This window comes from Panthera pardus, unplaced genomic scaffold, assembly GCF_024362965.1.
Source record: "Panthera pardus isolate Hobbes unplaced genomic scaffold, ASM2436296v1 HiC_scaffold_16, whole genome shotgun sequence".
NCBI lineage: Eukaryota > Metazoa > Chordata > Mammalia > Carnivora > Felidae > Panthera > Panthera pardus.
In genome coordinates, this window is record NW_026526721.1 from 88510000 (window position 1) to 88798357 (window position 288358).

Genomic DNA, 288358 nt, shown 5'->3' on the forward strand with positions numbered 1-288358 from the left:
GGGACCAAGTGATTGCAGGATTGCAGTTGTACCAGAGTAAGCAGGCATATGGAAGAAAAGACTGAAGATCGTCTGGATGCTTCTAATTGTGATGGGAACAAAAAGACAGTGCGATCGTTAATTTTATGTGTAAGCTTGGCGAAACCACGGTACCCAGATATGTGGTCAATGTATATGTATAAACATTATATGTATACGCACATACACAGTCTCTCTCTCTCTCTCTCTCTCTCTCTCTCTCTGTCTCTATGTCTCATTTCTGTTTCTCTCAAGAACTCTAATACAGACAGGCTTAAAGTTTGACCATGATGACCTGGATCAAGTTGCAGTAACAAAACTATATATGCCCTTAAAAAGAATGCCTTACTGGGTGCCTGGGTGGCTCAGTCAGTTAAGTGGCTGACTTTGGCTCAGGTCATGATCTCACTGGTTTTTGAGTTCGAGCCCCACATCAGGCTCTTTGCTGCTCGCTTGGAGCCTGGAGTCTGCTTCTGATTCTGTGTCTCCCTCTCTCTCTCTCTCTGCTCCTCCCCCACTCACATGCAGTCTCTCCCAAAAATAAATAAACATTAAAAAATTAAAAAAAAAGAATGCCTTACGTGGCCACAGACTATTATAACTGAAAATATAACACACAGGGGTATCCTATGAATTGTTGAATTACACCAGTTGATTTCACAGTCTCATCGCTTCTCTTATATAAAAATGAAGGTATTTAGGAAGAGTAGTACTACTCCTCAGACCCCTAATAATTAGAATGAGACATATGGGAAGAGTCTGATGATTTACAATACTCCAAACATCCCAATTTCACAAAGCCATTTCTGATCTAATAAGACAGTTCCTGCCTTTCTTGAATTCCATGTAATGGCCTAGACAGAGGCAATTATTTTATAGGGGAAATCTACTTCTCCTCACTCTCCTCCCATGAGAATCCTCATTGCCTACAGGCTTATAATTACAAATTTCCAGAGGCCTATTACAAAGTCAAACCAGAAAAGAGAAAGCTTATACACATGAATATGCACACACAAAAGTAAGCAAAATTTTGCTAATTTGTATCAGCCAAAACCTGGGAAATAACATGCGGGAATGGATTTTGACCATGCTTAAGGTAGGCAGATTTTCCAACGATGGCAGAACAATATCTTCCATCCCATATACTCTCCTCTGGTGTTCCTTTCATCAATAGTTGAACTCTCTTATTCCTTCCCCTTGGATACGAATGGGCTTGCGGCAAAAGTGAAGTTATGTAAAGTTATGCAACTTCAAGGCTGGGTCATAAAGAGCAACACTTTCTACCTGGCCTTCTTTTTTGGAGTTCTTACCCTTGGAATCTAGACACCATACTGTGTGGAAGTCCAAGAAACTATACGAAGAAGCCTCATGTAGTGCTCCTAGTCCCTGGCCTCAGCTGAGGTCCCAGGGAGAGGCTTAGCATTAATCACCAGACAGGTAAGTAATCAGGTCTTCACTTAGCTCCCTACCACATCCCAGCTTTCGAATCCTTCCAACTGAGGCCTCAAAGTGTCATGGAACAAACATGACCTGTCCGCACCATACCCTCTCTTAATTCCTGATGTTCAGAATCCATGAGCTTAACAACAACAAACTTTATGGCATGGAGTTTGGAGTAGCTTGTTACACAGCACTAGTAACTGAAACCACATCCAGACCAATGAACATAAATTCAGATTGGTCTGAGTTACTGATGTGAGTATACTTATTATAGACTCTAGAGTCAGTATGCTAAGTCAAGTAGTTAGAGTTCAAAGTGTTGCTCAACTGGTTCACTGAAATCTGAATTCAGTAGTGGTCTTCCCTAAATGAAGACATAAAAGAAGTTGTGTGATATTGTAAAGAGGAAGAAATACAAAGATTTGGGATAAATAAGAATGTTGGTGAATATAATTTGCAAACTACACACACACACACACACACACACACACACACACAAGTGACCCTCGAAAGAGCCCAGAAGAAACTCCTTTCACCACACCACTGAAAAATGCATATGTGAGCGGAAAGCCAATGTCTTTGAAAAGTGCTATCCTCTGTGGGCAAGGGACACTATCATGGAAATGGGCTCTCTGATTAGCAGATCTTTGGTTAATCTAGTAGTAGTTCTTAACTTCAAAAGAAAATGTGAACATGGTTATGGTAATAAGCAATTGGGCCAGCACAATAATCATATGATTCATAAGAAAGTGACCTTTGACAGTGCTAATTGGCCAAGACATCTCCAGTACAAAAACATAAGAGCAATTCACTATAATCCTTTTTGATAAAAAAAAAAAAAGTAAATAATGACATAACAATAAGAGCTTCAGAATTCTGAAGAACAAAGGCATAAAACAATTTGCCATGACAGAGTCCAAACCCAACCAATTCCAGATCTGAGTAATTTCAGACCTGGAAGACTATCAGTGAAGGAGGGAACCCAGAAAACCCTTGAAAAGAGACCCTAAAATGGCCTCACATGTGTTTTTCCAGCATTCTCCAATGGGATCTGCAGCCATTTTGCAAGGATGAGAGAAAAAAAAAACACTTTTGGGGATTACTGAACATTGTCTCTGATCCAGTTAATCAATGAAAATCTAAGCTTTTACTATGGCCTACTGGTCAGAATGCAAGCTAATGGGAGCCAGGTGATAAGCGAGTTTTGTGGACTTAGTCACTCTTAAAGTGGATCTGGGGCTTCCACAAAAACATCTTGTTAATACTTTCCCAGTTCTCAAAATAGAGTTTGAATAGAAATACTCAGCAACTGGAAAACCCCCCATATTGGCCTTTGACCCCCATAATAAGTTTAAATTATGGTAGAAATGACCAAGTGCAAGTCTCAAAAGGTATCTGTGCTCCCAAAATGTTGAATGAAAGGCGGTACCATACACCTGGGGTAATCACAGAGATTAATGTCATCGTTAGACCATTATCATATTCTCATTGAATATACCTATCTGACCTTTGCAGAAGAGAAAAGGATCTTGCACAATGACAAAGAATTATTTTACATTTATTTGGGCTGTCACATGATAAGGATGCTATAATTTGGTAGAGAAAATCAATTCAGTCCCTGGGTTGTAGCTGGAATGTAGTTATTGATCTGACCAGTGTTTTTTTTTTTTCTCTGTCTCAATAAACAGAAAACACTAGATGTAGTTTGTTTTCACCTGGCATGAACAGATGCACACCTTCACTGGCTTCCCTACCTAAGAGCAATGTGAACTCACTGTACCATAATTTAGTCCACGGAACATCCCTGTGGTCTGTAAACTGACAACTTTATGCTAATGCAACTCAGTGCATAGGAAGAGTAAGTACCCTGGATGTGTTCATAATATATCACATATATATCAAAAAAGATATGAAAAATACAGAGACCTATTACTTCGGTGACATTTCTACAGACAAGTGATCTGAGAACTTCTTGAAATGTCGCCACCAACGTGAAAGAAAAGTATTGCACTATACATCCCCTATTACGAAGAAAACAAAGCTCTTCTTGCTCAATTCTTTGGTATTTTGTAGAAAATACACATGACATTTGGTTATGCTTCTCCAAGTAATTATCTGGCCATCTGAAAGCCTTCAAGCTTTGAGTACAGTACAGAGCAATAGAAAATTCTCTAGAAGATCTATGTTATAGTACATATGCTCAAATTTCAAGGTACGGTATCTTTTTCAGTTAGTAACTATAGCATTTTCCCTTTGACAAACCCTTGGTTTGCTATTGGACCCTGGTAGAGACTGAATGTTTAAGAGCGGTATACCATGTGACTATAGACGTTAACCTGCCCACCATGAATATGTGTTATCTCATCTACTGAGCTACAGTCAGCTATTCCCTGCAGCATTCCATCATCCCTATGAAACTGTTTATATTTGAACAAGCTCAAGTAGGTCCTGAAAACACAAGTTGCAAAAGCAGATGAGTCACATTCTCAGTGCATCTACTCCTGCCAAGCTGCTATTATTCTCTCAAACCACCCCTTGCTTCAGTACGAAATCTCTATGACTAGGTGACTGAGAAGAAAAATACCCCAGTTTGCTATCAACTCCACTGGACATGACAATACTAAGAAGCACCCTATAGGAACCTCTATGTTATAGAGGTATTCTTCTGGCCCGCATCGTGTAGCTGTATTTTGTGTCCCTTTTAATGCAGCTCAATCATCTCTCATATAGAAGTGGACTACTATATCATGACAATCTCATTCAGGGGTGACCTGATGGTCAGTGTAGAAAAGTAAATATTCCCAACAGACAGAACTTCAAACAGTACTCATTATGATCCATTTATGTGGAAAGGGAGATGAGCTACAGGTTTACATTAATTTACGGACGATAGCTAATAATTTCATCGGAGAGTCAGGGATTTGGGGAGAATAAGGTTGGAGAATTAGTGACAAAAAAGGATTAGAGCAAAGGTCAATCTAGACTTTTAGACTATTTTAGAGTTTGAGAAAGTTCATGTCCCATGTGAATACACAAAAAGACTGACACCTTACCTAGAAGGTGTCAGTAGATGGTTGGACAAGATGACCTGCCATGTGGGTTTGTTAACCTCTTTCCACAGTCACTCAGTAATTATTGAAATATAAATATATATATATAAATAAATATCTTATAAAAAAGTGGTCATTGTTTCATGCATGAGCTTAACAACTTAAATTTCCTCTCCCCTAGATGTCTAGATATTACTTCTCCTGAGTGCCCAGTTTGAAAGCAACAGTGAACAAACATGAGCCCTGCCATATGGTACCATACCCCAAAAGGAATAACCAGCCACCTGATGGCAGGTTAATTACACAGGGCCTCTTCCAACATGGTGAGTGTTGGAATCTGTCCTCCCTGAAATTGATACATTCTAGATATAGATTTGTCTATCTTGTCTACCGAGCTTCTGCCAGCAACACCATCTGTGGACTTACCAAATGCTCACTTGCTGTCACTATAATTCACATAACATCGCTTCTAACTAGGGATCTTATTTTATAGAAAAATTATCGGGACATTAGATTGATGTATTTACAATGCATTAAGATTTCCAACCAGAAGCAGTGAAATGACGTATTCAAGATTTAGTTTTGGTGCTTATTGGGAGATACCTTACAAAATTGAGATGAGATCTTGAAGAATATAGTATATGTACAAAATAGTCACCAACACGTAGTGTTTTTTCAGCCACGGCCAGAACATATGAGCTTAGGAACAACAAAGTGAAAATGGGAGTGGCACTTCTTACTATTCCCTTAATGGCCCACTATTCCCTTGTATTTCACATCCTTGCCACTGCAAACTGCACTGGGTTAAGGATCTTAATACTTACGGAAGGAATACTTTCACCAAGAAACACAACAGCGTCTCAAACCACTTAACAAAGCAGACAAGAGGATTACTATGTTGGTTTCAGGGTTAAGCAGGTTTAAAAAGGAAGAATCACTACTACACAATGTAAACATAAAACAATATTTCCAAAACACAAAGATTCCCATAGGGTGTCTCCTTAGTATTTCCACGTGCATTAGTAAATATTAACAGGAAACTAGAGCACCCTTATAGAGACAGAACCATCAGGGGCACAAATCCTGAGGAATAGGATTCCTATTCTTTCTAACAAAAGAGCCCCAGTTAACTGAGCCAATACTGAGCTAACAATAAAAGTAATTGGAATGGTTAGTTGTTGATGAGGAAAGTTACACACATCAACTGAAGACAATCTGCAAAAAGTATAACAAGTTTTCTGCTTTACCCTTGCTTTATTTAGTATATTTTGGCAGTATTTACTTTACAATTTAGTCCAAATATTAAAAATATCAAGGCAAGTGGCTCAGTTGGTTAAGCATCTGACCATTGGTTTTGGCTCTAGTCATGATCTCATGGTTCATGGGATTGAGGCCCGCATCAGGCTCTGTGCTGATAGCATGGAGCCTGCTTGAGATTCTCTCTCTCTCCCTCTCTCTCCCTCTCTCTTTCTCTCTCTCTCTCTCTCAAAATAAATAAAAATAACCTTTAAAAACTACTTTATTAAATATATATATATATATATATATCCATTAAGGGATATATAATGAAGGGGATATAATGAAGGGGATATAATGAAGGCCATTAAGGGAATAGTAAGAAGTGCCACTCCCATTTTCACTTTGTTGTTCATATATATATATATATATATATATATATATATATATCAAGGCAGAATTGAGGAAACATACCATCATTACATATATTAAACCTAGAAAAGATTATTCTAAATAATCTGAGAATCTCCTCATCTGGGAAGAAGGTGAAGATTTTGTTTGTATGAGAAATTGCACCTTATTAGGTAGGAACATAGTTTTTGTTGCTATTGTTGTTTTAAGTCCAGAAAATGGATATATGTCCAAATAAAGGGTGACATTTGTCTATCTTGACTGCTCAAAATATTTTCAATATTCTCCTTGCTTTTGATTGTTTCCTATCTTGTAAAATTTACTTTCCCAGGTGGAGTCCCAAAAACTACATCTTTACAGACTCTTTTCCAAACAGTGCAAGCCATGTTATCTGGTTTCTGCCATGTGGGAAAATGGATCTGCATGGGGAATTCACTTTTTGATGGTGTGAATGGCACCAGAAGTAGAGGTGGTGATGGAGGCTTTCTCTCTAATCCATGAAATATGATTTGGGAGTCAGTGGTAGTGACAATTTCCTCCATGGAACAGATCTGTGGCTTGATTCCGGTGTCCGTGGTGGTGACAAACGACAACTCTCTCATTAGTCCAATTCTGTGGTGTGCCTCAAAGTATCATTCCTGGAAGCTTAATCTATTTTTCCAACTCTCCCCATGACCCTGTGTAGGGGACCCTATAGTTTATCATTTGAACTAAGACACATTTGGGAGGGAAAGGGGATGCTGTTAATAATGTCAAGGATGAACTAGAATTACACTGAACAGATGAGTTATACAGTAACTCTAATGCTGTGATTTACTTCATCCATTTTGCTATTTGAATTAGTCAGAACAGACTTCTGTTTTTTTTTTTTACTAGGAACCCTAACCAAGATATCATTGGATTTTTAAGATTATAAAATGAGTTAACAATATAAGTGGACCCTGTGTACTATATTGTGCCTACGTAATACAGGGAGAATATTCTATTGTATAAATTCACAGAGCAAGTTCAGATTAATTCAAATTCATAGTATGTATTATATCAATATTAGTTGACTTAATTTAGCCATATGCTTGTTGCCTAAAGAACCATGACTTACACTGATGTTCTATGTCCTTAATGAAGCCTGGGGAATGGAAATAAAGTATCTTGTGATGTTTTTATAGTGATTCACTAACATGTAGGTGAGTTAAGATAGTTAAATTCAATATTACTAGAATAGACTGTACACTTTAAGAATCTTTAAGTTAATGCCCATGTTAAAATTGTCATTATCTAGTTTCTATATAAGTTGATATTTTTATGCTATAGACATATAGCTATATGTATATTATTCTGTCCGATAAATACAAGCATTATACTATAATGCTATTAATGTCAGAAATCCTAAAAGAAACAAATATCAGTTTCATTCATCATTCCAGTATCTTCATTCAAAAAAAAAATTACCAGTTACTGGCACTTTACTTACTCATTCAGCAATTCATATAGGCACTAGGCTAGCAGCTGAGAGGACAGTGATGAGCCAAACAGACATGATCTTAGACACATGAGTCTAGGAGTCACAAACAGGAAATGCAGCAATCAAATCATAATACAAATCGATATATGATTACATATTGAAATCATTGCTGCAAAGGAAATGCATATGATGCTCTGAGGCCCAGAGTATGTGGCAAGTCGGGGAAGATCTTTCTGAGGAAGTAGCATTTGAACAGACACCTGAAAATGACAAGACAATAACTAATTGGGAGTTGGTGTGGGTGAAGAGGCAGCTCTAGACACAGAGGAAGCATGTAAGAGGCTATGAAGCAAACCTGGGCATGCACTTCTTTTCAAAGCACTGAAAGGAGATCTGTGCAGCGGGAGCTGAGAGCTAGGGCAAGGGGGACCTCGGGGACACTAAAGGCAGTGGCCACTCCCACAAGGCCCTGGGGAAATGAACAGGAAAAAGGCCTTGCCCAAGTCCCTTCTCCTATTCTAGTGCATTAGATAGGTCACTAGCAGCATTAAACAGAACACCAGGAGCACAAATATGGTTCTGAGAGAAAAGCTGGTGCAGGAATTCTACCTGAAATTCTAAAAAAAGCAGAGAGAGATGGCGAGGGAAACTCACACCAAAGTCCTTGTGGGAAAACCCAAATTAGGAGTCCAGACCCCAAACCATCAACACCAAAGATGACATTTAGTTAAAGATGTCAGACTGAAATATATATCTACCTAGCCTCTCTTTCCCAAATCCCTCAGCCTACAGAAAATAATAATAATAATAATTTTCACTTATAAAGGATAATTGTGTTGAAAACAAACAAACAAACAAACAAAAAAAAACCACCCATATTATCACCTAACAGGAAATTCAAGGAAGAACAAAGTAGATGGGAAATTGAAGGGGAATAGAGCCAGTAAAACCAAAACAAAATAAACAAAAACCCCACCCAGCCTAAAACACAAACAGGAGAAAAGCATCTCAGTAAATTTGTAGTTTATAAAAATTGTTTATAATCAAAACTACCATTGAAAAGAGCTTTGTCTTCACTGTCCTTTTTTGCATATTCAAATGTAGTGCCTTATGCACGTATCATGTCGGTAAAAGTTTTGGGAGGCCAGGGTCTTCTAGGGGGTTAGAACACCTGAAAAAACAGCCCCGAGAAAGTGATCTCCAATTCATCCATTCTTACAGTAAGCACTCAGGAATGTGCTGCGGTGGTCACGAGTCAGTTTGCATCTGGTGAACATTAGAAACTTCACCAAAGTCCCCAGAGCAGTTGAGAGTGATCAAAAGGGAGCAACAACCTCTGAGTAATAGCAAAACGACCTCTTAAAAACCCTTCAGAGTTCTCTCTGTCAACAGGTGGTGCTACCAGCAGCCAGACACCCCGGTGGGAGGCCACAGTCAGGTAAACTGTCACTCCAACAGGGAGACTGCTGTTGGGCCTTTTGCCCCCAGAACTGTATGGACAAAGCGACATACCTTTTCTTCTCCCAGATGAGGAAGCTGTGTTGTACACCTGAAATTTTGTTGTCTTCCAGTGAACAGAATCATCTTCATAAAAAGTACACAATCACCTGTTTAAAAAAAAATGAAAAATTATCCTCAGAAAGCTCTTGAGAAAGGGCCACATTGCAGACACTCGAAATATCTCTTAACCACCCAGCACGAGTGACTTTTCCTTGTTGGAACAGAATATTTCCTTGGTTAAACACCTTACATTTAGAAGCCATGTGGTAAAAGACAAAGCTGTATCTTTAATCATTATTGTCACAATAAATGTTGTGAATGCTTTTACTGCAAGAGATGTGTGGATGCCAAATATGATGGAAAGAACAACAGATTTACATTTCCCATCTGAGATTTGCTCGTACCAGGACAAGCCTACTTGAACAGAATGACAGGCAAAATCCTCTGTCATATTTAAAATTTTATTTTTCTTTCTGTTTCCCCTACAATGTAATTGAATTCTGCAAAATTAAGTATTGGTATAATATAACTCCACTGCAAAAATAAGAGCCATTCCAGACAGACCCTAAGCTTAGAGGCAAGAAAAAAAAAAAGCGAAGTAGCTTCGGCACAACTGTCTGAGTGGTTCATTAAATTGCGGTGTTTGGATACACTGTACCAGTCAGCTTTTCCTCTCCCCCTGAAAGTGGAGAAAAGCGGCTACTGCTGTGTGTCCCTCGACCACCAGCACCAACAGCAAACAGTGTGCCTACTGTACGAGTGCAATGAGTGTTAAAGCTGGAGAAAGAAGAAAAGCAGTGAAGTAACTCCAAACCCCCACATTGGCAGGAGAGAAAGAAAGAAAAAGGAAAAGGAGAATAGATAAATCAGGCACTTGTCTCCAGTACAGAATTTTTAGATGTTGTCCTGTAAGGTGGGTTTTCTGACACCAGAAGATCTAATTGGGGCCAGAAAAGCAGTGAAGAATGCCAGATAATTTAAGTTCCCAAAAAGTGATGGGGAGCCCTGCCCTCACATCCAAGATCAAGTGATTCACAGGGGCGCCTGGAGGAATAAGTCACTGAAGCGTCTGAGTGGTGATCTTGGCTTAGGTCATGATCTCACAGTTCATGAGACTGAGCCCCATGTCAGCATAGAGACTGCTTAGGATTCTCTCCTTCCCTCTCTCTCTGCCCCTCCCCTGCTCATGCATGTGCTCTCTCACTCTTGCTCTCTCTCTCTCTCTCTCAAAATAAATAAATGAACTTAACAACAACAACAACAAAATCAAGTTATTCACAGAGAAATTCACAGACTGCCTAGACACACGTCCTGCCCAAGCCTCAAAGAGCACTGACAATCACTAACATTTGGGAAAACAATGACCAAAATCAACTTAAGGAAAGTTGTCTTTCAAACAAATAAGAAATCTTATAAGTTAAAATATCTCCTTAGCAATGTTCCAGATATCTAATGCTACATAACAAACTACCATCCTGTGGCTAAACACAAGCATTTTACTATATTTCACCATTTTGTGAGTCAGGAAATTGGGCAAGTGTCAGTGGGGTGACTTTTCTATTCCTTGTGTCATCAGCTGGGCTCACTTGATTACATGCAGCTGACAGATAAACTGGGCTAGAGTTTCCAACACAGATTTATTCACATGCCTGCTGCGGGTGGCCAGAGGAATGGACTTAGCTGGAATTGTCCAACAGAACACCTACAAGTTGCCTCTTAACATGGCAGCTTCAGAGTAGTAAAACTTCCTATAGGATGGCTGGCTTCCCCAGAGCAAAGATTCCAAGAAACCCCAGTAAAAGAGTCTTAGGACCTAGAATTTCCTTGGAAATCCAAACACTATCATGCTGCCCACATTCTAATGGTCAAGCATAACTAAGGCCACACCAGACTCAAAGGTGGAGAATGAGGGCCCACCTCTCATTGAGAGGAATAGCAAAGAATTTGTGACCATGTTCAATCTGTCACAGGCAGATAGTTTCCACTTATGGCCAGGATGAAATATATGCAAGGTCAATATACAAAATCCACTTGCATTTCTATTAGCAACAAATAAGGAAATGAAATGTAAATAACACCATTTAAGGTAGCATCAAGACACACAAAAATACTTAATGAAGTATATGCAAGACTTATATTTTGAAAACTATGAAACTGCTAAGAGAAATTAGAGAAATCCTAAATAAATGGCCAGATACACGATGTTCATGGCTTGCAAGACTAAATACCATTATGACGTAAATTCTTCCTAAAATCATTTACAGATATAATGTAGTCTCAGTCAAAATTTTAGCAGATTTTTTTGCATAAATTGATATACTGATTCTAAACTTACATGGAAATGCAAAAGACCAAGAATAATCACAGCTATTTTGAAAAATAAAATTGGAGGACATACACCACCTGATTTCAAGACTTACTATAAAGCAAAAGTATGATATTGGCATGAAGATAGATGTAAAGATCAACAAAACAAAATTGGAAGTCCAGAAATATACTTAAACCTATATGGTCAGTTCAATTTTTACAAAGGTGCCAAAGCAATTCAATAGGGAAAGAATAGTCTTTTCAACAAATTTGCTGAAGTAATATTTCCAACTGGGAAAAAAAAAAGAACCTTGAATGATTCCTTGCATCATACACAAAAAGCACCAACCATCAAAGAAAAAAATTATAAATACTTCATGGAAGTTAAAATTTTCTATTCTTCAAAAGACAGTGCTTTTCAAAAAACACTAAAAACTAAGAAAATAAAATAGTTAAGCCACAGATAGGGAAAAGCTATCTGCAACACGTATAAAGGTCTTATAACCAGAATCTTTAGAAATCAATAAGAAGACAAATGAGTCCATTTAAAAATGGACAAAAAGGTTTGAACAGGTATCCCAAGGAAGACATATGAATGTCCACAAAGCACACAGAAAGATACATGACATCATTACACATTTAGGAAATGCATGTTTAAACCATAATGAAATACATGCCTATAGGTAAAATTTAAAAGCCTGAAAATAATAAATGTTGACAAGGATGTAGAGCAAATGTAACACTCATACATTGCTGGTATGAATGAGAAATAGTAGAGCTACTTTGGAGTACCATTTGGCAGAATCTTATAAAGTTAAACATGTATTTACCATACAACCTAGCAATTTCACCCCTTGGTATTTACCTAAGAGACATAAAAGCATATATCCACAAAAAGACTTGCAAGTGAATGTTCATAGTAGCTTCATTCATAATAACCCCAAACAGGAAACAACCCAAGCGCCCATCAAATGATAAGGCGATAAAGAAATTGTGACACATTCATGTGATGGAATACTACTCAGAAATAAAAAGGAACTAACTACTACTATATGCAACAATACGGATGAATCACACAGACATTATGAATAGCAAAAAAAAAAAAAAAAAAGCTAGAGGGATGCCTGGGTGGCTCAGTTGGTTAATCGTCCCACTCTTTGATTTTGGTTCAGGTTGTGATCTCACAGTCATGAGATCAAGTCCCACATCAGGCAGTCCCTACTTAAGATTCTTCCTCTCCCTTTTCCTCTACCCCTCCCTTGTTCACTCACTCACACACACACACACACACACACACACACACACTCTCTCTCTCTCTCTCTCTCTCGCTCTTAAAAAAAAGCTAGATATAAAAGACTACATAGTATATGATTCTACTTATGTAAAGTTCTAGAACATGAAAAATGAACATGTATTGATAAATTGCAGATAAATGGTTGCCTGGTATGAGGAGAATGGGGGAGTATTGACTGCACCAAGGAACAAGGAAACTTGGAAGTGATGGAAATGTTCTATATCTCAATTGGAGTAGTATATATCCTATACACATGAATGTATGTTTGTCAAAACCCATCTGCTTAAAATACGACTGTTTTGTTGTATGTACGTCATACCTCTATAAAGTTGAGTTTTAAAAAACAAAAACCTTTATTTTCTAAATAAGAAAAGTGTATCTTGGGGCACCTGGGTGGCTCAGTCGGTTAAGCGTCCGACTTCAGCTCAGATCACGATCTCGCGGTCCGTGAGTTCGAGCCCCGCGTCGGGCTCTGGGCTGATGGCTCGGAGCCTGGAGCCTGCTTCCAATTCTGTGTTTCCCTCTCTCTCTGCCCCTTCTCCATTCATGCTCTGTCTCTGTCTCAAAAATAAATAAACGTTAAAAAAAATTTAAAAAAAGAAAAGAAAAAAGAAAAGTGTATCTCTGAAATTAAAAGTTCAATAGGGGAGATAAATATGGAATATAGACTCAATCGAAGATCAAATCAGTGAAATAAAAGATCAAAATGCTTATTAGCCCAAAAGTTCATGGAAATCTCAAATATTATAGAGTAGCAGGATATTTTGGAAAACTAAAAGTTTCCAGCAGTCATCAACAGAAGTTCTATAAAGAGAAAATAGGAATAATTTTTTTTGAAGAAAAATACCATTTCCCAGGGCTGAAGAAAGTTAAGAGGCTTCACACTATAAGTACCACTGGCTGTGGAGAAATCAGGACAAATGAAAAAAAAATATTTTTTAATTCCAACATAAATACTGGTGAAATTTTAGGATTCTCAGGAAAACAGGTAAATTCCAAAAGCTTTTAGACACAAAACAACCTACAAAGGAACACAGATTGATGGGAATCAGATTTCACACTGGCGACACTGACTGTTAGAAGACAACAGTATTCTGGGGGAAAAAAATGATTTGTAGTCTAAAATTTCGAACTAAGTCAAACCAGCATCCACTTAGGAGGATAGACTAAAGATATTTTCAGACACACAAGAACTCAGAAAAGTCACCCTCCTGAGGCTTTTGCTGAGTATCTCAGATCTTTCCACTTATTTCCATTTCCCCTTGATTTATTGCTACCTAGTCTCTCTGCCTCTGGTCCTGGCCCATCCCATACCTTTTTCACTTTGTAGCTGAGATGATGTTTTTAAAAGGCAAATTTCATCATTTACTCCCCTAATAAAACCCTTCACTTAATTTCTTCTCCACACTCATCTCCATCCCCTCTCCTTTTTCTCCAACTACTTTTGATCTCCTGGGAGCCCTTTCTTTTCCCCAGTTCTCTCTGAGCTATAGTCCCTGAGTCTCTAGAATGTACCATGTACCTTTGATTACCTTTGCTGGGGAATGCTCTTCCCCTGCCTCATTCCTCATCTTTCTTCAGGTCTTTCGTGGTCTTGAAATTAGAAAAGGGTTCATGTGCTCCATTTTCTCAGAAAAGTGTTCCATGCACCCTCACTCCCATCTCTGCCCCTCCAGCAGATTACATAGTGATCCTAATAGCACCTGTACTTTTACTCATGATCATATTAATTATATAATATAGCTATAACTAAATATGTATTTGTATAATTATTTAATGTCTTTTTTTCTTCCAATAGACAGTAAGCTCTACTGACGTAGTCTCATTTTCCTATAGTTCTATGGGTGAGGATGCTGTCTGTCCCTAATACTCATTCTTCCTTCACTAGGAACAGACTAGATTTTTCAGCCTCCCTTGGCTATGTGCCTACATTCTGCCTAATGGGATATGAGCCCAGCCTGTGGGTTGTACACTTAAAGGATACAGGTTTGATCTTCACTTCCCCATTTCTCCTTTCTGCTTGCTAGTAAACCATCATAAACCTGACTAAGGTCAAAATCTTGGGGACAGATAATCAACAAGGCAGGAACAAGTATCCCTGACTCTGAGGGTCACCTTGTACCAATCCTGGAATGATAGTCCTAGACTGTTACATGAATGAAAAAATAAAAATACTTGACTAGATTGCCAGACCCCAGTCTGAAAAGTACCACTCCTTTTCCCAAACAAAAAAACTCTAGAATTGCCTCTCGTTTCACTTATGATTTCTTATACACTTTCTCCTCTCACTCATGAGTACCATAAATATTTATTATATTCAATGATCTATTTATATAATCTTTCAATTTTTTATTATCCAGTTATCTAGATGCCCTCTATAAGACCCACTGCTTCCACATTATCAATCTTAAATTATAATGGGGAAAGAGGATGTAACAGCAAAATACCTTCTTATAAGTTAGATTTGGAGTCCTAAATGTGTCCTCACCTCAATGAGAGATAGGCTAGCCATGCCAAAACAAGAAAATTTGAAGTCAGTATAGAAAGGTCTTGGGGTGCCTGGGTGGCTCAGTTGGTTAAGCGGCCGACTTCAGCTCAGGTCATGATCGCGCGGTCCGTGAGTTCGAGACCTGCATTGGGCTCTGTGATGAGAGCTCAGAGCCTGGAGCCTGCTTTGTACTCTGTATCTCCCTCTGTCTCTGCTCCTCGCCTGCTTGTGCTCTATCCCTCTCTGTTCCTCCCCTGCTTGTGCTCTATCTCTCTCTGTCCCTCAAAAATAAATAAATGTTAAAAATTTTTTTAAAATGTCTTAGCTGTATCTTGAGTTTCAAAGGACATTGGCAAGGACACACTCACACATAGATGTGGCAGTTGTTTAAGTGTAGATATCCATGGAGGATTGTACTAGTTCCTTAAGTGATCTACCTACTTCCACAATGAACACTTCATATCTGTATGCCAAAATGATCTTTCTAACTGAAAATTTGATCATGTCACTTACCCTGCTCAAAATCCTTCACTGGATTTCCATTGCTCTTGGGATAAACACCAAGACCCTCAGTGTGGTTTGCCAGTCTCTGTAGGATCGTCTCTCTGCTTCTCTGATCTTCATGCCTCCTTCTCCCTTGCTCTCTGAGTGACAGCCACATTTGCCTTCTTCAGTTCCCTCCAAAGCATCAAATCCTTCCCCCTGAAAAGCAAAAAGTTATTCCTTTTGCTTGAAATGTTTTTCTCCCTTGTGCCTCCCTCCACTGATTTAACTCCTACTTAGCTTACTTAACTCAAATGCCACATTTTTAGGAAAGCAAGCCTTGCATAAGTCTTGAGTTACTCACATTCCCCCATACTTTTCATAGAACTTATAGAATTTGGATTATCTCCTCATAAGCATATTTGATTCAGGTATTTCTCCTTTATTGGCCACAAGACTCATGAATGCAAAGGCCATGTCTATTTTGCATACCATTGTATCTCATGGCTTATGAGGGGATTTAATCAATATTGGTTGAATAAACTGAACAAATATGTGATTTGTAAGGTAAGGGTAAAGGCAGTCCTGCCTATCTTTTCCATCAGCCTACTATTAGGGCCTAGAATTCTCTCCATTGTTTTAATATAATCTAACATGCATTAAGGGTTTCTGAAATTTAACTATTAAGACTGAAATACATGCTTCTAAGTCTCTGTTTCCACCTGTAACTGCCAACTAGAAATAATGTGAAAGAGCAATGCCCTTGGAAATTTTAAGCAAACCCCTACTTGCATACATAATGCTCTCGGGTGCAAACTCAAATGTGGAAAGGGGAAGGAGAGGCTTACAAGAGGAGAAGGTACCATGGGGCGATGGTTATGAGCTCAGACTCTGCAGCTAGACTCTTTGGTTTTGAATTTCTGTCCCATGGCTTATGAGCTACTAGTTGTAGGCAGTTTTCTGTCCTCATTGTGCCTCAGTTTTCTCAGTTGTAGAATGGAGCTAAATATTATGTGCCTTGTAGGCTTATGAGGATTCACTGAACTAGTATTAATAAATTTCTTGGTACAGTGTCTGACAGAGGATAAGCATTATATAAGTGTTTGTAGGCAAAGCATATTACATGAGAGATTCTGCTCTCAGAGTAAAGGTAAAGACACAGTGCTAGTTACAACAATCAGGTGCAACTTCAGAGGATATAGGTCAGGTCTACCCACTTCTCACCATCCTCAACATGTTGCTTTGGGTGAAAGAGTTGAGTCATGTAGGCATTTTTTATTATACACAGATGTCTTCCAGGAACTATAAATGGAGAACTATTTTACCACAGCCAGTCTTCTTAGCAAGGTCCAAGTACAAGGCATAGGAGGATATACTTTAATAAACAGGGGTTGGAGAGAAGTAGTTAATTTAATGCAGCAAGTATTTACTGAGAATGGCAGAGACTAGCTAGTTGTTGCCCACCACCCATGTTCTTGCTGTCCTTGGCACAGTGCTGGCCTGCATGGCCCAGGCCCATTGCAGCTAGGAAGGGAATGAAGAGTTTTCTTCAGTGGATTGTGAGCAAAGCAATGAGTGGTACTTTAAAGCCATGATGGTTAAAAGTAGGTGTCCCACTCACCTTTCCCCAAATCTGAGAATCTTCTGGAAGACTCCAATATACTGCCTGGAGTAGAGCACCTCCTCCAATTCCAATGCAATGTTTCTCTTTGTTATGTGAGTTTAAGATAGAGCCTAGGAGTTATTTCAAGACAGCTTCATTACTGAGAAGCTTGATGAATGGCTTTATATTTAAAAACTATAGCTTACACTACAGATTCATATTAGACTATTATGGGAGCAAGAGATAAATTTTTATTGTTAAACCACTGAGACTGGGGGCCATTAGTCACGGCACTTAGTGTACTCCAATACCCAAGGAATAGGCCAGGTACTCCAATCCATTTATGTAACTTAGTTTCAACTAAGGTTTCCATGACCATTATAATCCAGACATGCTATTCAAGTCTCAAGTGTTCCCCCAAGATTTCTGGGATATCTGTGAAGGTGTAGTCTTTTTTTTTTAAGTAGGCTTCATGCCCAGTGCAGAGCCCAACATGGTGCTTGAACTCAAGATCCTGAGTTCAAGATCTGAGATGAGATCAAGAGTTGGACACTTAACCAACGGAGCCACCCAGGCAACCCTGAGAAGGTATATTCTTATGCTCACCTCTGGCACTGATCTCTTGGTTCTGCAGATTTAGAACTTATTCTGGCCATTTCTCAAGTGCTTTCTTTATTCTCAGTAGTGTCTAACATAAAATTCAACCTCTACTTAATGTCCACCTCCCTCCCCTTGCAAATTCCACTCTCATGATACTTTCATATCCAGCTGACTTTACTGAATATGGGAGAACAGTGAGGTAGTACAGGCATTTACCTTGTACTATCCACAGAGCTTCAAACAGAACAGCAGACATTCTGTTTGACATTCTCTTGAGCTCTACTCCACCCAATGAAACTACGAGAGATAATCCTCAAACTCACTAGAACCTTTTTATTTCTTAACACTGCCTTTGACTGCCCCAATTGTGAGAACATCAATTTTTTTTCCCCTGGAGTATGTACTTCAGCAGTTTTAATTTCATGAAATTCATTTCTAAAGTCTCTCAGGCCCATCTTTGCAATGCCAAATTCATTAAGAATTCAAATTCTCACTGCAAGAAGATTCTTTGTGTTTCAAGATCCTTTGCACAGAAACACCAAAAATACATAATCACTCCCACAGGAGGTTTATGGTCTCATGGAAAAGAAAAACACAAATAATTATAAATCAGAGTATATGATTACACTTCACAACCAGGCTACTTTGTTCATACCCCACAGGATTCTGGGAGGAAGGAGCAAAGCTACCATGGCTCCTCTCCACTCTGTTCACTAACATAGATCTCTGAGCTTTGGGGGAATTAAAAATCATTTCCCTTCACAAAAGGAGAAGGACCTTTGGCCTACAGCTTTTTAACTTCATGACAGTCTTCCCTCTCCCCATGGAAAAAGAATTAAATTGTAACTCTCCACTGTGACTCCTCAAATAGTAAATTGAGGCTATAAAGACAATTCCATTCAAGGTTTCTTTTTGTAATGTGAGCTTAAATTGGAGCCCTGGAGTTATCTTAATGATACTTTCTTTGCTGAACAGTATTGTGAATGGTTTTATATTTAATACTAGCTTTGTTATTGAAGTGATAGATAAATGACTCTCAGTAATAGTAACCTTCGGTGCTTCAGTTCTGGTATCGTACATTTTAAGTAAAGTGCAATGCAGAAAACAACTCAGCACCGTAATAGTTTGATTTCAGTGTATTGCTGATTCTGGGCCAAATGGTTTAGTGCATCACATGACATAAATTAGAGTCAGAGTGCAGAAGAGAATATTGAGCACTTATAATCACCCATTATAGGGCTGATAGTTGATAAAAAGCGTTAATTCATTTTCATTGTAAGTAGCTCCTGAAAATGTTATCACATCATAGGAGTATGATATAGATACTATGATAGTAATGTGATCTCTGAATGAAAGGCTCATATTTTTATTAGAATCTCATGGCTAAACATGTCTTAATTGATAAATTGAAATAATAAGGCTTTTTCCACTTAAGATGATATATTTTTAGGTCTCAAATGCCTTGTTTTCTCTTTTATCCTTTAAAATTAATAGATAAAATCTTCATTTTACTGTAGTCATAAAGAAAAGTTAAATTCTATTAGTATTTACTTTTAAAATAGAACATAGACTCTAAGTTTTCTCTCTGATTCGCTGGCTTTATTTCTTTTAAGTGGAAGATGTAAAGATTTAATACAAAACTGAGGTGAGTTAGAAATATTTTATCAGCACTAATATTTAAGGATGAAAAATGAAAATACTACATATGCTTTCTCAGCCTTCTATATTAGCCTCATTGAATTGATATTCAAAAACAGCTGAAAACAGATCTTAGATGAACTGTGTGTACTAAATTATTATTGGTTGACAGTACCTTTGAATCAGTATATTATGTTTTACTCTCCCTGAAAGAGCTGAATTCCAATAAACTTTTTATGTTAGCATATTCCCCATAGAGTTAGAGAGCTGGACCTGCCAACAGTGTGGATATTTTTCTAGCATCTATAAGACTATCTGGAATAAAATCATAGATTTTCAGAACCACAAGTGACTTTGGACTCTTCAGTTATTACTTAAACAGCCCACTTGCCATTTGCCAGATGGCATCTGTTTGGACACCAAGAAAAATTTTAATCAGGCTTTGAAAAAGAATAAAATGGAATTTTTAAGCCAACATTTTGATAAATTAAACAATAGGTAAGTCAATAAGAAGCAGCAGAAGTGAGATTATTTTATTATCTTGGTTTAAATATGCTTTTTAAAAATGATTCAAGAACCCTTGTTTTTTAACTTACTGAATTGCCCAGTTTTTCTTGTTATTATGCACAAACTGCCTAGATGCCGAAGCAACTGCATTGGGACCCCAGGGAGATAAGGAGGGGAAAAAGGATGAAGTACCTCCAGCAGAGGAGAACACTTGAAAGGTAACCTGTTTTAGTGGGTTCCAGTTTGCAATGCATCGGAAATACTCAGAGAGTTTCTGAAATGCAGATTCCCAAGTCTTGCTCTGAAGATCTAGATTCAAAAGTTCCAAATCAAGACCCAAAATATATATTAAATTTCTCAGGTAACTCATGATAACTTGACTTGTTGCACCTCATCTTAGTCCAGTTCCCCATTTTAGAGTATCTGAAAATGGTTTTTATACAGTAATTAAAGTTGTAATTAAACTCTCTCTATCCCACGGATAATAATTATTCTAACTAGCAACCAGAATTGAGATTGAAATCCATATACCATGGATTCTCACATCCATGTTCTTTTGATGTTATTGTGCTTAAAGAAGAGAGGAATGAAGGTATCATGGGCTAAACACCAAGCACAGATGTCCCAGCTACATGTTTGACCCTTGGATAGTCCTAATATCTGCTCTGGAGGATTTGATTCAGCCACTAGGATTAATGAAAACAGTGGCAAATTGGAAACATATTAATTAACAAACAACAGGATATTTGTCACATAAATTATAGTACAAAGTTATGGTACGAGGGAAAATATGTATCTTTAACAAAGATAATGTAGATGCATACTTGGCACATAAAAATATATTTACAAAATATATGCATACACAGAAAAAATCTGAAGGGTATACCTAAAAATATTGACAGTGATTTTCTCTGAGTGGTTTTCTCAATCAGTGGTAGTAAAATCATGGAATTTTTTCTAGAATTTGCTAATCATAGTTCACATATTTTGACAACAATCACATATTGATTGTAATCAATGTACACACAAATACAAATCCAGAGGTTTTATGGCTTTAAAGGCAACATGTCATAGTTCAGTGATTCTGTTGAATCAAAGTTCAGTCCAACAAGAATAAAGATGATGAAGAGGTTGCAGATTTTTTCCACTTTTCTGTGGGCTATTTTGTGTATGTGTCCTGTAAAAGTGAAATAAAATTATGCATAATGTATATATTTAAATTAATCGTGTATTTGTTGAGAGTCTGTGTTTATGTGAAGACTGTTTCACAGTTCCTAACATATAAATGTTAGCATCACAATAAATATTAGTTTCCCTTTCCCTTAGGGATTTGCTCGGTGGTTTAGAAGGGGCTATAATGTTACAAATGTATAGCAGTTTTTTATAGGAGGAAAGGAGAGAGATTCTGTAATTGACCTAATATTAGATCTACAGTTCTACTGAAGACCTTGCCTTCTACTGTGTTTATTAATAATTTAGCTATCATGGTGTACAAAGGAAGTGGAGTGTATTTACAGAGAAAATATTGAAACCTCCGTTGAAGATAAGGTTATACAGTCTAGCAATAAAAACGTGTGCATGTGTAATATATTACTATCTTTTCCGTGTTGATTGCAGCTCTAGTAAGTCGAAGGTGGCTATTTCTTCCATAAAACAGGGTGTGATGGAAAGAGCATTTGCTGATTTCATGATTCTTGTCTCTGCTACCGACTAGTTCTGTGATCTTGGGTAACAGATAAATGTTAAGTTCAGAGTTCAAAACAAATCTAACACCCTCCATAGGAAGTGCCACATTTAAATGTATGTGTTTCTACACAGTTGCAAGTATATGTTTACGTATGCAGTATGTATCCATAAGCTAAACACACAAAGTTCTTATAACACGTTCTTTGATGTTTGTTTTATTTCAGTAACATCTACACCTAACATGGGGCTCGAACTCATGACCCTGAGACCAAGAATCGCATGCTCTTCTGATTGAGCCAGCCAGGCGCCCCTCTTTTAACATATTCTTAAACTGAGAATTTCAGAGCCCATAAACTAGACTTAGCGCTCTTTTATAGGCCATCTAAAAATAGATCATTATCTTTGGTTAAGTCAGATGCCCTGGAACATTAAAAATTAAACATTAAGACTAGAGGGATGACAGCACAAGGTGCTTTTCATAATCCCTACTTCTTATTGCTTTAGGCCTTTTCCGCTAGTTTTCTGATGGTAAGTACACCATGCTGAGGCATGAGGCAAATTGCTAGGTTGGGGCTGTGATGTAGCGGTGTGGGTTCCATATTCTGAGGGTAGAGCTTTAGATACCCCAAGGCACCTGGGTGTATTCCAGGCCCACGGTCCCAGTGGTGATACTAACTAATATTTATTGAGTGCTTATTGTTTGTCGAATCCTGTGCTAAATATTTTATATGAATTAACACATTTACTCTTAATTTTCTTGATGAGAAAATGAGGCAGTAAAAAGTTAATTAAACTGCCTAAGTTTACTCAGCTAATGAGAGGCAGAGCCAGGATTCTACCTTAGGGCACCTGAGTCTAGAACCATACCCTTAACAGTTTCCTGCACAGCCTCTTCCGTGCACTTTTTTATTTTTTAATCTTTTTTAACATTTATTTATTATTGAGAGACAGACAGAGACAGAGCATGAGCAGGGGAGGGGCCGAGAGATGGAGAGACACAGAATCTGAAGCGGGCTCCAGTCTCTGAGCTGCCAGCACAGAGCCTGATGTGGGGCTCGAACTCACAAGGAGTGAGATCATGACCTGAGCCGGAAGTCAGACGCTTAACCAACTGAGCCACCCAGGCGCCCCACTTTTTTTTTTTTTAAGTAAGCTCTAGGCCCAGTGTGGGGCTTGACCTCATGACCCTGAGATCAAGAGTTGCACATGCTACTGACTAAGCCAGCCAAGCGCCCCCCCTGCACAGTTTCTTCTGATATTACTGCCAAGCTCCAAAGGCCGGCTCTTATATTCTCATTTTATTCACAAAATCTGCTTCTGGATATGTACTCAACAAATACACCTAAATAATGAATAAATGATATCAGTGTTTCTCAAATCAGTTGCAAGGTATTTTGCAAATGATTTGTTTCAAATGATAAAGTACCAAAGTTTCAAACTGTCAAAAAATAAAATAGAGCAGAATCAAGGTTGAATGGGGAAAAAAATGTTGTCATTCTTTACTGATTTGCCTTTTGATGTCATAATAAACAAACCCAAATGTCTTGTGGCTTAACACGTAAGAGTTTGTATCTCACAACATGTCCAATGTCTAGTTGAGCAAGTCAGCAGGGCATCTGTCCTCCATACAGGGCCTCACAACACACACCGCACAGGCTGCTTCCACACGGCCCCACCAGCCCAATGCAGGACTCAGAAGAAAAGCTGCTAGGTCAAGCAGGGCTTTACACCTCAGCCTGAAGTGACATCTAAATGATATGCCACTTCCACTCAGAAGTTATTGGCCAGAAATAGTTACACAGCCCCAACTATCTGCATGAGGTCTGATAAGTACAGTCTTCTGTGTACCCAGGAGAGAACTGGATACAGGTGAGCCCAATAATGTCTTCCATAGAGAGAAAGGAATGGGTATTGAATAGGTGCTGGGATTGCTCATAACCTTAGAAAGGCCTGTTGAAATGGGTCACACTGACCAGTGTTGCCTTAGTGGTAAGAGAGAATAAGGAGTGGGGAGACATAACTAAAAAGGCACATAATTAAAAAGGGGAGAGGATGTAATCATGTCTTCTGAGTTGGAGAATTTGTACATAATTTGTCCTACATACATACAGAATGAAGAAAATTAACCTCACTGTATACAAACAAGACATTTTCGATGGGTTAAAGAGCTAAATGTAAAAAGAAATCTATACAAGTAGTTGCAAACATACAAAAACATAGAAATGTTTCCTTAGGCTAGAAAAGCCTATCTTAAGCAAAACAGGGTACAAAACCTATAGAGGAAAAAGACTGGTTTTTAATCACATGAAAATTAAAACTTCTCTTTGACGGAAGATACTGCCAAGTTGAAAGAAAATTGATATACAGGAAGAATATATTTTTTTCAACCTGTACAACAGAAAAAAGAATTAATGATCAAATTACACAAGAAATCCTAAACACAAAAAAGACCACTAACAACACCACCATTGGAGAGGAAATGCCAAGTGCCATTAAACTTATGAAAAGATACTTTACTTTAATAATAATCAAGAAAAACAAATTAAAACAGCAGTGAGATATGTTAAACTAATCAGATTGGCAAAAATCAACATGATTAGTAAGAGTCTAGAAACATTGTACAGAATTATACCTTTCTGTATAATGTTAGTGGAATGTAGATGGCAGTACCTTTCTGAAGGCTACCACTAGTAGTCATTGAAATGTACTGTCCCGGGTGCCTGGGTGGCTCAGTCGGTTAAGCATCCAACTCTTGGTTTTGGCTCAGGTCATGATCTCATGGTTTATGGGTTCCAGCCTGGTGTGGGGCTCTGGGCTGATAGCTCAGAGCCTGGAGCCTGTTTCAGATTCTGTGTCTCTCTCTCTGTTACTCTAACCCCCTTCTCTTTCTTTCTCTTTGTCTCAAAAATAAACATTAAAAAAATATTTTTTTTTAATGTACTGTCCTTTAACCCAGAGGTTCTACCTGTAGATTTTTATCCTTTACAACTTTGCATGTACACAATGCTGCACAGGCAAAATATTCATTCAAGCATTATATATAGTAAGAAAAAAAATGAAAACAACTTAAATGTTGAGCAATATGGGAACAGGAGATATATTATAGTGCATCTCTGTCATAGACTATCACACATAGCAGTGAAAAAGAGTGAGATAAAGGCAAATAGAAACACCAAGAAAAATAAAACAGAACTCCACAAGAAAAGGTCTGACGCTAATATTTTTAAATGTGGCATGATTTTGAGCAGTTGGTAGACTAGACTAGGGAGAATTCAACTGTAATGTTCTGTCACCAGTGTTGTGACATTGGAATAGTAGAGAAGGAAATACATAACATTGTTTATCTCTGCAGTGAACAATATTTACAGTCATGATAATGTAAGCCCTGTTTGTTACTTTTCATCTCTCGGAATCACCCTTTGAAGCCTTAAACACTTCATTAAGGTTTTAAGAGATTTAAAAAGTTACCAACAAAAATTGTTACTAACCATAACACTATTACATTAAAAGTAACACTGGCATAACGTGGTTGGTGGAAGTGGCTAGAAGCAAGAGGATGGCAAGTGTCAGGCAGGTAATGTCCTCTCTCTCAGAGGAGAAACACTGTCAGAAGGACTTTTGCTTGGTCTGTATTTTCAAATTTTTGTAATGTGAATGTATCATATATTCTTCTGTACTTAATAATAAAATTAAAATTTTTAATTTCAGTTTTTAAGAAAAAGAAAACAAAATGTGGGAATAATTTCTTGAAAGCCCTCAAAGACCTATTTAAATATCTAGATATATCTGCGAGTGTATTTTTTATCTAATTATTTGGAAAATTCTTTCTATTTTCCACATTAGAGTACAATCATTGTTGAAATCCAAAGCTTTTTAAATGTCTCCTAATATATACATATAAAGAATCCAAAGTATCATCTTTAATTTTCCTAGTTAGATCAATGTGTATTAAGTAACACACTTGAAATTCCTATCATATTAATAGCAAATGAAAAAACTGAACAGAATCACCCTAAGATGATTTTAAAAGCATTTAAGGGGCACCTGGGTGGCTTAGTCAGTTGAGCGTCCAACTTTGGCTTGGGTCATGATCTCCTGGTTTGTGAGTTTGAGCCCCAAATTGGGTTCTGTGCTGACAGCTCAGAGCCTGGAACCTGCTTCAGATTCAGTGTCTCCCTCTCTCTCTGTCCCATCCCCGCTCATGCTCTGTCTCTCTCTCTCTCTCAAAAATGAATAAACTTTAAAAAAAAATTTTTTTACTAAATAAATAAAAGCATTTAATTATCCAATATAATTATCTTTTAAGCCCCAATTATAATATATTATATATTATTATGTAACACATTATATAATAATATGTTACATTATATATTACAATGTATTATAATATATTATTATGTAATTATGTTTATTATTTAAAAAAATTTTTTTTACATTTATTTATTTTTGAGAAACAGAGTGAGACAAAGCGTGAGCGGGAGAGGGGCAGAGAGAGAAGGAGACACAGAATCTGAAGCAGGCTCTAGGCTCTGAGCAACCGGTCAGCACAGAGCCTGATGCGGGGCTCCAACCCACGAACTGTGAGATCATTTCCTGAGACCAGGTCGGATGCTCAACCAACTAAGCCTCTTAGGTGCCTCTGTTTATTATTTTTATATTTATAAATATATTTATATTACAAAGTGGTAATTATCAAGACAGTATGGTATCGGCACAAAAACAGACAATTAGACCAATAGAATAGAATAGAGAACCCAGAATTGGACCTAAAAACATATGGCCAACTAATCTTTGACATAGCAGGAAAGAATATCCAAGTCTCTTTAGCAAATGGTGCTGGGAGAACTGGATCAGCGACGCGAAGAATGAAACTAGACCACTTTCTTACACCACGCACAAAAATAAACTCAAAATGGATGAAAGACCTAAATGTGATATAGGAAACCATCAAAACCCTAGAGGAGAAAACAGGCAACAACCTCTGTGACCTCAGCCACAGCAATTTCTTGCTCCACACGCCTCCAAAGGCAAGGGAATTAACAGCAAAAATGAACTATTGGGACCTCATCAAGATAAAAAGCTTCTGCACTGCAAAGGAAATAATCAACAAAACTAAAAGGCAACTGACGGAATGGGAAAAGATATTTGTAAATGACATATCAGAAAAAGGGTTAGTATCCAAAATCTATAAAGAACTTACCAAACTCAATACCCAAAAACAAATAATCCAGTGAAGAGATGGGCAGAAGACATGAATAGACACTTTTCCAAAGAAGAGATCCAGATGGCCAACAGACACATGAAAATATGCTCAACATTGCTCATCATCAGGGAAATACAAATCAAAACCACAATGAGATACCACCTCACACAGGTCAGAGTGGCTAAAATTAACAATTCAGGAAACAACAGGTGCTAGAGAGAATATGGAGAAAGGGGAACCCTCTTGCACTGTTGGTGGGAATGCAAACTGGTGCAGCTGCTCTGGAAAATGATGTGGAGGTTCCTCAAAAAATTAAAAATAGAATATGTATAAATTAAAAATTGAATAGTAGAGAGAAGACTGATGCTAGTTGGACAGAGGTGGGGAGGGGCAAGGAAAGGGAGAGAAAGCCAGACCTAAATATGGAATGGGTTAAATGGATATTTACTAGAGATCTATTATGGCCCTTAACCAGAAAGTTACATCATTAAAGCAGTCCTTTAGGAGAGTGATATCACTGATGTGATAGAAAAGACTTTGCGTTAGTGTGTTATGGGAGTGGAAAGCAAAGAGGAAGCTAGAGACTTGAAGTAGGGAAACCTTTTAAAAGACAATTTCAGGAAATCACTAGTAGGTTTAGAGAAGTTGTGGATTAGGATAAAAGTGGCAAGAATGGAGACAACAGGGCACATGTGAGAGATATGGCCCTTGGGTCCAGAAAGAGAATCTAGTCCCCAAGAATATTCTAGTGTTCACAGCAGCAGCACACCACCTGACTCATCTGTGCCTCTAACCGCTGTTCCCTGGTGGTGCCGCTGGCTGACGGAAGAGTCTGCCCTCAGCAACCTCACAGCCTTACCAACCAGTCCATCAGTACATCGCCCTTTTCTAAGAAGGATCCATGTTTGCTTTTGCAATTTTTATCTCCTTTCCCAATTTCTTTGGAGTAGTTAGACTAAATATGGAAATGAAATAAGATGAGCTGAGGAGTTGCATAATGTTTCTTCTCTCTCCCATTGTCTAAAAAAGACTCCAATCTCTCTTGTCTCAAATCCAACATTCTTACAACCAACTAACTGTATTTTCTATTCCAATGTCATTGGAACACTGCTTCTGTCAGGCTGACCTTACCATTCATTCATTCACATGCTCTTCGGTCAACAAATATTTACTGAGTAGCTACTCTGGGCTAGGCCCCACTAAAAATTTAAAAGTTAAAACAACAACAACAAAATCTCTGCATCATGGATCACATAGTCCAGTAGGGAGAAGTCAACAAGTAAAGTACTGCATATGTTAAAAGGTCAGTGCAAGGAAGACAATAGAGCAATGACCACCTTCATGGAATTTTTTTTTCCCCGCCTTTCTAAATCCAGCCTACTTTCCAACATTCAGAGCAAATTTTCTTTCTACTCTGTGCCTTCCATAACCCCTTCAGCCCACAACAATCTCATCTCACTCAATGTGTCGTATTGTGTGTCTCATGTCTTTGTGTACTATTCATGCATACAACATTTCCCACTTCTGAAAAGCGCTATATAGAATAGATGTGATTACATGTAAATGCAGGAGCTTGAGAATTTTTCTTTCAAATGTTCAGTGAGATCACATAATCTCTATAGCAGGGTGATAATGTTTTATGAGAGTTTGATTGATGTGTCTGAAGTAACAAAGTAAAACTTGAAAGAAAAATACATAATGACCTGTATTGGAAATTGAGGTTAGGCAATAAAAGGGAGGGATGGGGTCAAGGCTGGACTGGGATAGGTTTATTTATTTTTATTTATTTTATTTAAGTTACTATAAATTTATTTAATAAAATGTATTTTCCTTACTTTCATTTAATCAAAATTACAAAATATGTTTTAAGAACAAGTGCCCTCCTCAATGCCCATCACCCATTTTCCCTCTCCTCCCCCATCACCCCTCAGTTTGTTCTCTGTATTTAAGAGTCTGTTATGCTTTGCCTCCCTCTCTGTTTGAAATTTTTTTCCCTTCCTTTTCCCCATGGTCTTCTGTTAAGTTTCTCAAGTTCCACATATGAGTGAAAACATATGGTATCTGTTTTTCTCTGACTGACTTATTTCACTTAGCATATACCCTCCATTTCCATCCACGTTGTTGCAAATGGAAAGATTTCATTCTTTCTCGTTGCTGAGTAGTATTCCATTGTATATATACACCACATCTTCTGTACCCAATCATCAGTTGATGGACATTTGGACTCTTTCCATAATTTGGCTATTGTTGAAAGGGCTGATATAAACATTGGGGTACATGTGCCCATATGAATTAGCATTCCTGTATCCTTTGGATAAATTCCTAGTAGTGCTTTTGCGGGGTTGTAGGGTAGTTCTATTTTTAATTTTTTGAGGAACTTCCACATCATTTTCCAGAGCAGCTGCACCAGTTTGCATTCCCACCAACAGTGCAAGAGGGTTCCCCTTTCTCCATATTCTCTCCAATATCTGTTGTTTCCTGAATTGTTAATTTTAGCCACTCTGACCTGTGTGAGGTGGTATCTCAATGGGGTTTTGATTTGTATTTCCTTGATGATGAGCAATGTTGAGCATCTTTTCATGTGTCTGTTGGCCATCTGGATGTCTTCTTTGGAAAAGTGTCTATTCATGTCTTCTTCCCATCTCTTCACTGGATTATTTGTTTTTGGGTGTTGAGTTTGGTAAGTTCTTTATAGATTTTGATACTAACCCTTTATCCGGTATGTCATTTACAAAATCTTTTCCCATTCCATCAGTTGCCTTTTAATTTTGTTGATTGTTTCCTGGGATAGGTTTAAAAGAGATGAAGAGGTCCTTGCAATGAACTCATGGAGACAGAGGAAACAGGGTAAAAGGAATTTATCTAGCACAGAACATTTTGAGAAGAACATTATGAGAGGCATATGTAAAAGAAAGAATATGAGGACATATGACTCTGTTAATATAACTCTGTTCATGACAATGTCCTAAGAAGCTGAATATTTATAAGCAGAGCAAGAATAATCAGAGATATCCTTTGGATCATCAAATTTGTTTGACAAGAAAAATCTACTGGTGTACGAGTATGTGTATGTTTTAATATAAATTCCTGACTCTATCTCCAGACCAACTAAATTAGACTTCTGGGGAATACCCAAGGAATTCTGTTTAATATATATTATAAGTGATTCTTTTGATTTGCTAAGTTTGGAAAACACAGGTTGAAAAAGCCCATGACAGTGGGTATCAGATTTTGCTATCTACAATACTTTCTGGTTGTCATTAGCTTTGAGAGGAACCATACATAATAATGGTCTAGGTCCAGGAAAATGTTGGCAAAGCTGGTATGCCAAATCTTACTACTTCACACTGGAAAGTTGCAGTAAATGCTGATGGTTGGCTAACCAAGAGTCATCCCAAGCTCCCTTGCCATTTTCACTAAATACCCACCTTCCCAAATACTCTTGGTGCTAGACATGTCCATGTGACACATGCTGTCAATTAGATCTAAATTGAGGTTTCCTGGGGTTTCTAGGAATGCTTTTGTTTTCTTGGTCTGAAAGACAGACATGACTGGTACCACCCCATGCTTTCTTCCTGGCCTGAAATCAGATATGATGCCTCTCTAACCACAGCAGCCATTGTGGGATTGAAGAGAACTAGCACAAAGGACAAGTCAAGAGAGACAATGACCCTAATATTGTGGTTCTCGATTGCTTGTTGTGAAGAAGAAGGAGGAAGAGAAGGGGGAGAGAGGGGGGGAGTTGGAACTCATTTTCTCAGGAGCCGAGAAGAAAGAAGAAGAAGGGGAAGGAGGAGAGTGAGAAGAATAAAAGAAGATTTCTATTTTTAAAAGCCATTTTTAAAGTTGGTTTTCGGTTACTTGCAACTAAAATCATTCCTAACTGAATGAAAGGAAAAGTGCAGTAAGCCCAGGCCTGCCTCAAGAAAGGAACCCCCTCATCTTTAGAAAGATGCTTGAGGGAAAGAGTAGGCTCACTTTCTCATTCGGGCTGGATGAGCACAAGAGTACAAGGATTTTGAACCCTGGAATCTGAGGGACAATTCCAGAAAGGGAATAATAGAACAGAGAAAGTTGATACTTTATGCCTGTGGTATCTCAATAACAGGATATTTGCCCAGGATAAGGCAAAATTTGCCTTGACAGAATAGATATTGTAGCTTCACATTCCTTCAACAACATGCAAATCTGGCCCAAGCAGGGTATATTGCAAGAAAGGGGGCTTCAGCTCTCAAGCCATCTTTGGGAGGGTCTCACTGCTAAAAGCAAAGCATCTGATAAATTAGCAACATGTTTTTCTGAAAATTTCACCTCTACCAGGGTAAAGGAAGCAACCAGATGAATTGCTACTTTGTATTTAATTCTAACCAAAAAAGAGATAGAGAAAAACAAGTTGTAGACTGGATGTAGAGTCAGCGAAGAAAGTGCCCAGGTCACCCTAGGTTCTGTGATTTCAACTCTCCATAATTCTTATGCTCAAGGAATTTATACTCTGTGGATGGAGGAAAACGAGGCAAGGACTCAAATGCACAGCTACCATTTATTGAACATCTACTGTGAAGAACAATATGATTAATAATTTATATATAATATTTAAAATATTTACAAATGCTCTGCAAGGTAGATATTATCCTCAGTTAACAAATAGACTAAATGTTTATAGTGGTTAAGTAAATTATTCAAAGCCACACAACTCATGAGGAAACAAGCTCCAGTCCTACTCCTCTTGCATTTACTGGATCAGCTTGATTCCAGGATCTAGTAAGGAAAAAGGAGGCTTTGCTCTTTCTGCTTTCTCCCATGTATGTTCAAGAACACCAAGAGTTCCTCTGTATGGATTTGGCCCCTAAAACTAGCAACTTTTTTAATGTTTATTTATTTATTTTGAGAGCTAGAGAGAGTGTACACATGTGTGCATGCACAACCCGGGAGGGGCAGAGAAAGAGAGAGAGAGAGAGAGAGAGAGAGAGAGAGAGAATCTCAAGCAGTCTTCAAGCTATCAGCACACAGCCCAATACCAGGCTCATTCTCACAAACTGTGAGATCATGACCTGAGCTAAAATCAAGAGCCGGGCATTTAACAAATTGAGCCACATGGGTGCTCCTAAAACTAGCAACTTTAAAAAAATTTTTTAATGTTAATTTTTTTTTTTTTGAGAGAGAGAGAAAGAGAGACATAGCATGAGCAGGGGAGGGGTAGAAAGGGAGGGAGACACAGAATCCAAAGCAGGCTCCAGGCTCTGAGCCATCAGCACAGACCCTAATGCAGGGCTTGAACTCACAAACCACAAGATCATGACCTGAGCCAAAGTTGGACACGTAACTGACTGAGCCACCCAGGTGCCCCTGTAACTAGCAACTTTTAACAACTGACTACAGAGGAGCAAAATTAGTTCCACCTTTGAAAAAGAAATATCTGCTACACTTCTGGTAGAACCAATTCCTTGAATGAATGACCATTATCAGTCCTTCTATGTTTTAAAAATATTTCTCCTAAATTGTCAGGAGCATTAAAATAGAACTCCTTGGTGACAGAATATGTAAACAAGCTTTATCTTAACATTCTAAGAGAACTTAACATGTTAAAAAAAATAGATCAACTCTTTAATGTTGAAAATAATTTAGTTGTGCAATGTGTTTAAAGCCTAAAATGTTCAGTAGATAAAATTATAACTTAAGTTTTACTTTAAACATTTAATGAATTATATCATAGATTAAATGGCTGACTAAATAATGCTGAAGACTTGACCAATTATATGCTGATCAGTTCGGGCATATATATTTTTTTTCCAGTTTCAGTGAAACTAGCTGAATACCCACTTTCTTCTCTTATAGCAGTTAATCCTTGATCAAATTATTTACACTCCACATTTATTTACCTATGTAAATTCAACTTACACGTTTTAGTTACAAATAATAAAGCCAGTGAAATCATTAGATGTAAGTAGTCTAAGAAACACGTCTTGAGGTTGACGGACTTTGGTTAAGGTACCAGCAACAAGAGGTAGTTTCAACCAAAGATCCTCACTAGATTCAAAGAGACATATAACTATCCACACCCTATTTCCTGTATATTCCTAAAAGGGGAAAATGTCCAATAAACCGAATGTGGAGATTACATTACAACATTTAACATACACGACACCAGCTCTCCTGAAAATTGAGGGAAAAGTTGTCGATGCTTTTCTTTTTAGTGGCAAAAAAGGATTATGTTCAGAAATAAATAATCATAAGATCTGAGCCATTCACATTTCTCTATATGCACAGAAATTAGAGAAAAATCACAAGGCACTTTGAATCAGTTATTTGCTTTGTACAGAGACACACATATATAGAATATTTCACAATCTTCTCACTGCCTGTCAGGCTGCTGTGTTTTTGGGTAGGGCCCAGCTCAAGTAGCAGGACTGGTGGTTAACACATAGCTTGCCCCTCTGGCCACACCCTGTACCCTAGCACAGTGCTAGGTCCCAGCAGAGGATGGTGTATGCAGTTCTAATTGGTCCACCCAGAGGGAGCACAAAGGACCTGCATATGCTGGCTGGGTCCCTCAGTGACCCTGCTCTCATGAATGAGAAGGACCAAAGAGGTAGCCCAGAAAGACTTTCCTATGGGGCATGAGAATGAAGGTATAAATGTGTCTTCAATGTGGCCCTTATGGGCTCTGGGTATTCTGGACAGCACAGATCTGAAACTGCAGAGTACAGGGCCACATCCTTGGCACTTTGGTAAAGGGAGTGGGATGGACCTATGCCTGCACATAAATGTGCACTTCTCAGACAGAGGGCATTCATATGATCCTGCTGGTTCTCCTTATTTGTCTGCTGAAAATCTGACCTCAAATAGACCCGTGGCCAATATTATTTTATGGCTCTGATGGAAAATATTCAACAATTTGCTCTCTTCCTACCGCCTTATAGTTTCTTTTTTCCCCTTGACCCTAATTACTCCTTGACCTAGAATCCCAGGGTGTTAGAAAGTGAAGAATCCTTTGAGATCAAACCCAGCAGCCTCTTGCTTTCTGCATGATAGAACTGAGGCCACTTTGTGCTTTCTGCCCCACTTAATTCTTCTGATATCTGCTCACATTCTGCATCATTCACAAGCTCCTGGAAAATATGAGCTAGAAAAATATGCTCACTGCAAATCTTGTCTGCCTAGTCCCAAGCCAAAACTAAGGAGCATAAGAAGAAAAGGAAGGAAAACAAGAAACCTGTATGCTTTGAAATTTAAAGAACTGTTCACTTTCATTATATTATTTGTACCCCATATAAAGTTTTTATTTCATTAATTAAAAACTTCTTTGAGAGTAGGGGCTGTGTCTCTTAAAGTATCTTCTAATATATATGGAGTCTAGCACAGTATCATGAATGCCCAAGAGTTTAATAAGTATTGCTTGTTCCTGATGACCTGGTCTATCCCCTTAACCAACTAGCAGTGTCCCACATAATCATCCCAGACAGGTGAGAATCCATCCTGCTTTTAAAGACCTCCAGGGAGTGAGAATCTAAACCATCTTCCATAACTTATTTCAGTGTCTAATAAGGCTTAGAGTCCACTGGAAAATTCTTCCCAAGAAGGTGGCATTTGGGAATGTTGCATAGTAAATGCTGGATTCCCCCTGAAAGGCACTGGATCAGTCACTTGAAAAGGAACTTTCCTGGGGGATCAGGTTAGGGATCCTGGGTGGTTGTTGGAGGGGAAGGTAGTCATATGAGGAGAAAAAAGGGCAGAGATTAGGTTTCTTTCCTGTTCAGAGGAAGTGGCATTGTTCATACTTGTTATTAGAACTGCCCAGTGTTAAAGGGATTTGGAATGGGTAGAAGTGAGGAAGTTGGGGATGTAGGGAGAGCTCTAAGGATGATGGTGGAAGACAAGTCTGCCTTTGGCTACCTAGCTTTTTACATCTCTCCCTAGAGCTGTCTGTGAGGATAAAATTGCCATTACAATTCCATGGACATCAGTGTTAGGTCCTGTTCATAGAAAAGAAATCTTCATAGCTGTGCTACAAATGATCTGAATATTACCTCTGCAGTATGATTGTGTGTGCGTGCACACACGCACACACGGATATAAATGGAGGGGCTTGTGGAGGCAAAGGGCTGGAGATAGAGGTGAATGAAGAAAAGGTTAATAGGAACCTAGTACCCTCTCAGCCAAAATTGGACTCAGGCAAGTGGCCCAAGTCTGGGCTGAAAATGCAAGCTGACGCTCAAACAGAGGAACTGCAAATTTGGTAAAAACCTGGAAGGGGAAAAGGGAAGGCAGAATTAGAGGGAGAATAAAGACAGAAGGGAGGCAGTGCAGATCAGAGAAAGTAGGTCTGCTGAGATACCTGCCCTGGAAGGGATGAAATAGAGCTGTGCCTCCAGGAAAATGGGTTGGCAAGATGCAGTTGAGAAATAAGTTTCAGCCTAACGGTTGGGGTACATGTCAGGGCTTCCATCCACCCTGTGCCCATGTGCTGGACTGGTGGGAGGGCAGTAGGAGTGCTGTGATCCAAAGACCTAGGCAGGAGGAAGGCAGACTGGTGGCCTGGCTTCTCTGCCCGGGGCTTGGAATGAAATGCAACCGGATGAAGAGGAAATATTCAGATCGGGAAAAATCAAGACAAATTTCAAATCCTGTTTTGCTCTGATTGTTTGAAGGGGAGAACATGGCCTGTGCCTAGCTAGAAGCTTGCTTTGAGGTGGCTGAGACCAGGCGAGGTTGGGGTACACAAGGCCAGCAGAGGGAATTGGTACATCAATGGTGACCAAGTAATTAGTCACTTAGGAGAATCTAGGTCAATTTGGGTGACAAATGGTTTGGTTCACCATGTCTTAGCCAGCCTTTCTAAGGGTCCTCACAAACAGAGAAGGTAGTTGCTTGGAGAATGGTAGGAGGCGGTGGAATTAAAAACCTGAGCTAACACAAGAAGCCCTACGTGGTATTAAGAGCATAGAGAGGAAGTGTGGGTGGAAGGGAATGAGTCACAAACAGTGGCTTAGAAGCCTTCTAAGGACTGTCAACCCCTTGGAACAGAACAAAGTCTCCGTGCACTTGTTCCATTCCCTATTTCTTATTAGCCCCCACGAGTCATTTTCCATAGCTCTGTGGGAACCTGATGTTAGTTTGTTCAAATTGTAAATGATTTATTTTATGAATGCTGAATCACAGGACCCTGGTTAAAGAGAATCATCTCCACACATAAGAAAAGAATCCCTAATCTATTCCCTAAACCCCTAAACTCTTTTCCTCCTCACTTGTGTGTGTGTCTACGTGTGTGTGTGTGTGTGTGTGTGTGTGTGTGTGTGTTGATTGGGATGTCTGTTCCAGATTTCAGCCTTGTCCTTAAAGCACAAGTTTTGAAGAGCTTTCAGGTCAAAACACTGGAATTTAGATCCAAAGCTGGCAGAGCCCTAAATACCAGTCCTGCTTTTCTTGGCATTTTCCAATTTCTCTGGCACACATCCATGAAAAATAATGAAATACCACTTATTAAATTTTTTGGTTATAGTGGGCCTTTTATACACTTTTGCTTATGTGTTATTATGTACCTGTTTTACATCAAATCAAGCCAGGCAGCTCATTTAATGTGTTTACTAAATGTAAGCCTGATCTGTCTATGATAATACTAGGATTTCTACAACAGTCTATTATAAATTGGGGAGGTATTTATATATGTAAAGCTGAAACTATGCACCTTAGAAGACAATGTTTTACCACATTCTGATTTAGGCTTAAGAAATTGTGAGGGTGTGGCATGGATCTTGCTTATTACTAATATTCCAATCTTGCATTTTAATAAGATTAGAGAAAAAGGGATCCTGTGTCCATATTTAGGATGTATTTTAGAATCCTCTCTTTTAAGCACTTGTTAACATTCCCACTATGCTACACTTAATGGTGCAACTCGTGCCCCTATAGGCTGGTCAAGGTGAGAAATGCGGGGTGGGGTTGTCTGAAGAACATGCCCTAAACGCTCTGCCCACAGTTCAAAGGTCTTTAATATCTCTTTGTCATGCTATATAAATGCCCCCCACAGTACCCCATGAATAAATTAACCCTTCAGAACAGCATACCACGTTTATCTAATAGCTTTGTGTTTCTGTTTACTTATCAGACTGAGTACTTCAGCACCATGCTTAGGCATTGGTTAATTTGTGTGTGTGTCAATTTTGTAAGTAGTAAACTTGTAGATAGCATCCCCAAACACTCCAAACGAAATGTTGACCTACTGTTCCAGATGTATGTAATGATAGCTCACCTCGAATGCTTACTCTGTGCCTTGTACACTACTAAATAAAACAAGCCTAATCTTTGGCATCAAGAAGCTCATGGTCTAGTGGATGAGACAGACTGTAAATCAAATAATCAGACAGATACATATACAATGGCCACCGTGTTAAGCACTGTAAAGGAGAAGTCTGTTGTAAACAGATCATCTGAATAACAGGGAGATTTGATCTTGTCCAGGGGTTAGGAAAGTTTTCCCAGGAAAGTGATGCTTGAACTGAGATCTGAAGGAGGAGTAAAAGTACAGAGTTCATTAAGGAGAGGGAATGAGGTATGGGGAGAAGTGAGGGGTTGGGTCCCAAAACTTTGTGGTAGGAGGGAGCATACCACATGTGATAAACTGGAAGAAGCTCAATGTGGCTGAAACCCAGGGCCCAGGGCCAGAAGGGTGCATGTAAATGGAGCTTCACAGAAGTTTGGGCAGTCACGGTTTTTCTAGTTTTGCTTTTGTTTTTGTTTTTGGTTTTCGTTTTTTGTAAGTTTACTTATTTATTTTGAGAGAGACAGAGACACTGTGAGTGGGGAGGGGCAGAGAGAGAGGGAGACAGAGAATCCCAAGCAGGCGCCACACTGTCAGCACAGAGACCTCTATGCAGGGCTCAATCCCACGAACTGAACCATGAGATAATGACCTGAGCCAAAACCAAGAGTGGGATGTTTAACCAGCTGAGCCACCCAGGTGCCCCAGGCATTCAAGGTTTTTAAGCCAGTTTGTGGGAACATTTTGGAGGAAAGCAGAAAGGAAGCAGAGAGTTAGGAGGTTATGGCAGATGAAAGATACTGCTAGTTGGCCTAGGTTTCTCTATTTATGGATTTTAAATCAATTCATAGAATTTAAAGAGACCTCTAAGATAAAATTTATATCAAAGCGTCCAAGCATTAATTTCCCCAGACCACTCCAAGGAGATAATTGCTTATAAGTTTAAACCTCCGCAGAACAAGTTCTTGAAATTTGTTGTGGGGCAATTCTAACTGTTTCTTGGTTAATACGTAGTCTAGTTGGCCTGCCTTGGTCAATGCAGGAACCCTTATCAGGGAGATCTCAATGGGCTGCGCAGGCCAAAAAGTGTTTTAGAAGTTCCCTCCCCTTTCCCTACCTTCCTGCTTTAAAACCAAGGCTTTGTTGTTAATTTAGAATAGATTTAGGGGCACTTGGGTGGCTCAGTCGGTTAAGCGGTTAAGCGTCTGACTCTTGATTTCAGCTCAGGTCATGATCTCATGGTTAGTGAGTGTGAGCCCTTCATCTGGCTCTGTGCTGGCCGCCCAGAGCCTACTTGGGTTTCTCTTTCTCTCCCTCTCTCTGCCTCTCCTCTGCACATGCAGGCTCTCTCTCCTTATCTCTCTCTCAAAATAAATAAACTTATAAAAAAAATTTAAAAAAAAGAGGGGCACCTGGGTGGCTCAGTCGGTTAAAGATCCAACTTTGTCTCGGGTTGTGATCTCCTGGTTCGTGGGTTTGAGCCCCGTGTCAGGCTCTATGATGACAGCTCAGAGCCTGGAGCCTGCTTCGGATTCTGTGTCTCCCTCCATCCCTCCCTCTTTCTCTCAAAAATAAACATAAAAAAAATTTTTTTAAAGTTAAAAAAATTTAAAAAGAATATAGTTTCAGTGGCTTGCAGTTCGAGTTCAAAACAAGGAGAGAAGGCTGTTTTGCGTCAGATAGTTTTGGACAGATGGGAGGACAATGAGCTATCATTCTAATAACAAAATATATAAAGCTGCTTGTTTTATAGGTGAGCTTCCTTATTGTATAGCTAGTCTCTAAGGGATACATTATAACTGAGAGTCATGTTTATTAAAGAGTACACTTTCTTGGGGCGCCTCACTGGCTCAGTTGGTAGAGCATGTGATTCTTGATCTTGGGGTTGTGAGTTCAAGCCTCACTCTGGGTGTAGAGATTGCTTTAAAAAAAGGTCCAGTTTCTTCCTGCTGAGGGCAGGCTTTTCCCAAAGACATTGAGATATTCCATTTTGGGGTACTGAGTGGGAAAGGTTGCTACTCCATTTTCCCTGAAATAGAGTAACACTGAGGTCCATTGCTTTGCAATATTGTCTTGGGCATAAGTTCCCAAATGGAATGTGGCATGAAACAGAATTCTTGCATAGTTGCTCATGTGTGCAGCTGTGCATGGCATAAAAATCCCCAGAGCAAACCTTCAGATTGCCAAAAAGAGTTAGTCCTGAACCTCCTCAGTGGAACATACTTCAGATTTCACAAAGCAACTCTAGAATCAGAACTGCATGCCTTTTCCTCACCATAGCATCTCTCCAACTCCTTGGGGCCCTGATTCAGGGTAAATGGCCAATGCTGGAGAGGAGCACAGGGTCAGATTCAGGTAAAATGGTGAGGTTTACAGACTATTTCTTTAAAAAAAATTTTTTTAAATGTGTATTTTTGAGAGAGAGAGAGCATGAGTGGGGAGGTGCAGAGAGAGAAGGGGAGAGAAGGATATGAAGCGGGCTCTTTGCTGACAGCCTGCTGTGGGGCTCGAACTCAAGAACCCTGAGATCATGACCTGAGCTGAAGTTGGAGGCTTAACTGACTGAGCCACCCAGGAGCCCCACAGATGATTTCTTTAGAGCAGGAGTTGGCAAAACTATACCTCGCAGCCAAATTCAGCCACAGCCTGGAGGTACGAATGGTAAAGACATTTTTAAAGATATGGAGGAAAAAAATGACAATGACGACAAAGAAGAATATGGTCCACAAAGCCTATAAAAATTATCTAGCCCTTTACTGGAAAAGTTTGCCTACCCAGTTTCAGAGCTCTCCCATCTCCCTTTCTCTGCCCTCCTCTTTGATGCCTAGCCCGCAGCTCCAGGTTTATTTACTCAGCAATGAGAGCTGATCCTCCTACCCAAAGGCAAACCTGTTGAACTGACCGCCTTTTCCCAGCTGGAGGAAGACTTGCTCCCCAACTTCTTCCTCTCCTTTTCCCCCTTCTCATTTCCCCTGGCTTCCACCATATGCTGTGGAAGGGAGGTACCCCTCCTCAGGCTGCGGGCACAGGTTTCTCTGCTAGCTGGCCAAAAGTAGAGCACTCCCATGAAATCCTTCATAAACCAAAGTGGCATAAAGCAAAGAAACAATCACCATCAATTCATATGGAAAAAGTTTTGAACATTTCCAGACCCTCCCCCCAAAAACACCTTTCTTAGGTTCTTTAGGGCATGTTAGGTACGTGAAGGCACATCTTACTAACGGATTCACAAAATAAATCGAGATAGAGCCCAGGTGCTCACCAACACAGTGCGACATGGCAGCTTGATGCTGAAATGCTAAGTGTAATTCCCGGGGAAGGAGCTTGGTGGGGCCGCTCTTCCTGCTCAGGATATGAACCGCCTCCACAACAACTTGCTGCAAAACAAATGGTGAACGCTGTTTCTGCTTTTTGCCGTTGTTGTAAAAACGAAAATTCTCTTTGGATTTCTTTTGGATAACCAAACATTGTTTGGTTAGTGAAGACAGGTATGAATGTAGATGTTTTGTAAAAGCAAAGAGATGTAACATGAACTTTTGAAAAGTGAAAGATACCTCTACCCCAGTTCTTAATGCATGAAGGCAAGCATTCTTGCCAGCCAGTAGCTTCTGGAGACCGAGGGTCCTGTGTATCCTCTGGAAAAACAGTGAAGAGGTCTGCTCCTTAGGACTCCCTTGAGTTATAAAACCTGTGGTCCTAAGAGAAGCTTCCTAGGAACTCTGAGCTCAGTTTGTGACCCATAATGCTCTCTGGCGGCCAGCCTTTCAGCGCTTTGCTCCCTTGCCAGTCTCAGATCTGTTTGCTATATGCAGTGGTGGTTAAGAGCATGAACTCATCCACCTACATGAAAATGAAACTGATACGTACCAGCTAGGAAACCTCAGGCAAGTCACTTAATCAGCCTGTGATTCAGTTTCCTCATCTGTGGACAGGAGATAATAATGGTTCCTCTCTCATGTGTCTGTGACTAGGATTAAGAGTTAATCTGTGTAAAATTGTTTTGAACAAGGCCTAAACACATGGTAAGTACTCAATAAAGTGCTAGCTCTTACTACTATTTGGTATTTTGAGGTTAAGCTGTGTCATGGGCTGGTCTGGGCTCAGGTCTCCACTTTCTCAGGCTGTTGCTCAAAGTGCTGTCTGCTCTCAAACTTAGTTGGGCCACGCCCCGGGAGGGTATGCAAGACTGTTAAACAGGTGACACGTGTTTAAGAGTCTTCCCATCTCCCTTATTTATATCTTTATTATATAAGATAATAACAACTAAAAATACCTTGCTTTTGTATGGAGGTTATGATCTGCTTTCACAAACCTATTTAAATTAGATGCATGCAACAGCCCTGTGAAATTGCTGGCACATGGTGGGCACCTCTAAATGTTGACTGAGTGAAGGAGGTGAGCTATGAGGCTGACAGTTAGCAGAATGATCTGGCATGGCTGATGGGTCAGTGGCCATGTAGAACTGGTTGATAAGTAACTTGAATATCCACTCTGGGGCAATGGTGTCAACGTGGTCCTTACTTTATCGGCGAAGATGGGAGTTTCTGAGCTGGTTGACGTCTTGTCTAATGTTACACAGTAATGTGAGTTAGAGCTGCATCTAGAACCAGGTTCCTTGGGCCTCCAAACTAGCCCTGCAGCTGTTATACCTGTCACTAAATATGTGTAAAATCAAATTTGTCTTATTTGATTCCAATAATAACCTGGTTACTGTGTTGCACAGCCTTCCTGGTTTGTTGCTCAAAGAGGATTGCAATATCAGAAGGTTGTATAAGGGAGGGGAGCTCCCAGGCCCCAAGGGAGAGGTCTCTGCAGGGCTTTTCCCCCAAAGGACAGGTGTGGGAAGGAAGTGAGCACAAGGTACTCAGCGACTTCCTCTGTCTTTTTGGAGGGGACTTGCCACAGGACACAGTTTCTCTCAACCCTTTACCCCCTGGGTGTGCAGTAGTTTCCCCTGCAGGGAAGGGCTGCAACTGTTCAGTTCTGTCTGTGGCTGGGTTGGGCAAGTTTAGGGGAAGAAAAACATTAGGAAGCCCATTTGGTTGTATATCTGAGCTTTGATCTCCAAGAAGTAAAAAATAAAACCTCAAGAAAGAAAATAAAAACATTATACCAAATATGAATACAATTTATCAGCGTTTAATAGAATGCTAGCTTTGCCAAATTTGAAAACATACATCTCTTAAAAAGAGATTCATTGGGCTTACAAGATTTTCATGCTGCAAGGTTTATCAGTCTTTAATATGCTAATGGACATTGCAAATCTCTAGAAGATGGATTTAACATGTGAGATATCCCAAACTTCCTTAATATTGGAACCTTTTACTCCCCAAAGAAAAGGAAATGTGCCCATAATGAATGGAACACAGTTTAAGAAATCTTGACATAAGGAAATGATAGCAGCTATTTTTTAAAAAGAAAAAAAAAAGGCTGTACCTGTCGCAAGGCATTTGGGGCATTCTGCTTGTAAAGCCACATCTGCTCACTTTCCAATGGCTGTAATAAGGTGGTGTGTGTGGGGGGCGCCTGGGGGCTTGGTGAGTTAAGCATCTGACTCTTGATTTCAGCTCTGGGCAAGATTTCACAGTTTGTGAGTTCAAGCCCCACATTTGGCTCCATGCTGCTGGTACAGAGCCTGCTTGGGATTCTCTCTCTCTCTCTCTCTCTGCCCCTCCCCTGCTTGTGCATGCACATTCTCTCTCTCTCTCTCTCTCTCTCTCTCTCTCTCAAGATAAGTCAACTTGAAAAAAAAAATCTCTATGAATAAATAAATAAATAAATAAATAAATAAAATAAATAAAGGTGTGTGTGTGTGTGTGTGTGTGTGTGTGTGTGTGTGTGTGTGTGTGTTTGGAACTGCAGAGCAAGGCACAGACATGAATGTGAGCACAGCTAATTTCTATAAGAATTGTAGCCCTGCCAGAAAAGAAAATGAAAACAATTCAGAATAAAATGAAGTGGTAAATTGTTTGACTCCAACTGTGTGTGTCAGCAATTTAAGAGTAGGGTTACAGATTTCAATTGTTTAGAAGAAATGAGCATAGTCAGGATCTGTGGACATGAACTATGGCAAGACCACTCATTTGAGAGCAAGAACTTGGAGTTCGCACTTAAGGAGGGTTCAGCATGTCTCTCGTAAGTTGTGAATAAGCCACTCAGCCCAGTGGAAAGACATCCCAACTCCCCTGGGCCAGAATTATTTATTTAAAGCATAACAACTTTCTTTTAGCTCCAGGAAAGCTTCAAGAGATAAAGTAAACTCATAATACTATTATTTTTATTTTATGTTTGGAAATAATTTCTGAATATTTGTGTTTGGTATTTTCAATATTTGTTATGTTTAAGATAATTTGAGAATTTAGAATGGCCAGCACGTTATTCATGTGATGCCAATGCAAAACATCTACATGGGATCTGTACTTGACTTAGATTTGTGATTTCAAGTGAAAAGATATGAGAATTTCATTAAATCAGTAAACATTTTCACAATGTTCAACAGAACTTAAGATGCATCATATCTTATAATTAGTTTATCATATTTATAAGTATTACTTACTTGTGATTCTTTTGTTTCTTGAGTAACTAAAGTATTTTAAAAAGAAAATTGAATACATTAAGTGTATGAATGCAGCTTAATAATTCAAGGGAATTTAATTAATCAAATTGTAAACATTTCCTTAAAAGGAAAGTTAGACATAAAACGTGCAATTCAAAGCTTAAAGGAAAAGTCGGTTTTCAAATTCAAAATAAATGAAATTGAATTCTTGTATGTTGTCTTCCTCACCCACAAAACCTGTCTTCAAGAACATTCCAGACCCAAGTTGCCCTGTGGTGTGGGGATGCTAGGGGTGGTGATGAGAGGTAGGGAGTGAGTGGGACAAAGATCTTTCCTGTGAAATCAGTAGATACATTAATGGTATCAAAGAGTGAATCCAATTGATTACAACCACATCTACATTCAATAAACATTTTTTGAGATTCTGATCTAGGAAATGGTGCGTCATATAAATATGGTAAGACATGGTTCCTATCCTCAAGTAGTTTCTCCTTCTCACTTTGCATTTCTCTGTTCTCCTCACCTATTGAAGGATTTTTCAGCAAACACTTGCACTTTCTGGCCTCGATCTGCCTCATTTCACTTAGTGGAACAATAGACGTTGCAATCAGCGTTGAATTCAAATCTTTGTTTTGCCAATTGCAGCATGATGCAAGCTCTTTGGTCTCATTTGATTTCCTCATGTATCAAACTGAGATAATATTATTTACTGTTTCAAGTTGTTGAGAAATTTGGAGACGACAAACATTACACTGCTTGGCAACAAGCTCAATAAATGATACCAATTAATATCATCTATGGTTTCCATCAACATCCTTGCATAGATAGAATGTCACCTTACATTCACCTAAAATATTTAGGTTTCTGACCCTATTAAGAGCAGAGAAGCATTGATAATAAGAGAAAATATTTGGGACAAGAGCCAATTGAAGGCAATAGAGAACTCTTCTTTACCAATAGTCACCCTCAAGCCAATGATATCTAGGTTTATGATTTAAAATATCATTACTTTACTGACAAGTCCCAAAATTATATTTCCAGCTTTGATACTGAATACCAGATTTGTATATCTAGCTGCCTAGTCAATATTTTCACTGAGGTGTCTGATAGCCACATCAAACTCCAAAACAAAACTCTTGATTTTTCCCATGAGCTTTCTCTTCTCCCAGCCTCTTCCATCTCAATAAATGGCAATTCCATTCTTCCACTTGATTGGTCTAAAATCTTGGAATCACTGTGGACTCTTTGTTTCTCTAACATGTCACAAAATATACCCAGATTCTCTTGTTTAAAATGTACACAGAGTTTAGCTTCTTTCACCTGTTCCTGCCACCATCACCCACATTACCATCCCCCCACTAGGACTTCTGGACTGGCCCCCAACTAGGTGTCCTCTTTCCACTGTTGCACTGTTGCAGTTGATCTTCTGCACAGTAGTCTTTTTAAAACATCTAATGTGATGGCAGGAACTAGAAATGCATTCTTAGATCACTAGGTAGAAGATGTGTGTTGAGACAGCAGAGGTATCTGGGTCCTTGATACTTCATCAGCTCTGGAATGCTTACATTTGAATGGATACTGAAGAGAATAAAACGATCATCTTGGTTAAGGCATTTTTATATTATCTTTGTTATAGAAGTCAAACTATAGCCTAATACAATGTTCTTTGAGCATCTGTCTGTCTTTCCAACCCCTACCTGACTCAAGATTGGCATGTAAATTCCATTAGAGTAGGGGCTGTGTTTAGCTCACTGTAAATAGCTTCTTGAACAGTGTCTGGCACACTAAACATTCAATAAGTGTTTGTTGAATGAATGAAAATAGCAAAACCATCAACATAATGCAGGGCCTTGTTTAGTGCTGCCCTGAGGAAGCTGGTCAGTATAAGTAAGTGATGGGTACAGCAATATGCTCTGTGTGTGGTTGGTTTTCTATTCTGACTGAATCACAAAGGCAGGATACAACCTGCTATTCCCATTATCTGAGAAGCATAAATACTTGTAAGATGGCTGTGTGTTGCTTTTGTAATTTAAATGAAAACTCCCAAGTAAAGTTCATTGTTGTAATGAAATCAGGTCACAGAGTCATGGAAAACTGTGACAAGGTTCACAGTGATGAGGAAAGGTCACAAGTCTCATGCTAAGCACAGATGGAGAGAAGAAGCTTGTATGCTGAGATCTTGAGATGTGTGGCTGAGATGTGCATCAGTTCGGATGGCAAAAGCTGATAGCTGGAAGAACCACAGACAAAGAATTGCACAAACTGAGTCAAAATGAAACAGAAACGTATCACAGGGTATCGGTAAGATGCTTGGGGGTAAATGCTGCAGACAGAAAGCCACTGAGTTCCCGGGTGAGTAAGAATATAAAGAGTTATAGTTACCAGGATAATATTTTTGGTATCAAATATCTTTTTTATGCTATTGTGTTTTGATCACTTTAATTACACAGATCAACTAACGCAAAAAATATATAAACATATATAGTAATGAGATACTGTAGACCTGGGATTAAACCACCTTAATTTAGAAATGTTCTATTTCCTGAGTGATGGAAGTTGCAAAGATTAGGCTATCTTGCCATACAACACCCCCTTGGGTGTGATATTACTGAAATAAAACAAGTCAAGATTTGTTTAGTCATTTTATAATATATATGTAACTTCTGGTAATAGTTACTGGTATGAGGTTTCTCTTTGTTGAATAATTAGCTAGAGAGTTCAAGGGAACTTTCTTAATAATTTGTCTCTTTGCTTTAAAATTTCTCAGTAACCATAATTTCTCCTTTCTAGAAACATACTAACATTTATATTCAAAGCACAAGGGACAGCTTTAAGATTAGGACAAAGCACTGAAAATTAGTAACAACAGTTACTTCTCTGTCTTGTGCCTAACTATTGCTTGAATTTTGGTGAGGCCTCTGGTCATGTGTACTAGCTATGTTGGAATGACTGGAGGGTGGGGTGACAATACATGTGACCTTTTTACGGTGGCTCACTTATCTGAACATTTCATGTTGAGGCCACACTATCATTTCAGATAGGTTCCAGGATGTATTTCAAAGGGATCAGAATATGGTCTCATAAAACTCCTTCCCTAGGGGAAATCAAGGCTTTTCCCATTTAGCACTTTTTTTTTTTTTTTTTTTTTTGTCCAAAGGTACTTTAAGTAAAGACTATGGCACAGGTCCCACCTTTGGTGAATTTTATCATGTTCAAATAAAGTAATTTATGCACAGAAATAAATACCTCGTAAACTACAAAAATGTAAAGAAACATACAGATTATTGTGATAATAACTTCATTAGAAAAGGAGGCAGCTTGGTGTAGGATATAAGAATTTCAGGCTGGGGGCGCCTGGGTGGCTCCGTTGGTCTCTTGGTTTCAGCTCAGGTTGTGATCTTGGCTCTGAGCTGAAGGGTGTGGAGTCTGTTTGGGATTCTTTTTCATTCGGCCCTCTCTCCCCCTCCCCCGTACTTGCACTATGCGCTCTCTCGCTCTCTCTCAAAATAAATAAACAAACAAACAAAAAAAGAATTTCAGGTTGGGGTGGGTAGGGAGGCCTGGCTGGCTCAGTGGGAAGAGCCCATGACTCTTGGCCTCCGGGTTGTGAGTTCAAACGCCATGTTGGGTGTAGAGATTACTTAAAAAAATAGATAAACTTTGGGGCGCCTAAGTGGCTCAGCTGGTTAAGCGTCAGACTTCCTGCTCAGGTAGCCATCAAATGATTTGTGAGTTCAACCCTGCATCTGCAGTCAGCACGGAACCTGCCTCAAATCCTGTCCCCCTCTCTCTTTCTGCCCCTCCCCCGCTCACTCTTTCTCTCAAAAATACACATTAAAAAAATTAAAAACACAGATAAACTTAAAAAAAAAAAAGAATTTCAGGCTGGAAGTCATGGACCCTATTATTACATTAAGAAGAAGGGTGGGCCCTTCCCTGGAGAGGGAAGGATAGAGGTCATTTTGAGGGAGGATAAACCGGAGGCTCCAGGTATGGAGATGAGTATTAAAAATCAGCATAGTTGGGAGGTTTCATTCCCTGGAAGAGTGGTTTGATTTTATAATAACTGCTGCCTAGAGAAGATCCATGCATGGTGGCACGAAGTGAAACTTCAAAAACAAGCTAGGACTATACATTTGTTTCATTGGGTGGCTCAGATAAAGAACCCTAATTGTACTGGGTTTACTTACTGAAGAGAGGATTATGCTTAGTGAAATACATACGTCATTAATCAAAGCTTAAAAATATTAAAATAAAAAAGGAAGATACTATACTCTCATCATTTCTGAAATAGAGTCTTTGCCAAGGTGTCAGTACTGCAGAAAATAAACCTCAGCTTAGAATCTTCCTGAAATGCAAAGCGTGCTTTCTTTGTGCTGTTTCCCTGTACACTCAACACAGTGTTTTGGAAACCTTCAGTTATCTAAATTCCCATCAGGTGACATTGTTTAATCTAACATTCCCTCTTTCGTATACGAAAACAGCTCTAAGGACAAACCGCAGAGATGCTTTGAACTCTCTCTCTTCTGGTGGTTGGGAGGGAATTTCCAATCTCACTCTCTTTCCTTTGCCTTCCCAACCCCTCCCCCTCCCCGCACCCCCTACCACAAGTAGGTGAGGAAAGGCTTCTGGCTGCTTTCCTCCAACCCACCCCCGCACTCCCTACCACAAGTAAGGGCTCACCAGGGGAAAGAACCTTTGACCTTGGTCAAGAAAAGTACCTGTCTAATCAGTGAGCTTATTAGGCCACCAGGAGTCCACATGTGTAAAAGTTAGTTGGAATGAACTTTTTTTCTTTGGTGTGAAAATTTAGGTCTCTGGTATTGGGAGGGAAAAAAAAGACTGCTTTAGAATAATACACCTATTTCAAATATTGTCATGAAAGCATAAAAACAGAACCCTTCTTAAAAAGGCTGCAGAAAATATGATTTTACTTTCAAGACAGCAATAACTGAAAAAAACAAAAAGGTTTCTTTCAGGTCAAATCTTAAAAAGGTCCTAGGCTTATACAAACGTCTAAGACCCCAACCCCTGCTTTCAGAGGGCCTTAGAAAGATTAACACGTTTGTTTTAAAAGCTGGTGCCCCTCTTTTCAAAAAACAATCCGTTGCACTCCTCTCCTCATATTGTCACATTATCACTCATCTAAGTTATACTTTATAAACTGCTTTGATGTGGTACACACATGCAAAAAGTATACAAAGTGGATAAACTTCTACTGTCAATGCTGCTGTAGAGGTATATATTTAGTAAACATTTAGTTACATTATTTTATTTTTGTGAAATGAGAACTGATCGACCAAACCTTTCAAACAGACCCACCAGACGATAAATACCACCATATGTTTGATTCACAGTACATTTGGGCATAAACACTTCAATTACAGCTTTGTGTTTAGTATCAAAAACCTTTTCTTGTGTGCGTGTGTTTTCTCTACAGATCCCGTGCTCTGGATTACATTTTGAAAATCGCTTATTACAGATAAAGCCCCTTTCCAGGTACGTTTCCGAGAAACATATGTATTTATGCACACAAAGGTGTGTGCAGATCTTTTCACAAACAAATGTCCATATGATGCCTGAGCCGCGCTCCCCTGCACATGCCCACCGCGTGGTGTGCCCAGCCGGCCACCCCGCGCAGCCGGGGTGCCCACAGGGACAAGCTGCCCCCGAACACGCGGAAGCCCCGCGGGGCCTCCCCAGGAAAGTTAACCGGCATTTTCGCACCAGCTGCGGCGCGAGCCTCCCCGCCCCCACCGGGCCTCGGGCTGCCGGGCCAACACCCAGGCCTCCCCGCACCCGGCAGCGTGCGGCGGTGGGGGCGGGGCGGCCAGTGCCCCGGCGGCGCCTCGCAGCGCCTGCGGGTCTTTATTTTTAAAAGACTGCGCCGCACTCGTACAGCCCCCAGCGCCGCCAGGGCGGGCGGGAGCGAGTGGAGCGAGGCCGGCGGAGGCCCCCCCGCCGCGCCGCCGCCGCCTCCTCCCCCGCCCCCCCAGTCCGCGGCGCCCCTCCCCCGCCGGCCCCTCCCCCGCGCGCCCGCCCGGCGCAGGCCGCTCGGGTTTGTTTTGCTGCGCGGCCGCCGCCGCCGCGGGCCTCGCGAGCTCATTTGTGCCTGGCTGGTCCCCATTCCTCTCTCCCCAGTGTTGAGTGTCTGAGCCGTTGGCTGCTCCGAACCGTTTGGCTCTTTCCCTTAGTAACAGCTTTTACCTTCTGCCTCAATTCCTCTCCCCGCTCGCGCCCTTCCCCCGCGCGCCGCCTCCCCCCGCCGCCGGCCGCGTGCGCCCCCGCCCCTCCCCCCGCGGCGGGAGCACCTCCGCTCGCCACCTGGGGACCCGCGCCGCGCTCCCCGCCCCCGCCCGCCCGGCGCCCATCCCCCGCGCCCTCCGCTCGCCGGGGTTATAATTGCCTCTCACCCCCCGGAGGGGTTATTTTGGGGGTGGTTGGAGGCGGCGGCGGCGGCGAGGAGGGGAATTTCCTTGTGCCTCCATTCCCGGGAGGGGGGAGCGGCGTCGGAGGCCACCGTTTCCAGGTAAGCGCTGGGGGCCGGACCCCGGGGTGGGGGCGGCCGCGGGCCGGGGCGGGGGGCGCGGGCGGCGCGGGCGGAGGCGGCTGGGGGGCGCTGGGCCGCGGGGGGATGGGCACAAGTGGAACATGCATTTTTCAACTTGGCCCTTTGGCGAGCTGGGGTTTTGGTGGGGGAGGGGAAGGCAGGGAAGGCATTTAGGGTGCCCCATCCCCCCTTTTTCCTCTCAGGCTTCTTTGAAATGCTCACGTGCCTGCCCACCCCCTACCCTTTCCTGATCTCGGGGATCCTCACCCTTATTATGTTGTTGTCCCCGAAAATGTGCGCCTCGGCCTTCTCCCTCGCTTCCACCCTTCGTGCATTTACACCCCCTTTTTGTGTGTGTGTGTGTGTGTGTGTGTGTGTGTGTGTATGTGTGTGTATGTATGTGGGGGGAGGCTTTCAGGAAAGAATTTGCAGCAAATTGAATCAAGGAGCCATCATGAGGCCGACTCTTTTATAGCCTATTTTTAGCAGAGGAGAGGGATCTTTTCGGTGCACGTTATTCTGTTGGCAATGGAAATCTGCTCCCCTCCCCAGGCGCGTCCCCGGTGCAGGCGCGGCGACCCGGGTTGGCGTGCTAGGGGCTGCGGGCGGCTGTTGGGGCCGCGCGTCCCGGGCGGGGGCGCCGGAGGGGGAGGGGCGCGCGGCCGCGGGGCCGCACTCCCGGACGTGTTTATTTGTAACTTAGTGCCTTTTATCGTCTTAAGGAGGTATTTGCTAGAGCCTCTTTGAAGTTGGGTTCAGAAGTGTAGAATTGGCAAAGTTATTGCCAGCTTCCTGGTAAGTTTTGGGTGGCACAAAGTCACATTATTTTCTGACAGTGTAAAGGCCACGTTGTGAGGGTGGTTTCTCGGTAACTTCCTCTTTGCAACCGATGTCATTTTTTTTTTTTTTTTTAAACAAGCCGACTTTTATTCAAGTGAAATTATTAATCTTAAATGGCAGCTCGAGGGAAACCATGCATGTGTTAACATGTTCAGTATTTTTGGAAGTTCCTAATTTGCCGAAAGAGGCATCACTTTGCAGTGGCAACCGAGATTAAATTTAGGTTGTGAAAATGGTGTTTCATGTAAAATTTCGGTTGAAATGGCTCTTAAAGAATGCTCCTGTTACTAAGTTACCTCATAACATTCTCTAAAATAATTTGGTGATTACAAATGACAAGTGCTGAGACCTAGTTAAAAGCTATATTTTTCTCAGTGTCTGGAGTTTACTTAGAATCTTGGACTGTGCACCAAGGTGAAGAGTTTTAGTACCTATGTCATTTACGGTTGACTTAGGGAAGTTTACTGTTGGCTTTCTTGTTTTCCATACAAGAACCTTATGCTGATCTAAATAAGCTTGTTAGTAAAATGTGGTGGGTGAAATGATGGGTGATTTCTAGTCTGAATTGCCTGACCTCCCCTCCCCCCATGTAATTAAGTAATGGTTTTTCTCCTCCATTTTTCCCAAAGACTCCTTTATCAGATTGCATAGTATAAGGCCCCTGTGGTGTTTTCATCTACTTACTAAACCAAATTATAAAAAATATAGTAATTACACATTGAAGATACAGTGAGTGACTTTTTGGCTTTCTCAGTTTAGTTCATTTTCATTTTTGTTAAATAAGACCTGTGCTACATTGGTGTTTGTTAGTAATCCTTATTTCCTGAGACTGTATGTTCTCACCATTTTAAGAAGTTTGTAGTCTAGGGAAATAGGGCAGCTTTGTCTCCATGAAAACAGTGTGTTTGTTGGGGTGTATCATGGGAGTTCATGGCAAGCAAGCTTGAGAAATCATCATTGAGGGTTCTAGAAATAGTTAGCATTTACCTGTGAAGGAAGGGTGGCAGAAAGAAAATATGCCTACAAGTGGTTAGGCGTGAGATGTGCGTTTATACTTTTTGCTCTGAAATTGTGGTTTTTCTGCCTGTTTGGAATATGATGTTTTTTTCCCTGTGTTGCTATAATGCATTGTGTGATCTATGTAACCACAACCATTAAATCCACAAATAACTACTCTTTTTTGCTATTTGAATAGTTAGAATGAGATCTATAGGGCAAAATGGTACACTGTATGGAGGATGAAAACCATATGTAAGTGGGAAAAGTTTCCCTTACTGTTACAGAACTTAATGGACTTGTTAATGACTTAAAAATTGTTGCAAAGCTCACCATCAGTTTATAAAATGCTTTTCTTGCATATACCAACTTTAGTTATTAATTTGGGAGATGTGGTATATGTGGAGTGGCCCCTTGTGGAGGTTGTATTTTTGCATTGGTTGTCTCAAAGAAGTGTTAGACATTTTAATAACTTTTTGCGTGTCCATGAATTTTTTTGTTACTTGTGTTTTCAACATCTAATTAAGGTTTATCATGATTATCATGATACGTGCCTACCAGGAAAATAAGTAACTACTTCCTGAGAGCCTTTCAAGCTAATAAGCAGAAAGGGCAAAAGCTTAATATAAATATAGGGATACTGATAAAAAGAGATGTGACTAATGAACCTTTGTAATGACAACCTGTTGAATAAATACATCTGTTCCTACATAGCGATGATGTTTAAGTACAACCTGGTCAGCTGAGTAGCTGACACAGGAGTTCTATGATTTACTCCAACTGTATTACTACAGAGAATTTCTGACTTAATGTATTTTGATGAAGTTAGTAGAAATAATTTGTTGGGTTTACTCAATTCCTGTGTCTTTTATATAAGAATTGAGAGGAAGGGTGCCTGGGTGGCTCAGTCAGCAACCGACTTCGACTCAGGTCATGATCTCACAGTTCATGGGTTCGAGCCCTGTGTCAGGCTCTGTTGCTGAATGCTTGCTCGGAGCCTGGAGCCTGCTTCGGATTCTGTGTGTCCTTCTCTTCTACACCTCCTACACTTGTGCTCTGTCTCACTCTGTCTCTCAAAAATAAATAAATGTAAAAAGAAAATTAGAAAAAAAAAGAATTGTAAAGAATGTGAGTGACAGTAAGTCAGGGGAGAGAGATGGCAGAAATATTGGCACCGTGGGACTGTATTTTTCTAGTATATGCGAATTTGACTTATTTCACAAATAACATTTGTGGTTTGTCACTGAAATACAAAAAAAATCAGCTAACAGAGCCATTTATACATCCCCATAGTATAGAGGGGTTAGGACCCTGGGCTGTGTAGTAGACAGTAAGAGTATGGTCCAGTTTGGAGACCATCATGGTGGTATCGCCTGTTCTATCACCAACAGAAACTTGAATTAAAAAAAAAAAAAAAAGCTGATGCTGGAGAGATTTACTCTCCACCACCTGCAGGATTAGACTCTGTAAGAGTACAATTAATTGCCCTGTTATGAAGAGCCAGAGGAAAGAGACTTTGCTTGGGTTATGATCTAGGAAAGGTGTGAGGTGCTTTCTCTGTCATGTATACCTCAGGCTAATCTTATGAAGTGGGTAGTACTGGATCTGTGGATGATGAAACAGAGGTGCAGGGTTAATTCCCTTGTCCTAGGCCACAGAATGATCAAATGATGCATTAGGGTTCTAATGTAGGTAGGTCTAAGTCCTAGTCTGTGCTCGTTCTGGATGAGTGTAGCTGTGCCAGATTTTTCCAGCTGTTTTGTCAGATGTCCTTGGAAAAAATTAGCGTTTATAATTCTGTAGTTGGGCATCTCTATTAACTGGGTCAAGTAATTGCATGGATAAATGAAATTCATAGGAGTCCTACCTACATCATTGTCTTTAACTCTCTAGAACCATTTAATAAGATGCAATCCTCTTGCCAACTGCTCTGTTTCCTACCTTTAAGATGGACAGCAGTGAAGTAGCCTTTCCAAGTACTGCCAGTAGAAAAAAGAAAATATGGTTCCATGCCTGAAATTAAGAAGGAAAAGCAAGTAAGAGTATGTTTAACTATCCTCATCCTCAGAGTATGTATTCCTCAAAACTTGTGTAAGAATGTCACGTTAAGTCTTTTTGTGTAGCATAGTGTTCCATTGGGGGTCTTTGAGGCAAACTGCCTGGGTTCAAACTCCAGCTCCATTCCTTACTGCTTATGCAACCTTAAGGGGAGTAACTCCCTCTTTGTTTCCTCTTCTGCATGATGTGGACTGTCAGCTTCTAGAGTTGAAAAGATTGAGAGAATTGTATGTGTAAGGTGCTGAGAATAATACTTGACATACAAGTATCATGGAAATGTAAGCTGTTAAACATGATGATGTTGGGTTTGGATTTGAAGTTTGCTTCTTTGTATTACATTTTATTTGTTCTTTATTTTAGTGGGGCCGTGTCATAGAAAATATTTAGTAGTTTTATTTCCTGAGTTTCCTGGGTAAAATATTTGAAATAAACTTAATGTATTTGCTCTTGAAGTTGTGATTGAAGACTTAACCTTGAAGAATTAGATTTGATTTTAAAACTAGGAACAATATCAAGCATTGTATAGTGACAGTGCTAGTGCTGGGTCTTTTGCCTTTTTTTTTTTTTTTTTTTTTTTTTTTTTTTTTTGAGAATGAGGGTATGTGCCTGAGCACCCACCCAAGTTAGGGAGGGGTAGAGAGAGGGAGGGAGAGAATCCTAAGCAGTCTCCACAGCCATTGACAAGGGGACTAGGGGCTCCATCTCATGACCCTGGTATCATGACCTGAGCTGAAATCAAGAGCTGGATGTTTGGGGTACGGAGGCGCCCCCAGTGTTGGGTCTTTTGCCTGACTTTTATTGCTGTTCTTTTGTTACTTGGACTTGGACTTTTTAAATCTCCCACCATTTGGAACATTTTCTAACTCTTTAAATAAAGGAATTTTGTTTTTCAGGGCTGGATCTGGCAAGTACCTAGGATCTCCTTTTTAGATTGGAGTGATGACTTTAAGTGGATCATTGTTTTCTGTAGCCTTGACCTTTCACCTGTGTTCTTGTTCCATATTTTCAGCTGCTGTCAAGACAGTTCTACTTGGAAGTTCTGTTGCTCTGATACATCTCTAAGCATTGTCTTATTTTCACTTCCCATTTTTACTATTAATTCAGCAGTGATGTTAACTACTAATAGAATTTATGTGTCAGGACCACACAGCTGCTTTGACAGGGACTTGGACAATCTGAGTGGCTGATACCTTGATTTTAAGAGTGAGGAAGCCAAGGCTCAGTAGTAAGGGGCGCACAGAGGGGTTTAGGCCCCGTGTGTCTGATTCTAGGCCAGTGTTCTTAGCTAGCAGTCTACTGCTTCACAGTGAATGAACGGAAGACAGAATGAATGGTTTTAGGTCTGGATTATTGCATTAATTTTCTAGTAGGTTGCTCTGAGCAGGCTTTCTTCTCCATTCTGTCTTCTGTAACTGCTTGGCAGTGTAATTTATTTAAAATACTGATTTCATCGTGTCCGTTCCTTTGCTGTGGAGAACCCATAATGGCTTCCCTTTGCCAACTGGATAGGGTTCATAAGCTTCAGTCTGGCTTTTTAAGGCTCTATTTTACCTATTCAGCTATAGTTCCCTCTCTTCTCCCAAACTGTGATTCTGGCCTGCCTATCAGATACTGCAGTTTTGACATACATGTTACTCTTCTGCTTTTCACTCATGCTTGTCCTTCCCTTTGTCTTTTTTATAGTCTAGTTTCAGTCCACCTTCCCTGAAGCTGTTTCTGGCTATCTCGACTCAGGATATTTCTTCACTGAGATACCATCGTGTTTAATGACATCACAACCTCCATAATTATTATTTCATGGGTTTGTTTATCCTAGCCCCAACTGCATGTTACATTTCTTGAAGGAAAGGGCCTTTTTTCTTCTGGTATTAGCAGAATTTTTGATTTTTGTACCATACTGTCTTCATATTACAATGGATTGTTTCTTTCTACAAGTGCCCATGGTAAAATAAGTGGTGATGGGTCCTATACTACTGTTGATGTGGCCGAAGCTTCTGTTGGACTTAGGCCTTCAAAGTTGAGGTGTGCTGTAGCAGCACTTAACTGTTAATTTGAAAAAAATCTTGATCCTGGAATTGTAGCCATGATTTTGGTGAGGAACCTAGTCTAGTTGGGAATCCTGTCACCCTAAGTTGGCTTTATTTGGTTGTATTTGTGGCAGTTATAATGAAACTTAGGATTTTGTACTTATTTTCTTAACCTCTCTGGCTTTTTTGCTCATTATTTTCTCTGTAGTGTGCCTAAATAAGATTGTGTTTTTAGCATCTTGACCACATTGGAATCTCATTTGAGTCATTACTGTGAGGGTATTAACATTCAGTGTAGAGTGTGTCTATTTTATGGTGTAGGTGGGTTCAGTCTACCAGAAGAAAGTTATCATAACCGTCTCTTCAGTAGGTTTTTATGGTAAGGCTGGGTGCCATATTAGTTCTTCACAACCTGGGTAATTTATTCTAAAGCAACTAATTTGGTATTATATCATGTTGAATTTTTTAATATTTAAATAGGTTCTCAGCATGATTTTATTTGCATCAAACAAAATGAGCTGCTTGTCCCCCCGCTTTCTAAGAGCTTACACTTTTTTATTTTTTTAATTTCTTGAGAGAGAGAGACAGAGCACCAGTGGGGGAGGGGCAGAGAGAGAGGGAGGCACAGAACCCGAAGCAGGCTCCAGGCCCTGAGCTGTGTCAGCACAGAGCCCCACGCGGGGTTCAAACCACAAGATCATGACCTGAGCTGAAGTTGACACTTAACTGACTGATCCATCCACGCACCCCTCTTAGAGCTTATGTTAATTTAGAATTAATACAAACTGTATAGGTCGTGTTGAAAGATCAACAATTAAATTTCAGTAAATATACAAAGAGTATCCAGATTAAAGAATGTGAGATGAATACTTTGAATGAGGAAGAATAGGTAGTGAATGTTTAAACTGAGGAGTTTGCCATCTGTTTTCCTCTTAAGCAATTGTAAGTTTTTTTCAGGTGGTAGAACAGAGGAGAACATGGAAAGCAAGGGTCAGAGATGGTGCTTCCAGTCTCTTAATAGAATAATTCTTTTTCATATAAAATTGTACTCTGGACTCTCAAACATTTTTTTTTTTTTTAATGAGACATTTAAAATTTTAAATACCTTAAAAGTAGTGAATAATTTTTACTTTTTAGGAACTAGATACCAGTGTACTTCTTGATATCTAGTTTGTCCGAGTTCAAAGGTGGTAATTAGTTCTTTTCTTTCATTTTTTTTCATTGTGTCCTTTCCAGCACATTGTGTGATAGGACATTGTAATGATATAGATAATCAGTTAAGTGGATGTTTGCTGCTTTGTTGTTACTGTTATCCACTTAAATGGTGGCTAGTATTTTAATATGGATTCAGTATTAAGCAAATAAATTTTTATCATTTTTTGCAAAGCCATAGTTACAAGGGTAAATCATTTAGTTTTTAGAAATGCAACTGAAGAGGTTCAAATGAAGTGTTATGTAAAGCTAGTTCATCCTTTCAAGGAATACTTGTATAGTCAATTCCTGTGTTAAAATTTGGAGATTCTGTCATTTATGTAATTTTTTTGAGGGAGATCTACATGGAAAATATGCTTAATGGCTAAAAATCTATAACCTTACATAGAATAATAGAAAGCATTTGGCATTAGCATAAGCAAACACCTCCAGAGAATTTATAGTAATGGTATAATTTTGCTAGTTACCTTCAACTGCTAGTAGAATACAGCTTATGGGTTAGTGAGAGGTGTTTTATGCTTTTCTCTTAATTTGAACAAGCTAATTGGGTAGAATGTATACTGATTTTGTTCCATTTCTATTTTTTGGCTATCAGATGTCATTAACTCTCAGTATAAGGCAATTGGGTCATCTGCTTTGGGTTTCTGAAATAAGGTAATGGAAATAGATAATGAATGAATTTCCTTAATGTCTTTTTTTCCCTGTGTAATTGTTCTTTTATGGAATAGAATTTATCATACATGTGTGAATTTTTAGATGCTATATGTAGCTTTAGTATAGTTCTTAGGCACCTTTTATACTTAAGTTTTCTCCCACTAAAGTAATGGGTTTTCTTTAAATCACCTTTCTCTGTTTTCTTTAGTAAACAGTGTATCTTTGTGAGATCCTAGACTGAGTTTAGGATTGCAGTCTGTTAACTGTGTCAGGGAAGTAGTTTTCCTATTCTGTGAGAACTAACAGGCCCTCATGGTTGGGGGATTACTTCTTTGACCTTGGCTTTCCTTTTATCCTGCTAGCAGAGGTCACCAGTTTTAACATCTGTTGAGAGTTGTTTTGTGTGAAGTGTTCCTTTACAGATTTGTTTAGAATTAATGTTTATAACTTTCTTGTTAGTATTTATAGGTTCTCAAAGATACATTTAAGTGAAAAAACAGGCAGAGGATGTTGTAGTCTGCTGCCATTTTAGCTTGCAAAAGGGGAGAAGGGCAGTGAGGAGGACACAGACATGATGGGAGAGTGTATGAGTTGTGTGTATGTATGTTTGTTTTACGTGTTTAGGATGACTACAGAAAGATACACAAGAGACTAGTAACAGTGATTTTAGGGGGTGAGGTTGGGATGGGGAGATCATGTGGTCAGATGTGGGAGAAACTTATTCTCATGTATAACCTTTTGAACTGTTTGAATCTTGCTATGTCAGTATTACCATTTTAAAAAAAGTATTGATTGTGAAAAATCAAGGCATCCGGTTAAGAATTCTTAATATTTCTATTTCTTTAATTTGGACAGTCAGAAGAAGAGAGAAAACTTAATTTTTCCTATGCTTCTCAGACAGTTCTTGAAGAGCTGGAATTGTGTATATTTCTGCAAACACTTAATTTGTCAGATTTGTTGGGAAAATTAGAGCCACTGAGTATGATTAAAAAGTGTTGGTCTGTTCCATGATTGGGTCAGCAGACCACTTGAACTATTTAGTAATAGTGACTTGGTGATTTTCAAGTCCTATCCAAGGTCGATAATTAGAAATTCAGTGCAAATATTAGAAGGAGATACTGGTTGTACAGATGTATGTAGGTGTTGTCTGATTTCAAAGGTGTTTTGCCAAGGGTTTGGAAATCAGGTGAAAATTGTATTTCTCATAGTTTAGTAGTTGATTTTTAATAATTGTGATAGTTTTTGGTATAATGGGATTTGTGGAACTGGGTTTTGATACTACACAATTCCTGACTTGGGAATTTACATGTATGTATAAGTTGGCGTCGCTTGTAATTGTTCACTGAATGTTTAGTTTATTCTAAAGGGTGTTCTAGTTGTGCTCCTCATTTTCAACTTAAGCTGGAAAGTCTCAGAGAAAGGTAGCATCTGTTTTTGTGCCTTTAATTCTGCTTCACTGTGACTTGACAGTGTGACCTGCCTCCCTGGGAGCAGTGCTTCTCTCTTTAGTGATAAGAGAGCTAGGCAGGGTAGGTGTCTGATCTTAGGCAGTTAACTCTTACTGTAGTATGTTGCTGTGGCGAAGAGCTCGGTGTCTGGAGTCGGGCATGGCTGGTTTGTCACCCCTACTTATTAGTTGTATGACTCTGGAAAATTAGGTAATTCCAGTTTCCACTCTGAAAAATGGAAATAAGGAGTAATTAATACATGCGTCATAGAACACTTGTGAGGATTCAAGTGTGAGTATGTGTAAAGCAGTTACCATAGGCCTGGCACATGGGAAGTAATGCTTGCTACTACTTGGTGGCTTTGTTAAGTGCAGCAGTAACAGCTGTAGGGAGAGGCAGAAAAGTGACACTCCCCCTTGTGAACCTGTCAGGGCTTCCTGTGGCAACTGCAGAGAACTGGATGGCCAGAATTCCCAGTTCTGTATTTTGTGACTGAGCTTTTGTTGCTCACTCTTCTTTTTCTTTTCTTAATCTGGAAGCTATTTTATTTATTTAATTTTATTTTTTATTTTTTAAATTTACATCCGAATTAGTTAGCATATAGTGTGACAATGATTTCAGGAGTAGATTCCTTAGTGCCCCTTACCCATTTAGCTCATCCCCCCCTCCCACAACCCCTCCAGCAACCCTCAGTTTGTTCTCCATATTTATGAGTCTCCTCTGTTTTGTCCCCCTCCCTGTTTTTATATTATTTTTGTTTCCCTTCCTTTATGTTCATCTGTTTTGTTTCTTAAAGTCCTCATATGAGTGAAGTCCTATTATTTTTGTCTTTCTTTGACTGACTAATTTCACTTAGCATAATACCCTCCAGTTCCATCCATGTAGTTGCAAATGGCAAGATTTCATTTTTTTGATTGCCAAGTAATGCTCCATTGTGTGTGTGTGTGTGTGTGTGTGTGTGTGTGTGTATGTGTATATATATACACACCACATCTTCTTTATCCATTCATCCATCGATGGACATTTGGGCTCTTTCCATAATTTGGCTATTGTGGATAGTGCTGCTATAAACATGGGGGTGCAGGTGTCCCTTCGAAACAGCACACCTATATCCCGTGGATAAATGCCTAGTAGTGCAATTGCTGGGTTGTAGGGTAGTTCTATTTTTAGTTTTTTGAGGAACCTCCATACTGTTTTCCAGAGTGACTGCACCAGCTTGCATTCCCATGTTGCTCACTCTAAAATGAGAACTTGGGGGCGCCTGGCTGGCTCAGTCAGAGGAGCATGCGAATCTTGATGTGAGGGTCTTGATGTTGGGTGTAGAGATTGCTTAAATAAAAATAAAACTTAAAAAAATAAAAAGAGAATGTGTACTGTGTGCCTTTGTTATGTCTCTAGTACATATATATATTTTAAGTTTATTTATTTGGAGAGAGAGAGCACAGTGGGGAAAGGGTAGAGAGAGAGGGAGAGAGAATACCAAGAAGCAGGCTCTGTGCTGTCAGTGCAGAGCCCAATATGGCGCTTGAACTCACCGAATTGTGAGATCATGACCTGAGCTGAAACCAAGAGTTGGACGCTCAACTGATCGAGCCACCCAGGCATCCATCTGTATATGTTGTTTTACAGTAATTTTTAAATATTTTTGGTCACCTCTTGATACTTAGAGAAAAAAAAAGTTACTGCTTTTCCTAAAAAAAAATAGTCTTTTTACTTTCTGGAATGGACTCTCCACTCCTTTTCTGTTCTCTGGCAAATGAAACACTCCTCTCTGGCTCCCCAGTGGATGTTGCTTGTATGGATCAGTTATTTCAAATATGCATGTTGCATGTTATGCAGACTTGGACTTTCACTGAGAAGTATATAAGACATAACAGGATATGTATATGTGCAAAAATACTGAAGTTTTGCTTTAATAGCTAGTATAGGCATTTTCTATAATCTTTCATTTAAAAACATGCTTCTATAAATTTATGAATTGAAAATGATTTTATTTACCAAATTTAAAAAATACTGGTTGGGGCGCCTGGGTGGCGCAGTCGGTTAAGCGTCCGACTTCAGCCAGGTCACGATCTCGCGGTCCGTGGGTTCGAGCCCCGCGTCGGGCTCTGGGCTGATGGCTCGGAGCCCGGAGCCTGTTTCCGATTCTGTGTCTCCCTCTCTCTCTGCCCCTCCCCCGTTCATGGTCTGTCTCTCTCTGTCCCAAAAAAAAAAAAAAAAAAAAAAAAAAAAAAAAAAAAACGTTGAAAAAAAAAAATAAAAAATACTGGTTTAAAGTAATGTAGAATTATAATTCTCTAAGTTTTATGGATTTAGAATCAGTACTAAAAATTAGAATCAAATTGTCGTTGTGAATGATAGAGCATAGGTAAGTCACATTTATTGGTGCTGATTTCTTTAGGTAGTTTTCTGAGGCTCTATTAGGATTCTGAAGTTCTAATCCCCCAAAGTGTGCACTCAAAGTAAGATACGAAGAATAAAGACATTTGATTGCTAATAAATGTGAATATAAGATTTTTGGGAGGATTAATCTGCCAGCATCTCTGGATTAAGAATCCTGACTGCTTTTCATAAAGAATAGTAACAAAATAATAACCATTATAGTAAGATTTTTCTATTTCATTAGAGAAGAAGTTTGTATAAGATTGTCTTATAGTGTTTAAAAACTGACATACCACAACATTTTGGCTGAATGAAGTTACACCATCGGATTGAAGGTTAAGCTTCTTTCTGTGACAGTCTTAAGTTGACGTCCTGGCCTGTGACCACTAATCATCTGCTTCTAGCACAGATCTCCCTTTGAGTTACTTGTTGAGTCCTGTCTCACTAGGCAAAAGCCTTCTTTGGGAACAGTTGTGTTTCACCCATCTTTATCCTTAGCATCTGGTAGGTACAATGCTTGACACAGTATTTCAATGATATTTTAATAAATATTTGTATTTATAAATGTTTTAAAATTCATCAACAGATTTAAAAAGTTACCAAGGTGGTGCATTTAAAAGATAGTAATTTTACTTTTCTCTGAATGTTGTTGAAACAGGCAAGGTATTATGAAATGAAAAGAACAGAGAATTTACTTTAGAAGCTTTTGTGTTTTTTACCCTTTGTCTACTCATTTGTAGGAGAGTATTTTTTAAGTAGATAACAATCTTTTGTATCCATGGACCCTCTGCTTCTTGAATGTGGGTATGTTTTCTAATTTGGTGCTTCTCTACTTGCTTTGTTGCCTGTTTTTGGGTCCTATACTCATGAATAGCTGACTGTCTTTATTTCATCTAGTCTCATTTGCCCTTCTTGCATTTTATTCTAGATGACTCATGTATGTTCTGTAGTAGATAATATTGGTTGGTTCATTTGGTCTGACAAATCAACGTAGAGGTGATTTCCTACAAGTGAGAACTGGTAGTAACAGGAAAAGTGACTTTTTTTTTTTTTTTGATTGTAACAGCATACTAATGACCTTTGATAAGTATGATAAGTGCATACAGTATAATTTACACAAATGCATCTGTTGTTTTATAGCATACGTGGTGGAAACATTCTTATATGCTGTTTACTTTGGCACTATGAAAGATGCTCACTAAATGTCAGTTTTCTTCCCTATACCCTATCCTGTGGGTTTTTCTTCACACTCAGGGTGAAATCCAAAAGTCCTTCCTTAGCTTGTGAGGAACCCCCCACCACATAATCTGCTCTGTGACCACCTCACAAACCTTCTCCTGTTTCACATTGCCCGTCTTCCCCTTGTTCACTGTGCCTAGCCATACCAGCTCCATTCCCACTGAACAAGCTTGTTCCTGTCTCAGTGCCTTAATTGCTTTGCTCTCTGCCTCAGGCTTTGCCCTGAGATTGTCATATGGCTAATTTTTTTATGTCATTCAGATTTCACTTCCAGTGCCACCACCTGAGAGGTCACACTGAAATAGCTGCTCACTCCTTAGCCTTTTTCAGTTGCAGGACCCTTGTATTTTCCTCATAACATTTAGTCTCTCTGAAATAGCCTTGATCATTGTTTCTTTTTGTTTGTTTGTTTTATTCACCTCTGGAATTTACACTCCATGAGAACAGGGATGGGTTCTGTCTTGTCACTCCAGGACAAAACAGGACTGGTAGGTGTTCAGTAAATATTTGAGTGAATTGTTTGCTCAGAAATGCTTTTGTAACCAGCTGATAGCTTTAACTTGTTTCCTCCTTACAGTAGAATACTGGAAATAATTCATTAAAAATCAGCATTTAGGGGAGGGTCAAAAGAGGCTTATTGCATTTACTGTTTGGAATCCCAGGGATGTATATGTGAGTGCTGTATGCTTTTCTTGGAGGAACTACTACAGATGGTATTTGAATCAATCTGGAAAAAACAGGTAAATGGATAATTGATGAGCAAATTTGAATATGTGCTTCTGTTACCATAAAATGTTAGATTTTAAGAAGTTAACACTTTCGTTTTAAAATACATATTTCATTCAAGTTATGTGATGAGAGCTAGATATTCCTATTTATGTTTTTTACAGGTTAAAGAGATTCTTTAATTTGCTTTTAATTCCATTTACCTGTGCTATTCTGTTGCGATTAATCTAGGCTAACTTCACCAAGTTGGTATATGAATTAGAACTCGTAGGTGTACAATAGACAGTTCAAGTTAGCTTAAGCCAAAGAGAGGGATTCCTTGGCAATAGAATCCCAAAATGGATTGAACTGTGGGAAGAGCATGGGGTCTGCAAGGCTTTAGGCACAGCAAGAACTAGAGCCATTTGAATATCACCAGAAATCTCTGTTGACAGAATATGTGTGTGTGTGTGTGTGTGTGTGTGTGTGTGTGTGTGTGTGTTCTGGTAGGTTAGTTTCATTCTTTGAGAAGATTAACTTTCTTCACACAGTGGAAAATGTCAGTGCCAGAGTTTTTATCCGTTGTTTTCCCCTGCTGTAGAGGAGGGACTACCTATTTATCTCATCAGGAAAGATCTTGAAGTAGTGATGAACTTGGTTTGGGAAGGTGCCCATCATGGCCAGAGGCCATTTAGAAACAATGGCTGCCACTTTCCAGTAGAGCAGTGGGAATGACATTTGAGTAAACCAGGGAGCCGCTGGACAGACAGCCTCTCTTCCCCTCCCCCCACACCAAAATGTGCATCCATTTATAGTTGGGAAGGTTGTGCATTTAATCCATGATGGACTGTGCCCACAAAATTCTCTTTCAACCAGAACTGGCATATATTTTGTTGTTCTCAATGTTTTAAATATGTATTGTTTTTTAAAATGAAAAGTTGGGATTCCTCATGTGGTAGTATATATAATTTTATGTACGCTGTCTATAACTAATATGGGTGTTCAAATGAATTTATCTTCTCAAAACGAGTTACATACTAAAAAAAATTGATGTTATTTATTTTGGTTTTGTTTTTCACATTATTTCTGCTAATTTTACAGGTAACAGAAGCCCAAATTTGAGGGCAAGCATTAGAAAATTATCAACGGGTTAATTATATATTTTTAGGGGATATTTTAAACCTTGAAGAAGATAACTACCCTTGTTTGTCCTAACCAGATACTCAAATTTAGCATATAGCAAAATTAATGAGTTGTATATTCTGAAGTTATTTTGAGCAATACTTCATCAGTTCACTTAAAATAAAAATTGCTAGCCTTGTAGACAAAGCTTTTTTGTGACCTAATAGAAATTAATTTTCGTGGACTTCAGTTGCTTCATCTTGAGAACATTGAATTGGGTCTCTGAAGTCTCTTCTGCATCTAATATTCTTTGATCATATGATTGCACATATAATTTAAAAATTAAGCTAGGGGCCTGGGTGGCTCAGTCGGTTAAGCCTCCGACGTTGGCTCAGATCATGATTTCCTGGTTTGTGAGTTCCAGCCCTGCGTTAGGTTCTCTGCTGTCAGCGCAGAGCCTGCTTCTGATCCTCTGCCTCCTTCTCTCTGCCCCTCCCCTGCTCATGTGTCCATTCTCTCTCTGTCACTCAAAAACAAACATTCAAAAATAAAAATTAAGTTAGTGTTCAGTCAAATTAAATGGGAAATGTACAGTGCTGATTTGTTCAGGTTATTTATTACCTGAATTGGCTTTTTCTAATAACATTTACATTTCTCTGATGTCTTCTCAGTTTTGAACAGATTATTCTCAGAGAAAATATTTTTTAGATATCTGAAGAAGAAACGTCTGTTTTTATCCATTAATCAGAGTTCAGGTGCATTTGTTACATCCCATTTCACTGTAGTGAAAACTAAAAGGAATAGCAACAAACATGTTTACGGCAGTTTTTTTTCTTTAATGCCCTTATTTTAATTGTATGATTTCTGAATGTTCCAGTCAGTAAATTTTTTAGCAATTTAGGTTTTATTTTTGTGTGCTGTACATTTTTGAAATTGTACTAAAGATACACGTCTCTGAAGTGCAATGAGAAAATGCTGTATTTTGAGTAATTTTTTTAACTACTGAAATACGTTTCAAGTGTCGCCCATATTAACTACTAATTGAGAAGCTGTGTATGTTAAAAAAAAATTTACAGCAAGGGGCATCTGGGTGGCTTAGTCGGTTAAATGTCTGGGCTTCAGCTCAGGTCATGATCTCGCGGTTTGTGAGTTCGAGCCCTGTGTTGGGCTCTGTGCTGACAGCTCAGAGCCTGGAGCCTACTTCTGATTCTGTCTCCCTATATGCTCCTCCCCTGTTCACGCTCTGTCTGTCTGTCTCCCTCTCTCTCTCTCTCTTTCTCTCTTTCTCAAAAATAAATAAACATTAAAAAAATTAAAAAAAAAACTTACAGCAAAAAACAGATATGTGAGTGGTATGACAGGAGGGCATTAAAGATGCCAAACAAGTTGTTTTTTTTCTGGAAAAGTTTTGTTTATGTGTAGCATATGGTTTGTAACTCGTAGAGTGGTGAGAACAAACAGGAAAGGCAAGCAGGGGTCGTATCATTAAGTGACATGTTTGCTGTGTTAAGGGGTTTGGACATTTCTTCTGTGACAGGAAACTTGTGAAGGACTTTAAGGAGAACAGCAGAATTATGTTTTAGCCTCAGATGATGTAGAGCATGAAGGGTGAGATGATGGTTTGAGAGGGAAAGGGGCTGAGCTCTGGTTGGGAGAAAGTTGAGCTGATAGTATGATGGGTGAGAATGACACCACATAATTCCGAGAGTATTGAAAACTGGACTGCATTTGTGAATTCTAAAAGGAAGCATTTGGAAATTCAGGAGAGAGTCAAAAGAGCTAAGCATCCAAATTTTTTTCTCTCTGGCTTGCTCCTCCTCTTGTGGAGAACCGGGGTATGAAGAATGGGGGTCTGTGGAGATGGGGAATTAATTTGACAATCCAAATAGCTAATGGACAAAAGCTTGAGGGCAACACAAGGAGGGAGAAATTGCTGCATGGGAATGGGAAATCCCCTTGTCATGATATCTTAACCAAATGGTAATTAAATTAGATGCTTATTTGAGAATAGCACAAGAAAAATGGATTGTTATAGTGTAACTAGTTCATTGGGTGTAATTTTTATGGAGTTTTAGGTTAATCACTTTATTTCATAATCACTTTATATATAAAAACTTTCCTAAGGATTTTATGTTAATATAAAAGTCATAAGAATCTTGGTTTGATAACTTTAGAAAGCTGATCTGAAGTACTGTTTAGTTAAAATTACATAAATAGTTTTTCAAAAAATTAGCTATTTTAAAATAATTTTAGATTTATGGAAGAGTTGCAAAGATAGTACAAAATTGCTGTGTGTACCCTTCACTCTTAAAATCTTACATAATAAGATTACATATGGTACATTTATTAGCAAATTTAAGAAATTAACATTGGTATAATATTAAACTAAACTACAAACTTTATTTGGATATTCCCAACTTTTCCCATTAATGTTTTTTCTGTTCAGTATCCAATCCAGGATCCCATATTGCATTTAGTTGTTTCATTAATCTCCTCCGATCTATGACAGTTCATCAATCTTTCTTGTTTTTCATGACCTTGAAGAATACTGGTTTGTATATTTTTAATGATGGACTGAAGTTATGGATACTTGGCAGAATAATGCCGCACAGGCGATGTAGGTCCCTGTCTCATAGCATCCAGGGGTACATACCAATATTTACATACAATAATACTGTCAATTATTACTGGTGGTGTTAATCTTCATCACTTACTTACGTCGTGTCTGGTAGATTCCTTTACGATGAAATTACTTTTTCTATTTTCCATATTCTTTTCATTAGAAGTGAGTCAATAATTTCAACCCTTATTCAAGGGAGGGACATTAAGTTCCATCTCCTAGATGGAAATGTATCCGAGAGTTTGTGGACATATGTTAAAGTTACCACAGTAATAAGAAATTTTGGGGAGGGATGTCTGGGTGGCTCAGTCAGTTAAGCATTTGACCCTTGATTTCAACTCCGGTCATGATCTCACCACTCAGCCCCCTAAGGATTCTCTCTGTTTCCCTCTCTCTACCCCTCTCCCTGGGGGTGTGTGTGTGTGTGTGTGTGTGTGTGTGTGCATTTGCACGTGCTCTTATGCGCACTCTCTCAAATAAATAAACTTTTAAAAAAATCGTAAAAAAATACTTTGGGGAGATACTCTGAGGCTGTGTAGGTTTCACTCAGTAATTTTAGCATTCATTAGTGGGATCTTGTTTGCAGTAGTGATCACTGTGGTGGTGGTGGTCTAATGGGGATTTTCTAGTTCCTTCATGTCTTCTACATGTATTAATTGAACTTTTTTCCATGCAGATTTGTTCCTTTCCTTCATTTAATTTTTCAATTATTTATGTTAATTGTGGACTTGTGGATTTTTATTTTGTTCTTGCTCAGGGTGTTCCACCATTGGCCACTGGGAGCTCATTCAGTGGGCCACTGGGAGCTCTTGTGTCCTTCTGACATGACCCATCCTGTGTATTTGTAATCATGTTCTTTCTGATACACAGAATGCTCCAGACTCCTCTTGCATGTTCCCTCTCCTAGCCTTGGCATAAGCCACTTCTCCAAGAAGCCCTCGCTTCCTGTTATTAAACTCACAACAACATTTTTTTTCTAGTGTGGAAAGTAACGTCTTAAGAAATTTTTTTTAATGTTTATTTGTGAGAGAGAGCGAGAGAGAGAGCGTGAGCGGGAGAAGAGCAGAGAGACAGGGAAACACAGAATCCGAATAGGCTTCAGGCTCTGAGCTGTCACCACAGAGCCTGACGTGGTGCTTGAACTCACAAACTGTGAGATAATGACTTGAGCTGAAGTCAGATGCTTAACCGACTGGGTCACCCAGGTGCCCTGGTAGTAATGTCTTCGTATTTTACAAAGTATCCATATTGGCTTGTGGTTCTGCAACAAAAATTTCTTAAGGATTCTGAACCCCATGTATTCATTTAGCAAACTTTTAAAGGTGTGTATGTGTCAGCATTCTTAGACACATAAGAAGACCTTTTGATACCAAGGAGTCTCGATAGATATAAGAAAGACAGATTTCTCCTCACTCCCAACATACTTTATTGAGTGCTTATTATATGCCAAGTACTGTGCACAGGTCAACAGGGAATAATAAGAACACAATCAAGATTACACAGGTTTTTTTAAGGAACATATGGGAGGGAGTACTTAACCCACTGTTGGGCCAGGTAGAGTATAGAGTGAGTCTTGAAAAATGACTACATCTTAGCTAGATAGGGGGTTGAGTGGGGAGGTAGAGGAAAGGTAGGAGGAAGGGAAGCCGTTCCATGAAGAGAAATAGCAGTGAAAAGACTACTAGGGTTGATAATTTATGAATTAGATCTATAGGTAAACACCTGACTATGCGGGGTGGTGGTGGAGGGGATGGGAGGAAGTGGTGGCAGGATCAATATCATGAGAGTCTTGTGGGTAAGCTAAGGCTTTGGAGAGTTGAGGGACCTTTTGAAAGAATTTGAGTTGGAAGGTAATGTAATCAAGCCATCCTGACAGCACCTTGGAGGGTATGTTGACTTCCAAGAGGCTATTGCTACGACAGAGTTGAGAAGCGAAAGTCTTAATTAAGAACTGTGACCGTGGTTCTCAGACTTTATGTGGATCACCAGGAGAGCTTATTAACATGTTTTAACATTGCTCAACTCCACCCCCAGAGCTTCTGATTCATTAGATCTGAGTTGGAGCCTGAGAATTTGCATTCCTAGTAGATTCCTAGGTGATACTGATGCTGATATTGCTGGTTTGGTGACCACACTTGGCATTCACTGCGCTGTCAAAGAGAATGAAGGGAAGTGATAGGGGGAGGGATTTGAGGAGGTGATCACTGGATACTTACACCTCCTGATCTTTCTGTTCATCGCTCATTCGCAATCTTGATCTTAGTCTCTTACATCTTTTAGAGCTGCTGGCTTTTTTGACTAGTGAGGAAAGGGCCGGGATTAGTTTTTGGAAACATACATGCAAATACAGGTTCTGTATTTTGCCAACTGAAAAATTGTATGCTCACTCCATTACTGGAAATGTGTGTCTTTCTCTGTTGACATCCAGTTACAACAGCTCCTGGTTTTACAGTGGTGCTGGCTAGCGTATGTGCAGCGCGTAGTTTCCAAGATGTGTTAATGTGGGAGAATTGTTCTGTTACAGTTGTTTATTCAGCCTATGTGCACGACTCTTTAGGTTTGGCTCTTTAATGATATTTCTTGGAGAAATGTAACTGAAAGGTGAATTTGATTTTTTTTAATAACTTAATTTTGAACACATCAAAATAGAGTTGTTTTTTTTTTAAAGCATGAATAGTTAAGATTTAGAGATTTAGCTATTTTTTGGTTGTAGGGTGGATGTAATTATTTTTTCTTTAGACTGATGATTATACAAGGTATAACTAGATTTAAAGTCTTTAAGGAAATTACTATCCATAAGATTCAGTCCTTACTGATGTTTGAACATACTGAAGTGGTAAATCTCCATTTTTTTCTCTATCGACTAATGATCAGTATTATCCAAGAAAATAATAAAATGTAAATACCATCACTGCATTAACAACTGAAGTGAAGTTTTCATTTTTTTAAAGGACATATATAATGTGTATATATGTAAACATGCATTTGAGTTTCAGGGATTCAAGAATACCAAAATTAATAAGGGAAAGTAAATTGTCAGGGGACAGAATGATTAAAAGCTAATTGCTTAATTTAAGATGAGTAACTGGTTATGGGGATAGTTGGGTATGTTTTTAGAGGTTTATGTCTTAACACGTATATGTCTTTTTCAGGCTTGGACAAAGTGCTGAATATTTACTGTTCAGTTGTAATCACTTCAGACTATTGATACTTTTTAAAAGTTTTTTTTTTTTTTTTAATTTTTTAATGTTTATTATTTTTGAGAGAGAGAGAGAGAGAGAGAGCGAGCTCAAGTGGAGGAGGGGCAGAGAGGGGGAGACAGAATCTGAAGCACGCTCCAGGCTCTGAGCTGTCTCGGGACTCGAACACATGAGCGTTGAGATTGTGACCTGAGCTGAAGCCAGACGCTTAACCGACTGAGCCACCCACGCTCCCCAGACTGTTGATACTTTTTAAGGATTAAAAATATAACAACAAAATAACTTGAATCTAGATTTAGGTACTTTTTTGGGAGAATCTATGATCATTATACATTTTGCACTTTTATACAAGTATGTCTTTGTGTGTATAACAAGTGATTGATACATGGGAAGTGAAGCTGATAACTGCTTCAAAGATGATTTGACTAGGTAATACATTCACATTGTTAAAAAAAAAAAAGTCAAAAGTATTTTTTCTCCTTTTGTTCCCCCAGTCCCCCTAACTATTCAGTTACTTTCCTGGAGTCATTCGGTGTTACTAGTTTCCTCTGTGTCTTTCCAGAGAAATACTGTATACTATGTAGAAAGCCAGTAAGTATTTATTTCGTACCCTCTTCTCAATATTGTTTTAAACACAAATGGTAGGATACCAGTCACTCTGTTCTATCTTCCTTTTTTTTTCTTTTTTTTACTAGTTACTGTGTATTTTAAGTCAACACATAAAGAGCCTTCCCCCCCCCCCCCCACTCCCACCCCTGCTTGTTTTAAAATGGTGGCAAGGTATTTTATTGTATGGATATACCATATTTTTTTAAAAATCTTTTTTTAATGTTTATTTAATTTTGAGGAAGAGAGACGAGTGTGAGTGGGGGAGGGGCAGAGAGAGAGGGAGAGACAGAATCTGAAGCAGGTTCCAGGCTCTGAGCTGTCAGCACAGAGCCTGACGTGGGGCTTGAATTTATGAACTCTGAGATCATGACCTGAGCCTAAGTTGGACGCTCAACTGACTGAGCCACCCAGGCGCCCCTGTATGGATATACCATAATTGAGCTGGTTCTCCTAGTTGATGGATATTCAGGTTCTTAAGACTGTTGCTGTTACAAACAGTGTTGCAGTGAGTCACTTTGGTACATTTATCATTGTGTATGCATGCAAGGATATCTGATGATAAATCACAAGAAGTGGAACTGCTGGATCAAAGGATGTGTATGTTTGCACGTAGGATAACTACTGCCAGACGGACTTCACAGAGGCTGCCCCAGTTTATACTCCTGCTCCCAGCTCAAGTCTTTTGCCCACACTCTTGCCAACATAGTGTTGCCAAATGTTTTGATCTTCCCTAATCTGATAGTAAAGATGATATTTTAGCATCTTTCTAAAATTATTTTTTAAGTAAACTCCGTGCCTGACTTGGGGCTTAGAACTTAACAACCCTGGGGTTAGCAGTTGCATGCTGAGCCAGCATGCTCAGCCAGCTCTGACTGGCTGAGCCAGCCAGGCGCCCCTGGTTTTCTATTTTGAGTGAGATTGAGCATCTTTTATATATTTGAGTCATTTCTTCTATTGAACTATTTTTTGGATTCTTCTACCATTTTTTATTGTGGCATAAGTTACATAAGGTAAAGTACATACATTTTAAATGTATAACTCTGTAAACTTTCTTTTAGGTGAAGTATAATTTACTCTCAATAGAAAGATTTTAAGCGTACTGTTTTGGTGAATTTTGACAGCTTTATATGACGATATAATTCATCCCAGTCAAAATTTAGAGCATTTCCATCACCCATAAAGAAGTTCCTTCAGGCCCCCCCTCCATTCAATTTTCCTTTCTCCCCACTTCAGGTAATCACTTTTCTGATTTCTCTTACCATAAATTGGTCATGTCCATGAATTTTTGTTGGAGTATACATACACACATGTACCTACCATGAAGATCAAGATACAGAACATTACCTGCCATCTGGCAGACACCTTTGTACTCTTCTTCCAGTCTCTCTCCCACCAAAAGGAACCAATCTGCTGACCTGTATTCACTGTACAGAGTTTCATAAAGCTGTGAGCCATCATCTCTGTGGTGTCAAGCAGTAGCCTCCCCCCACCCCCCAATTGCTATCTGTATGGATATAACACTGTTATTTTTTTGTGGTGTGTGTGTGGAAGGACAGACATTTGGGTTTTTCACCTTTGAGCTGTTTTGAATAAAACTGCAGTTGATATTCCTGTGTATGTGTTTTGGAAGATTTGAGTACCTGCGTCTTTTTTGGTATATTAGAAATGGAATCGATGGGCTATAGGGTATAGGTATATGTCAAACTTTAGTAGATACTGAAAAACAGTTCCCCAAAGTGATTGTATGACTCTGTACTTCCACTAGCAGTGTTTGAGACTTGCAGTTGCTCTGTATCTTTGCTATCACTTCGTATCTGTCAGTCCTTTTAGTTTTAGCCATTCTGGCAGGAGTGTAGTGGTATGTCATTGTGGTTATAATTTGAATTTTCTTGGTGACTAAATGAAGTTGAGTGCCTTGTCATGAGTTTACTGTTGATACATATTCTTTAACTGGGTGATGGATCTTAGCATGATCTGTAGGAGCTTTTTTTTAAATGTTTATTTTGAGAGAGAGAGAGAGCGAGCCCTCGTGCACATATGAGAGCAGTTAAGGACATTGCAGGGGACGGAGAGAGAGAATCTCAACCAGGCTCTGCACCAGCAGCGTGGAGCCTGATGCAGGGCTTGAACTCAGGAACCGTGAGACCACGTCCTTAGCTGAAACCAAGATGCTGACTGGGTCACCGAGGTGTCCCAGGAACTTTTTTGTTTTTAAATATATTTTGATAACACCTATTGTGATAAGAGTTTGCAGTTTTGTTTTTTTAAGGTTTTAAGTAATCCCTATACCCAACGCAGGGCTCAAATCTGTAACCCCAAGATTAGGAGTTGCCTGCTTTACTGACTGAGCCAGCCAGGTGCCCTCCGGATGTTTATTGATTTGCTATATGTCTTTTGATGTCCTGGCAAAAATTCAAATAAACCGACTTTATTATTTTTTATGTTTGTTTACTTTGAGAGAGAACGAGCGAGCATGTGCATGCATCTGCAGGGGAGGGGCAGAAAAAGAGAGCAAGGGAGAGAGAAAATCCCAGGCAGGTTCTGAGGTGTCAGTGCAGAGCCCGATGTGGTGCTCAGTCTCACGAACTGAGATCATAACTTGAGCTGAAATCAAGATGCAGACACTTAACTGATGGTGCCACCCAGGTGCCCCCACATAAGCATACTTGAAAGGAAAATTTTTGATCAAAATTTCTGTTGTTTCCAAATTGTTTTCGAGTTTTGTGGTGTACTTTGAAAGGTCTTGCTTGTTCATTCTGAGGTTACCATATTTCAGTGAATCTAATGTGCCACCAAATGTAAGATATTCTGTTACTTTGTGTACTCCCACAAAATAGGAAAAATATTGTGAAACTGACATGAGTTTTTTTTTTTTTTTTTTTTTTTTTACCACTTAGAATCTTTATCTTAAACTTACAGCTTTAGTTTTTTCTAATATATACTATACTTCCAGATAAATGAGTAGGAAAATATAGATGAAATAAATCAAGTATTTCCCCTAAGTTTCCACATTTCGAATAGGACTCCTGGGTCACTTTTTGACTTCTTAGTGTGTTTTTCTGTTGTCTTCTTTGCCTGAAGAATGTTAGTGGGGAACATTTTTTTTAAGTTTTTATTTAAATTCCAGTTCATTAATGTACAGTGTAATATTAGTTTTAGGTATGCAATATAGTGAGTGATTTAACACATCCAAGTGGCACCTGGCACCGGTGCTCATCACAGCAAGTGCCTTTCCTTAATCCCCATCACTTGTTTTATGCATCTCCCCACCCACCTCCTTTTGGTCACCATCAGTTTGTTCTCTGTAGTTAGGAGTCTGTTTCTTGGTTTGCCTTTCTCTCTCATTTTTCTTTATTTCTTTGCTCATTTGTTCTGTTTCTTAAATTCTGCATATGAGTGAAATCATATGGTATTTGTCTTTCTCTGATTCATTTCGCTTAGCATAGTACTCTAGCTCCATCCATGTCATTGCAAGATTTCATTCTTTTTTTATGGCGAATAAGCTGAATAATACTCCATGGTGTGTGTGTGTCTGTGTGTATGTGTGTGTGTGTGTGTGTGTGTACACCTATACACCATATCTTTATGTATTTATCAATCACTGGACACTTGGGGCTATTTACAAATTTGGCTGTTGTAAATGATTCTGCTATAAACATTGGGTGCATGTATCCCTTTGGATTAGTATTTTTGTATTATTTGGGTAAATACCCTGTAGTGTGATTGCTGATCATAGGGTAGTTCTATTTTTAACTTTTTAAGGAACCTCTATACTGTTTTTCTTAGTGGCTGTACCAATTTGCATATGGTCGGGAACATTTCTTAAAAGAATCCAGAGAAGAACTAAAAGCCATTGGTGCTATGCTCTTAAACTGGCTTTGCAATTAGGTTGACCAGCTTATTTTTTTTTCTTTATAGCTTAGAGTTTAAAAGAGTGACCTTATTGTTTCAAGGTTTTTCTAAGTTGCTGGATTTGGTATATAAGGTTTAAAAGAGTGGCTAACTATTGTTTCAGGGTTTTTCTCCCAAGTGGCTGACTGCCAGTCAACAAATATTGATGCTGGTTGCATACATACAAGCTCGGACAGATCCGCCATGATGCTAGCTGGCCAACACTAATGATAAGACAAATCCTGGTTTTACACTGTGTCTTCAATCTAATGAATACAGTATGAAATCAAAGAAATGCATTTTTTCTAGGTTGATCTGTTTGCATTCTTCCCCTAATTTAAATAAATCAGCATATTTTCCCTGTTAAATAACTGTAGTGTGTGTGTGTGTGTGTGTGTGTGTGTGTGTCTGTCTACATGTATGTGTAAAATTTAGTTCCCAGAGAGGGGAACATAGAGGCACCTGGGTGGCTCAGTTGGTTAAGCATTGGACTCTTGGTTTGGCTCAGGTTATGATCTCATGGTTCTTGAGTTCCAGCCCCACATTCAGGCTCTGGGCTGATGATGTGGAGCCTGCTTGGGATTTTCTCTCTCTCTTTCCCCGTCTCCCCCTCTTTCCTCCTCTCCCTCTCTCCCTCTTTCTCCCCCTCCCTCTTTCTCCCCCTCCCTCTTTCTCCCCCTCCCCCCCCTTCCCTGCTTGTGCTCACTCTCTCTCAAAACAAACAAAAAAACAACTTAAAAAGAGGGGAAAATAAACTGCTGTATATGTTGCTTGAACTGTTGACTGCCTTTTGGATATTCATGGCCTTGGCCAGTGGAGCTTGGGGGAATCAATCTGGTGTTGTCATTTTACAATAATTATCTTTTATGAATGCATATAGATGCTTACTACTGAATTCAAAGTCTTTGACTTGTATTTTATTAATTGAAAATGGAATTAACCTAACATGTTCATAAGGTACATGTGAAGTAGATGCAGGAAATAATGTTTGCCCATTGGTAGTAGAAATCTCTCTCCAGCAAGGGTTTTGGGGAAAAGAAAACCTAAAGGGCACATAGACTAGCTAAGATAACCACATGAAAAAGAAAGGCAAGAACTGGTTTTGGGTTATCGAGATAATAGGAAGACAGAACAGAAAAGCAGTAAAGCATAACTTAGAATATAGCAAATGGAAAATTATGGTGTTAAATAAACATTTATCAAATTAAAAAAAAATCCCTAGATGGGTTTGTGTATATGTATGTATATAAGATGTATGTAAGATTGTCGTTTAACCGTCTTTATTTGGTACTTAATTATACATTTATAATTTTATTAAGGATTCTAGAATGTTGCAGACTTTAGACTTGTTTGACCTAGGACTCTTGAGTTTTAAATAAAACGCAGTACTTGAGAGGTTGATGAAAAGGAGAATTTATTGGAAAGTGTCTCATGAAACTTGGTGCAGGGTTATAGCCTGGAATTAGAGACACAGTGGGAACTAGGGACTCAGTGGAGATTATGCCAGATGTTATTTCATTCTCCTTTTCTCTCTGCAGACCAGATAATCCTCACCTAGTCCACAAATCATTAAAACAAGTCTTCCAGCAACTCTTTAATTTATGTTATTTGTGTAAGCTCCTAGAGAAAAGCACTGTTTTTGTTCCTCCCCTCTTCATATTTTTTATCTTTCTCAGATTAAGTAATGTACTCAAGGATCACATGCAAATATGGCTCTCTAGCCAGCTCTTAACCACTACTTAGTATTATTAAGTTAACTTAGATCTAAACTGTGAGGTTAGATATGTGAACCCTTGGGGTAATATCAATGACCTTGACTACTGGTAAAGAGATACACATGCTAAATTTTACTGAAACAGAATATTGAGTCCTTATGAAGATGTATAACTAGTGTCTTTGAAACTCAGCAGCATAGCCAACTGAGTTTGGGGCAGCATAGTCTGTAAAAGCTTGAATGGTCATCATCCGTCTGTGCCAAGCCCTCTACCCCAAGGTGGCTGCAGGAGTGTTAATTGGTTAGAGAGGACTTTTTTGGTATCACAGGAGCTGGTACTTTTTCTTATATTTACCACTGATTGTAATTCTGCGTTTACAGGGGTGACTTTTTTTCTCCTTTTCCCACTAGAATGTTAAGGACTAACGTACCTTTGTGCTCAGAAGGAGTGTTATAAATGTTTACTTTAAGAAAGTAGAGAATGGATGTAAGAATTCATGCTGTTAAAATGTGATGAGAATTTTATGTCTTCGTGTTTTCAAGAAGTTATTTTGATCAGACTTGTCATTTATATGTGTGTAAATTATATATATTGACTTTATATAGTTTTTCTTCTTAATAAATCATGCAATTCTCATAACAGCATTGAATGTGCTCTATTTTAAAATAGAGGGTCCTTATTTTCATAAATTGGTGCTCTAAATTGTACTGTGAGTGGTAAATTACTTACCATTTTAGAGGGAATCTTTTTAGCATTAGAGAATTGATATAATTTCAAGAAGCTTGTTCATTCAGTTTTGGAAGTGAGCTGTTTACTTTCCTCAGTAGCAGGAATCAGGCCTAGCATTTTAAACCCATGATGGAAACGGATTTCTCTTTTTTTTTTTTCCCTTTGAGAAAATCCAACTGAGTGCTGCATAAGTAAAATCATCCTTGTCACTACAGGAATTAAAAAAGAATTTTTCCTGTTTTTACATTTTAGAACAGGGGATCTAAAGCTCTAATAGGATATCTCCACATTGAGGCTTTTTGAATGTTAATGATTTTAGAGACGATTTTGTGTTTTTATAGCTCTTACAGTTTTGGAGTTAGGAAGGTAAGTCCTTTCAGTGGTCTCAGTAGTTTAAGTGTGGCCCATAGGGTGGATGTTCTGTTCATGACTTACACTGAGTTATGTGTAGAAGAATAATATTTGGTATTAAGTTACATTATTTTGGGGGTTGACATAACCTGGAGGTTGTTAGTGGTTGTCTAATTTTCTTTAAACTAGTGGTGTTCCACCAAAGTGTTTGAAGTGCTGCAGATGATTTCCTAATCACACCTGCACACAGGTTAGTTGGCTTCTTAGCCCGTTAGTTACTGCTTCTGAACTGTCTCTTAAAAGCAACACCATAGCAACACACAGGATTCTGAGTCCTCAATCTATACCAGGTAATTTAGGAATTTATCACTGCCATAGTTGTGGCCTTGTTATAAATTCCCATATTTGAAATGTAATTTGCAACAGGTTTTTCTTGAGAAATAACATATAAAAAGTGTTTAGTTCTCTAGTGGTAAACATTGTTTCTTCCCTAGTCATATAGAGTATTTTACTGAACGTGCCATGGTGGGAACTTCAGGTATATGAGAAAGAAAGGTTGGAGAATTGAGGTTATGGGCAAACCTGTTAAAGCCTTGCGGGGGGGGGGGGGGGGGGGGGGAGGGAGGGTGGGAACGTAATGAAAGTAAAATACCTTGTATGCCATATTATTTATGGCTTTTGGAATAAACTGTGTTGAGGTATACTTTATATACAGTAGCATATACTAATTTGAAATGGTTAATTCACTGAGTTCTGATAAATATATATACCTGTACAACCACCACAATTCAAGGCAAGGCACATGTTCGTTACAGAAAAATGTTTCCTTGTTCCCAGCTGCAGTCATTTCCACTCTTTACCCTCATCCCAGGCAACCACTGATCTGCTTTTCAATGCTCCATATTAGTTGTGCTTCTTTTAAAGTTTTGTATAAATGGAATTCCATTCCATTTTATAGTAGGCAGAATAAAAGCCCCTCAAGGGTATCCATACTCTAATCCCCAGAATCTGTGAATATTTTACTTTACATGGCCAAAAGGGATTTTGCAGATATGATTAAGGGCTTTGAGATGGGGGAGATTATCCAGGTGGGTCCAGTCTAATTATTTGAGTCCTTAAAAACCATGGTCTGAGAGAGGAATGCTGAAGAATGGTCAGAGGGATGGGTTAGCAAAAAAGTAAGGCTGCCTCTGTTAGCTAGAAGGATCAAAGTAAACCTCCAAAGAGGAATAGGGTCCTGCTCTTACACGTTTTGGTCCAGTGAGACCTTTGCCACACTTCTGCAGAATTTGGCATAATACATTTGTGTTGTTTTAAGCCACTCACTTTGTGGTAATTTGTTGCAGCAGCCATAAAAAGTAATATTCTATGCTGTTTGCTTTTGTGCCTTTTGTTTTTAAAGATTCATTATGCTTTTGCCTATGTTAGTAATTAGTTTTTTATCAGTATAGTCCCTTGTATGGATATATCATACTTTTTTTTTTTTTTTTAATGTATGCAACTACTGATGGAGGTTTGGATTGTTTCCAATTTTGAGCTATTAGAAATGAAGCTGCTTGTGAATATTTCTGTTTGGGTCTTTGTATGGACATGATGTTTTCACTTCTTTTTACCTTGGAGTGGGATTGCTAGGTCAAGTGGTAAGTATACATTCAGTTTTATAAGAAACTGCCAAACTGTTTTCCAGGTACCAATTTACATTCCCACCAATAGTTTCTCCACCCTAGAATTCTTAGCCTTTTATTAGTTTAGTTTTGTTTTGTGTTAGAGCATGCAAGGGGTGGGGGAGAGTTTCAGTGGGGGGAAGAGAGAGAATTTTAAGCAGGTTCCACACCCACCTGAGCCACCCAGGTGCACCCATTTAGCCTTTTTAAATCTTAGCCATTGTAATGTGTGTGTAGTATATTCCTGTATTTTAATTTTCGTTTCGTTGATGATGACATTCATGTATCTTCTGTGAATCGTTTAAATATTTAGCTCATTTATTTGGGTTGTATGTCTTTATGTAATTGTGGGGCTTTCTTTGTATATTCTGGAGACAAGTACTTTGTCAGAACTGCAGAGAATGTTTTGTTGTTGTTGTTTTTTCCCCCAGCATATAGCTTGCTTTTTCATTCCTTTCATGCTTTATTTTTTGTAGAGTAGAAGTTTTAAATTTGATCAAGTCTAGATTACACATTTTCTTCTTTCATGATCTGTGCTTTTTGTGTCCTAAGGAAATTTATCCTGTGTTGTCTTTTAGAAGTTTTGGGATTTTAGCTTTTACTTCTAGGTCTGTGAACATTAAAACACTTTGATTTAATTTTTGTGTATGGCATGAGATAAGTTCATTTCTCTTTCCATGTGAATACCCAGTTGTTTCAGTACTACTTGTTGAAGAAGAATATCCTTTCACAATTAATGACCTTATTAGCACCTTTGTCAAAAATCAGGTTTTTGGTGGTTAAGGGGTAGATTTCTTATGGTCTTCTGTGTATGTGATCATGTTACTGTGAATAAAGATGATTTATTCTTCTTTTTGATCTGTATGCCTTTCTTTCTTTCTTTTTTTAACGTTTATTCACCTTTGAGAGACAGGGACAGAACACGAGCTGGGAAGGGGTAGAGAGAGAGGGAGACACAGAATCCAAAGCAGGCTTCAGGCTCTGAGCTGTCAGCTCAGAGCCCAACATAGGGCTCAAACTCATGAACCGTGAGTTCATGACCTGAGCCAAAGTCATACGCTCAACTGACTGAGCCACCCAGGTGCCCCTGCCTTTGTTTCTTTATTTCAATTGGGTAGGGCCTCCAGGACAGTGTTGCATAGGTGTTGGTGATAATAGGACATTCATGCCTTGTTCTCAGTTTTAAGGGCAAAGCATTCTTTCACCATCAATTATGTTAGCTTTAGGTTTTTCATAGATACTCTTTATCACATTGACGATGTTTTTCTTCTATTCCTACCTTGCTTAGAATTTTTAATGGGAATGTGTATTGGATTTTGTTAGGTTTTTGCTGCATCTTCTGATATAATCATATGTTTTTCTCTGTTTTGTTAATATAATGGATAATATTGATTTAACATTTGAAATTTTCCTTGCTTGTATTCCAGAGTCATGATGTACTATCCTTTCTTATATATGGTTAATTTGGTTTTCTAATATTTTATTATGAGGGATTGATTTGTGGTTGTGTTTCTTTGGGGGTTTTTTTGGCTAGTTTTTGGTTTTAGCATTGGGGTAATGCTAATTTAAGGATATGAGAAATGTTTGCCTTCTGTATTTTTTCAAAGTGTTTATATAGATTTTTTTTTTCTTTAAATGTTTGATACAATTCACCAGAAAAGTCATCTGGACCTGGAGTTTTCTTTATGGGAAGGTTTTTAATAACATATCAGATTTCTTTTATAGATACAAGACAGTGTAGATTTTCTCTCTTTTCTTGGGTCTTTTTGGTAATTTGTGTATTTCAAGATTTTTTTTCATTTTAATTTCAGAGCTGATTAGCTTAATATCCTTGCTCTTTCAATGAATATGGAATCTGGTTAAGTAACCTTTCTCATTGTTCATGATTAGCAGTATGTGTCTTAATCAGTGTAGGGAGATTGATTTATTCAAACACGTGTTTCACTGGTCTTCCTCTATAGTATGTCCATTTTCTTTTACATTGATTTCCACTTTATTTCCTTCCATCTACTGAATTTAATTTGTTCTTCCTGCTTCTTAAGATTAGATCTGTGATACCAAATGCCAGCTCTTTTGTAATACAAAGTATTTAGTGCTGTAAATTTCCCTTCAAAGTGGTGTTTTAGCTGCATCCCACATTTTCATTTAATTATGAGTTCTAATTTTGTGATTTTTTTAGAGCTCTTTGACAAATACGTTTTAGTTTTTAAAAAAAAAATTTAATGTTTATTTTTGAGAGAGAGAGAGAGAGAGAGAGCGCGAGCATGAGCAAGGAGAGGCAGAAAGAGAGGGAGACACAGAATCCAAAGGAGGCTCCAGGCTCTGAGCTGTCAGCAGAGTCTGATGCAGGGCTAGAACTCCCAAACTGAGATCATGAACTGAGCCAAAATTGGATTCTCAACCAGCTGAGTCACCCAGGTGCCCCTCTTTGTGATTTTTTTTCTCTTTGACCCGTTAGTTATTTTATGCATATGCTTTTGTTTTCCAAATATTTGGGAACTTTGTACATGTCTTTTCTTTATGGTTAGTGAAAATACTCTGTGATTTAAGTCTTCTAGATTTGTATCTCTTTTGTAGCACTGTATGTGTCTATTTTGGTCATGTTAACTGTTTGCATTTTGTTCTGTTTCTGTTGGGTGGTGTTTTTTATAAATATCAGTTCAAGTTGGCTAGGTGTTCAGATCTTCTGTATTCTTGTGATTTTTATGTTTGTTTTTATTATTTATGGAGTGAAGAGTGTTAATCTACAACTCCAAATGTGATTTATCTGTTTCTCCTTTAAGTTCTCTCAGCTTTCATATATTTCCAAGTTGTGTTGCTAGGTGTACCCATTTAAGATTTATATGTCCTTCTGATGGATTAACCACTTCCTCATTATGAAACATTCCTTACTCCTTTTCATTAAAGTACTTGTTTGATATTACTGTAACCATCATAGCTTCCTTATACCTAATGTTTGCATGTTATGTTTTTTCCAATTTTTTTTACCTTTAATTTGTATATTTTTATAGTTACAGTGGATTTTTTTTAAAGCAGCGTGTAATTGGTCTTTTTTTTTTTAAAGTATGTTGACGATTTGTCTTTGAATTGGATTTAGATCATTTACATTTAATGTAACATTTAATGTGATAGAATTTAAGTATGCTACCTTGCTATTTGTCTCTCTTTTTTTTTTTTTTTTTTTACTTGTTGATTTAGTAGTTTTTAATGTTTCATTTTGTTTCCATACCTCTTTGTTTACTTAGTGGTTACTCTGCAGTTTATTTTTTGCATACTTTCAGTTTGTCTTCAAGTAAAATTATAGCACTCCACATACAATGTTACAATAATCTGCTTTTCTCCATTTTTTTCACTCATACTCTACGTTTTATTTTCAGAGGTGTTATAAATTTGAGGATATATTATTTTTGCATTGAACAGTTTACATTAAAGAAAAACTTTTTTTTTTTTACATTCCATGTGCAAGCGTGCTTGTGGGGGAGGGGCAGAGGGAGAGAGAATCTTAAGCAGGCTTCACACCCAGCTTGGAGCCCAAGGGCTTGATCTCATGACTGTAAGATTATGACCTGAGGGGCGCCTGGGTGGCTCAGTCGGTTGAGCAGCCAACTTCAGCTCAGGTCATGATCTTGCGGTCCGTGAGTTCGAGCCCCGCGTCGCGCTCTGTGCTGACAGCTCAGAGCCTGGAGCCTGTTTCAGATTCTGTGTCTCCCTCTCTCTGACCCTCCCCCGTTCATGCTCTGTCTCTCTCTGTCTCAAAAATAAATAAACATTAAAAAAAATTAAAAAAAACAAAAAAAAAGAAAAAAAAAAGAAAAAGAAAAAAAAGATTATGACCTGAGCTGAAATCAAGAGTTGGACACTTCACCATCTGAGCCATCCAGGTGCCCCTGAATAGTTTACATTTTAGAGGAAACTTTAAAAAAGAAAAATTCTTTATGTTTGCATGCCTATTTATCAGTTCTGGCATTTGTCATTTTTTTGGGTAGATCAAAGTGTTAACCTGTGTTCTCTCTGTTTAGGAATTTTTTCAGCATTTCTGCTGTCAGATCTGTTGGTAAGGAATTCTGTCAACTTTAGTTGTATTTCATATTCATTTTTGAAGAATATTTTCACTGAAAATAGAGTTATGTGTTGTCATCTTTTTTACTAGAGCTCTTTAAAGACATCTTTCCATTATCTTCTTCCTTGCATACTTTCTGATGAGAAGTCTTCAGTTCTTCCTGTGTATTTAAAATTTTTTTTTCTTTCCGACTGCTTTTATGGTATTTCTTTTCAACACTGATTTTCAACAATTTGATAATAGTGTGTATAGCTTTCTGTGTGTAATAATAATTGTGTAGTTTTCTCTTTATTTTGCTTGGGTTTATTTGAGCTTTTTAGATCTGTGGATTTATACTTTAATTAGAATTTCAAAAATCTTTGAGATTTTTCTTTTCCACCTTACCTCTGCAACTCCACTTACATGTGTGTTTGACTGCTTGTTATTATCACACAGATTACTATAGCTTCACCCCCCCCATTGAAAAAATATGTAACTTCTTTTCAAAATCAATTTAAATCTTGCAAAATTGTGGCTTCTGATAGATGCTTGGTATCACTGTTTTCTCCTCAAATTTAAAATATTATGTGTTGTGTTTGAGAGTTCACTCTGGCATTCTAGTGTGCTTTAGTGGTCTAATTGGGAACGATGAGCCTGTATCTGTGTTCAGAAATTTTATTTTCCTTATTTTCTTTATTTTTTTTTTTTATTATTTTTTAATTTTTTATTTAAAAAACTTTTTTTTAACGTTTATTTATTTTTGAGACAGAGAGAGAGAGAGAGAGCGAGCATGAACGGGGGAGGGTCAGAGAGAGAGGGAGACACAGAATCTGAAACAGGCTCCAGGCTCTGAGCAGTCAGCACAGAGCCCAACGCGGGGCTTGAACTCATGGACTGCAAGATCATGACCTGAGCCGAAGTCGGACGCTTAACCAACCGAGCCACCCAGGCGCCCCATGTGTTCAGAAATTTTATAAAGGTGTTGAGGTCTACTACTCACGTGTGTGAAGGACCTCTTATATATAAATTTTATATTATTGAAGATGCGGTTCATTATGTACCAGTGTCCTTTCTATAAGGATTTATGACAGAAATGTCCTTAAGGTTTTAGGAACAGGAAATTGATATATACTCTTCTTGTGGCTGTGAACTTTTGAACCTTTTAGTACATGTAGATTCTTCTGCTAGAAAACTTGTTTTTTGTAGTAAAATAAATGATATAAAATTTACCAATTTAACAAGTTTTAAGTATACAATTCATGGCATTCGGTAAAATCACTGTGTTGTGAATTATGACCTGTATCCATCTCCAGAACTGGTTCATCACCCTAAACTGAAACTATGTATCCATTAAAGAATAATTCCTATTCTCTTTACCCCCAGCCCTAGATAACCTTTATTATACTTTCTGTCCCTAAGAATTTGCCTATTCTAGGTACTTTACATAAATGGAATCCTAATATTTTTCTTTTTGTGTCTGGCTTATTTCACTTAGTATAACATCCTCATGATTCATCTTAAATCTTGTAGCATGTATTAGAATTTCATTGCTCTAGTTTTTTAAAAAAAAATTTCCCCCAGCTTCATTGATATATAATTGACTTAATATTGTATTAGTATAGGATGTGCAACATAATGGATCAGTATGTATATGTAATACATATATATACATAATATAGTAAAATTATTACTACAGTAAGTTAATGTCCATCACCTCACATAGTTACAAACGTTTTTTTTTTTTCTTGTGGTGAGAACTTTTAAGGTCTACTTTAACAGTTTTCAAATCTACAATTCAGTATTGTCATTTATAGTCATCATGTTGTATGTTTCATCCCCAGAACTTATTTATCTTACAACTGGAAGCTTATTGATCATCAATGAAAAAAGTACTTCATTTCTTCTTATGATTGAATAATTCTCCATTGTATGTGTATATACCACATTTTGTGTATCCATTCATTTGCTGATAAACACGTGTTATTTTCACCATTTGGTTATTGGGAATGATGCTTCTCTCAAAATTGGTGTGCAAATATGTTTGAGTCCCTGTTTTCAAAATTTTTTTTTTTTTTTTTTTTTTTGTCTTCAGTTGTTTTGAGTATATACCCGGAATTGCTGGATCAAATGAGAATTCAATATATCTATATGTTTTCCACAGTTCGTATACTGTTTTGCATTTCAGTGCACAAAGGTTCCATTTGATCCACATCTTCACCAACACTTGGTATTTTCTGTTTTTTTTTTTTTTTTTATAACTTAAAATTATTTTTGTTACAGTAAAATGTCAAATTCACCATGTGTACTTTTTAAGTATACCTTTTAGTCATGTTAAGTAAATTTACATGGTTGTGCAATCAGTCTACAGAACTCTTTTCATCTGCAGAATTGAAACTCTATATCCATTAAATAACAATTCCTTATTTCCCTCTCCCTCTAGTCCCTGGCAACCACTCTTATAGTTTGTTTCTATGAATTTTGAGTACTCTAGATACCTCATAAGTGGCATTACATAGTCTTTTTGTGACTGGCTTCTTTCATTTAGTATGATCTTATTCAAGGTTCATCTTTGTTGTAGCACGTGTCAGAATTTTTTTTTTTAAGGCTGAATAGCATTCTGCTGTATGTATACAGTATGTTTTGTTTATCCATTCGTCCTTTGATGGACACTTGGGTTACTTCCACCTTTTGGCTACTGTGAATAATGCTCTCGTGAACCTGACTGTACGGATGCCTCTTAAAGTCCCTGCTTTCAGTTCTTTCTGTTGCTGGAACAAATAGTTCTATTTTAAATTTTTTGTGGAACCCATATACTGTTTTCCATAGAGACTGCACCATTTTACATACTCACCAATACTGCACAAAGGTTTCAGTTTGTCCATCTCTTTGCCAACATGTTGTTGTTGTTATTATTTGATAATAGACATCCAGATGGATGTGAAGTGATAATGTGGTTTTGACGTATAATTGCCTAATGATTAGTGATGTTGAATCTTTCTGTATGCATATTTTTCATTTATCATATTTGTAGAAATATCTTCAAGTCTTTTGTCCATTTAAAAACAAGATTATTTGTGTTTTGTTGTTATTGAGTTGTAAGAGTTCTTTATTACGGATGTCGATCTCTTATCAGATATGAGTTGCAAATATTTTCTCCCATTCCCTATGTTGCCTTTTCACTCTGTTGATGGTATAATTTGATGCACAGATTTTTTTTTTTGTTTTGTTTTGTTTTTTTTTTGTTTAATAACAGCCACCCTAACAGGTGTGAGGTGGTATTTCACTGTGGTTTTGATTTACAGTTTTCTAATGATATATATCTTTTTTGGGAAAGCTTAAGATTTGAGCAAGTGTTTGTGCACCAGCTTCATTCCTGCTTCCATTTACTTTTCTGTTTCCATTTGTATTATTCATTAGTTTAAAATTTTTATTTATTTAATATTCTATTCTTACATCTAAATTATTTTTGAAACCATGCTGATATAATTATTGGTAAGATGAATTCTTGGTTGATGAAGAATTACACAATATTAGATCTTGATCTTGCCATTGATCAAATATGAGGCACTGGGCAGGTCAGTGTACTTTTCTCTGGGTCCATAAAAGGCAGTAATGATACAGGTCTTGATTGCAAACCAAGTCTTCAAGCAGTGTGGTTCTGCAGGGTAGCTTCAGCTGAATAGGAATGTGAGAGTGGGAATTGTAAACAGCAAGAGTTGAACAGACTTCTAGGAAAGATGTATGGAAAACAGAGGGAGATGGAAGCAATAGTAGTTCGATTGGGGACTAATCAAGAACAATAAATGGGATGTTCAGCTCTGAGCATAAATGATGACTATAAATGATGATTACAGAGATCTATATAGGAAATATAAAAATATATAGAACCAGGGTCAACATTGCCTGAGTGGGTGAGGGAAATTAAATATGGATAAGCTTTCTAAGTTTTCTGGAAAAATTTAGAGTAGAATGGGGCTCAAATTAATTAATCATTTGGCTCTGGAGAAACCGGAGAGAGGAGGGATCGTGGCCTAGAAGTGAGAAGTAAGGTGTATTCATCCAGAGTGAGTATAGCAACTTAAGTTTTGTAGACTGGAAAAGAAGGATGACAGCTGGGAGCATCTTTGGAAGAAATTTTGCAGCACAGGCTAACTGAAGTGAGTTAACCTATAAGTAAAAATAAACTTTTATCTGCTATAATTGTATTTTTATTCCTGCAATTTCCTCATACTGTTAGCTATTTGAATCAACTTGGAACAAATTGTATTTAGCAATATTTAGGAGAAGTACTGTATTTAATGGGAAAACTCCTTTTAGGTGGTGAAAAATTATTCTGAGATTTCACCATACCTGAAACTGGGAATATATACCACAGGTGTTCTGGAGTATAGTTGGTTTCATGCTCAGCCAATTTATTACTTTATGCAAACCATTAGTTAAGAGAATATAATGCAGTTTTTTAAATACTGTTTCTGAGACCCAAAGTTAAGCTATATTGAGACATATGTACTTAAAAAATATTTCATAAGTAGAGATAGTGTAGTCTGAAAATGCATGGTTTTAAGACTCCTTGCTTTGATTTTAAATAGCTGGGCAAGTGACCTAATTTTCTCTTCACCAGACTTGCATGAGCTATAAAGTAAAGGAGTTGAGCAGCATCTTTAATCAGTGCATCTGATTCTGTGATCCTATTTTGTTTGTGTTATTATTTTTATTAATGTTGTTATTCTTCTCCTTGTCATCATTGGCTTTTCTGAGCTACCTTAGGAACAAGTACATTATGTATAACCTTATTTCTAGGACAGAATGAGTTTTAAGTTCTGCACAACCAACTCACATTCCAAATCTTTCTTCAGTGGTGGACTTATATGGTGAGGTCAAATCTGGATTTTCACAAGTTCTTTCAATTTTGTGTCCTAATTTTTAAAATCAAGGTAAAATGTGACAGCTTTGAGTGTTTCTCCTTATTTATTAATACCTTTCTCTACTCCATTGTCAGCCTACTATAACTAGGATTATCTCAAAGAATCCTTACACAATTACTTTGTTGGTTGCTTTCCTCATGGCACTTGAACAAAGACTTTTATATGGCTTACACTTTTCCACACAGAACCAGTCGTTTTCGGGGTTCTGGATATCAGAGCTGGGAATACTACCAGTAAATGGGAAAATTTTTTCCTCAAACATTGTTAAGCTGTACGACAGGGAAAGACAGTGTCTGCTGAATCTGAGTATTTCTGAGGGTCAGATGATTTTTTTTTTCATGCTAGGTAACTATAGTTGCTGAAAAAGGAAGAAAGAATCGGGGACTGGTCAGTTTTCAATTTTAGCAACTTAGTGACTTGAACTCTGAATTTTGGTATGCAGAGAAGGCACCCTGCTATGATCATTTCTTGACAGATGCATGTTCCAGTCCTTTATCTGTGTGTTTCCTCTTCCGTTGGCTCATTTTGCCAAGTTTTAAGGAATTGAGGACTTTTTAGCCTCTGCTTAAAATGTCCTCTCCTTTGACACTACACTTTTTTCTCCTTTTCTGAATTATCTCAACCTGCTCCCCCTAAAAAGAACGCTCAATTGTTTTTTAAAAAAATCTCCCTGTTGCAGGCTCCCCCTCCCCGCCCAACTTTTAAAGGAGATGAATAGTCGGGCACATTGGCTCTTGGTTACCTGCTTGTCCTGAAAATAGCCTTTGTGAACTAACTTTAGTCTCATGTTTTCCCTTGCAATGGAAGAGGTAGGTGAGAAAAAAATGGGATTTTCCTGTTTAACTTTAATTATGGGGTAAATTGTGCAGTGCTTCATGTCTCATGTTCTCAAAGTAGGTAATCAAAGATGATAGAAGTGCATATATACCTATTTTAAGATTTGTCTACATTGGTATTTCCTCAGTTATTTAGAATAATTTTATAGCAGAAGTTGGCATGCTGTTTCTGTAAAGGATCAGCTAGTAAATATTCTGGGTAACTACTCAAGTCCACTTCTTTGCATTGCCATAGATATATATAAATGAATGGACAGTAAAATTTTACTTATGATAGACACTGAAATTTGAAGTTCATATAATTTTTCCATTCTTCTCCTTCTCCACCATTTAAAAATGTAAAAACTATTCTTAGCTTGTGGATTGTAAAAAAAGGAGGTTTGATTTGGCTCTTGGGCCATGGTTTGATAAGTCATGTTTTAGAAGAATGATGTTTGTTTCAGTTCATATCCTGTACTATTTAAATAATTGTAAAATTAGTATAGTATGAAATTAGCAAAATAAGCTTTCAAATCTAAGAAATCTGTTACCAGTGTATTACCTACTCATCTTAAGCCTTAGTTTCCATATATATAAAATGGGAATAATATGAGTGTTATAAATTACAGTTCTTATAAACAATGGCCCACCCTGGCTGTTGTTAGCAGAGTAGGGAATTACTAAAGAATATTAGGTAGCTCCCAGAGTCATTGGGGAATGCCAGAGGTACAGACTTGAGTCCAAGCTTCTGGGAATTTTTCTAAACCCGTACAGCAGAACAAGGGTTGAGAGTCACTGATGGTGAGCAGTAAATGTTAGGTACTCAACTTGATGACAGATGCTATTACTGTTGGCTCTGATGCTTTTTCAGTGACAGGAACTCTTATGTTGTATGTAACCAGATGGAAATGGTTGACTTGCTGCTGCCACCATCAAAAACCAAGTGCTCACGCTTTGGTCATGAGCAAAAATGGAAGTTCTGTGCATTGCTTACTTGTAAGTCAAAGTTTTTTGGAGATTAGATATTAGAGAGAGAATAATATACTATGTCTCTTTGGGAATTTTAAATTCTAAGTACTGCATTAGAAATTGAATTAGTAAATTAGAAATTACATGAGTTCAATAGATGGTAGACCATAAAATGTAGAAATATACACAAATTAAAAATCTGTTTAAACTTTTAGTATTGATGAATATGGTGGATGTCCACAACAGTAGGTACTTCAACTGTCCCCCATTAGCATGTACATATACCTCCATTTGTACTTAAACTTCAAAAAACTGTAATAAGCTCTTTGCTAAAAACTATAATTTATGAAAGGTTTGTCTTTTAAGTTGGTGTGTGAGTTAGTTATGTAGAGCCTAAAACCTATTTTCCCTTCAAAACAAGAAGGTTCTAGATAATGGACTTGTTTCCAGTGACTATTTTCCTGAGTGTTGTCAGCTTGCTACTACTAGGTGGCTATTTGTCTGTTGTGAAATAAAGTACTCGTTGGTGTGGAGGTAAGAGGCACTGAGTTACTGCTTGTGGTAGGTTGTATTATTCCAACACATTTTCTTCTCTTTTCTTTAGTGGGCTTCTCTCTGCAGAGTTCCTACCTGACAGAAGGAGTACATCTTCACATTGACACCAGGCTTAGCCTTGGGACTTGGCTTTGGTTAATGGAAGATGAGAAGGGAGATTTGCTGTGTTTAAAGTAGAAGCTTTAGGAACCATTTTGTGTGTTGATTTTTGTTTATTTTCCTCTGCCATAAGAAAAACACATGCCAGATAAAGGCTGTTTCTTTTGCCAGGATCCCAGGATGAAAAAGATACCTGTAGCCAAACCAAAGCCAACAGAACAAAATTGAGAAACACATTTTTGTTCTAGTAAAAACAGTACTTCTCAAAGTCTATTGAACCCAAGACCTTTAAATACTAAATTTTAATAATACTAGGCATCTTTTTAACTGTGCTGACATTGCATTATGGTTAAGTGATAGTGGGGAAAACTGGTGCCTTAGGAAAGATCAATAGTTGCTTCAAACCGTACCTTTTATCTCCACATTTTTATAGTAAACAGAGTTTTACCTAATGTCTTCAATGAAGCAGTAAAAGTTATTAATAAAAAAACTTTAATCCTGAGTATGTGCCTTTTTACAAGTCTGTGTGCTTAAACAGGAAATGAACCTGAAGCACTTGTGCATGCTGAAGTATGCTGGTTGTCACAGAGAAAAGCACTTGTGCAGTTGAGTTGGGAGCCGGGATAGCCTCTGATGGAGTATCATGTACCCCTGAGACATTGCTTCACTAAGGTTATTCTAACATGAGCATTTGACAGATGTTTTCTCAGGTGAACAAAATGAACCTTTTACTTTGAGGAGGAGAACTGGCAGTCTCTGTTGCCAGTAATAAAAACTGAAATTTCACATGAAAATTAGAATTTTGGAAAATTCTCAGATAATGTGAGCTTTAGAGCCCCCAGGTGCTTAGGCTTTTTCTGATGAGCTTGGTAGTGATAGTAGTGAATATAATTTTTAAAAAAATTTGGTAATGTATAATTAAGTGCCAACATTTGAGAGATCTGCCTAACTCAGTGGACCAATATTTTATGATTGATGAATGATGTTACAAAATTATGCATGGATAAATGATCCATTCATGTTGCCAAACCAGTGGATTTTAATGTTACAATATTGAAAAATTCATTGATAGGGTTGAAGATTCCACACTTCAGTGAATTTTCGGGGCCCTATCACTTGTTGAGTTTTGGTGTAGAATCAAATAATATTCATAACTTTGATTGTACACCACAGCTCATTTGAAAAAGTCGTGAAATACTCCTTTTTCAGCTGCATATCCATGTGAGAGTGAGGTTGGATTTTCTTCATACATTTCAGTCAAAATGACATTGCTGCTGATTGGATACAGAAGCATGTGTGATAACTGGTATGTTTTCTTAAGGTAGACCTTAAAGAGATTTGTAAAAGTTAATGCTTCTCTTAGAATTTTGTTACTTCTTTTGGAAAATGTCGTTGATTTTAAATTAATGTTAACACAAATTTTAAAAGTTATTCATTTTAATTTCTGACATAGTATATGTAGCTAAATTTTTTTGAGATCTTCCATTTTTAATAGTAGAAAGAAGTTACAAGTCCAAAACATTTATGAACTAATGTTGTAAATGATTAAGATTTGTAGGGATTGTTTGGTACATCATAACCTGGTACATTGGCAGTATGGTTAGGTCGGTCTTACTGAGAAATACAAGTTGGTACAATTTGTTGACATTCTGTTTTGTTACTATGGCTGTTTTTTTTTTTTTTTTTTTTAATTTTGAATTGGTTTCTGATCTTTATTTTTTCCTCCTGTTTAAAAAAAATTTTTTTAAATGTTTATTCATTTTTGAGAGGGACAGCACGAGTGGGGGAGGGGCAGAGAGAGAGGGAGACACAGAATTGAAAACAGGCTCCAGCCTCTGAGCCATCCGGATGCCCCTTAAATTTTTTTTTTTTAAGTGTTTGTTTAATTTTGAGAGAGGCAGAGCTTGAGCCCAATGTGGGGCTCGAACTCCTCCTGAGCTGTGAGATCATGACCTGAGCTGAAGTCAGACACTTAACCAACTGAGCCACCCTGGCGCCCCTACTATGGCTGTTTTTTTCCTGAGACCATTGATTAGGCATTGATGTTGCTGGGGAAAAGATTTGATTGACTTCCAAAAAATGGGTTGTACTATCTTACATAATTCCACATGATTATGGAAGTCTTCTCTACAACAAGGACTTGTGGGGAGACTTCACATGGGACAGAAATATTTTCACATTTGGTCAGTCCATCCATACAGCTCTTCATTAAATTATTCTGCCTACCTGTTTCTTGTGAGGACCTGACCTGGAAATCTAGGCATATGAAAACTCCTCATTTAATAGTTGGTATGAATCTCACTGTTTCCCTTTCTTGACAATGCAGACAATGAGATGTGTTACCCAGTGGGTGGATTTCTCTTTTTAACTTTCCATAAGAACTACTTCAGATGGTTGAAAGAATCCATTTCTGAGTGATAACCAGCATATAATGCAAAGTCATGTGTAATCCAGGCTTATATATTTTTTTCTCTCAATTAGCTAGTCCTAGAGAATCTCCTGTGTAGTGGATAGACCTTGTTTGAGGAAGAAATAGCAGTGAATGAGGAGTTAGTCATACAGAATATGAACCATCTGCTCATGCTTTGCAAGCATCCTGAATCTTGTTCGGAATGTACTACAACCACTTGATGATAGAGTATTTCTGTCACATCAGCTTTGACTTTGTGGATCAGATGATGATAATTATTGATGGGTAGCTCAGGTTTCATAGTTACCTGTGGCTCGATGTTAATTCTCTACCAGTATAAAAAGTACAGGAATTATTTTCAAAAGAGAATCTTGGTTTGATGAAGAAGGTATGTTTTTGCCCTAAAAACTCCTAAGAGGTTTCCGCTCTGATTCTCTTAGAGGGGTTTGCCAATAGCTTCTTATGACATTGGTCTGTTGACACTCTGAGCACCATTGCAATCAGAGTTTCATTATGGTCAAGTGGCAGAGTTACTTGTACTTGCATCCTGGATTGGCTAGAGAATTTTTCTCTTCCTTGGGGCCATACTTAAAACTGCTGCTTTTCAGATCACTCAGTAAACAGCGGTGCACATATATTGGTATATATTGTTTCCAATGAGGCCCACCAAGCTTTCTGCTTCTTTGTTGTGGAAGTATAGGGTTTCATTTTGGAGGGAATATTTTGCCTTGCCGCACTCCATTGGCTCCTGGAACTAAATTGTGGTGGCAGGACCCTGTTTTTCCTTGGGACTTTTTTTATTGATCTTTTGGTATATGTGTTTTGTTAGGACATCTAGAGTAATGCTATTTCTACCTCACAAGGTCTTATTGACTTGATTTTATCAGTGTAGTGGACCAGCGTGATGTGTAGTGGTGTGGTGAAATAATTAAGGTCATATGAAAGCTAGAAACTTGACTTAGCTTGAGGTAATATAGTGACTGTGTATTACTGTCCCACCCAAATGATAACAAATTACTTCTGGAGTTCTTCTGTTTGTAGAAGTAGAGAAACCATTTGCCAGAACTATAGCTGCAGCTATAACAGGAACTGCAGGTACTGCGCTAAAGAGATCAAATTTGGATTACCAGCTGTATTTCTAGTCATTACATTTAAAATACACTCATTCTCTATGAACATTTGTGTGTTCTGTGTTAGCCAAACGGTTGTATTAAATGATTATCTGCTAGGGATTGCAACCCTTGCATCTTTTAATTCTTTGATAATTTGCACACCACTCCCCTCCCACCCTACCCCCTCACCCCCGGGCAATATTTTGTTTGGAGGGAGTGCTCCAGGGGTCTATATCTGAACTTTCCTGATCCAGTATAACCCCATTACTCCATTTGTCATAGCATCATTGTAGGATTTTGTTACTTGGTAGTCCACTGGAACTACGTTTTTCAGCTACATATTCAGCACCTGGGGAAATACCTATAGGTTGGGGGATTGATCCACTCTGTATAAATGGGCTTGGCCCAAAACTTAATATATTATTTGAATGCTATAATCCTTTTTCCTGACACATACGTCATGGTTGGTGTTATGTAAGAGGTCCTCAGGGATTAGTTTAAGAGTTAGATTTTTATAGTCCCAAACATTTGGGTCAGGGTATTTCCCTCTCCCAAGTACATAGTTGCCCTGTTAAGTGGCTGTTGTTCTTCCATGGAAAATAACAGTACTTGTGATATAATCATAGGGTCTTGTTTGAAGGATTCTTTGCTTTACCTTCATTCTAGAGGCTCTAGGTCTAGGGACTTTGAGAGGCTGTGATTTTCTATGTGGTGGCTTATGTCTCCTCTGTCAACCTCTGTGTGTCATACCTAGAGTTGTTTATTTGTGTAGGTTTAGGGATCAGCAAACTTTTTCTTTTTTCAGCCCACGTATTAAATGTTTCAGGGTTTGTGTGCTGTGGTCTTCAAAAAATCCATCCAACTCAGCCATCATAGTGTTAACGCATACATAGATAATATATAAATAAATGGGCATCTCTGTGTTTCCATAAAACTTCATTTTCAAAAACACTGTGGGTCATATTTAGACTGCAGGTTGTAATATCTGTACCTCTAGTATAGATCTTATAGGATTATGGTGGGATGTCCTAATATTACGATTTTAGGGATTTTCCACAATTCTTGCAGACAAACCAATTCGATAACCACTAGGTTCCTGTTTCTTTAACCTTGTTTGGTACTACTTGATGTTATAATTAAACAGCCAGCAAAATCTAGAGTGTGCATTTTGGTCATAACAGCTCTAGAGCAGGAGTTGGAAAACCATAGCCTACAGGCCAAATGTGGCCTGCACTTGTTTTTGTTGACCCACAAGCTAAAAATGTTTTTCACGTTTTTAATTGATTGAAAAAAATAAAGGATAGTGTTCTGTAAGTGAAAATTCTATGAAATTCAAATTTTCATATCATGTATAAGGATTTACTGGAACACAGCCACATTAGCTTGTTTACATATAGTTTATGGCTGCCCTCTCTTCACAGCAAGAGTTGGGTAGTTGTGACAGAGACATTGTGGCCTTAAAATAATGTCCTATCTGGCCCTTTAGAGAAAAAAAAACACCCCAAAACAACAACAACAACAACAACAACATTTGCTGATCCCTGCTCTAAGATTGGAGAAAAACTCTTTTGTGTCACGATCAGTAAGGGACTTGTTGTTTGTCAGTGCTTTGACTCAAGAATTTACATTGTGAATATGTTGCTCTCTATATTTGAATTCTCCAGTTAGAAGCTATGTCCTACTCTACTCTCCTTGTGTATCCACCTCATGTCTTCACAGCTTCACACTACTGTCTCCGCTTGGTCCCCAGAGCCTTGTTTTAAAGCACTTTATTACAGATGACCGCAGTTGGTAATTTAATTTTGCCATAGTCTGAGTATAAACTATCAGAGACCCATCTTATGTGATTGTTGCCTTACCCCAACTAGATTGGATAACATCCTCAGCTTCCCATTACCTTGAAGGTTCTCCCAGATTCTCATCACCTCAGTGATTTCAGAATTTAATGATATAAATAATATTAGCCAATGTTTTACTCAACTTTTACTGTAGGCATGCATTGAGCTAAGCACTTTTCACACAGAAGTGCTTACTTAGTATAGTGTCTGCCACATAAGTATTCAAAAAAGGTTAGCTGACATTTACTTATTTTTTCATTTAGATATAAATATCCCTCCCCCCCATACTTCATGTGTGATTCAAAAAAAAAAAAAAACCTCCTGGGCCATTAAAATTTTAAAAATCACGTTAAGTTTAAATTAGAGTGAATGACGTAAATTAACATTTTTTGCCTATAATATTTTTCCGTTTTAAAAATTTATAGGTAAATACAGTAGGTTCTCATTCACAGTAGTTATGTTTATAAGGTTGTTGTGAACACTGAATTAGCACATAATGAACCATTGCTTCTGGGGGAAATGCAGGATTAGATTCCTGTGAACCTCTGGTCACATTTTCATCAAGTGATCAATAATAACCTTGTTTTCTGTGTTTCTGTTTAAAGACCACCCCTTATTTTATATATATTGTTGATTCATTAACATTTCATTAATGGCTGACAGCATCATAACTCCCTAAATGAATTAAGCCCATCTATCACACATGTTTTCCATAAGGCGTGTCACAGGAACACTAGACAAAACTTCAGCACTATGCTTGGTGCTATTTTAAATAGTGAAATCACCAAAAATACAAAATACAAAAATTTGGCACTATACAAAGGATATTTGTTTATAGAATGAAAGTTGAAACAAGAAGGCAGAATGCTGCATTATTGGCTGGGGGTATACAACAAGCACCTCAAGTTTTTCACTGTTCTGTACAGGACTGAGGATTACAAAGGCACTACAAGTATTGATGTTGGGATTACATATAAATTTTAGCAAGTAGGCAGATTTCACAAATATGGGATCCATGAATACTGAGGATTGACACTATCTCCTCAGATGCCACAGTTTTTGATTTTAATTTTTCTTTTATATTTTAATGTTTTCACTTATTTATTTTTAAGTTGTGTTAAAATACATATAAGCTTATAGTTGAGTTGTGTTAACTATATTTACATGGTTGTGCCACCAATCTCCAGAACTCTTTATACTCGTGAAACAACTCCCCGTTTCTCTCTCCCTCCATTCCCTGGCAACTACCGTTGTACTTCCTGTTTTTATGAATTTAAGTACACTAGATAAGTGGCACTATAGTATTTGTCTGTGACTGGCTTCTTTCACTTAGTATTATATCCTCAAAGTTTGTCTATGTTATAGTGTGTGTCAAGACTTTGCTTTTTAAGGCTGAATAATAATCCATTGTACGTATAGACCCCATTTTGTTCATTCATCCTTTGATGGACGCTTGGGTTGCTTCTACCATTTGGCTCTTGTAAATATTGCTGCTATAAACACAGGTGTGCAGATATCTCTTTGAGACATTGCTTTTTTTTAACAATGGTTTATCTTTTATATGTTACACATATATATTGCAAAAATGAATGAGCTAACAACAGGTGTTTATTACAAAGCAACAGGTAAAAGTTGTCAGTTTGACTTCGCCCCATTCACCAGTGACAGCTGTTATTTACAGTTTGGTGTGTATTCTTTCATATGTACACAATTCAAGCATATATATAAAATATGTGAAGGCTACTGAATATGACTTATTAACATGTATAGTATAGTAGCAGTTGGGATCATATGAGTACTGTTCTATATATTGTTGATATTTCATGTAAATATGTATATATCTTAGTCTTAAATACTATCTACTATTCTAATTTCTGTCGCATACTTTTGAAAAATCAAAATCAGGTTTTAAATTTAAAAGTAATGCATACATATGGTAGAAAACTCTAAACAGTACAGAATGGTGTGAAGAAAACTAAGAATATCTGGTCTTCCTTTATTTTTTCTTATTCCCTCCCAATCTTACTTCCTGGAGGCAGGCACTGTTTGCTATAGTAACTTTAAATAATAAATTATACCAAAGATTCTTATTTCTTGATATATTAACCATGAGCCACATCTAATATGAAGGTTTTGAGGAAATTAGTGCATTTACTCTTCTTTACACTTCCTTTTTCCAACTTTCTGAATATTATTGCAGAGTACAGAGTAGAGCTTGCAACTCCTTAGTTCTATACCTCCTTTTTTGCTGTATGATGTTTTAGAAACTGAAAAAGGAGTAATTTTTATGATAATTACTATGTAATATTTATGAGAAAGAAACCTAATACTGTGTTATTAAATTTCTGTTCAACGAGAATCTCCCACTGTCAGTGATGAGTATCCTTTTTTGTTTTTGTATTTGTTATTTGTAGGTCCGTCATACTTAGCTGCCACTGTTTTTTTCTATCTCACATTGTGTTTCATCGGGTTCCTTTTTTCTTTTGTTCCTGTACCTTTTCAGTTTTGCCATACAAGTAAAATTTAAAGTTTTTATTTTGACTCTTGATGGAAAATCTGACTAGTGAGAGCAGTGCTTTTATGTCATGATATGTGTATAGAAAATGATACTATTTGGTGGGTGGAGCTGCCTGCAGCAGAGGCCTCTGGTAACCCATTTATTTGTAGCATACGTGCTGGGGAAACCCTGGGTTATAATAGGAATCCAGTTTCTACATATTTTTCTCCTAGAACTTGGAGGACACTGGTCTGCTGTCTTCTGTCATCCAGTATTTCTGATAAGAAGATGAATATTTCTCGATTGTCTTTGACGGCTTTCTTTGTATTCTGGAATTTTACTAGCGTGAGTCTGTCTAGTCATGGGTCTTATTTCATTTGTTGTGTTGTTTTTGTTTTGTTGAGTCTTTTCACTTTGAAGATTGAATCTTTGTCTCTTGGAAAGCTTATGATGTGTTCCCCTCAACCCATCACCTGCTTTTGAGAATTAATTTTACTTCACCTCTGTTTTCCACTTTGGGATGTTTTGTGTAAACAGATCTTGGACCCCCTAGATCTTAATTCATTTTTAATTTTTTTCTTAGAGATTCACCTTTGTGTTTTGGGGGTTTGTTTTTCTTTTTTAAAGTTTATTTATTTTGAGAGAGAGCGAGAGCGTGCACGCCTGTGTGTGCAGTGTGGGGAGAGGGGGTGCGGTCGGAGTGAGAATCTGAAGCAGGCTCCATGCTCTCAGTGTGGAGCCTGACGTGGGGCTCCATCCACGAACAGTGAGATCATGACTTGAGATGAAGTCGGACGCTTAACCAACTGAGCCACCCAGGCACCCTTAAATAATTTGGTATTTAATCATGACCGTTTTCTCCTGGATTTTGGTTTTCTCTGTTAACAGTTCTGTTTATCTTGTTCTTCTTTCATGCTGTTAGGTTTCCCCATGTGGTTAGTGGATCTTGGTTAGTATTGGCAGTTGAAGTGTGTCTGCTCTAGTATGTAGTTCTTTACTAGGGCCTCTATCTTGAATGGTAGTTTTGGTGTGGTAGGTTCTGTGAAGTTGGATTAGGTGTGGGCCAGCAGACCAGGCCTCCTTCCAGGGAGGATGTATGTGTGGGTGAAGTGGCACCATTCTAACTTAGGTTAATTGTGGTGTCTTCAAACATTGCAGGTGGGGAGCGTTTTGGTATATTTCACTTGGCTAGTATTAAGAAACTGATCCCTTTCTCCCTGTTTTTCCCTGCTCAACCCTCCCCCTTTATTTCACTCTTTGTGTTAGAAGTCTGATGTGCCCCGCCAACTTCCTGCTCTGCTTTTCTGTCAAGCCTGGCTACTCTCACAGTAAGGCTAACCTAGGCAGAAATGCCTACTTCATAGAGATCAGCTCTTTGGCTTTATCTTAAAGGCAAAAGCTGCCACCACCATTGCTCTGATTACCAGTCAGAGGAGGAGGGGTCATCTATCCAGAGTAAGGTAATGCAGCACCCTTATGAAGCACCTTAGTTGTTTCCTTCTGCTTGTAGTTGTGATTAGTTTGATTGATATTTAGAACTTCTCTAGCATGTCCTTGAAAAGATTTTGGTGCCTTAATGTGATTTCCTCTATTAATCCAGTCTTTCCTACTTTCTATCTGCCCATGTTTCTTTAAAATTTATGATTCGTCAGTGACATCTTTTCTTGTTTTGCAACAGTGCTGTCAACTCATTTTAATATAAATCTTTTCCCTGCCATTTCAGGGGGGACCTTGGGAAGGAGGGGGGAGAGAGAGACAGACACAGAGACTGAGAGAAATTTATTTTGTCTGCTACCTTAAGCTATAATTGACTAATTTGTGACTGATAAAAGGTATATAAGTTCTCAAACACCTTTTTCTTCTTTCGTGCCTGAGAAGAATTGTTAAATCATCTTCTTTTCCCCCTAGTAACAACATTTTAATCTTCAGTCTATGCCATATAATGCTGACTGCTGTTCCTGGGCATATGGCTCTTTGTGGAAGAGAGCATGCATAACCATAGTGATGCTGCCGGTCATCCCCTTCTGGGTGGATCTTGTATGTATATGGTTACATGTGTGAGTGAAGTCACCGTTTTTAAGAAACACTATATACTGGATAATAATTTATTCAGTCACTCATGAACATGGTCAGAAGACTGATAAAATTGTGTTGTTACCTCTAGTGAAGCATAGCAAAGCAGAGAAACATTTTTGAAAATGATTTAGTAAAAGCCTGGGGGAAGAGAGTGAAAGAGCAGCTAGCTCATCTTTGTGCTTTACGATCTTCTGTGGATGTGCAGGGTAGTTTTAGCACAAACTTTGCTGGAGGGGGGGAAATATGGCACTTTTGTCCCAAATACCTTTTCACTTAACCACCTTGTAGACCTTGTTTGTTTTGTTTTTGTAATGTCCTGAGGATATTAGGTGAAGGGTTTTACTGCCTAAATGTTTTTAAACTTTAGGCCTTTGAGGAAAAATTGAGAAGATATGTCAGTGCATACAACTGTAATAAAGACAGGTGTTTATGTACGTGGCTTTCAGACTTTTTTGGTCTGTAGTCCACAGTAAGACATGCATTTACATTGCTGCCTTGTTACATGTGTGTACATGACACCGAAATTAGAGTTCCGTGGAATAGTATTTGCCTTTCATAGGATATACTTGTATTGTCTCTATTTCATTAGAAGAAAAGGTATGATCCACTAACTTTATAATCCACTAATAGGTTGTGACCTGCTGTTTAAAAACCCCTGATTTAAATCCTGATCTGTTAGAGTACTGAGAAAAGGGAAGGATTTGGATTCAGGAGACCTAGGTGGTTCTAGCTAGCTTTATGGCCTTGGGTAATTTCCTTCTTTGCGTTTGTTTTTACAAGTGAAAAATGGGAATAATAATGTCTTGTTAACTTGATAATGAGGATTAAAAATAAATGCAAAGTGCCTAGCAGTGCTAGGGATAATGTAGATATTTAAAAATCAGAAGGTTTTTATTATCTTCATTAGTTTTACTGTATGCCACCTGTCATGTTGAGTAGGCACTGAGATGAGATTCAAACGTTCTTACTTTTAGGGAGGCAGGTACAGAGACGTGTAGACATAACTGCCTTACTGGTGAACAGGATGTAAGTTGAGTATATAAGAGGAATAGTAACCTAATAGAGGAAGTTAGAGTTGGGCAAGTACAGGGGTGCCTTTTTTTTGTTTTAAAGTTTCAGGGAACAGGGTCCCTCAAATTACCTCTAGCTAAATGGGGTTTTACTTTAAGGCTACATAAGGGAGGTAAGGAAAAACAGCAGTTATTTAAAGCTGCAGAAATAGATGTTTCAGAGAATTGCAGTACTGTTTTGACCATAACTAATTGTTTTCATTGTCTGACTTCATGGATAATTGGCACATCTTGTGGAATATAACAGAATTCTCATGTGTTTCCTTCAGTAGCAGCAATACTAGGTACAGAATTCTGTCATCATAACTCATTTCTGTCTCTCACTAGCTCACGTTCTACTCTTCTTTGCTTTATGATTTCTGTTGGTGTGTGATTTCTGCTGACCCCTGTCACACTCTTGGTTTTTTTGACTCCTGGTATTTTGGTTGCAAGCAACAGAAGTAGATTATAGATAGCTGAAGCTACACAGAGGAAAGATGTGGTGGTTCAAAGAAAAAAAATTATCAACAGATCTAGGACATAGAAATCAGTGAGCTGACTTGACGGTGGTTAATAATCAGTTCAAATTATTTTCCTCTATGGTTTTTCTCTTTATATTCCGATATCTAGGATGGAGTCTGATTTCCGGAGCTTGAGTTACGTTTCTGTCCTTTGGCCAGGGGTGGAGAGGACACTCGCTTAAATTCCAGCCAGAAGTCTGCAGTAGAAGCTGTGTAGAGTGTTGCTCCAGAAGGGACACTGGGTACTGGCAGCCAACAGTGTGTCCAGTTGCAGTGTGACTGTATGTTGTGTTTGTAGAGGGGGGGTGTGTGTTTTACTCAAACTGCAGAAAGCCAATATGTCTGGTCCTTAATCATTACCCTGTGTAGAGCGTGTTAGTGGACACACATCTGGTTTAAAAAGTGAAAGAACTTAGGAACAGTATGTGACTAGGGCTTAGGGCACATATTTTGAAATTATGTGATGTGAGAAGAGAGAGATAATAAAGATAATGTCATCCCAGGGATTTCTGATTCATTTATTTTAAGCTGTGAAATTATATGACCATATTTATCTTTTAGAAAGTTTACTCTAGAGGCATTAAAAAGGCTGAAGTTAAGGCGAATGGCTGTGTGAGCCGATAGAGGCAGCAAGGCCAGTAGGAAAGCTGTCGAATTAGTTGAAATCCAGATTTATAAGGCCCTTTCTGATCTGTTCCCATTTACTGCTGTGATTTAATTTTCTGCCATTTGTCCCTTGCTTACCACTCCCTGGCCATACTTCTCTTTTGATACAGTCAAACTTGTTCTCTCCTCAGAGCCTGTATACTTGATTGGAATTCTCTAATCTCTGGTTGGCAACTCGCTTGGGTTCTCCTCATATATACCTCAGTTCATAATGTCCCTTCCTTCTTTCCTGGCTATGTTCTCTGATCCCATTGCCTATATATTTTTTCACTTTCAGATTATTCTGTTTTATATTCTCCATAGCAGTTACTTAAATTTTTTTTCCCACTAGTTCTGCTAACAGTGGTAGGGACCCTACGATTTGGTTGCTAAAGGAGACTCCTAGGATCCCCAAATACAGTGCTAGTCAGTCTGATTTATTGCTGAAAAAGGATGCCGTACAGCAAGTGCCTTGAAGTAAGGTTATGCATCACAACCAAAGGTTGCCTCCCAGCAGCGGACCTGAAGAGGTTGAATGTGAACTCCATTTGTCTTCCCTCTGTAGGGTCATACTGGACATGTTTCCTCTCTCTGACCATGATCACTGATGTGTGCAAGAAGCACCTTGCTGAGAGCCCACAGTGAAGTCTCGCCTCTTATATTCTGCAGGGCACATAGGCTTTTTGATAGAGACCTCTGGGGGTCTCACCACAACCAGGTGCAAACCATCAGTCACTGTTAATAATAAACAGTGCTGACAAGCTGGTACAAACAGCCCAGACTCATTGGACCCATGGTTTCAAAGCAACATTATTAATTAGCATGTTTGGGTTTTTTGTTTGTTTGTTGTTAAAGTTAATTTATTTTGAGAGAGACAGAGACAGCATGAGGGGAGGGGGAGAGAGAGAGAGAGGGAGGGAGGGAGGGGGGGAGGGAGGGGAGACAGAGAATCCCAAGCAGGCTCCATGCTGCTAGTAGAGAGCCTGATGTGGGGCTCAAACTCAAAAAACCACGAGATCATGACCTGAGCTGAAACCAAGAATCGGACACTTAACTGACTTAGCTACCCAGGCGCCCCCGTTAATCAGCATGTTTTGTGCTTTGACTAGGTATCCATATGTGCCATGAAGGTGGTACTTTTATTTCAGTGCTTGACTCAGGCCATTTTCAGGCCTGCTGGAATTTCTGTCAGAGTGCTTTTTGCTTAATGTGTTTATCTTTGTCTTCCACTAGAATGTAAATGTCAGTAGAGCAGGAATCTTGTCTGTGTTGGAAGATATCAACGATTTTGTTAATGTATGTGAGATTTAACAGTGGATATTCAGAATGACCAAAAGTATCTTTCCTATTTAGAGGTGGGTTTTTTTTTCCCTCTCTCCCTCTTTCCTTCCTTCCTTCTTTCCTCCCTCCCTTCCTTCTTTCCTCCCTCCCTCCCTTCCTTCTTTCCTTCCTCCCTCCCTTCCTTCTTTCCTTCCTCCCTCCCTTCCTTCTTTCCTTCCTCCCTCCCTTCCTTCTTTCCTTCCTTCCTTCCTTCCTTCCTTCCTTCCTTCCTTCCCTCCCTCCCTCCCTCCCTCCCTCCCTCCCTTCCACTTTTAGGTTTGAAAGGACCAGGTACTTTATGCAGTGTTGAGGTCAGGAGGCAGTGAATGTTCCCCTTCTTGTTATTCCTTCATCTTTTCTTGATTCCCCTGTAAGGGTCTTTATAATTAGGCAAATGAGGTAGTTTCCCTTTTTTTTGTATGTTGCTATGTGTCTTTGAGGAGTTACACATACAAAAAATTCTCTCTGAACTTTCTCCTATAAAAAAAAACTAAGAGTATTTTTATAAGCAGGTGAGGCAATAATAGCTACCTTTTTTGGGTGTCTTTATTCACCAAACATTGTGCTAAGTTTTTTTTTTTTTTTTTTTTTTTTTAACCATACACTATTTGTAATCCTTATGAGGACAATACAAGGTGGACACTAATATCCCTATTTTAAAGAAATATAATCTGAGGCTTAAAATAAAGTACTATGCTTAAGGCTGTTCTTGGTAATAACTTGGAAGAGGTAGATGTGGACCAAGGTCATTAGAGTTCCAAAACCAGAGTACTTCTCATTATACCATGTAGTAGAAGTAGAAGATGACAAGAACCTTACAGTGAATGCTAGTGACATAACTTTGCAACATATGGTAGCAATGAAGATGAGAAAAAGTCAAAGTTCTGCCCCTTACAGCTTGCTGATTCCATGTTAACCATAACTTCTGGTGCTTTGTCTTGTCTGTTTCTGTTTCCGTTTTTACTTACGTATTTAGAACTCTCTCATCTCTTTTATTGGATTCATGTGAAATAGATATCTTGAAATGGATGCCCCTGATGTGCCAAATAAGTTCTGCCTATTATATTCTCTGAAACGTAGTTTTCTGTTGATACTGAGTTACTGATCACACAGTAAGCCTCAGTAATTTAACTGCTTTTACAGAATATCCAAATCCCAAATATTTTGGCCTTTTAAAACATTTCTAGATTGTCCTTCTCTGAGAGATTGTAAGCATTTTTATAAATCTAGGATCTGATCACCTCTTTATGGGTCTCTAATTTTGCTTTCCTTTCAGGTGATTATTTTTTTAACTCATTATTTTGAACATTTGAACATCTTAGCATGGCTCAAGCTTAAAATGTTACAAAAGTATATACTTGAAAAATCTTCTCCTATCTGCCCCCTACTCTGTTGGTTCTTCTCCTTGCAGCATTCAGTGTTATCTTTTTTTCTTCTGTATCCTTCCAGAGATATTACTGTATGCAAACAAATAATGTTTTCTCTCAAATTCCCCCCCCCCCAATATTATACATTAAACATACTGTTTTGCCTTTTCCTCCCCTTTGTACTTTTAACCTAACAGTATATCATGGTGATCATGCCCTTATCAGTACCTGAAGAGTTTATTATTCTCTTTTTTCGACTGGATAATATGTCACTATTATAGGCTCCTATTGATGGACAGTAGTTTGTTTCATTCCTTTTGGGAATGCTGCAAGAATATCTTTGTATGTAAGTTATTTTGCATGTATGCAAGTGTATTTTGAAAAATAAATTCTCCACAGTGGAATTTTAGGAACAAAGGATATAAGCATTTTTACATTTCATTGCCAGATTGTTTCCATGGAGGTTGTAGTAATGGACACTCCTACCAGTAGTGTTTGAGTAACACCATGAAGTGTTACGGCACTCTTTATTTATTTATTTATTTATTTAATTTATTTTTAGTACTTTTTATCTTTACCAAACTAGTAGATGAAAAATGCTATCTTGTGTTTTTAAAAATTAAAAAAAAAATTTTACTTATTTATTTATTTTGAGAGAGAACATGCATAGGAGGGGCAGAGAAGAGAGAATCCCAAGCAGGGTTCATGCTGTCAGCGCAGAGCCTGACATGGGGCTCCATCTCACAAACTGTGAGATCCTGACCAGAGTCTAAATCAACTATCTTGTATTTTTTAAAGGTTTCATTGTAGTATAAGGTTTCATTGTAATGAAGGTTTCATTATAATATAACAGATAAAAATACATAAAAAATCACAAAATATAGCTTGATTTTCATAAATTGAACACACCTGTGTAACCACGCCCCCAGTCATTGTACAGTCCCCAACTTCTGGAAAGATAACGATTATCCTTACTTAGATCATTGATTATTTATTTTTGTACTTCATATAAATCATAACAGTATATGTCCTTATTTATGGCTTCTTTGCTTAGCATCGTATCTAACAAGTTGTATTGGAAATTCTCAGTGAAATATTAAATTTGCACACTTCTAAGGAGAATCTTTTCATATTTCAAGCCTTAAAATTTTTATTTTCTGTAAACTGTTTTTCTGTATCCATGGGTGGATGATCATTCTTATGGATCTCTTTATATAAAGGAAGTTAATCCTTTACATGGGATATGAGTTGTACCTGTTTTCTACAGTTAGTCATACCTTGGGGCGCCTGGGTGGCTCAGTCGGTTAAGCGTCCGACTTCGGCTCAGGTCATGATCTTGCGGTTCGTGGGTTTGAGCCCCGCTTCAGGCTCTGTGCTGACAGCTCAGAGCCTGGAGCCTGTTTCGGATTCTGTGTCTCCCTCCCTCTCTCTGACCCTCCCCCGTTCATGCTCTGTCTCTCTCTGTCTCAAAAATAAATAAACGTTAAAAAAAAAAATTAAAAAAAGTCATGCCTTTTGATTTGGCATATAATGGTTCTTACATGAAGATTTTTTTAAATTAGTAATTTTTTATGGCCATTAAATTTTTTTCTCCCCATTGTATTATTTTCCTCAATAGGTCTACTGTTTTCTGATCATCCAATAACTTTTGTTCAAGCACACTTTAATGTCAGTGAAGATGAAAGTATAATAAGTGAAAATCGATAATGCTGACCATGGTATTTGAATTAAATGTGAATGAGGTATAAGAAAAGGTGCCTGTAAGAAGATATTGCCACTGTCCAGGAGACTCTAGGTATATGCAGCGAAAGAAGTATAACAAACTTTATGGGCAAAATGAAGAAAGTGGTTGTGGTGAAAAGGATGATGTTCCACAGGAAGTGATGCTGGCAAAAAATTTCCCACTAAAGGAACTTTCTGAGATATTCCATGACCTTGAAAATGTAAGAGTTAAAATGTTAGAAGCTGTATGACAGTTCCCTGTGGTGTATGAAATCTAAAAGATGCTCTGTACTCTAAGTTATACCATGAGAGAAGACAAACGTCAAACTACTTGTAAGTTATTTACAAAGAAATAAAGTACTTTAATTCATAGTGGTTCTCATTTTAAAAATTATTAAAAAATATTATTGTATTTTTTATTATAACATTTAATATGGTATATTAGAAAATATTAGTTTTACTGTATTTTTATTATAGAACAGTTTTTAATGTTTTGATAATTTTAAACGTCACAGAACAGGTCCCACTGAAGAAGGTCACTTCGCTTGGTTTCATCTTCCATTATCATTTCTATGACCACACTACCATACAAAATGGGGACTGCCTGTGTGTGTGTTTGAACTAACAACTGCCCCCCCCCCCCCCCCCCCCCCGCCCCCAGCTCCTTAAATTGACCTAATAGTTTTAGAAAATGATCTCTTCGTCGTCTGTTCTGACCTGGGAGTCCATCATAGATTAGGTACAACTGAGAAAATGGTATGTTTTTCACGTACTTAAGGACTTGAATTCTTGGAGGTGCTCTGGGATTTTGTTTCTTCCCCAAATTGCCAAGTGTGGATCTTAACAGTCTCATGAGCTTTATTAAGACGAGTATGCAAGGTCATCAAGGACAACAGTGGTTTTGTGTGTGTATTCAGAACCTGTTCTGTACTAGGCACTGTGTAAAGGATGTACAGATAGATAAGAGGTAACATTGGAGTTGTGTATAAATATAGAAGAATTAAAGTTCATGATACTGAAACATTTTTAATACTTTTATAGTGTTGTTGAATTCTTTGCTGTGTTCTGTGATGTTGGTGATGCCACAAGAGTGATTGTTGTTTTCAAGGAAATTGGTGGGAACCAGATTGAGCATCTTTATATAGGTCGGAAGGCAACATGTCTAACTCATGCCATAAAACAGATATTTTAATGTTAATAATACATTGTCTTATTGGTGATACAGGTGAGGACTTAAGTTCAAAGGAGTAAGAAGTTATTTCCAGCTAGGGTATTCAGAGCAGGCTTCATGGATGCAGTACAGCTTTTCAAGGGCTTGAAAGATACCTTGTGGGCATGTTTGTTTATTTGTTTGTTTATTTAAAATTATTAATGCTTATTTTTGAAACAGAGCATGAGTAGGGGAGGGGCAGAGAGAGAGAGAGAGGGAGACACAGACCTGAAGCAGGCTCCAGGGTCTGAGCTGACAGCACAGAGCCTGATGCGGGCTTGAACTCCCAGACTGTGAGATCATGACCTGAGCCGAAGATGGACACTTAGCCAGCTGAGCCACCCAGGCGCCCCTGGGCATGTTTATTTTTTTAAGTTATTTTTAAATTTTTATTTGTTCTTTTTTTTTGTTTTAATGTTTATTTTTGAGAGAGCACAAGAGGAGCGGGGGAGGGGCAGAGAGCGAGGGAGACAGGACTCAAAGTGGGCTCTGTGCTGATAGCAGAGAGCCTGATGTGGGGCTCGAACTCAGGAACCATGAGATCATGACCTGAGCTGAACGAAGTTGGAGGCTTAACCTACTATGCCACCCAGGTGCCCCACTCCTGGGCATGTTAACAGAAGCATGTACCAATTGGAGCAGACAATGCTGGGAAAGTCCTAAAGATAAAAACCCTTGTCTGATTTGTCTTAATTTTATTACATAACCCATTTTGGTTAATGACGTTTGACCGCTGATTGTTGGATTATTAATATTACTGATTTTTGTTCTCAAAAGAATGTTGCTGTATGATTCAGGATTGTATAGTATAGTAGGTCTCAAAGTGTGGTCTCTTTGTAACCTGTTAGCATTGCAAATCCTTGAATCCACCCCAGACCTAGCAGTTGGAATGGAAAGAACAGGGGTGGGACCCAGCAATCTGCTTTAACAAGTCCTACCTTGTTTTGAGAGGACTAGGCATTTATAATTCATTGTTACCCTTTGAAAAAATCTGTATCATTTTTATTTGATAGAGCATTTTTTTTTTTTTTTTTTTTTTTTTTACATAATCTTTCCTAGAAGCTATTAATGATTAATCACCCATTTGGTAACTTTGATTAAAAGTCATTGCTTGGGCACCTGGGTGGCTTAGTCAGTTGAGCATCGGACTCTTGATTTCAACTCAGCTCATCATCCCAGGGTTGTGGGATCGAGCCCCATGTCGGGCTCACAAGCATGCACATGTGTACTTTCTCTCACTCTCTCTCTCTCTTTTTTTAAAGTCATTGCTCTGCAACTTAAAATCTGGAAATTATTTAGGGGGCTGTTTTAATTGTGAGTAGTAATTATAAAGAAAATTGCTAGTACATCTCCTTGGCACATCAAGTATACTTGCTGTTTTATTGTCACCCAGAATTTAAAACTGAGGTATTGTGGCCATTGGGTATGTAGAAAGGAAACATGTTCTAATACTGTTTTTGACTTTTATGAAATCTTTTAATGATACCTGTCAGTTTTTATACTAATTTGTTTTGGAATTGTAATAATTCATTATTTCTAATTAAATTCTAATAATTGAGGGACTGTTAGGCTTTTCCAAAGGGGCTGGACTGCACTTTACATTCTGATCAGCAGTGTTTGAGGGTTCCAATTTGTCTGTATCCTCAACAACCATTATTACTGTCCTTTTGTTTTGATAGCCTTCCTTGTGGATGTGAAGTGGTATCTCATTGTGATTTTGATTTGCATTTCCCTGATGGCTAGTGATGTTGAAGGTATTTTCATGTGCTTATTGGCCATTTGTGTATTGTCTTTGGAATATCTGTTCAGATAATTGGCCCATTTTAAAATTATATTGTTTGCCTCCTTATTATTGAGTTGTACTATTCATATATTCTAGACACAAGTCTCTTATGTTTTGCAAAAATTTCCTTCCATTTTGTGGGTTTGCTCTTCTTTGATGGTGTGTCCTTTGAAGGGAAAGAGTTTTAAATTTTGAGGATGGCAGTTTGTTTTTTCTTTTGTTGCTTGTACTTTAGGTATCCTAGCTAACCATTGCCTAATCCAGAGTTACTTAGGTCTTTGATCCATTTTAATTTTTTTTGTATGGTATGAAGTACGGTTCCATTTTCATTCTTTTGCATGTGGATATCCATTTGTCCCAGCACCCATTTCTTATAGTGACAGATTTTTGTGAATTTTTATCTATACTTCCTAGGTCTTTTTTTGTGCTTGAAGAGATTTTGAGTTTTACTGTCTACACCCACCCCATTGTCCAAGAAAGAATAAATTTACTAACTGTTGAAAAGACGCTGTGAATAAAGCACTGTGTACTGTTTTAGGAGTCCTAATTTTAGAAGGACATAAAGTGGAGCAGATTATTGTTAATTGTTAGGTCACAAATTTTTAAAATGGGAAATAGAACACTTGGGAGTAAGAGACTGGAAGAAAGTCCTTCCAGTTGCTAACTAGTTTCATTTAAAGTAGAGTTAGACTTGTTTTGTATAGTTCAAGAAGCTCTGAGTAGGAATTACAGGTAAATACATTTGAATCCTAGAGAAGAAAGAACTTTGAAAACAATTAGAGCTGTCTAATAATTTACTAAAAAAGCACCTTTATGCAAAAGCACTCAACATTGGAGAAGCTCAAGCAGAGGTTGAATGATGGGTCATTTTGTCATTAAAATTACAAAATGAGGGGCTCCTGGATGGCTCAGTTGGTTGTGTCTGACTTCAGCTCAGGTCATGATCTCCTGGTTTGTGAGTTCCAGCCCCACATCGGGCTCTCAACTGTCAGTATGGAGCCGCTTCAGATCCTCTGTCCTTCTCTCTCTCTCTTTCTTTTTCAAAAATAAAACCATTAAAAAATTTTTTTCTTTAATGGTTTTATTTATTTTTTGAGAGAGAAAGTGAGTGGGAGAGGGGCAGAGAGAGAGGGAGACACAGAATCAGAAGGAGGCTCCAGGCTCTGAGCTGTCAGCACAGAGCCCAGTGAGGGGCTTGAACTCAGGAACTGCGAAATCATGACTTGAGCCAAGGTGGACGTCCAACTGACTGAGCCACCCAGGCGCCCCCAAAATAAAACATTTAAAAAAGCGTTTTAAAAAAATTACAGAATGGGTTTCTCCATGGAATGAAGTTTGTTGAAGGTTTTCTATTTCCTATTGTTTTCTTTCACAGTTGTGAAGGGTTTTCTCTTCAGGGTTCATCCTCTTCCACACTTTTGTCAAGTAGGAGAATGAGGGTGAGTGAAAATGGGCTATTGTCTTGAAGGCTTAAATAATAGAAGTAATCCAGTTTTTGATTAGCTAACATTGTTGTGCATTATCCTGAATATTAGCTCACCGCATGAGTAAAGGTGTGTTTTTGTATATGTATGTGCACTCCCCCCCCCCCACGTAAACACACACACACACACACACGCGCGCACACACATGTCTCTAACCTTGTTGTAACACATAGTGAACAGTGGGGATGAGGCACTGTAGCAAGAGGGAAAATTGGGATGAAAACTAGTAAGTATTAGTCTAAGGTCAAATTTAGGCATGGTTGTGGATTGTTCAATGAAGAAAAGCTGGCATAAATGCAGGGAAATGTAAATTGTGATAGTATAAATTTTCCTTTCGGGAAATGACCCTTCCTGATTCAGGGAATTTTGCTCTTTATAAATGATCTCTTAGAAGAGTACATACTGTTAAAAGGAGAAAATGTGCTAGTGTAGATTTATCCTTTTGTGATAGGTGTATTTGAATCATATGTTTTAAGGTTTGAAAAAAACCCTGATCATTATATAAGCTGATTGAGACACATGAATTTGAATACCTGGCCTTAGGCAAAATAATTTAAGGACACTTAGTGATAAGATTCATACTATATGCTTAAATTAGAATTGGGAACATGAAAAAATCCGATGCCTTCATTTCTTTGAAGTGAGATTTTGGAATGAGCTTTATAGAAAAATTTCTGAGCTTAGCCTGTTCCATGTATTAAACATTTATCTTGTTTGCTCAATTTTAGGGGTGTTTGTCTATTTCTCTCTTTTTGTCTCCCCTCCCCCCTCCCCTCCCCCCCCCTCCCCTCCCCCCAACATGGGGTTTGAACTCACACCCTAAGATCAAGAGTCACATGATCTACTGACTGACCCAGCCAGGTACCCCATTATTTCTCACTTTGAGTATACCCTGGAATCCTGGTTGGGAATGATTGGCTTCAAACAGAAGCTTTTTTTCCCCCCTTTTCTGTGATGTGGTATAGTTATGCCTTAACGAGCAATTGGTATAAATATATTAAAATAAACATGTCTTTCTGTAATTGTAGCTTTTTAAGGCTTGAATTTGAAATGTTTGTTAATGTGTGTATTCTTTTATGCTTAAGAATGTAAAAAAGTGTTTTTAGTGTATATGAGTTTTCCTTCTAAGTTACTATACATTAAAAAAAGCATATTAAAGTATACTGTCAAGATTTTCTTTTCTTTTGCCTGTTTTTGAATGTACCACCTAAAGATTGCTAATGTTTAGGTTTCTTTCCATGATCCTATCAGAAGTTAGTAAAGCACTTCACTTCCTTTCTCAATTAATAGATACAAGACATGTATGAAGAAACAAAACAGATGAACATAGGGGAAGGGAAGGAAAAATAAAAGATAAAAAATGAGATGGAGGCAAGCCATAAGAGACTCTTAAATATAGAATACAAATTGAGGGTTGATGGAGGGGACGTGGGGAAGGAGATGGGCTCAATGGGTAATAGGCACTAAGGAGGGCACTTGCTGGGATGAGCACTGGGTGTTATATCTAAGTGATGAATCACTAAATTCTACTCCTGAAACCAGCACTAACTACACTGTATGTTAACTAACTCAAATCTAAAAAAAAAAAAAAAAAAAAAAAGACATGTATATGCAGTACTGGATAGAATGTGGGGGAAAATATTGCACAAGATGGTATTTTCCTATGGCTGACTTTTGCTTATAATGTTTAATAGCCTTATTTAAATTTAGGGAGAGAGTCCTTGTATTAAAGAGTACCCCACATTCGACTAGTATAAGCTATAGAGTAATTTAAAAAATGCTATTGGAGTTGGAAGATGAAGAAAAACATTGTTTATGCTAATTATTTGGTATTTGAATGAGCCTGAAAAGACTCCTTTGTGACCACCAGTCCTTATACCACATATGTGATAATCTGTGCTTTGATGTGCAGCTATCCCCACTATTTAAAGAACCTGTTGCCCTGTGCCTTTGCCTTTTTTAGCTCTGTCAGCCAGAATCTGTCATTGATTCAAGAGCTCTGCTTTTCTTTAAACTTGACCATAATAGCTGTATGAAAGCTGTTCTAGCAAATTTGAATTTCCAAGAGTGTGCCTTCCCTGTTGGTGGACTTGCAGTGTTTTAGCTGCAGTATTTTAGGTCAGAGATTTTGCACAAGAGTTCAAATCAGTATTTATAGAGCCAAATTTGACATTAGTTGCTTGCAGCAGATGTTATGACAATATTAAGGACTTTGGGTCAATTCTTGGCAATTTTCAGGTTATGTGCTAAACTTTCGATGCTATCCTCTCTGTTCTTTCATCTCACTTCTTCTGTTACCCCACACTGGAGTGACACTGCATTTCTAGATGCTTTGACACAGGCTTACAGTGTTCAGCACATCTATCTTGTATAGCAGTTCTGTGTCTTCAGATGTCTTATTTTAGAGGAGGAAGTATTTGAATTGTAACCTGTAGCACCAAAGAGAACAAATTTCACTTAGTAGACACGGTATTGTGGAATAAGTAAATTTGACAGTTGTGCCCAGAAGCAGAATTTTGGTGAATTTGTCAACACAAATGTATTGTGATTTAAGTATATCTTCTATTAATAGGAAAAAACTTAGTTTATTAATATTGCTTTAATTTTTAACGCACTTCACAATTTTGACTTCATATCAATTAATGAGAATTAAATGGAATGTTGGGATTACCTGCATTTCTTCTGTGGGATTGGGGTTGAGGTTGTTTTTATAATTCCTTCAAGCCCTATATTCTACGTTTCCAGTAATCTGTGACTCTTCAGCTTCCATGGATTTTACTTGTTTAGCTACAAAAAAAAAATCTTATGAAATCTAAAGTTAAATTAGATACGATGTCAGCTTTACCAAGCTTTACAGGCTTGCCTTCCTTATATCTCACAAGAAATAAGCTCAGTGAGGTTGTGGGAGTTTCATTTCTCTCAGTTCCAAATGCCAAAGAGAGACTTGAATTCAGAGCCAATGATAAGAGGTGTTGCATAATCTTGTTAGGCCACCAAATTTATGTTAATCACCAGATAAGACCCTTTCCCTCAGGGAGTTAAGAGTTTAAAGAGAAAGTTAAATGCATGTGGCCTGTACGAATTTAGTCTGGTTGAAAAACCTGCACATTGTTTGGAAGTAAAAGATAACGGTTGAAAGAAGGATGTGTAAAAGTCAAATTGGGACTTTTTCTGGAGGAGATAGGCTATGAAGTGAAGAAAGAGATTTCTAAGCGAAGTTTTATTTTTAAACTCTTTTTATGAAAAATTTCAAGATACATAAAAGAGAGTAATGTAATAAATTCTCACGTTCCTGTTGCTTAACTTCCAGTGTTAAGCAGGTCATGGTCAATCTTTTTTATCTGTATCAAGGGTCATTAGACTAAGGCCAGGTTTTGGTAAATAAAGTGTTTTGGAACATACCAAGTCCATTCATTATATTACTGTCTACAGGCTGTCTTTGTGCTACAGTGGCAGCATTGAGTAGATGGGATAGACTGTAAGGCCCCCCCCCCCCCCCCCCCAAACCTACAATATTTACTTTCTGCCTCTTTGTAAAAAATGTTTGCCAGTCCCTGATCTATATGCCTACCCATTCCTTTTACTGGTGTATTTTTTTTCCTTTTCTGTAAATTTGACCTCTCACATACCTTTCAAATAGATTTTTCAGTTTTGGTATTTTTCACATTTGCTTTATATTATTAATCATTTCTTGTCATTTTATTTATCTCATTATTTTAGTTGAGCCATTTAAGAATAAGTTGTACACATTATGGTCATTTACCTCTAAATACTTGGGTGTACCCTGAAGAACAAGGATATTCTCTTACATAACAGTGCAGTGGTCACATCTACGGATATTTAACATTGATACAGTATTGATACAATATAGTATTTAACATATTCCATATTAAAATTCTGCCAGTTATCCTATTGATCTTGTTAGCCATTGGTTTGCCCTAACTCAGGATCCAATCCAAGATCACACATTGAGTAATCTTTAACCTGGCATATTCCTCAGCCTTTCTTTGTGTTTTATTACTTTGACATTGACAGTTTTAAAGAACGTTCTTGAGTTTGAGTTCATTTCCTCAGGAACAGATTCAGATTATACTAACTGTGGTTTTAAAGGAATGAAAAGCATGGAGTAACATAACAAGAAGAAGCTGTAGGTTATAATTTAATTCTAGGCCAAGTATCAAGAATGAGTCCTGAATTCTGGTTATTGGAAAATAATTGTTCGTTATCTCCACATAGTTTCCATTGTGTGTGTTAAGCAAAAAAAGTACGCAATGCTATATTTAAAGAGCATGGGCTTTGAAGGTGGTTGGCATAGTTTTAAATCTCAACTCTATTGTGAATTAATTGTAAAAAGGGAAGCAAATTAACATCTTAGGGCCCTTTGTAAAAAATATGGCTAATTTCTGCCTTTTCAAGATGTTTGGAGGAGTGAGATAATGCATGCAAAGTAGAAGGATGCCAGGCTGTGTGTTATTTATTACAATATAGTAAAATTTGAAAAGGAGGAAAATCACTATGAGAACTGTCAAAAAAGAAATTTGAGTGGAGAATGCACTTTACCTGTGATTTGAAGGATGGGTTGGCTTTGGATAAACTAGGTGTGAAGAATCCATTGGAAAGTTTCGTGTGTGAGGGGATATGTTCAGATTAGGAAGTAATGTTAGAGTGAGGAATTGGTAAAAACATAAACCTTGGCGTTTGAGTTTGAAGGTCTGCGTTATAGTCCAGCCTTTGCCACTGGCTGTTGGGGTGCATTATTTCATAGGTCTGGACTGTGTTTTCCAGCACTATAAAATGACATATTACCAGCAATTTTCATAAAGGAGAATCATCCTTGATAGGTTGGAGTAGTGGGGGAAGGCTTTCAGCAGGAAAGCGTTAAGATGAGTCTTGAAAAATAGGTAGGCTCTGGATAGAAGGAAAGGGAAAGCCATTAGACCAGCATGTTAAATTATAAAGAAGGCACTATTGGAAATAAGCCTGTTGTATCACAGGTTAAGGAGTGATGCATGTTGGAAAGTAATGAGAAATTAAGGTTATCAGTTCTGAGCCCTATAAGTAGGGTCTTTATGTATAGCATTTAGAGTTGGAGTAAAAAAATGACCCTCTTAAGTTATTTAAATAAAGGTTGGCGAGACGCATATTGGAGTAGAACTAAATTCACTTCATGCAATTTTGAGGGACGACAGTTTTTGTGTACTTTGTTTAGGGAGCCTGAGGAAGATACCTCAAACTCTCTTCTGCCAGAAATTTAATATGAAAAATACTAAGACTTGGTGGAAATAGAGGGCAACTATAGTGCTGTAATAAAATGACCTTTAAGAAAACGGGTGAGGTTGAAATATAGACCAGTGATTGAGTTATAGGCCTGAAGAGTCTTTGGAATGTTTCTGCATGTCAGTTGACTCTGGAGCTTCTGCAGACCCAGTCATCCAAGTATGGCAGTTGATCTTGGAGGAAAGTGGAAGTGTAAACTGAAACAATTTGCAACATTGGTAGTTAGTGCTGCTGCCTGGGCCAGGATCTAGGCCAACAGCATGTCATAGTGTAGCAGAATCTGGACCATTGTCTGTTCAGAGTAAATTTCAACAATCCTGTCATGTGGCAGTAAAGACAGACAGTATACAGATAACTGTTCTTTGTTCTCCCTGCCTCCGGGTTAATAACCTTCCTTCTGGTAGTCATCATATCTATTTGCCTATCTATAAATAGCATCAAGGGAAGTCCTAATTATATATGAGTCCAGCTACTCCTTGGAGAAATGAGCGAGTTGGGACCATATTTGACCACAAATTGTTGAAAGAGGTTCTGGGAACCAACTTAATTGGGTGGAGTAGGTATATTCTTGATCCATAGAACTGGTGTTGTTTCTTTCTTTGAAAACCTTTTGGTTCAGGTTTTTCTGAACTAATGCTTTCAGTAAGTCCTGTTTTCTGGAGTTGCTTTTTAGTGTTTGCAGTCAGTGAACCTGAATGGTTATAGTGCTAAAACCTGAGTCCCTCTTGGTTTTATACAAGCTAAGTTAAGAAATTGAGATAAGGCAGCCCCCATTTATTAGAATGTACTCATTTTGTTTATCTGTCCTCCCCCACTAGAAAATAAATTTCAAGGAGTTTCCTTACTGCTCTGTCCTTATTAGCATTGGAAATGATGTAAGTTTTCCTAAAGTTTTTACTCTTACTCCCTTTCTCCTTCCCCCATGTTTATGGGCTTTGTTTCAATCAGTGAAAGGAGTCAGTATGACAAGGTACATTTGAATTTTGTGTAGGATACTTAGTTGTGCCTTTGGGTGACCATACCATGGCCAGATTTTCAGCCTTAATTGGAAAGGACACTTAACACTCTTAACAGGATAAAGCCAGCAGTTTTAAAATTTGTTTTGTACTAGTGATTATTTTTTAATCTTACTTGATAAAATCCCATACTTAAAGAATTACTACCTAAAAGTTATATTAAATCTTATTAAATTACCAAAGAAACACTTGAGTGATGGGGGTGTGCAAAAGGTAGAGTTTGTTATCTGCGTAAAGGAAATTTCTTTCCTGGCCCTAGGTGACCTAGAAAATCAGAAATTTCAGTACTTTTTTCTTTTTTTTAATACCACAGAAGTAGTGAATACATATAATAAAATGAAAAAAAAATGAGGCTTCTTTACTAGGCCTATCCTCAGGAGACAGCAGTGTTTAAGAACTTGTATTTTGGTTCTTTTGTTATCATTACACGTTTGTTTATGTCTTTCTTTATCTGTTAGCTTGAGACACAATTTATTTTCTATCTTCAACTCCTAAATAAAGTGTCCTTGATAATGTCTTAGTGAAATAGGTGTTCTTAGAATAATGTCTGGGGAGAGAAGATTGTTTTAGAATGACATAAAACGTGAGAGTGCAATAAGAGGTTTATTGGGTAGGAGAAATATTGGGAACTGTCAGGAAAAACATTCCTGTGTTTTCCTTTACTCACACACATAATACTTCTGACACTTTTGATCACCAAACGTGTGGTAATTTTTTTCACATCAAGCAATTCTCTTCAACGCCAGCTGGGTGTCCTGTAATTCAACTCAGTTCTGACACTGTCTGCCTGGAGTTAGCATCAGATCCCACAGGGTAGGGGCTCAATCCCACAAGACTGCCTCCAGTTCAGATGCTAGTCGCATGTCCCAGGTTGTTGCTTCTGACTGACTGGCAGTGAGTTGGAGTCCTCTGAACCTCCGTGGGTTTCATAATTTGCTAGAGTGGCACATAAAACTCAGGGCCCGCTTAACATTTACCAATTGATTATAGAACGACATGATGAATGAACAGACATTTAGGTAGAAGAGGTAGGTGTGGCAAGGTATGGGCCCATGCTTTAGCTTTTGACGTGTATACTACCCTCACAGTACCTCCGTGTGTTCAGCAATCTGGAAGCTCTCCGAATTTCGTACTTTTGAGATTTTTATGGAGGGTTCATCATGTAGGGTGAGATCAATCATGAGCTCAGTCACCATCGTTCCCCTTCCTGAAGGATCAGGGAGCGGGGCTGAAAGTTCCAAGCTCTGATGAATCATGGCTTGGTCTTTTTGGTGATCAACTCTCATACTGAAGTAGAGTCCTTATCACCCAGCAAATTCCAAGGCATTTAGGAGCTCTGTGTGAGAAATCAGGGTCAAAGACCAAATATTAGCACAAAAGATGTTTCTGGTGTTCTTGTCATTAGGAAATTACAAGTTTTAGGAGCTCTTTGCTAGGTACTAGGGTCAGAGACATATGCATATATACATGTATATTTTCCCCCCTATTTATTTCACAGCAACAAATGGATCAAGTTAGTATTCTAGATAGACTTTGAGAAAAAGTCTAGTATTTCTTTGTGTCCTCCTTGTATACTTAGTTTTAGTCTAGGAATACATCTCTGACTACAGTTGGACTTCAAGGAGATTTAGCCTCTGCCAAGTTGTTTTCCATTCAGAGAATTCCTTGGGGACTTGGAGTTTGAAGAAATTCTAGAAGTTTATTTTTGCATGTGTAGCATGGTTATAACTAAGCTGTTCTTTCCCCCTTTATGTGTAAAGTCCGTGGTCCTTGAATAGGCTCTGAATGAATGAATGACCATTCAAGAGCAGTTCAAAGTTTGAAAAGATTGAGTGGTTTTGGAAGAACAGGACTTCTATATTCAGTTTCTTAGAATGTAGCTTAATAGTAGTCCTTGCTTGAACATTCTACAGTTACGTCCCGAGGTTCTGGCTGAGAACATGGATAAAATAAGGGAGGGGGAAAAATTAAAAATTTATATACTGTGTAGTAAGAAATGTATAAAAGGCCATTGACCCTAGACTTCTGGTTTCTGACTGCTTAATTCTTTGCACAGTATGAAAAATAGCAAATTGATGGGTTCAGTGGTCTTGGTTGATAATTCACCTTAGGGTGATCCCATTCCGCTCTTCAGTGCTTCTTCTCTGCCCTTTTGAATGAAATAGCTAGTTTTACTTTATATTTCTCCCAATCAATGACATGGAAATAAAGTGGAATTTATTAAAGCTCCAGGTGGGATTTGCTGACTTCTTTCAAATTAGAAAATTAGTCACTGTACTAGTGGAATTTGAAGTTAGACTGACTCATTGTTAACCTCTTTATTATTATACTAGAGAAGATGTGTATTAATAGAACTTATAGAGCATGTTGAATTGTCCGGGGTAGGAAACATCAGGGAGAACCAAGAGCTTACATTGCCTGAAAGGAATTTCCTGGAATGGGAAACTGCAAGTTATTTCCTATTAATGTTTTAAAATTATTTTGATATTCTATCTGGAAGGAAAATGATTTCCAGACTACACAGGTATTCAATAGTTTATATGACATTCAAAACCAAAATAAAAGTACTATTTTTAAATACTGTGTAATTATGTAGAAGGCTTAATGAAAGCCTTATTAAATTTACCCTTTATTTGCTATCACTGTAAGTATCCATTCCAGGAATTCAGTGCTGCTCTTTAGGCACTAGTTTTATAGCTTCTCAGCTATTTAGAAGCCAGAGTATAGGAATAATAATATCACACTAATATTTCTTTAAAACATGGACATTTCAGGGGTGCCTGGGTGGCTCAGTCGGTTAAATGTCTGACTTTGATCCAGTCGTGATCTCACACAGTTCATGGGTTCAAGCCCTGCATCAGGCTCTGTGCTGACAGCTCAGAGCCAGGAGCCTGTTTCGGATTCTGTGTCTCCCTCTCTTTCTGCCCCTCCCCGGCTCGTGCTGTTTCTTGCTCTGTCTCAAAAATAAACAAACATTAAAAAGTTTAAAAAACATGGAGATTTGATTAATCCAGGACCCATTATAGATGATTGGTTGTGGTGTTAATTAAAACATGAGTATTGTTTTTTTTAGAGACCAAAATCGACTCACTCCTGCTTCCATGACGGGTAATCCTCTTTTTTCTTATTTTATATCCAATATTTAATCCAGAAATGATACATTATTTTCAGGATGCTAGTAGCAGTCTGTTTAAAAACAAAGTTGCATTTTTGTTTTATGTAATAAATTGTTCATTAACATTCATGAGAAAACAAAGCATTCTGGACATTTAGATTGGGTATACTGAATGATAAGTTTATTTAATCAAGGCTGTGGTTCTATTAAAGGACAGCTCAGTGTGTCCCGTCACTCACTAAATCTGGTAGAATAATGACTGCCAGTTATTAAGTGCTTTTTATATTTCAGGTAAGATTATATGCCTGATATGCATTCCCTTATTTAATTCTTAGAATAGTAGCCCTCTGGGTAGCTAGTGCTAAAATCCTCGTTTTACAGATGAGGAAACAGGTTAAGAGAGATTAAATAAGCACCATTGCCTCTCATGCTCAGTAAGGGGTAGGAGTCACAGTACTGTTGCCTTTGGTTCTGTTCTGGTTCTATGTGTAATTTCTTCTACCTTAATTCTTAGAATTTTGTAAAGAATGGATGAAGCTTTGGAATGGAAAGGCAGTGTAAATATTTACTGAATAAGTGAATTGAATGAATTGAGTGAATACTAATATAATTAATTGTAAAGAACCAGACATTTGTTTGTGACTATTGCATTTTGTGATGTTTTCAAATGAAATGTCCTGGCACAGCGTTATTGAATAAATGTGGGAAGGAGTAGAAGATTTGGTGTGGTTAGAGGAGAACAAGGACATGAAATATTCAGGTTGTTAGAGGGGGAAAAAGCAAAAAGTAACTATGATAGGAGGTATGAGATAGGGATATAATTTCAAAGTAGCCACCAGTAAATCTAGAAGATCTGAAAATGCAGAAAAACTTCATTATAGTGAACACGTAAGGGACATATATCACTATTCTTTCAGATGTTATTTCCTCCAGTGTTAGAATGCCAGTAGAGCACATTTTTCCATCTTTCTGGTCTTTCTTCCCAGGACCTTGGGGTCAGAAACTAACGATGAAAGGCATCCCTGCCTATTGTAAGTTGATCTCTTGGAGTAGTCTTTCCAGTTTTTTGTCTGTATAACAATGAAGGAGAAGTAACAAACCTTAAACCTTTCTCAGTGAACTTAACTTTAGCTGTTGATACTTTTTTCTCTTCATTCAGTTCTCTTTTGCCTTCCTGGTTCCTCTCCTCTGGCCTAAAGTAATTAACGGGATCAGAATCAAACTGTGTACTCTAAAAAAAGCAAAACTTAAGCCTTTTAAGAGCAACTACTGTTTTTTAATTTGTGCATTTTATTTTTTTATTTAAAAAAATTTTTTTTTAACGTTTTTATTTATTTTTGAGACAGAGAGAGACAGAGCATGAAGGGGGGAGGGGCAGAGAGAGAAGGAGACACAGAATCGGAAGCAGGCTCCAGGCCCTGAGCCATCAGCCCAGAGCCCGACGCGGGGCTCGAACTCACGGACCGTGAGATCGTGACCTGAGCCGAAGTCGGACGCTTAACCGACTGCGCCACCCAGGCGCCCCTGAATGTGCATTTTAAAAAGAGTAGTACAGCATTAAAATGTTGCACCAGGATGTGATAATTATAATAAAGTGTTTAGGTTTCTAGTGAAGGGGGATGGACATATAAAATAAATATCTGCAGTGGTGATAGAGCTTTCATGGGGTATGGGTGATCTAAAATTTAGCTAGAGGACATAGCATATCCAAAGTCATGAAGGCATAAGGAACTAAAAATGTACTTGTGAAATAACACCCTAGAGATAGAAAGCAATGGTGTTTGATGATAGGTAGGTAGGTAGGTAGATAGATGGGTAGGTAGGTGTGGGAGATACGAGAGGAGAAAGAACCGTATTTCTAGCGTGGGTGACTGGATGTCGGAGCCATACAAAGAAGTAGAGAATATAGGAGGAGGAACAAGTTTGGGATGGGAGAGGAATTAAGTATATACATAGTAAGTTTGAAATGCTTTGGGGACCTCTCTGGGGAGAATGATGTCCAGTTGGCTTCAAGTAACTCAAAACACTATTTTAAACAAATCTACTGGCAGGAAATCGCTATTTTTTTATTCCGTTGTCCTCAGTGTAAGGAAGTCCATCAGGCGTATTGCCTTGGTTGAGAAATGGCTACTGCTTCAGGAGGCATCAGGTTTAAACATCTGCATCTGTTCTCCATTTTTAGGAAAATAAAAGATTCCCTAGCTGCCTCTCTTGCTGTGATGGCTGGGAGCCCCTTCACCCACCCCTATTTCTGCTTAGATCTTATTAACCAGGCTATTTCACATGGCTACCTCTAGCTGCAAGAAAGGCTGAGAAAGTATTATGTGGATATGTTGCTACTTTGAACAAAATTGGCATTACGTTAGCAGGGAGGCTGAAGGCAACTAATAGTTGTTACGTAAATAAACAGTGACCCAACAGAGAAATCCATTATTGCCTCTTTCACTTCAAAATTACAAAACCCACAAACAAACAATAACAACAAAAACAAAGAAAAACAAATCTGAATTTTCACATAATCAAGTGCTGTTCAATTATAAATTTTGGGGTGCATGCCTATTAAAAATAATTTTTTTGCTTTGGATTTTATCAAAGTTGATGGGGAAGCAGATTGAGCTACGAAGAATGGGTGGTAGGATTCAAGGAACCAGTAGACATTATAGATATATTTAGGAAAGAGAATTGATTAAATTTAGTGATTGATATGGCTGACAAAGGAGACAGGGAAGAGTCAAGGATAACTTTCAGGCTTTTGTTTTGGGTAATGAATACTAAGCCAAAAGCAACACAGTATTTGCTGCAGAAATGGCTATAGTGTTTTTGTGCCTTCCAGGACTTTTGATAAACTTCCAAAAGTAGGAGGATTATGCATTTTAAAATTCCATGCTCCCTAAGGAATTCTGATATATAAATAAATATAACCTAACTCTCATCAGTGAAATTCCTGATTTCCGTTATGTATCTGTTTTTAAACAATTAAACCTACATAGTGTTTCAAGAACTAGTTGGTTGTATGAAACACTCGAAGTTCAGAGTATTTGGAAGCTGGGTAATGATAGGTGACGAAAAGTAGTATTTATTGGTGGGTGGATGTAAGCTGTCTTCAGGTGGCTGCCTGTGATCCTTGCTGTGCTGATTGTGCCCTCCCTGTGGCAGTAAGAGAACATGGCTATAGATCTCTTTCTCCTAAGTGATACTTTCAACTTTCATTAAAAGATCTTTATCATGTTGTTGTAAAGGAAAATTATTGGAAACAAAAGCTTCGAAAAGAGATTCAAGAGACATAGAAGAGGAGAGTGGTTAAGAATTTAACCTGGCATCTGATGTCCGCTTACTTGGCCTTACTGTTGATCTTGGTCTAGGAACTGCTCTGAGCCTTAGTTAACCTGTTTTTGAAATAGATGCAATACTTACTATACAGCTTGTTATGATATTTAAATGATACTGAGTGTGCAAGCAGTGCAGAGTTTAATATTTCACTACTTCTTGTAAGAATATTTAACTTCTGGGCCTCAATTTCCTTTTGAACTACACTGCTTTTCGTTAGCATTGTTTAGCCTTCATATCATCAAAAGAGATTTTCTATGTTGTTTGTAAGATATCTTGTAGCGTGTTAGTTTGGTTTTCTGTCTGTATTGCCATATTCAAGCCAGTCGTTGCTTATAGGAGGTGAATTGCTCCTAGAAGCTTTAAGTTACAGGTCCAAGACCACTGACAACCTAGAGGCAGAGTAGAGATGAGGACCCACATGTGTTGTAAGACAAGGAGTCACCAAACCTTTTCTCTTTCTGTGGATAAATAACCTTGGTTCAGTTTTGGTTGTGTTTCATTTAAAAAATAAAAGTGGAACGTCCAGCAGTATTACCAGCCAACAAGGGGGCATGGCAGAGTGGTCCCTGACTTGTGAACTGCATCTGGACTGGGAGTACATATGTGGAGGGAAGGTGGGGTACATTCTTACAATGGAGCATATGCTTTGATGGGTTGGATCTGCAGGAAGCTAGGCCCATGAAAATCTTACCCTTTGTGGAGTTTGTGGTTTTTAACCCAAAGTAGCTTCCGTGTCCTTTCGTGAATTCTTGCTCCCTTGTACCTGAGCAGTGAAGTGCCGGTGGTGGGACGGAGAGTTGTGAAGACTATAGCTCCTGGATTGCGTGTTCTGCTGACACGCCTGGCTTGAAGCTCTCGGATAGTCTTTTCCTGTCCTATATCCTTCCAAGTAAACTCAGTGGCCTTCTTTGTTTTTTTGTGAGTTCATCTAATCCAATCTGAGTCATCAGAATGCTCTTTATCTGATTGATTAGCCTTGACTTGAAATCAAGAGGCCAGTGAGCAGTCCTATGCAACAGATTTTCATCCTCTTTGTGGCAAAGATAGTTTCCTCATAGTATTCTTTAAACAATTTCTGGCTTATATTCCTTCTTAAGGAGAAGAGATTGAGATTTAGTTGCCATTCCCCTATCTGCACAGATCCTTACCAGCCCCTTGTCATTTAATACTCATTGGAACCCAGAATTCCGTTTTAGGTATGATAGTAGGCACAGTTATCGAGATAACTTAATTTTTTTCTAGGAATTTACAGTTGGAGGTATTGAAATAAATTCAGCTAACCTTTTTAATTCTAGCTTTGTGCATTTTCATAAACTAGTCTCACTATTTTTGTTCTCAAGAATATTGGACACAGTGAGGGGGGTAAATGACCAAAAGGTTCTTTTAAAAAAAAAAAATTTTTTTTAAAGTTTATTTTAAAAAAAGTAAAGAGCATGAGCAGGGGAGGGGCAGAGAGAGAGGAAGTGAGCAAGAGAATCCCAAGCAGGCCCCCACACTGCCAGTGTGGAGCCCGATGCGAGGCTCAAACGCATGAACTGTGAGATCATGACCTGAGCTGAAATCAGACGCTCAACCAACTGAGCCGCCCAAGATCCCCAAGACCAAGAGTTCTTAATAAGAATTTGAGGAAGCCTTGGTCTATATCCCACATTTGGGTTTTGTTACTTTTACCTTGTTCAGTATTTTAAAGTAGTGATGGCAGGTAAATACATGCAGTATCAGGTACAATGTAAACCTTTGCTGGATATTTAAAAATTGAGCCTGTGTCTAAACTGCAGTAGAACTTAAAGTGACTAGACATTCCATTTCACTGGCATATTTTTCTGTTTTATTTTCTGGGTTTTGTTTTGTTTTTGTATTTTGTGTCTTGAAAAAGTTAGAAGCTTTTTAATGTTAACTGTGCAAGAATGCTTGTGTGAAAAATAATTTGATTAAACAGACTCTGGGCAATTACAAAAGTTTTTAAAAATATAACGTATCTTCTTTCTCATTTGATAACATTTATGATGGGCTCCATAATATTATAGTGCTAAATATTTATTTATAAAATTATTTTTAAAAATATTTTAAAAGTAATCTCTGTGCCCAGCATGAGGTTTGAAGTCAACCCCGAGATCAAGAGTTTTCCTGCTCTACTAAGTCAGCCAGCCAGGTGCCCCTATAATGCTAAAATATTTAGGTAAACCTATCATTTTATAATGCCTAATATCTACCCTAGAATTGTAGCTTTATAATACACAGCAAATGTAGGCAAGAACAGGTAGCTCAGAGGAAAAATTAGAGTAATTGAAACATAAATGAACTGTTTGGTAAATATACATGTTCCAGGTATGGCTTCCAACAAACATGAACATGATCCTATGGTCACAGCATTAAGGTAAAGCACGTCCTCGTATATGATTGTCTGCATACAGAACATAGAATACGCAGGAGCTTCTTATCTTGCCTGCGCTCACTTGAAATACAGACTGGTTCTGACCATCCTACATACTACTGTTTCAACCTGGGGGCACCACCTCCTCCTCACAGAAAACTCCAGAACCCTGACCTTCCTGGTAGTTTTTCTTTTTTCATAGCTTGTCATCTCCTACATAACACTTAATCCTAAATTATGTTGGAGTTTAAACTCTCCCAGGGCAAGGATCTTTATTTATTGATGTACTTTACATTGTCAGTAAAGGGCTAACTTTTAAAATTAACAGTGTTTAGGAGCGAGGTTAATAAAATTTTTCTTCCTCTTTGCTTTCTCCTCAGAGTTCTATTGTCTATAGCCAGATAACTCTTTTAACAGTCAGTACAGACAACAGCCCAACAATAACAATTCTACCATCTAACGTGGCTGAAAGATGAAACATTGGCATTAAATTCTGTTGCTTCCTAATCTCCTGAAGGAAAATCTGGCCTCTTAGTTTCTGTTTTCTCGAGTAACTGATGCATCACTAATGGAGAGAGTTCATTTATAGTATGTAGGTCCTTTGTTGTTGAGGGAATCTCTGGTTGCTTTGATATTAGAGAACTGGGAAAAGATCAGAAAATTGACATTTTGTTTTATTAATTTATTTTAATTTTTAGCATTTATTTATTTTCTTTGAGAGACAGAGACAGAGCGTGAGCAGGGGAGGGGCAGAGAGAGAGCAAGACGTAGAATCCGAAGCAGGCTCCAGTCTCTGAGCTGTCAGCACAGAGCCTGACGTGGGGCTTGAACTCATGAACTCTGAGATCACGACCTGAGCCGAAGTTGGACGCTCAACTGACTGAGCCACCCAGGCACTCCTGACATTTTGTTTTAAATGCAATTCTGTCTATAGATAGTTTAATGAAGTTGATTTAAAAAATAATTGCAAATCTACAGTTTACTTGTTTTCCATATTTGTAAGTTGTATTATGACTTAGGGTTGTTAAAAAAATGTAAAAAACATCTTTTGCAATAACATTTTAGTTCACCTTATACAAGTGATTTTTGGTGTCCACTTGTTAAACCATGTCGAAGCTAAAATACAAGCTCATTTTCTCTTAATTTAAAATATGCATAACTCATTTCTTCTCACCCACTACTTAAAATTTTTTTAATTTTTATTTTTGAGAGCGAGAGAGACAGAGCATGAGCGGGGGAGGGGCACAGAGAGAGGGAGACACAGAATCCAAAGAAGGTTCCAGGCTCGCAGCTGTTAGCACAGAGCCTGACGCGGGCCTCAAACCCATGAACTATTAGATCATGACCTGAGCCAAAATTGGACTCTCAACCAATTGAGCCACCCAGGCGTCCCAACTTCTCACCATCTACTTGATAAACATTAGCTAGTTTTGGCAAAACTTAGGGCTAACATGTTTTCCTGCTTGCATTTGCTGTGGTGAAGAGAGTTCATTTCCAGGACCGGTCTGTTACTCTCTGCCTTCATTGTTCTTTATTTGCTTGTTTATTTTTAATACGTCTAGTTGCTATTTTTATAATCTCATGGTTAAGTCATAAACAGGTTTGTTTTGTTTTTTGTTCTTTTGCTTAGAACCTGAAGTTTTTTTCTTTTAATACTATTCTTAACCCTGTTGTGGACTTTTATACTAAGCAGTTAACAATTAGCTGCTAGTATTTATTAGTATACTGTGTGAAAACATCTTTAGGAACTTAGTAGGATTGGTGCCCTTATTTTTATTATTTAAAACAATTTTTTTTTAATGTTTATTTTTGAGAGAGGGAGTACAAGCAGGGGAGGGGCAGAGAGAGAGGGAGGCACAGAATCAGAAGAAGGCTCCAGGCTCTGAGCTGTCAGCACAGAGCCTGACGCGGGGCTTGAACTCAGGAACTGCAAGATCATGACCTGAACTGAAGTTGGATGTTTAACCGACTGAGCCACCCAGGCACCCCTATTTTTATAGTTTACTTTGAGAGAGAGAAAGCATGTGCACACATGAGCATGGGAGGGGCAGAGAGAAAGGGAGAGCCAGAATCCCAAGCAGGCTCCGTGCTGTCATGACAGTGCAGAGCCGGATGTGGTGGGGCTTGGTCTCACAATCTGTGAGATCATGACCTGAGCTGTAGTGAAGAATGGAGGCTTACTGACTGAGCCACCTTGGCACCCCAGCGTGCTCTTGTTTTTGAATCATTGCTTTTTATTTATTTTTTAAACAATAAACTGAACTCTGTTCATACTTGTTGGGCTATCAAATACACTCTGCAGAGTATAGCATTATACAGTAGCCTCATTTTACACATGAGGACATGCTTATGGTTATATGGATATGATATGAAGGGGTTAAACTTGTAAACAGTAGTTCTTTCCATTCTACATCTGTCTTCTAAGTGTCTGAAGATCACAGAGAAATACTGAAGTTTTAATCCTTTTTTAATCAAACTTCATTGTTCCATGTGGTGCCACATAAGACAGTGTTTGAATGCCTTAGAAAATTTCTTTCCCACTAAATGGCTATAGTTTTAGTGGAGAATGCTTGAATAATTTTTTTTAGGTTTATTTATTTATTTTGAGAGAGGGAGAAAGAGAACAAGTGGGGAAGGAACAGAGGGAAGGAGGAAGAATCCCAAGTAGGCTCCTCACTGTCATTTCAGAGCCTGATGCAAGGCTTGAATCACAAACCATGAGATCATGACCTGAGCTGAAATCAAGAGTTGGATGCTTAACTGAGTCACCAGGTGCCCCTTGAGTAATTTTTTTTACTTTATCTGTTAGTTTGATTTTTTTTAAATATGTCTTTTTAAAAAATGTTTATTTATTTTTGAGAGAGAGAGGGAGAGAGAGAATCCCAAGCACACTCCAGACTGTCAGCCCAGAGTCTCATGTGGGGCTCAAAGTCATAACCATGAGATCATGACTGAGTCGGTATCAAGAGTCAGACGCTTAACTGACTGAGCCACCCAGGTGCCCCTATATCTATCTTTAAAAAAAAAAAAAAAATGTTTGTTTGTTTGACAGAGAGAGAGTGCAGGCAGGGGAGGGACGGCGGGGGGTGGGGCGGTGAACAGAGAATCAGAAGCATGCTCCATGCTGACAGGCCAACAGCAGTGATGCTGATGCAAGGCTAGAATTCACAAACTGCGAGATCATGATCTGAGCTGACTGAGCCACCTAGGCATCCCTTTATATCTTTAGGTTATTTGTCCTAATAGGTTTATGCTCCATCCTGGATCAGTAGAATTTTGGGTGGTCTTGGGAATTACTTCAGTACCAACATAGTGTATTGCCTGATGCCCGTGTGTGTCAGAGAGAGAGAGAGAGAGAGAGAGAGAGAGAGAGAGAGAGAATGTGTATGAATAGTTTCATCGGAAAAAGTAATACCCATTCCTTCATGTATTGTATTTGGCTGCTTTGCAATATAATAACAGAGTTGAGTAGTTGTGACAGAGACCGTGTGGCTTGCAAAACCCAAAATACTTAACTTTCTGGCCATAATTTGCCAACCTCTAGACCATTGCTTAGCAGTGCCTAAAAACTAAGATGAAGCAGTTGTAGTATTCATTTAGTCTCAGTCTGTACTTTATTATAACTTGAGTGGTAGTCAGGGAGCGGAAAGTGGTGTTTTGTATTGAAGTAAATAAATTGAATTAAGAAAGTGGATCTTCTTTTCATGACCCCTAGAGAGAAAAGAAAAGAGAGAGGTAAGGGTGTGTGTGTGTGTGTGTGTGTGTCCCGTCCTCGTCCCCCATCCTCGTTTTTGTGTGTCCTGACTGGGTCAGGCAGACAACATAGCTTGTATTTGCTTGTTTAAATGTTTCATTTTAAATATGGTGGAAACCAATTTAGCAAACCAACATCAGATGAGAATTTGACATTTTTTAGAATTATAAATATGTCATTTATTTTGCCAGAAGACAGGATAGCCCTTATTTTTTTCAAAAAAATATTATTTTAATGTTTATTTATCTTTGAGAGACTGAGAGAGCATGAGCAGAGGAGGGACAAAAAGAGAGTGAGACACAGAATCTGAAGCAGGCTCCAGGCTCTGAGCTATCAGCACAGATCCTGATGCGGGGCTCAAACCCGTGAACAGTGAGATCATGACCAGAGCCGAAGTTGGATGCTCAATTGACTGAGCCACCCAGGTACCCCAGGATAGCCCTGATATCTTAAAGGACTGTATTTCTTTTTCTTTTTTTTTTTTTTTTGATAGAAACATGGTAGTTAAATGAGCTTGTTTTAATTCACTGAAGGCAAAGCATTTGTTGGTACTGTCTAGATTATACCAATTTTAGAAATATGAATTCAGAGTAAGCAGTTTCTGAGTTTTTTCGTGTGAAAATCCGTAAGGAAATACTCTTAGTAAAGACACACAAGAATGACTTTTACATCCTTCAGCAGTAGATAGAAATAAAACATTTTAAAATTCTGAACCCAGTATCTATTTTAACATAAATGCATTTTTTCTCTTTGTGCTCAGAAGACTTCAGAATGACAATTTTCATTTAAGTAATTATCTGCTGGCATGTTCTTAATTTTTTAAAAAGTTAAGCGTATCCTTTTACAAAGTGAAAGTCGAAGATTTAGTTTTCAAGTGTGATGGAGAAACTCTGCTTCACTGAGAGGGTCAAGTGTGTCATTTTGTCACTCTGTGTTGTCACAGTAAGGTGTGTGCATTGTCACTGGTCACACAGGACAACTGCCATGTTCGGGCACACTCCACATCTGTTCTAATTTAAAAGTTTTACCAATGATTAATTATTTTGAGTAGTAATGCTGTTAAATGAACTTCTGAAAGACCTAGTGTAACTGGACTCTTGAGTCATGGTAGCACATAGCACAGCAGAATACGAATGGGCAGTTTGTGTCCTGCATAGAAGTGCACGGCCAAGGGGACAAGTGGATGCTGACATCCAGGCCACACTGTCAGCAAGCCATTTCTCTCGTGTGGGACGGTGTCCTTTCAGAGGGAAGGGCTCCTTTTTCTTACATACGTTATTTAAAAATGATTGCATGTGACTCCTATGCCAGGCACTGTTGAGCACTTTATAAATACCAAGTTATTCAACTCTTACAACAATTTATTTTCCATATGAGAAAACTGAGGCACCAGGAGTTTAAGTAACTTGTCTTAGATGGGCTAGCATTCTAAATTCCGTAGCTCCGAGTCAAGTCTAATCTCTGTGGCTCCGCAGTACAGGCTTACCTCCCTGTACCATAGTATGGCCTTTTTATTTTTCTAATTTGTCCTGCTAGGGTGTCGTTTGCACAGAGGTGCCACAGAGGCTGCTGATGGCCCTGATAGCACATTTGAATGCCAAGTTGAAAGGAATTGGACAGGGGGCTCATACGACAACCGCCCCCACCATCATGTGGCAAGTAACTTTCTTGCTGAGTGATACATCCAGGTTTTGTTTAACTTGTGTGACTTTGTTTAACTTTTGTTTGACTTCAATTGACTTGTGTGACAGTTTTCCATTATATTGAGCAGAAAAAAATACCCTTCTGTAATTTCTCCCTATTAAGTTTTGTCACATGTAGCTGAGTCTCAGGCTTTATGTGCCTTTTTATCTAAATGTGGGTATCAGCATTGCTCCTTTTGTGCTTTTTGTATGATAACGCCCTTGTTTTGTGTTCTTTTTCTGGGTTTCTTTCTAAGGTGTTCTCACTATTATCCTCCCTTTTCTAATTCACTTTTGGGGAGAAGGGTGGCGTTTATCTTTTGTTCCTTACTGTTACTCTTGAAATCAAATTAATAAAACTTTTACTTGATAGTGTGATTCCCACTCTAATTCTGAGAACTACTGACTTTGCAGTGCTAATAGTTGAAAGAAGTGATCTCTCCATGCTCCCCCAAGATAGATTATTTATTAAACTCTGACTAGTCCCCATCGTGCCCTTTCCTGCCACAAAGTCCAGTGGTTTTTAACCCCCCACTTAGAATCACTTGGGGGAGCTTTTCATGCAGCTGATGTGCATATCGTTACTCTAGACCAATTAAATCTGAATGAGGGACCCACTTTGTCTCACAATTAGGTTAGAATCTGGAAGGGCATTTCTGTAGGACACAGAAAGACCCAATATCCCTGGCATGACCATTTCATTTCTGCTGGGAATGTATTGTTCAGCAGAATGATTTTTGTGTTGTCTTAATTAGCTGTTCAAGTTCTTGGTATCTTGAATCAAATATTCAACCCTTGGGAAGAGTGAGAAACCTAATAAAATGTAGGAATTCTATCAGTTTTTTCTTCTAACTTGTTAAGTGCTGGGGTACCTACCTACCTACATGTGTGATCATAGGCAAAGTCTCGTTTTTCTTTTCATCCTGTTACTTATTAGACCCTGATGATTTTCCTGTTGCTTTTCATCCTCCCTCTACTTGTTTCTTTCTCCTTAAAAAATAAAAAGTTGAGCTGTTATCAGCTTTGTATGATCTGTCAGATTTGTCATATTTCTTTTTTTTTTTCTTTTAAGTTTATTTATTTTGCAAAAGAGAGCGAGTGCACAAGTGGAGGAGGAACGGGGTGAGGGAGAGAGAATCCCAAACAGGTTCCATATTCCATGCTCATGACCTGAACTAAAATCAAGAGTTGGACGTTTAACTGACTGAGCCAGCCAGGCATCCTCACATTTGTCATATTTCTAAGATACCATGAATTATAAATTGCACCATTTATTTAGTAATAGTTTTTTAGAAAAGGAAATTATAGTTACTTTGTTGATATATTCACTTTTATTTTTCATGGAGCTGACAATAATGTGTATTTATCTATACATTTTGATATCACCTTTCGAGTATCATAACTCAAGTTTGAGTCTAAGCCTCTTCTCATGTTCAGCTTCTCTTAACATTTTGGAAGTTAGTGAACTGGAAACTTTTGATGGGCAGATTGTAGTGCCTAAAAAATAAATTTGACTTTCAGTAACACTTGAAACTGCCAACCAAACTTTAATTTTAAAAACACTGTGGTTTACTATAAAGAGAATTTCTGATTTTTATTGTCTTTAATTGCATTGCTTATTCTCTAACGGGCAGATCTCAGGGTACTTGATAGCTCTTTGTCTTATTCTTCCACAGTAATTTTTTTTCATATAAATTTAATGTACAATTCAACCACATGTGTTGCTACCAATGAAATTAACTGAAGTGTAATAGTAGCATGATTAGATACCAGTGCATGTTTAAATTGTTATTGATGTGGGTTTGTGGTACTGAGTATATCTAATTTTTAGGAAATAGGGATCATAATACACAGCTTTTAAATCCTTTTTTTCTGAGTCACCTAAATAACAAAGAGAAGTGGAAAATTAGAGCCAGTGATGGCAGAGCTGTTTGATCTGACCATTCTGCCTTTCAGTCTCCTCTCAGGGTTGGTTTCTTTAGGATATTCCTCCTGTTACAGCTCCTTCCCCTTCCCCCTTCTTAATTGTCTGGCTGCCTCAAATATTACCCGTGTATGTGATAGGGTGGGAAATGAGATGGGGAGAGGAGAGGTCCAGACATCTAGATGCTTGGAGGCCTTGATTAATGCTTAGTATGTTACTAGAAATTGGCATGTGAAGGAAGACAACTAATTAAGTCTTTTGTGAAATGGATCAGTGGAATTGAGAAGATTCAGTTGAAACACTTTGCTTTACAAATGTATTGCTTTTTCTATGGTTCCAGTTGCAGGTAATCACCATTTATTTGTTGTTTTCAGTCATGTACTGAACAATTTAATTTGGACTTTATCTGTGACTTTTGTTAAGAAGTTCATTTAATAAAAATCTTTCTGGGGACTTTGGCTCAGGTCATGATCTTGTTTGTGAGTTTGAGCCCTGCATCAGGCTCTGCATTGTTAGTGGGATTTGGGATTCTCCCTGCCACCCCCCGCCCCCAACTTGTGCTCTTTCCTTCACTCAAAAGGAATAAACTTAAAATCTTTCTAAGCAGATTGATTATGTTTTTCTCTTAATTCTTGGGATGATTCTTCCAAATTCTGCAAAATTATAAATTCATTTGTAATTTCTATTTGTTAAGGATACCAGGTACAGTTTCTTGAATTTATTTCTGGCTACGAGGTAATAGATTCGATTCTGTTGCTACTTTAAATTATAAGCAAGTTTTTGTTTTGCTTGTACCTTTCCCTGGGGAGAGAACCCATAATCCATTAGCTTTTTAAGAAATCTGTAAATCAAGTAAATTTACTTGTAGAGACTGGAGGGCAGTAATTTTGAAGATCAGTCAAAATATACTGTTGTGCTGTTTTAAAAGATTTTTGTATCTTAAAAAAATTCTAATTATATCTAGGTGGTAGATTTTAGGAGAGGTCTACTGAGTTACCAGTGTCCATTTTTTTTTCTTTTTTTGATGTTTATTTATTTTTGAGAGAGAGAGAGACAGAGCACAAGTGAGGGAGTGGCAGAGGGAGACACAGAATCCGAAGCAGGCTCCAGGCTCTGAGCTGTTAGCACAGAGCCCGAGGTGGGGCTCAAACCCAGGAACCCAGGAACCATGAGATCATAACCTGAACCAAAGTCAGACACTCAACTGACTGAGCCACCCAGGCGCCCGTGATGTTTATTTCTTTGAGAGAGAGAGAGAGAGAGAGAGAGAGCGCGCGAGCGTGAGTGGGGAAGAGGCAGACAGAGGAGAGAGAACGAGAATCCTAAGCAGGCTCCATGATCAGTACAGAGCCCGACATGCGGCTCTATTCCATGACCCTGAGATCATGACCTGAGCCAAAGTCAAGAGTCGGAGGCTAAACAAAGTGAGCCATCCAGGTGCCCTAGCAGTGTCTATTTTTGTGCTGAAAGCCTTTTCTAAAATTAATACTTCAGTTATTTCAGGTAAAATGTTATGAAATATAGATTGTAAGAGCAAAGCTTTTTATTTGGATACAAAACCAAACATTTGGCAAACATTTATTTCATCGTAAGAGGTAAAGCAAATGGGTTATAGTTTATGTAGTATACAAAGTAGTTGGTAGGTTTACACTAATTTTATAGCGTGATTGATCACATGCTCTTGAGTCATCTTTAAATGGCAAAATAATCAGCATTTATTTGCCACTTCCTGGAAATGGTACTGAAATTACTGGTTATATATAGCCAGGATCTCCTAGACATCTTTAGAATAAAAATCCACAGTTAAGTTCTTTCTTACCAATATGATTTATTTGTGCTGTAATACAGTTTCTACAGTTTTATTTTCAAATATGTATCTACCTATTCCCACATTATATTATGGATAATATGATACATCATTATGGATCTTAAATACTGTGTGTGTTCTGTGCACTATTCTTTGTTCTTTTGTGGGACAGTAAGGTGACAGATAATTCCCTGGTCTCAAGAAGTCTGGCAGGGGAGGCTTGATAGTAAGCAGTAACACGGTTGTAATAAAGGAGGCTCATTTTTGTGTCCTTGGGTAGTGGGATGAATAATCAAGAGGGGAAGCTGATTTGGGCTGAATTGAACCTTGGAAGAAATGGACTCGGTTAGTGGCCAAAACCACATAGTAGAAGGAAGTTCCTGGTACAGGATGAGTAATGTCATGGCAGCCAAAGTGTGCAGAGAACAGAGACACTGGTGATGTGCTGGTGAGAGTAGAGGATGTTGGGCAAGTGTGGTTATATGTTTATTTTTGAGAATGAGTGAGCCGGGGGGGGGGGGGTGGGAGAGAGAGGAAGAGAGAGGATCTCAAGCAGGCTCCACACTATCAGTACAGAGCCCAGCGTGGGGCTCAGACTCAGAAACTGTGAGATCATGACCAGAGCAGAAACCAAGAGTTGGACACTTAACGGACTGAGCCACCTAAGCATTCCGGGCAAGTGTGATTACTAAGGCAGGTGTAAAGGATACACATTTTGGGATTTCTGGACAACTTGAATTACTTTAGTACAAATAGTTTTAATATACATTCTGTCAGATTATCTTAAATATGCATTAGATTTTTGTAATTCTTTGGTAGAGTATATAATTATATCTTTTAAAATTCAGATAATTCATTTTATAAACTTAAGAATTATGTGATATATATGTTTTATATATGCCCTCCAAAATGGCCAGGACATGGCTAAATAAGTTGACTAGGAAAACAGCTAATGTAGGGACTTCCTAAATTTTTCAGATTGTATTATATGTGCAAATGGGCATACCTGTTGACATACCATTTTCCACAGATTTATTCACTCTTGAAATCCTAGAATCAAATATTTATTTCACTATTTAAATATTTATTAAATTACTATTAGGACTCTTTCCCTTAAGGAAATATAGTCTAAAAGGAAAAGCTAAATGAGTCGATGAAGAAAACAAAAGTAGAGAAAAACTAATTAGAGAAAACTGAGATTAGAGACATCTATGAGTGTGATGGAAGAAAGACTCAGTAATCACAGAAAAGGAAGAGAAGAGAAGCAGGCAGAGGAGGAACAAGAAAGACTAGCAACTGGAATGATCTAATTTAGTATTTTCCAAAGGTGGATAGATTTGTATGAGTTTGTGCGTGGTATGTGTGTACACACCCTGGTAGTGAAAAACAAGTATCCATTGGGGTACAGGACTCTATTAGTCTATTTATGTTTGTTTTAAATTTTAAAAATTAAGTGTTACTAATATCTGATAGATGGGTTAAATTTGCACCCTCATTCCGGCCTTATGTCAGAAAGTTCTATCTAAAGTGGTACATAAAGGGATTGAGGAGTGGGGAACTCCACAAGGCAGCTGTGGCAATCCCAGTCATTCACTTCTTTTCTGGGAGTTGCCACGAGTCTGAGCTTACTATTCTAAGTTTACTTGTGTTTGATAACGTAGACTTATGGAGTAATTTCAACCGAACCCTGCAAAACAGACAAATAATTTAAAGATTCATGCAAAAGAAACTGACTGTGAGAAATGTGAATAAGAATAGTAAAGAAGCAAATGGTAGAGCTGATACTTAAACTACTAGAATGAGCTTTTTTACCTATTATGATTTAATTATTTTAGAAGATGGCTAAGCATATAAGAGATTATCAAAAAAGATATTTGACATGTAGGAATACATCTTTGTTCCTTCAGTTTTCTATGTTTTAAAATACATGTAATTTGGGGGCACCTGGGTGGCTCAGTCGTTTAAGCATCCTACTCTTGATCTTGGCTCAGGTCATGATCTCACTGTTGTGAGATCAAGCCCCGCATTGGGCTCTGTGCTTGAATAGCACAGAGACTGCTTGGGATTCTCTCCGTCCCTCTGTCTCTGCCCCTCCACTGCTCACTTGCCAAGTGTGCGCACACACACACACACACACACACACACACACACACGCTCCCTCCCTCCCTCTCTTTCTCTCTCAAAATAAATAAATATTAAAAACAAGTAAAATGTATGTAATTCAGTAACACATGTTAATTATTTATAAATAACTAGAATGGATGTATGCCCAAACTTTTCTCTGTTAAGGGTGCTTGGTCAGTTTTTGGATAACAAGTAGCCCTATATAGCTTATAGCTCAAAAACTCATGAAAACTCTGATAAAACAATTGATGTTCATAGCAAATGACCCTGAGGTAAACAGTTCTAGCTGTAATCTAGTTTTTGTTTTGACTCACTTATGATGTCTGTAGAACATTTGTCCAGCAGGTCTACAAAGGATCTACCAACTGGTTAACAAGTGTCTTGTGCCAAAAGACCTTGGTGCCTGCAGAGGCTGATATGATACTATATGTTGATGTAACTGTGTATAATTTCAGTAAGTGTGTGCCATGTTTAATAAATGTTATTTTAATTCCTAGATATTATAACTTAACTACCCGAAAGTTATTTAGTAGCCCTGAAGTTGTTTAGATTGGCCATGGAGTTGGCAGCACAAATGAGAGTTCTAGTTAATTAAAGATAAGATCAGAGAGGAGCCAACTTAAAGGGATTATATTCTTTCTACAGTTATTCAGTGTATTTGCTTAGTTATCTTTTTAGTGTTTACTGACTTAATTCACTGGTTTGGTGGAGGAGGTAAAGCTCCTGCATTCCTTTCTGTGGCATCAGCTTGCCCTGTTACATAAAATTGTACTCTAGCACGTGGTGGAATCTGCACTGGTCAGCGTTAGACCGGAGAGCCACCACTTTGACAGGGTGTCTGAAAAACAACTTGTATATTTTACACAGAAGGACACAGAAAATAATGTGCTATGACTTAGCAATTGAGATGATGGGGTAAACTCTGTAAAATGTAGACTCTGAAGAGATTAAACTTTAATAAGTTTTGATTGAAATTGTTTCAAAACCAATCATGCATTTGTTTTTATTATTAAACAGAATATATAGAAGATAAGTTCATACCAGTCCTTGTGGCTCATGATCATAGATTATAAACATGCTATACTGGGCCCTATCGCAGTAATATTTGCACCAGTTAAGTTGAATGGGGTGAGTGTACACTTTGTGCAAATCCATCTTTTCCAGTCTCCCTTTTGTTCATTGTGTCAACCTTTTAGGAGTGTTGTAAAGATTCAGTGCCTGCCACTTACTACCCCAAAAGTTGCTGCTGTTGCTTATATAAGATAATAGTTGTTTAGGGGAGGAAGGATAATCGTTGGTGGCAGGGATCTTACAGAGGTAAATAAAAATAATTTGATAACATGGAAACTTGTTGTGGGAAATCTCTTAAGCTGAATTTGTTTTAGGGCACACTGAATATTGTACTTTCCTTTTTCTCAGCAGCAGCAACTTGTGATTGGCGGGTACCGGATATTCAATTGCACATCCCCACATCAATGCACTGCCAATGGTAAGAATTCCTCCCACTCCGAATGGTGGAGTGTTTTAATTGGTCTTTTTATTATTCTCTTACTTGGGAGTGTCTCTTAAGAATTTTTAAAGTTTGTCATAGGTTGACAAAATATATCTGTATTCCCAGAGTAAAGAAATGTTTTAAAAAATATATGTAAGGTAAGGCACTTAAAGTAATTTTTGATTATTTAGTTAAAAAAGAAAAGGGCGAACCCTTACTTTGGAGAGTTCCATCATCTATAGATTGTATAACCACTTGGCTGTAGTTATCAGGATGAAAACTATTATTATATAGCGATCATCTTGTATTTTAACAGGTGGGCTGTATTTTATGAATAGAATTTTCTTGTTAAATAGTCTTTTTGCATATTGCATTTATCTTAATATTTATAGTTAATGGGCAGTTAAATGTCTAAAATTCTACCTGTTTTTAGTGAGTGAATGATTTCCAAGAGAACCATCCTTAATATTTAAAAAGATCATTTAGAAACCTTTCTCTGTGGAATAAACATCTGTGAACTGTGTTATACAGCAGAAAAGCCAATCTGTAAGAGCTGAGATAGCTCTCTTTTCTGTATATGTCTTGGATAACTTTTGGCAAGAACTCTTCAGCAATTAAATGATAGAATTGGGCTAAATTTCTAAAGTTTATTCTAACTGTAGGCTGAGTGATCTCATTACTGTTAACTAAAATCAGAATGACTCTCCCTTACAAAAAGTAATTCTTTACCTAAGTGGTATTGGTATGTATTTTAGAGTTCAATAAATAGGACAATTAATTACTTAACAATAATCAATTTCAAAATGTTTTCTGTAGTACATTATTAAAACTTTTTTTTACTTAATCAAATTTTTTATTTTAAACATTAAATCAAACAGCTATAGAAACTGAAAAAGACTTCTAGAACTTGGTGGGAAATAGTAGATGTATCAGTCTGAAATAAAAGCTACTAAAAATTAACTAGAATCAGAATAAGTGGGTGAGATGAGTTATCTGTGAACAAATTCCTAGGAAATGATTCATTTTAAAGACGGGCTGGTCAGTATGTTGATAAGAGGAAAATTTCTTCTCTCTTTCCCCCCTCTTATTTTCTTCAACATTCCCCATTAACTGCTGAGAGAGAATGTTTTGTGTGGCCTTACTTGACACAATGACATGGTTCTTCATTAGTTTATGAGACGCTTGCTGGGTTCTTCAGGGTGCTTGGGTGACTCATTAACCATTGTTAAAATCTGCTGTTTTCTTCTGAAGCATTATAGTTTCTCATGTAAGAAACAGCTCTCTGGTAAATCAGCATCATCATTTGGATTACCTGCCCTTGGCTTTATGTTTGAAGTTCACATTTGAAACCTGTTGGTTTTCTTGATAGTCTTAACTATTTGTGGCATGTCCCCCTTAAGAATCCATTGTGCAGGCCTGTTGGGTATGTGAGGTACAGGTGCTGTGTAACTGGCTACCTCTTCTAAGTACCTATCTTCAAGTGAGTTTTTGAATGTGTCCCTCACAGACTGTATGTTGTTTTGTTTTTGGAACAGCTCTTAGACTGTATTTCAAATCAGGTTATTTCCAACACATTTACCAATTTTGTTGAAAATTCCTTAAATCATTTTTGAGTCATGATCACAGAAATTTATGTTAGTTCTAAAAATGTGTTAGTGTTAGAGATGAAAAAGGCCAGGATTACAACAAACTTGCTTATAGTCTAGCTGAGGACACGACAGCCATTTGTACATACTTGCATGATGTGCTAATAAATTTATAGGTATTGGTTCACAGTGGTGGTTTTCTCATGAACCTGAGAAATGCCTGTGTTTTGAGTTAAACCTGTGCTATGTAGTATCTTACATTCTTTCCCTGAAAATGCCATAAAGGAATGCTTTGTGGGAACACTTACCTTACCTCTACCACCCCACCCCCACCCTCAACTTTGTTTTTGATATAAATAAGCATGAGGGATTCATAATATTCTTTTTTGCTTATTCTTCACTTGGCTAGGTACAATTTATTTTAACTCTAATTGTACCTTACATCATCATGCTTTACAGCTACTTTCCTAAATAAATGTGGATCCCATTGTATTAATATAATCTATTGGCCTACAAGTGTATATTATTATTTTAACTTTTTATTGTGCACATTTTCAGACATACACTGAAGAAGACAGAATAGCGTAATGAACTCAGCTGCAGTGGTCAGGAATTTTGTTTCATCTTTAACCACCTTGTTTCCATGTCCCCCCCGCCCCCCGTTATTTTGGAGCCAATACGTGTATCATATGATTTCATTCATACATATTTTATTTAGTATGTAGCTACGTAAGATATGGACTATTAAAATTATATATATATATACATATATATATATACACACACACACATACACAATACCATTAATCACACTTGAAAAAGTGGTAATTTTTTTATTTGAAAAGGGATTTAAATATACTTTTGAAAAATTATAGTGAAAACCAAAATTGGTCATCTTAAACATTTTTAAGTGTGTAGTTAGTACACTTAAGTGTAGTGTTAACTCTATTCACATTGTTGTACAACAGATCTCTAGAACTTTCTCGTCTTGCAAAACTCAAACAGATTGAAACTGATATCCGTTAAACAGAAAAATGCCCATTTCTCCCTCTTACCGGCAGCTGGCAACAAACATTTTCCTTTTCGGTTTTATGAGTTTGACTACTTTAGATACTTTATATTTAGTATAAGTGGAATCATACAGTATTTGTCTTCTGTGATTGGCTTACTTAGCATAATGTCCTTTGGTCTCATCAGTCTTGTAGCATGTAGCATGTGACAGGATTTCCTTCTTTTTAAAGGTTGATATTCCATTGTATGCATATATCATATTTTCTTTATTCATTCATTAGTGTATGCTTAGGTTGCTTCCATCTTTGGCTGTTGTGAATGATGCTGCAGTGAACATGGGTGTGCAAATAATCTCTTCAAGATCCTGCTTTCACTTCTGGGTACATACCCAGAAATGAGATTGCTGGATCATATGGAAACCTCCATAGTGTTTTCCAGAGTGGCTGCACCATTTTGTATTCCCACCAAAAGTGCACAAGTATTCTGATTTCTCTTTGTCTACATTCTCTACATTCTGTCCAACACTTGTTATTTTCTGTGGTGTTCTTTTATTTTTTTGATAGTGGACATTCTAATGCATGAGATGATGACAATAATTTCTTAATATCAGTAAGGAGCTGTTTAGTTTAAATGTTCCTCATTTGCTCATAAATAATGTTTCTACAGAGTCACTACAAAATCCATACATTACATTTGGATGGTATATACACCTTAACTCTTCTACCTTCTTTATTATATTTTTTCCCTTTTAACTTACTTGCCATGTAAATTTCCTCATTCTGTGTTGTTTATTATTATTATTATTATTATTATTAATTTTTAATGTTTATTTACTTTTGAGAGAGAGACAGAGACAGAGTGTGAGTGGGGAGGGGCAGAGAGCAAAGGAGACACAGAATCCAAAGCAGGCTCCAGGCTCTGAGCTGTCAGCAGAGAGCCCATTGTGGAACTCAAACTCACAGACTGTGAGATCATGACCTGAGCTGAAGTCGGATGCCTAACTGACTGAACCACCCAGGCGCCCCTATTTTTTAAATTGCATCCCTGTAGTAAAAAGCTTCTCTTTCCCTTGTACTTTTTTGTAAATCAGTAGTTATATCAAAGAGCTTAATCTAATTCAGGTTTTTCTTGCTTTATTTTGTGGTGTTAGGGTGACAGAATATTTCATAAGGAGGTGCTAAGTACTCCAAGAAGAAATAGCTGTTTAATTGTCTCTGTTTGTGAGATTAGGTTACTGTTGATCACTGCCTAGATCTCTTATTTCTATGCAAACATTCAAAATGTTGATATCCTAATTATATCAAGGCTTCATATATGATCTGTAATATCTCTGTAAAAGAAACTTCCCTCATCAGATGCTTGGTTACTCTGTGGCACAGTTTGCACAGGAAAGGCATACTAATTACTTGATTCTTTCCTTTATTTACCAACTTTCAAAGTATTTGAGTTGTTTCCTAGAATCTTGGAAAAGTAGACCAGTGAGGATTTTTTTCTTTTTTTTGAAGTGTCATTGAGCTTGTAGATTGAAATAGTTTATGTTTATTGCATTGTAGTTTTTATTTTGATGATGATGATGCTCATTGTCTTGGCCAGACAAGGCTTTTTAAGTTGGCTTTTACATAAACTTCTTTTTCTTTCATATATGTAAAATATTAGGTATTATTAAATATAAATGTAATATAACATTAAAATATAAAATATAGAATATATATGTGAAATATGTCAGATATAAATAAATATATAAAATACATATAGAAGTATTACATAGGATTTTTTGTCTTAATATATGTTTATATATCTAAACCAGTACCACCAACATGATTACTAAAAACTGCTTTTTTGGCCTTTGTCCTGCTGGGGTTTATAGTGTTAAGTATTCTGTTTTATAGTACTTGAAGTACATTCACCTGTATGATTTTTCTGCCATCTTGTTATATAGTCAGGTCCGTTTGTTTCATTTTATTTTTAGTGTTTAGCATTTAAGTGTTTTGATTTAGTTTTGTTTTATAATTATATATAAATCATTCATGTTAATTATAAATAAGGTACATTTTTATTTCTCCCCTTATAGGTAACCGGTTTTAACTATATTGCTATTTAAAAAATATATATACATAAGCAAACCCACGTGTATACGTAAACTAGAGATCATCTTAAAGCACTGTATAGAGCTAGCCTGCCTTCCTTTTAATAACTGTGTAGTAGTCCATTACATGGATGTACCTAACTTGTTTCAAGAATGGGAGTTTTATGTGTGACCATAAATATGCATATTATTTTTTTAGGCAATTTGCCAAATTCCCTTAGACATTTTGGCATCTTCTGTTTTTTTTTTTTTCCCCCACTTACAAACAGTATATAGTCAGAACTTATATATATATAGTCTGAAAGTTGAGAAATCGTATCTCACTATAGTTCTAATTTGCATCTTTTCATATTTTTTAGAACTATTTGTGTGTCTTTTTCTTTGAACTGTTGAAAAGATAGATTCTTATTTTCAAGAAAATCTGTCAACTTTTTTGATCCGTCCCTCAGACCTCCTATTTTCTCTTGTTCTGAGTCTGTAGTCATGTCACAACTTCTAAAAATTAATTTGGTTTAACAGTAATATTTTTCTGCTAAGAAAACAACTAAGCTGACTGGCTGTCTTATGTTTGATTTCAGGGGAATTGGACCCTTGATATAACCATTTTATTTGGAAAATGAACCCAGAAAGTTCCTGTGGGTGTGATGGAGTAGTGGGGAAGTAAGAAAAGATAGAGGCCAGTAAGGATGCCTTAAACAGTAGATTACTGTTGTGGGCAGTTGAGGCTCAAATCATGTAGGGACCTCTGGGAGACTGAATAGAACATGCCTCTGAGTTATTTCACTCAAGGGGCATTGAAGTGGGAGTAATTTGTCTACCAACTCCCTTTCCATATTGGTGGAGTTACGCTTTCAGGGTGGGCAGGTCCTCAGCAACTTCTCCCTGACCTAAACCTGTGGCCAGAGATGACCCGTAGGTGTTAGTGTAAAAAAGCTGCCTCGTTCCTAAGAAAAGTTGAGCGGTAAGCGGATGTGGGCTGGGCACTGCCAGCTCTGTTGCATCAGTGAATGTTCCAGTTTGCAGTTACATTCTCAGTGTAAATTAGTAAATCATTCTTCTCATTCATAAATTGCTCTAGTGTATTTTGTTAACATTTATTCTCTCAGAACTATATTATCCTAAGAGAACTGATAAAAGTAAGTTGTAGCTTGCTAGACTGAGGATAAGGCCCCAAAGAGTTGTGACCCTTCCTAGAGGTAGGATCATTGAGGTGGTGCATATTGAGAAACCAATGATCTGTTCCCTTTTACTATCTACTTTTTTTTTTTTTTAAGTTTATCTATTTATTTTGAGAGAGAGAGAACATTCCAGACAAGCTCCACACTGTCAGCACAAAGCCCAACTCAGGGTTGCAACTCACAAACTGAGATCGTGACCTGAGCCGAAACCAAGAGTCGGATGGACAGTTAACCACCTGAGCCAGCCAGGCGCCCCTACTACCTACTTTTTAATTATATCATCTGTGAATTAACTTGTTCTATTCATTGTAGAAAACTTCATTGTCATTATTTATCATCTTTTGTTGTCATGTGATTTTGAAGTGGTGTTATTAAATGTGAAGAATGAATGGCATTACTATATAGATGGCATTGTATATTCATATTCATTTGGTTGTGAATTTACGCCTCTGGAGAATTAATTTTCAAATCAGCAGTAAAATGCATGTTGGACTTCTATTAATCCCCTGTATCTTACCACTGGATGATTGTTCTTTGATGTGAGGCTTCTGTAACTAAAATGGAACCTGAAAGATTGTGTTATCTATCATTTGAAAGTCAAAGAAAGCTTGAATTCTTACATAGATTTAAGCCTTACCTTAAATGTAATAGTAGAACTTGTTATGGTGGGTTGCTGTTGTTATTTAAAAATTGATCTTCATGCTTCACATAATTTTGGCATCTGTTCCCTAGGTTTTAATATGGACACCATGCAACTAGAAACAAAATGTAGCTCTCTTCTTATCTCAAGGAACCCAGAATAGAATGAGAGCAAGAATTTAAAACTCACATAGAGGTAGAGAATGGGTGTTAAATGGAAAAATGTTAGGGGCCCCTGGGTGGCTCAGTCGGTTAAATGTCCGACTTTGGCTCAGGTCATGATCTCATGGTCCGTGGGTTCAAGCCCCACATCTGGCTCTGTGCTGACAGCTCAGAGCCTGGAGCCTGCTTCGGATTCTGTGTCTCCCTCTCTCTCTGCCCGTCCCCCACTCATGCTCTGTCTCTCTGTCTCTCTCTGTCTCTCTCTCTCTGTCAAAAATAAATAGACATTAAAAAAAGCGACTTAAAAAATAAATAAAATGAAAAGTGTCCTTGGGGCACCTGGGTGGCTCAGTCGGTTGAACTTCCAACTCTTGATTTAGGCTCACGTCATGATCCCAGGGTCATGGGATCGAGCCGCATATCTCCCCTCTTTTGGGTGCTTGGGTGTTCTCTCTTGGTTAAAAAAGGCGGGGGTGGGGTGTCCTATCTTCACTTGTTTTCTGGCCTTATTTTTAAGTATTTCAAACTTTTCAAACGGTCTGTACTATGTTAAATTCAGTCTTACTAGTAGGTTCTAACACATTTCAGGGGTGGGCTACGTGATTTAGTATTAGCAGTACAGCCATAACATTTGAAACTACAGGCCGTTGCAAATTTCTTGAATGTATTGAAGCCATTAGGAGTCTCTATTTTTTACCATTCTTCCTTTTATCAATCCATCCATCTTTCCAGTGGATAGTAATGCATTTTTTTTGTTATTTAAGTTTTAATTTTTTGCTCCGAAAGGAAATTAACATAGTAAAGTTTGGTATGTAAAAGAGGAGTTTCTGATTTTAATATGTACTATTTATTCTCTTGTGCATGTTCTGCCAGTTACTGCCTTTTTAAGCCAGTTACTTTCAGTCATATCTTTTGATTGTTTTCCTCTGGTTCATTGGAACAGAGATCCTTCACAATGACTAGTTTCTCTCCTTCCTGTGATTGCCATTTTCTCCTATAAGCAGGATCGTTAAAAAAAAAGATGCTAATGCTCTTATTTCACTATATTATTTATTTCTAGTCGGATGTTTAATGGGATCATTTTATTATAATTTGACCCTTTTAAAAAATGACTTAGAACACAAGGGTTTGCGAATTTAGAGTAGATTACATAGAAATACTTCAAATGTGAAGTATTTGGAGACACCAAAAGACATTTGATTAATTTAAAAGTTCTTTGATGAATGATAAAGTAAATAAAAATCCGACCAGAAATGGAAGGATGAATGAATGTTCTGTGATAGAGTGTAAATATCTTATTTAAATAAGTCTCTGTAACTTTGTGAGGTTTTTAATATCTCTGTTTTATAGATGAGGAAACAATTATTCCTGTTTATAATCACCTAGATGATAAATTGTAGAGATAGCTCTGAACTAGGTCTTGTTTTCACAGTTCTGTCCTTTCCTGAGAGTTGTCTGCACTACTGTTCCAATACAGAGATGGGAACCATGGTGAAATGGGACTGGGGTGGGACCATAGGTTCTCACAAAGATCACTTCTCCTTTATTTTCCATGAGAAACAGTTAAGGAATAAAATTGTTATACTGTCCTTCAAAACAAAAGAAATTATATCCATTTAAAAAATATAGAGGTTTCAGTGTTCATAAATTTATTCAAAAAATTAAGGTTTTTTGTTATTTTCATTCAAAGGAGAGATTTGATAAATTAGCTGAAATTTCAGAAACTAAGTCACAGTAAAGCATTTGATTTGAAAATTGTGAACTTTTGAAGTATATTTTGTTTCCTTCACTAATCTTTAAAATCATTTAATTGTTTTATAATGCTATTTAATATATTCCCTACATGATTGTAGTTCCCTACAACTGTGGATAGAATAAAATAAACAGTGGCTTTCATAAAAGTAAATAGTTTATTATTATTTTTAATGTTTATTATTTTTGGGAGAGAGAGAGAGAGACAGAGTATGAGCAGGGAAGGGGCAGAGAGAGAGGGAGGCACAGAGCCTGACGCGGGGCTCGATCTCATAGACCACGGGATCATGACATGCACCATAGTAGGATGCTTAACCGACTGAGCCACCCAGGTGACCCAAAATAAATACTTTAAGTTCACGTATTTGGAAATGATATGTAAGCCATTTATCTACCTGTTTTTTTTTTCTTTTATAGTGGGTACTCCCCATAGTAGAGATGGAAATTTATTTCAAAAACAAACTTTCTCTGATCTATCTGCCACGTGGGGATGACGTTTTTACCATCACCAATAAGTTTGTGTGTGTGTGTGTGTGTGTGTGTGAGAGAGAGAGAGAGAGAGAGAGAGAGAGAGACAGACAGACAGACAGACAGAGAGAGAGAGGTGACTCATTGAGACACCTTGGCCCTTGGCCCTTGTTTGCCATTGTGTCCTCCTCCCCTTTCCACCTCCACATCTGGACCCTCAGTCTATAGTTGTGGTAGCCACTAGTGATATGTGGCTGTTGAGCACTTGAAATATGACTAGTCATGGTTGAGATCTGCTATAAATATAAAATGTATTCTGGGTTTTAAAGATAAAGAAAAATCTTGATTTTAAAATACTGATTATAAGAAATGATCACATTTGGGTTATATATTGAGTTAAATATATTAGTAGAAAAATTGCCACCTGTTTCTCCTTAAAATTTTCATGTGGCTACCAGAAAATTTAGAATTACATAATGTGGTTTGCATTGTGGCTTGCCTTTTATATCTGTTAATAGTGTTGCCCTAGACCTTGCCAGTCACAGCTACCTGACCATAGTTTCTCCTTATTTGTCAGAAACAAGTAATGAGAGCAGTGAAGAACTTGGCTAATGCTAAGATCTGGGGAAACAGGAGTGACCCTCAAAGCATTCCTAAAATTAGTTCATGGTGTTGCCAGGTGAACTGGGGGAGACCTAGCCTGTCCCATAGGTGTCATCAAAAGTTCTTGGTCTTGTCACAAGAAAGAGTTCAAGGACAGACATGTGACACTGTGACACAAGTGAGGAAGTTTATTAAAGTGAAAATACAGTCTGGGGATGTGAGCTAGGGTGAGAGAAGCTGGAGCACCTGGGGTTTGTTGGGTCTCTATCTTTTATTGAGAGCTGTTAACTAGGGGGTGGAATATTCATTACCTGGGCATGGATGCAAGGTGTTAGGAGTTTTCTTCCTTATTTGGTCAGGGTTTCCTGTTGTCTCATCTGCTATTTTGAGCCTGTCCAGTTTGATGAGGTTTGATGTGGTTTGATGTAGAGTGCTGCCGCCAGGCCTCTGACTTTCCCCATAGCCAGCAATGACTTCCTTGTTGCTGGCCTCCAGGTATTCTGTTAGAACCTAACTAACTGCCTACTCTAACAATGGGTCTATGTTATAAAGGTAAGTAAGTTGTCATCACTCACTAAGTAGGTCCTAATTTTACAAATAGGAATTAGGGCCTAGAGAAGTGATGTCACTTTACGTATTTTGTCATGGTTACAGAACCGAGACTTGAATCAGATGTCCTCACTTGTAGTCCAGCGTTCTTAAAAATTGTATATCCTACAAATTCATAGAATCAGAATATTTTTCAAAGGTGAATCATGAGAGCTTTCAGAGGGGCTCAAGAGGAGACAGAATAAGGATTAAAGCATTTTAGTTAGAGATGTCTAGGTTTTGTGTTGATGTTTTTTTACCCTCCATTACTATTCAGTGCTAAAGATGCAAAATGTCAGGAAAATTTTCTTTTATTAAGATGAGATTTTTTTTTTTCTTATCTATTTGTGTTATTTTCTTATTTGGAAGATTGGTTATTCAGTGCTTGCTTTCCTTTGTCTACACTTGTCAAATCATTTTTTCCCTAAATTTTTCCCAGTTGTGAAGTTTCCATTTGGTTCTTTTTACTTTGTACTTCTGAGAACTTCTGTGTTTCCTGTCATTATAAGTGTATGCTTTTACCCTGGGGAGGATGGATGAAAATAGCTGCCTTAACATTTTTGTTTGATAATTCTCATATCTGGGTAATCTCACAAGATTGGCATCTTTTCTGGTCTTTTTCTTTGAGAATTGGTCAGATTTTCCTGATTCTGTGTATGAAAAATAAATTTGTGTTGTGTCTTGTCAGGAGAATGTTGACTACTTTTTTTTTTTTTTTTTTTTTTTTTTTTTTTAATTAAAACAGGTGATGAGCATGGTTAGGTTCATGAGAACTGCACGTTCTCAGTGTTTGTGGCCTGGGCGTTGTCAGTCTCTAGCGCCAGTTCAGTTTTCAAAGCCTTTGCCCTGCTGCTTTTGGTCTCCTTCTTGCATGCACCACTCAGGGTTAGTGTGGTACCTGAAGAGTGGCTTCTATCAGAAGGTCTCAAAACCTTAGCTTCTTTGGGTGTGTTCTTCATACATGTGTTGGGATGCCTTTGGGACTTGTATTGGTTCATGTACAGAGTTACAGGATTCCCTCTTCCAGCTCTCAATCTGTGGCTCCCAGAGGCCTTTTCTTGGTTTAGTTTGGCTTTTCAGATAGAAAGAGACTGAATCAGTCAAGCTCCTGAGGAGAAAAAGAAAAGCCAAAAAGAGATTTATCAATTATAGCTTTTTTGAAGTGGAAAAATAGGGAGTTATAATTTTAAGAATGAAGTTGAGATCCTACTGAACAAATTCTCCCACAAATTGTGACTACAGTCTCTGGCCAACATATAAAAAAACATGAGGACACTATAGGGCAAACACAAACAAGTAGAAACTGGACTGGAGTGGTTTCTTAAAAAAAGGGAATGGCCTTGGGTGAGTTTCTCATCTTGACGGTGTTTTGCTTCAGGCAGACTCCTCTTGGGTTGTTTGCAGTCTTACTGGCTTGAGGAATGAGATCAAATTCACAAATACCACAGCAGCTGTAGAGTGATGGCAGTCTAGCAGGAGGAAGAGGGAAGAAATTCCGGAAAAGAAAGAACCACAGTGGTGGAATACCAGATTCTATGTATAAACTCTGCCAAATATGTGGCTGACCCCTAAACTGGAAACAGTTCAGATGTCTGTCAACAAGAAAATAGATAAACTGCTGTGTATATATAACACGGTACTACTGAGTAATAGGAAGAGAGTATTGATACTTGCACCAACCTGGATTAATCTCTGAAACATCATGCTGAGTGAACGTAGCCTTACAGAAAACTAGGACATGATTATGATTCCATTTCTGTGATGTCCCCCAAACATGCAAACTTACATATTTCTGTATTGGGGTAGGGCAAACAAAACTAATGTTGGGAAAAAAAAGTGATTAGAGGGCTTAGAAATGGATGCATGGGTGTTGGAGACAAGGATTAAGTGGGAATGGGCATGTGGGAATTTTCTAGGGTGGTGGTAATACCCTATATCCTGTTAGGGATTTGCATTAGTTAAGTATATCATTGAATGGTAAGTCTAATATCTATCCATTTTATTTGTGTAAATTTTTTCTTTGAGAGAAACACTGTATTAAACACTATACTATAATTAATGACAGAGAAACTGAAGTATATATGGGGAAAGTGTACTGATCTGCAACTTATTTTGAAATGGTTCAGAAGTTAAGATCAATTGAGAGGATGGTAAGACAAATAGAAGGAAATGTTAATTCTAAAGGCTTGGTGGTGGCTATGTGAATATTTTCTATACAGTCTTAAATTTTTTTTCTGTATGTTTGAAAATTTTCACAATAAAATGTTTTTTTTTTTGTTTTTTTTTTTTTAAATTTTTTTTTTTCAACGTTTTTTATTTATTTTTGGGACAGAGAGAGACAGAGCATGAACGGGGGAGGGGCAGAGAGAGAGGGAGACACAGAATCGGAAACAGGCTCCAGGCTCCGAGCCATCAGCCCAGAGCCTGACGCGGGGCTCGAACTCACGGACCGCGAGATCGTGACCTGGCTGAAGTCGGACGCTTAACCGACTGCGCCACCCAGGCGCCCCCACAATAAAATGTTTTAAAACTACTAGTGGGTAGTATTTTTCTAAATCACTTTCCTGTTTAATAGGTTGTTAGTAGCTTTCATCAAAATTGATATTTTTTAAATTTGAAAATACTTTAAAATTTTATGAGTGACATTTTTCTGCCTTCTGAATTCTGAACTTTAAAGGATGCAGTAAGATACAGAAATATAAAGAATAAAAGTAAGGCAAAACATAACCCCACACAAATAATTTGATTACTTCAAAGTGATACAGCAAAGGCTTATTAAGATCATTTATAATACATAAATTCTGAGGGGATGGATACATAATTAGAGTATGCTCAGAGTCAAGTATGATGAATGGGATATGGAATCCCTGGGTTTGCTTATTTTGAATATGTTTTTGAAAATACTATTAGAGGCAATTATTAGATTCTCTTTCCATTTTTTAAATTGACCAGTTGTCATTTATGAAGTTTGACTTAGAACACATTCTTTTACGTGCATTGTATTTATTTATCAAGAGGAATGTTGCATGATTTTTATGCTAGAATTATTAGGCTAAATTAATTTGTTTTTTAAAAATCTGTATTTTAGGAATATAGTGATAGTATGTTAATGAGTTGGTAGGTTAAAAAGCATATGATCATTTTTGCAAAATTTTGTGGTTCTTTTGTAAAGTTTTGGGAGAGAAGTATAGTGCTAATAAAAATATAAATTTTTAATTATATTTATAATATATTTAATATATATTATTTATATAATATATAAATATATAATATAATATAGAAATATATATTTAATATTATATTATATTTATTATATAATATGATATAATATAATATACCCAGGGGGCTCCTGGGTAGCTCAGTCGGTTAAGCTTCCGACTTTGGCTCAGGTCATGATCTCACAGTTCATAGGATTCTGTGTCTCCCTCTCTGTCTCTCTCCCCTCCCCTGCTTGTGCTCTGTCTCTCAAAAATAAAAAATGAAATAATGTAATATCCAATATTAAGTATAATGTTTATAAAATACTAATTCATTTCTTATCCTCCATTTATTTACTGTTAGGAAATCTATTCTGAAAGACTTGATTTTCAAAATGTATATATCAGAATAAATTTTAAGCAGGTGAGGATGAGAGAAAAGTAAAACCTTAATATTAAAATATAAAATGTAATAATGAGATGTGAGATTTAAAAAATTTTTTTAATATTTTTACTTAATTTGAGAGCGAGACACACACAACAGAGTGCAAGTGGGGGAGGGGCAGAGAGAGGGGGAGACACAGAATCCGAAGCAGGCTCTAGACTCTGAGCTGTCAGCACAGAACCCAACAGGAGGCTCAAACCCATGAGCAGTGAGATCATGACCTGAGCTGAAGTCAGATGCTTAACCGACTGAGTCACCCAGGCACCCCAAGATGTGGGATTTTTAGCAATTAATTTGATCATCTTAGTTTCTTTTTTATTGGCATTTTTTTCTTACCCAGTCATAAAAGGAGACTTTCCAACAAAACTCAGCAGTTATTAGATATATTTTAGAAAATAAAAAGTTATATGAAATTGTGTTATATATGAAATTATGTTACAGAGTTTCCTATTTTCTTAGTGATCAAAATAGATTTGGACTTATTTTTGGTCTTTTGTCTTTTTCTCTCCAATTGTATTGCAATAATATAAAGAGAATTACCATTTCTAGATAGTAGAACTTTTTCAAAGCTATAGCCATTTATATTCCATGAATTCTGTATTATTGATATGTAAATGAAGTATTTTGGTCTTTGAGCAAATTGTACCGTGTGCTGACTTCTCTAAGTAGGGGAAAGAATTAACAAATGTTTTTGTTCTACGGAGAAATTTAGTGAGGAACAATCCAGTGGGCTTCATGTGATATACCAACTAGTTATTTAAATTCCAAGTTCTCCTTTAGCTGCTGATCTTGGTGCCAACCCTTCTTGGAGGAGAATATCTTAGGACAGTGGTTCAGTCAGTCCTGAGTTTTTGCAGGAGACAATTTACATCTGTATAATACTGGCTAAAACCAATATGGCTTGTAGTATTTTATCATTAGTAATAATATTATTGTCAAGTTTAATGTTTTAAGTCTCTGGAAGAGTCTTGGGGGTCGGTAAGGTAGATGGAGAAAATTGCTGAAAACAGCTTATGCTCAAAATAGAACCCTAAAGTATGCTTTGCATATCCATCCTGATTTCTGTTGTTTGCCATTAAGTGTAAGGTTATTTTAATCAGCTCATTAGGATTGTAAATCAAAATACCTAAATTAAAACGGAAAGAAAATTCAATGTAAAGGAAAATTTTGTTTCACAGATTTTTATCTCAGACACATGAATATCACCACCATTTTAAGACTAGCCAAGAACAAATTTCATTATCATCAAGACTGCTTTATTTTTGCCTTTGTTTCTGCCAACCAGAGAGAAATTTTATTAGTGATTCTGAATAACTTATTAGGCAATATATTGCCAAGGTGAAATGCTCAAAATGAATAATTAATGGAATTGGGTGTAATTTTATAGTCACTTTAAGTAATTTGCATAAAAACAAGCTTTAAAAAGCAAGTTTTTTTTTCACTGAATGTTTCATCCTGTCTTTACATCCTTTAAAAGACACAGATTACATTCTTTAAAAGAGATTACATCCTGTAAAAGAGTAGAGTTTTGATAGATTCTTGATTACAGTGGTATGTTTATTGGTTCTGCTGTCCCTGGAGTTTTAAGTCTGCCAGGTAAGAACATAAGCAAAAAATAAAGTAGAATGTCACCTGATCTATGAACTTAAAATTTAGTATTATGTTTGTTAGACCCAGGAGGATTTACTAGGACCAGGCAGTTAATGTTATGTAGGTGATTGCAGTTAGAAAACCCCTCATTTTTTGAGGCACCAGAGCCTTTCTATTATTTGTTACTGGTAGTAGCTTGATTTCCTTCAGTGTAGAAAACTTAAAAGACACTCTTTAAATGTTTCTGTGTGTCACTGGGGAAAAAAATGGTTTATTTCATTTAGCTTTGTCAAAAGAAGCCATGTTCTATTTTGAGAGCTAGTCAGAAAAAAAATAAATATTATGCTTAGGGAAAATATACGCATTAATACAGAAGGATATCACAAGCAAAATTATTGTGTTTTATTACATGTTAAAATTCGGTGTTTATTTTACTTTAATCATTTTCCTTGTCATCTTTTTGTTCAGTTACTTAATTAGGGACACTTATGAGGCACTTTTATCACTTAGCGTAATCATTAGCCCAAATGTGTTTCTGCACTGTTTTTAGATTTACTTGGGCAATCTGACTGGCCAAAGGTGAATTGGTTTTTTTCAGGTCATAATTTGGTCACTCATTACTAATCTAGCTTAGATGATTATGCTCCTAAGGCAGGTATATTATAAAAACCTTTCTAGCAGTTATAAATTTATAATTGCTATTTGAAGTTTAAAATTCTATGAAAATTGTTTTTGTCTCTGTTCCCACCTGCTGTTTCCACTGTTAACAGTTTAATTCCACTGTTAACAAAAACTCTACATTTTATTGCTTCTTTCGGAGTTTGTCCACAGAATCCCTCAGTGTGAAAGCTAGAGGAGCCCTCTCAGATATCTAATTCAGAACCCTCATTTTACAGATGAGGAACTGAGGCCTTGGACTAGAACAGAGGTCCCCTCACTCAGTCCAGGACTCTTTCTATTACATCATGCTGCCTGATGTTTGTTTATGGAAATCGGCAACATCACATACAGGGTGAGCTTTTTTTTTTTTTTTTTTTCTTTTAAACACACAAAGTGATTTCCTGCTCTAATCAACTGCTATTCATCATTCCTGTCTAACCCATTCTCCTTTTTTACCCATACCTGTCTTAGTCCATAATGTAGCCCAGTTACTTTGTTTTGCTGCTACTACTTCTTGGCACTCAACGGTCATTTTTAAGAGTTAAACTCTTAGTAAGGTTTCTTATCAGTAACCACTGTAGCTTTACCAGGCACGATAGCAACAGTAAGTTAAAATTTATGACAGGGATGATTTTGTAGAGTTTTAAATTTAGATTTAAAAAATGAATTACAAGTATGTACAAGAGCATAGATACTACATCTAAGAGCAGATGTGATACGAGATATGAAAAAAATTTTTTATGAAATAATAAAATGCCAAAAAATATTAGCCAGTGGTGTTACATAATTATGACAGTGGTTTATCCTGTGAACTCACGGATTTAGATAAGCATATTTGCATTTTAGATTCTTGAGGTTTTTTTGTATTGATACTCAGATTGACCCATTTTTGGCTAGTGAGTGCTTGTTCAAGTTGATTTCTTGTGTCCTTTAGACAAGACTTTACTACTTTGGTAGCTTTCTTGTTTTCTGGTTTAAGACAACATGGCTTTCACGGGTACCTCAAGGACTTTCAAGTTCTCATAGTAAGTTTATGATTTACAGGTTTCTGTAGGACCAAAGTGCTGTTTCTACTCCACTTTCCATATTATTTTGAATTTTTATGAACATTGGCCAACATTAATTTTGCTTTTGTGAAAGAGGAGGAAAAAACCAAAATCTTTCAGCTTAATGAAAATTAACCTGTTTCTCTTGTATATTTATTTTTTTTAATCTGTTGTCTTATGTCACTGGAATAACCATGATATCAACCTTTACAATTTTCGGGCAAACTAAAGCACTAATGCTCATCTATGAATGCTGGTTAAATTTGTTGGAATGGACAGGATACCACAACACAGTCACACGGATACTTTACAGCACTTAACATATATATTTTAAAGGTTTTGGCATTCTTTGACTAGTTATTTATCAGCCATTTTAAAGGACCCCTGTCCACCAGCCAGATAACTAATTGGATTTCAGGTGAACTACATCAGAGGTCTAGAAATGTCATGTGACAGTAGTTTTCCTGAAAACGTATCTGTGGGGAGAAGGGTTGTGGATTTTTTGTTTAATCAGTGTATAATTATATATAAATTGTGTGTGGATTATATTTCTTATGCTGGAGTGGGAGAGCTGTATTTTATGACATGAAGTATTTTTAAAAAATACATTTGAATAGCTACTATGTGTTAGGTGCTAGATATGAAGTATAGACTGTCTTTTAAATATTTATAATTTCTAGGGGTGCCTGTCTGTCTTAAGTCAGTTAAACATCTGACTCTTGATTTCAGCACAGGTCATGTTCACATAGTTCATGAGTTCAAGCCCCACATTGGGCTCTGTGCTAACAGTGTGGAACCTGCTTCTAATTCTCTCTCTCCCTTTCTTTCTCTCTCCCAACCCTGGTAGCACTCAATCCCTTTCTCTCTCAAAATGAACCAATAAACTTTAAAAAAATAAATATTTATAATTTGTGGTCGAGGAAACAAACATGTGTAACAAAACGTAATATAATGACAGCATTAGCACTTAAATTATAATTGGTTTTCCATACATTCTTACCTACCTGTGAGGTATGTAGGTTAATTTTATTTGTATTTTACAGAACAAGAAACAGGCTCAGGGGTTTGATTTAATGTCCGAATGTCAAAAGCAATAGCATTTGAAAGAAGGCATCAACATTCTGATTTCTAGTCTAGTAATCTTATACTACTGCCAGGTTTTCACAAGAGTCAAAACAAAACAAAAAACAACACAACTATGATGTTGGTATTTGAACAGGCTTTCATAAGGAGATGACATTTGTAGAATAGAAGAATTTCAGCACATGTAGTTGGAACAAAGAACTAAAAATGCAAGGGTTTTAAATGATACACCTGAATATATGCACCTTATGGGTAAAGTACGTTCAAAAAAGATATTGTATGGCTGGGTAGGTACTTTGAAATCATCGAATGAGAAACTTAAATGGCTGGCTAATCAGTTTAGAGTAAGATGTGGAAGTTACTAGGTAGCAGTAAATATATATGATATAATCAGTTATGTTTGATGCCTTGGTATCAGAAGATAATAGGAAGAGACCTAGGAGACTCTGAGGCTGTTGTAATACAGATGACAAGTACTGTAAGAAGAAAGGCTTGGCTGAACATGGTGCTGTACAGGTAATAGAAGATAGAATCTCTAAGATTGCAGGTAAAAGCAGAGATAGGAAGTTATATCCAACATGATACTAAAGTTTGTTTATTTTAGAGAGAATGAGTTACGGAGGGGGACAGCGGGAGAAAGAAAATCTTAAGCAGGCTCCATGCTCAGTGTAAAGCCTGACATGTGGGTCGATCCCACGACCTTGGGATCATTACCTGAGCCAAAATCAAGAGTTGCATGCTCAACCAACCGAGCCACCCACACACCCCTCATACTAAGGTTTAAAGTGCAGTGAATGGTAGAATCAGTGATAGTTATGAGCAAGAGGAGAAACAAATCTTGGAGAAAAGGATATAAATTGCCTTGGGTGATACTGAATTAATGAGATTCTGAAAGGCATATAAATAGATTTGTGCATTAGTCAGCTGGAATTAGAATGCTTGAGTGGGAAAGATCTGGATATGTGGAGTGGCACATAATAGGAGAAGTTGGTAGCTTTCTAAGTCTTTAGAGTGGCTGAGATCCTTAGCTGGGAGAGTAGACTGAAGACCAGAAGGCTAAAAAGTCCACTGTACACATGTTAGGGCAGAAAGAAGAATCAGCGAGAGAGGGGAGAGGGCAGAGTCAGGAAGCCAACTATTGGAAGTTCAAAGACTGTTCTCATTTTATTCTTAAATGCTGAAAAATGGCCAGGAGTGGAGATCAAGGAGCATGAAAACCCATTGCATTTGGAGGTTATTCGTAGCAAAGTGTTTTAAGTTGAAAAGGTCAAAAGTAAACTTTAACAATAACAAAAATATTTTTCTTCTTTTATACATTATATTTAAACGTGTAAATGTTATTTACATTTTGTGCCAAAGAGTATACTCTTTCCTTTTGTTCTTCCATCAGTTAATTATTTTTCATGACTGTATAGTCCGTGAATATTATTAATGTACCAGTCTTATTTTGGTACCCCTTTTTAATGGACGTTTACTTTATTTGTTTTTCTTCTTTCGCCACAATGTTCCTAAAATAAATATCCTTAGGAACTTATGCTTTATTTCTCTAGGTTATGAGTCATCTGGGTGGCGGTTAAGTATCTGACTTCGGCTCAGGTTGTGATTGCGCAGTTTGTGGTTCAAGCCCCACATCAGGCTCTCTATTGTCCGCGTGGAGCCTGCTTCACAGCCTCTGTCTCCCTCTCTATCTGAGCGCCCCCCCCACCCCCCAATAAATAAACATTAAAAAATCTCCTTATTTCTCTAGGTTGTAAAGTACATGTATTTGTTGAACTTAATGACTGACCATTTTAAAAACAACAACAAAAAAAGTCAAATTCTTACAGTTCCTGCTACTTTTACTTGTAATAGAGGTTGATGATTGTTTTCCAAAAGGCTTCTTCTCATTTCCACTTGCAGTATAGGTGAAAAACCTTTCCCGACATTACTGTCTGAAATAGGCAACTAGATCTTTTAAATATCTACCAATTTTAGTGAGTGTAATTTTACTCCTTGTTACTTTGATATGTGTTTCCTTGATAACTAGTAAATCATTATGTACTCAGATATAGCTGTTTTTCTTGTATAGTTTTTGAGATTCCAGTTTTGGTTAAAAAGATTTTATTCTCTCTAGATTGGTTATGTAGCCTCATTGTTTTGTTAAGAGGTATGTATGTGTAAGTGCATGCATACACACATTTATTTAAAATATCTAAGTACGGGGACGCCTGGGTGCCTTGGTCGGTTGAGCACCTGACTCTTGGTTTCGGCTCAGGTCATGATGTCACAGTTTGTGAGATGGAGCCCTGTCATCGGGCTTCATGCTGACAGCATGGAGCCTGCCTGGGATCCTCTCTTTGGTGCACGCGCGCGCTCTCTCTCTCTCTCTTGCTCTCTCTCTCTCTTTTTCTCTCTGCCCTCCCCAGCTTGCTCGTGCGCATGTATGCGTGCACTCTCAAAAGAAATTAAAAAAAAAATTAAAATATATAAGTATTATATCTGCCTGGAGTTCATGTTTTATCTATTGTAAAACACGCGTGCCCACTTTTATTTCCTTTCAGAGGAATAGTCACTTGTGGCAACACAGATGTCTACACTCCATCCTTTTCCTTTGCTCAGACCTTTGTGTCTTTCAATAGAATACTATGTTTAGTTGTATAAATTCAGTAAAATTTAAAATAGTTTTATTTGGTCTTGGGATATTTATTTTTCTTACCTGTTTTTATAGGTGCTTATTATTGGAGCAGGGAAAAGCTACTGTATTAAAACTCCGTAAGCAAAGGCTAGTAGGGACGCCTGGGTGCCTGAGTTGGTTAAGCATCCAGTTCAGCACAGAGCCTGCTTGGTATTCTCTCTTCCTCCCTTCCTCTCTCACTCTCTTTCTCTCTCTCTCCTCCCCACCTCCCTTCCTCACCACCTCTTACATGCACACTCGTGCTTTCTCTCTCAAAATAAATTAATAAATGTTAAAAAAAAATGTCTAGTAATGTTGCTAATGATATGATAGGGTATCATAGAAGACCCAACAGATTCTATGATAAAATTTTTCTCTTTTGTATCTTTTTTTTTTTTTTTTTTTGCTACTTCAGAAAGTGCAAGTAATAAAGGTTTTGAAGTAAAAAGTTGAGGAGGCACTCATAAGTTTTACTGAAGTCACCTAAGATGTGAGGGGTTTTTGGTGAGATGGGGTCTTTGAGGGAAGTTTAAAATTCTTTAAAATCCATGATGGAAAAATTGATAAGGAAATTCAAAACCTAATAAAACGATTGCCAAATGGCTCAGAGGGGCAAAATGATGTTAGATACCATTATGGTTTGGAGTTTAGATAAGTGATAGGGCTTGAGTGGGAATTGGCAAGACTACTTGAGCTTAATGTCAGGATTATAATAGCATTTGTTGTTGAAATGTCAGATCAGGATATTTGCATCAAAATGGAGAAAAAATATATGTGATCCAGGAGGTATGATGATGGATTGAAGGATGCTGAGAAGTATGAGTAATTTGAGATGACCATGAAAATCTGTTCAGTTAGTAAGTGAGTAGATCACAGATTTAAGGAGTTTATAGTAAAAGAGAGGGTGTGTGTATTTGTGTTTGTGTGTGTGTTACAGTTATGGGATGTAAAGGTAGAGAAGTTTTTGAAGTATGTGCATGACGTACAAGTCATGGTTGGCATGACTGAGAAATGTGTTAAAATATACATGCCTGGGATGTACCTCTGATTTGCTAAAACTTAAGACTTTTCAGGGTTGTCATGAAGTTTATGACATTACTTTGAAAGAGCTGCCACAGGTGAATTTGGTACACCATATTAAGCAAGAACCACTGGTGGGCTGGAAATGAGTGTGGCGGGCCTTTTTCTTTCTTCATATTCAGTGTTTGGCCAAAAAGAAGTAGAGATACAAGTTACTGAATTGGTGGAGGTAATGGAGATCAAACTGGGAATGGATGAGAAGGAACAATGAATCTTAGTCATTGAAGAAGATCTTTCTGGTCTTCTAAAACACTGTTGACTAGAAGAAAGAAAGAGCTTTATTCACTGTTTTCAACAAATAATAATTGAGTGCCTTTTGTGAATCGGGCTGTATTCCAGGCACAACCATAATGAATAACAAGGATCAAGTATCCACGTTCATGTAGCTTGCATTTTTTTTTAATGAACATAAGTTGTCATTCCTAGAATATTTGTTGAGTCACCAGTGTTTGAAAAATCTTAACCTGTACCACATATTGTACGATCCAGTATTTCTTTAGAGTAGTGTTCTATATAAACAAAAACATTAATTTTGAAATGAATGCTTTCATTTGTTGTTGCCTCTGACTACTTTTTGCTTGTTGGTAAGTATTTCCTTGAAACTTTCCTTTACCACCAATAAAAGCAGCAACAAAAAAAAGGTGAACCCATTTCTATCACATAATGGGAAAAAAGGAACATTGTTTTACTTCTGGCAGTCTTCAGTTTCAGCACAATATGCTTTCTATTTTTTTTTCATGTTTTTTAAAAAAATGTTTTTTGAAAGAGAGTGGTGGAGGGGCAGAGAAAATCCCAAGCAGGCTCCGCGTTGTCAGTGCAGAGCCCAATGCGGGGCCTGATCCCGAGAATTGTGAGATCATGACCTGAGCTGAAATTAAGAATCAAACACTTAACTGACTCAGCCACCCAGGCCCCCCACTACTAATTTCTTACTATTTTTGGAGTAAGTCAAACTGATTCTGAAGTTGATGTCTATGGATGTATTCAGTTTCCTCTTTTCTCTTTAAATGCCTTTCCTTCTCCAAGAAGGAGGTGAAGTTGAGAGCAAAGGAGAAGAAAAGCATTCTTTCACTCTCATTGTTTTGCCTTAGAGTTTTGTTTCTTTAAAACTACTTATTTGAGCACCTAGTATATATACATTTGCATTATATTGAAGGAAGGAAGCCATTTAGTACCTATACTTGAGAAACACTAAATTGATCAGCAGTTTGATGGTAAATATTTCTGATGAAAACCCTTGAATTATGTCTAGATGAACTACTAGAGAGTCATCTTCTTTGGAGTTACTTTCCAGAACAGAGTCAAACCCACATAATATTTTCAAATGAGGATCTTAATCTTTAAACAAAGTAAGGATTAGAAGACTACTAGGATACATGTTGAGTATGCAGTAACAGCCATTGTATTGTCTCTGTACTCACTGCCCTCGTTGTTAGTTTCCCCTGCCCTTTCCATTAATATAGGGAAAAGGTTAGGCTTCATGTATTACAGTGGTCCAGAAAAAATACAAGCCTTATGAGAAACTGGAAGAGGTAAAGAGAATTAATTTTTTCTTTTATCTCCCAAATGACCTTTCAGATGGTTAGTTTTAGTCAGAATCCAAATATGGTCTACATATTGTTTTTGGTTTGCTAAATTTAAGTCTCTTCCGCTTATTGGTAGAGGAAAGCGATTCATTTGTCTTGTTGAATTTCCTATATTCTGAATTTGGCTCTGTATCCTTGTGGTAGTGCTAACATATTTCACTGTTATCCTGTATTTCTTTAAAGTAGTAGCTAGAGACCTAATTAAATTCACTTTTAATTCTTTGATCATGATATCTTCTTTTTCCTTCCATTCGCATCACACCACGTGAGGCAAAAACCATCTGGTTGTCTCACTTTCAGTGATGCTGATATTGATTAGTTGGTTCAGTTGTTGTTAGCCTAATCCACCCAATTTGCACATCAGACTTTTCCCTCATGGGCTTAGCACTGTTCAGTATTGTTGTTTAGATTCATCATTTTCTTAGGGATAGAAAATGATTATTTTCCAATTATATCATTGTTTTTGCATTGATTCGGCTGGAATTCTGTGAAGGACTGTTCCTAGTCAAGTATTGGGATATTCTGAAATAGATCTGTCACAAGAAAGACAGAGTATGTGCCTGAATGTTTTAGTTATCAGTTTTTAGAGTAATTACTTGGTGGCACTCCAGTAAGGTCTCAAGGTGACCATTGATGTGGATTTTATATTTAACTTTTATAATCTATTTTTGAGGTGGTTTAATTCACTGGTTGTCTCCTTTTGCTATGATGCTAGTGGTCTTTGGTCTCCTTGTTTTCTTGCATGACAGGATGTCCCAGGCTTCCTGCTTTAGCCTTGAAATTGGCCATTCCTATAGGGGGTTCTGAGTCCTTGTAGTGGACAGTGTTTATTTAGGGACTGTAATGAAAGTATAGAGTGCTTTTTAGTTCGAGGTTGTCGTTAATGGCTTTTTTAGAACTAGCAAACGTATTTTAGTAAGAGTAAAACAAATTTTGAGTTCCTAGTTATATTTTAATTCATATGTAAGAGTATAGGTTTTTAAAGCTTGTATTGTGAATTTTACTGAAAAAATCTGTGTATTATAAACATTAAAATAATTTTAGGGGCACCCGGGTGGCTCAGTTGGTTAATACACAAGCGTCCAACTTCGGCTTAGGTAATGATCTTATGGCTTGCAGGTTCAAGCCCCATGTCAGTCTCTGTGCTGACAGCTCAGAGCCTGGAGCCTGCTTCGGATTCTGTGTCTTCCTCTCTCTCTGCCCCTCCCCTGCTTGAGCTCTTGTCTTCTCTCTCTCTCTCTCTCTCTTTCTCTCTCTTTTAAAAATAATAAAAAAAAATTAAAATTTTTAACAGTAAAAATTAAAAAAATTTAGTTGTATTCAGTTCTATCAAATATGAGTTTTGTAATAAAAGTAAAATGGTCAAACTTATTTGCCATCAAGAAAAATTGTGTTCTTGGATAATGTGATGCATTTACCTTCTCACTTTTTCTCCCTAGCATGTTGCTGTATATCCTCCAGGGGTAGCCAACTTGAGCACAATACTATATCATGAAGAGAAGACAAAACAGTTTTTACTGCTTCTCTATTTGTATATCTTTTTTCTTTATGAAAATTTTGGTTTGAAGACTACTGAGAACAGTTTAAAGTTTCTTTGTGATTCTTTTTTGTCTCTAGGGGTATATGCAGTCAAAATATTGCTCTAAAGTGTATTACTTATCTTTATGACAACAAATAATTTCACTAGTTTTAAAAAGTATTTATGTTCAGGATGCTTGTGTGACTTAGTCAGTTAAGCATCTGACCCTTGATTTCAGCTCGGGTCATGATCTCACGGTTTCTGTGTTTGAGCCCAGCATCAGGCTCCGAGCTGACAGTGTGGAGCCAGCTTCTGATTCTTTCCCCCTTCTTCCCCTCTCCTTCTGCCCCTTCACTGCTTGCATGCTGTCTCCTCTCAAGATAAATAAACTTAAAAACATTTTTTTCTGTATATCTTAAATGTAGATAATATTGGTTGGCCGTGCCTCTGTTCTTGGTCTTTTTTTTATTTTTATTTTTTTTTAACGTTTATTCATTTTTGAGAGATGGAGACAGAGCATGAGTGGGGGAGGGGCAGAGAGCGAGGGAGACTCAGAATCTGAAGCAGGCTCCAGGTTCTGAGCTGTCAGCACAGAGCCAAAGAGGGGCTTGAACCCACAAACAATGAGATCATGACATGAGCCGAAGTCAGGATGCCCAACCGACTGAGCTACCCAGGTGCCCCTCTTCTTGGTCTTCTTATTTGGGGATCCAGGCTCTCAGAGCAGGCTGGTATGTAGGACATGCTCATTTTTGTGGCAATAGAGCTTGCAGACACTTATAATACCTCTAAAATTGTGATTGATTGGATGTGCTATGTGTCACATCTACTCAGTTTCCATTGGCCAAAGCATGTCACATGGCCAAGGTCCAGATTTTTGGACTAGGGATGAATAACTCAATTGCGGGAAGAAACGAGTGATTTGAATTCTTAACAGCAATACACTTGGCCACATAGTCACGTAAGTCGATCCCTGTATGTTGATGCCATCATAGTCCCCATAATTAGTATTGTTTTGAATTCTGTTTTTTTTTTTTTTTAAATGTTTTAGTTTTGACAGAGAGAGAGCGAGCTAACAGGGGAGGGGCAGAGAGAGAGGGAGAGAGAGAATCCCAAGCAGGCTCCGCATGTCAGCACAGAGTCCAATACGGGGCTTGAACTCATGAACCCTGAGATCATGACCTGAGCTGAAATCGAGTTGGACGCTTAACTGACTGAGCCACCCAGGCACCCCTAAATTCTGTTTTAAAGGAATTGTCTAGAAATAAATGGATTATCTATCTGAAGGAGTATGCTAGGGAGATAATTGATAAGGTCCGGGGAGAAGAGGCTTTCGTTAACCCTAATCTACCTGCCATCTGTGCTTTTGGAGGGTTAAAATGATGGCATGTGTATTTATTAATCTTGGTCTTTCTCAGCTTAATGACTGTTACAGGTTGAATTGTGTCCTCCAAAATTCATAATGCTGAAGTCCAAACTTCTGGTAACTCAGAATATAAATTCATTTGGAAATAGGGTCTTTATAGAGGTAATTAAGTTAAAATGAGATCATTAGGGTAGGCTCTACTCCTGTATGTCTAAGAGCCTTAGTGGGAGACATGGTGAGGTGGCTAGAGTAACACATCCATAAGCCAAAGAAGCTAGGAGGAAGTCCTGGTACAGATCCTTTCTTAGCACCTTCAGGAGCATGGCCCTGCCAGCACCTTGATTTTGGACCTCTGACTTCCAGAACTATGAGGCAATAAATTTTTGTTGTAAATCACCTAGTTTGTGGTTCTTTATTAATGGCAGGCTCTTTTGTTGATGTCCTGAGACTCCATTTTAACATGGGGTGGGGTTCCTCTCCTCCCTTCCCCCACCAGCTAACAATTTTCAGATACCAGTAGGGTATCTGAGAATTTGGTTTTGCTACTGTCTACCAGAGGTAGTAGTATCAGATTCCACAGGTTAAGGGTTCAGTCCTAGCAAGATTGCCCCCATCTTCTTCGGATGCCAGTTGCAAGCCTGGGTTGTTACCTGTGCTTCTGACCAGCTGACTGTAAATCTGCTGGCTTCCTCTTTGGGTTCAGTTAATTTGCTAGGGCAGCTTCTGAAACTCAACACATTTTACATACTAGATCACTGGTTTATTATGAAAGGTTATAACTCAGGAACAGCCAGAAGAAAGAGATGCATAAGGGCAACAAGTGGGGAAAGGCCAGATCTTCCTTGTCCTCTCCAGGTGGGCCAGCTTCCCCCCCCCCCCCCCCAATCTCCACGTGTTCACCAACCTGGAAGCTCTCTGAACTCTATCCTTTTGGGTTTTTATGGAGGCTTCATTACACAGGCATGATTAAATTGTTGGTGATTGATTGAGGCTCCAGGCCCTCTCCTTTCCCCAGAATTGGGCAAGTATGGAACTGAAAAGTCCCAGCCCTCTAATCACAAGGTTAGTTCTTGGCTGGCAACCAGTCCCCATCCTTAGGTGTGCTCCCAAAGTCACCTCATCAACATAACAGAAGACACCTCTGTCACTCTCAACATGTGTGAAGTTTCAAGGGTTTGGGGAACTGTGAGTCAGGAACCTAGGACTAAGATCAAATATATATGAGAAATCTACATTTGGTCATTTGAATGACTATGTGTGTGTGTGTGTACATATATGTATATATATGTACATGTATATGTATATGTATGTATATGTGTATATATGTATCTATTTTCTCTTGTGAATTGCAATATCGGAAGCTAATCCAGTGACACAGTTTCACAGTACAGTCAGGTTTGTAAGCGTGTGGGAAGGAATATAAGGTAGAACTGTAGGTTGCTATATTGGAAGGAACTTTATTGCTAGACTGAAGAATTTTGGACTTTGCTAAAAGAGCATCTTGGAATAGAAGTTTGGCAGCCAGGGCAAGAAGAAACTAGCTCAAGGGTAGTTTATTTATTTATTTATTTTAACCTTTACTGTTTTATAATGGAGTAGTCTAGCTGCTGAGGGGATACCAGAAGATAGATCCTCTCTTTAGAGTACCTTCAAATCTGATGTCCTTTTAGGCTCTGAAAAGGTGCAGCATACTTCAGTTGGTTCTAAGCTGGAATTCTGTATTAACATGTAACACTAAGTTTTATATTTGATTAGTGGGAGAGTCTTAAGAGTTAGGTATTATGGATTGAATTATGTTCCCCAAAAGATATGTTGAGATTGTAACCCCTGGTATCTGTGACTGTGACCGTATTTGGAGATAAGATGGTTGTAGATGTGATTAAGTTAATATAAGGTCATTAGGTAGACCCTATTCCAGTGTGACTGGTGTCCTCGTAAGAAGGAAATTTGGACACAGACACACACAGTGGAGAACGCCATGTGAAGCCACAGGCACAGAAGGAGGACTGCCATGTGGGGATGGAAGCAGAGACTGGTGTTATGTTGCTGCAAACCAGGGAACACCTAGAGGTACCAGAAGCTTCAGGAGACAAGGAAGGATTCTCCCCACTGAGGCTTTGGTGGGAGTGTGGCCCTGCCACTAGGTTGATTTCAGGCTTGTAGCCTCCAGAATGGAGACCATACTTTTCTGTTTTAACCCACCTGGTTTGTGGTACATTGTTATGGCAAGAAACCGATATGGAGGTCATAAGGATTTTGAAAAGTATTTAGTGATCTGAAGAGCTCTTTCTCTTAACACATTTTGCAGGTTATCAGAATGCTTTCTGTTGGATAAACAGGAGGTTCCCAAACTTTGCTGTGCATTGTATTTACCTGAAGAATCTTTAAAAAAAAATGCTGACATCTGGCTCTGACCTCTGGAAATTCTGATGTAATTAGTGTGGGATGTAAGTAACATGGACATCAGGATTTTTCAAAGCTCCCCAGGTGATTTAATGTGCAACACATTTTGAAGAACCACTGGGTGAACCTTCTAGCTTAAGTATTTTCCCACCCCTCCCTACACATACAGTTTTGTGTTCATTTAGCTTTTATCAGCCTGTGGGTAATATATTCCCCCTAGCTCTCTATCCCCTGCTAAGCTCATTTGTGCCTTGGCTTATTATGATTCTTAAAAAATTATTATATTTTGTTCTTCTCTGTTCTTGCCAACCTGGCTAGACATGTGATTATATTCAGATCATCCATATGGCCACTTTGTAGCAAAGTAAAGCTATTTGTGTTTATTTCAATACTGTAGTTTACATCAGACATCAAACACCTTGGAACTGATTTTTTAAAATTTTCGAAGGCACTTGATATTACTCAAATATGAGAAACTTGAGTTAAGGAGATATACTTGTGCCTTTGTTGTATATAAATTCCTTAGAAAGCAGAACACTAAGCAGTTGTTATTTATTAACATTTTGTTCTGTCAGTTTGTTAAGCTTTTCATCTACCTGGCTTTAAGTGATGAAATATTTGTTGGTGGTGAGGGTTGAGGAGTTAATGTAGAAAACCTAGCTTATAAATAAATACTGTTTGAGGAGAGCAAAGGGCTCAGTTGGTTTGGGAGTGTAGGGGTCAGAGGTGGGGTTCGGAGGAAGATGGAAAAAGTTGTCAAGGCAGAGAGTTTCATTCGTAGAATAGTGTTAAGTATTGTTGTGCTTAGTCCGGGGAAAAGAATGATAGGAGATTTTAGGGAAGCTGTATTTACACAGCAATTCTGCCTAGGCCTGGGTTTCCCTACCTGGCAAAAGGGTGACAATGGGACGTATACAAGAATGTCAAAAAGAAGAGAAGCCCTATTATCTTATGTTTTGGATTTATTTTAATGTATTCATAGCAACTATTGATACAGTTACAAGTAGCAAAGAGAGTGTGGACTATTTACTTGCCATTACAAGTTACAGATGGGCTTGTACTCCCTAGATTTCCTTTATTCTCTACATTCCCTCTGCTTTTTTCTTTTGTGTCCTCAGAGTGCAGGGGCAGGCACGGAAATTATACCAGGTATCCTGGAAATCTGACCATAAAGAATTTTCAAATTTGTTGCTCAGCTAGCCATCTCTCTTTATTTCTTGTCTAGCTAATAGAGTCTATGATTGGATTGATTCTGTACTGACAAAGTTTTACATTATTTGTTTCCATGTATATGGTAGAGGAGGCTGCCATTACTTATAGTCTTGAATGTATTCTCTTTGGGATATAACGGTTACAAAATGAGACCACCTTCATGTTTGACCAACTTCATGTTTTAGTTGGTGGGAAAGGGATTGCAGCATTCTGGAACCTCACCACTGGACACAAGTGATGGGTCTGAACAGACATGCAGGCCTGTGAGAATCCACCCTGAGAAGGAAATGTGTTGTGGTAGTACTGCTGCTACCACACCTTTCCTCAGCTGTTTGGAATTTGGTAGGAAATGGGATGCAATCTGCAGCTTGGCCGTGGAGCCTGTTTTTCATAATATCATGCTTTATGTTAATGGATTTCTATTTTATTACAGTGTTCAGGGCCTAGAACAATGCCAAACATGTATTAGCACTCAGTAAGTATTTGTTGAATGAATGATGGAGAGACTAAATTTAAATAAAATTACTGAATCAAGTGATTGTATCTGGACCAAAGTCCGTTTACAGAGGTGTAGTCTCAGAAAATGTGTAATTATTACTCTTACATGTTTTATTTAGTACATTTCCATATGTTTTATCCAAAGTAGTGCTTTTGCATGAGGGTTTTTATGACTTCTTAGGTAACTTTTTTGTTTATTAGGTGTAAATTTGCTGGGTACCTATGTGTATTTCAACATGAACATAACAGAAAACAAGATTTATATCCTGGTACAGTCTGAACATAGTCATGGCTTAAGAGGTCTTTTTCCCAAAATGATTGCCAAAAAGATTAGCACAAATATTGCCAAGAAGGAATCAGTTTTTATACTAGCAATATTTGCTGCACCAGAAATTAAAATTGTGAAGTTTTATGTTACCAATGCATTTTAATATAAACCCATCTATAACATGTGAACACAAATGGTATTTTATGAAAAATGTGTACTTTCCGAATTTCCAAAAATTTTTCATGAGAAGAAGGACGGTGATTTACTTCTTTGCAAATTTCTGTTCGTCTCTGGCTTACTACAATATAGCTGGGTTCTCAAACATCCTTCTGCATTCTTATGGTGAGGTATGTTCTCGGAGTTGAAATCTATGAAAAAACATCTGGCCTTACAAAGATGTGTAATTAGGGGCACCTGAGTGGCTCAGTTGAGTGTTGAGTGTCTGACTTCGACTCACATCATGATCTCATGGTCTGTGAGTTCAAGCCCCATGTTGGGCTCTGTGCTGACAGCTCAGAGCCTGGAGGAGCCTGCTTCAGATTCTGTCTCCCTCTCTCTCTGCTCCTCCCCCACTCATGCTCTGTCTCTCTCCCTCTCAAAAATAAACAAACATTAAAAAATTAAAAAATAAAACAGATGTATAATTATAACTTTTTCAAATCAAAATACAATTTTATTTTTCATATGAATTTGGATATTTTCTTTGATACTACTAAATCTCAAGTGGATAGTTTTTTGTTTTTGTTTTTGTTTTTAATGTTTGCTTGTTTATTTTGCGGGGAAGAACAACAGAGAGGGGAAAGACAACCCCAAGCAGGCTCCATGCTGTCAGCGCAGATCCCGATGCAGGGCTTCATCTCACAAACCATAAGAGCACGCATGACCTGAGCTGAAATCAAGAGTCAGATGCTTAGCCAGCTGAGCCACCCAGGCACCTCAAGTGCAAAGCTTCTTAACGATTAGTTGCAATGCAGGATCTGAAATGTTATCCGTGAACTTTTTGTATTGTTAGATAAAATCCTTTAGTCTCTCTTGAACTTAGAATACTTCATTTCTCCATGCATAATTATGTATTGGTCATTGGGAAAACATTTGTTCACTGAGTTATGTAGACCTTCCATATGTTCATTCTACAGTATGCAGAAAAAGAGTGATTCATCATCACTGATCTCATCAGAAAAGTTTTTGAAAATTGGGAACCGTTTAATAATCATGGTGGCTGATATTTTCCAAATCCTAATTTTCTCTTAAAAGCTTAAGTTTTATTCTTGTCAACAAATATTGCTATTTGTTTTCTTTAAAGTGACAGTTTCACTTTGTTTATTTGCAAAAAAATGTCTGCCAAATTCTCAATATGAAAAGCCATACTTTGTCAGTTGATCTTGGGAGTAAAAATGGTGTTCCATGAGGAAAACTTGCAATTCAACAATTGCACAGTGGTTTTCTTTGAGACCCCCACCTCCATCATTTTAGTGTGCGGTGGAAGTGCTTTATTAAGTACTTAATGTTTTATTATGTAGGATATCAAACAGATGTGTTTTTGAGGATTAACATTTTAATAAAATTAAGCATTTTTGCTACTTTCAAGGGAATTCTTCAGTGAAGAATTTTTGTGGGTTTTGTTTTTGTTTTTTGAGTGCATGATAATTAAGAATATAATGACTGCTAATATAGGAAGATGTAACCGCCTTGATTCGCGTTACGATATGAGCAGTTTCACTGACTATTACTCTGTAACATCAGTGTATGGAAGTCAGTTCCGTGAGAAAGTCAAGTAATGTCTTAGTACTACAAAATTTTTGACCTGAGGACCCCTTAAAAATGTCTTGGGAACCCCAGGGGTCTACAGGACTCACTTTGAGACTTAATTTGTATACTAAATAAAAAATCGATGAAACTTTGTCATGGGCAGGACAAAGATAACAAATCTGATTTTTAGATTTGAGCACTTTGAACAGCATTAGCATTGAAGTACATTTACAATGAAATGGAAAGAAATATATTTTACTAAGATGGTATTAAAAATAAATATTTTTAAGACTTTTTAATAAGATAGTATTGATAAGATTTTTTAATAAGATGGTACTTGCAGTTAGTCTGTAGCCTGACTGGGTTGAGTACTTAACAAAGGATGGACACTGCAGGGCCTCAGTGTCGTTGTTCCTCTGTGAGCATGTTTGTTTGGTTTTGGGGAACCAAACTGTCCTCTTACAGGACTGTCCTCTTACAGGACAGTACTGTCAACTGTTTTCTTTCACCCTGTGAAATTGACCTCTGACACTTTCATGGTGGATTTCCCCAGTTTTCAGTAAAACTTCAGAGCCTATCTCAGTTCATATCTATCATCAATTTCTACTCCATTTTCTTTTGCCTTTTGTCTTCCAAGGTTTACTCATAGCTGGCTCGTGGAGTGTGTGTGCGTGCGTGCGTGTGTGTGTGTGTGTGTGTGTGTATGCAGGTGTGTACCAGTCTGTTATCTGAGTATTAAATTTGGTTTAAGTTGTCTTCACTTGATTTGAACAAGCATTTATTACCAATTGGGATGAATGTTGATCTCATCTTATACCTTTTTTTTTTTTTTTACCCATACTTGGATGTTTGATCCATATTAATCATGTTATTTCTGCCATTAGAACAGTCTTCTGCCTGTTTTTACTTTTGCTCTTCCAAATGATTTACCAAATAAAGCCAGTCTCAGGACTTGTTCTGATTCACTTATGGCTCCGTAGTCTTAGTTTTGTCTTAGTTCCCTGCCTGCCCTCTTTAGGAACCAAAGAATACCTAATCCTTGTCTAATAAATTGTTTCACATATACTATTATAAGTAGTATTTATTTATAACTCTGAATTCATTATACCTAGTACCTCTTTTCTCTCTTTACCTATAATACCTCATTTTTAAGCAAAGTTTCCATCCATTCATGTGATTGTCTTTTTAAACTTTTAGCTATGGTTTAGTCTTTCATGTCCTCATTTCATGTCTGTTCCAAAGCTAGAATATAAGATAGTAAGTTGGTTTGACTTAATTGAGAAAATTTTGTTACCTTTCTTATACTGGTTCCCATTCAGAGCTTTTCTTGCTAGTTGGAAGGGGACTAGTGTCTTGATTTTCATTTTCATACTTAACTTTCATTTCCAGACTTTTCTTTTCCAGACTGACAGTGGTTTGCCTTAAATCGTCCTATGACTGATTACTTCTCAGTAATTGGAAAAGATGTACCAAAAATTTGGCCTATTGGGACACCTGGCTGTCTCGGTGGATAGAACATGAGACTTTTGATCTTGGGGTTGTGACTTTGAGACCCATGTTGGGTGTAGAGATTCCTTGAAAATAAAATCTTTAAAAAAATATTTTCCCTTAGTGTTTTAATTTCTTGTCCTCTTCACTCCTCTGTCAGTATACTTTGGCTGTCATTTATTTATTATTTATTGAGCCCATCCTGAAGTCATATAGTTTTATATTTTAAAGGGATGTTAGAAGACATCTATGTAAACTGCTATTTTTTTTACGTATATGGCAAGTTAAAGTGCACATCTAGGGACTGTGAGGCAGCTCATCAGAGGTCTTTTGGGTATAAAAAGAAATGGGGCTGTAGTTAATGTCAATTTAACTTAAATCAGAGTTGACTCATTACCTAATTGATGCTATTTTACTGTTTTCTGTCTAGAGAGCTTTGCTGAGACTTAATATTGCTTAATTGGGATTCAAAATTAGTGTTCCCTATCGCTAAATCAATGGCAAATGTTCTGTTAAAAAAATGTTCTGTAAAAACCATTCTGTGTTTTGTAAAAACCACAAGGTATTATGGGTGGTACAAAAATAGGTGATAGGTTGTATTTGACACACACGCCATAGTTTTCAGACCCCTGGTATAGATCACAGTTGAAATAAATGATTGACATTAGAAGTCTCAATTACTAATGAATAATGGGTTTGGTATACCATTTGCCTATGTCTTTATATAAATCAGTGTTATAAAGCAGTGTTGGCCTGATAAGCATTGGGCGTAATACTTAAATGTTTCTTAATGAGGTGGGGTTGTTTGTTTTCTCTTTCCCTAATTTCTGGAAGTGTCCATCTGACATCTGACTGTTTTTAAAAATCTATTAAAAATGATTTATGAAAAAACACTGCATGATCTGGTGACTCTTTGCTGTAAGATTCATACATAAATACCCTATGTACTTGTACTGACTCTAGTCGTTAAAAGTTTAAAAGTGAGACATCTAATGTTTCCTCATAAAGAAACAGAGGCCCAGAAGATCTAAAATTATAGAGGCTACCTGAGATCTTATTTCTTGGTCATGTTATCTTTAATTTATATCTGAGGGCTCTAGATTCTAATGAAAAAAAAAGAAGAAGGAAAAGAAAGGTAACTTAGAGGCATCTCCCTTCTAAGTTATTATCACCATACTTTAATTTCTTAAGATTCACAAACTTTGGAACGTCAGTGACCATTAAATCTGACAAAAAACAAACAAAGCAACAAGAATCAAAAGAAGAAAATGTTCACGGCGCAAAAATCGCCTTTAACTATTAAAAAGAATGTAGCCTTTACACTCTTACAAAAATTACTGGAAGATGCTCATGTGCCAAAATTAGAAGGTAAAATGCCTTCACAAACTATCTTGTTTACCTGTTTAAAAAATTTAAGCTGCATTTTTTTTTCTCTTGAGGATGCTGTTGTCTTTTTACTGGTACTTTATATTCAAATTATCAAAGATAGCCCTCCCCCCAAAAAACAAAAAACAGTCTTACATAAAACAAATGAAATACAGAGTTTATATTTTAAAAGGTGATTTTTCTCCTTTTTGGTGGAAATGCAAATTGGTGCAGCTACTGTGGAAAAGTGTGGAGTTTCCTCAAATATCCAAAGATAGAAATACCATATGATCTGGTACTTCCAGTACTGGGTATTTGCTCAAGGAAAACAAAAATACTAATTTGAAAAGATAATATGCACCTCTGTGTTTATTGTAGCCTTATTTGCCAATAGCCATGATATGAAAGCAACCCAAGTGCCCATCGATAGGTGAATGAATGAAGATTTTATATATGTGTGTGTACACACACACACAGAGACACAATGGAATATTACTTGGCCATAAAAAAAATGAGTTCTTGCTATTTGCAACAACATGGGTGGACCTAGAGGGTATAATGCTTATTGAAATAGGTCCAAGAAAGACAAATACCATATGACTTCATTCATGTAGAATTTAAGAAACAAAACAAATGAGCAAATGAAAAAGACTTGTAAATACAGAGAGCAGCCTCTGGTGATTGCTAGAGGGGAGGTTGGTGGGGGAGATGGGTGAAATAGGTGAAGGGGGGCGGATTAGGAGTACACTTCTCGTGATGAGTACTGAGTAATGTATAGAAATGTTGAATCATATTGTATGCTTGAAACTAATATAATACTGTATATTAATTATACTTAAATTTATAAAAAGATATTCTCTTCTTTTTAATAGTGTGAATAAAAATTATCTCCTGAGATCGGGTCTTTAAAAATACAGTTTAAACTTAACATTTATCCTAATGTGAAGAGTGGTAGAATTTTTTTTCTTTGGAAACATACTTCTTTGCTTTTTTTGGACTTAATATTACAGGTAGCCTTAAAAAGATGTCCTTAAAACGTTTGATAATTAAGCTGTAGTTGTAGTTCAGGGCTAATACACAAAAAAGTAAATATGCTGTTGTTTGACATTAATGCTTTAATCAGCCAGATGATTTGATTTTGTTGTTAATGGGTTTTGTTTTTGTTTTAGTTTGGTTAGTATTAAAATAAGCTGAAGTATTTCGTTTAGAACTTGGTGTTTTTTCTGAAATTATCAGATTATTTCTAAATCCTAATGTTGCACTTTATTTTTTTTTTTTTTTAACATCTTATTTTATTTTTTGAGAGAGAGAGAGCACACAAGTAGGGGAGGGGCAGAGAGAGAGGGAGACACAGAATCTGAAGCAGGCTCTAGGTTGCTGTCAGCACAGAGCCCGATGTGGGGCCCAAACCCATGAACGCAATATCATGACCTGAGCTGAAGTCGGACTCTCAACCTACTGAACCACCCAGGCACCCCCCTAATGTTGTGCTGTATAGTTCACAAAAGTAATTTGGAAAACATGATTACATTTAGTGTAAAAAAATTTTGTGACACCTTATAAGATTTAGCATGGCAAAAGTACATTCTCAAATGTGCTTTATACGTATTTTAAGCTATATTATCAACTACTTCAAAGTTAAATCTTAAGAGATACCTTCCTTCATTGTACCATATTTTATACACACAACAGTGTTATTGCCTAACATTGGTAGAATTTTAATTATTTTTAATGAGGCAGGAAATGAAGGGTAATGCATTTTTCAGTGCTGTTCCTGAGAGTGTTTCATGGTGGGGGAGAGGGAGCAGTTCAAGGAGAAGGGCATTGCGGGGCAGATGATTATAAAATGTTAATGTATCCTGTTAATCTCAATGTCTTTGAACAGGATGGGTTCCTAAAAATAGCGGCAAATTTTCAAAAAGGTAGGTCCTAGGCATTGTGAGTTTAACATCAGTGATTTTAAAGCCTCCCGATGAATGATCACAGTTTTTAAGAATTTGTAATAATGGCTGTATATCAGTTTTCTAGGGCTGCCATGACAAAATCCACAGACTGGATGGCTTAAACAACAGAAAATTATTTTCTCCATAGTTCTGGATAATGGAATTCCAAGATCAAGGTGTGTCGGCAGGATTACTTATTAAAGGCCTCCTTGGCTTGCAGCCAGCCACCTTCTTTCTCACTGTGACCTCACATAGTCTGTCTTTGTGCATGCATTCCTAGTATCTTTCTCCTCATATAAAGACACCAGTTATATTGGATCAGGGTTTACCCTAATGGTCTTGTTTTAACTTTATCACCTCTTTAAATAAAGACTCTGTCTCCAAATAAAGTAACATTCTGAGATACTGCTGGGGTTGGGTCTTCAACATAAGAATTCTACAGGGACATTTCAGCTCATAAGATGGTCGTAACCACCATCACTTTGCTAATGAGTAAATTGATTTAATTTTTCTCCTCTGGTTCATTTGCCTCCCCACATACACTTTGTGTTTTTTTTTTTTCTTTTTTATTGTTAGTTATGATGATGTATTTTTGCAGTGTGTTTTGGTGTTAGCAAGACAATTCGACAAGAGTTTCCTGCAATAACTCAGTGAGTAATATGGCAGCAGTGGTTTACTTTGCTGAAATAAACTATGGTCTACTTTGCTTCACAGCAGATTGAGAACTTACACCCAACAAATTAGTTTTGATAAATGATTCTGTGTGAGTTTAGAGACTGTTATTTAGCAGGATATTGTAATCATCTGTTTGTGACTGCTGCAGTGGCTGGCTGACCAGGTTAGGACTGCCATTCCCAGCATAGTCCATGTAAGCTGAGCGCTGATAGCCTGCACTGTACATGGAGCCTTGGCAATGTATGTCATGGTTTGGAATTAGCAACTTCTTAGGACCTTCCAGTACTAAGAATTTTGATTCTTCATAGTCATTAAATTATTTTATGTTATAAATTCCATACTCTTTTTCCTGTGTGTGTTTTATGTCCTGAGGAAAGTAGTTTAGTATTTTAATAACATGTTAGTATTTTAATAATATATAGAAATATAGTTCTTATATGTCTCTGCTCTGACATTAAAATGAGGAAGTTAAATACTGAAGAAGAAATTAAATAATGTGTAGAATGCCTAACCCCGTACATAGCATGCAGGAGCTTCTCAATAAATGCAAATATTCTTCTGCTTCATTTTCCTTAACATTCAAATGAATGAGAAGCAGTGTGCACACACATGGGAGCAGAGATAACTTGGTACATTCCAAACATTTTAAAAAGAAAATTAGTTCTTCTAATACTTACAGAAACCTGTAAGCCACTTGCATTTTACGTCCTTTGCTTACCTATACCCTCAGCCTTGAGGTTTGTGCTTCCATAATTTTCTGTATCTTTTCTTATCCAAGTTGCAATTAGTTGTTTTCTTCACAACACCTTGTAAAGTCACAAGGTCTGGCCTTGGTCTCCTTTGTATAGCCACATCTCCAGTACCTGTCTGGAATGATGGTACATTAGAAGTGTTTAACCGAAGTTTTGACTGAGTGAATAAAATATATTGGTCAGAAAATAGTGCTTTAATGCATTTTTCCCCTCTTAGGTTTTGTTAATTAATTTCATGACCATTGTAGTGTTTACTTTTCATTTGTCACTACCCCACTACCCCACCCCCACAATTGTAGCTCATCTGCATTTGTTTGGATTGGTTTATCACCCCAAAGTAATACAACTAGAGATTGGCTTTCCTGTACGAGGGGAACAGAATGAGAGATACCACTTTCCATAAGACGTGAGCTGTAATATTATAACTACGCTAGAGCATTTCTGCTGGAATGTCCTGTTTTACCTCTAGTTCAACATACATAAAGTGTGACTCCCCAGAGAACTGTGCTTTCTAGGCACCCCATATATATGAGTAATTTTTTATACTTTCTGGTCTAGAAACTGAAAAAATGTGACTCCCCCCCGCTTTTTATTTCTCCAGGTATGGTCAATCACGAATTTTATAGTCATTTTCTTGTTTTAAAACATAATTCCCCCGATTTGTCTGCCTTTTTTGGGTTGCAACTGACAAATCTAATTGGCTTAGGTAATAAAATTAATTTTTGATTTCTTTAACTGAATTACAGTGGTAAATTAGCTTCAGATAGTACTTAATCCAGTTGCTTAATAGATAACCTGATGTCATTAATAACAGTTTCTTTTGTCTCTTTGCTGTGCTTTTCTGTTTCTCTCTCATCTCTGCTCTAACCTCAGTGATTATGTACATAGTGTCCTTGCTATCTGCCCACTCCTTTCTGAAAGGAGGAAGTTGTCTTTCCTTGAAACCAGCAAAAGTCTTCTAGCATTCATTCACCAGGAGTGATTGAGTTGGATCAGAGGGGAGGGAGGTAATGTGTATCTGTGGGGGTGGGACGTCAGCCCTTCCTGAAGATAAAATATGCTGATTGACTAAGTGCCTTCCTTTCAACCAGGAAGTCCATCCCATTTAAACCACAGGGCTGAGAATGGAGTAGTTGTCCAAATCTGGAAGGCAGGAATAGTGGTGTGTTTTGTCAGACACTGGCAATAGAAGCTGTAAGAGGCAAGCCACCCTTTTCTTCATCTTGCTAATTATAGTCACTCCATGTCTCAGCTGCTGAGTTCCAGAGAAGCCTAAGTTATCCTTCTTGTTAAGTGGACTCCCAGCACCATACCATCCCTGGCATAACAATCACCTTGAGACCCTGTGGGTCATTGATACTTATTTGGAAAGGTAACCCCAAGTGTCCAAGGTGGTGTTGACAGTTACTTGCCAGTAATAAAACAGTTCTTATTTAAAAAAAAATGTTTAACCTTTATTTATTTTTGAGAGAGAGCAAAAGACAGTGCAAGTGGGGGAAGGAACAGAGAGAGAGGGATACATAGAACCGGAAGCAGGCTTCAAGCTCTGAGCTGTTAGCACAGAGCCCAACGCGGGGCTCGAACTCACAAACCACGAATAATAGCTGTGGCAGATATTTGTAGATATATTTAAAGATAAATTTTCTGTTTTGTCACAATCTTGATAATGTTGAGTATTATTTTTAAATCTTTGCTAGTGTTATGGCCAAATGTTTTTATGTTTATTATTGGTGAAATTGAACGTTTTCCTGTTTCATCTAGAGGGGTCTTGTTATGGAATAAGTGAATCATGAGGTTAAAAGGTACAACAAGAGGAGTGTAGCCGGTAGTATTCTAATAGCATTGTGTGGTGACAGATGGTAGCCACACTTGTGATGAGCACAGTATAATGTACACCATGTTGTACTTCTGAAACTTAATATAACATTGTGTGTTGACCAGGCCTTAGTTAAAAAAAAAAAAAAATTGGAATAACCATTTATTTATTTCATTTGGTCCAGTCATTTACTTGTAGAGACTTTTCCTGATCCTGAGAAATATTCATTAATATTTGGCACACCTGCCAAAAAGAAATGAAAGAAAACTGCTTTAAGCATAAATATCCTGATGGCAGTTTTAGAATAATGAAAGATTAGGATCATCCAAATGGTCGAGCAGCACAAAAATTTTCTGTTATGAGATAATATGCCACCACTATACATTTTGTAAGATAAAGTAATTTCAATTAAACATTTGATTCTGTGTCATGCAAAGGGTTTCCAGATCTCTTAACAGTGTGTGGTCGGCAGGACATTTAAGAAAATCTTCCTGGTTTCTTTATTTCTACCCATGACTTTCACTTTTTTTTCATTCTTTTAAATTTAAAATAATGTGATTTAGGTTCATAATTAGGCACTGGCTTGCTCCAGGAATGAAATCAGAAGAGAGTATCCATCTTTCTCTGAGGGGGATCTAGATGATTAAATGTGTGGGGCAGTTATTGTTCAGTGTGTGTATGCTGAACTCAGTTTTGTGATGCTGAAAATGCTGTACATATTCAGTTGAGTGAATCATAGCTGAATTGTCTCAACAGTCCTGTTTTTATAATATTTATTAAATTATTCTCTATAAAGTCTTAAAGTAAAATACTTCATACTGAACATTTAAAATACTAAATATACTTTTAATATAAATGCTTTGGCTAAATATTAGTTAAGATTGATTTTTATGGGCTGTCTGGGTGGCTCAGTCGGTTAAGTGTCTGACTCTTGATTTTGGCTCACTCAGATCATGATCTCACAGTCATGAGATTGAGTCCCACTTTGGGGTTGACAGCACGGAGCCTGCTTGGAATTCTCTGTCTGCCCTCTACCCCCCCCCCCCCCGCCAGCATATTCATTCTCCCTCCCTCCCCCCCCCCAAAATAAATACTTTCTTTAAAAAGTCTAACTTTAGGGGTGCTTGTATGGCTCAGTCAGTTAAGTGTCCAACTTTGGCTCAGGTCATGATCTCACAGTTCTTGAGTCTGAGCCCCGCATCAGGCCTGGAGCCTGCTTCGGATTCTGTGCCTCCCTCTCTGTCTGCCCCTTCCCTGCTCACTCTGTGTCTCTTTCTGTCTCTCAAAAATGAATAAACGTTTGAAAAAAGTTTATTAAAAAAAGACTTTTATATTTACTTTTGACTATTTTAATATAGCTATGGATCTGATTAAATAACTGATTGCCTATGACTGATGCGAGTTTCAAATAACAGATTTATGAGTTTATAGGCTGTTCCTGAGAGTTAGGATGGAGAAGTACACTGGCATTTATTTATTCATTCATTCATTAGAACTCAGTCATTTACTATTTAAGGATAAATAAGTATGATGAAGTAGAATATACAAAAAATTGCTTTGTGACTTCAGGAAGGGTTAGTTTATTTTGAGTATCTTATTTATTTAATAGTCCATCAGCTCCTTATTTTACACATAATAATCTGTAGCAGGCCTGACACTTGGATGGTGTAGGATAAAGACTGGATGAGTTTCTCACTGCTGTTTTGTGACCTTATTTAATTTTGTTGTCCAATATCCTGTTTCTTTTCAGGTGTCTTTTTGAGGTTACAATTTAAAAGGATCAGTTTCATAATGAACCATATTCTAGAATTGAGTATCTTTGAAAGTGGACAGACTCAAGTCTGTAGACTCTATGTAGTTTTATTACAACTGTGATGGAAACCTCTAAAGCAGGATTGCATTAAATTTACAATTTTTTTTTTAAATGATACGTTTGTTTGTATGTTTCTCTTCATTGAAAAACTGAGTTCTGTAAGGCGTGAGCCAACTTTTACTTCATTCCTACTCTCGGCACAGCGCTTTGTCTGCTTTAGGAATACACTTGGCATAAGGGTGACAATAAGGTTCTTTCTGAGGATGTAAAAGAGCTAGCTGAAGTAGGATGACAGCTGGAATAATACTTTTTAAAATTTGAATAATTCATCCTTTTCCCTTAAAAAAATGTTACCCTTGATTCCAGAAATTGACATAGCACTATGATCAGTGGAATACACCAGTTCATAGTAATTTGAACAGATAAGAACTTTTTTGCTCTGCGTGTTTGGTGTTCTTTGTGATGACTTTTTAAAGTATATCAGCAATATGTACTTAGTATTAGAACTTTTATATGCAATAATTTATATCAGTTTGGTTCGTATTTTTCTTTGCCCCGGAATATACTAGGTGATGCTGAAACACCACTGATCACTGGTTTAAATTGTGATATTGATGGCCTTAGCTTATCGGACCCAAGCATTAATTGAAAACCTTTGCATCTTAGGTCTTTGAGTGCCAGTGTTTATTATTTGAGTGTCAAACTGAATGATAAAGGGAAAGGAATAGTTATTCTGTTTTCTTTGTTTCACTTGGATTCTACCTAGCACATCTCATTTTGGGAAATTATCCTGTTAATGAAATAGTTATGAATTATTCCCCTTACAAACGGATATCCACGACTGGTCAAATTACGATTCAATTTCACATAATTTTATAATGGTATGGGATTGGTTGTTTTGTCTTTTACAATCATTTGGTTCAACATGCTTTAAAAATTGGCTATTTAATATCCACTGTGTGTACCAGACGCATTGCAACACATTACTTTGGGTCAAGATTATTTTAGCAAGATATCCTCCAGAGCATAAATCACCTAATGTACCATAGTAACATCTAGACAAGATGTCTTGAGCCGAAATAATCCAAGGAGTATTTATCTTTATCATTTGAAACATTCAGGCTGTTAATTGTACTCTGAGTTAATTTTGGGGGAGAATATCTTTTTCTCTATATGAAGATAATTGCTACTCTTCTTCCATAGTTTCTCATCTCAGTAAGTGGAAGTATTGCTGATCCAGATTTCCTAAAAGAAACCTTTGATTCTTCGTTTTTCCTCTTTCTGTGTCCTGTTGGTCACATTTTGGAACCCCTGTACTTCTCTCTGGCTTCAGTGCCACAGCCCAGGTTTCATTTGTCCACTAGATTACTGCAGCATCCTCCTATTACAGTCCCTTCCAGTCTCTTCCTCATCTCAGAGCCAGGATGATCTTTTTGTAGTGTAAGTCTCTTCATTCCGCTACCCTGCTTAAAACCTTTCAGTGTATTTTCTCTAAGTGATGCTGTCAGGGTCCTTCAGAACATGGTTTTTGTTTGTGTTTCAAGGCTTACTTCAGTGTTTTGTTTTTCTTTTTTCATCCAGCCTTTCCACAACTGTTACTGCTCACTAGATTCCTTACGTTCCCTGCCTTCCTCCCTAAAACATTTGTGTTTTCACTCTCCCCATCCATCCTTGCAGGTCTAAATACCAGTGATGCTTTCTTCAAGATGTATTCCCATACTGCTGAATTTGGTTAGGGTTTCCTCTGTGTGTGTCACTGGAAAATTGTTATTACTTCCTTGTTTGTCTTTGTTCTTTTCTGCGACAGAAGCTTGATATGCTTAGTCACCACTTTTTCCACAACTTAGGGCAGTAATGGTTCCTGTCACATGGCAGCCTGCTCAGGTGTTTGTTAATTTGTGACTTTTAAATATACTGTGACCGCTGCATCATAAAGAGACCCATGATGTGGCAGGACAATCAACATAGGCACATGATGTTAGATACACCTTTATACTGAAGAAATGTCAGTATATCCTTTTTAAATAAAGACCAAGAAAGTACACAGTCTAGGTCAAATCTGGCCCACTAGCCTTTTATGTGAACCACAAGCTAAGAAAGGGTTTTTTTTTTTTTTAAGTGCTTAAAAAGAAGTTAAAAGGAAAATATTTTATGTTACAACTTTGTCATATGAAATTCATATTTCACTGTCCATAAATAAAAGTTTAATTGGAACATGGCCAGACTCATTTGTCTACATCTTGTTAGTTGCTGCTTTTGTACTATAACAGAGATGAGTGGTTTTAACAGAAACCGTATGGGTGGCAAAGCCTAATATATTTACTGTCTGACTCTGCAAAAAATGTTGACTTCTTTTAAAATAATTTCCATGACATGAGAACATATAAATATAATTAGGGCATAATTAAGTTAGTTGTCTGTTTCCTTTTTTCCCTCCCTCTGATTTCAGGGCTTAAGTATGTCCATTAAGAGAATATCATTTGAGTTCTGGAAACTATATTCCCACCTCTCTGCTTTATATATACCTAGATCTTTTTGAAACTTGAACATTGCAGATTAGATATTGAGAAAATGGGGACTTCAAATTCTACCAGATTATGTAGACAAAACCAGCATAGATGTCTTGTCCCACATCCAACTTTCTAAAATCATTCTTTTCCTAAATAGTATTGAGTCCTAAAATGTTCTGTTTTTTTACAGTTAAGGATAAAGAGGAAATAACTTTTTATGCTATTGGATACAGTCAAATAAAATAGGATGCTACAGCCCTTTTATAAATTTTGAATCCTTTTTTGCAAATATGTTATCCTGCAGAAAAATAGACCCAGCCATGTTTTGGTTGTGTAATCTATTACTAACTATTGGAAAAACTTTGTTAGGGTTTATTATTAGGCAATATAGAACCTTCATTTTACATCATTTAATAAAATCGAATGGTTTTTACAACATTGTTTACATTTTGTTTAAAAATATTTTATTGAGAAAATACTTAATTAACTTTGTTTTATTTTTAGGGTTATATCCTGTGTTGTGACCTCATGGTTTAAGTGGGAATAAAGATGAGTATAAGCAGTGATGAGGTCAACTTCTTGGTATATAGATACTTGCAAGAGTCAGGTGAGTACTTTCATAAAGTAAATAGGCCTCAAATTATTTTAATATTCTCAAAATAACCTTTTATGCATTTGAAATTTGTATCAGTCCAAACTGTTGAACTTTGTATGTTTCCTTAATGTCTGGACTGCCATTTTAAAGCTATGTGTTACTGCATGGTTTAACTCTCTGACTCTTTCAAATATGTTGGAATCATGTCAGGCAAATATTTGTTAACAAATGGTTTGGCTTTCAGTGTTCAAAGACCATTTTTATAAGTTGTTACGAAGTGAGATTGCACACGGTTAGTAGGAACATATAAACTCTCAGGTACCATCAGTTTGATAATGTATATTTACAGTCCTCCGCTAAATGTTACTGATCCTAATTGCAGTAACTAAATTAACAGTAATTTTTCAGAATGCTTTCATAATCATTATCCCAATTGATTTAGATTATCCTTGACCTGAATTCTACTAACGTGTTTATTGGCAGGTGATTAATAAATATAAATCATTGGAAGCCTTTTATAATAAATATTAAATAAATCAGTGATCATTTTAAAACAGATTAAGAGGCATTATTATAAAACAGAAGGAAGACTACAAAGGAAAATGTGGGATGAATTAAGCAAAAATTGTAAAAGTAGAAGAGAAAAAAATCTTGAGGGTGGATAGGACACAGGACGTGGGAAAGATTGACGTCAGTGGTGAGTTCAGATTGTTAGTATGAGATGGAACTATTTGGTAGTTGAAAATACACTGGAGAGGTTGAATTTTAGAAATCATAAAGTTGGAATGTTGTAATTGTAAGGTGAGGCACAGTGTATAAAAAAGTAACTATGGTAGTGGCGTGTGAGGGAGGACAGGAAGGCATAGAGTAGGAATTAAGCCCTCAGTTTTGGTTTTGAAACTACAGTTAATTCTTCTTACAGGGCTTAGTAATTGTCCTGTTTCATACGGGGAATGCAAACATGGCTTTAGATCTTAGACCCCACTGCTTGCTGAGCTGTTCTCAGCTGCACTCTAGTTCTGAGCTTTGTTCTCCGGTGGAGGTTTTCTATTCGCAGGCACGGTCACTGCTTCTCTCTGGCCTGAAACAGCTGAGAAAATGATGTCTAATGAGGGCCAGAAAGGGAAAAAGAGAGAAGAGACTAAAAGTAACCAACTAAGGCAGAATAATTTGTTGTGAAGCTTTGAAATGGAAAGATCTTGTTTTGTTTTCTTTTTCAACTGGCAAGCTGGTATTGAAGGCAGATCCAAAGACAATATCCACTGAATATTTTGAGGACGATTAAAATGATTAACGAAGTGGAAAAAGTAGTGACCCGACCTGGTGATTATTACATATATAACACATATGCCTTGATACAGCGCACGTGCCTTGATACTATTATTTAGTACCTTTGTCCAAAATTGGAAGAATTGTTAGGTCAAAACAAACTCCTGCTTTTTCTGTCTTTGAATCTGACCACATTTAAGCCAGAGCTTTTGAGGCTTTGGACACTAAAGGAGAAAACATTGTGAAGGATCAGTGGATGAGGAATGTATGCAGTGGTTCATTAAGTGTTTTGTAAAGGCAATTGCTCCGGTTGAATCTTATGGAACTGCTGTTTTGGGAGATGAGCTCAGTCGCATCCTGTGATGAGATGAAATAGGTCAAGGTGGAGTTAGACATGTTAATGAACACTCAGATTTTATTTGCAAACAGAAGCCCACAAAGTGATAATACTCTGAATTAATTTCTGAAAGAGTATCCAACGGTTAAATATTATCAAAAGTCTTCTTAAAGTTGCCTGTGTTCTCAGAGAAAACCCTTTGAAATTTCATGTTTTAAGGTGTTTTATGTTGCAGTAAAAATAAAGCAGGAATTACATTTTAAAAAACAACCTCATGTGGTAGACTGCTGTTTATCATATTAAGTCCTTCATAATTGTTTACTGTGTTCTTAGTTGTGCTTTGTGTATTTAGAAAGGTTTATACTTAACAGTGTACTGGTAATGAAGTGTGATGTTAAGCCACATCTCTCGACATGTAAACACCAGTCCCTTTATTAAATTTGTAACTTCCTATTTACATTATGATTTATAGGAGAAAATCAGATTCAACTAATGACATTTTGACTTATGGCAGTTTTTCTAGGAATGCAACTTGCCATAAATTTAAGAACCGCCTATACCAGAGTTCTAAAGTTTGATCCTCTGACCACCTGCATCAGGATCACTTAGAGAACGGCGAGTGGGGCCCAGGAATCTGCATTTTACAAATGCCCCAGGTGATTCTTAGGCATAATAAAGTTTGAAAGCCACTGGTCCATATTAGGTGTAGGACAATTAGAACTTGACAAGAAAGTTGACAACAGGTATGTAGCATGTTCACAATATCTTGAAAGAAAAATTATATTTAGTAATTATTCAAGATAAAATAGAAAGCATGAAATGTACACATTGAGATTTGGAGTGTGAGAATATCTCCTAAACAGGGAGCTGCCACTAAAAGTGGTGTATTTCTATTTATAGGCAAGATTTTGCAGGAATGAGGAGGCATGTTTATATCATGAGGATACCATGAGACATTCATTTGAAGTTACTTCCGGAAGTAGGAAATGGGAAAGAGTTTAAGAAATTTATAGTTCTGTCAGCTCAGATCAGGTTTCAGATGGAGCTCAGAATCTAACTCGTCTTAGCACTTGAGACTTATTCCAAAGCTGTTTCTTGGTTCTGATCTCTAATTAGACATAGAAATGGCCATTTTTGCAATTGATTCAATTTTGGAATCCAGTAACTCCTTTTCTGGGTGGTTTTAGGTGTATTTCCATGTACTTATCACTGTTAACTTATAAGAGATAATTACTGAGGGTCAGTCATTAAATATCTAAGAAATATGCAAGTTACTTTAAGGCCATAAGAATTTCTCTTCAATGATTTAAAGCAATACAGAAGGAACTAGAATCTTAATATTGCTACTTTCCCTATAAAAGAGTACTGTATTGGATTAGGAGATAGGAAGAAAAGAAATAATCATGACAAAGAAAGTGTCTGTGAAAAGACCTTCAAAGGACTGGTTTGTAAAGACTACCCACTAAGGAAAGTAAAATTCTTTTCTTGCTTGTCTCATTACTTGGAAGCTCTCAGTCAGAAAGTCCAAAAAACACCTTATGAAAGTTTGTGCTGTTTTGATAGGTATATAATTTAGAATAATGTTTTTCAATAAGAACTTCTAATATTTGCTTTCTATAAACAGTGTTTAATGTTGACTGGACTGTGGTATCCATCCCCAGAGAGGATAAAACCCCTTAAATTGTTTTCATCTTAAATACTTTTACTATGTGATGATCATCCTATTATGACTATTATCAGCTCTAGAAGATATTATCTATTAAAAGCCCTTCTCCTCTTCTCAAATTATGTAACTTTTGATTTTTTTCCCCTTCATCTGTAAACACTTGTTGAAAAGGGATTATATTGTGATATTCAGCCGCATATGTTTTATAGGCTTTTGTTTGAAATAAATCATCCTCCTCTACTCATTAAAACTAATTAAGAGGAAAGTATATTTATTGTAGGATATTTGTATTAAGTATTGGAATTTTTTTTTTTTTTTTTTAATTCTGTCTCCAGGAAGTTCACCCTAAGCAAATTACTTTGGTATCCATTTTGTACTTTTGTGAACTAGACTTAGGCTTTCATATTCAATAAAAATTTCCTAGGGAATAAAATTTTTTCTCTTTTGAGATGAAAATTGAGTGTATTTGACAGTGTAGTACCGTAAGTAATGATTGACTTGATTATGCAGTATGCCCCATTTAATTAGCCTTCGCCCAAGGGCATTAATAATTTGATTGCCCTAATAACTCACATCTAGCAACCATATGCAGAATAAGCACAAAGAGGTACATGCTAAGTGTGTGGAACAGAACTTGATGCGTTGTTAACTTTAGAAGATTTAAGGTGGTTTGGACCTTTTAAATTTCCCTCTCCCCCTTTTTTCCCTTTTCCTCTTGTACATCACCTTTGACTCTCGTGTAGTTATTTGCGTGTTTATTTTTTTCCTAGAGAAATTGTACCTGGCAGTCACTTGTGACCGTTGTGCTACTGTTTTTCTTGTTGCTCTGTATAAGATGTAATTTTATTTTGCGTAAATTGTGTATTTGGTTTGGGGGAGAATTCTTGATCCTAGATAAAGCTGTCATCTATTTCAGGTTTAAGAGCTCAATGACATTTCTGTTCGTGGTGTACTTGATATTTTGGACACTGTGAAACAGTTGCATTTTGTGATTGAAGACTAACTGGAAAATGCAAAATCAATATGTCCTTACCACTGAGCTATTTTTTAGATTGTGATTCTGAATGTTACAATTTTTTTTAAATCCTCATGTTTTTAGAACTGAGGTTCATCTTGCCATATAGTCTCCATTTATGAGAAGGTGATGATATATGTAAGCTCAGAGTATTTGATTCATGAAACATCATCTTGTCTTTCCCAGCCCCCTGCTCCACTGTTCACTAACTTTTTCAAGTCTCTCTAGATAGAGAGGCTTTGTACCATACCACTTTTTCTGAGATGATGCTTCCGTGAGATGTTCTAGTATTTGTTTATAAGATCATACACACTTAATTTAGACATCTAAACATAGTAGGCACAAGCTAACCAGAATGTTTATGTATAACATTAAGGTTCTGATCTATAATACCAAAGAGCCTGTTTGTTGGTTCTTTTCATTTTAATGATTTTGTGTTAACCCCTACGATGGCTAAGAAAATGTCAGCAAATGACAGTGTAGTTTCTTTTGATTCAGATAAAAGTAAATGAGCTATACAAACATTCCTTCCTCCATATCCTCCTTCTGGTGCCACTTTATAAACAGACTTTAACAACAAGGCTGAATGGAGTCAGGTTAAACTGGCTATCAGTGCCACTAGCTGTGAAGGCCTGGAGTGAGCAGAGCTCAGGATTGGGTATGTCTACTTTTACTCTTCTCATTTTTATGAGTAAATGGCCGGCTGCAGAAGTGCAAGTTAGGTATATATAATTTTGCTTTGTAATCAAATCAAATATGCAGTAACATTGATTTGTCACATAGAATTATTGTACACATGACTAATTAACAACAAAAAAAATAAAAACAGCAGGTTGTCAAAAATAGTGGTAAATTGTATACTTTGAAATCACTTTTTCTCTTTTATAAGATGAATGACTATTTTTTGCTGATAGAAGAAATTCCTATTTACACATCAGTACTGACATACTTGTTAAAAGATAAATGTCCTTTAATAGTTGCCAGAGAACTATTCAATTTTAATAGTAATCTTGTGGGTTTTTTTTTTTTTTTTTTTTTTTTTTTTATAGGATAGCCTAGCATAGTGGAAGGTATAGGGAAACATAAATTGCTGATGGCATTGTAGATTTGTACAATTTGGGGGCAAAACAGTTGAGCGATTGTGAAAACTTCCTATAAAATGTTCATGTTCCCCTCAACTTTTGAGGGGAATTCATTCTAAGGAGAAAAAAGTATGTACATGGCAAAATCCTATACATGTAGATATTTGAGGAGAGATTCCTAAGTAGTAAGCATTTGGAAAGTCTAAATACCCATCGGTGGGATGAATAATTTACTACCTGAGTACATTTATTGTCTGAATAGTATGATAATATTAAAATTATTTCAGAAAATACAATTTATATGGGATGTTAATGTTTATATATATATATATATATATATATATATATAGACAAAATTAGGGCACAGAATTGTGTAGCTTGATGTGTTATATTGTGATGGGAGGAAAACAGTGTATAAAGGAAAAAAGGAAATATAAAATATTAACAGTTGCATTTGAGTTTGCTATTGTAATTTTTTTTTCTTCTCCATGTTGTCCTTTATTTTAAGTGCTGTATCTCAGTCTTCAACACGCAAGATTCTCTATAGCATTTTCCCCCCTAATTCTTTACACCTTTGTAAAATCTTTAAGCATTTAAGTATGGAACTTTTGAATAAACAGAAGTCTGGGTCTGTAGGGGACAGTTGGAAGTGAATTTGGGGGCAAGGAAGTGTATGGTGATGGGAACAAGGATATAAGTTTCTAGGTTTTTCTTACCTGAAGTTTAAATAGGATCTTGGATAAATTAGATTTTCGTTCTGGACTGTGTTATGATAACAGTTAAGCTTTGTTTGTTGGTTTAGACAGTCCATACCATAGCCATAATGTCCAAGGCCCATTTTCACATTCCTATTTGCAAAGTACAGTTGGCATGCTCTGGAGGACTAACATGTCTTTGAGATTACGATCCCTGTCATCCCAAGGGAAAGCACTCCTTGTAACAAGCACTGTATAGCAAACAGTTGTTTTGTGATCTTGTTTCTTATGTGGGAACCATGTGTAGTCTCATGAGTGACCATGCCTCCCTCACTCTGGCCACTGCTTGTCTTCATTCCTGAGTTACTGTGTACTGAACCTAATGGTTTTTAGCCTTATTCCCTTCTGGAGTCTCTTCTGCCTCCCAAATCTTAATCACCGTAGCAAATTTGTAGAGTACTTGATTACAGAGGTATTATTTATATCAGATTTGTTCTCACTCCTGAAAAGAAGGGATGCTATTTTAAGCAGTCAAGCCAGACTTCCAGCATCTCACAGATTTAGGTAGACCCTCTTTGCCTTCTATTCTGTAAATCAAAAGTTGCCCGTGGAAAAGTATTTCCTGCGTATATATTTACAGATAAACGGAAATCTTTTTTGGCATAACCCAGTTCAAGTTTTAGTTTTACTTAAGTCCTATGCTTTTTTTCTTGGATTCATAGATATTATGATGTGCCAAAATACATTATAGTAGAATTGCATTCTGATTTAACAAATGTCTATTGAGCATTAGTTAAATTAGGTAACATTCTAGATTTCTAGGTTCTAGTTCTAGGTTCTAATAGTCGTTCCTAGGAGACTAGGCCCTAGTAAATGAAAAGATTTACTAGGCATAAACTCTTCAAGCTGCCCAGTCTAGTAGTTGCACACATGCATACAGTCCTGCACACACACAGGATAACCATTCAGTGTGGTAAATACCATACATACACAAATTTTAGGATTAGCATAGAAGAGAATGATCCACCCTCTGGGGTAGTGAAAGGAAGGACTTTACCTCCATTCAGATAGGAGAAAAGGACTTTGGAACATACAAGGTACAAAAGTATGAGATAGCATTAATGTATTCACAGTGTTACCTGTAAATGGCAAATACTTGAATTTAATGTGCAATGGGCAAAAGGGTGGGGGTGTGGAATTGGGAAGATGAGTTGGGAGAGATAGATAGGGTCAGATTACAAAGGTAACTGTGTGTCATACTTAGTTTGGTCCTTATTAGGAAGGTCAAAGGGATCATTGAAAATGCCCACATAAGGAGTGATATGATTGGTTTTGTTTCACAGTTAATACTCTAGTTGTAGTGTGACAGATGGGCTGAGCTGGAGAACAAGGAAAGGAACTTAGGGCAGTAACTGTAGGCAAAAGATGATGGGGACTAAACTCCAGGTTCTAGCAGAAAAGGAAAGCTGATGACAGAGACCAGAGAGGTAGGATTGATAGAATTTTGTGAATGGTGGAACATCAGGAGCCCAGGTAAAACTTAGGATGACTTTGAAGTGTAATAAAGTAAGGTCAAATTTCTAAGGAAAAACAAGTTTTAAGGAGAGGAATAAGAAAAGTAGTTGTGTGGGGCACCTGAGTGTCCCGATGCATTGGCCTTTGTGGTGACAGCTCAGAGCCTGGAGCCTGCTTCGGATTCTGTGTCTCCCACTCTCTCTGCCCCTCCTCTGCTCATTCTCTCTCTCTCTCTCTCAAAAATAAACACTAAGAAATTTTTTTTAATAAGTAGTCTTGAACATAATTTTAAGGTGCCATATAATGCTATGACTAGAAATAATAAAAATTACGGTTCAATTCCACATTTATTGAAGCAGAGGGTTTTTAATTATGGACCATTTTTAGGGTAGACATTAATGAGAAGTGTCAAAACAGTGCTAATAACCCCTTCAGAGTTATTTTCTTACTATTTGAGAACATTGTGAGCACAATGTGTGATAACTAGAGATGGATGTAAGGACCTTTGATAGTTTCTCTCCTGGTCTGACAGAACAAATTCAGGATATATGCAATATTTCAGCCGAAAATTGACATTGTTCCACCTGCAACTCTTGAAGCTTGGACATAAGCTTGAACTCTAATTTAAACGGGGTGTAAATATGATGATTTTGATGGTTTAAATTGTACTTGTGAATTAGAGAGTACAAATGTCATGGACTTTGCTAAAATTTTGTGAGGCTTATGAAAATCACAACACTTTAAAAATGTTGTGAATGAGATGTCTTAATGTTTCATGCAGTACTAACACCACTTTCTAGCACCCTGAGTTGAAACCGAACAATGATGTAATCCTTTATTTTCCATTAGTAAACAGGAGCTCACTCTGTCTTCGCTTTATCTTTGACTACATTCTAACTTAATTGTTCCATAGGAGCAGCAGAATGTAGTAGTTACCTCCATCGTCTCTGAATGGATTTAAATCCTTATCCTCTTAAAGAACATGTGATCTATCTATCTATCTATGCGTGTGTGTGTGTACATACACACACACACACACACACACAATGAAATATACTCAGACATAAAAATGAAATCTTGCCATTTGCAACAATATGGGTGGAGCTAGACAGTATTGTGCTAAGCTAACTCAGAGAAAGACAAATACCTAATATGATCTCAGTTGTGTGTGGAATTTAAGAAATAAAACAAATGGGGAAAAAGGAGAAGCAAACCAAGAAACAGACTCTTAACTATAGAGAACACACTGATGGTTATCAGGGGAGGTGGATGGGTAAAGTAGATGATGAGGATTAAGGAGTGCACTTGTGATGAGCACCAGGTGTTGTACTGAAGTGTGGAATCACTGTATTGTACACCTGAAACTAATATTACACTGTATGGTAACTAACTGGAATTTAAATAAAAACTTAAAAATAAATCCTTATCCTCTTATGGCTGTTTTCCTATCTGCTGACTCAGATTATAAAATAATAAAACTATATATGTGTGCATGGTGTAGACCCTCCATACATGGTATTGTCCATCTTGAAGTCTTGTTAAATCTTTAAGCCACTGGGCTGTTTAGCTCCCCCTGTTTACGACTTACTGCAGAATTTAAGGAGGAGTGTGTATAATTAAAAACAGGACTCTCCAACCTCACTGCCTTATCTTTTACCCTCTCTTTCCATCCTTCCCGGCCTTTATTCTTAGCCTTCTACCCTGGAAGCCTGGAATCTACTTATATTCAGGTAGTTCTGAGTTTCCTAATAGGGACAATGCAGAATGATGCTCGCTTTCATTGATATGTTTCTTAGTTTCATTGCTGTGTTTCTTAGCCATCTCTGTGAGCTCAAATTAAGCTAAAAATGTGGTTAATAATGATCTTGCCTGTGGGTAAAATCATGAGTTAAAGTCTCAAGTAATCTTTTTTCACTTCTCACTGTGGGTTGCAGGAATGGAATGGCTAGGTGTTTCAAAGAGGGAAGGAAGGAGCCAGGAGGACAACTTTAGGTATACCTTGTCTACTGACCAATTAAAATATTTCCTAGCCACATGCTTTTTGTGAGTCCAGAGTATTTTATTATACACTGTTCATAAGTGCCACAAGAAGCCTAAAAGTGGAAGCACAAAATGCAAAAAGACAAAGAATAGGCACTAAAAAAAACTAGGGTAGGCTAGGCAACAGTTAATTACATAGGTTAAATCAGTTTAAGACACAAGTAAGCCCATATGCATTTAGTTTACTTAGTATGAAAGTTTCTTAACATTTCATATAATGTAATTGAATTGTTTAAAATACGTTAATGACATTTGATGATGAGGTCTGAAGGATGTTTTAGTAAAGAGAATAACCTCACTTGGGTCTGTGATTTTACTAGAATTTTATGTTTGAGTTTGGACTTGACTTTCATAAAAAGCAAGACCAACATATAGAGATTTTTATTATGTGTTTTGGGTTTAAGTATTTCAAATTAAACTTAGAATTTCTGGTGGAAACTGGATTTTTACTTGCCAACTTTCATTTGCTAAAGCTTTCATTTAGATGGGTTATTACTAAGTGGCAAAGAATTAGTTAAGTGTTTTGGCACTTAACTCATGCATACAGTGAGATTTAAGCATAAAAATTATCTTCATTTTTTATATTAATTTTAATTGGCTTTTTATTTCCTAAGTTTGAAAAACTGCAAAATATTGGATTTATATGGTGTTTGACAATTTGTATGTAGAAATTTAAATATACTACAGAAATATTAAATGTCACCTTAATTTATCTTGACCTAATTATCTCGAGTGAAGCAATAGACTCCCATGATTTCCAAAGACTTTTTCCCCTGACTTTAAAGTTTGATGCTATTTTTTTGAGGAAAATTATGTGCCATGGCTCAATTTTATATGCACTATAAGTTTTAAATAGTATTTTATGTAATTAAGGCAAAAAGGTATTTTATGTAATTAAGGCAAAAAAGGGAAATATATAAAAGTTCATATGTTTGGATTTTGGTACTTCTTTTGTGTAAAAACATATTTAATCTTAGCTAACAGTTTGGGATTTCAAATGGATGGATTATGATTTTGAAAGATTACAGAGGTCATTCACTTGTGTCCTATAGCATGTTGCTACTGAGAGAATAAATTCTTATACCTTTCCTTTTGCTTTTAGGATTTTCTCATTCAGCATTTACCTTTGGTATAGAAAGCCATATCAGTCAGTCTAACATAAATGGTGCCCTCGTCCCACCTGCTGCATTGATTTCTATCATCCAGAAAGGTCTACAGTATGTAGAGGCAGAAGTTAGTATTAATGAGGTAAGGAAATATTATTTCAAATACTAACTCTTAAATATGTCCTTAAGTCTGATATCTTGTTTGTTCATTCATTATCTGACTTTAGCTTTACTAGGTTGACACAATTGAAGGGTGTTGTTCTTTATGTCACAGTCAGGTTGAACAGGCAAGGCATGTTGGCTCCCAACTGTAAGAACCATCATCTCTGGCTTATTTCCCTTTCTATGGTTTCATAAGTAAATAGTAAGAAATAATTTTCTTCAAAGCAGCTACATTTTGCTGTGGAATGCTGACACCATAATTGATGGTCTGAAGAATTACAAAACCTCAGGTTATTTGCTTATACCTGATTTTGGAAGGCAGGTTATAATTAAAGCCATGTCTTGATACTATTGCCTAAGGCCCATATATAGGTGGTTTAATTTAGGTGTCAGCCAGTTATGACCCATGAGCCAAATCCTGCCTGCTTGCCTGTTTTTGTAAGTTTGATTGGAACACAGCCACACTCATTCACTTAAATATTATCTTAGCTACTTTTGTGCTACAGTGGCATAATTGAATCATTGTGACAGAGACCTTATGCTCTGCAAAGCCTAAGATATTTACTGTTTGGCCTTTCACAGAAAAAGTTTTGAAATCCTGGTCTATCTAGCTGAAAATTTTCATACATGGTCAGGATTTATAATATGTGGAGCTCTTCATCGTATTTTCATGTTTGCAGAGATTAACATGCTCCCCCTTCCCTTTCACAAGTATTTTTAAAACAAGCATCCATGGTTTCTATATCAATATTCATTAGTATAATTATGTGGTATACTAATATTGATTTCATTATTTTTGTTTCCTAATCTGTATAACTGAAAAATCCACTAATACTAAATTAAGTGTGTCCTCATTATCTTTTAGTAGTTTCCGTCCCAAAGTGTCCTGTATTGTGGAGGGTAATAAACAATTTCCACCAGTGGCCAGGGATAAAGTCTCATTTTATCTGAAAAATAAATGTTTTGTAGATTGTAATATAGTACTCTACAATGTATCTTCATTGGAATTAATATTTTTAAGTTACTTAAATTAAAATAAATTCTCCTACTCCTCAGATACTCCATTATAAGTGACAGCTCAGAAAGAGGTGCTGTGTTTTGTAACTCCTAGCACCCCATCACACCACTGTAGATTGTCGGTTAGTGCATGTTCACCAGCTTACGTGAGTCAGGCCTTACATACACATATTCCCAGCTAATTTGCCCAGTTTCTATTTCTGACTTGTTCTGTGTCTCTTCTTGTGCCCGCTGGAGAACTTTTTTTTTTTTTTAATTTTTTTTAATGTTTATTTTTGAAAGAGAAGGGGAGCGAGAGCTGGGGCAGGGCAGAGATAGAGAGGGAGACAGGATCAGAAGCGGGCTCTGTGCTGAGAGCAGAGAGGCACATAAGGGCTTCAAACTTACGAACCGTGAGATAATGACCAGAGCTGAAGTGGGACACTTAACTGACCGAGCCAGGTGCCCCTGCTGGAGAACTTTTTATTAATTGTGAGCTACCTAATATCAGTGAGAGGAGCTTTGGAAAATTATAGCAACTCCATAAAATTACAGAGCACCAGTCTCAGAGTTAAATGATGGTATTTCTCAAATGTTAGTGTTCATAAGACGACCCTAGAGAGCTTGGTAAAACCACGGCTTCCTGAGCCCTTTAGAGATTTTGATTCTGTACATTCGAATCTACATTTACAACAAGCTGCCTGGTGTGATGGTAGTGTCATTGTTCCTTGGATCACACTTCGAATAGCACCAGTTAAGAGATCTCGGTTGCCATTGACTAGCTGTGTAACTTCAACAAGTCTTTTAAACCTTATTGTGCTTCCATTTCAACATTAGTAAAATGAGATACGGCCAAATATCTGAAGTCTATTTCTTGTCTAATATTTGAATCAAATCATAGGAAGCTTTCGAGTCCAACAAAACTATTTTAAAAGTTTTTAGTTTTAAGGATCCATTCTCCTGTGGCACCAAGTCTCTTACCATTGTATGAACTATTTCATGTTGGTCATTACTTTTCGCTAACGGAATTTTGGAATCTAATTAATAAACATTTTATCATCTGGGCCTACTTTTTATTCTTTCATTATCTCCGCTTTATCTGACAGCATTTAACAGTATGAACTAGAGGAGGAGGAAGATTTAAACACCTATTTGCAGTTGCTTCACCCTAAATGTGTTGTCTTTCATATTTCTTTTCTTACAATTTTCCAAATCCAGGATGGTACCTTGTTTGATGGTCGACCAATAGAGTCTCTGTCACTGATAGATGCCGTAATGCCTGATGTAGTACAAACAAGACAACAAGCTTACAGAGATAAGCTTGCACAGCAACAAGCGGCAGCCACCGCAGCTGCCACAGCTGCCACAAACCAACAGGGATCTGCAAAAAATGGCGAAAACACAGCGAATGGGGAGGAGAATGGAGCACACACTATAGCAAGTGAGCTGAAATCAGAATTTAAAAAGTTCCCTTTCAGAAGAAGTATCTGGCTTTTATGTGGATGTCTCATCTTCTAAACTGAAGTAACATCATCTGTTTCGTTTATGCCAACTGTTTCCCTAACTTATATCACAATTCAGATTTCTGTTCCTAAAGCTCCAGAAAGATAGATTTACTTACATGGATTTTTTTTTTTTTTTTTTTTTTTTTTTTAATATTTAGAAACCATTTTCTACTGTTAGGTAAATTTTCTCGGCTTTTGATTTCTAAAGAAAATTTGTAATGCAGTCTTTAACACACACAGTAAAACTCTGACGTGGAGATAGAAAGGCACCTCTCATGTTATATGAATGATATCAGCAACCCCTACTGGCAGAAACTCAGAATAGTGTTGGCGTGGATTATATTTAGCTCAGATCATTTTGTCATTTTAGCCATGTTTGGCTCTAACCTTGTTGCAGCCTTTCTCCCTGCCTCTCCCCCACCCCAAACACACACTCATCTTTATCTTTTAAAAATAGTATGGTCATACTTAACTAAAGATATACTTAACTTGTCCTCATGTGACAAGTGCTATATAAGCATTTTCACCATTACCTGACAGTTAAAAAACAATTTAAAAGTTACATATTATAAAGGAGGTATTTGCTGGTTAAGAATTATTTTTCCTCCTCAGGATGTTGTAATATTACCTAACTGGTATTTTCCACTTATTTCTGCTGACATAGATAATCATACTGATATGATGGAAGTGGATGGGGATGTTGAAATCCCCCCTAATAAAGCAGTTGTGTTACGGGGCCATGAATCTGAAGTTTTCATCTGTGCCTGGAACCCTGTTAGTGATCTCTTGGCATCAGGGTATGTTTCTCAAAGTGAAACTAAATGTATTTTTAAAAATATTGTACTGAACTATTACACACTTTATAAAAGCATTACTTACGTTTCCAGGTTTTTGTTGCTTCTTTGTGGTCCTTTTGCCTTTGTAAGTTGTTATTTCTTCGTAAAGAATCTTAGAAGTTTAAATCTTTGAAGTAATCTTAGAAATTTTAATTAAGCTTACTGCTTAAGAAGGTGGCCTAGGGCCCCCAAAATGGAGACTAAGAATACTCCTGGATATGGAAATCTCTAAGACTCTAGTTTTTATTTGTCTTATTAATAATAGCATATAAATATGTTGCTTTGGTTCTGGGATACTTGAGAATTTCATGAGATCGTAAATAATCTGTTGCATACTTTATAGGTCTGGAGACTCAACAGCAAGAATATGGAATCTTAGTGAAAATAGCACTAGTGGCTCCACGCAGTTAGTACTTAGACATTGTATACGAGAAGGGGGGCAAGATGTCCCAAGCAACAAGGATGTGACATCCCTAGATTGGAATGTGAGTATCACTGTTAACCACGATGAATGTAGTTACTAATGTACTTAACCTCTCTGAACCTCAGACTAATGGCAGCTTGTGTCCATTTGTCCACATGTTTTTGAATTTCACTAATAAGAACAACAAACTAGGACTCCCCATTCTGAAGTGTGGTGTTAAAAAAAACAAAGACTGGCCCTCCAGCAGTCAGACCGAGGTTCAGCTTGCAGCTCTTCAGTTTGTCTTGCAGCAGAACCTTTGTAAAACTGGTGGTGGCCCGCTCTGCATCATCTTCCTCACGTGGAAGGTACAAGTGGGATAATGGTACCTGTATAAACGAGTCAATAGATGAAAGTCAACAATAGGCACGTACTAAATCCTTAACTACGAAGTCCTTTGCTGGGGGATGAGAGAAATTTACATTAAAAAAGCATGTTCTTGTTTTTCTCATTTGCTATATCAACTGATGAAAACTTGATTGCCTGCCTTTTAGGGGCCATTAGTCTAGGTCACTTCCAGGCTTCATTCAACTGTAGCGGTCTTACACTTCTCTGATTCTGTTTGTCATTCCACATCTTTCAGAGATAACTTGACTGTTCTGACTTAACCAGAAAGTTTGAGCTCCTAGTTGATAAAGCTTCACCCTTTCATTTTCACATACGTGATTAACAGCTTCATTTGTTTCATGCCCATGATTAATTTGTGAAAAGTTAGCATTTTTACAGTTCTGTATCTTTTCCATGTTGCCTTTTTCTTTCTGCATCCATTTTTTACCTACCCTCCCTATTCTAAGAAACATCTTGGACTATTTCAGTATTACCAAGCATTTAATGGGGTTCGTGGCCCTTTCCTCAGCAAATGAACACCCTTTCCTCCTCTGGCCTCTGTTTGACAGCTTTTTGTGCAGCTTTCCAAAGTATCTTCCAAATCTCATTCCAATGAATGAGGTCTGTCTTTAAAAATGATTGCTCCAGCTAAAGTTTTCAGTTTCTTTGAAATTCTCCCAAAACTCATAGCTACCTTTCTTTAGTGTTGTCTTCCAAAATTTCCAGCAATATATTTACCCTTTCCCTCCTATGAAGTTAACAATTACAAAAATGAAAAGAGGTTTAGCATGTCACAGTATTGTTTGGTTGTAGGGTCAGGACTAAGAATTATCTTCTCAAATGGGACCTTATTTTTATATCTTAGGTCAGAGGCCTTATCGCCTTGATAATGTTATTTGGTTCAGAGGCCATATGTTAATGAAATTTACAGGTTATACTAAGGATGGTTAACAAATGGTTTGTTGAGCTTGGTGATTCTGAACTGCAAGTTACTGTTTTTAAAAGTGTGGACTTTTCAAACATGCATTATTCACTATGAACTTGAATCTTCCACTAAAAGGGGAAAATGTTATCCTTTAAAGTATACTTTTCCTACTGTAGTGGTCCATGAGCTAAGACATTTGGGCACCAGTAGTTTAAAAGAAACTTCCCATTGTGTGGAGTCTGGAAATAAGCTTTTGCTGTTGGTTTCAACATGCTCCTTCTTCCTCAGATAGAACCATAGAGCCAATTCCTGGCAGGACTGAGTCTACAACCTCTAGAACCAGCATCTGTTTGTTTCTCACTTACCTGTACGTAACGTATGGTTTGAGAGGTCTGAAAAAAGGTGATTCTTGCTTTCAATTCCCTTTACAAACACCATCAAGAAAGCACTTGAGTAAGGCAGGATTTCATTCTGTGTCTTCAGTAGTGTTTACTAATCCCAGTAATAGTCTGTTTCATGCACTCTGTAACTTGCACTTCCGTAAATCTGTCCTTCTGTTGTACCATTCATCAAGGTCAGACACAGCGAGGGAATATAAGATTAGAGAAATTGGTATGGATTTCTCCTTGTGGTAAAGTAGTTCCAGGCAATGTACTCACTTCATTGTAAAGTCAGCCTATGCTCTTTTCTGGCTTTTTTTTTTCTTGTATTTATTTATTTATTTTTTTAATAGGATCTCATATTGGGAAAGAATTAACAAAGGAAAGAAACATTCAGTGATATTTAAGTATCTGGTCATCTGAAACAGCAGTGTTGTTTGGCTCACACACAATACAAGCTTCATTTAGACAGTAAAAGGTTTAGAGGGAGGGCCATATAAAAACTTCTACTTATAACAAAATGTTTTAGCCAATTTTGCTTTTTACTGTTAAATCATTATTATATGATTTTGATGTCCTTCCCAGTCTACCACCCTACTCCCATCTTTCATCATGTGCACCTATGAGAATACTGGAGACCCTAGCACGCATAAAGGTAGTGATGGTCCTGCCTCAGAGTGCTTCCTGTCATTCTTAAGATTTGGATATAAGGCTCACACACTGACTGAATGCTGATTAAATAAATACTAGCTTCACAGCAATAAAGGGTGTTTTGTAGGTCTTTGGTAACATTCCCAAATAGGCAGTTTGGGAATTGGCAAACAGAAATTTTGAGGCAGAGAATGTCAAGGATCTGCTATTCCTAAGGTTTAAATATGAAATAGTCTAATAATTAAATGCAGTTTTTGGATTATATAATTGAAGGAAATGTGTTTCTCTGACAGAGTGAAGGTACACTTCTAGCAACTGGTTCATACGATGGATTTGCCAGAATATGGACTAAAGATGGTAAATGAAGCATTTGTCTTTTCATATATTGTTGTTGATCTAAGTTTAAAGCTTGAAGTAATTTTAATGGGTTTTTTTGTTTGTTTGTTTTTTAAATATTAGGTAACCTTGCTAGCACCTTGGGGCAGCATAAAGGCCCTATATTTGCATTGAAGTGGAATAAGAAAGGAAATTTCATCCTAAGTGCTGGAGTAGACAAGGTAAAAGAACATTAAACTAAGTTTTATAAAGGTTAATGTGTTACAGAGTATAACCTAAAGTATTTTCTTCTGCTAATCATATAAACAACAAAACATTCATATATGGGAAATTCAGTATGAATTTATGATGATAATAGAAATGCTCTTAGATTTTCTATCCACTTATTCCTGAATTTACTCATAAAAATGCCATTTGTTTTATTTTTTTATCTTTGTGACCATGCCTCAGTTTTGGTGGAATTTGTGGGAATAATGAATGTCATACCTCCCATACTCTGCTTCCCTTCTCTTGTTTCTAGTTTATCTCAGCTATGAAAATAGCTCCGGAGTGATTCCATGAGAAATCTTAGAGCCAGTCTGTTAGCTGAACTGCGGGTGTTTAATTGAAAATGTAAGAAATGCAGGATCTTTCCAGCTTTTTTCACCTAGCTAGGCTGGAAAATATGGATAGGTTGAAAATACAGCCTTCTTGCTTTCATTTTCCTAGGTCAGCCCCTTTACCATACCTCCCAAGGTGAATAGAGGTTTAAGATTATTTTAATCCAGGGGCACTTGGGTGGCTCAGTAGGTTAAGCGTCTGACTTCATTCAGCTCAAGTCTGAACTCACTGTGAGTTCAACCCCCACGTTGGGCTCTTATGCTGACAGTTCAGAGTCTGGAGCCCACTTTGGATTCTGTGTCTCCCTGGCTCTCTGACCCTCCCCCACTCGTGCTCGCTCGCTGTCTCTCTCTCTCTCTCTCTCTCTCTCTCTGTCTCTCTGTCTCAAAAAAAAATAAAAGATTATTTTAATCCAGGAAAGTATATGATCATAGTTAACTGAATGAGTTGTCAGAAGTAGAGAGAAAAAAAAAAAAAAAGGAAGGAAAGTAAAGGAGGCCAGGAATAGGAGGGAAAAGTTCCATTAATAACCATTGCCACTGTATGATGCTTTACATCCCCAGAGTTACACTAGTAATGGGAGGGTGTTTAAAGGAGTTCTGAATATATATCCACTCAGATTTATTTGTCATACTTGCATATACTATACAAGACGTTGTCTTCAATCTTGTCAAAATTCAAGCTGCCGTAATGTATAAATGTGAGCTTTAAAAATCTTAGTATTGAGAATTGGCTGATGACTTTATTAACCAAGAATTTGCCTCCTAATAGCTAAAAAGGTAGAAAAATTTTTTACACTAAATACGCTATTGCAATTGAGTTTCTAAAGCATTGTAATATAATGTCTGGTATTTTGTAGACAGATAATAATTATTTGAAGTAAGTTGACTGATGAAAAATCACCAGGGGAAACTGAAACTACTTAATAGTCATTTTCCCCCCACCAAAAAATGAAATATACTCTCGTACTATTGGGGATAAAGTAAATGTTAAAAATTAAATTCACTTTGACATTTCCCATTGCTTTAACATAGTTAGGCATCTTATGTATGCATCTGTCATAAACACCTTTTAACATTACTCTTAATATATTTTCCTTTTCTTTTCTATCTTAGACTACAATTATTTGGGATGCACATACTGGTGAGGCCAAGCAGCAGTTTCCTTTTCATTCAGGTAAATCTTCACAATTTCCATGAGAACTGGAGTTTTCTTCTGTTTTTCTAATTAAACTTATAAAGGGATATAATTTACTTAAAATCTTGAAATATCAAATATCAATCTTGTTACTAGTCCTTTGAAGAGTTGATGTTCCATGACTTTCAGATTGTTAATTGTCAGGGGATCATCAAACGTTTTCTGTGAAATGTACCGTTAAAAAAGCATTTGCAGCCTAGTGCAATTAGATCGGTATTATTTAATGGTGAAAACATAGATTTTTTAATCAGGCGGTCTAAGTTTGAATGGCAGTTCCACCCCCACTTAACAAGCTTTAAGACTGAGGAAGTCATTTAAACTTTCTGAGTCTCATTTTCTCTATAAATGAAGGATTATAATTATACTTATTTGTTATGAGGATAAAACTAAATAATGTTTAGGAAAATAATGTATAAACTCATACAAATTAAGGTGTTGTCATTTCTCATTTTGGACTCGTTTCTAAGTCGGTCCTCCTGTGTACATGAAATTAAAAAAAATAGGTTTTCCAAGCATTGTTGGAACTTTGGTACTTTGGATGGATTTCTCTTCTAAAAAATAATTTGACACTTAAATACAGTAACTCTGAGCTGACCTCTCCCACCCCCCACCCCCACCCCACCAACATTCTGTGCTCCTACCTCCTTGATACATAGCCATGCACCAGGTATACAACTTGATGAGTGGACACGGCTGGATTTTAGTACCAGCTCTCCCTGGCTTTGTGCTTTTCTCAGGGAGTTTCCTGATGATAATTACTAATATTAAACAAGATGCCTAATAACTACAGTTGACCCTTGTTAACAACACAGGTTTGAACTGTGCAGGTCCACTTATATACGTGTTTTTTTTTTTTTTTTCCAGTAAATACAGTTGCAATACTGTAAATTTATTTTCTTTTTTATTATTATTTTCTTAGCATTTTCTTCTCTCTAGCTTTTTATTCTAAGAATACAGTATAAAATTCATACAACATACAAAATATGTGTTAATTGACTGTTTATATTAATTGATAAGGCCTTTGGTCAACAATTAGGCTATTAGTAGTTAAGTTTTGGAAAAGTCAAAAGTTACATGAGGATTTTCAACCGCATGTGGAGGGGGTAGGTCAGGCCCCTAACCCTTGTGTGGTTCAAGGGTCAGCTGTATTAGAACAGTAGTGTTACTATTTTACTTGATTTAACTGCTGCTTTGATGATTTTGTTGTGATTGGGAAGAGTTTTGTTTTGAAAGGTAACTGAAGGTAACTGGTTATTTTCAAATCTTTGGTGACATCCTTTTCACACATAGCCAGTAGCACAGCATCACCTTTAAAATTAAAACAGCTTCTGACATTTTGGCTTTTTGTCTTTTCTATTTAGTGTGACTAAACAAGCCAAATAAGGTACAAAAGTGACTGTTCTGTAGTACCTAGGTAACATAATTTTGCAAGCATCATTTTAAACAATTCAGCTTGATTAAAGCTTACCACATTTACACATCAGTTTTTGTTTACCTGTTTTACTTCCTTTTCACCTTTGTTTCTAATCTTCACCCAGATAGATTTCTCTTAGGCCTCTGGCTCTTCCACTTAAAAGTTTCTCCTGCCTCCTAAGAGTGATGAAAAGTTGAAATAAGTTAAGTGTTTGGTACTGTTACTAGCTACTATGTAACCTAAACCACCTTTGTGTTAGAGATGGTGCCCTTAGTAGTATACATGATTCCCTTCAGTCCTGGCTACAAGCTGATGAGGTAGGTGGCATTGAAGTCATTTTACAAGTTAAATAGGCTTTTTACCCATGATATTCTTTCTTGCCATGCATTTTTGTCTTTTTAAACAGCTTTATTGAAGTATAATTGTCATAAAATGAACTATACACAGTTAAATTGTGCAATTTGATATGTTTTGACATATGCATATACCATTGAAACCATCACCACACTTCAGATAATGAATACACCTGTTAGTTTCAGAAGTTTCCTCCTGCACCTTTGTGATCTCTCCCCTCTATGCCCAGACAAAGCCACTCATGGCCTTTCTTCACCACATGTTCGTTTACATTATGTAAACGGAATCACACCGTATGTATTCTCTTTTCATCTGGCTTCTTTCCCTCTGTATAATTGTTTTGCATTCCCTTCAGTTGATGATTGATATTCCATTGTATGGATACACCACAGTTTATCCATTTACCTGTTGAAGCAAATTTGGGTTGTTTCTAATTTTTTGGGCTACATAAATAAAACTGGTATCAATATTCATGTTCAGGTCTTATGTGGACTCATGCTTTCATTTGTTCCATGTAAATATCTAAGAATAGAAAAGCTAGATCATACAGGAAGTTATATGTTTAACTTGTTAATAAACAGCTGAACTGGTTTTCCAAAGTTTACAAACTGGTTTACATTTGCACCAGAGGTGGATATTCTAGTCCCTCCATGTCCTTGCAGTACTTGATAAGTGGTCAGTGTCATTAATTGGAGCCACTCTAATCAGTGGGTATTGGTATTCCACTGTGGCTTAGTTTGCATTTTCTAACGACTAATGATGTTGAGCATCTTGTCATGTACTGTTTACCATCTGTAGATCTTATTTGGTGAAGTGTCTGTTCAAATCTTTGGACCTTTAATTTATTGTTTTCTTATTACTGAGTGTTGTGAGTTCTTTATTCTGGGAACAAGTTTATCAGGTATTTACAAATGCTGTCTTGGAGTCTGTGGCTTCATTTTGCATTGTTTTACCAGTGTGCCTCTGTGCCAACTCTACTTCAAACAAAACCAAACCAAACAAAATGTCCCTCGAAGATCAGGAGTTATTAATGTTGATGAATTTCATAAATTATTTATTCTTTTATGTATCATGCTTTCAGTGTCTATCTAATTTGCTTTTTGTTTGCTTGATGTGGAAGTTAAGGTCACTGATTTGAGACCTTTCTGCTTTTCTGATATGGATATTTAGTGCTATAAATTTACTTCTAACTACTAATTAGTGACATCTCTGTCTGCATAGCTCTCTCTTCCAGTAATGTCCTATGAATTCCAGCTATCTTGGTCTCCCCAGATTCTCAGCTTTATCTTCAGCTCAGGAATTGCATTGATCTCTGCCTAGAGAGATTCCTCTTTCCTTTGCCAAGACTTGGACACCCCCCCCCCCTCCCCGACCCCATCCCGAATTTATGAGCTTGGGCAATTTTTTAAGAGCACATTGGTGGTTGGTTTCCATTTTGTCAGGAACCACTGTCTTTCATTGCTTGAAGTCTGGTGTCTTAAATTGTTATTTCACATTTTTGTTCTGGTCGTTGGGCAGGAGGTAAATTTTGTCACTATTACTCCATCTTGACCAGAAATAGAAGTCTACGATGCTTTTTAAGTTACCATATTTTAATTGCTGTGCTAAATTTTCTCAATATACACTTTTGCATAAAACATAAATCATGATTACAGATGAGTTGCAATGAGTGACCATTTCATACCCATTAATATGGCTATAAAAAGTAATGTTCATGAGGGGGTGGAGAAATTAAGGCCCTGATACTTTACTAGTAGGTTTGTAAAATGGTCACTGTGGCAAGCAGTACAACAGTTCCTCAAAAAACTAAACATACAATTACCATGTTATGATCCAGCAATTCTGCACCTAGGTATATCTCCAAAAGAATTGAAAGCAGGGACTTGAACAGATTCTTGTATGTCAGTGTTCATAGCAGTATAGCAATAGTAGCCAATAGGTTGAAACAACCCAATGTCCAACAGATGAATGGGTAAACAAAATATGTATACAATGGGTTATTATTCAGGCATAAAAAGGAAAGAAATTCTGAAACATGCTGCATTAGTGAATCTCACACATGTGCTCAGTGAAATAAAGCAGACACATAGGGTCAAATCATATGATTGTGCTTATAGTAAATATCTAGAATAGAAAAATGCAGAGACAAAAAGTAAAAGATTAGAAGTTCTCAGTGGTGGGAGGGAGAAATAGGGAATTATTGCTTGATGGCTACAGAGTTTCTGTTTGGGATGATGAAAAAGTTTTGGAAATAGTGGTGATGGTTGCACAACCTTGTGAATGTAATACTACTGATTGTACACTTAATAAATGACAAATTTTATGTTAAATATGACCACAATATATCAAAATTAATAATAAAATATACCAAAACTCATTGAATTGTACACTTTAAATGGATAAATTTTATGGTATGTGATTTATATATTAACTGTTTCTAAAAAATGCAAATGAATAATAAAAGCCTTTCTCTCCTTACTGCATAGGTTTGGGTCATTCATTACATTTTTAAATTACAAAGGATTGAGGGAGTAACAAAAATATATCAAATTACAGAAGACGAAAATTAGAATCTTAGCTCCAAGATTTTAAAGGGTTGTGTAACCCTAGTCAAAGTAATTAACTTTTCTTTATCCCTTTTATCATACATAAAATGAGACCAGTATTAGCAAACACACCTCTCACATATCACTTACAGAAAAATGCATTTTATTAGAGTTGCATTTGTTTTTTTTTTTTTTTTTTAATTTCTTTATTAGTTTCTATACCCAACATGGGGCTCAAACTCATGACCCCAAGATCAAGAATTGTATGCTCCTCCGACTAAGCCAGCCAGGAGCCCAGTAGAGATGCATTTCTATCCTAAAGAATTGGCATTACCTAGACTCATTTTAGGAATAAATACAAAGTAAGGAACTATGTGTTCTTAGATTACACCCAATTTTGTAACTATTGTATTCTGTGAGCTAGGCATATCACAAAGCATAAATACTACAACTCACGTCGCAGCATTCCCCAGCTTCCCCCAATTACCTTCACCTGGCCATACAGTTTCTTTTTGTTTTGTTCTGAACCTAATGGTATACTTATTTGAATGCCACTTCTTATTTTGTCAGCCTCCTATCTCCTGTTTTGCAGATGGCTTTGCATAGAAATAACATCCTGGTGCATCATGACAGATACTTGGCATTCTTTATAGAATTTTATTATACTTTTAATTGTTTTCTAAGTTTATTAGACTTTTCAGGCCCTTTTTCCCCTATCACTCAACATTAGGACAAATTCTTTATCAAAGAAGCAGTTTGTTAAAATTATTTTTCAAATGATATCTTCTGTAATAATATTTAGTGTCAAAATGAAAGTGTAGTAGGTACTGAGTCAAATTCCTGACGTGAAAACAGAGTCTAAACCAGATACCAAGAAGGGGAATTTAATACAAGGAAATAGTTAAAAGGTGTTGGAAGAGTGAAAAACAGGAATGTTTAGTAACTCAGAGTGTAACAACTGCAGAAAACCTAAGACTATAGAGAAGGCAGGATCTCACTGCCCAGTGGGAATTAGAACTGTTAAAAAAACAAAAGAAAACAAAACAAAACAACGATCTGGCAAGACTAGGCACCTTGGAGTGAGTAATCGTTGCCACTGCCAGAGACCCAGCCTTGAAAGAGAGAGAACAAAATTGTCTGTCTTCTCTGTCTTGACCGTGATCTCTTGACTGTGTCCTCCACCGTATGAACCCATCTGGAAACCAGTAGGCACAGGAGTCTGGGATATGTAATTTGGAAGAGTCCCCCTCTGCGTGTAGAGTATAGCAGGACAGAGTGTGTTAGGAATGGCCCTGAGAGTAAGCAGACAACGACCAGGACAGTCATCCACATGCTCTAAGATGATGTGATGCATACAGACTAGCAGCAGAGCTCATACGTAGTGCTGATCAAAGTTGGATATACTTTGGATCATAGTACTGATCAAAGTATTTTTTGTTGCTGGCTGATTTAAGTTGGATTCTCCTGGAAGCAGACCTTGAGCAAGGGATTTGAGTGAAGTGCTTTATTAAGGAAAACACTCTCAGGAGAAACAAGTGAGGAATTATAGAGAATAGAATGGGAAAGCAGGAGGGAACCACGGAAGAAGGGAGCATTTTCTGGAAAAGAGGGCCTGGCCTTAGCCTAATCCAGGCCAGGCTTTGAATTGTTTGTTACACCTTGGAGTTTTCCATCTTGAACCATATACTAGATTTTTGAATCTCCCTCTTTCTCCCCCAAACTCAACTATATACCACCAGCCATCTTGTGGGGTAGGAGGATGGAGACAGCAGCAGAACAAGGTGGTTCTCTGAAGAAATTTGCCACTGGGAACCCATAGCACCTAAACATGCAGAAGCTAAAAATTCAACACATAGTTCGGGTAAAGAGGGTATGCAAGGGAGGGGAATAGCAGACACCTCTATAGTCATGTTCCCTTATGATGGTAACAGAATATAGCTCTGCACTTCACTCCGCTCACCAGTGCTAAAATTATGTGTGACTTTGTTGTTTTTCATTAATTTGGGGGGAATGTTCATAATTTGAAAATTTTGTACAAAAGGTGAATTTATGTTCGTATTTTTATATGCCCACTATATTTTTCATAAGGTTGCTTTGGGAGAGGATTAAATATGATAATTCCAAATAGTCTCAAATTCCATACCCCCTTCCATAGCAAGTTTCTATTAAACTGTTCTATTTCTTTCTTGCCTGTATTATTTTCCTTTACTGACTCAATCCAAGTAATATCCTGATTCTTGGTTTTTCATTGTAGAAATATACCCAAACGTAATGGTTCTACATTGTCTGGTCATATTATTACCATTAGCTTCCTTTATATTCTGGATTTTAGTTTTTCAGTCCATTTCACTATTGCCTGTTGTCCTTTTTTTTTTTTTTTTTTTTTTAAATGTCTTGTTGTAGTTGCTCAAAATTCTCCATTTTGAGTCATAAATGCTTTAATTATTCTTTTTGCTGTTCTTTTCCATAGTTGTAAGCTCTTACACATGATGTATTCCTTGGCCTATCAGTCTAACAGTGCTCAAAACACCTATTTATAATATGCTCAGTATAAAAATAGCCATTTACTATTATGCGTAGATACATACAATGAGGAAGTGGCTTTCGCCCCCCCCCCCCCCATAGGTACCAGTTTTGACCTACTTTATTAAATTCTTTATGTCTCCAGTAATGGGCATACACAGCTTAACTTCAACTTTCCTATTTTTCTCCTTGTCTCTGAGTGCTTGCTCTAAATGGTAAACTTGTTCTGTGAAGGGCAAGAAAGGAACTTTTTTAGGCTTTATAAGCTGTTGAATTTCTGTTGCAGCCAGTTGAGTCTGCCCTTGTAGTGCAAAACAGCCATGGGTCATAAGTAACCAAATGAACTTAGCTAGATTTTAATAAAATTTTATTATAAGGACACTAAAATCTGAGTTTCCTACGATTTTTATATTCATAGGTCTTCTTTTGATCATGTGTCACCTTTTAATATCTACACCCAGCCAAATGAAATGTAAAAACTACTCTTGGTTAATGGCCATAGTGTGTCCCTACTGCTGTAAATCCATTGTTTTTTGTATGCTCCTATTGTTTAACCCCGTTACTTGCTATCATTACCTTAATCTGCATTACTAATTGTAGAGAACCTTTGCACCTTGGAGCAGGGAGAAATGAAAAGAACGAATCTCCAATCACACAGAGCTAAAATAAGTATTAATAGCTGGCCAGCTTTGGGGCATCTGAGGTTTTAAATTCAATGATAACCATTTTAAGCAGTATTTGACAAGAATCACTTAGAATAAAATGTTTTTGCAATCGTGTGCAATATTCCACTTATCAGTTGAGTGGATAATGGAAATTATTCAGTATAACATTTGTCTAACTTGTAATTTACAAAGTACTTTTCACACACATCATCTCACTTGATTCTCACAGTTTCCTTGTGTACTAAACTTAAAAGGCTTTATCCCCTTTTTTCAGATGAGGAAAATAGCATGAAAGCTTAATAAGTGACTTGCTTAGGGTGCAACGGTTAGAGATTGGCAGAACCAAGCCTCCTTGTCCAGTGAAGACTCCAGAGAATTTTAGAAATAAAAGGAAGTAATGACATCACTTTTAATTTTTTACCAATGAGATCCCAAGAATCCAGGGCTAGTAGTTTATAGAGCAAGCTCTCAGGAATCCTAATCTGGTTACCAGGTCAGTGTACTTGCTGTTAGGTTGGGTCTCACATCAAGACAACTAAACTGAAATTTATTAATATTTATGATAGATACCATAATTTTTAAAAATATTATCTTGAAAACTATAGAATAAAATGTTTAAGCTCCTATTAGCATGCTTAATGTCCAACCATGTTTAAGAGTAAAGCTCCTAGATTTCACTGCTTGTGGAATGAATGCAAACCTAGCCCTTTTTCCTTTTCAGCACCAGCACTGGATGTTGATTGGCAGAGCAACAACACCTTTGCTTCTTGTAGTACAGATATGTGCATTCATGTCTGTAAATTAGGACAAGACAGACCTATTAAAACATTCCAGGGACACACGGTGAGTAACCATTTTTTCCCCCTTTAAAGTGGTTATGATGAATAAGTAATATTACAGAGTGGTTTTGAAATATGTTTAATATCCAAAGAGCAACCCAGTCCATAAAATGAAAATGTGAATATTTACTGTTATTTTTAGAATGAAGTAAATGCTATCAAATGGGACCCAACTGGCAATCTTCTGGCCTCCTGTTCTGATGACATGACTTTGAAGGTAATTCAGATAGTGGGGAGAAATGCACTGGGGGTGCCATGCAGTGTGGCTGCTCTGGGCATGGTAAGGTTGTTGAAGATGTCTCTCTTACAGTTCATTGAATGCTTAAACCTGGGTCAGGACTTACTCTTCTTTTTAATAGTTAATCACTGTTTTTTATTTTATTTTGTGTGAAATGCTTTAAGTGTTTAAATATGGCAAATAAATTCTATTTAAAATAATGTGTGGGGGCTCATGGGTGGCTCAGTGGATTAAGCCTCCGACTCTTGATTTCAGCTCGGTAAGTGAGCCTAGTTGACATGGCCAACATCTGCAGCTTGACATGAATTTATGTTTTTCTTGTCAATGTGACTAAAAGCAAAACTATCACCTTGCAGCTATGCACAGTCACATTTAGAGAAAAAAAGCATTTTGAGATAAAGAACAACCTAATACTAATCTCCAATATTAATGAAACTTTGAGCCCTTTCCTACAAAATACTAACTCTTGTGAAAATAAATTTATCTTTAACTTTGTAATGTCAATGGCTACAGGCGTGATGACCCTTACAGATGGGATAATCATGAAGGAAAACTGCTTTTCCTCCTGTGAACAGACTAAATGTAACCTTGGTAACCTGGTGGGTTTTTTTCGTTAAGTACCTGCTGTGTTTTTAGTTACACAATTTTTCTCAAGCCTGGGCTCCCTTGCAAACATTGCTAGTAAAAAGGCTTTTCTTAATGCTCTTGTCTCTGTGAACAGAGTATGGCGCATAAGTGGAAATGAAAGAAGGCCAGTGGCTGGAGAGCCTACTGAGTTGCAGTTAGGAGTTTGAACTAGAAAGTGTTGGAGAGGTTTTTGTCCTAACAATAATAAAAGGTCAGAATTTTAAAGCAGAAACGAAATGGATCAATATTGTGTAGTAGAGCCAAATTCTGAGAACAAGGCACATGAGTTAGAATATCATGCAAAGCCTGAACAGTGATTTGAGCCGTGCAGATGGAGGTGGCAGGTGGGTCTTACGCTCAGAGAAGAACTTCAACCTTGATATAAAAATTCGGGAATTTTCTGCAGATGGGTGGTCATTCAAATCCAAGACTTGGATGAAGCTGCGTAGTTAGTATAGAGTAAGAAAACAGGGAAACCTTAAAAACAAAAAGTCTTAAACTCCAATAATTACCCTCTCAAGAAGAATGAGCTTCTAGAAGGAAAAAAAAAGAAGGAATGACCCAAATGGAAAGAGAGTGTTTAAAGAAGAATGTTGCAAGGGAGTGTGATGGATGGGAGTGGTTAACAGTAGCAATGCCATTGAAAGGTCAAATAGAATTAAGTTTTAAAACATTTGTGGGGTTTATTTACATAGAGTTGTAAATATCTAGAATATAAAAACGTTTATGATTTTGCTTTGTTATCTCTTACTAGTTACATGGCAGACATGTGAAGTGCACCTAATTTTTGTATGTTGTTGTCGTTGTTGTTGTTGTTGGCAGTTGGGTTTGGTGTTGGTGTTTGGCAAGATGTTACCCCCCACCCAAGCCTTTATTGAATGATTTTGCCAGAAATGCTCTCAGTGGAGGTTTCTCTTAATTTTTGCTCAGTGCTAATATAACTTTTAAATCTATATACGTGTATGTTTTCAACTTAAGAAAGCCTCATTCTCACGATTTTAAATTTATTGCTTTGTTAACCTTTCATGGTTTGTTCTGTAGGAGTCATTTTCTAAACTTATGTTTTATTATGGTAAGAAAACTTAACATGAGATATTTTTTTTAACAGATTTTTGAGCATACGGTACAGTATTGTGCAGTGGATCTGTAGAGCTGAAATTTTATGCTTGTTAGTTAGCCATCCTTTTCCCCTCAGCCTTTAGCATGGTTCCCCTCAGAACCATTCTTTTCTTTGCTTCTGTTGAGTTTGACTTTTTTAGATACCTCGTATAAATGGAATCATGCAGTATTTGTCCTTACAGTTCATCCATATTGTTGTGTATTTCAGGATTTCCTTTTTTTTTTTTTTAAGGCTGAATGACAAATACTCCATTGTATGTATATACCACTTTTTATTTAACCATTCATCTATTGATGGACACTTAGGTTGTTTCCTTAGCTTGGCTTTTTAATATTGCAATGAACAGCAAGTACAGATGTATTTTTGAGATCCTGATATCAGTTCTTTTGGATAAATACCCAGAGGTAGGATCACTGGATTGTATGGTAGTTCTATTTTTATTTTTTTAAAGAATCGTCATACTTTTTTTCATAGTGGCTGTAACATTTTGCATTCCCACCAACAGTGTAACAGGGGATCTCATTTCTCCACATCTGTGATAATTTATTACCTTTTTTATTTTATGATAGCCATCCTAACAGGTGTGAAATGATATCTCATTGTTTTGATTTGCATTTCCCTTATGGCTAGTGACATTAAACATCTTTTCTTATACCTTTTGGCCATTTGTATATCTTCTTGGAAGAAATGTCTACTCCAGTCATTTGCCCACTTTTAAATTGGATTGTTACAGTTTTTGCTGTTGAGTTATAGAAATTCCTTATATATTTTAAAAATTACCCTTTATCAGATATTTTTTCTACAGTTTTTGCTGTTGAGTTATAGAAATTCCTTATATATTTTAAAAATTACCCTTTATCAGATATTTTTTCTCCCATTCTGTCAGTTTCCTTTTTACTTTATTGTTTCCGTTATTGCACAGAAGCTTTTTAATTTTGTATTTCCATTTGGCTTTTTGTTTTTGTTGCCTGTGCTTTGGTGTCATACATGAACCGTATTATTTGCAAGTTCTCTTTGCCCTTCTCTGTTACAAAGCATTTTCTGATTCTAAATTCTACGAGGAATTTATAATGTAGATCATTTATTTAAGGAACAGTGTTAAAACTAATGCCGTAAACATTTAGGATAATTGCCCAAGGGACTTACTCAATGTTGAAGTTTGTACTATCTGAAGTTCTCAGAGTTAATCTCTAGAACTACAGTTAATTCATTCTTGAAGCCTCACAGTAGTGAACATTTGGAAAGGACTTTAAGCTAATTTGTTATTTTTAAAAGAGTGATAAATACTACATTTTAATTTCTTTGCAAATATTCCCTTGAGCTCTAATCGTTGTTCTGGTTACACTATTTATAGTTTGGATTGGCAAAGTAGTATTATTGTAAATGTACCCTTTGTATGGGAAAATATAATTATATATTTTTTTCTTTTTTACTTAGATATGGAGTATGAAACAAGACAATTGTGTCCATGATTTGCAAGCACATAATAAAGAAATTTATACTATCAAATGGAGTCCAACAGGGCCAGGGACAAATAATCCAAATGCCAACCTTATGTTAGCAAGGTAATATTTCTGTTTTACTCCTCCTTTTATGAGTCTGCCACAAAAAAAGCTTCTAATACATATGACAAAGTTAGGAAAGAGTTCATGAAATGGGATCGTATCCTGCAGGAATAATTTTTTGATGGAAACCTTTAAACCCAGAGTTTTATTCTTATTTCAGACCATAATGGATTTTAATATCTGGAGTTATCAAATATTTATTGATGATAATTAAGTATTAATTAAAACCCAAGTAATTGAGGTATAGTGCAATAACATTTCTTCAGCATAAAAAAAAGATAAAGTTAAAAATATTGTCAATACATTGTTCAGAACCATGGATGAATCAATGTAATTATTTAAAGAGGAAGAGGAAGGGAAAAAAAAGGAAAAAAATTAGTAAAAAAAAAAAAAAAAAGTGCTTGTGCAGCTCAGTCGGTTAGCTCAGGTCTTAATCTCAGGATTGTGGGTTGAAGCCCCACATTGAACTCCATGGTGGGCATGGAGCCTACGTAAAAAAAGAGAGAGAGAGAGGAAAGGAAAGGAATATGGTGAATTTAGCTCATTTTGTTTTTCAGTTTAGAGACTTGGAGATGCCCGTAAGCTGCCTTTTCTCCTATTGTAGCTTTGCTTCCGCAACACTTTCTTCCTAATAGCCAATCTGGTCTCATAAAGAATTTGTGTCTAGCTGCTAGGAATGACTGTGGATTTGTGTCTAGCTACTAGGAATGATTCTAGATTGTGGGTGGGACTTGGGTATATTTCATTATTTTTAAAATTGTTTTGTTTCCTCCTTTGTCAGTGCATCCTTCGATTCTACTGTTAGATTATGGGACGTAGACCGAGGAATTTGCATCCATACATTGACAAAACACCAAGAGCCTGTGTACAGTGTGGCTTTCAGTCCTGATGGCAGGTACCTGGCAAGCGGTTCTTTTGATAAATGTGTGCACATCTGGAACACACAGGTATGTCTCAGTGATTGAAATCATCACATTGTTTCATAGGTACTAATAAGCATTTGCCTATATACTCTTCTCTCCTTTGGTTGTCATTCCTTTTGTGACATTAGTTCAATTCTTAGTTTCTAGATGAGTACCTTTTTTGAATTTACAAAGACTAAAATCAGTTGAAGTTATATTTTCCTGATATAGACCAGAATTTAGAAATAAATTTAGATTGTATTATTTTTTCCTCAACAGGTTGCAGACATAAAATGTGAGAGTTTAAGATACGTGTTTATATAAGTGATATAATTTCTTTATTTTCATAATGTTTTAAAATGTTTCATTTTTGAGAGAGCATGTGCACCTGCGGGTGGGCAGAGAGAGGGACACCGAGGATCCAGGGCAGGCTCCACTCTGACAGCAGAGAGCCAGACGCGGGGCTGGAACTCACCAACTGTGAGATCATGACCTGAGCTGAAGTCTTGACATTTAACTGACTAAACCACCCAGGCACCCTAATTTCTTTATTTTCTAAAAGAGTTGTCTTTGAAGGAGCTATATATGAGCAGTTAATAAAATGTATTAAAGGATAAGATTGTATGGCTCAACACAATGACTTATCAGAAATAAATTTAAAACTATAGTATCTTTGGGTACCTGGATAACTTGAGTTGAACATCAGACTCTTGATTTTAGCTCAGTTCATGATCCTAGGATCGTGGGATCAAGCCCTACATTGGGTTTGCACTGGGGGGGGGTTGTGCTGGGTGTGGAGCCTGGTTGAGATTTTCTCTCTCTCCCTCTCCCCCACTTTTGTGTGCGCGCGCGCTCTCGCTCTCTCTCTCTCTTTCTCTCTTTTAAAAACAACAACAACAGAAAACTAGGCTACCTTTGTAGGGACAGTACTTTATAGAGATCCTTTCCTAAAAATGGAGAAAACAGCCAGTTGCTCTAATTTTTTCATTTTCTCGCCTTTTTAGTGTTTATGCTCCATGTACTGTTTTATTTATTTATTTATTTATTTATTTATTTATTTATTGTTTTTTTTAATATATGAAATTTATTGTCAAATTGGTTTCCATACAACACCCAGTGCTCATCCCAAAAGGTGCCCGCCTCAATACCCATCACCCACCCTCCCCTCCCTCCCACCCCCCATCAACCCTCAGTTTGTTCTCAGTTTTTAACAGTCTCTTATGCTTTGGCTCTCTCCCACTCTAACCTCTTTTTTTTTTTTTCCTTCCCCTCCCCCATGGGTTTCTGTTAAGTTTCTCAGGATCCACATAAGAGTGAAACCATATGGTATCTGTCTTTCTCTGTATGGCTTATTTCACTTAGCATCACACTCTCCAGTTCCATCCACGTTGCTACAAAAGGCCATATTTCATTCTTTCTCATTGCCACGTAGTATTCCATTGTGTATATAAACCACAATTTCTTTTTTTTTTTTTTTTTTTTAATTTTTTTTTTAACATTTATTTATTTTTGAGACAGAGAGAGAGAGCATGAACAGGGAGGGTCAGAGAAAGAGGGAGACACAGAATCCGAAACAGGCTCCAGGCTCCGAGCTGTCAGCACAGAGCCCGATGCGGGGCTCGAACCTACAGACTGTGAGATCATGACCTGAGCCGAAGTCGGACGCTTAACCGACTGAGCCACCCAGGCGCCCCAAACCACAATTTCTTTATCCATTCATCAGTTGATGGACATTTAGGCTCTTTCCATAATTTGGCTATTGTTGAGAGTGCTGCTATAAACATTGGGGTACAGGTGCCCCTATGCATCAGCACTCCTGTATCCCTTGGGTAAATTCCTACCAGTGCTATTGCTGGGTCATAGGGTAGGTCTATTTTTAACTTTCTGAGGAACCTCCACACTGCTTTCCAGAGCGGCTGCACCAATTTGCATTCCCACCAACAGTGCAAGAGGGTTCCCGTTTCTCCACATCCTCTCCAGCATCTATAGTCTCCTGATTTCTTCATTTTGGCCACTCTGACTGGCGTGAGGTGATATCTGAGTGTGGTTTTGATTTGTATTTCCCTGATAAGGAGCGACGTTGAACATCTTTTCATGTGCCTGTTGGCCATCCGGATGTCTTCTTTAGAGAAGTGTACTGTTTTTTTTAATAGCAGTCACTTGACTCTCTCCCCCACCCTCCCACCTTCTTCCCTGCCAATCAGCGATCACCTCTTAAATGGTCATAGCACACCGTAGTAAGTTATTGTGGGCTGTGCTCTTTGTGTAGCTGATCATCATAGTTGGTCAAACTATTTTTGCATAAATCATCAATTTCAAGTATCATTTTTAATTAAGTTATACATTCACATGGTTCCCTCAAAACACTAAAAAGGTATACATTGCAAAGTCTTGCTCCCATTTTCTTCTTGATCCCGTATAAGTAACTTCCTGAATTTGTTTGGGAATAAAAGTGTGGATTCCTTCATTTTTATGCTCTATTTTTTCATTTGGATTTTTAACTGCCTTGGAATTGATTTTTATATGTATGATGTGAGGTAGAGATCTAGTTTTAATATCTAATGGATAACCAGTTGTCTCAATACTGTTTAACCCTTTGCTATCTCATAATGCCATTTCTTTTCATATACCAAGTTCTCATTGTGGTTTGTTTATAGATTCTCCACTGATAGACATTTGTATTCGTATATACCTGCATCATTAGCATACTTTTAATAAGTAACTTTATAAATTTCCTCTCATTAAGTCTTTTTTCCCATCATTAAGGTCTTATAATTTGTTTATGAAGATCATCTTTTTTCTTAATTTATTCTGAAGTGCCTTGTGGATATTATTATTAACCATGAATGGCATCTTTTTAAAAATATGTTCCTTTTACTTACTGGTTGTTGCTTGTGTTTGGAACATTAGGACTTTTGACACATTGAGACTGAATTCATCCACTTCTCTGCACTCTCTTGTTAGTTCTAATTGTTTCCCCTTGGTTTTTGCAGCATGTTGGTATTTTTGTTGTGATTGAATAGCAGAGACTTTCTAAAAGTAATCCATAGGTAATTTGCCTGTTGTATACATTTTCGGTCCCTTATTTACTCTATTATGAGAAAATCAGTTTAAATGAAATTTGGGTATGGAAGTATATGATTCTAATGGAAGATACTGATAGGCTCTTAGGGGGTTTGAGCAGCTGTCCATACTATTTTAGATGTATCACAACTGCATATCAAAAAATGTCAGTTTACTTTTTTCTTTTTAGTTTGAAAATAGTAAAATGCATCTAGTAAGTTTTTAGTGCAGGAGAAAGTCATCCTCTTGTCATAAATAAATCAAGGTTTTTTCTTTCCTCATTTGGATTATCATCCATATGATCTGTTACCTAAGCATTTCACAGATAAATTATTGAAGTCTGGTTTGAACATATATACAGATTTGAGTAGTGCTAATGATCCATTGGTCTTTGTGAATATTAAAGCTCTAGCTTGTTGACTGTGCTGTTTTGGTTCAGTTATAGCTTAACTCTGAGCTTAGAGATTGGGAAGTGCTTTTGAAAGAAAGCTATTTTTTTTTAAACCCCAAATTTACTGTCCTATAGGTTTTACTTTCTCTTCATCAAAAGATTTTAGATTTTGTTGGTGCCACTCCTTTCTCCTAATTAACCATGGAAGTAAGCTCAAGACTTACTATGCTTACACTTGTTCATTAATCTTTTAAATTTTGAGAAACTTTAAGTAGGGGTAAAGAGAACAGTTGAACCTTCCAAATATGATCAGCTGTAGCAGTGCACCTGTGGTTACTTTAATATTAGCAGACGGACTTTGAAGAGGAAAACAAAGGAAAACAGTCTCAATGATTAAGTTAGGGTTGGCTGCCTGAGAAGGTATTTTCAAGGCCTTGCTGCCATGTTGTTTTTATTTAGATCTGCTGCCTTTAGTTTGACCTTTTTTGGTTATCATAAAACTGAGAGATGCTTTTCTGCTTTGTCAGGGCAGAACATCAGAACCATAGTTTTCATTGTTTTCCAATTTCTCACAGCAGAACCTCTGTCTTTGCCTTGGTTAATACTGGTTTCCTAGGAGAATAGATTTTTTTTACTGAGTTTTAAGTATTCAGTGGGGCAGCTGCATGATTTTGGTTTCTTTCTTTCTTTTTTTTTTTTTTTTTCTTAAATTTCTAACCTCTTTCAGGAGTAATGGACGTGTATTCCTTCAGCTTCTTTTATATCTCCCCTGGCTTAGGGGCTACTCAGTAAATATGGAGTAACAGACTTATACTGGAATTGTCTTTACCGGCTTATTTTACTTTCTCTTTAGGATGTTTTGTCAAAGAAATTCTGACTTAATTTTGTCTCTCTACATGTTGGCCAAGCTCATGCATCCTTCAACAACAATAATTTGTTGTTGAAGCCGTATATTGAGTGTTTACTTCTAGCTATTAACTGTGTCAAAGAGGCCAAACATACCTTAGTTAAGAATGGTTATCAATACTGGAGAAACTGAGTGTGTGTGTGTGTGTGTGTGTGTGTGTGTGTGTGTGTGTGAGAGAGAGAGAGAGAGAGAGAGACAGATAGACAGATAGACATGTTGAGAGCAGGCAAGTGTTATCTTTTTATAGAAAGATGCTCATATCACATTGCTAGTGTTTCAAAACTTGTATTTATTTTGGAGTCAAAGCTAAATTCTATTTCCGATTGCTAGAAATAAAGCCATGTAATAGTAATATTTGTACCTCAATATTTGGATTTATAATAATATATGCTCTCATTTTTAAGAATCTGTTTTTCATTTTTTTAGACAGGTGCTCTAGTTCACAGCTATAGGGGAACAGGTGGAATTTTTGAAGTTTGCTGGAATGCAGCAGGAGACAAAGTTGGAGCCAGTGCATCAGATGGTTCAGTAAGTATAATGAAGTGTTTGCACGGGAATGGGTGTGTAAGCATAGTAAATAAATGTGGTTTATTGTGGTTGTGACTACAAAAGTCTTCTTTTCATAATGAATCTTGTGATAATGGTTTTGGTCCTTTTTACTGAAGGCTGTATATTTTTCATGTTTATTTCATTCAAATAATGTAAACAGAATTTAGGCTATGTTTGCCGAAAGAGTATCTTCATAATCAAGAAATGGACAGTTATTTTTAATGTAAACCTTCGTTAGCAAAATTGAGCATAGAAGAATACCACTCTGAGAGAGATTTGAATTTTTAATGCCTATTTCTACCTTGTCTTCCTTGCAGAAGAGTGTTGGTGGCCCAGGGAAGGGGGAGTAGAGGCAGTTGAGTCCTGCATTGAGGAATGTGTGATACTGAGAGACTTTCAGGATGAGGTTGGCCAACTCTTTATAGAAATATTAGTTGTGGCTTCGAAAGCTCTGAAAGCAAAAGGAAGATACAGACGATATTAGCCATTAGCTGCTTTCTGAAGCTATAGCTTGATATAACCTAAGGTATCTTTCATTCATGTCCAAGAGATAGGAAATGGTCTGTTTTGAGCGTATTTTTTCTACTTTTTAATTGATAGTAGATCTTCAAAATTTAAGCCACGTTCTTTCTTGGTAGTAGTAGCCCATGGTTGTTGCCTCCATCTACTTAGACGATTTATCTGATTTCTGTTGGTTAAGTGCCCAGTGCCATGATTACTGTTGCTTTACCAGTTTCGTGAACTAGGAAGTAAAACTAGATTTCAAAGTGTACTATTGAAACATTAAACTAAAACTGTACAATGAAATTCTTAACACACTGGTTGATTATTTTAATTTCTTACAGGTTTGTGTATTAGACCTTCGGAAATAGCGCTACTAGTTGGAAGCCATGGACCGACTATGAATGTGTACATAGCCAAAATGACTGTCCCTGACCCATGTACTGCTATAGTCCCACTTGAACCATGGCCAGTCCACTACAGCCAAATCTAAAAGAAATATATACATACAGTGTATATAAACAAAATTGCACCCTGAAGATGACAGAATTTTGTCACAGCTTGTGAATTCTGTTCACCAAGTGCTGGAATCTAATCTGCTGTGCCCCTAAAATAGCATTTAGAAGTTTTGGATATGAAAAACAGAAGAGAAAGAAATATGCGTTATAAAAGCAGCCCATATGTGTACCAGTTTTTGGATACTAATGACAGCCTTGTTTCTCCCCTTTGAATCAGAAGACACCATGGATTATATTCTTTTTTCCCTTCAGTAGTTGAGCAGTTTGTATGTACAGAGAAAATGGACTTACAAAAACTTGCAGCAGTAGTTTGTTCTTGCTTTTAAACTTTGTTTTCGGTTTAGTTTATGGATGCATGAAGTAAGGGAGTGAATCAGTTTCTTGTTTATATTTTTTTCACCTTTTAAACAAAAAATTCTTAAAAATATTTTAATGCATTCTTTTGAAGAGATAGATGTTTGGTACATTTTATGGCTCCCAGAGCATATATTCAATTGGTGCATGTTGTGGAAGGGGGAATTGGAAAGTGAATGAAAATATATGACTTTTGGTCATGTCAATCTGTAAGACACATCAGTAAAAGGATATTATGCTCTGTTGTTTTTTTTGTTTGTTTGTTTGTTTTGTTTTGTTTTTGTTCTTTTTTTGGTGATGTGGCTTAAATGCAATAGTTTCTTTTTTGGGACATATTTCTGCCAATTAAAGACTAGAAGGGCACAATTTTTTTTAATACCATAGAGAAGATGCATAAAAAAAATCTTCTGATGTTTTGTAGCCATAACTAAATTATGGTTAAAATGTGCACTATTGTGAAAAGGAGCAAAGTAGGTTTGGGGTTTTTTTGTTGTTGTTGTTTGTTTATTTGTTTGTTTTGCTTTGTTTTTTAAGAGATTAAAATGTTTCTGGATAAGGATTAGCTTCTCAAAGTGTCCATCATTCTGTGTAGAAGCTGAAAAATGTAATGTAACCAAACTCCAGTATTAAAAATCTCTCATGTTGTTTTTCTTTATACAAAGCAAGATAACGGCATATAACACTGCCATTACATGGCAAAATGTTTGCTACCTTAGTTTAAAAACAATCTTTAAAACAAAAGACTTGCTTCAAGGTGTTTTTAAATAGCAGTGATTCAGAATTTAAAAAAGAAAAAAAAGTATAATTGCACTAACCTCCCTGCTGCTCCGATTCTGCATTCGTGGTACTTGTGACTACATTTTTTTCAAATACGGATAGATTTAAGCTGCTATTTTTTTTTTTGTTTGTTTTTCAGTAATCACTACTATATCATGTCTTCTACTCTGTTTATAATATCAAGTATTTTCTTAAAGATATAGGTATCAGAGCAAACCTCTTCTTACGCTCATGCAACTAAAAGCTAAAATACACAGAATTTGCAAATGAGAGCATTTGTTTATATGTGTGATCAACAGGGTTTGTCATGATTAATGTAAGTATCCACAAGTGTCAGTTTTGAAGAGAATAGTTGTCAAATTTGTATCTCAAAAGATTATAATTAAGGAGTTGCTTATTATTAAGCTTAGCAAATTTATAACACTATTTCTGTCACTAATTATTTTGAGGCCTTTACTACTAAAATTTTAATCTATGTTTTAAGTAGAAACTGATTTAACCCAAGTAATGCAGCTTTGATTTTTAGCATTTGTTGTTTTGCTATTTTTACAAAACAGCATTGATTGAAGCAAGTCTTGGTTTTACTAAGGTAGGATAGCATTTGCTATTGGTAAAGAGAATAAATACACTTAATTTCACAATACATTGTTATATGTACCCCAATTATTGTTAGTGGGGACTATGATACTGTAATAATATTTTTTAAAATTTACATCCAGAGAGGCAGTCATTCATGATGGTTTTGTGCCAGCTGTTTTTAGGGTTTTGGATCACATTATAGATATTTAGAACTATAACCCTGTGACTTATGTAGGAAACCTAATATGCTGAGTATCTGGCACTTGAAATCCTGCTTTTATTGCTAGAGGTCCACATCTGTGGTTAACCTCTGTTGTTGTTTTAAAAAAATAAATAAAAATTTAAAAATCTGTGCAATAATTTTTAAATGTGCTCCCAGGAATAGACACAAATGTTTTGAGTAGGTTTAAGCTGCATTTTCCTTTAGCGATGCATCTGTCAATTGCACTGAATTTAAATCTGAAAGTCAGAGGTGATTATTGATAGTACTTTTGTATTTTGATATGGACAATTTATTCATTTGCATACAGTTATTGACTTTTTTCCCCCAGCTGATTAAAAGTGATAGTCAAGAAGTTCTGCAATATAGCTGCCAAAATAGACAGCTACATTTTTATGGTATTGTCATCTTTTCTTTTTTCTTTTTTTTTTTTTTTCTTAATCTTTAGGTATTTTACTTAAGCATAATAGCCACAATAGGACATATTAAAAGATTATAAATACAGAGCTTTATTATCCTGAAGTCTTGGGTCTTTTAAGTATAAACTTTATCTGAAAGGTATCCATTTTGTAGGCTTGGGTTCTTTATGAGCATACAGTTGTTTATTTTTGCTGCTGTTCTCAACATCATCATTGCCTGCTGATGTGCCACCATGCTGCTCCAATAGACAAAAGTAAGATTGCCTTGAATTTGAGCAGTAACTTGATTGTAGGAGACCAAGTTTCACAGCCTGCAAAATTCTGTATTTGAGGTTCTTGGCTCATTTTTCCTTCCTTTTTTTTCTGAGAACTTACTCCTGAAGATCAACTGATTCCAATAGATTTTCTATCGGTATTCATTATATATCATTGTTGTATAAGCTACTGTAAGAAACGTATAAGGAAAAATAGAAAGGAAAACTTGAATGAATAGAATACTCATTGATTGAAGTAGAATAAAGAAAGAGCAGCTGTCACTCTTAAACTTCATAAAGGAATATCATTTTTCTTCTCCATGTAGGAAATCTGATACGTGCTTATATTTGTTCCAATCCCCATTTCTGTCATTGATCAGGTACCATCATTGACTTTAAATGACTTTTAGAAGTGGTAACTTTTCATTTCCTAATAGATATTAGAGTATATTGAATTCTGTTTTAATGAATAATTCTCTAGGTAAGTATGTTTTAGGATTAAACACCTTTTACAGATACTGAAAGTGCCTCCTTTTGTGGTGTAAAAAAACAAATTATGGTGCAAAAAGTAATTATTAGATTGAATTACATGAAGGTTTTTTGCTTTTTGACATAAAAATGTCAAGAGAAAGGCCAAAGATTTGTACTTTTTCACTTATAAAGCACTCCTTTTTTCCTTAAACTTCTTTCTGTCAAATTAGATTTAATGAGAGAGTACTATTTTTAAGGAGCTATCTGTTTATGTAGAATGATTTTGTTAAGAGTAATGTAAACTATTAACGCATAGAGGCCTGAAGAGGGGTATGCATTTTTGCTATTTAAAGGAATCACGAATGACTGTCCTTATGTGAGCAAAAATGTTCAATTTTACTAAGTAAGCAGAAAAACAAATCTCAAATGCAGTGCTGTTTACTCTTTTCAAAACCGTTTTCATTTTCTTGAGCACATTGTACATTTCTATAGAACCTGCATTTATTCTCACATGCTAAGGGTGGTACTTGCATTTGGTGAATTACTGTTGATTGTTTCCACAGAAATTCTATTTCAGTGGACCAACATTGTGGCATGGCAGCAAATGCCAACATTTTGGGGAATAGCAGCAAATCTACAAGAGACCCTGGTTGGTTTTTTTTTGTTTGTTTGTTTTTGTTTGTTTTTCCTTCTGAATCAGCAGGGATGGAAGGAGGGTAGGGAAGTTATGAATTACTCCTTCCGGTAGTAGCTCTGAAGTGTCACATTCAATATCAATTTTTTTTTAACATGATTCTAGTTAAATGTAGAAGAGAGAGAAAAAGAGGAAGTGTTCACTTTTTTTAATACACTGATTTAGAAATTTGATGTCTTATATCAGTAGTTCTGAAGTATTAATAGCATTCTTTGTTTCTGCCTTTACGTTGACAATGTTGAAGCAGGGTGAATAACTAGGGCATATTTTTTTTTTTTTTCTAGTAAGCTGTTTCACAATGTTTTCTTTGGCGTTTCTGGATAAGTTCAAGAAAACATTCTGCATGTTGTATCTAGTCTGATGTACTTATCCATCTCATTGAAAACAAACACAGACTGCATTCTGTAGCTCTGTAATCCCTAAATACAGAAGTAATTCTCTTCTTTCCTGACTTTGACATTGTAGCTATAATGTTCTAATTTTGATTTTTACAAATCCTTTGGGTCTAATTCTGTGAGCCTACCTATAGCACTGGATTAAAATGTCTGCATCATTTCTTTAGTTATCCAGTTAACTTTAAAACTGTTGTAAAAGTGTAAACCAGCCCATGACAGTTTTTTGTACATGTTAAAGAACTTTATTGTTCAGTTTTCATGATTATTGTGTAAGGAAGACTGATATAGATGTTCTATGCTGTCCTGGACCATGTTAATTACACTTCTGATGTATTTTGGTTCCACATCACAATGATTTGTCCCCAATGATCCTTTTATCCTTTCTAGGCACATTTTTTTTTGTTGTTGTTGTTGTTGCAGTTTCCCTTTGCATTGTATTGCTTTGACAACTGTAATTTGAATCAGATCTGAAAGAGGTCCAGAATAAAATATATTTTGATATTATGTTGGCTGTGTACATATATAAAACCTTTGATACCTATGTAGTTTGTATAGACTGTTTACTAGTCAAGTAAAGAGAGGGATGCTATTTCTTGTTTACAATTTCTTGTTTACATTTTAATTGCATTTACTCCTCCAATGTTCTATTGTAGAATAAACTTTTTTTGCTTTGAGTTAGCCTTCCTAACATATAACATGTCTATTCTTCCCAAGCTGTTGTTATCAGTTGTAACAACTGCCATCAGAACCCAAACCACTGTTTTTCACAACTGTATTGTTTTCTAAGCTATATGTTTTAAGCCCATAGATAAAATTACAAATTTTACTATTTTATTACCTCTCACAGGAGATGAAATTTTTTAAATGAAGGGATTATTTACTATTTTTATTAAAGAATAATAGAGCATTTAATAATCAGCTAAGAAATAAACAATTGCTTTGAATTATTTTCAAAAATAATACTGTATTGAAAGGACATCGTTTCACATAAACTAAAAGAAACCTCAGATTCATTTGCTTAGTGTGCCGTTGAGCACAAAACCGTGTGTATATGTTGCTGAAGATTTTAGGGCCGGGTTCTCAACTTCCATAATGGCATTTTTGTCTCATATAAACCTAACTTAAATAATTTTCTTCCTTAGCTAGTTGCTTAAGTTGCTAACGAACCTTACAATCTTTGAGGAATGGTACCAGGCACCTTCCAGTTTCAATTAGTCCTAGCTCTTGAGTACTTAGAGACTTTTTAAAAGAATCTTTGAGCACATTTTTTGTTTTCCTTTGTTTTTTAAAAACTTACATTCCTCAGGTCTTCTACTTTTCCGTTTCATTTCCTTAAGCAGAAACTAACACAGGCATAGACTTGTCATGTTTTATTAAATGATAAGCTTTTGCCGTTGCTAGAACTTTCTGACAGTCTTTCATTTTCAAAGGGTTAACTTTTATTGCATGGCATAGATTAATAATAGTCTGCATTTTACACTTTGAAAAAGTGTTGGACTACTAAGGATTATAATCCATCTAAGCTTAAGGTAAAACAAATCAGTCTGAGTAGTCATGGCAGGGGTTATTTTTAATTTCATAGGTCTTCTAGTCTACAATAGACCAAATTTCTAACCTGTTATACATAGCAGATGAAAGCTTACTGTTTCCCCAATACATTCATTTGCAAAATGCAGTGGAGGAAAAGACACTACTGACAGTAGTTTTATGGTGCTTTTCTCTGCTGTACCAAAGCTCTCTGTCAACAATGAAATGTTAACCCTATGCTCCTTTTTCTGCATGTTCCTTCTTAAATGTCATATCTCAATGCTTATTTGTCCTAACTTGTAATATTTTTGTATTAAATTTTTTAGGAGTTCCTTGTAATTTCTTTATAATTTAAAATATATTAAACACAAAGTGTTTAGTAAAGTACAGAAGACAATTATTAATGTTTCTTGGTTGTGGGGTTTGTATGATCAATTATGCTAACAATTCACGTTTTAAGAACTAGGATCAGTGGGATGGAATCTACACGGAAAAAAATAATACAATTCTATTTTTTTTTAAGTATGTTATATTAATCCACTGTCAGAATGGCTGCTTTAAGAGATTCTGCACTGCTGGGGCACCTGCGTGGCTCGGTTGGGCGGCTGATTTTGGCTCAGGTTATGATCTCGCGGTCCGTGAGTTCGAGCCCCGTGTCAGGCTCTGTGCTGACAGCTCAGAGCCTGGAGCCTGCTTTGGATTCTGTGTTACCCAGCCCCCCACCCCCACCCCCCGCCCCTCTCCCACTCGTGCTCTGTCTTGCTCTCAAAAATAAATGTTAACAAAATTTTTTTTTAAATGCTGCACTGCCAGAAATATCAGAGGCATATGTTGGAGGGCCACTGGGCAGGACTCCTATAGATGCACTGAATGGATACCTCAAGTAGTTAAACTCTTGGCATTAAAAATCCAGTCACACTGAACTCAGTCTAAGATACCAGACATTTGAAAACATCAGCTTTCAGAATCTCATACATTCAAATTAAGGGATTCTGAGAAATCTACACATTGTCAGGTCCTCTTCCACATAAGCATTTATTGGCTTAATTTATACACTGTACTTCACCAGGTTAATTATGATTTTCCAACTTGGGTACCTGAGGAGCAGTATACTCGGTAGAGGATAAGGAATAGCTAAGACTCCTGGCTGAAATGGCCCATTTGACGTGGATATCATAATAGAGGCCCGAGGTCATCAAATAATTCAAATTAAGTTTAATATGACATAAAAATGTAGCTATGTAGTATGTTTAAAATGTTTCCATTTAAGTGGTTGAAACAGCATATGGAAATAAACTTAAGTATGACGTTGTACAAGTGTGGTGTTGAAGTAAATGACGTCTTGTGATGAATCCGGTCTAAACTAGAGGTAAGTAAACTTTACTTTTTAACAATGTTGGTTAACCTAGAGTCCATTAAGACCCTTTTTAAAATAAAATACTTGGCCCTACACTGAACATGATAGCACTAGGGCTGTGTACATTTTTTTGTGCTTGTTTGTGTGCCATAGATGATGGCGGGGGGGGGGGGGTGGGAGGGAAAGAAGGGGTTTGTGTAACTGGCATACTGTATATTTATTATAAAACGCATGCTTGTAAATTCCCATTTCCAGACTCCCAACCAGTTTCCTCAGTTCCACTGTTAATATCTTGCGAATATTTTTAATACATATCCAAAAATAAAAAAGGAAAACATAAATGCAATTGTAGATTTTCTTGATTTCAGAAACTAGCTTTTTCATTAAAATAGTCACAGACTTCTGTCTCACCAATGTAGGTACTTCCCTATGCTGTAGATGTGGAGTATGCGATAAAGGTTTGTAAGGGGTGAATTCTGCCTCATGGCCTGGTTGAATCCCAACTCCACTATGTAACCATTTGACCTAAGGAGCGATTTTCTTCATTTCCCCATCTATAAAATGTGATAGTACCTACCTCATAGATTGGTTATGAAGATTAAAATTGTTACCATACCTAAGCCCTTAGAGAATAGTGCCCAGTTGTATAAACTACACTAGATGCTGCCATTATTTTGATTTTTAATGGTTGCATTATACCCCATAATTTCTCCCCCTATCATGTATACATGTGATGTTTGGCATCAGGTACTACTCGTATTGCAAGACATGGCTCATTTATTAAGTTAAAATGTATTAGAAATGTTTGCTCATCTTGTGGAACACTCGCAAAACAAGTTACTTGCAATCCAAGGTTTTACTGTATTTTTTTCAGTGTTTCCTATTAGAAACAATGGTGCAATAAATATTTGCATATCTGTGAGGCAAATTCAGCAGTTGATACTGATGGACGCCACTGGTTAACAGACATGAAGAATCTATAAAACTCGCCATCCACCAATTTTCTGCCTTAACTAAATCTTATTTCAAAAGGAGTCACTTAGGAATTTGTAAAAGGAAGATTTCTTGGGAAATGTCATTTGTATATTTACTCAATGTGCATACAGAAACGAGAATAATTTAGACCAATAAATGACAATCGTGGCAGGAGCTGGCAGAAAACTAATTTTTAAGACTATCTTACTAGTCATTAAATAGTGAATTATGACTAAGATTTTGTTAAACATGGAATATTTCTGCCATAGAGTTAACTGTATAAATTCAATTATGAATTTCATGGAACTACCAGCGTATTTAACGATATGTACCAATATTGCTGGGTGCTAAATTCCTAGTCCACATGCTAGAATAGCAGGTATTCACTTTTTTTTCTAGGATTTTTTTAAATGCAATTTTTATACATTTTACCTTCTTGAGCCTTGGTTCCTCTCTTATTTTCTTCAGGATATATGTTTGTTAAATATCTAGAGTATGTCCCAGGAAGTGTGTTTACCACTAGATATACAATAGTGAGCAAGAAAAAAAATAGAATCTGCTCCTGTGAAGTGTTAGGGAATTAGGTTGAAGAAGCACCTGAAATTGTTTTTCAAAGTCGAAAACTGCTAAATACCGGCAGTTTCAGAGGGTTCAACATAATGGAAGGCAGTGTGTTTTTAATGGCAGGGAGTACCTAACAGTTTGGACTGTTGACCCCTTAGACTAGGAGAGCTTGCTGGGCTATGTTTGTCCCAGGACACCCAATATGGCCTTCCCCGTGATCGACTTGGCCCCTGTAACTACTTGTTTTTTGTCATTTCAAACAATCTGGATTAACACCTCCACTTACTACTTTAAAACATTGTCCATTCTTACTATGATAAGCAGAGAAATTAAGCACTTTAGTCCTCCTTATCTTGAGAGGTTTGTTATAATTTTCACTTGTTAAGATGTTAGGCATATTTTTGCTGTCCTTCCATCACCAACCAGGAACCTCCTAAGGGTTGGAAACTTGTGCCAATCACTATGTGTCTCTCTCCTCAAACCTCGCCCCTTCTTGGTTTCCAAAGGCAGTTATCACACATAAAGAAATAGTATTTGAATCAAAGTACATCTTCCTCAATAGCTACACGATAGCTCCTACCATTCAATTAGCTCTCACGAGAAGCTAGTTTGGAGTTTGCGGTTTAGGGCTTTGCTACTCACTGTGTAGTCAATCAACCTCACCTGGAAGCTTAAGTCAGTTCAACGTTCCACCCTGGATTCTCATGAATCAGCAGCTGCAACTTAACAGGATCCCCTAGGTAAATTATATGCATATAAAAGTTTGCGAAGAATTACTTTATCCTGAATTCCTTGACATTAGCAATGTATCTTGAGACCCCATAACACAGTTGTTGGTCATGGTAGGGGTAGAGGAAAGGAGGAAGGGTTCCCCAAAAGGTACTCTGACACAGCTTACTGATTAAGACAGAGTAGTAGAATGCTAGGATACTAAGGGGTTCTCCTAGTAATCCTACCCATCTTAAAAATGTCAAAGTCAGTATCTTAGGCTCTGACAAAATTAAGTGGGTGAGCGTGACAAGGTTACCCACTCTCTACCTGTATCCTTAGGTTGAAGCAAGAATAACAATTACCTGCCTTAGGTTGGAAGAATTGAAGGAGATGATGCACATATTTTATAGCACCATGCTCAGCACATAATTAGGCATGAGAAAAAGCATAACCAGGATTGCTTCCCGGGGGTGATGCTGCAGGAGGGTGCTAGGGTGCAGAAGTTCCCATCCCCTTGTGTTGCCATTTATGTCATCTACACTGTCTTCTATAACCACAGCTGTTCATGCTTAGTTTTCTATTGAGGTCCATACTCAATTTGAGATCATGGTTCTTCATTCCTGAGTTCTTTATTTGGATCTGTCCTTTCATTGGATGGATTTTTATCTTCAAATATGGCTAGTGAGTTTTCTCTCTCTTGAATCCTTGCATATGTGAGGCTCTTGTGCTGTCTTATGCCCACAAAATGAATACCTGATCTATTTTATCACATTTTCTCCTATCTCCGTTGATCAGAGTTAATGTGTAAGTCAAGAACTCCCAGCTTGAGAACAAGTGGTATTCCACCCAAGACGTACTAAATCAGGTCACATGCAGAGTGGGTGTCCGCTGCCTGCATTTTACGCCAGCTCTCCGGAAACTGCTAATTTCCACTAAAACTAGAGAACCGCTGTTGTGGTGTTCCACCATCTCCTAGCAACCGCTGCTGCAGTGCTGAAGGCCAAGGCCAACATGGTTTTTTGCCTTTTTATAGGTCATGTTTTCATACCCGGATTTCTAAGGATTTCTTTGTCCTTGAAACTCAGTGACTGCTCACAATATGCCTCGGTGTTAGTCACTTCTGAATCTGTCCTAGAATGTGGCAAGCCATAGTAAATGCAGTAGCCACACATTCACATTTTCCTTTACTTAAAAAAACAACAACTTAACTATACTTTTGAATATGTCTCCTATTCATATTTTGTGGAGCCTTGCTGCAGGCCCAGCTGAACTATGGAAACATGACTTTCCAGTGGCACCAATCTATGCCATTGTGTGATTTTTCTCCACTAGTTCTCAGTAGGCCCAGGGAAGATGGATGTCTTAGGTGGTGATCACACTAACAGCATCAAGGAGCATTTAACAGTCTACATTTTGCTACAGGATCAGCACTCACAAGTACTTACAGAACATGGGGCCCTCGAATCAGGAAACACCTGGGACAGGTGTGGATAACACTGGTAAGGAAGTTCAGGTTTCTGGTATCTGAGAAGGTTTCTGTGCGTCTGGAAGGAACCATTGTGGCCTCCCTTGAAGGCAAGGGTAGCTGGATTAAGTGTGCCTGGCATGTAGGCTTCCGGGGAGAGCTTAGAAGCTCTGCTACAATGAGGGGGCCTGCCAAACAGGTGATAAAGTTATGGTTGCTCAGAGTTGTCAGAATTTGTGGCAATGCCTAGGGGGAGGCAGGCTGTGGAATAGAGGCTAAGTGGCAGGACACTGGGGTGTTCTGATTAGCAGTTGTGAATTTAAGGGGCTGAGGAAGATTTGTCTCCTGCATTCAATCACATTCTTGTCATCCTCAAACAAATGCAAATCCCTTCTGTAGGGTTTCTTCTCCCCTTGATGCATGTAATTGCCTCTTCCTGGATGCTTTCTCCCCTTTCTCATTTGTCCAATTCTTGTTAGATTCCACCAAGCCAAGTGCTTCTGGGAAGACAAGCCTCCCACCTACTCATCACTCACTTCCTTCCTTTTGCCTTTGCCCCCACTCTGAAGGGGTTAGGTGCCCCTTCAGCTTTCTCAGTGTCCTCTACATAGCTCTGGCTTTAGAATTGCTTCCTATGCTGCTTCTTAGATTGAGTTCCTGAAAGACACTGCTCTGTGGATACCCAGAGCCCAGAACGGTGCCTGGAAAACAGTAGCTGTTGGATTAATTTACTCCTGGTAAGTAAATCATAAAAATGAAAAGGTGACATGCTAGAATGAAAAAAGCACCACACTTTTCTTACAGATATTAGTGAGCTTCAACAGGTTACTTGACATCTGAACGTCATTTTGTTACCTTTAAGAAACATGTATATAAGATATCCCGCTTTCAAGATTGTTCTAAGGATTAGCAGTCATATAAATCATAGCACAGTGACTGGCATAGGTTGGGCTTTCATATGTGGCATGATTATTGTTACTATCTTTCCTGTTAGAAACATGCCAGAAAAAACATTTGTCAGACAGGATAATTTGTTGAAAATAATTGGTTGTAATTAGATTTACAAAGCACTGCTATTAGGGACATGAATGTGGAAGTAGTTTATTGAACAAACTGTTATTTACAGTTGTATTTTGTTATGATGGAATTCTTAAAATATGTCATTGTTTTTTGCATGAAACCTGGTTGGATGATAACGGTGATGCGTGTGTCTGTAATCAGTTCCCTTATGTTACTTTATCAGCATTCTTTTATGTCTTGTCCTTAGTCTCTACTACATTTTTCTTTTTTTGCATTGCCAAGAATTGGAAAATGCACTTTTAAAAGCAAGTCTGTGCCAAGTATCCATTTTGCGATCTATTATTTATAGAAAAACATCAGAAATGCATCAATATTAAGAACCAAGTTTCTAAAGACGTAGCATTTCACATTGCACTTTCTTTTGGCTTCTATTTCAATTATCTCACTTAGACTTCAATTTTGAAACATTAATCAAGGTCAAAATAGCACTTCTCTTGTGTGTGTTTGGTCACATTTGTCTTTCAGACATAGACCTTTCGTTCTATGTAATTTCTTTCCCCTTATAGCTAGTAATACATGTTCATTTTAGAAAATTTTAAAGTAAAAAATGCTGGGGTGTGTGTAAATAAAGAGAAAATCACAGGTGTAAGTTTTATCTAGCTTTGAGCAGGATTCCTGAGTATTGCTAAATGTAGGCCTTCAAGCCGTTTTGGTGAGGAAGCAGGTATCCTGGTAACCTACACAGGGCATGCAGCGTGAGTAAGAAAGAAAATTGTTGCATCAAGTCGCTGGGATTTTGGAGTTGTTAGTGTAGCATACTCACTTTCTACCCCTACCTGTGACTCACCTGGGCATTCTCTCTTACAGCAGGTTCTGTCAATTACATGATATTCTAGACACTTTTTGATGCATTTATAAGCAAAAACCAAGGCGTTTTGCTTTAATGCCAAGAGAATTATGCTGTACTTGTTTTTATGTGACTTGATTTTATTATTTTTTTAAATATTTTGAAACATCTTTTCATCTCATTCTTTTTTTTAAATATTTTTATTTATTTTTGAAGGAAAGAGAGAGAGAGAGAGAGAGCGCGCGCGCGCATGAGCGGGGAGGGTCAGGGAGAGAGGGAGACACAGAATCCGAAGCAGGCTCCAGGCTCTGAGATGTCAGCACAGAGCCCGATGCGCAGCTCAAACCCATGAACCATGAGATCATGACCTAAGCCGAAGTCAGACGCTTAACCGACTGAGCCACCTAGGTGCCCCTCATCTCATTCTTTTTAAAAACAGCTTTATTGAGCTCTACTTGACATAAAGTACATACTTAAATTATACAAGCCCATGTGTTTTGACCTATGTACATACCTGTGAAACAATTACACTTACAAAATGAACCTACCTATCACCTTCCAAAGTTTCTCTTGCCCTTTAGAAATCTCTTGGTCCTGGGGTGTCTGGGTGGCTGAGTCGGTTAAGCATCTGACCTGATATCAGCTCAGGTCACAATCTCATGGTTCATGGGATTGAGCCTCAAGTCGGGCTCTGTGCTTGCACCACAGAGCCTGCTTACTATTCTTAGACAATCACTGATTTGTTTTCTGTCACTGATAATTGGTTTGCATTTTCTAGGATTTGATAAAAATGGAATCATTATTCATTTTAGGGGTAGGGATAGTCTAGCTTTCACTCAGCATAATTATTTTTCATTTATGGTTCATTATTTTTTATTGCTAAGCAGTATTCTATTGTATGGATATACCTTAAATCACTTAACCAATAACCTCTTGAACGTTTGGGTTGTTTATACTTGTTGACTATTACTAATAATGTTGCTATGAAGGTTCATGTATAGGACTTATTCATGGGGGCTCCTGGGTGGCTCAGTTAGTTAAGCATCTGACTCTTGATTTTGGCTCAGGTCATGATCTCACAGTTGTGAGATCCAGCCCTGTGTCAGGCTCCGTCCACACTGGGTGTGGAGCCTGCTTAAGATTTTCTCTCTCCCTCTCTTTCTGCCTCTCCCCTGTTCCCTTGTTCTCTCCCTCCCACCCACCCCCCCCCCCCTCAAAAAACAAACCAAACCAAACAAAAACATTTATTTCCCTTGGGTAATACCTAGGAATGCAATGGATGGGAAATTCTTATTTTCCTAAGAGACTGTCAAACTATTTAAATTGGGTGTGTTGTTGGGGAGCCTGGGTGGCTCAGTCAGTTAAGCGGCCGGCTTCGGTTCAGGTCATGATCTCGCGGTCCATGAGTTCGAGCCCCGCGTCGGGCTCTGTGCTGACAGCTCAGAGCCTGGATCCTGTTTCAGATTCTGTGTCTCCCTCTCTCTGACCCTCCCCCGTTCATGCTCTGTCTCTCTCTGTCTCAAAAATAAACGTTAAAAAAAATTTAAAAAAATAAGTTGGGTGTATTGTTTACTGTTTTAACATCTCAACCAGCAGTGTTTGAGAGTTCTAGTTCCTCTACACATCCTCACCCACTTGGTATGATCAGTCTTAAAAGAAAAAAATTGTCTTTTGAATAATTTAAAATTTACAGAAGAGTTACAAAGATAGTATACTAAGTCCCAGAGTTACAAAGATAGTACAAGTCCTCTATATCTTTTAGCCAGCTTTCCCTGGCTATTTGATACGCTAAGTGAAATAAGTCAAAGACAGATACCATATGTTTTCACTCATATGTGTACCTTGAGAAACTTAACAGAAGAACATGGGGGAGGGGAAGGGGAAAAAAAGTTACAAACAGGCAAACCATAAGAGACTCTTAAATACAGAGAACAAACTGAGGGTTGATGGGGGGGGGTGGGTGTTGGGGAGAGGGGAAAGTGGGTGATGGGCATTAAGGAAGGCACTTGGGATGAGCACTGGGTGTTGTATGGAAGCCAATTTGACAATTATATAAAAAACTAAGAAATTCATATTGTCATGAAACTTTGAACAAAAACTAGAATTTATTCGGATTTCAGCAACTTCTCTACCAATGTCCTTTTTCTGTTCCAGGATCCAGCCCGGCACACCACGTTGCACTGAGTCACAGTGGTCTCCTCCAATCGGTAGCACTGTTTCAGTCTGCCTGTTTTTCCCATCCCTGCCACATTTTAAGAAGTCTCAGCAAATACTTCATAGAATGCCTCTCAAGCTGGGTCTTTTGTATATTTTCTCATGATCAGAGTGGCATTATGGATTTGGGGAGAGCAGACAACAAAGTTCAAATCTCCTTGTACTCACATCATTACAAGGGGTAGCCCATATCAACATGTTTTATTATTGGTGATGTGAATTATGCTCATTTGTTAAAGATAGTGTCTACAAGTTTTCTCTGCTGTAAGGTTAATACTTTTCTTTTTCATATTTTATTCATTAGAAATGAATTACTAATTACAGCACACGTTCAAGGGAGAGAGAGAAATTAAACTCCACCTCTTGGAGGAAAAAGTATCAAATAGTCTGAGGACACATGCTGAAACCACTACAGTAATTAATATATCTTTGGGAGGATATTTTAAGGTTATGCAAATATCCTGTTTCTCCAAATGTTGCCCCCTGAATTTTCACATTCATCAGTGAATCTTGCCTGTGTCAGTTATTACAGTAGTATTTTAACAGGGATTTTCTATTTCCCTTGTCCCTTTTATGTTTATTATTTGGAATTCTGCAAGGAAGATTTGTCCCTTCTCTCATACCTTGTTTGTTTGTTTGTTTGTTTAATAACTTCTCATATCAGTGCAAAATTTGGTAATCCCTAAGACCACCCTCTCTTCTGACATCAACTGCAAACTTGGGGGGTCCTCAAGACAAACTTCAGGCTCAATATTTCACTAGAAGGACTCCCAGAATTCAGCAAAGCCATTTCGCTCAGTTTTATTATAGCAAATTAAAATCAGCCGAGGGAAAGAAGTGCATAGGACAGGGTCCAGGAGACACCAGGTGCAGAATTTCCAGTTACACTTTCCCAATGGAGTCATGCTGACAGCATCTTCTTCCCCCAGTGTTAACAACCAGAGAAGCGTGCCCAAACCTTGGTGTCCAGTTTTCTTGGGGCTGGCCACGTATACTGTCTGGCCCAAAGTCCCTACGCCCAAAATCACGTTGTTAGTATATATTATCTGGTACAGGCCAAGGCCTCCAGATAAATGAAGACATTCTCATTATTCAGGATACCCAAGGGTTAGAAGGTACTTCCTAGGAATTGGAGGCAAAAGCCAAAGCTCTCTACAGGCAAGGTTAATCCTTACTGAGAAATTAGTATCAAATTGTAGGTATTTATTTTGTTCTTTAGATTCGAATCCAATGCTATCATTATTTTTTTGCTCACATATTCCTTATTTAGCCATTGAGAAGTCTTTCAGGTTGGCTTCTGTGCCCTTTCAACATGCCTCATCGTTTCTTTAAAAAAATGCACTTTGCTATTTTTTGACATTGAAAGATACTCCAAGCATATCTAGAATTTTCCCTTCCCCAGCTATAGAAAAAGCCATTTCTTCAAAGAGCTCTGTTTCCTTTTACTGGAGAATAGCATTTAGAAAACAAGATCTGGGAGTTAAGTGTGTTCCTTACTACCAGGCTCCTTTACTGAGTAGAGCTTGTATACAAATACACACATGTGTATTATCTCATGTATACTAAACATTTTTATTTCATTATCTTTATATATATTAAAATAAACATGGGTTCACACTGATATCTCTGACTCTATTCCAGTACCGCTTGGGTTCAGTTTAGCCTTTTCCCCTTGCTTACATGTCACTTCTCTCTTGTAACCTGGCTCTCATTATCTTAATTTGTTTACTTATTTGCCCCACCTTAGTATACATGGAAAATAGTTTCATAATTAACTGTGCCCCTGTGCAAAACAAAACTTATGAGCTATAATACAGTGTTTTCTTGTACATTTGTTTAAAATAAATTTTTAAATTTATTTTAGAGGGAAAGCAGGGGACAGGGGCAGAGGAGGAGAGAGAGAGAATCTTAACAAAAGCAGGGCTTGATCACATGACCCAGGAATCATGACCTGAGCTGAAATAAAAGATGGTCAACCAACTGAGCCACCCAGGCGCTTTTGGTGCAGTTTTTTTTTTTTTTTTTCTTCCTCCCCTCGCCTCCCCTTCCCTCCTCCCCCCATTTTTTTTTTGTCTTATATCACATAATCATGCCCATCATTTTCCACCTTCACAAAGGATTCCCTAATCACTCTTAGCTAGAATTCATCTTCCACTAAGCCTTCTTTTTTTTTAAATTTTATTTTGAGAGAGCACATGAGAGGGGGAGGGACACACACACACACACTCAAAGAGAGAGAGAGCGAGGGAGGGAGACAGAGAATCCCAAGCAGGCTCCTCGCTATCAGTGTAGCGCCCCACATAGGACTGGATCTCGCACCCTGGGATCATGACCTGAGCCGAAATGAAGTCAGAGGCTTAACTGACTGGGCCACCCAGGCCCCTATATAGTTCCTTACAATATCTAGTGAAAGCAGGGGTTCCCAAAGTTGCTTAGAGCTTCCAGTCCAAGAGGGTGACATAGGAAGACTCTGAACTCACCTCCACGGGCACACCAAATTTATACCTATTGTATTTATACCTGTTTATACCAAATGTACATCTGTTTATAGAGCAATTCCTCCTGAGGGAGAGCTTAGGGCTGACTGAACAGCTTCTGCACAACAAAAGATGGAGAAAAGAGCAAGGGAGAAGCCCCCGGGGCAAGGTGGTCCCAGTAATGATGGGAACCCCATTTTCCATGTTGCGAACGCCGTGGGGACCGGCAAGACCGAGGGACAGGGAGCAGATTCTGTGGCCCTGGGGCTCAGAAGAAAAGCTGCGGTTTAAAGGCAACTAGGGTAGAAATGAATCAGCACTAGAACCCAGCCAAGCTGTGGCCGGAGGAGTTGGGACTCTGTCAGGGTTGGAGGGCTGCAGCTTTCTGGCTTTACTCTGGGTTTACGCGGGGTTACCTGGGTTTACGTTGGGTTTACTCTGGGTTTACGCTGGGTTTACGCTGGGTTTGCGCTCCCTCGGTCTTGATCTTGAGCGCAGCCGCGAGCACCTTCCAAGCACTCCACCTGGCCCGGGCTTCAGAAGCCCCAGCCGTCCTGACCCCCAACCCCCACTCCTGCCTTGGGACATAGGACAAACTTGCGGTATAAAAGAGCAACTGGCACAGTAAACATCCAGCCCTAGAACACTCCACCAAAGTGAGGGAGAGCGGCTAGAACCCTCTTCCGGTTGGAGGAGCCAGTGAGCACCACTGTTTCTGTTCCAAAGTTACTTGGGTAAGTTCCTTTTACTTCCCACTCCTTCAGTGACGTCGTGCTGTTACAGGAGGGTGGGACAGACGCTGGTCCTTGTCTCATGGAGTCCAAGAATGAATCTCGCAGACAACGGAGTGAGGAAAGCGATAGAGTTTATTGAAAGAAAGTATAAAACCCTCAAGAGTGAGAGGGTTCCCGACTGGGTAGCCGCTGAGGAATTTTGTCCCTGACTTTTAATTGGGACCTTATCAGAAAACTTGAGACTCCATGCATGGCACCTAGCCCAGGTGGCTCTGGAATACCTTCATCCTTTTTTTTTTTTACCCCCCAAACCCACCGCTTCTTCAGCCTCCCACTTGCAGCTGCAGTCTGCCTCACCGAAGGTCCCCTATGTCTCCCTGCCTGATGTGAACCCTTTCCCTATTCAGTGTCACACATTTGTAATATAGTTGGATTTATTTGCCAGCCTGGATTTCATCTTGACATACTAGTTGAATTATTTTTAATTTCCACGCAGTAAAATTCACTCTTTGTAGTATAAAAATGTATGAATTTGACAAATGCATAGTCATGTATATACTAAACCACCAAAATACCACAGAGAAACCGTTGCATTACCCTCAAAATTCCCAGGTACAACCACTTTGTAGTCAACTCCTCTCCCTCCTTCAACACTCAAACACTCACTGATGTATTTTCCATTCCTGTAGTTTTGCCTTTTCCAGGTTGTCATCTAAAGAAAATAACAGATGTAGCCTTTTAAGTCTGCCTTCTTTCAATTTCTTAAACGCATTTATGATTTGTCCTTTTTGTTAGGTGAATCAGTAGTTCATTCCTTTTTATTGCCAATTACTATTCCATTGTGTAGATGTTCCCTAGCTTTTTTATCCATTTGCCTGTTGAAGGACATTTTGATTGTTCTCAGTTTTTGGCGATTATGAATAAAGCTGCTGTAAACCCTTCTGTACAGGTTTTTATGTGAGCAGGTTTCAATTCATTTGGGTAACTGTATAGTAGTGGGAAGAAAAATTGTTTAACAAAGTGGTTGTACCATTTTTTTTGTTTTGTTTTGTTACCACAGCACAATTGATTGAGAGTTTTTGCTCTATATCCAGGTCAGCATCTGTTATTGGTGGTCTTTTTAAACACCATCCTAATAATTGTGTTGTAGTATCTCAGTGGCTTTAATTTGCATTCCCCTAATGACTAATAAAGTTCAGTCTTTTCATGTACTTATTTGCCGCCATATGTCTTCCATGGCAGTGTGTGTTCAAAACTTTTGCTCATTTTTCAATTAAGATGTTTGTTTCCTTTTTATTGAGTTTTGGTAGTTTTTTATATTATGAATATGAGTCTTTTATTAGATACTTTTTACATTTTAACAGTGTTTTTCTAAGGCAGAAGTTTTAAATTTTGAATTATTTTTAAAGCAATCATCACTTGGTGTTATATCAAAGAGTGTCATATAGTTGGAATCATATAGTATGTAGCATCTTCAGATTGACTTCTTTCTCTTAGTAATATGTATTTAAGTTTCCTCCACATCTTTTCATGCCTTGATCGCTCATTTCTTTTTAGTGCCGAAGAAAATTCAGTTGTGTCTCTACCACTGCTTATCCATTCTTCTACTGAAAGCCCTCTTGGTTGCTTTCAGGTTTGGGGAATTATTAATAGGCTGCTGTAAACATCCAGGTACAGGTTTTTGCAGGGATATACATTTTCAACTCCTTTAGGTAAATACCAAAGAGCACAATTAATGGATCGTATGGCAAGAATATATTTAGTTTTATGAGAAACTAAATTGGAAGGCAGTTAGGAAGTGACTTCCAAAGTGGCTGTACCATGTGAGCATGAGAAGAATGTGACTCTGCTGTTGGATGAAGTTGTCTATAGCTGTCAGTTACATCCAGTTGATTGATGGTGTTGTTGAGTTCAGCTATGACCTTACTGATTTTCTGCCTGCTAAATCTGTTCATGTCTGATAGCAAAAGTCTCCCACTATGATAATGGGTTCATCTGCTTCTCCTATTTCTATTAGTTTTTGCCTCATGTAGTTTGATGCTCTATTGTTAGGCACATACTCATTAAAGATTGTTATGGCTTCTTGGAGAACTGACCCCTTTATCACCATGTAATGCCTTTCATTATCCCTGATAACATTCCTTGCTTTGAAGTCTGCTTTGTCTGAAATAAATGTAGTTGCTCTTGCTTTCTTTTCATTAGGATTAGCATGGTATATTTCTCTCCATCCATTCTTTGCACCTATGTATGTCTTTATATTTAAAGCGGGTTTCTTGTAGACAACATATAGCTAGTTCTTATCTTTTGATCCACTCTGACAATCTCTGTCTCTTCCCCCCTCCCCCATAATACCTTTATCGAAGTATTATTGACAAAGAAAAATTGTACATTTTTGGGGTGTACATGATGTTTTGATATACATGCACATTGTGAAATGGTTACCACGTTTAAGCTAATTAATATATCCATTACCTCACATAGTTACCTATTTCTGAGTGTGTGATGAGAACTACTCTTTTAGCACATTTCAGGTATAGAATACAGTATGATTAACTATAGTCACCATGCTGTACATTGGGTCTCCAGAACTTATTCATCTTAAAACTGGAAGTTTGCTCCCTTGACCAGCATATCCCCCTCCCCCCCACTCCCCAGCCCTTGGTAAACACCATTTCATTCTTTGTTACTATGAGTTAGACTTTTTTTAAAATATATATTCTACATATAAGTGAGATTATACAGTATCTGTCTTTCTGTGACTAGCTTAGCTTACTTCATTTAGCATAATATTCTCCAGTTTCATCCAAATTTCCCATCACAAATGACAGGATTTCCTTCTGTTTCTAAGGCTAAATAATATTCCATTGTGTGTGTGTGTGTGTGTGTGTGTGTGTGTGTGTGTGTGTGATCACATTTTCTGTATTCATTCATCTGTTGACAAACATTTAAGTTCTTTGTATATCTTCACTACTATGATGACACTGTAATGAACATGGGAGCACAAATAACTTTTTCAGATAGTGATTTTATTTACCTTGGATATATGCCCCAAAGTGGAATTGCTAGATCATATGATACTTTTATTTTTAATCTTTTGAGAGCCTTCATACTGTTTTCCAGAATGGCTGTACTAATTTATATTCTCACCAACAGTGTACAGGGTTCTTTTATTTCTATATCCTTGACAAAGCTTATGTTTTGACTTTCTGGTAATAGCTATGTATCCTAACCAGTGCAAAGTGATATCTCATTGAGGTTTTGATTTTCACTTCCCTGATTAGTGAGGTTGAACATCATTTCTTATACCCATTGACCATTGTATGTTTTCCTTGGAGAAATGTCTATTTAAATCCTTTACCCATTTTTAAATTGGTTTGCTTGTCTTTTTGCTGTCAAGTTAAAAGAATTTCTTATATATTTTTGCAATTAATACCTCATATGATTTGCACATATTTTCTCTCATTCCGTAGGTTGCCTTTTCATCTTGTTTATTGGTTCATTTGCTGTGCGGAATTTTTTTAGTCTGAATAGCCCCACATATTTATTTTTCATTTGCTTCTTATGTAAATTCTCTGTCTTTTAAAGTCTTATTTATGTGATCTCTTTACCCCATATGGGACTCAAAATAATGACCTCAAGATCAAGAGTCACATGCTCTGCTGACTGAGCCAGCCAAGTGCCCCCAAATCTCTTTTAATTGTTTCATTTAGATCATGAAGTGTCAAAGTGATTATTCATATAGTTGGATTACTATCTTCCATATTCATTATTGTTTTTTACTTGTTGGCTTTGGTTTTTTTTGTTCCTATTTTCGTCTTCCATTTTTTTTCCTGCCTTTTGTGGTTTTAACTGACCATTTGATATGGTTTAATTTTCTTTTCTTTCTTAGCATATTAGTTATACTTCTTTCTTTTATTTTTTTCTTTTTTACCTATTTCAGTGGTTGCCCTAGAGTTTGCAATATACATTTACAATGAATTCATGCTGCCATATATATATATATATATATATATATACACACATACATATATATATATGTAATAAATACCATACTGCTTCACAGGTAGTGTGAATACCTTATAATAACAAAGTAATCCTGATTCCTCGCTCCCATCCTTTGTATCATTGCTGTCATTCATTTCACTTATATATAATCATATGTATATACATAGTCATATATACATATCAAATACACACACAATCACACACACAGAGGATATATTAAAGTGTGTAAAATTGAGTATGTTGTTGCTGTTATTATTTTTAACAAACTCTTATCTGTTAGATCAATTAAAAATAAGAAAAATGTAAGTTTTTATTTTACCTCACTTATTTCTTCTCTGATGTTCTTCCTTTATGTAGATATGAGTATCTGACCTACATCATTTTCCTTCTGTCTAAATAACTTCTTTTAACATTTCTTGCAGGGCAGGTGTACTGGCAACAAAGTCTCTCAATTTTTGTTAGGCCAAGTCTTTAACTTTACATTTCAAGGATTATTTCACAGGGTACAGAATTCTAGGTTGGTGGTTTTTTCTTTCTTAACAGTTTAAATATTTAGGTCTACTCTCTTTTTGCTTGCATGGTTTTCTGAGAAGTTGGATGTATTTTTTGTCTTTGTTTATCTATAGATAAGGTGTTTTTCCTTCTGACATTTTCCTAGGGTTTTTCTTTATCTTTTTAATTCTGCTGTTTGAAAATGATGTGCCTTGGTGTATTTGTTTTGTTTTGTTGTTGAGTTTGTTTGTTTATTTTGGCATTTATCCTTCTTGGTATTCTCTGAGCTTCCTGGAGAAGCTGATGTTTTCTGACATTAATTCAGAGGGAATCTTGTCATTATTGTTTCAAATATTTCTTCTGTTTCTTTCTTGCTTCTCCTTCTGATATTTCTATTACATATATTATACTTTTTATAGTTGTCCTTGTATATACTATTTTGATTTTATTCAGTCTTTGTTTTCTTTGCTTTTTAGTTTTGGTGGTTTCTACTGGGATTTTTTTTTTTTTTTTTTTTTTTTTGAGAGAGAGAGAGAGCATGAGCAGGGGAGAGGGAGAGGGAGAGAGAGAGAGAATTAATCTCAAGCAGGTTCCATGCTCAGTGCAGAGCCTGATGCAGGGCTCAGTCCCATGACCCTAGGATCACGATCTGAGCTCAGATCAGATCTTGATCTGAAATCAAGAGTCCGACTCAGTCAGTGACTGAGCCACCCAAATGCCCTGACTCCTGAGATATTCTTGAGCTCAGAGATTCTTTCCTCAGCCATGTCCAGTGTACTAATAAACCTATCAAAGACATGCTTCATTTCTGTTAGTGTTTTCAGTCTCCACCATTTCTTTTTGTTCTTTTTTAGAATTTCCATCATATCTACTTATATTGTCCATATATTCTTGCATCTTACATACTTTATGCATTAGAGCCTTTAGCATATTAATAGTAGTTGTTTTAAATTCTCAGTTTGATAGTTCTTTTTTTTAGTGTTTATTTATTTTGAGAGAGATGGAGAGAAAGAGAGAGAGGGAGGGCATGAGTGGGGGAGGGGCAGAGAGAGAGGGAAACCAAGAGAGAATCCCAAGCAGACTCCGTGCTGCCAGTGCAGAGCTGACACGGGGCTCCATCATATGAACCATGAGATCATGACCTGAGCCAAAACTGTGAGTCGGACGCTTAACCAACTGAGCCACCCAGGCACCACCTCAGTCTGATAGTTCTAATAGCTAGGTCATGTCTGATTTGATGCTTACATTATCTTCAAATTATGTTTTTTTCCTTTTAGTATGTCCTATAACTTTTCTTTGATAGCCAGACATGATGCACTGGGTGAAAGGAACTGCTCTAAATAGGCCTTTAGTAATGCAGTGGTAAGTGTGGGGGGAGGAAAAGCATCCTGTAGTCTTAGGATTAAGTTTGTTTTTCTTTTTGTTTTTTTAATGTTTATTTATTTTTGAGAGAAAGAGAGAGAGAGAGAGTTGGGGGAGGGGCACAGAGAGAGAGAGGCAGGCAGAGGATCTGAAGCAGGCTCTGTGCTGACAGCAGAGAACCTGATGTGGAGCTCGAACCCATGAGCACAAGAACACGACCTGAGCCGAAGTCAGATCTTAACCAACTGAGCCACCAGGAGCCCCAGAATTAGGTCTGCCTTTTAATGAGCCTGTGCCTTAGAACTGTGAACTTGTAAGTGTTTTTCATTTTTTTTCCCCTCCCCCTTTTAGGTAGGGCAGGATGGCTACAGCTGACTGGAGTTGGGTATTTCCCTTTCCTCGGGTCAGTTGGGTTCTGATAATACCCCAGCAGATTAGTCTCTGGTTAACTAGTTTCTTTGACAACGGGCCTTGTTGAAAAGAACAGAGTGCTCTGATGTATTCAAAATGGTTCTTTTTTTCTCCTCCCTCTTCCAGAAGCACCAGGAAATTTTTGTCTTGATTTTTCACTGTGAACCTAGTTGAGCTCTTGTAGGTAAAACTCATAAAATGTGGGGGCCTCCCTATGACTGGGTCTCCCTGGAGTTTTTAGTTGTCAGGCTCTCTGAGCCTCCAGCAGTTCATCAGTTAGAGTGTGGGTTTTCCTGGCCTGGTGCTGGATCCCACAGCTGTTTACGCTTTTGAGTTTCTGCTTCTATAAATCATGACTCTGTACTCACACTGGTTCTTGATCTTGGACGTAGACATGGTTTCACCCTCTCTTATAGATCTAAGAAGAGTTGTTGATTGATTTAGTTTTAAAATTTCAGTCTGTTCAGCCTTTTACTCATGAGGGCCAAGCAGTACCTTTCAAGTTCCTTACATGTGGGACTCGAAACCAGAAATTTTAAGTTAAATGTACTTTGGATCTACTTGAGTAATCCTGGGTAATCTCTATTTTAAGGTCAGCTGATAAACAGCTTTAATTCTGTCTACAACCTGAATTCCTCTTTGCCACGTAGCATATCATATTCACAGATTCTGAGGTTTCAGATGTAGATGGATGTCTTGGTGTCGTTATTCTGCTATCACACCCTGCTATCCCTCTCTCTGTCCCCTCCCCCTTTCGTTCTCTCACTTTAAGTCTGTTTTAAAGAAGATAAAATGTTGGGGAATGCAGGGTTAGAGATCCCTCCTCCTCCTACTGTTAAGGAGCTGTAGTTATTGCTGAATAATATTTCGAAAGACTGAGCTATGCCCATCCTTCCTTTCATCCAGCAGGTAGCTAGCTTTGTGTTCATTATCTCAGAGAAGGCATATGGCAGAGTAGGAAACATGAATATTCTCCAAGTCTTTCTGAGTTTTGTTACTCAGAAGCTCAAGTCCTCAGGAAAACTTATGGTTTTTCGTCATAATAAGACTAACAAAGAAACATGAAAGGAGAGTGATTTTCTCTAAATTACAGTTAGTGGCAGGAAACTAGGGGCTGGGGGGCACTGGAGGAGAGAGAGAGAAAGCGAGGGAGGGAGGGAGAGGGAGGAGAGAGTGAAAGAGAGAGAAAGAGAAGAATGGAAGGTTTGGGTTCCAAGAGCAGAGAAGACCATTTTCTGCTTCTAGACTGTACTGTCATGAAGTCCACAAAATTTGGAGAGAATAGCTCCACGTTGTGTCTAGGCAGATGGGACCTGTGCAGCCAAGCAAAAGATTTCCATGTTCCAAGAAGAACATAGAGGTAGCAGAGAATCTCCAATTCTAAAGGGGCCATAAACTTGAGAAAAATGTGCTCATCTCTTGCACTGATAAAGGATTATCTGAAAAACACATCCCTCCCATGTTTTGGCGTAGCAGAAGGCCCCAAGACTATAGTACTACCCAGAGAAGGTGGGTGGTGGGAAGTTTATGAAGTACTAGGGTATTTTTTCTCTAACCTTGTGGAATAGGAAAGACCGGAGGCTGGCTCAGAGTCAGAAATTAAGTTTTATTTAAAAAACAAAAACAAGAACAAATTCTGTTTCTTTAACACTTTGTTGAATGGCATTCATGCCTGGTGCTTTGTAGTTAATTTACTTGAAAGTCATTCATGCTGCGTTTGTAAATAAACTGCATGTTCAACTATGTTGAGAGAGAGTAAGAATAAGATTTATTTTTTATGTACATCTCTCTTAGCAATCCTGTGACAGATGAAACCTACTTAAAAATCTTGAACTGAAAAAAGTCCAAATGTGAATTATACTTTGTTAATCAGTTGGTTCTGACACATTCTGGTAAACAGTTATAGTCAGAAAGATTCAGTGAGGTTGTAATCTCAACCTGCTTAAAAAATTTTCCCCTCTAAAGTCTACTATTGTAAGTTGATAACATTTTTACAGATTTCTTGCTTTCCTTTAAAAGAAATTCTCCAAAATTGCTTCTTGACAAGTAATGACAGCAGTTAAGACAAACAGCCTGAAATGATGTTGCTTCATTTTCAGTACTGTGTTCCAAAATGAAATTAGTGTTCTTTAGAATGAAGATTATTTCTTGAATTCTCAAATTTAACTGAAAGGAAATAGAAAACCTCTCACTCAATCTGAGCAGAGCAATTTGAGACTTGCATCATCATCCCTCAGTGCTAGGGAAGTAAGTCGCCGAAGAAGGCCCCCCTGGAGGAAAGTCCTTCTAAATGATACGTGTGATACCTGTTCATTACAAATATCAAACTGACTGCTGTAAGAGGGGCCGTGTAGAAACCACAAGGTCCTCCCTAGAAGGGACCATTCTTTTTCAGTTTAGATTACCAGAACGTGCCATGTAAGTGTTTTGAATGAATGACTGCCCAGGTTAACTGCCTGATGGACTGAATTGGACTGATTTATTTTGTATCACCTGTATAGGAGAGTACCTGGCACATGGTTGGTACTCAGAAGACTTTTTAGGTTTAATGAAGGAAAAAAGTAAATAAATGAACTAAATATGGCAACTTATGATTAGTCAGTAAGGCCTGGTGTTTTGCTATCTTCACAGGGTATAAAGATCGCTCTATGATCAGTACAGCTGTTCATACCTGCACCAGCGGTGGCCGTGGGCTTGGCCAGCTCTCCACCAGTTTACTGTGCTGTGGTCGTTGAGTGGCGTAGAGAGGAAGGAACATCTGGGTTTGAGTGAGTAGAGTTTTATGCATTTCACCTAACCTCACAGAAACTGCCCTCTCGTTTGTGACGTGAGATCCACAATGCAAATTTAACAGGGTTTCTCTGGGGATTAGCCAAAATCATACAAGGTTATGACATGCTCTGTAGATGTTAAATATTGTTACTTATTGGGGAAAGACAAAGGTTCTGAGAATATGGCATGCTTATCTTTTTAGAAAAAAAGGTATGAAAGTCTCTACTGGTTGTGTTCTTAAAACTGATGTTTAATTAATTTGGATCCGTTGATTTATTTACTAGGTTATTCTTTCAGGGGTTACTGTTATGCAAATTCAGTAGAATTACATGTTCTTATAACCAAACTATCAGGCTCCCTTTATTTCTCTTAGGTATCACTTACTGAAAGTCATTTAGCTAGCTTCTTGAAAAGTTTAATAATTGGAAAAAAATGAATCATGGTTATCATCAAGATAGGTTAACCTAATTGCTTAGGGGACTTCAAACTAGTCTCCATTAGTAGCTTCTCTGTGTGTTTACTAAGACAATGAGAACAGTAAATTACAAAATAATGACAATACATTAAGGATGACATTAAAAATACATTTTGCATAAATATTTGAGATTGCAAACCTAAATGAAACATCATGATTGTGAGTTTAAAGAGCTAAGAAGAGTCAGTGTTAAAAAATTGGAAGTGTTGCTGGGAAGGTTAAGATGACAGGTTATGTTCTAATGATCTTGGCACAAAGATTTTAGAATTAGGAGAGAATAAAGAGATAACCTTAAATCTAACTGCTGGTTTTTGTTTGTTTGTTTGTTTTGTTTTGTTTTTTTAGTAGATGGAAAGACTGAGACCAAGAGAGGTTAAGTGAAGGCTATCCATAGTTTAACAAGTGAAAGTAAATAAATATTTAACAGTGTTAATAAATATTGAGTCAGTGGTACAGGAAAAATATGAACTCCAGAGAGTAGGGACTAGAACCTATGGTACATATACTCTTGTTTTGTTACTTCATAAGTTGAATGAGTGAAAAAAGAAACAGATACTAATACTTGTTCCTGGTTAAGATTTTTTCCAATTACTGATTCACTGAAAGCAAGGTAATATTGTGGGAATCTGGCCATGAAAGTAAGAGCTTGAATAACCTTAGGCAAATCTTGTGGTCTTTAAAATTCTGGGTTTTTAAAAAAATTGGATGGTAGAAATAAATCATGTGTATTAACTACCTGTGACCACAAGGTATATACAAAATCATTTAGAAAAGAATAACTTAAATCCAAAATGTAATTTTTCCATTAATATCACTCTACTTAATATTATTTTTAATGTTTATTTTTGAGAGAGAGAGAGCGTGAGTTGGGGAGGGGCAGAGAGGGAGACAGAGGATCTCAAGTGGTCCCTGTGCTGACAGCAGAGAACCCGATGTGGGGCTCGAACCCACAATCCATGAGATCCTGACCTGAGCCAAAGTCGGATGCTCAACTGACCGAGCCACCCAGGTGCCCCGATAACACTCCAGTTATAAGGGTGCTCAAGTATTGGGCCATGCGACCATGGCCTTAAAGGGATACATGTTGCGAGGCATCTTGATGTTTGGCCTTGTGATGAGTTAATGTGGTGGTGGTAGTGCTGGTCATGGCTGTCGGAGGCCCTTCTGCCCATAGCAGGCAGATCCCGATTACTGGGACACCTCTAGCATTTGCTCTCCCTGGGCTCCCCTCAGAAAACCTATACGGTGATCACTAATTTATAGTGACATTTCAGTGGCAACAAAGATGGAGAAGATCAGTCTCGCCTGAATGATTATAAGGAGGATTTGCTTTAAAACATACTGCCTTTGATACCTTGGTAGCAATAAACTCAAAATATTTTACTGTGTCCTTTTGCCTTTTACTAGAGTGGGTCTCAAGAGGAGGAGCTCTTGTCCTTTCCTGGAGCGGAGGACACTCCTGGGGAAAATGTAGGGTGTGGTCACGATGGCTGTGTGACCCTGTGTTTAGGTAGTACTACACCTCATAGGATGCCAGAAGGTCTCCTACAGGGAGGAATGGCCCCTCCCACAGTGTGCTGCACATCTTTCTCTGCAGAAGAGTGTCGTCATGGTCCTGAATCAAAGGCCCACGACTTGTCAGAGTTTCTGCTCTAGGGAGACAGTGTGCTTCAGTACACAGAGCATTTCTGTAATTACCACTGGTTTTGAAATGTAGATTGATGTCTTCCTAGCTGGGCAACCTTCAGCAAGATACTAAATGTCTTTAATGCTCTGCTTTCTCCTGTTTATAAAGTTGGGCTAATACTGCTGATTTTTCAGGGCTGTTGTAAGGGTTAAATGGCACGATGTGTATCTGAAGTGCTTAATGCACATAGGAGTGGCTCGATAAACGGTGGTTTGCTTCCTTCCATGAGGAGAGACGTGCAGTTAATTCCACACAGAAATCTTCTCTACAAAAAGATGGGGAAGTGAATCAACTGATTCTGTAAAACTGCAGAAGTTCATACTGGGCCTCCTTGGTTCTTCCATGTCCGACTGGCTGAAATGCCAATGGCTGTTTTTAGGACAGTAAGGCAGGATCAAGGCCCCCTCATAAATTGAGGTGGTTCACCTGGGTGTGTTTGACAGCAACCTGAAAGGGTCCCTCGCCCACACTTGCAGGCAGTGCCACAGCATATGTGGAGTTCTTGGGCCTCCCTTTTCTGGGGGTGCTGGTGTCAACCCAGTTGTAGGGAGGTTAGAGACCACAGCAAGTAAAGGAAGGTGCCCACAGCCAGGGATGGGCTGGGGGGCAGGGGAGAGGTGGGAGGGGAAGCGTGCACAGGCCAGTGAGGTCAGGAACCAGGCTGTCTTTTACTCACATGCCCTAACCCAGGTGACGGTGAGGCCCATGTTCTGAAAAACTCCTGAAATCTGGACTAGTAGATGTCTATTGCAGAAGTAGAGTCTTTCACTGGGCTCAGAAAAATACCCACGCTTCTTCAAATGGCTTTTAGTTGCCCCATGGGGATCTGGCCAGAGTGTGCATCTTCCATATAGACTGTGCTTCATCCCCAGTGAAGGAATTTCTGTCCTTTGATCTGAAGGTTTGTTCTTGGTCCTTTGGACTGTTTTATCCCCCTATGATGCCATCTCTGCTCCCACTTCTGCCTTCACTGCTGTGTCAGGACACATCTTGACATTTTCTCAGGAAAGCCACACTCCTCTCTGGGTGTTCTTTCCATGTGCTCTTATTATATTGATTAATTAATCTAATAATTGTTTAGCTTTCATTATGTGGTGACTATGTTTACTAGTCCCCCAACTAAGTACAAAAAGACTTTATTTCCTATTATATAATTTTATATTTGAGTTCCAGTTCCACTGTGCTAGAGGAACAATTTAACCTCAGAACTTTCCCGACCTTTTCTCCAGAACCCATCCCCACCCCAGGGTTAAGCCACAGTTCTAGGATCTAAATCATGAGGAGGGGTGGGTGAGGTGGAGGTGGAGGGCCATGTGGTCCTTGGCACTCAGTGCTCACAGGTTGTCTTCTAGAAGCTGACTGTCCCTTCCTGTATAATCCCTTCAGGACCAGCATCTCCCTGCTGCTCACACACTCTCCAGGGATACAGTAATCTTGCAAGTTAGAATTGGTCTTCTTGGCCTCAACATTCCACGCCTCTGACTCCCTCCCAGCATGGCTAGGGAATGGGGCAAGAATCTCTGCTTCCATCACCAAAGAACTTCCTCTCTATCTCTTTTCCCCTTAAGCCCAGGAGTCTCCCATCATTCTGGAGGGGAGGTCCTAATCCTCTTCCTTCAATATTTCTCCAACACTGTTTACACTTGGACTTTCTAATCCACCTTTTACTTCCTTAGCAAATTCTCTAAATTTTCTAAGAGGCTCAAGCCTTTTGGAAAACAAACAATCTTCCTCTGAGGCAATGAGCACACAGATGACTATCTTATTTGAAGGATGAATGAAAAAAAATACAGTGGGGAGGGAAGTCCTATAATATCCCAAACGTGACCCAACCACAGCTGTCTGCCACTCACTGCTAAACGAATGTAGGGACATAAGCGTAAGTAAATATGAAATTAAAACACACCCTGTGTTTATCCAAATGATGTACCTAATTGCACAATATTAAAATTACTTTTACTCCGGCATTTATTTTTGGGCTGCATGTGTCCCTCGTGACATTCTCCAGGATCCTTTAAATGTCCTGACACCAAGGGGTCCTGGGTGGCTCAGTTAGTTTGACTCTTGATTTCAGCTCAGGTCATGATCTCATGGTTGTGAGATGGAGCCCCATATCAAGCTCTTTGCTGGGTGTGGAGCCTGCTTAAAGATTCTCTCCCTCTCCTTTTTCCCCTCTCCCTAGTTTGTTCTCTCTTTCTCTCTCTCTCTCTAAAAAAAGAAAGAAAGAAAGAAAGAAAGAAAGAAAGAAAGAAAGAAAGAAAGAAAGAAAGAAAGAAAGAAGGAAAGTTCTGACACTAAATTTAACTATCTGGACAAAGCTTATATATCCAAATTGGAGTATGAAAAATAACGGAGTGGAGGGAGCCAACCAAAACTGTTCCTCCTTCTTGTCACCTAAAGGATATGCGTAAGTTGATTTACCTTTTACCTTTTCTCTGAAAGATTCTCCCTGTTATAAATGAACGTATGGAATAATTTCAACTTGTATTAGAGGAAAAGGGTGATTTTCATGTTTTTGTTTTTGTTTTTTTTTTTTTGCTATTATTACTTTACTGTTTTCCAGAAAGGAGGAAATCAACAGCAACGAATACTCATGTGCATTTAAAAGTAGATCTCGTTTCTTCTTAAATCACACATTTTATTGTTTTTAACTATCGAGTTCAGTCTTGCAGCATATAAAGTTCTTTGGTGTTTTTTAACGAAAATATAATAATCTCTTAATGGCCTTCATCTGTCTGTTCGTTCATGCAGTCTTGCTCTGGCAGCTGTCTGAGGCAGAGCACTTCCTCGCGAGGCACTTGTGTCATGTTTCTGTGCATATTAATGAAACTCTACAACTTTCCTATTCTAACTTAAACACTTCGCTGCCACTTCAGCTGATTATGGCCTTGGATAATTGCCACAGTGAATCCCATATTTAGTGGAAACAAAATATATTGATGACAAACATGTTGCCCATCAAAAGCCAGAAAGATGGATCTGAATTCAGATTGTGCAGTAAAAACAAGTATGTAAACTCATTAGATAGACAAGATGTAAATTTACAGAGCATGGGGAGAATGATGAGGACAGCTTCAAATCTGAGGGAAGAGGCGGTGTCAGGCTTCATTATTGAAAAAGCTTGGCTAGAAAATAGATTTTTCAGAGCATGCTTGTGTAGAGGTGATATTAAATCACCTAATTCCCTGGGAGGTGGCAGAACGAGTGCCCGGTGACTGGTGGAGTAGCTAATGGGCCAGAACCACTGCAGCCATGCAGTGTTTGTGTTCCAGTCCTGCCTAATCAGAAGATTGAACCAATAATGTAAGGCAAAGGGTATTCTGAGGGGTAGGTGGCTGTCTAGTCTGTTCAGACTGCTAGAACACTATCAGTTCTGGAGGCTGGGAAGTCCAGGATCAAGGCGCCCGCAGATCCAGTGTCTGGTAAGGGTTCATAGGCAGCTCTCTTCTTGCTCTGACCTCCCTTTGTGGAAGCAGTGAGGGAGCTCTCTGTGTTCTCTTCTGTAGGGGTACTAATCCCATGCACGAGGTCTCTACCTTCATGATGTAATTACCTCCCAAAGGCCCTAATTCCAAATACTATCATATTGGGGATTAGATTTCAACATACGAATTACGGAGGGATGCAAATATTCAGTTTATAGCACCAGGCTTACAGTTAAAAAAAATAATTCAGTTTTCATATATTGTGCACCTAACCTCAGATAGATGCACACATGGGTGTCTTAGCTCAAAGCAAGCCTCCAGGACTACAATGAGAGAGAGAGAGAGAGATCGAGAGAGAGCGCGCACACGAGAGAAACAGAGAGAACTGGCTGACTCCTAAATGTCTTTGAAATCCTACCTGAAAAGTGATTTATGTGGTAGGCTAAATAATGACTCCCCGAAAGATACCCCGTCCTAACTCTTGAAACCTGTGGATGTTACCTTACATGACAAAAACAGAACTTTGCAAATGTGATGAAGGTAAGGCTATTGAGATGGGGAGATTATCTTGGATTATCAGGGTGAGTGAAAAATGCCATCACATGCATCCTTATAAGACAGAGACAGAAGGAGCTTTGACACAGACAGCAGAGGGGAAGGCACTGGGCTGTGGAAGGGGATAATGGTGTGATGTGGCCAAAGCCAAGGATTGTGGCAGCAACTGGAAGCTGGAAGAAGCAAGGGAGGGGCTGTCTCCTAGAACCTCTAGATGGAGTATAGCTTTGCTAACACCTTGATTTCAGCTCAGTGAGACTGATTTCAGACTTCCAGATTCCAGACTGTGAGAGAATAAATTTTAGTTGTTACAAGCCACGCAGTCTGCAGTAATTTATTACAGTACCAATAGGAAATGAACCCAACTCTCTGACATCTTACTTGGGGTTGGGTGACTTCTACATGTTTGGCAGCACCAAGTACCTGGAGCATCAGGACCCTACTGGCCCCGCTGAGTAACGTCTTCTTTCAGGGTCTTTGGCCTGCTAAATGGAAGTTCTGTCAGTATGGGGAACCTACTAGTCTTACTCAATTTTGTAGCCCTAGAACCTAGCACCTGGTAGGTACTTACTAAACAATTGAGAAATATAAATTTATTGGCATCATGTTACCTCCAGTATTTAAAAGTTGTCGTTTCAGTTTTCTGGAAGGTGTGTGTGTGTCTCGTACTGATTGTAAAGGGCCAAATTCCAGAGTCCCCCAAACAAGTGGAAGCTTAAAAAGAAAAGAAAAAAAGACCCTTTTGTTGGCAATTAGCCTATGTTTATGGAAGAACTGACATTTGGAAAATAATTTTATATTTAAAATTCTGAAGATACTGATAGGGTTCAGGACATACACTCCAAAATATGGCTCCCTGGCATTTAAATATTTTAAGCTGAAGGAATTTGAGAAATGTCAGGTGCTGGAAGGCCTCTCTGATCTCTTTTTCCTTCAGGTGGGAGACCTTCCTGGGAGATGTGCCCTCCCTAAACCCACAGGGAAGGAGTATTCTTATCTCCAACATAGGGATGCTCAGAGGAATCCAAACAAGCAGGCTTTGCTGTTTCCCCCAGTTTATCATCTTTGGCTCATACCCTTTTGTCCTATCACACTTTCCTAGGACTTTCCACTCTTCATCAGACCTGGCATAGACGTACTCCGGTTTCACTGCTTACAAGACTTCCTTGTCACATGAAACTTAATATTAAACACATGTATGCTTTTCTCTTGTTAATGGATCTTTGCTTAGAGAGCTCAGTGAGAATCTAGAAGGGTAGAAGGAAAAAGAACATTTTTTTTCTCCCCTTCAGGTAAAGTTTGAGTAGTAGAACTACACATCCTAGTATTATTGAAGTCTCTTATGTTTGGTTTTCTAACTGGTCTCCCTGTCTTATTTTACCTTCCATGTGCCATCACCACAGAGGTAAAGTTTAAACTTGATAGAGGTGCAGTCACTCCAATTTTAGTTTCCTAACCTCATCTCCCACCACTCACTTACACATAAATGTCTCTGTGTGAACCTAAAAAAGTGTCTATCCCAAGGGCCCAGAATGTGGGGTGTTTTTGTTTTTGTTTTTGTTTTTATTTTGCTGCTCCTGATCTTTTTCACAAGTTACTTTCTCTACCTTCAGGGCTATTTTCTCTCATCTCTACCTACCCACACACCCTTTATCCTTCAAGGACCTGATCAAATGCCACTTCTTTGAAGCTTCCCGACTCCACTGTTGAATAATTTATCAGAAATCGGATAACGTTTAGCTTTATCATGTATTTTGATTTCACTAAATGGTGAGAGTCTTTTTGTGTTTGGATTCTATGTCTTCTCATCTAGAATAGAAATGAAGGTAGAAAGTTTGTTCTATTATGTTGCTAGAGATAGATATTCAACAAATATTGTATGATAAATTAGTAATGCCTGGCAACTACTTGCATAATCTAAGATTATTTACTGAAGTCTCAGTAGCTAAATAAAGCATGTTCTATAGTAGTGTAGTTAGACTAAAAAGGTGAGTAGTTGATCTCCTAGGCTGCAGCCTCCACATTCTGATTCCATGAAATTTCCTTTAAAGGTTTTTTGTCTCCCTGAGTCCGACATTGAGCTCCCTTAATAAAATGCTTTTGTAACAAAATGATCATGTATAAGATAAAATAGCTCAGACTTTGGGAAATGTGCCTGTGTCTGGCTGTGTTTTCATATTAGTCTTATTGGTGCCCTAGGGTTCAGACTGCACTGTGCAGGGAGTGGATGTTATCACTATCAGGCATCATGGGCAGAGGTAAATCCTCAGACAGTGAGAGGTGGGCACTGCTGAGGGAAGGACTTCCGTACTTCTTGGGACTAGGAGTGTGTTAACCTGAAGAAGCCTCAAATGGTTTTAGGACTGGGCTATTGTTGGTAGGGTTATACAGCTTTCCTACAGGGCTTAGTCAGCTTTCCTAACCCCACCCTCTGGTACTGATAGCCAGATTATGTCCCTGGCATTTCCTCTTTCTCTCCAGTACTCATACAAGCACTCATTTAGTGGCCACATGATGAAATTTGAACCAGTAGGACAGAAGTAGAATTGATATGTGTAACTTCTAAGTACTTTCTCACTAAAAAAAAAAAAAAAAAAAAAAAAAAAAAGCTGCTGTCCTTGGTCTTTGTTTCTCCCCTCTCCATAGGCTGCTATATTGATGTAGCGTTGACCCAGCTTCCATCAACGAAAAGCAATGCCCTAGGGTAATGCAGAGTGACAGATGGAAAAGACTTAAGCTCCTGAATGAAGTCCTGTAGTTACTCTGCCATATTGACTTACTAGGCTGTTTTTTCATGCCTTTGTTTTTGCCATGTCATTTTTTATTATAGCTACTACAGAAATTGGTATTTAACATTACAAAAAGCCTTAAATATGTGGCATTGCCTTACGTGTTAGGCAGTGGATAATGAAAAAATAGAAATTGCAGATATTGGAAAGCTGATAAACTTTGTAATGTCAAGGCAACATTTGGTAAAGTTGTCTTCTGCAATCAAGTAAAGACAAACCCCATGTCTATGTAATCATCAGCCCTAGAGAAAGCAGTTGGAAAGAGCGAGAATTTTTGTGTGTTGGTTGCTCTTTGCTGCTTTTCACAGGATATTGTAAGAAAGAAATGATACCAGGCAGGCACTGGCCAGTTTGTAGGAAAAACTGAAGTGTAATAGAATCCCAAGTACTTTGAGTCCCACAAAGGCAGAAGATAAGTGTTACTAAGAGTGTTCTTCATAGCCCTTGATACTCAACCAAACAAAGGGAGTTAGACCTAGCAACAAAGATTATATTAAGTCTGTTGTGTCAGGCGGCCTCAAGGGAATTGCCATTTAAATGGGGGAGAGGGTGGTAGCTAAACGGAAGCCAGGAAATAAGCACACCGAAGAAATAATGCCCAGGAAAGAGTTCTGAGTGGTTACTGACACATTAAATCAGACCAGAACCAAATAGACCAGAAACCTATCATGTATTTGGGTAAATTTTATTGCCCAAAAGACCACAGGCCTGTGATACTTCAATCCTGATGGGGCTCCTAAAATTGTACTGCTAGGAAGCAGTCTAAAAAGTACTGGGTACCCTCAAAGGAGTGCTCAAGAGAGAAATGTTTTTAAACTCAAATGTGATCATGGGGGACAGTAGACAAGGAAGAGCCACCCAGAGGAAAGACAGCGGGCTCAAGAGACGACGGACAAGGGAATTCCTCCCAGAAACCAGAACCAAGGTCTAACTATAGAAAATACTGCACGGCCAAGGCAAAGCCCTTTAATAATTACTGCTCAGCAAGACTCAATCATTGCTAAGGACCAGTGGCTGCTGTGTATTTTAATTCTTCTCTTTCTGAGAATAAATTTCTATTGTGCACATCTTGTCTTATCCACCATTGTTTATTGAGGATGTTTTGGGTTCAGGGTTGGGTCAGACAGGGGATAGGGAAGAGAATGAACTGTAACTTGTCTATTAGAAGGGGCATCCAGATCTGACAGAGGAGACTGCACATTGTGCAGCTATGATGCATTTAAGTTGGGTGCAGTAGCTGGATGGGACCTGGACCTCTTTTAGGGGAGGGGTGCACCTGTTCTGTGTGAAGGAAGAAAAGGGTCTCCATGGATATTTGGGTGATCAGAAAGGTGGGCTTTGGGAAACTGCCCCTTATCTCCCAGCTTTTTTTCCAGCTAGGTGTGGACATCAGACTAATCTCTGGCTAATAGAAAGTGAGCTGAAGTAGTGTGTACAACTTTGAGATACTTTGCAACTTAAAGACAAGCATGCTTCCCTGGATTTCGGCCTTTTCACTCTTCCCATAGGCTGCAGTGTGGATGTTGGAGCAAATCTAGCTGTAGCAGTGTGGATGAGGACAATCTCTTTGGGGATGGGGGAGCAACAATTAGAAAGAACCTGTGTGCCCAACCTGTGTAAGTCTCTCCAGCTTACTGGACTTACTACTCTTGAGAGAGAAACTTCTATCTTAATTAAGAGATTCTTTGTTATAGCAACTTAATCTTTATCCCTGCTAGTATATACTTCCTCTTGCACATCTCAGTAGTTTGCAAGCATAATGGAAACAATCAAGGTGAGATCCCCTTTATTCTTCCAAACCTTCCAAAATGTATCAAACATTAGTGAGAAGATATTACTTAAAATCTTGCATATGCTGGCTGTCTCTGGTTAAAATCCTCTCACAAATGTCTTCCCCATGGGCTCTGCACACTTATAGAATGTGATGTCCATAAACCTGGTCACTAGTAGAGAAATCAGTAAGTTACAGTCTAAAAATAATTCCTTATAACTCTGCACCCACCATACTGTCCTTCTTTGCACCAGAACTGATGGTGGAAATCATAGGGAAGTAGATGGGCTTCCTGCTGGGGAATTACCAAAACACATCCTAGTTTCACTTCTCCTTTAACTTAGAGGGCCTCTAGGACTCATTCTTACCTTTGCTCTTAAGTATGAGAATATGACATTAATTTGTTCGTAGGATGAGACTTTTGAGTTTGTGGTGATGGTGACCTGGAAGGAATGCTAGACTTATCTCAGATCACCTGTTTGTAGGTGACTATAACTTAATAATCTTCACCCTGAGTATGAAAGGAAATCATTAAATATCTAAAAGTGTCTCATTATATTTCTAGTTGTATGTATGTATGTATGTATGTATGTATGTATGTATGTATTTAAATTCAAGTTAGTTAACATTGTAGTATTGGTTTCAGGAGTAGAACCCAGTGATTTATCACTTACATATAACACTCAGTGCTTATCCCAACAAGTGCCCTCCTTCATGCCCATCACCCATTTAGCTCATCCCCCCACACCAACCTCCCCTCTACCAACCCCCAGTTTATTCTCTGTATTTAAGAGTCTCTTATGGTTTGACTCCCTCTCTGTTTTTATTTTTCCTTCCCTTCTCCTATGTTCATCTGTTGTGTTTCTTAAATTCCAAGTATGAGTGAAATCCTATAATATTTGTGTTTATTTCCCTGACTTATTTCACTTATTAAAATACACTCTAGTTCCGTCCACATTCTTGCAAATTGCAAGATTTCATTATTTTTCATTGCTGAGTAGTATTCCATTTCATATAGATACCACATCTTCTTTATCCATTTGTCAGTCAATGGATATTTGGGCTCTTTCCATAATTTGGCTACTGTTGATAGCGCTGCTGTAAACATTGGGATGCATGCACCACTTTGAATCAGCATTTTTGTATCCTTTGGACAAATACCTAGTAGTGCAATTGCTAATTTTTAAATCACCTCATGGGATCTTAGAGAGTTTGAAGAAGGTTCCAGCCATCAGATTCCAAAAGCATGACTTGGAATTTAGTGTATTTCTGTCACCTTGGATTTTCCTCTGAGTGGATTTTTAAGATGGGGCTGTCTATTTTCAAATTAAGTCAGACTCCCCATCTCTCCCATGCAGAGTTTAGTTTAGTATTTTACTGATGGTCTCCCAACGTTGACTCCTTGCCCATCCTTGCTTATGTTTTTATCACTCCTATTTTTGGTAACCAAAGGTCCCAACTCCTCATACATTCAAGGGAACATCCCCCTCTGACTTTTCTTTTTTCCTTTCCAAATAAATGTATAACCCATATGATCATTTGGTATTTTGCTCCTGTCTTTGGGTGACATAATTTAATTTTTTATGCTCACATGCAAATAAGCATTATCCAATAATAAAAAGTGATAGATGTACTTGAATCAAAAGCTTTGATAATTATACAATCTTTAAATTAATTAATGAGCCAAAGGCAGCTAAACATTAGCATTTAGAAAGATCTCTACAGCATTAGCTACTAATGAGTTCATTTAGATCCATGGTACAGCCTGTTTTGGAAGGCACAGACCATATTTAATCATATTCAATCAGATCTAATATTGAAATTATGAACACAAGGCATTGTTGAGTGTGAAATTACCATAGAATTTTAATTGTTAAACACATTTCTTGTTGGTTCTCCTAGATGAATGATAATTTGATGAGGAAGTAGGTAACCTGTATACAGTAGACTGTTTAATAAATAATAAGGAATTCTAAAGTATTCTGATTAGAGTTGATCATTCACATACAAATTTTAAAATTTATTTGCCTCATGCTTTGGAGTTTCTTCTGCCATCAGGCAAGAAGGCTGCACTTTGACCTTTTCCACTGCCCCAATAGGGGGGAATCTTTTCCCTTCTTCCATTCTGGGTTCTTTGCTTGGTCTGATAATTAAATTGATATATATGACAGTTTAACAGGGAAAAATGAATTTAATTTCATACATATGGGAGCCCATAAAGAAATGAGACTCAAAGAAGTGACTGAAGCAGGCAGCTTTTATACCTTTTAGACAAGGAAACAATACATTTGTGAATAATTGACAAGACAAAGGTTTGAACTTAGGGTAGCAAATTATTGAAGCAGTGACAAGGTTTGTTTATGCAGCCTTCTCAGCCTTGAATTCCTATCTGCTGCTAAGATGCCTTTTGCACCCTGGTAGAGGGCTATGTGCCTTTCACATGGGAGATTTATTTCCTGCTTTCACGGGGACAGAGGAGGTCAAAATTGCCTTTCTTGCATCTGCTGTTTTTTAAGTAACTTTAATTCAAAATAAGCAATATACTACTGTGGCATATTTTGAGGGTGGCATATCCTGCTCCCCTTTACCCCCTGGTCTGTAAGTGTTTTTGTTTTTGTTTTTGAGAGGATATAGAAAATTTTAGAAATGTGTTGTTTCAACAATTCTGTTATTAATGCTTTTTAATTGAAATATAGGGGCACTGGGTGGCTCAGTCAGCTGAGTGTCCAACTTCAGCACAGGTCATGATCCCAGGGTCATGGGATTGAGCCCTGTATTGGGCTCCACACTGAGCATGGAGTCTGCTTAAGATTCTTCCTCTCTCTCCCTCCCTGTGTCCTTCTCCTTCACAGGTTCTCGTTCTCTCTCTCTCTCTCTCAAAAAAAAAAAAAAAAAAAAAAAAAAAGAAAGAAAAGAAAAAAGAAATCTAATAATAATACAGAAATACTCCTTGCCTCCATATGGCTTACTTTCAGTGACTACACACACGCTTATCCTGACTTCTGACATTGAAGATTTTTGCCTATTTTGATAATTTACAGAAATGGAATCATACTGTATTTTTGGGGAGGGGGGTTCTGGTTTCTTCTACTTAACATTATGTTTACAAGTTTTATTCATATTGTTTCATGTCATAGATCATTTCTTATGCTGTATAATATCCCACTGGATGAATAGCCCACAATTTATTTATCCATTTTACTATTGGAGGATGTTCAGTTAGTCTCCAGTTTCTGGCTATTATGAATTGTGCTGCTCTGAACATTCTAGTACATGTTATGTTTTTTGCTTTTGTATTTAATTTTGGCAAAATATACATACCAGAAAATCTACCATCTCAACCATTTTTAAGTGTGCAGCTCAGTAGTGTTAAGTACATTACATTGTTGTACGACCGGTCGCCAGAACTCTTTTCATGTTACAAAACTGAAATTCTATACCAACTGAAATTTTTTTTTAATGTCTATTTATTTTTGAGAGAGATAGAGTGCAAGCAGGGGAGGCGCAGAGAGAGAGAGGGAGAGGCAGACCCAGAATCTGAAGTAGGCTGTAGGCTCTGAGCTGTCAGCACAGAGCCCGACGTGGGGCTCAAACTCACGAACCATGAGATCATGACCTGAGCTGAAGTCCACCCAGGTGCCCCAAAATTCTCTACCAATTAAACAGCAACTCTCCATTCTTCTCTTCCCCTAGTCTCTGGAACCACCATTCTCCTATCTGTTTTTATGAGTTAGACTACTTTACATACCTCATATAAGTGAAATCACACATTAGTTACCTTTTTGTAACTTTATTATTTCATTTACCATCATGTCTTCAAGGCTCATCCATCTTGTAGCATGTATCAGAATTTCCTTCCTTTTAAAGACTGAATATTTCATAGCCTGTATAGGCAACATTGCAGTACATGTTTTTGATGGGCATTTGTACACATTTCTCATGGAATTATATGTAGTTAGGCTATAGACTATGCAAAGGTTCGGCTTTAGTAGATTTTGCCAAACACTTTTTCATAGTGGTTGTATTAATATATACTCCACCAGACTTGTGTGAACGAGCTACATTATAATATAGTAAAATTATTGTTTCTTCTAGCTATCCACACTACAACAGCCAGATGCCATTGTAGGAAAGGATACATAGGATTGTATTGAGTAGATTCTCATTTTTATTATTTATTTATTTGTTTTGATGCCATACATCTCTTTATTTTTGTAATTTATTGTTATTTTTATAAATTTTTAATGGCAGTTATTTCTTTAACCTATTACATACTGTCCATTTTTTTGTTCTTACATATTTTTGATTTTATTTTTAAATTAATTGATTACTTTTTAAATTTACACCCAAGTTAGTTAGCATATAGTGCAACAATGATTTCAGGAGTAGATCCTTAATGCCCCTAACCCATTTAGCCCATCCCCCTCTCCCACAACTCCTCTAGCCACCCTCTGTTTGTTCTCTGTATTTAAGAGTCTTTTGTGTTTTGTCCCCCTCCCTATTTTTATATTATTTTTGCTTCCCTTCCCTTATATTCATCTGTTTTGTATTTTAAATTCCTCATATGAGTGAAGTCATATGATATTTGTCTTTCTCTGACCAAATTTGCTTAGCATAATACCCTCTAGTTCCATCCACGTACTTGCAAATGGCAAGATTTCATTCTTTTTGATTGCTGAGTAATACCCCATTGTATATATATACCACATCTTCTTTATCCATTCATCTGTTGATGGACATTTGGGCTCTTTCCATAATTTGGCTATTGTCAATAGCACTGCTATAAACATTGGGGTGCATGTGCCCCTTTGAAACAGCACATCTGTATCCCTTGGATAAATACCTAATGGTACAATTGCTGGGTCATAGAATAGTTTTATTTTTAATTTTTTGAGGAATCTCCATACTGTTTTCCAGAGTAGCTGCACCAGTTTACATTCCCCACCAGCAGTGCAAAAGAGATCTTTTTCTGCATCCTCGCCAACATTTGTTGTTGCCTGAGTTGTTAATGTTAGCCATTCTGATAGGTATGAGGTAGTATGTCATTGTGATTTTGATTAGTATTTCCCTGATAATGAGTTATGTTGAGCATTTTTTCATGTGTCTGTCAGCCATCTTTGGAGAAGTCTTCTTCTGACTTTGGAGAAGTCAGTCTTCTTTGGAGAAGTGTCTATTCATGTCTTTTGCCCATTTCTTCACTGGATTATTTGTTTTGGGTGTTGAGTTTGGTAAGTTCTTTATAGATTTTGGGTACTAACCCTTCATCTGATATGTCAGTTGCAAATGTCTTCTTCTCCGATTCCATCAGTTGCCTTTTAGTTTTGCTGATTATTTCCTTCACTGTGCAGAAGGTTTTTATTTTGATGAGGTCCCAATAGTTCATTTTTGCTTATGTTTCCCTTGTTTCCAGAGACGTGTTGAGTAAAAAGTTGCTGTGGCTGAGGTCAAAGAGGTTTTTGCCTGCTTTCTTCTTTAGGATTTTGATGGCTTCCTGTCTTACATTTACGTCTTTCATCCATTTTGAGTTTATTTCTGTGTATGGTGTAAGAAAGTGGTCCAGGTTCATTTTTCTGCATGTCACTATCCAGTTTTCCCAGAACCATTTGCTGAGGAGACTGTCTTTGGGGCACCTGGGTGGCTCAGTCGGTTAAGCATCTGACTTCATCTCAGGTCATGATCTCGCGGTTTGTGAGTTCAAGCCCTGCGTCAGGTTCTGTGCTGACAATTCAGAGCCTGAAGCCTACTTCGGATTCTGGTCTCCCTCTCTCTCTGCCCCTCCTCCGCTCATGCTCTGTCTCTGTCTCTCAAAAATAAATAAACGTTAAAAATTAAAAAAAAATAATAAAAAAAAGAGACTGTCTTTATTCCATTGGATGTTCTTTCCTGCTTTGTCAAAGATTAGCTGGCCATACGTTTGTGGGTCCATTTCTGGGTTCTCTTTTCTATTCCATTGATCTGAGTGTGTGTTTTTGTGCCAGTACCATACTGTCTTGATGATTACAGCTTTGTAATACATCTTGAAGTCCAAGATTGTGATGGCTCCAGCTTCGGTTATCTTTTTCAAGATTGCTTTGGTTATTCAGGGTCTTTTCTGGTTCCATACAAATTTTAGGACTGTTTGTTCTAGCTCTGTGAAGAATGCTGGTGTTATTTTGATAGGGATTACTAGATTTTAATTTTGAATGCTCATGCTCTAGGTTGAGGTAACAACAGCTTCTGCGATTGATGCAGTTCATTTCTCACTCACTAAATAGTTTGTTCTGGATGTTTCCCAGTAAGGCAGTCTCCTCTCCTCTGAGAAGTGATTCAGGGATTCAGACTTATTTTATTTTGTGGCTTCACAGTATTCAGCATGTGACTTCCAATGTCACCCTGATCTTTGACAGCCAGAGGAGAGAGCATGGAGGAGGCACACAGTCTTTTTAACCATCTCATCCAGGACCTGACACATGTCCTTTCTGTTCATATCCCCTTAGTAGGAGTAAGTACATGGCCATGTCTAGATTAAGGGGGTGGGGGTGGGTGTTTCCTGGTTGGGCAGCTGCTTCCTTTAGCAACCCTGCACTCTGGAAAAGGAGCACAGATACTTGTTGGACAGCCAACTGTGTTTGCCACACATGCCTTTGCATTTTTGTGTACCACCCCCTCAGAAACTATATTCTGCTCAGGATCCCTGGCTTGAAGCAGTGATGACAGAGATCAATTGAAGGATCTTAGAAAACTTGCTGGAAGCAGTTTGTCATGGACAAACACAATATGTTGTTAAGACACAGCTTATAGGAGAAATATTTTTAAAAATGCTTATATACAGTTAACGTCTGTGTGGTAACATCTTTTATAATTCCCTCACTTGTTTGAGGTCTTTCTCATAACTTTAAACCATAAGTAAATAAGGAAAGTGAGAGTGATTTGCAGGGAAATTGAGAAGTAAGGCTGCAGAAGGGTATGTTTTAGGACATCTGTCCTGTATGATCTCCTCCAGTGTCATTGGAGATCCCTGACAAGTACCAGACATTTAGTATTTGGAATCCTTACCTGAATCAAAGCCTTGGATTTGAACCTCCTGGAAAAAAGCTTCAGGTCATTCAGATTTCAGCCAGGTCCAACATCTACATATTAAGCGTAAGACAAGCATGCAAATCACAGAAATCCAAGGTAACAAATAGGAGAAAGGTGAGGGGCCCAGCATTAGTTATCTCTTCTGTGATCATAATAATTTTATTTTATAAGATTAAAGGGAATGTACTTTATTACTCAAACCATTAGCATGAGTAAGGAAACTAGCAAAATCTCTTTTCAAGGTAACAAGGAGAGCTGCCTGGCTAAGACCTATTTGGAGTGTCTGTTAATCTTCCATGTGTCTGACCCATAACTGGACTGGCCTGTATACATTACTGTTTGGAGGACCTTCCTTTTTATCTGCTTCCTAAAATGCATTTGTATTTCTCAGTTACGTTGTGAGACTGTTTTTAGTTGAATGAATTTTGAAGTTTTAAAAATGATTAAGTTGCCATGTGGCATTTTAAGTTGTCCACATAAGGAGTGGTGTTATATAGGAGGAGGATGGAGAAGTCTCCAAAAATGGGTAACAGCTACATGTATTAAATGCGAACAACGTGCATTTACGTTATACTGCACACTTTGTCTGCACTAGTCCCTTTAATTCTCATGTGGAAGAGGAAACTGAGGTTCAGGGAGGTGACCCGCTCATGGTCACTCAGCTAGTAAGAGGAAGAGCCACAATATGAATGCTCTCACTCCTAATTACAGGCTTTACAGCCAAGAGCAAAGAGGTCCTCCTAAAGGGAGATACTGGAGAGATAGCTGTGGGTAGATAATGGAGCATGGGTCCTTCTCATAGACTTGCCTTTAATAAAAGTGGCATTCCCCTTGATAGTGAGGGCTCACTACCATTTGCATTCATCACCAGAACATTTCCCAGTGGTACTTAGAACTACAGTGAAACCTTGCATTGTGAGTAACTTGTTCTGCAAGGTGAGCAAACATCTCTAATAAATTTTAACTTAATAAATGAACGATGTCTTACAATACAAATAGTATGTGACGCCTAATGTCACATGATCACAACTGAACCAATGGTTCTTCTTTCTCTCACTCTTTCGCTGTGGGATTGTGGGTGATCATCAATGCAATGTCACATTTCAGGGAAATCCTCAAAAGGAGGCAAAAGCAAGCATCATTGGATAGGCTTCTTGTTAAAGTTGCACAAAAAGAAAAAGATTGTGTTAAGCCAATAGATAGCAGTGATTCCATTAGTGATAGTGAATGAAGGTTGTCCTGCACAATAACCCTCCTCTCTCTTGTCTCCCTCACAACAGCCACAAAAGTTTTCAAAGATAAATGCAGGTTAATTTGTTTTTCTTTATATTTTGTATTTTCTGTATTATTTTGTATTATATTGCAGTATTGTAATCATTTTTATATGAATATTCTTGGGTTGTGGAACGAATCATGTGAGTTTCCATTATTTCTTTTTTTTATGTTTATTTATTTTTGAGAGAGAGAGAGAGAGAGAGGTACAGAGAGAGAGGGAGACACAGAATCCAAAGCAGGCTCCAGGCTCTGAGCTGTTGGCACAGAGCCGGATGTGGGGACCAACCCACGAACTGCGAGATCATGACCTGAGTTGAAGTCAGATGCTCAACCTACTGAACCACCCAGGGTCCCCTCCATTATTTCTTATGGGGAAATTTACTTTGATATACAAGTGCTTTGGATTACAAGCATGTTTCTGGAATGAATTATGCTTGCAAACCAACACTGTATTTGTAAAATAAACAGAAGCTGAAAAGCAATCACAGTTTTCTGATGTTGTAATGTCCAAATAGTCGTTTCATTTGTAACTGATTTCTACATGTGATAGTGTGTAAGAGAGCAGTGGGCCATCATCTTCCCTAGCCTTCACAATTAAAGTGTTAATAGCCAAGGAAGGGTATATGCTCCATGTTTTCTTTCACCACTCCACTGGAAGAATAAATGCTTGTTTTCTGGAACTTTAGCATAAACCAAGGGGCACTGGTTTTGCTGACTGTCTTGAGTAATGGTTAGGAGTGACGTTTGGGAGCTACGCCGGTGTGATTTGTTCTGAAAGTGTGCAGACCATCTGAGTTTCACAGCCATAAGAAATATTGGGTTGTTATAACAAATACCACTAAAAGATACATGTGCTCTAGGGAACGAGTGGATTTTTAAATAGGTGGCTTTATGCCTGTATACCTTATGTCAGGTTGCCTCAAAATAATAATTTATTTACCAATAAGAGAGTAGTAAATTAATTCTGTAGTAAAGGAGTATTCAATTTGTTTTTACTAAAATTTTTTAATGTTTACTTATGTTGAGAGAGAGAGCAGGCAGGGGAGAGGGAGAAAGAGGGAGACGGAGAATCCCAAGCAGGTTGCACATCGTCAGTGCAGAGCCCGATATGGGGCTTGAACTCATGAACCATGAGCTCATGGCCTGAGCTGAAACCAAGTCAAACACTTAACTGACTGAGCCATCCAGGCAGCCCAAGGGGAGTTCAATTTATAACCTAGTCAGAAGGAAACTGTGAAAATATCAGCTGTTACTATATCAAGAGTTTACGATTTTTTTGTTTTTTGTTTTTTGCCTTATTTTGATTTGCAAAGTATTGGCTACTATTTGACTTCTGCCAAATCAGATTTAGGGAACATTTACATTTTCTGGTTCCTTCCCATATATTTTCAGTCTTAACCCTCAATACTCTATTTGGTGAATTCCATAACAAATTTAAATTGGTTAGAATTACTTTACCAGAGATCTTAGAGTAGGTTGAATTAAAAACTCAATTCCTCAGTTGTCCTAACCATATATCAAGTGTTCACATGTGACTAGGGGATACCATGTGAGATAGTTCCGATGCAGAATACAGAATACATCCATTATCTCAGAAAGTCCACTGGACAGCCTTGTCTTCTTCATCTGCTTGCCAAAAGGGAAAGAAAGTGTGGAGGAGGCGGATTCTCTTCTAAAAAGCCTTGGCCTGGACATGGAACACATCACTTCTGCTCACATTTCATTGGCGGAAGTAAGTCTTTTGAACTTCTGTGCAGTGGGGACTGGTGTCTTAGTTCATTTGGGTTGCTCTAACAGAATACCATGGGCTGTGTGGCATAAACAAAAAACAGTTATTTCTCACTGTTCTGAAGCTTGAGAAGTCCAGCAGCGAGGGGCCAGCATGTTTTGTGTCTGGTGAGGACTCACTTGCAGATTTGTAAATGACCGTCTTCTCACTGTGTCCTCACTTGATGCAAGGGGTAAGGGAGCTCTCTGATGCTCTTTTTTTTTTTTTTAAGTTTGTTTATTTATTTTGAGACACACAGAGACAGTCCAAGTGGGGGAGGGGCAGAGAGGGAGGGAGGGAGGGAGGGAGAGAGAGAGAGAGAGAGAGAGAGAGAGAGAGAGAGAGAATCCCAAGCAGGCTCTCTGCTGCCAGAGCAGAGCCTGACATGGGACCCGAACCCACAAAACCATGAGATCATGACCTGAGCCAAAACCAAGAGTTGATGCTTAACTGATCGAACCATCTAGGTGCCCCTCTGATGCTCTTTTATAAGGGCACTAATCCCATTTATGAGGGTGCCATCCCCAGGACCTCATCAACCCCCAAAGGTCCCATCCACCACAACCATCATGATAGGGATTAGATTCTAATATGTAATTTTGGAAGCGGGTACAAATATTCAGTCTATAGTGCCTAGGTAGGTAGATTTTTATACTATGGGCAACAGAGACTGGATTCTAGCAGGCAGATAGCTATTTCCACCACACTAGACAAATTGAATAATGCAAATACGGCCTAGAGGGAAAGCCTTTGGAAGTAGGCTTGGATCCAAATCCTGCGTCTGCCATTTCCAAACTGTTTGGCAGTGGGGAAGTCAGATTCTCTTACTCAGCTTTCTCATTTTTAAAAGGCAGTAATGGTAATATCTAATTTCTAGGATTGTTGTCAGCATTAAATATTAAAATGTGTATAATGCTTTAAAGTTCAAATAATAAACAAATAAAATATTGTGCGGTAGATTGCACTATTGACCCCGATTCTTCATTCCTCCCTGTAGCCTTGCCTTTTGCCATGTGACTTTGTAGTATAGTTTCCTGCCTCCTGAATCTGAGTTGACCTTGTGACTTGTTTTGGCCAATAGGATGAGGCAAAAGTGTCACTGTGCCAGTTCTGAGCCTCCGGTTTAAGAAACCTGTGGGTTTCTGCCATCACAATGAGAAAAACCTGCTTGGGGCAGCTGGTCCCAGGAAGAGGTTGATGGACATATGGAAGAGTGTTACCAGCTGGCTCCTCTTACACTAGCCAACCCTCAGCAGATGCATGTTCTAAATAAATGCTTATTATTATATGGCAGTGAAGTACTGTTGTTGCTTGTTGTACATAATTATTAGAGTGATAGTAAATAATGACAATTAGTTTCTTTGTCTTTATTCACTTGAACAACTTTTAACATTGAAATCAATATAAGTCATCCAAAATAGTAAAAGTCATTAAAGAAAAACCTGACTGGCTTAAATAAATCTGTATTTATTAATATTGGCTGACACTTTTTTTATGGTGACTCAGGGAGGGCTTAAAAAGAGGTAGTAAACAACAATGACAAATGAGATGAGATAAAACAATGAAGAAATAAATAATTATGTGATGAATGCTTTTAGGTAAAGGGCCAGATAGTAAATATTTTGACTTTGTAACTTCTCAGCTCTGCCTTTGTGGTGTGAAAGAAGCCCTGGACAATATGCAAACAAATGAGTATAATTCTGTTCCAATAAAGCTTTATTTTTACAAACAGAAAACAGGCCAGATTTTGCCCACAAGCCATAATTTCTGGACTCTTGCTCTTAGGCATACTAATTATTGGCATGGAGATAAATACGTTTAGACTCACGCCTCATTCCACTTACTGTAAAAATGTATGAAATTACAAAAAGAATACAAAATTATAAGGTATGAAAAAGGCTTAGTATCCTGGTTGTAAAGGGCAACAAAGTTAGAGCTATTGTTGGGTTGAACGAAGTTATCTAATTTAAGTCTTTAATGCTTAGCACGCAGGGTGTGCTCTAGGACTGTGAATTATTAATGTGAGAGCAATATAAAAATGTTATAAACAAAGCTTATAGGTTTAGTTATATAAATACAAAACTCCTCACATTTATGCTCCATAAAAATCAATTAAACTAAGGTAGAAAATCATATAAAAGAGCATATAAGCTCTGTAAATATATCTTACTATTTCTGCTTCACCAGCCCAGGGTACTAATAAGGCCATTATCTCAGTATCAGTTTTTTTCTTTCATCCTTTTTCTTTTTTCTTTTCTTTTCTTTTCTTTTTTTGTTTTTAGTTTATTTGTTTATTTTGAGAGAGAGAGTGTGTGTGCATGAGCAGGGGAGGGGAAGAGAGAGGGAGAGAGAGAATCCCAAGCAGGCTTTGCACTGTCAGTGCAGAACCATATGTGGGGCTCAAACTCACGAACCGTGAGATAGTAACCTGAGTCAAAATAAAGACTCGTATGCTTAACCGACCGAGCCACCCAGGTGTCCCTCTTTAATCCTCTGCGTCCTTTCATCCATGGGTTTATTTAGTCCAAGATATGTCTTCAGTATATTGGCTTCTTGGAAAGAAAACTGAAAAAATCTAACCAGTCTTCAGTAAGACTGATGTTGCTGCTACAGGGGGTCATGTAAGGCACTGGGGATTCTGCTGTTTGCTCTTTAACATATGAATCTGATGTGTCCAGCTACTGCAGTATCGATGGCACCGGAGCTTGGACAAGCTCCATTTGTACTGGCTACCACCCAGACTGCCACAGGGCTGCCGCCAACACTGCTGTGGGGAGGAGAAACACTGGGGAGTTTCTGGGAATACTGCCAGTACTAGTCTGCCTCCTGAGGTCATATTCTTTCCTTATCTCCTTATGATTCGCAAAGTCTGTTTGAAGTATGCCCCACTCCTGCTCTTCCTCTTACCATCTTCCTGGTCCTATAGTTTGCTACTCAAGGCTTCTACCAGACATTTGAACAGCCTGACATATGTGGTTTCCCTAGGGTCTGGGCTGTTCAGAGTTATCCATGGTCACTGTGATGGTTAATTTTGTGTGTCAACTTGGATGGGCTAAAAGGTCCCCAGATAGCAGGTACAACATTATTTCTAGGCGTATCTGTGAGCATGTTCTGGAAGAGATTAGCATTTAATTCAGTAGGTTGAGTAAAGAAGATTGCCCTCACCAATGTTGGCAGGCATCATTCAATCTGTTGAGGGCCTAGACAGAATAAAAGGTGGACGAATGGCAGATTCTCTTTTATTTTGAGTTGGGACATCAATCTTCATTGGAGCTCCTGGTTCTTGAACCTTCAGACTCTGGGACTTACCCTGTACCCCTCCCCTGGACCAGAAGTTGCACCATTGACACCCCTGGCTTCTCAGGCCTACTGACTTGGACTGAAATACACCATCACTTTCCTGGTTCTCCAGAGTGCAGACCACAGATAGTAGGGATCGTGGGTTTCTTGGTCTCTGTAACTGCCTGAGCCAATTCCTATATCTTCTTACATGTATCTATATATATATCCTAATGGTTCTGTTTCTCTGGAGAACTCTAATATAATCACATTACTACATAAATACTATGAATAAAGTATTAATATTAATAAAATGTAAAATGAATGGAAATCTATACAAGTAATATTTAAAAGCCACTGAACAAATGATTAAATACAAATTCTAAATCTTTCTTGTCCCCTGTGGGAGAGAATGCGGTGTCTAGCCCTAACTCTTTAGCTCTCTCTATGCAGACCTCAATGTTGAGTTTAGGAGAAAGAAGTGAGTTAGTATTCTTACCAAGAGAGGAACTTTGCAAACAGTAGATGCCACAGGCTTGTAGCCAGAGATTGGTTAGCAGTTAAAAACCTTTGACTGAAATGTTCATTTTTAAAAAGAAATTTAACTGGCATTATTTCTAATAAAATCCCAGAGAAATAAGCTTTGATAGATGATATTTATCAAATGGACCGTAAACAGACTGGGGAATATGACTTTGAAAAGCTGTACAAGGTGATAGTTGTACTCAGTGGTTTTAAGAAATAATCATTCTCCCCCCTTTATGTCACTAGTAATGAATTTTCTTTGTATGAAAGAAGAAAATACAAATAAGTGAGAGGTTAAGAGTCTGGACTCTGAAGTCAGACAAACTGAGTTAAATCCCAGCCCTGCCACTTACCAGTGTGACCTTGGGTAAGTATTTTAACCTCTCTAAACCTCAGGTTCCTCATTTGAAAAGAAGGAAAATAGTAGTAGTTCTCTCAGGGGGATTCTGTGAATATTAAATGAGATCATGCTTGTAAAGTGCTTAGCATGCATAGTGAACATTCAATTAATGTCTGTTATCATTTTTATTATTCATGATCCCACCACTTAGAGATCGCTGCTGTTAACATTTTGATGTATAGGGGGTCCTAATTATCTGAATATTTATTACCTGAGTTACAGCGCTACAGAGTTGTTAGAGTATAGCAGCTTAAAATATTCACTAATTAACTGACCAATTATAAAATATCAGCTCTTAGACATCCCTTCCTGCTTAATCCTTACATCCAGCCACCCAGTGTGTCAACACCCCATGTTCCAATGCAAAAATAAGGCAAAATGAAATGTGAAACTGAATCTTATAAAAGATGTGGGATTTCCTATAAGTAAGACTGGGGGCTTTGAGAAATGAGGGTCTGGAGGAGCTAGACCAGTTAACCACGGAAGAAAGGAAAGTCTGCTGAGGTGATGTCAGAGAGTCCCTTTAAAAGAGAAGGATTTGACTGTCAAAGGACTGTCAAAGGAGAGACTCTTAGGAGAATTGATGAAGCCCTTAAATATTTCTCAAATGAGACTCTTTACCCTTGCTTTGTAGACAGGAGCTAATTTTGCTACCTGCTTTCTCTAGAGAGACTGTATCCTGTAGTCTAAGCCCATGACCCTCAAAGTGTGACTATCAGAGTGGGTTCTCTGACATAACAAATCCTGTAAATACTAATTTAGAAGAAATCCAGGTCTGCAGTGACACTTGTCTTCCCCTCTCCTGATCCCAGACAGGAGCTTTATATAACAAAGAGGATTGTTGACTCTGCAGAAACATAATCTGTCTTTTTTTTTTTTTTTTTTTTTTTAAGGATGAGATCTCTTTGCCTTTTTTCTTTTCTTTCTTTCTTTCTTTCTTTCTTTCTTTCTTTCTTTCTTTCTTTCTTCCTTCCTTCCTTCCTTCCTTCCTTTCTTTCTTTCTTTCTTTCTTTCTTTCTTTCTTTCTTTCTTTCTTTCTTTCTTTCTAAGATTTTACTTTTGAGTAATCTCTACACCCAATGTGGGGCTCAAACTCACGACCCCACGATCAAAAGTCATGTGCTCTACCAACTGAGCCAGCCAGGTGCGCTTCTTTGTCTTTTCTAAATTTTTTCAGTCTTTAGAGAGTTTTTGATAGCAGGACTCTGTTTTTGGGAGTAGATCCCATTGAGAAGCTGGTAACAGTTAATTAGGCTCCTCACAGCAAAATGAACATTTGTATCCAGCATAAAAATTTTCATACAATTCGAAGAGAGGCCCAGTGAAATCCATTTACAGATTACAGGCTAAGAAACCACATTTTATTATATTTCAATATCTGAAAGTATTTATGCATTCCTAAACTTAAACTTGAGTGAGCTTTAATTCAATGAGCACGTAATGAACATTTGCCCATTGCCTACACTTGAAGGGGGATAAAGGAGAAACATTGGACATAGCTCCTGAGTTTTAGCTAGACCAAGGGAACACCCAGAGGGTGCAGACAGGATACAGTACAGTAGGAAGACATTGTCAGTTTATGTAGGCAGAGAGTTACCCAAAAATGTCATCTGTGGGAGGTCTAGGAACCGACCTATAATGTGGGGAGGGGAGGGCTGCAGTCCAGCAAAGTCTCTATGCACTTGCAGGTCAGGATATGAAGTGTGCACATAAGAAACACAGATGAGAGAAAAAGGAAGGCGCTTGAGTCCAGGATTTCTTACATGTTCTCCTTCAGGGCTGGACTGCTCTCAGGTTCGTGAAGAACAGGCCTTGTCAGGCAGCCTGCTCCTCTGTTGGCTCAGTTAAGGCACGGGAACAGTGACCGTACCCTTTTAAAAGCACCTGAAAATGTTCTTAACTCTGTAAGGAAAATAACAACTGAGAATGAGTGAGTCTACATCATGAAAAAAACCAAGCTGTTTACTTAAATAGCACACCCAAACCCATATACATTTAGAACTAATTTATAGGTCTAGTTTCTGGCTAGTGTTGGGGTTCCTCACGAATTCCTCCTCACTAGCAGATCACAGAAGCCATCAACCAGGTGGCATGACTTATTTCTGCCCAGCTTCTGGGAGGTGCAGTTCTCCTTACTATAAATTCACCATGCAAAACACTTGCTATAAAATAAATTCTCTCCCGCCCTTCTGTGACTGGTGGGGTCTCATATAAGCCATCGTAGCTTTTAGCAGGAAAATGATTGACTGTTACCTAGAAGATTCCTTCCCTGAGGCTTTATGTCTCCTACCTCTCACTATCTACTAATTACTTTTTCCTCCTCCTTCCCATGGTAGCAGCAAGAGTTAAAAGGATTCAGCTTGCTGCCTTGCCAAAATTTTGCTCTTTAGCTATTGAATCTTCAGTACAAATGGGCTCCACCTGCAGATTAACACAGACACACCTGGCTTGGCAGAAATGAGGAAGACAGAGAGGAACTGGGAGACAAGAGCAACAACATACAATTAGAAGCTAACATAAGATAGTGCATGATGAGATGCTCAATTATGAGATAATTTTATATGAGTGGAATCACGTAGGAAGGCTTTATGATGAAGGAGATGTCAGTGTTGTTTGAAGTCTAGATGATAATCACCTAAATTGGAAGGACAGGCTGGATGTGGGAAGGAGAAGGGAGTGTGGAAGTATCATAGGTTTCCAGGAAGACAATAGGGTGCAGAGCAAAGAGCATGGGGCTTACAATCCATCATTGCACAAGTATTTCCCGGGAGTCTTTGTGCAGACACTGTTCTAGGTCTAGGTAGAGAGCAGTGAACCGAAGTACTTCCCCTCAGAGTGCATACAGGCTGGGGTGAGAGGATATGCTTTTGAACCTGGCTCTACAAATTATTATCTTGTTCATGTGGAGAAAACTATTCAACCTCTTTGGACCCGTGCTTCTTTAGCTATGCAACTGAGTTACATTAATTCCTTCACAGTTGAGTTAGGAATAGAATAAGCAGACAATGCACCTGAACCATGTAATAAGCTCTAAAATTCTATGGCAATTTTAGTCACCATTCCAACGGGTGAATGATAGGGTATATGATTTTTATCTTTTTTTGGGGGGGCATCCTGGCTTCTTAAATATAAATTCTATTTTGAAGTTTATTTATTTTGAGAGACAGAATGAGGAAGGGAGAGGCAGAGAGAAAGGGAGAGAGAGGGAGTCCCAAGCAGGCTCTGTGGTGTCAGTACAGAGCCAGATGCAGGGCTTGAACCCATGACCCATGAGATTATGACCTGAGAGCTGAAATCAAGAGTCAGTCGCTTAATCGACTGAGCTAGCCAGGCGCCCCTTAAATATAAACTCTTGAAAAAAGAGAAAGCTATCACCTAGCTGGTGAAGGCTCCAGTAAGATGCCAGCACCGAGTTCACCTGCCTCCCCTCTATTTGAAGGCTGTGTCCAGGACTACAGCTTTAGCTCTGGGGAGGAGCAGTGTGCAAAGTGAAAGGAAATGAACAGCTCAACATAGGCTGACTGCAGATGATGAACGAAACCCTGCAGAGGAGATCGCTGTTTGTACCTGGTTGTATGGGAGGTACACTGATTGGGGAAAGGTGTCCCTAGACTGTGGATTTAAGGATCCGGTGTGCTTTGAGTTCATGGATGAGGTTGAAAACAACGTATTTTTAGAAAGTTCATTAATAGAACTATGTTTCCTGAAGCCCACAGTGGTTAGGATCAACCGCAAATACTGTATTTCTTTCTAAGAGCTTAGGCTTGAAAGCTATGGATTTCTTTTCTTTATGTTTTCAAAAATTTCTATATGGTTTATTGGTTGTAGTGACCTAAATACCTTCATCAAGCCGCAATTAAGTCCTTGGGACTGAGCCATGTGCCTCTATGGGAGGTAATTACAAAAGCTGGATTAATTTGCCATTGAATTATTTATGTAAGCATAAATATTGCAGAGGCAATTAAACCTCAGGTATTTCTTAAGGTGCGGATAAATCAATTTACATTGTGTTCCTCCAGTTCATTTCAGAGAAAATGTTTGACAGGAAATAGAAATCTTTGTCAAAAGGCAAAAATACCTTAAGAATCCATCCCTCCATTAATTTTCTTTGCTCTCTAAACATACCCTGTGAAGTAATTTTATGTGTTATTGTAATTCTTTCCAACTGCCAGAGATAATAAGTCAAAAGACATTGAGAGTTCTCTCTTGTCAATACCAGGAAGTCAATCTTCTGTCTATTCTGGTATAATTTAGTGCAGTGAGAATCAACTGATTTCACAGATATTAACTTTATCGAATATACAAACGGAAGTGTTATAGGGAAAATAATTTCTCAGTGAACAGCAGAGATAACTTAGCAATCAGGATATGCAATCTCTTTTTGGTCTCAAAACTTAACTCAAAGCCTGGAGCGTGCCTGGAATCTACTCCCCTTCTCCCCAAAAAGCTGTGATTTATAGAAATGAAACCTGCAGGATACATATTATGCAAACGCTCTGGGGAAGTGAATCATAGCACATCCAAACTAAAATTGATGGAGCTGCAGTGAAAATAAAGTTATTAAATTTGTGGTGAAGGGGAAAATGCAAAAGGTAACACTTTAACGATATCTCGTATATAAAACCAATCAGCTATTTCTGAAGAAGTTGCTACTTGCAGCCACTGTGTCCTCTGCCCTTCTTAGCCCGTCATATACTTCCAGCCTCTGTCTTAACTTTTGGGCTTCTCTCATCATGCCAGTCAAGATTTCAGATTTATTTTACCGAAAAAAAATTTTTTTAATGTTTATTTATTTTTGAGAGACCTAGAGGGGAGGAGCAGAGAGAGAGGGAGACAGAGAATCTGAAGCAGTCTCCAGGCTCTGAGCTATCAGACAGAGCCTGAGGCGGGGCTTGAACTCACGGACCACGAGATCATGACCTGAGCTGAAGTTGGATGCTTAACTGACTGAGCCTCAGTGCCTTGAGATTTTTAAATTTTTATCACGGTTCTAGATTCCAAGCTGCATCTTATATTCTTTTCTTATGTATCAGGCCACCAAAGCCAACTCACAGCTCTCATTCAAAACCATGCTGATTTAATCCAATTCAGGTACTATTTTCCAGAGCAGCTGAACATTTCACAAATCTCATTCATCTTCATCTAGATCTTTCCGATGGTGGACACATTGAGGTATCCTAAGTAGAGAAGTTGAAGGATTCAAGACCTTACCTGACACAAACAAATTCACATGTTCTAGCACATTAAAGTAGAAGCTGTGGGAAGGTAGGGGCTTCTCTTAGTACTGATTCAACAATGAAGATACTTTAGTGCTTTGTGTATTGTCTGCGAACAACAAATGATGCATGAAGTTCCATAGTATTGGTTTGCATTGTGTGGGGGGTATAAGAGGGACAGTAAAATGTGGAGGGGACAAGCTTGAAGAATTTATTTTAATCCAGAATTCTGTGGGAAGCCGAACACAATGTCTTTCCCCAGTCTGGTTCATCCTTTACAAAGTAGAGAGTGGCTTTGCTGAAGTGCAAATCTCATTGGCATTTCTTGGCTTAAGACACATTTTTGGCTTCCCACTGCTCTTGATGTAAGACACGACATCCTTAATATGGGCTGACAAGGCCCTGCATGGTCCGTCCCTGTCTCCCTTTCCAGATTCATCTAGTTCTGTGTGCTGCTGCCATGCACCTACTTCCTTGAAAACACTGTGCTTTGTCCTGTGCCAAGCACTGCACCTCTGTGTGGATGCTTCCTGCTGCCCAAATCCACTGATTCCTACCCATTCTTCAGATCTCAGCACAAAAGTTCAGGAAGACTTCTGGGTTCTTTGCGATATGGGAGGACAGTTCTCTGTAGATTTCTTTCATTCCTCACTGGTCCAAGCTTTTTGAGCATGTTTGAACAGTAAACAGCCTTGGAAGGTAGAGATAGTGTTTCCCCTGAGAGATCTAGAAACATACCTCCCTGGAGACATCCTGGGTAGTCAAGCCTTCTTCTTCCCCTCCTTGGAGACGTTTGCTTCCCTTCCAGAGCAGTATTGATGTTTCCCTTCTTCTCTGGAGGAGATTGATTTACATTAATTTCTCTCCAGAGGGTTAAATTGGCAGGTGGACAGTCTTACCAAGAGTCAGTCTCCTAAAATTCGAGGTTCCTTTTTTGTGCTGCATCTTATTGCAGGAGCGGGTAATATCCATTCCTGATCCAGCTGCTCTGTGGAGATTGGGCAGTGAGGGGCCATGCAGAGTACTGTTGTGGCTGCTGTTTTGGTATGAGTAACACTATCTGCATCTCGGACCCAAGAGTCTTGTGTCTTCTGTCATTATAGGTTTATGAACTGCTAGGTTATCTTGTTATAAATTTGTGATCCTTCATAGTTTCTGGTAACCTACAACTGGTCAGATCGCCCTTATCACAGTACCATGAACTACTCATTTATAGCATGTATCATAACAGATTTTACATGTATTCATTATTTAATTAATTAAAGTTTCTCTCTCCCAGTGGAAGAACAGCATGTTGTATATATTTTTTTCTTGTTGTACATCTTGCACCTAAAACTGCCCAGCTTTCCTTAGGCACTTAAATATTGGTTGAATATGAAGAGAGAGGTTAATTTTAATTTAGAGGATGAGGAAAGTCTTCATAGAGAAGGAGACATTTGATGTGGGTGAGAATAGAGGACGTGCATGTCTGGCAGGGGGAACAGAGCAGTCAGTACTGGGGATGGAGCAGTGTGGGTCTGTATGAGCAATGGCTTGTGGCTTGGGTGTGGAGCAGTGTATGTGTGGTAATAATAAAAAGAGTCATTTTCTTGGCAAATGTTACTTTATTTCTGAATATAATGAAATGCAAGAAAATTCTGAAGGCCAGTGGAAATGAGAGGCTGAAGTGTTTGTGGAGACTTAATGTCAGCAAGGCTAAATAGAATCAAGAAGGGAAGGACTTAAATATGCTTAGGAATTAGTTTTCTTTCTTTCTTTCTTTCTTTCTTTCTTTCTTTCTTTCTTTCTTTCTTTCTTTCTTTCTTTCTTTCTTTCTTTCGCAGTGCTAGTGAGGAAGTAGATTTATATCTCAAAAAAAAAAAAAAAGTTTTCCCCTTTGGGGTTGATGGAAGGAGGAAGATGATAGCTGAAGTACACTTCATGTTTTGAGTTTCTAAGCTGAATTTAGTATCTGTTAATTCCAAGGTATTTCAGGAGCAGGAAAAGCAAGAAAAAATATTGAGGCCCCCAAACAAAACAGAATCATCAACTGTGAAAGACAACACTAACTCTCGTTTGTAAATGAGAAGGTGGAGACTGCGGTGGTTTTGCATTGTGGGCTTTCCCATGGACAGAGCCTGTTGTGTCATGTCCTGGGGAGGGATTCTGGTATGCTCCCCAGGACATGGAGACACAGCTACGCAGGAACTCCTCCAGATCAAAACCCAGGGCAGGCGCTGAGCTGAATTTTAACATTTCTGCCTGAATTAAGAATGTGTTTCTGTTTTCTTTGTTTGTTCCTTTATTTAATTCAAAAATGGAATTGGGAATTAATAAGTTACCTCTCAGGGATTCTTTAAGGGAAGAGTATAAGAATATGCAATCATGTTTGCAAAACCAACAAAATCTTTTCTCAGAGATTGACTTCAGTGATAATATGTACAAAAATTATCTCTGATGGGACTGTCATGAATAAACCTCTATCCCTTTTAGTATTTTAGGGCCCTCATTAATTCTTGAGATCTTCGGAATTCGATTATAATCTCTAGGGTTTTTCGATTCATATAATGCTGCTTGTCTTTTTGGTGAATGGCGAGAGGTAGCTATGCCTCTTGAAAGTAATCGGGTTGACTTTTTCTGGCTTTTCACTTTCTTTCCTCAGATTCTGTTACTATGGGTGTGCCTGGTTTGAATCTAACAGCATTTTCCCCCTTTCTATTCTGTTGTCATCAATCTTCTTTAGAAGGAGAGTCTAGATGAAACAAGCTGGTTAGAGCTGTGTGTAAAGTAAATGTAGACCAACTATGAGTGATGGTCTTGGGAGATGTATCAGTTAGGACCAGGTTGGGCCGCACATAATAGAAAAATCCATAACAACATTGGCTTAAACAAGATAGATGTTTGTTTCTCACATAACATAAAGCTGGAAGTAGATAATTCAGAGCTTGCATGGGGTTATGGCAGATTTGATCTTTCAAAGATGGCTATAACAATATCTTCTGCTCTTCTTAAATTGTGATCTTGCCATTCCCCGTCCTCCTCCCCCAGAGGTAAATACGAGATCCTTCTCCTTGAACCTGGGCAAAACTTGTGATTGCTTCAATCAATAGAGAGTCAAAGTGACCCTATATATTTTCTGAGGCTAGGTCACAAATGGCTCTCTAACATTTGCTTGTTTCTGCTGCCATACTGTTGGAAGCCCAGGCCACATTGGGAAGCCACGTGTAGGTGTTCTAGCTTATAGCTGCAATCCGGATCACAGCCAAAACTGAGCATGAACCTTCACACATGAGTGAGGAAGTCCACAGATGAATCCATGAGAAACCTCAGCAAGAACTGCCTAGTTAAGCTTAGTTAACCCTTAGAACCATGAGAGACAATTATAGTAAATAATTGCTGTTGTTTTATGCCACTAAATTATCATTCATCTGTTACTCAGAAATATGATTGGAATAGAGACTCAACAAAGTTTTTGGTGACCCAGGCTCCTTTAAGCTCTCTGCTCTATGATCTCTAGCACATAACTCTCATCCTCATTTTTTTAACGTTTATTTATTTTTAAAAAAAAAAATTAAATGTTTTTTATTTATTTTTGAAGGAGAGACAGACAGAGCATGAGCAGGGGAGGAGCAGAGAGAGAGGGAGACATAGAATTTGAAGCAGGCTCCAGGCTCTAAGCTGTCAGCACAGAGCCCGATGTGGGGCTCAAACTCACGAACTGTGAGATCATGACCTGAGCCAAACTCGGACGCTTAACCTACTGAGCCACCCAGGTGCCTCAATGTTTATTCATTTTTTGAGAGACAGAGTGTGATCAGGTGAGGGGCAGAGAGAGAGAGGACACAGAATCCGAAGCAGGCTCCAGGCTTTGAACTGACAGCCCAGAGCCCGATGTGGGGCTCAAACCCACGAACCATGAGATCATGACCTGAGCTGATGTCGGACGCTTAACCAACTGAGCCACCCAGGCGCCCCTCTCATCCTCATGTTTTAAGATGTTGCCAGAGCTCCAGTCACCCCATCTGTTTTCCAGGCAGCAGGATGGAGGTATGGAAGAAGAAGAGTGTACTTCCGCCCTTTTAGGGAAATTCCTGCAAGTCCTATACAGTATTTCTAGGTTTTAGTGGCTGGAATTTTGTTACATGGTCACTCTCAGCAGCAGGGAAAGCTGAAAAAAATGAATCTTTTATTTTGGGTTGTAATGTACAAGCCCTAAAAATTGGGTTGTTTGAGGAGGAAGAACAGAATGGCTGTTGGATTCAACAACTGGTAGTTTTAAGGGCTTTCTCATGAGCCAAGTGCAGGAACTGTAATGCATAGAAGCTGGCACTCTTTTACTGTGTTCTCAGTGACTTTGGCTGATGGTTAGATAACCTATGTGTTTAAGTTTCACTGTAACTGGAACTTTAGTATGCTTATTTTGGTATTTTCTGCATTGGTATGGTAGCTGATAAGCAATACTTGATAAGTATCCTCTAAACTTCCTATTAAAATGTCACAAATAACCACAAAAAAGGTGGCAGCAAAGCTATAAACTGAGGAGGAAGCAAAAATACTTAAATCCAGCTGGACTATTATTCCTGCACATGGTTGGGATTCTATTTTGAAAAGCATTCTATAGCTTCATGTACTCCATCCACCATCTGAACCAGAATATTATGGAGAAAGGAGAACATTTTGATGAAGGTCAGTGATCATCCCTGACTCTGGACTCTGAGTCCTTCCCAGTGAACGAATCAGGTAGCTGTTTTCATTTACATAGGAATCATCTGCTGAACAATATCTGTGACATGTCCCCCAAATCTCCCACACTTCCCCCAAGACTCCTCCTTTCTTATATCCATTAAGGGGTCCATATGCAGACTACAACTTCCAGAATTCTGAAATATACCTTGTAGGAGATCGTCGAGGATAGGTCATGAATAACTGCATCCTGGGGTATCTCATTGCTTTAGGAAAGGCCCTTATGTAAAGGCAGAGCTGGGAAAAGGAAGAGAGGCCAGAGCACCACCAGTTGGAGTGGGGTGGGCGTGGATCATTATGAACAAGTCTACACTGAAGGACTCAACATTTCTAGATGATTCCCCTAGATGAATGCCCATAGGTTCCATGGCTGGGCAGGAGGCTGGGCACACTATTCTCCCCTCCAGGTCTAAAACGTATCTAGTCCCAAATGCTCAGGGAGGTGATGAGGGAGTCTCTCATCCTCAAGCACTCTGTGTACAGAGAAAGAGCTGATTTCATTCAGAGAGCAGTAAACAAAGCTCCCCTTAACTCAATCAGATAGAGGAAACTCAGAAAATCTTTACCAAACCGATAGCAAGTATTTATGTTTTTAAAGGGCAAAGACAAAACAAAGCCTCTGGGAGTAGCGTAAGGCCATTAAAGATTCTGTCCAATCTGTTGCTGTCCCACAAGTACACCTACAGGCTGTGGGATGAGAACTGATGAGAACCCACAGTCACTGAAAGATTTTCAATCATCAAATATTCAATTATGTTCTCTATGTCCTATTTACTAGAGCGGAGAGGCAGACATTAAAAAAAATGGTTTGCCATAATAGGAATTGGTTTCAGTTTCACAGACTCTGTACTCTCCTAGTTGCATTTGTTTGCTAGTGTAATTTAGCTGTCCACTAGCAAGAAGCACAGACAATACCAGGTACAAGTAGAAAACATTGAACATTTGCTTTTGGGCAACCTGGAGACAGAGTAACATAAAAAGAAAAAAAAAAAAACCACTCCACAATTTCCACTCATTGTCTTATAATCTTCTACCTTACTGTCTGTTATTCTCTCTGTCCATTTGTTGTTACTGTATACTACCTTTTAACATGGGTCAGTGGAGAATAACTGTTATAGAATTTGCTGCATTAGTATTCACTTTATATATGCCATTCAGACATTTTATTATGGATTGAATGTTTGTGTTCTCCCCAAATTCATATGTGGATGCCTTAATCCCCAAAGGCGATATTTGGAGGCCTTTGGGATGCAATTAGGGTTAGAACAGGTCATGATGGTAGTACCTCATGATGGGATTAGTGGACTTATAAGAAGAGGAAGAGAGACAGATCCCTCTCTCTATCTTTGCCATGTGAGGACACAGTAAGAAGGCAGCCACTTGTCAGCCAGGAAGAGAGCTCTCACCAGAAATTGAATTGGCTAGGACCCAGATCTTGAATTTTCTACTCTCCAGATCTGTGGGAAAATACATTTCTGTTGTTTGCCACCCAGTTTATGGTATTTTGTTATGGTTGTCCAACCTAATATAGATTTCTATTTAAAATGGTGATAAGGAGGATGATGATAATGATAGACAACATTTAGATTTGCACCATTTGTTGGACATTGTCTTAGATGGTTTAAGGGCTTTTAATTCCACAGCAACATTATGAGTTAGGTGTTATTAATAGGTCCCAACTGACAGATAAAGAGAGTTTAAAGTCACTGAACCAAGGCCCTATAGTTAGGAAGTAGTAGACCTGGGGCTTGAACCCAAGATTGTCCTTTTCCAATACTGGATATGGTACTTCAGTTCTGAAAATTGTCAGTTGATAATTGTAGCTACTGTGCATATTATGGTTTGTTTTGTAAAGTGTGTATCTATTTGTATCTGCTTCTCACAGCATCCCCAGGAGTAGGTATTCTTGATTTTGGCCTCAAACATAGGTATCCTTGGGTCACATCTAGTGCTCTTTCCATGATGCCTGATTTGCCACTCCACATTGTAGCAGTGACTGTCAGTGCCCACACTGTCCTTTCATGTCTTATCGTGCCATTATAGGTTAACTGCATTCAATTCCCAGAACATATCTCAGTTGCTGAGTACCTTTCCTGGCTGCTGCAGCCAGTCTGCCACATGCCCAGCAGGTCTGAATTCCCAGGTATTAACACCTGTTTTCCCCTCAACCGATGACTGATGAGAGTTGCTATATAATTGCCCTCCCTCCCTCACCCTGGTGGCATAATCCTAATGTGTGTCCTTCACAGGCTCTGGATTTTTCTCCCTTAATTGGGGTTGAGCTCCAACTGCTCGTAAGGGTAACTTGCTTGTGGACATGTCCCTTATTGCGTACCTTCTGTCCCTGTCTCCATTCCCATAGTGCTGTTTTCCCCCTCCTGTCAAATAAAGTACTTGCACTTGAGTTCCTTGTCTCAAATCTGGCTTCTGGAGGAGCCAACCTCGGAGAACTCTGCATTGGTGTGTGACAGTCATTATATGCTTTATCTGGCGCTTAAGGTCTTCATTATTTTATCCCGTCTCCCCAACCACATTGTGAACGGTGTGTGAACATACAGTTGTTCCTTCATGACACCTAGACCCTCGTGTGTTTGGGATTCAAGAAGGTTGTTAAGGACACTGAGCAGCCCATTGCATGGCTGCTGTGTGGGGCCTCCCGGGGCAGGGCTGGGCTCGTGATGCAAACTCACTGTGGGCTGCTGTGGTGACTCATATAGTCCTAACTCATTCTGTCTCTCAGTAACATTTTATCTTGAGATGCTTAATAATCTTTTTGAGTCTAGGTTTGTCACCCATTAAAAACAGTGGCTGTCTTGAAAACAGCAGTGGCCTCACCCTGATTTTGAATTTTTCCTGGGGCTGAGTACTCCCAGGGAATTTCCCATAAACTTGTGTTTGGAAGTACATATGCTGTTTTTGACTTATTGGTTATTCCACACATGCTATGTGCTTACCTTTTATATCTGTGTCACAGCTGTTATAGTTGTTTATTACATTAAACAAAGTTCATCTGAACTTCAGTT

The 288358-nt window shown here is 37.8% G+C and overlaps 1 protein-coding gene and 1 non-coding gene across 7 annotated transcripts; one reads left to right on the plus strand and one right to left on the minus strand.

Annotated features, from left to right (window-relative positions):
* Positions 1 to 49795: 49795 nt before the first annotated feature.
* On the plus strand, positions 49796 to 227960 carry TBL1XR1 (TBL1X/Y related 1). Of its 6 annotated transcripts, none has more exons than XM_053903622.1 (16): positions 50225 to 50269; positions 140011 to 140080; positions 185378 to 185480; positions 196190 to 196335; positions 198570 to 198792; positions 199521 to 199653; positions 200036 to 200177; positions 202732 to 202795; positions 202898 to 202995; positions 204490 to 204550; positions 212795 to 212916; positions 213055 to 213129; positions 216335 to 216462; positions 217244 to 217409; positions 222152 to 222253; positions 223120 to 227960. In XM_053903622.1, exons 3-16 carry the CDS (start codon positions 185423 to 185425, stop codon positions 223144 to 223146), a joined length of 1545 nt encoding a protein of 514 aa, XP_053759597.1. In that variant the 5' UTR covers positions 50225 to 50269; positions 140011 to 140080; positions 185378 to 185422; the 3' UTR covers positions 223147 to 227960. The 6 variants fall into 6 exon arrangements, with proteins under 6 accessions (XP_053759600.1, XP_053759601.1, XP_053759597.1 ...); XM_053903623.1 differs by having other exon boundaries at positions 50230 to 50269; positions 140014 to 140080; XM_019463214.2 differs by lacking the exon at positions 50225 to 50269 and adding an exon at positions 50951 to 51085.
* A 48510-nt stretch (positions 227961 to 276470) lies between these two features.
* TRNAK-UUU (transfer RNA lysine (anticodon UUU)) lies at positions 276471 to 276543 on the minus strand. Its single transcript has one exon. It is a non-coding gene; the product is annotated as a tRNA-Lys (tRNA).
* Between the last annotated feature and the right edge of the window lie 11815 nt (positions 276544 to 288358).

Bases quoted from the DNA above. Each gene is read 5' to 3' on its own strand.
- TBL1XR1 (XM_053903622.1), top strand. From the start codon at position 185,423: ATGAGTATAAGCAGTGATGAGGTCAACTTCTTGGTATATAGATACTTG. The intron at 202,796-202,897 runs GTAAATGAAGCA...TTTAAATATTAG, and splicing joins CAGAATATGGACTAAAGATG to GTAACCTTGCTAGCACCTTG. The intron at 217,410-222,151 runs GTATGTCTCAGT...TCATTTTTTTAG, and splicing joins TGCACATCTGGAACACACAG to ACAGGTGCTCTAGTTCACAG.